The sequence below is a fragment of the Diprion similis genome, chromosome 2, assembly GCF_021155765.1.
Source record: "Diprion similis isolate iyDipSimi1 chromosome 2, iyDipSimi1.1, whole genome shotgun sequence".
In the NCBI taxonomy this organism is placed as follows: Eukaryota; Metazoa; Arthropoda; class Insecta; order Hymenoptera; family Diprionidae; genus Diprion; species Diprion similis.
In genome coordinates this window covers 10500005-10786474 of record NC_060106.1, presented here as the reverse complement: position 1 = coordinate 10786474, position 286470 = coordinate 10500005, and the positions used below count along the sequence as shown (strand labels likewise).

Below are 286470 nucleotides of genomic sequence, written 5' to 3'. Positions count from 1 at the left end.
TTGTTTTTCTGGTTGAAGCAGATAGGTATTCAAAAAATTTTACTGGATATTCTTTGGCCTGAATAGTTGACTAGTTCCGATAAAACCTTAGCCGGGACAAGTCAAATATACGATCGAATCGAACAAGTGGAAATTTTTCGCAATGTCGAAGGCACGCTATACGTATTGAGGATGTAGAATATTTCAGTTTTGTTGAACTTGAATTTGATTGCGAGCAGAATATGAACAGAAAACGTGTACCGATTACTCAGAATTCGTTTGAAATTTCAAAATGTCAAAAATCGAATGTTATTCATGAAAAACTAAAACTGTGGTGATAAATATGTGGTCAAGTTATACAATAGAAACTGAAAATTGAACATTTCGATTTCCGTACATCCAGCGAAATATTTAATACAGAACTTCACGAGAAAATTGGAATGGGGCAAAAGGAATTTCAGAGGAATGCAGCAATATACATGTATGCAAAACAAAGATGAAGAAGAAAAATATACAAGAAATTCCAGAGAAATTCCTAGGGCGGAAAGAGAGAAAAAAAAAAAAAAAAAGAAAATGCAGAGGTTTTGTAACGGTAATTAAAATTCTTTCCAAAATTTGACTATCATGCAGAGGCAGCCGATCCGTAATTGTTAGGTCCCTACGCTTTTCACGACTGATCGATAGAGTAATTTGATTTTGTAAAAACAGTTATACCGATTGGCTACCTGTTGTTTGCAATCACTAATCGATAAAGCTGAGCGGTATCAAATAAGGTTGCGGGGGAGGGAAATTGCGTAGGCGTGCTAGAATGCCCTCGCGGGTTGGGCGCCGGCTGGTGTGCGTCGAGATGTACAGTCGAACACCTCGACACCGTCGTCCGGAGTAAGAGAGTCGGTTGGTTACGCTCTGCTCGAGGCTGCTGGCCGAGGATAGTCGGAGATAGCCGACTCCCGGTGGTTCTCCGGGCGATGCAGCCGGTCGTCGCGGCCCTCGGGAGACGCTGGCTGGTTTTGTTGCCGATGGTTTCAGTCAGTGTCGCGACAGTCGTCGGTGGAGTTGGTCAGTGATCTAAGTCAGAGCAGGGCCAGACAAGGGATACACTTACACGGTAGGCACGCGTTGACATCATCGCGGTTATTGACGACATTTGGAAAAACGAATTGGCGAAATACAGTGGCGAGGATAATACGTAGAAGGGGAAAAGGGAGGGTGGAAAAAATATATGAAAAAAAATAAGAAAAAGTAAAACTACTAAAAACGTATACGATACTAGTGAGTTAAACAGTGGTTTTTGCAATATATTCGTTCGTCGAAAAGAGGCTCATTCTTTCGAATCTTCATTTGGATAATACCGCGTTGTATATAGGTGAGTTATAATTTATAAGCGTCTGTTTGGGAAATTTAGACCGTTTTTATTCATTGTTTTTAACATATCGTCAACTTGCCGTTTCGGAGTCAATTTTACCTCTTCGTTGGAAAACCTTCAAAGATGCTTCGTGCACTTTGGTCCTACCGTTCGGAATCAGATTGAACTTGGGCAGCTAGCCAGTTTCGTCGTGGCCGGCAACGAAGAATTTGAAAGTCCCGCTTGTTGTTTCACTTCTTGTTTTAGGAGCCGATTATTCCAGCTATAAGGATTCACTCGACGATCGGTCTACGTGTATAATGGTACCTCGTAGATAATCGATGTTCAGTCAAAATCCTTCTCACGACCTAATGATCAACGGTGAATAAATGCTTGCGTACATATTCATGGTGTAGATATTTTTGGTAATTTCGTTTGAATTGAAAAAATTCAACCGTTATTCTGACAATTAATATCGTTACTCTGAAACGTGTTTTGTACTTTTTGTCAGGTGCTTTACTCATGATTGGTGAGATTGTCGGTTATTTCACTAAAAGCATGCCTTGAATATTTCATTCAATACAGGTTGCTGCATGTCAGATTCTACGTTTTGGCTATTTCTATTATCCCATGGGGGTAAGAAAAAAAAATCAAATTCTCCAACATTTTTTGATAAAATTCCCTTAGAAGCTTTCGATGTTCGTGACACGGTATACTTATAATGTGATATTCGTGCATAGCGAAATGCCGGGATCTCTCGGACGCACGCAATCGTCAAGTGATTTTGAAATTATTTATAGGTATCACAGTTCAGGCTACTCAGATTATCCGAAGATTGCTGTGTTTTCAGAGCTGGTTATAGCGAAGCTCTTCAATGTTGACCGGTTATCCAAAAATACCGGATCTAATGTTTTTTTAAACACTAATGGGAAGATACACGTCGTTAAGCGAAGAACCGTCGTTTTTTTTTTTATTAGAATTTTTTCCCACACTTTGCTATCGAATTAATTGAATTCGGCATACGAGGATTTGGATGAAGTCGTTTTCTTCTATTTGGACGATTTGAAGATTTTATACACGAACCTGAAGTATTTTATCGCAGAAACATTGGGAACCTCGGTATTGACTCGGTTTTCGTAATTTCACTATTTTTTTCAACGAGTTGTATCGGCGTTTGCAGAATCGACGCGAATAGACTTTATTCTCTTTTTGTCCACTCTTAGAACCTGCCCGAGTCAATGCTCCTTGGGTTCCAGAGTGTAATTAATCCGAAACTGTCTCTCAGGACTCGAATATTCACACTCGGAAATACATTGCGAATATTCACTGTCAGACGAGGTTGAACCTGATAACGATCGACGTGTCGAAACATAGAGAAAAATGCGTTACTTTGTAGTTTTAGAAGGACTTCGAGGAAGTCACGTTTCCCAAATGTTTATGTGTATGTTTTCCTTTGTGAAAATATGCTGAATTCCAGGCAATCTAAACGTTACGAAGTATTAGAATATATCCTAAACATGCATCGCTATAAGTTACATTTACGTCATTGAATTCAACCTCATCAGCCTAGCCATGTGACGATGAATTTATACGTCGCGCGATAAAGATGGCTGGGAAAAACTTGGTGACGCCGTTGGAGCTTGTGATTCTGAATCAGAAATGAAATCTGTTAAAAAATCTCTGGTGAGTCAGGATAGATACAACAAACCATAAAATTGTCTACGTCTACGATGAGGAATCATGCGTGACACGTTTTCTTTTATCGCTGCAAAATCTAATCGCGTCGAGTGAGATCGTTGTCGGACCAACAATGAATGATAAAATGGAAATCATACTCACATTGAGCGTGAAATAAATTGGAAGCACTTTATAGAACAAAGCTCTTGTAATTCTCGTGGGCAAGTAAGCCACGCTTTGCAACGCGATTGTTCGATATAAACGAGCTAGAATTTCTCTTCCACAATTTGCGCAAACGGTCGATATTAAAAATGATAATTCATCGATTTATCGCTCGACGACACGTCAGATGAATTAAATTGAACCACGGCGTATATCACACTTTTGCAAAGATAGTTTGTGCGCCTCGTTTTCGAGAAAAAGTCGATTTGGTGTATAGTATTGATGATTAAGGTATATCGGTAAGGGGAAAAAAGCCTGTAACCGTTACTCAATTTCGAGCATACCTTTTACATTAATTGTCATTTACCTTTATCAATTGAAAAATTGCTTTTCATCAAGTCTCGATTGATCAATAAATTAACCGCGCATCGCACGGACGTTCATCCGAGTAGAACTTAAGAAGTGACGAAGGAGTGGAAGTGCAAAAAAAAAAAATTGATCCAGCATGGTACGTTTTGGCTTTAGTTCGACCCAGCTCGGTTCATTTTTTAACGCCTAGGTAGACAGTTCTTCTTCTCCTTCTCTCTCTTCGCGCATTTCCGGTATTTTAAATCCATACAGAAGTTCTCTATACCCGCGCGAAGGATGGAAGTGATTATTTGATCGTTATCGGTTGAGCAATCAATCATTATTGGAAGTGGTAGGTATGCGTGCGTGATGTGATCGAATCGTATTGGATGGAATCTATTCACGTGCCAAGAAATCCCTCCGGTAAAGTGGCTGATGCTCCGTTTCGTGTATTATAACTCCGCGGTCTTGAGACTCCGATAAATTGGTATGCAATCAAGTGGATTTCCATCCTCCTCGCCAAGTCATTCTTTCGTCATTTCTCCTTTCGTGCATTCACGCTTTACAACTAACACACGCGTGTGCCTATGCGTATATGCACGCAATACCTTCGGAGAGAAGCTGTAAGCGTTAAGCTTATAGAAATTATATACGATCGGCTATTACATGGGTTAAACTTGACACATTTAATTACTGGATAAGTGCCAACTTTCTCGTTCCCATAGACGCACGAACCATAAGCTTCGATCCCGTACTCGTTTCATGTTCAACTTTATATCGCATTGTGGATTCATCGTTAAGGGGTCAATAGGACCAACTGCATAGCTGTTCCATTCCCGCACGGTGTATTTTGTTGGGGGAAAAAGTGTCAACTTTCTCACTGAGAGTTAGAGACTGCCAAGCGACCAGAACAGTTCCATTATACTCGTTTTATACTCGGATCATTTCATAACCTCATGTATCTGGGACTAACGTCCGCGTGTAATTTCTGCAATTAACCGTCAAGACGTGGTTTATTTAAACTGAAAAAAAAAATCTTACCCACAGACTTTCTCGTTTGTCCGTTTGCCTAATCCGCAAAGCGAGCTTTTACACGGCATGCGGCACGGAAATATATCCATCCCTGCATAAATCTCTCGGCGTTTAAGACTCGTCCCTTTTCTTGTCTCGAAATGATTTTTCTCTGCTCAACCGAGTGGGTGTCTGAATTGTGAAGAGCGTTCGAAACGAGACGGGAAGAACTGCTGCTGCGAAGCTGTGTTCTCGTCGCATAAACTACACGTCGGTGTATAATGTACAATAATGCCTGTTCGTGAAGGAGATGATAGTTGGAGGCGGTCCTCGCGAGTCTGAAAAGTTTGCGAGGCAGCCAACTGTGACTCGTCCACGTCCTGACACTTCATCAGTGTTTCACGCTACGCTAATCTCGTCGGTTGAATAGAAAAATCCTTCCGATTTTGTACATCTCTTCTTTCCTCATTTCGGATTTCCCCTTTCTCGCCTTTTACAATTTTTGCATTTCTTAGCGTATCTTCGGTGATATTTTCATTTACATATGTTGCTACTTACTTCGCGTTCACGTCCTTAGTTATTTCGCTGTTCGATTGGCCGATTAATGAATCTGTATATTAAGTATGTTTAATTGACGCGTCATACGTCACTCTAGTTCATCCGGTTTATTTTATTTGTAAACTCACTTATACCGTGTATAATATTTAATTTATAGTTTATAATAGTTAATTTTTTTTTTTTTCCACTTTATTCCTTGCTTCTTGTTATACCCTGGCTAATTTTTGTCGTCCTGATTCTGAATACTAGATGGTTTATTTGCGATATTATACTTGGCGCCTAGTCTTTGCTGTATAATGACTTTGATATGATTATCATCGCAGCACGCGCTTACATGTAAACTCGTTTATGTACATAGCATGTGAAATTATGGTTCGTATAATGTACAATATACGGTTAATGGCAGGAATTCGATCGTTGTGTTTATATAATTGTGTATGCGGAAGATTTTTTGGCTCGTTAAAATTTCGGAGTTAATAAGCTGCAGCGTGCATGATTCGACGACGATAATGACGCGGAAAAACCTGATTCGATGAAAATAAAATAAAAAAATAAATAAATAAATAAAAATAAACGAGAGAAGTGAAAACGAAAAAAATAAGTAAATAAAGCAAAATCGGATGGACAGGTGCTATCGTTATTATATTGTGTAGTCCCTTGAAAATTGCGAATGTAGATCATGCATAACAGTTTAAAAATTTTTGCCAAGGTGCTGCAGCAATTTCGGTAGTGATTTAACCAGCGGGCACATCTAAACATTTAATTGTCTACACGGTGATTATGATAATCATATGATAATTATATATCGTGGCTTTTGTATTAATAACCAAAGCGCTGCCTATACATGTATAGGTATGTATAATGCGTATAAGCACATGCAAACACACGTACATGCATGGCCAAGTTTATACGGTGATGCAGCTTGCTGCCACCTAACAAGCCGCAAATTGCCTATTAATTGCTGCATTAATTATTCCCATTGAGTAAGGAGAGAGAGAGAGAGAGAGAGAGAGAGAGAGAGAGAGGAAGAGTGGTGGAGGGGAGTCAAAAACAAACACAACGACGAAACGAAAACTCAAAGCCCATTACTTTAACGAGTGCGTTATAATCTCGGTGTAAGTACTTAGAGAGAAAGAGACTTGGATTGATTCTGACTTCCTACCTATAACAGCTATAGCCTAGCTCCTGCGGGAGAGTCTTGAGTACTCAACTCGCCCACTATGAACTGCTGCACGAACCGTACAGTAAGTATAATATACTGCGAGTATTCACTGTATATGGTTAAAAAATACTTGCGTATTCCAAGCGGAATCACGGTGATTGATGTGTATAATTAATTATACCTTATTCCCTCCGACGCCCTTTTTTCAAACCGGATTGGAACTCAGTTTTCTCGTTTTCTTGTGTGAATCCGTTGTCTGTAGACATCCGTGTAACTCTCCACTGAGAGAAAGAGAATCTGCACATGATACGTGAAGGAGTTGTGGAATACTCAGAGTAGTATTTTACTTTTTAATATTTTTTCCACCGATTCCGCGGTCGTTTCTGTTGAAACAAGTAAGCACTCGCCATTTCTAAGTGAGAACAATTGCGAAAATTAGACGCATCTCTTTGCTACTCGTTGCTGAATAATATATATATATATGTGTATAGATGTACATACGTCACGTATACAAGCATCGATGGTGTTAGTGATTTAACGTCTTATAGTAGGGATAATTTTCCTGGCGTTCGCAGAATGTGCATTACAAGTGTTTATGTGGGATATTAAATGCATGGAATGGTTGGCGTTTCTCTGAAGGTTTATCTTCGACTGGGAATATTTGAGGTTTCACCGGTTATTGGAAACGTATACAAGAAAGACTTGAGGCTGTACATCAATTGATTGGAAAAATGAGACGAGATTTGGTATTTCATATTCCGTCTTAACAAGTTATACCGCGAGACTTTGAATACGAATGTTCGACAGCAAGTGGGCCATTAGGTTGAAAGATATGGGTACATATTTGTATAAGAAAGTGTGGAACGATCGGTGTCCTCAACACTCTACCTACTCTTAAGGCTTTATCATCATCTGTCGAATTGTCTAGTGACCGTAATTATACGTTGTCATAGGAGAAATCGAGGGCTTGTCGCTGAAGCGGACTTGAAGTGGTTCCTATTGTGCATTTCTACCTGTGATTGTATGCCTAAATCAAAAAATGCTGCAGGGTCGAGTTGAGTGTGGAAAATTTTTAATTTAGAAAGAATTTCACATTTTCTCTAGGAACAATGAAGATATTTATTTCAAAATTCGTTTCACGGATGATATAGGTTTCCTTATCAATGACACAAAGGAACGTGGTGATTCTAACTTCATTGATTTTCGCGAATATTTTAAAGCATTGTTCATGATCAAGAGCACAAGCTGCATCCACTTACAGTCTTATTCATCCAATTTACATAAACCGGCACTCGGAATCACTTGGTGTCTTTTTATTTACTCTTTGGGGCAAATTTCCGAGCCCGTAGCTTCGTTTTACAAATTATCCAACGAAATTCTACATGACTCGTTGACACCAGTGGTACAGATGATTATTATAGCTCCTAAAGCAGCAAGGATCGTATTCGCAGTCCTTCGTTGCGTGACGCAACCGATGAATTATTTGTAATCATGATAAATGCATGACTGTCTTAAATTTTTTCATCGATAGTTATTTTCAATCGTGTGTTGCAATTGATTGTGGACAGTTTAGCTGTAATACGAGCTGGATTGATGGGTTCTCTCGCGTCTAGTGTTCGACGTTTTTACAACGATGCGATGCAAATGCGCGGTGATATTTGATTTAGGAATTCGTGTAGCGACGTGCCTATAATGTAGATTGCGAAAGGAAGAGTCTCTTCTTCGTTGATAATGAATTACCATTGCAAATTTTTATACACATTGTAAGCCTCGTTGAACACCTTTGTTGAATCCATATAATTATACCGTGTCATATAGACGTGTGGTTTGGACTCGATGATTCGACACAAATTTATAAGGTATAAAACGGATCAGAAATAAATTTGAATATTGAACCTTGCATCGCACGAGACGCTTAGGTATAACATAACCGGCAGCACCGCCCCGTCACCTTTGTCGTTTGAGGTTTCAGATGCATTACGCAATCGGCTAGGGTCCCGTTCACAGGTCAATATGACACACTTTCACATATATAAAATAATAATAATAATGATAAATCAGTACGTGGTGCGCGTAGAGAGACATTTAAGATCGACTCACCGATCCGTTCCTCCGTCTACGTATCGCAAAGCCTTATACCTACGTCAGCCAGAGAAGCGAATTACGAGCGGTCAAAGGAACGGGAATCTCCGAAATACCGGCCTCGCATGTTGAACATTGGCTGAGTCATTGGAGGGGTAAAAATGGAAGAACGAAAACGGTGAAAAGCCTCCACCTTGTGCCTTGTGGCTTCTGATAACCCGGAAGCTGTGAGCTTTTAATGTTATACTTACGTGGCACCGAGTGCCACGTATAGGTAAATCGATTACGAATAACGTGCTCTAAAGAATTACCAGAAGATAACGATCACGGTCACGATATAAATCTGCTGCATCTAATACGCGTGCATCTTGATACTCATTAGCCACGATTACGTACGCGGCCGATAATGGCTAATGTCACACTGTGCTTTTGCGTTTTATGACGACTGCAGTAAGAATATTGCGTTCACTGTCGAGGCTAAATATATATGGTATACGGTGTATAATCCTCTGATTGCCAATTGCACGTGTCAAGAACAATATTCTATCATATGTATGTATGTACAGGTATATTCAATTCTATCGGTTATTGAACGCCGCATAGATTAACGCTCCAGTTGCCGAGAAATGTCAACTGCATTCTCAGCGTAAACCTGACAAGAGGACACAACGCATAGGCAAGACGGTATTAAATATTATAATAACCGAGAACTGGCGGGGCGTGTCTGTCATACACGATCCAGTCTCTGCTGCTGCGCTATCATTATTGCGATTTGTTGGTGAATTTTTTTTCTTCTTCTTTTCTTTTCATTTCTTTTCTCTTCCTAGCCGTGCAGATATCACGATTTATCCTACTTCATTACCCTATCGCCCGGATGAAATTAATTAGTTATCTTGAATGTATGTAATAATTATCGTAGCGCAACCATATAGTTGATGTCAATGCGAAGGAGCCCAGAATTATTACCCGGGTTGTGTATTTTAACTTATGGATCTCTCGGGACGGTTGGACCTTACTGCAGGCAAAGGCACGCGTATGAATAACGATTAATATAGTCAACTGTGTCGTGGAATTATCGCTGTCCGGTGTCCTCTTGAATTATTCTCACGTGACAATTTGACGAGGCTTTATATGCGGAGTATCGTTGATATAACTACGTGTAGATATTGTAACGGATCGTCGCAAGGGAAAATTAATAATTCATGTAACATATCTTGGAATTTATAACGACAGGCGTGTGTACCGCGTGCCGGGAAGACGTATGAGTTACGTTTTCACTTGATATTACATGCAACTGATGTTCGAGAAGAATTCTTCGCTCGTCTTCGCTCGTCTTCGCTTGTACTCGTCGGTTTCGGTTAACCGCCGATATTATGCGATATAAAGCAGGTTTTAGGCGGTTAACATGTTCGAATAAACGTTCGTATTATACATGGCACGATTCGTCGGGTGTCTTGTTTAACGATCACCGCGTGGCGTGAAAATGTAATCTCGATTCAATTCACTGTAAGGGAATATATAAAGTCGATATATAAAGTCGATAAATATTAGGCTGTAAGCGTAATAATACCTTGGAAAGTATACACCGTCAATTCGAATTACGAGAACGATCGGTCAAAATTACATCCTCCACTGTTACATGTGTGTAAAAAGAAAAATATCACGAGAACTCGAACTAAATGATGAATATATATATATATATATATATATATATATATATATATGTAACAATAATTCATAATCGTATACACTCCGCATGAGAGGCATTGAGATCTCGAGATCGCGATCGTTATGTGCATACGCGGATTCTTGAAATTACTACGTTGTACTGGATCACGCATTACAATTATCTCCGCGGGATCGGATTCTGGAAGCGTGAATATAAACGTTGTTTATTTGTCCCTTGATCAGAAAATCGAGACTTTACCTGTAAACGGACATACTTGGGTATCAAACACGAAAATTGTTTCGAGAATCGATTCGATTGAACGCGGAGGACTTCGAGGGTATCGATAAGTGCGCGACACTGGCGCCAGGCTGTAGAGATCGTTCAGGGTGCGTGTAATCCGTAATTTATTGAAGAATACGGTTACCGATCGTTTCTCGGGCGAAACGACCGCGAATAATCGGGACGCGAGCCCCTGTATATTATATCCTACCTACACGCCTGAATCCACTTACAAACTACATCGGTATTTCCCTTTGAGTGTGTTTCCGTGCACTCCAGCAGCACCAGCAGCCTCTATCGCTACGCGAGCTCGCGGTAATGATCGTTATTACTTAACAGGCCTCAGACCCAACAGCCAACCACCACCACCACTATCGACCAGGAGAACGAACTCGTGACCAATTTTACTCTCCACACTTCCTCTCCTCCATTTCTAGTACCTACGGTATAGCGTGTCTAGACCACACATATCTAGGTCCCTCCACTCCTGCGTCCTCTCCGTGTAACACACTTATCCTCTGAACTATCAGGATTGCCGATCTGCGTGCCCTTTCGAAGAAAGTCAAGCTTTTTGTGACTATATTTTAGCAAGTGCGAGGAATTGCAGATATGTATATAGGTATTAATTAAAAATAGATTTAAACTTGGGCACAATGAGTGGTGTCGATCATTTGAATTCACTTGATACCTTATCTCATTTCATCATACGACGTCTTGGAAGTCAAATTGTATCTACATCCAATTCCTGAACAATTTGTGTGTAGGGATATGATGATTTTTTGTACCTCATACCTTTGAACCCCTGGAGTACCTCGTCACTTGCTCGCTAAATTGGTCAAAGGTACTGTACTTGGAAACAAACCTCGCATGCTTGCCACGCAGATTTCCCCCGGTACAGTACGTGGAGCTAAATTTGCAGTATCACCGAGGATGAAAGAATGTCAACTTCCACCGGCACGGAAGAAGAACCCTAAAGACCCGTCCAATTTCATTGTCATAGTAGAAAAAAAAAAAAAAAAAAAAAAAAACACGAAAAAAGAGGAAAGAAATATGCGAGCGTATCACAACCGTGTGGAGTTGGTCTGCGTCGACGGAAGTGGGTCACGTTGAGTGGTAGACGCTAGAACGTGGTTCACTTTTCGCACGGATCTGATAGAGCGAGCAGTGCAGAGTACAGGGAGAAAGTAATTGGCAACATGGCGATACTTCCGCTACGTGAAATTCAAGGTTGCGCTTCCATGCGATCGTCACGGTATAGAATTTTTATTACCCTCGCGGCGTGGTAATTCGGACAAGCAAACACGTGAGCTTGAAACTCTTTTACACGCTATTCTTTATGGAAGTTAATTTTGTTCGACCGTATACTTTTCATCTGAAAGCATCACGCTTTTAGCCCGATCTACGTAGGTGATTAGATTAGAATAGGATTAGAAGATTTCCTAAGACAAGATAATTAAAACTTTTTATACTTTTGTTTCAATCGTTAGTTTTCACGAATATAGTATTTAGGAAGAATTTGGTAAAAATTTTTCATAACCGTTAAAAATAACATGTGTCACGTTGTTAATCCCACTTCACAATCTTCGACATTCGTGCTTCGACGTTTACTCCTCCAACCTAAAAGCCTCTTCAGTTCATTAGACCCAAGAATCTCGCGCACATCCTGTGCACACATTACTATCTCCTCTCATTCCTGGAACGCTGATCTTCCACTCTGCTTTCTGGACTCACTCAGGCTTCTCTCTACTCATCCCAATGCATTTCGTTTCTACCTTCCGAACAATACATTTCAAACCAAACACGTCGTCATGAAGTTCGAAATAATCAGTAGACATGAAACGGGTATTATATTAATTAAACTCTACATTCAATCAAGTTACAATTTTCAACTACCCGGTTATTCTTAATCTCAGGATCGTTACAATCTATGTAGATATAGTTAGTTATTTTCCGGGATTATCGTTATTTATGTTATATTGTTATTTATTATCTTGGGTGTGATACAGTATCTTTTTTCACCCTATTACATCTGCTTCAACTTTATTTTGTTGAAAAAAAAAGATACGCTCAAATTATTTTTCCCTAAACTACTACAATATAGCGTACGAAGATTCAATGAAACTTTTTTCCTATTTATAAAAAATTTTAACCCGGCAGATCTTTAAGCCTGTTGATTCGTACGGCTTGCAGCTCATATTTTAAAATCATTAGACCATGAAATGCGAAGGTTTACCGACCCTGACTTAGAAGAAATATCGTGCCCTTGAATACTGGGATAAAAACTGCATCCGTCGAAAAAATTTTCTAATACAGCTTCGTAAGGTTTTAGGTTATTGGGTAGGTACTTGATTTACAGGAAAGTGAGTGAACCGTCTCGGCGACGTCTTTGCGCGTTTCGGGTCGCCGGGTAATGGGGTTTAGTTATCCGGTCTAGTTGTGCGGAACTTGTGTTGCAGGAAAAGTAATCGGTCAAATACGGTATTGGAAAGATGGAATCGAATCGCGAAGTCACAAGGCAACGCTCGTACGTGCTCGACGGTGTACACGAGAGGCAACGCGAAGCGGACAGGAAGGGTTGGAATAATGGGCGTTGTCATTCACGTTGGCTTGCTCGGATTTCTTTTCACTCTGATCGATTTATCGATCGATTCATCATTGGATCGACGTTGCGATCGATAAAAAAACTCATGCATGTTACAAAGTCTGCGCTCCGACGCGACGTCAGGGTCGGAGGCTGAGGACCTCCCGTTGGGCGAACCACTCAAATGTATATACGAGTAGAAAGAGTCGTTGTAATCGGGTTCGGGTTATGCCGATCGGAATTTAACGGCCGTGTAGGCGACAGTGAAAGCAGCACGCTTACTTAATACCTACATCACCTTATAGCAAAAAGGCACCAACCATACAAACAACAAAGGCTGCAGGCCAGCTCTCGGTCGCGCTATGACTGCGACTCGATCTGGACCAGTCAAGTCCTGACCTCAAACACATTACGTTTAAGATAGGAATAACCGATAACAATCGAAAGTTGTTTTCCTCGAGGAAATCAAATAAAGTAGCCAACTTTGGTCCGGTGTTCGAACAATCCATGAAGTTACATTTCGTATTGTATCAGTGCGCCGGTTTGATCCAGAAAATTGAATTGCCGTTTGACGATTGGTTGTTGATTTGGACTTGAGCGGTGTTGATACGTTAATGTACTGAAAAGTTGACGGTGCATCGGCTCAGCCTTGACATTAGTAGAGTTTGGAGAACTTCTTTCTCTACCTACGCATCGTTGCGTCATGTGAAACTAGACGTTTTATATATTAGACGTTTAAAGGTTAGCCGAGTTTTGAGAATTTGAAGGATAATGGTACTTATATATCACCGGCATGTGTTCGTGAGATACGAAGGGCAGGTGAAGACGAAGACGCACTCGACGATCGTCGAGTCGAGACGAGTCCGGTAACAAAAAAATTTTCACAAACTTGATCTTATAACTGAAGAGGCTCGCCGTGGAACGCGATTGAAAAGAACAAGTGACAAACGTAAATACTTCTCTCTTAGCAGGGAGGAGAGATGAGTTGGTTGGTAGCCAGCCATCCAGTCAGCCAGCCTTAAGGTTCGTTCATAACTTACGAAGGCTGATCATCGTCCGAGTCGACGTGGCTCAGCGGGGACCAACCAGGTCCAAGAGAGACCCGGAGACCCGGACCCGTAACACTGGTCCAGCTATGAGGCTGAGTAGCCTGACGGTCGCCCCATGTATGGCAGCTTGTTTTATACGGTTGGCGTTGCATCTCGATGCACTCTGAAGTAGGGGCCAGTTCGCAGCCAGTCGACTGGACTTGGTACCAAACACGCGATCCAGAGGCTTGTTTCGATATCTCAAAGCTTCGTCGGTTCTAATAATTTCCCATGTCAGAACGACATCCCTATCCGGGTTTTGCACGTATATGCATGCATACAATGCTCCGTGGCAAGTATTCGCATGATACGTCAGCGGCTGTCACGAGGGGCTTTTCTTTATACTTTGGTTGCGCTTCTTCGGCGCGTTGAGACGAAAATACGCGGCGTCCTTTCGTCTAGGCTGTAGGCGCCAGTCGGGAGGAGTAAACTGCATTTCGTTCCCTCTCGGTAGTCGGCACCGCGTGCAGTCGTTCAGCCTTGTTCAAATAACGCTGCTGAGCTGGTCAGTTTGAAAGTAGAAAATTCCAGACGGACTGCTTTACTTTGTCCTTGTGGACTTGGCGTGTTTCCAGTCTCCTCCGCGTTTACAAAAATCCATTACTTTCCACGTAAGCAATCATGACTTGGTACTCGTTCTCTCGTGAATTTAAAAAGTTTAGCCTCTTCGCAGCATCGCAGCATCGCAGCATCGCAGCATCGCCGCGGCATGGCACCGGCACTCTCTCGAATAGCACCGTTGACGTTTATATCACTACCATAAACCATTCAGTATGCAAGCTGGACAGCTGACAGCCACGGCTTTATACCATTATAATTAGGATGTGCCAGTTGGTATGACTGCTAGAACTGCAGCTTCTGTCTAGCTTGCTTTCCTTGTTAGTTTCGTGCCGCTAGGTTTATGACTGAAACTCAATCAGGGGCGAGATACTCTTCTCACACACCTCTGAAGTCCTTTCGACGATTTCTCTCTCATTCTCTGCCTCCGCGCAGGGGCTTCTCCTTTGGTATGCCTGGATTTGCTGGTAATGGCATTCCTCTACGAGGTCCAGGTCCGCACCCTGACCTTACTGACCATATCAGGCTGCTCCCGGCCGTGGTTCTGTTTTTTTGCTACTCGTTATGTCCTTAGTTTGTCACTCTGTGGCGCGTAAGCCGCATACCTGATACCGTAATTGTAATACGGGACAGATGAAACAGCCTGCCAAGGAAACAAACCTTAGTGTGGAATACGCGGCTGACAGTGAACCGATTCAACCTTTAATGCCTTCTGTCACTCCGTCTTTTTCCTCCGCTGACGAAGGTGAAGGTGAAAATAACTACAGTGACAAGGGTTTCAAAGATCGATCATTGTTACTGGCTACATAGCGCGCGCGATCAACTTCCACCGGTCTTACCATTATCATTTAAATAATCATTCCAATAGTCGAGGTGTTCGTATTACACAAGCATGGAATCACTCGGATTGTTGTTGCAGCGTGTCGTACGTGACGCATCGCGTTGGCCTTAATTGATCGAGGCATTCGAATCCGCGGTACAAAAAATATTTCAAAGTCTCTTCACAGGCTCGTTGTTAGTTAATGATGATAACCCAGTAATAACAATTTACGATATATGTAATATTACCTACCTGTCCCTGGCTATATCACGTGTGTTTCTCTTTTTGCAGGTAAGCAGAACTGTTCAAATTTTTTGGGTTCACCCATACAATATCGAACGTGAGCCGAGGACCATATACGTGAGTAGAAATTAAATAAACACTCCGTCGAATGTTTCACGTCATTCCTTCAAAGCGTAACGAATTTTTACCGCGTGACCTAAGACCGCCGAATGATTTTGTTCATATTCTATTCCCGGATGATCGAAACGATGCGATCGGAATTTGGTGCTTCTCATTCCGCAACTCCCCGTCTATGTGTAAGATTTATATACCGATCCAACGTCAGCAGCTACGGGATGAGCTATAGATCTCTCGTTTAGATATTCCTCGTTAACTCAACAAATAAATCATTATTCTCGGCTACCGTACACCCGCAGGTTCGATCAGTGCAGAATGTACCGCGAACATAGCAGTGATTACGTATACGATATATATATCGCAATACGCGTAGAACCAAACGGAGGAAGAGGGTGAACCGTTCAAGGTGAAGCGGCAAATAGGTTCTGCAGTGATTATTAATCGAGCCAAGGTTTTTCATCGTGTCGTGTCTCTCTCTCTCTCCCTCCCTCTTACATCTTGCTCCGGGTTATGCAATAAATAATCACACTTGCAATTAAAATAATTCTTAACAATCCATCATAGAGTAAATGATAAAAATCTTACCACTTAGGTACAGGTAGGTAGGCACGTATAATGAACCTTGAACCATTCGTTACGAGGGGTTGCCAACGCGCCTGCAGTTCAGAAAACTTTAAGACCTTGTACCCTGCGATAAGTAAAATCCGTCGGCCAGCCTCTCAGCGTTGTTTTCCGATACTCCTTCACCTGATCAAGGAATCGGACTCTCGAAGGACGAGCGATCGCGTCATCTTTAGCGCTAGTTACGCTGGCAAAAGAGATGGTCCACGTGGCATTGGACGAAACGTGTTTACTTCACTCTCTTGCATAAATATAATCATCATCCTTGTTCAATGCGTATACATCCACATCCTCGGCAATGACGTCACGGTGACAGGACCGACAAGGATGCGACCGAGTTCAATAACGGAGTCAATTAAGTGCGGTACGTGCTGTATTGTCGGCTTCAATTTCAGACTGCAGTCAACCCTCCGCCGGCGTATTCAAATTCACCCGGAAATGAAAGGATTCGTTACGACGTCGTTTCACAGATCGGTGCAATATTCATATTAAGCCATTTCTCACCCGAATTAATGCATCACCGGCCTTGAACACGTATAAGTCACGCTTTGCATGTATCCCTTAACCTTCCAAAATCTGCAATGATGCTCATTCAGGCGTAATGTCTACACGTATACCATGAAATAATTATTTTGCAATATTATCGCGACACGATGCTTACAGCTTTGCTCAGCAATACCTACGACAAAACCGAGTTTTAATTGCTCAATGAAGTACGCTGACGGTGCACTGATCCTCATCGCGACTCTTCGCGGTATACCATGGCAATAATTGCAACTTGGCTTGTTTTCACAAATCTGACCTGATTACTTGCGATTCGTTATACGTATACCTACATATATATAAAAACATATGTATGAGGGCGTAAGGAGCGTTGTTTATTTTAAATCTGCACGCGTGTGCTCGTTAAAACAAGATTGCACACACACACACACACACACATACACGCACACACACTCACTTGTGGGACGTAGTTTTTTATACTATCTGTTGAAGGATCCGGCGGGTTATGCGAGAGAAATCTGGATTCACAGAATATTTACGGCATAGTTAAAACGTCGAGATGTGTTTGGTGAGGATCTGCTGCAGAAATATTTGATTTAAAGGTACATTGGATGTAGGCTGTAGGTAACCGAACTACTCTGGCTGAGGTAGCTCGAACGTTCGCATTGATAATTATAATCCAACGTCGTTAACTTTTTACCGTTTCCGTTACATTTATTTTCCGCTATTTATTTTCATCAGTATTTTTCTTCCCTTCGCTGATAATCTCTTCTCTTCATCCATTTTCGTACAAGGAAAATAGTTTATATATTTTATATATATATACACATTTTTTTTCTCGGCATAAAACGTTTGAAGCGTGTAACATTGGTATAATTGCGGCTGAGGTCCGCCTTCGTTTTTGCTCAATGAGATCATCTTCGTTGCTCTTTTTGTCGTTTTTCTTTCGTCCGTTTTTTTTTTTTTTTTTTTTTTTTTTGCTTTCTGTCCACCTTCACGAACCGATTCGTTTTTAGGACCGCGTTATCGATTCGATCGATTATAGAAATCATACATACATGGATGCATACTTGTATTGTGATGTCATCGTTATAACTCAGCAAAAACTTGTATTCGTACCTATGTACAGTTTTGGCTAAATATCGGGTTACCCGCGGAATATTGCAAGTGATTAATTAAGACGAAACAAGCCTTGTGAATTAAAGATCGAGGGAGATATTGAGGACAAAAAATCAATCAATAATATTAAACTTTAGTGCTCCAACTGCATAGTGGGTTAATTATTTTAAATCACTTCCCGCAACGCTACATATACATATAGATATGCAAAAATTGCAAAGCAAGATCACTTCGAGGATATTTAAGCTTTTTGCCTGCGGACGATCTGATCACTACAGGCAGATGGCTTGTGATAATGTGCGGCTGTGGAGACGATGATGCGTTTTTTTTTTTTTTTTGTTGTGAAAAAATGTAGAAATAAGAAAAAATTTACAGAACTGCCAAATTCGTCGAATCGCGTCCGCATTGTTTCAACTGTTTTTCCAATTCACAAGGAAGCATTCTCGCATCGAAGTGCATGCACTCAACTTGACCATCAAGCGTGGATTTCATATAAGTTACCAGAGAGGTATCACTAGCTGTAATCATTTCGGATTCCGATTGTCGCCTTGTCCGTTTTCTAAACAAAGAAAAGGTTTTACGTACGACAGCGTGTACGGGAAAAGGTGGAGGTAAGGTTACCGAGGTACAAATACGTCGTGTATATGTATGTATGCTAATCGGTTCCGGTAAACGAATAAGGCAACTCAAACCCGGTACGTTTCGTTCAGGATTGACACAAAGGTTATGTCAGTTGAGTAAGTGGTACCTACTATTCCCCTTGATATCGGCGTAATGGCTTTAAATAGATATCCGCAGTCTCGGACACTCATGTGCCCATGTGGAACTGCGCAGAGTTCATCGCTTGTGTACCTAATTACGTCTTGCTCTTGTTACTCCTTCTCATTTTTCCCAGGATGGGGCGCGAGGAACAAATCGGAGCTTACGCCTTTTTGCCTTAGATGGATTTCGAAAGTTTCTAATTCACCTACGTTGATCACACGTCTTGACGAGCATCCGATGTTTATGTATGCCTATAAAAATCTCGCGAAAACATCGGAATATTAGATCGCTTTCGTTTCTCGGATCCGTTCGGTATGTTTATTTATTTAAAATTTCTGCCATATATTTAACTATCGGGTACCGTTTCAACGATTTCATTCCGATTATTAAGTTGTTTTTGTACAAGTTGTCTTTCATCGTGAAACTGGCTTGGCTTTCTAACAAGATTGCGGAAATCCATAATGTATACGTATATAATACAACTTTCAAAATATACACATATACGATGGAAAGATTTTCTTATCTTTCTTTCTTATTTTTTTTCGCATATAATCGGCATCGATTTCGCTAGATTTTTCTACTTTTTTTCTTCAATCAAACACTCGTGTCGTTCAAAACTGTGTTTTATTCACGGGTCAGACTTTAATCAAAAATCAAATTCTAAGCTTCAAATTTGGTTTAACAAGCTCAAGATCGAACGATAAGTAGGTGCTGTATGATCTATATATACGGGTCTTATTATACGACGTCTCGTCTTGCTGGAACAGCCAAGTCAGAAAGAAAAAAAAAAAACAAACAAATAAACAAATGAACGAATAAATAAGCAAAATAAAAATCACAATACGAGATCTAGATGATCTTCGCGCATAGATGTGGACAGGCTACCAAAGCTCTGCAGTCCGGATGAATAAAACTGGACTTTAACGGTCCCCTCGAGTCGTTGAAGCCACCGCTGCTAACCTCAAATCCAATTTGTATTCCTGGCCCAAACACCGGTTAGGGAGAAATCGAAAATGTCAGTGCGCGTTGAACTTGGCCGCGAAGCCTACATCGCGTTTTGAGGCCTCAGCTCGACTGGTCTTCGAATGACTCGCTTCGGCGTGCAGCACGTCGTGTCGTTTCAATGTGCAGGCGATTTTTCGTCGACCGGTTTTTACTTACATCTCTCTTTCCTTATCCCCCTCTTTATTCGGCCGACACTTAATTGTCGAATTAATTTATTTCAACCAGGTTCTTTCTCGCTAATTGTCTACTCTACCTGCAATGTCAAGTGGTAATTAAGATTTAATGTACCAAAGTGATCGCTTTCGTCGAGTGAAACTTTACGCCGGATTTTATGAGTTCGTCGCGTTTTCGGCATCTTGTTGGGAATCAGGTTCGATCTCAAAGTGTGATGAGACCCAGAATTTTATGTTTGTTTTTTTTTTTTTTTTTTTTTTTTATCTTTTGTATTACTATCATTCCTTGTGAAAGTTTTTATTCAAAAAAAAAAAGAACCAAGTTTATGAAAATTCATTACGTTGGTGATCGTTCAGGGTTTTCCTCTCTTACGAATAGTGGATCCATGAATGCTGGCTCAGGTTCCGAAACGAATCTGCGGTACAATTGCCTGCACGAAAGTTTTGTCAGATAGGCACGTGCTGAACTTTGCTTTTAGCAAACCGCACTTGAAACTGTATAATTGTAAAATAAATGTGTAGTCTCATTACGTACATATTAGCGAATCAGGAATTTCAAATCCTGATGAAAAAGCTTTGCTACACGAGTGTAACAAAGTTGTTGTAAAATGATTGAGCAATTTCCGAGGCTGCGGTAATATAATTACGGAGCTCTCCGCAGTCGTGACGCGTAACGAGAGGCTAGAAAAATGAGCGGAAATCGCTCTATTAGTTTTAATATACCGCAAAATGGCGGAATGACACTTTCGTAGTGGACTATTTGCGATCCGCATCCGTTAGCCCTCGACAACGATGCGCGGGGCTCGCGTGTATCTTTATGACTCGACGAATAGTCTTTAAGCCCTTATCTTCCTTGGGGATCTTAATATGTCAGTGCGGCGTGGAAGGAGGAAAAAAGGCGCCCTGCACGTAGTTTCCAACCAGGAGTCGTAGCAGGCTACGCAAAGCGACGCTGCAAGCGTCGTTGACGTCGATTTTTTCCGTATAACCAAGATATAATTCCACCGGCTCCTGATTCCTCCCTCCCTCCCTCCCTCCCTCCCTCCCTCACTCTTTCTTTTATCTCCCTCTCCCTCTCCCTCCCTCTCTCTCTGTTTCGCCAGTTATCTTTTAACTCGCTCTTCCACCGAGTCCAACGGGCCAACGCTTGGACGTCTAATGCTGGCTGCAGAGATCTCGATGTTTCATCTCCGGCAAAACGTGACTCTGTGCATCGCACTGTCCGCTCGAATCTGATACCGCCATTCCCAGACAGAGATACTCTAAGAATGATTCGGACATTCATAACGAGCGGTGGAATGGAATGGTAACGATGCCACGGAAGCTCTTTCCTGCATTTTAACCTCTAGTCACGACGCTCGAGCAACACCTTTGGATCCAATTATGTCAACTTTTATCAGCTCACTTAATCGTGACAATTGTTCTATTATTCACGATCCTCTTCGCCCTTTTCATACACTCACATCCATTAAAGTCGTGTAAATTTCGTCCGAATTATGGAAAAGTATGCTCTTTGCATCCGCAGGTGATTAACTGTTACACGATGTAAAAAGAGGTTTTATACCTCAACGACGAATATCGATTGTTAATGCATCCGATGCATGCCTGCAGGCAGTACCTAAGTGAAAGGATTCTTTTCACCCTGCTCGAGACTTGTCTACTTGGTTTATATTATACCTGAAGATTTCTTTTCAATCATTCAAAAAGATCCGGTTTTCCGACGACGATAATCAAGATCTTGTTTTTGTATGCATGTACTTATACATGCATTGGCATGAGCGATGAATGTAGATTTTTTCTTCTTCTTCTTCCATCGTACCGTTATTCCTTTACTGACCTTACTAATTTCATACATACAACACTAGCTCGAGAAAACTTGTCGAAGATAACTGTCAATTCGAACAATTTGACCCATTTACTAGGATATTTCCAGGTCAATAGGGCTACTCGTTTTTATTTCTTTCATTTCTCTTTTTCTTTTTCTTTTTCTTATCATTTATGTCATCGAGAGTCTCGTGAGATTCGAGTATCTTCTTTGGCAACAACACATATTGGGCAATATGTAATGGGCTGGGCTTCTATACCAGTATGGGATGACTTAGATTTTCCGCTCAAACTACTCTGCGGTCATCAAATTGTAGGGGACTTAATCAGTTTCATGGTGAACTCGGTCTACTGAAATTTAACATTTCTACACCGTTACCTTATTACATATATGTAGATCGAGGAAATTATACGAGTACAATCACAGAGTATAAAAGTATTTCCTGAAGTTTCACCAAAAGCCCGTTTAAACCGATGAACCCGAAAAAAATGGGCCAAATTGGCCGATGCGTTTTTTTATAATTTTATGATAACTCCGTGAGCAGCTTTAAAGAAACACGTGTCAGCAGTTAGTGAATGAAAGTAAAAAAAAAAAAAAAAAAAAACCATGCTGCTCGGTTTATAGCAACAATCAATAAGCCACCGAGTGTTTGCTAGTCCGGGAGCCAACAACGGATGCGAGGCATTGCCCTGTTTACAGAAGTGCGCAAACGCAGGCAGGTGAAGTGAGGTTCCATTGTGGACACCCAGCTGCGTTCTAGCTAATGGATTATTTAACTTTCATCACTCGACTCCTGGCTTATCAAGCTGATCACTGCGTCGTGCCGGTTATAAATACGCGAGAGAGGAAAAGGAATACACTTACGGTGTTGTACAAAGAAAACTCGTCTATGTTATACATGAGGCCTATTGTAACTATATATCATATGTGTATATTGTATGTATGTATGTAGTTGCGTGTGCGTGTGTGTGTGTGTATGCATGAACGTAGAATCGTTACATAGAGGCGGAAGAAAAATCGTGATAAGAAATATAAAGCAACTGATGTGAGAGGAAAACGCCATGGCGTTTATACACCATGTACATGTAGAAATGGTAAATAACGTTGATACCTGCGTATACGTTGTATAAATGTATAGCCACTTATAAGAGTTTGTATAAAATAATACATATTGTAGGCGTTGGTGGCTCTTGAGGTCGTCGCCTTTGCCCGGTGTCAAGTTCATTGTTCAATCTTACAGACAGACGGCTAGAAAGAAAAGCTTGCTCACGCACCGCTCGTAAGCCGTAAACTGGCATTTCTAGCGTCTCTCGGTCTTTCAAAGGATTGCGCAAGTTCCTGTAATACCCAGTCAAATCCCACGTGAAATCGACGCGAAGCAGCAGCACGCCGTCTCTTCTAATGGTTAGACAATAAACAAACGTTTGTCGATTAGTCAAGCTCTTTAGTCGTTTTATGGGAAAGCTTGTACAGTTTACACATTATACAAGTGTATTTCATTTACCACCGAGGAAGTGGTAGTCTTTGGTACATCTATGTGCGTACAGAGGTGCCTGGTGCAATTTACATCCGTATCCAAGCCTAGATAATATAAAAAGTGTATTTAAAATGGTCAAGTTCATGTTGCTACGGACTTTGTGCGATTATTTTTATTCGAATACAATAATGTTTGTATGTATATACACGATGAAAAAACTCAGGTTAATAACCTGGAAGCGCGGTTCGGGAGAGGAGGGGGGGGGGGGGGGGGGGGGGGTGGAAAACACGAAGATGGGAGCAAGAAGAGAATGGCTGTGAGAAAAAAATTAATTAAGAATAGCTGAAAATAGATCGATTGTAGAGATAGCACCACTGTAAGTACGTACGTATCTAGGCAGGTTACATAGCGTTGATAATCAGTAAAAATATGTTAAAATTCAAGCCTAGCCGAGTATAAGTTATCATGTATAACGATGTATTATTCTTTAATTTGTACATAATTTTTTTTCTCGTATCTCCGTCTCACAATCACCAACTTAATAAACATACCTGCGATTATACAATTATTGGGTAATATAAAATGTACATTAAGAATAAAGAAAGAAGGTTAATTTGTACGTAATAATATTCTAGCAAATGAATACTGGATAAGTATAGTAAAAGTGACACGCAATAGATGCGATTATTTACGGATTTTTGTTCATTACCGATCGTCATTAACTCGATGCTAAATCGTAACATTAGTACCAAGCCGTTCAGCTAATTAAAACTCGTCTTTTCTGAAGACGGTGATATTAATATGCTTGATGAGTATTGGATTTGCTGCAGGACTAAGAGTTCAAGGCACACATATTCGTGGCAATGGTGCGTTTTTTTTTTTTTTTTTGCTCTTCCTTTTTCTTGTTTATTATTTTTGTCTGCTGTGGAATACAGAGTAGAGTAAGCGCAGGCAGTTATGCAGTTATAACTGCTCAGGCTATAGTTTGTTAGCGATGAGATGTTGCGGGTCGAATCTCATAGCTGTACCTATATCGCGTAAATTATGGGTGACTGGTGGATTTGAATTTCGAGGGGTAATGCAATCCCTCTTGAAGCTATCTCGAGAGAGGTCCGGCTTTGCGAATATGGTGTACGAGGTTCGTGACTAAGGACCATAATCGCGAAGACTTGAAACGTCCAGTGTTAATGCCGAAAATTACAAACCGCGTTGCGTCGGTGCAATAATATCAGCCTTCGACCGATCGAATGAAACTTTGTTGGTGTTAACGTTCGTGCGGTTGTGTTTCTCTACTTTTCTATCATGTAATAGGTGGTGAACGGGTGTATGTAATAGGTACGTATGCTCGCGCGAAAAACTGGGGAAATCGTTAAAGAAACCGACGCGGCAAGAGAATGAAAATAAAAAGAGTCCGTCATTTTTATAAAAGGCAATGAAGAGGCAGGTATAAAGTACGCCGTAGTCGAAAGTTTGAAATAGTTGTCGGTTTGACATTTTCCTACAATACTGCTTGAGCCGGGTTCGCGTGCGCGTACTGAAAGGTATAAAGAGAGTAATTAACCTTCCAAACGAAACGAAACGAAACGAAACGAAACGACGCAGCCGAAAGCGGGTATTGTAACATATACGCGTACCGTGAAAGGTGTAAATCGTATAAATGTGTGCCCAATAGCTAGCCTCAGCCTCTTTCGATATTTCGGAAATTGCCGATTCACCAAGAGATCACGCTGTGGCGCAGTCTCATCGATTTTCGTCGTATTGAAAACCGCGGCGGAGTCCCGGATGACGACACGGTTTCAATTCACGGAGGGTCGCTAATTTCTTTGAAGTTTACGTGACCTACTATACTTTTACTCATTCATTACGTCTAAGTCATTAGATGCATGTGGTCAATTAGTGATTGTATACTTTAGGATTATAGTATTTACTACCCTACCTTGTACACCTCTTGGTCATTCACCGATGGTAGTATAATATAATTAACGTTAACGATGTATAGACACGGATGCTTTGTACGTCCCTTTCCAAGAACAATCAGTTTTCGACACCAGAGACAGGATAAGAAAAAACAAAAAAAATAAAAATAAAAATAAATAAATAAATACAAAAATGCTGCCCGAAGGCTCTGGTGCGATATTACTCAGGCCTGCACGCACATTGCTAAAACGCATTGGTGTATCGATGAATGCATACTAACGAAATGGTGGTTCTGCGGTCGCGCCGGACGACTTTAACCGTCTGCAGCATGACGTCACTGGTTTATATGCTCATACCTTCGGCATTTGTCGTCCTCTTCCCCATGCACACCGGTTCGCGGATTCCGACGAAGACCTACCCGCACCTCCAACAACGTACATTCCTCGCAGCACGTTCGTCACGTAGGTAGCTCTGCAAAAGTCCTTCCCTTCCACCTCGCAACCTCCTCATCCTACTACATTCGTGGAGTTCATTAGGGTGACAGGCACACCCCTGAGGCCGCACCCCGGTGTCGCGCCCTTCCATTTCCCCCTCCCCTTCAGAAACCAAGGCTGCATGCACGGCTTTAGTCCTCGCTTAGGTTTTCCTCGCGGATGTTTAGCCGTCGGGATTGCACGAACCTCGATTATCCCTTGCAGCGAGAGATAATTATCCAATGTATCGCGTGTAATTGAATTACGGTACAACTTGACAGCCACGACATCATTGGCTGATCATCCGTCTCGGATCATCACGGTCTAAGCCTGAGTCTGCTGCTTTGATACGAACGGACATTTCTTGCTGCTAAACACAAATATATAGGTATATGTGTAATCTACCAAATTGTCAGAACACTGACTCGACTTTTTCTATCGGAAATAATTTAGCAACGTGACGTTGGAACTGAATGAGTTGACTTATACGACATACGTTGTTATACTCAATCATCTGGGAATTGGGAAAATCTGTGGACAAAGTTGTGCGTGATTGATGAGGAGTGTGACGCATGATTTTTTAATTGACCTTAGAATGGGATAGGTTTCGTGTAAAAATTACATTCATTTTTTATACTATTTCGGTCGAAGTCTTGACGCACAGCGAAGAAAGAACGAGAAAGCTTGTAGACATGGTCCTGTACCAACAATTCGAAGAATACTAATCCTTTAGATTGGGCACTGAGGATCCGTTGCATCGCCCTCACTTCGTGAAAGACAAAAATAACGTAAAACTCGTTTTGGGTTTTTCCTTCCTGACTCATTACCGAGTCCGTAGCGGGACGTCGAAGAGCTGCAAGCGTAGTCACCGCGTGATACCGGGGTGAAAGAAATTCCCAATTAGATGTGCAAATGGGCCGATTCTAGTTAGCAGTCTCGTTCCATTGACAAATTAAAATTGATTAATTAACCCGATAGCGTAACGAGCTTGTGGGCGATGCGAGACGCTTGCGTGCTCGGTAAATTGAAATACTTACACCGCGCGTTCTCTGTCTTTCATGCCCGCGGATGCAACGCGGTTTAATTACACGTGTGCGTTGAACACGTAGGCATACGTGTGTTAAATGCTACGTGACATATTTGAGCGAGGGTTTCAATAGGGCGCAAAAAATGGCACGCACATACACGCCTCTGCAAATCAAGATGGTGGCCTCGGAGGGCCCTTGCGATTCCGAGCATTCTTTAGACCAAAAACTCAACGGCGATGGCACGCATGCCTCGAGGCTCGGTGGAGAGAACCTTTGTGTTTGGTGCGTCACTGGGTCACTGTTCCGAGGGCTGAGACATTCCGATTGTGCTCGAGGCCCTTTTTCAACGCACTTCGAAAAGGCCGCTTGGTTAAGGTTAATCCCGGGCCTCTTTATACACGGCGCGGCGGTTATTTCAGGAACCCCAGATGTCCGAATAGCGCCAGTTGCCACCTTGTTACCGAAGGACACAGACTCTCGGATAAGTAGATTTGCGAGATTTGCACGAGCGAAGAACGACGCCCCAACGGCGGAATCGTTGACCTTGGATAATATATATATTTAATTTTTATTGCTCATTTTGTCGGTCGGATGGACTGCAGAGCCGTGCCAGCCAACGAGAACTTCTTCTTCTTCTTCTTCTTCGTCTTCTTCGCGGCTTCTCTCTTGCTGCATGCGGTTTCGGCCCTATGGGCGGTGCTGGGTCCCAGACAACCCAGCGGCGCATGTTCGTCTGCTTTTTCCCTGCCTCTGGGGTCCGTGCCTCGAAGTTAATTTTGTTTATTAGGGTGGCAATTTCAGACCAGGATCAGCCCTCGAATTCTATTACCTTCGCACCGTGCTTCTTCTTATTCTTATTCTTCTCCTTCGTTTCGAAGAAGTTTTATTTTGGGCGGATCCTGACTGCAAATCGTTACCAAGAAGCAAAGGTACAGGATCCCCGATTCACTCCACCGCTTGCCTATAGAGATCTGGGACCGCGAATCTTCGGTCTGCGCTTCGAAGCTCCACGAGAATTTTTTAAATTGCTGATCAGAAAATAACAATTCTTGAATGCTTTTTATCTCTTTTCTTTCCACTCGTTTTCTTTTTTTACTCTTTTTGAAACACGCCATTGATTCAAGGTCGAGACTTTCACGGAATTCTTTTTCTCATCACGGTTATTTCACTTTACCTTTCGGCGGTGGGAACGCGTGCAAGCATGTTATAATTTCGTTGCGGATATATTATAACGACGATAGCATCGGAACCGGCTGAGGATCGCTATCAATAAATTGTCCTCATCTAGTCACGTAGTGAACGTTTCAGTTCGTATCCCTTTGAGAAATGAAGTAGAATCTACGACCTGAGACACACGTGTCCCGTAAAAAAAGGTTCAATTTAGTCATGTGGTGTGTTGATCAAGATGGATCCAGCCATTTGGGGCGAGTAGACTTAAGGGTCGAATGTCGATCTTCGTTATCAACGCTTCGCTGCGGCTTAGGAAATGGAATAGATATATCTCTCTCTGCGGGGTCAGGTTTCATTACTACTCTTACGACTGTCGTCGCGACGTCGTATAATCCCTGAATTGAGCAATCCGATTCAAGGTTCACGTGTCGAAGAAGATGATTCTCTTTAATTTGTACGGTGCTGCAGGGTTTATTCGCTTGGACTGCGGGATGTTGACGGGATTCCAATCGTTCGAAAGATGTTGAGCAATACACTTCGAGACAGGACGATCGACGGATGACCGGTCGTTCATACCTTATATACTTCCGGCTCAAGTGGTGCTTTTCTTAGACAAAACTAGCGACGACGAGCCATGTCATTCGCCTATCAGCGTTATGCCGAACCGTGGAGCCCGAACAAATTGAACTACTACCGGCAGCAGGAGTTTATTTTTGCCGAAGGATTGGAGAAGAAAAGAAGAAGCACGAAAATGAAATAAGAAGTTGATAAATAAAATGTAGTAATCGACCACCGGCGGTCTTTGATCCGTGTAACGTCAGAGGTTCGCGCAGTCCGTTGGTAATAATGGACATAGGATTGGGATTGGATATGGATTATATTGTGGTATTCTGTCAGCGTGTTATCGGACGCTGTGGCCTGTCTGAAATTATCGCAATGAGTTGGCAAACACATGCGATCGACTTGACAGCATTATTGTTGCCCGTTGGCAACGCGGCAGACAATTACTAGAACCAGCCAGGCTGCGGAGGGGAGACCGTTGTCAGACGGTCTGCTACCGTTTGAGAGTGCCTGGCATGGTCTGGCTGCCCATGCCGCTGGACCAGGAGGCTGCCGTGGCCGGGCACAAGGGCGTGCCTCCTAGCTTTCTCTTCAACTATTACAGACGGAAGGTGGTAGCGCGTGTTTCATAGTTATTGGCCGAGCAAGCACACAAGCCGAGAGATGTCCAAGATCAGATTTACCGATCGCGATTTTAAACCTGCTCAAAGATCAACGACTGCTTCACTGCTTCATCTTATTCCCACGATTCAACGATACTTACGTATTATACACTGCATTCATCTCGCTTTCCCAGATTACGTACAACTAACGCTAACGCGAACGCCGTTCAAATCACTTTCGGAATCGTCGTCGACGACGATTCGCGATCAATGATCCTCGCGATCGAAGCATCTATATGGAGGCCCCCTTCAATCCAGCAACGCGTTTTGATCACGTATGAGCCAGTAACTAGGTTACGATTTGAAAACTGGACCATGCTTTTTCTTCTTACGTGACTGCGTATTGTACCTCACTGTTGTAACTTCTAAATCTACGCGAGTTTCTATTGCACGTGTGCGTAACGAAGGTACAATATATAATAACATATTTCATGTGTGTGTGCGTGTGTGTGTGGATGGGTGGTACATTTATACAAGTTTGCAACTTTGATACGAGCGTACTGCCAACCTATAATGCACAGATAGCGTGAGTGTACCGCGGGTTACATCATCATATCACCGAGGTTCTATTACCTATCTGTACACCTATACGCCTATCGCCGTAACCACGCTCCGGCAAACTCGATTTATTTTCATTAAAAAGTTTCTTTCGACGATAATCGATCGATTCACCTTGTAACAACGCGCGTCGTAAACTAAGTGCTACTGCAACTATTTCGAAATCGCTTACAATTATATATATATATATATATATATATATACACACAACTCTGCATAGCATAACCAACAGCCAAAACGAGGCAAGGGCTATGTTTCTTTTTGTTTTTTCTTAGCCCTCATTTTGTTCATTCAAGAGAGAAAGAGAGCTGTTATTATTACATTATCTTTTATGCACGGTAGGCATACTAGTGTGTAATTCAATTGTTTTTCACTCGTTATTTTGGTATTTTTTGTACCGTTTCTCATAGTCTGATTTATGAATTGGGCATGCCCGCCGACTGACTGACCGATTGCTTTTATAGGAGAAAGAAACCGGTTTGATTCACCTCCTTTTTTGCCTTTTTCTCTCTCTCTCTCTCTCTCTCTCTCTCTCTCTCTCTCTCTCTCTCTCTCTCTCTCTCTCTCTCTTTCTCTCTTTATCTTTTTTTTTATCAATAATTTAAGCCTTGGAGAGGAATCGTACAAAATTTTCAACAAATTTTCAGGATCGTCTCTTCTATACATTCATATTTTCGTTTTAAATGAAGAAAAAAAAAAATTGAATCAAGCTCAAAGTCCGTCTCTTCTCTCATCCGAGGCATAATTTTTTCTGAAAATCGCGTATTCACCTATCGTGTATCGCTACCACTTCGCTTGGTTATATCGCGATTCAAAATGATTATCATCGTAATTTTATTCTTACATTGTTTTTTTTTTTTTCGTTTTGCAGACTGACCGAGACACGTGTACCCTGTACATCCGAACGGCGCAGCTTAATTACAGCAAAGGAAAATAATCGAGAAGGAAGCGAACGAATTATCGGTGAGTTGAAACAAAGAGAAAAATAATAATAATAATAATTAAAAAAAAAAACAATAATAATAATTTTGAAAAAAAGGTAAAAAATAAAAACGACAAGTAAAATGAAATTAAAAAACAATGTTACGTAAGAGGAAGCCCCTTTGTATTTTCTTTGTTTATAATCAAGACAAGCTGTTACGAATATGACGCGAGTCATCGGTCACCAATTAACATTTTTTAGTCATGCGGGCCGATGTTAAGTGGCTATTCAACTCCGGCCACGTCGTACATATGGCACGTATGTCCGTGATTTACATCAACCTCCGGTGATCTTGTATATGAATATGTGTGCGTGCGTGTGTGTGTGTAGTTGAAGTACGCGTATATACATGTTTCCATAAGTAGGTACATTACAGGTGTAATGTTTGCAGTTCCCTAGCTGGGACGCGATGGTCGGCGGGCGGCGCGGCGCTGCGCGGCGGTGAGATAGAAATCCCGTTGTAGATATCTCGAATATATTTTGAGAAGCGGCAAGCGATCCGAAGCGTGGGATTTCCAACCTGTTTTCAAAGGTCTCGGTAAACCTGCTGCCTTAGAAAGTGAATAATCGAAGCTGCCGACTTCCATTCGATCACATGACAACCGGCATGCGATACCTACATATGTGTACACGCACACACGCACGCACGCACGCACACACACATCCACGCACGCACATATACACGTACAATATGTAGTATACCTAACCGAGATGAATTTGTCGGGGGCGGTCGACGCGGCACAAATCATTCTGTCCTGCGGCTGAGGAAGGGGTCACTTCCTTCCAGCCACCTTCGACACGACGAGCCGTCCATCCGTACGAGTAATGTATGCCAACACCTTTGTCAGTTGACCTCCTCGACGTGAGTATACGTATACGGGCGAACGCGCTTCATGCCTCGTACTGTAGGTATATATATATATGTATATATACGATGATAACGGGAACGACGACGGCGTTGTGTATCTCCTCAAAGGGGACAAATAACGTATGGATGGGAATTATACGTTTTGTGTCATTGTTGTAGAGTATGAAGTCGAGGAAAAACCGATCCGCTTTATGCAAGAGTTACGGTATTCCTTTGTTCACCCTGCGACGTGACGCAACGCTCGATCGTTTGATTCGTTTCGATTTCAGAAAGACTTTTTCAACTCTCGCGACGCCTCGAGTCAATTGATGTTTTTAAAAAATCTATCTTTCGTGACACGTTCGTAGGTGTGTATATATATTCAACCACCGGTTGGATCTATGACAGAGACAATACATGGGATTTTATACGGGGTTTCTGACGTCTCTGACGTCTCTGATGGTAAAAAAGTTCGACGACCGGATTCTCTAACCGGGTTTTTTCTAACTCGGATCGCGGGTCGTTGTTACCTTGTTTGAAACATCGTTCGAAACGTTTGCATCGGCAAGATGTGTGTTGGAAATTTATTTACGATCAAGGTGGTTGAGAATTCTTGTCTTCGAGATACTATTACTAAAATCAGATTGCGGAAGTTTTTGGTCGCGAATGAAAAAATATTTAAACATAATTTGAACAATAAAACACAACACGAAATTTGCGAGCTTTTCTCCGCGGAATATATTCGGTACTGTTGTAAATATATAAGAGATCTATTTAAAAAAAACTTTCGACCGTTCACGTCGCGACGATTTGAAAAGTTCTTTGATATCTCGTCCGTATATCCTTGTCGTAACTGATGTTCTGCGGAGCGATTTTGCCGCGTTAATAAAATCCCTGGAAATCTGTGATAGCAAAGATATTTTTGTTTGATCAACAAAACTTTTCACCCACTCACGGTTCATTGTGTTTTACCTTTCGTGTCCGGGTATTTGCACATCGCTGTTGACTATCCTGACGTGCATGTGTAATTGTACTTGCTGAGGATGTATTACGAATTTACTGCGCAGTTGACGGAGAAGAATAGGGACGAGGCTTGCAGATAGTCAGAGAATTTTCAAGAATGCTTATTGGAGGGGGTGGGAGTCGATAATTGAAGGGTTAATATTTCGAATGTCCAATACATCGAAATTTTAGACAGGCAAAAATAAAATAACGCAAGATGAATTGTACGAAATCTTGATTTTCGAAAATACTACTGAGCAGAATGACTAATAATCAATGACACGTTCAAAGATCTAGATTCCGAACAAATCATCTTTCGCTATTTTATTTTTGCATGTTTGAAATTGGCTCCTCCAAGTTTCGACCCTCACCCATTGGAAGAAGGCCAAACTTAATCTTGAGGAATCGTACCAGCATTTTGTCCACTGCGGAATACCAGGACTCAGGTTTTGACGTACTCAGAGTTGGCGATCGCTTGGAATTCCTCCAGTTCTTCTTCAATCAACTTTCAGAGGTCGCGATTACCTTGAGGATTAATCGGATAATTATTTACGAAAGCTAGATCGCACGAAGAATGCTGCTGTGCTTCAATCTTTGCACCGATACCGTCTCATACACTCGCGATCATTTTTCAGTGGTCTGTGAACTTGCCCTGCGAGCCTCCGTTCCCTTTCCTTCTCTTTTCCTCTTTGCTCTTCTCTGCTCTTTCCCTTCCTTGTCAACCCAATCCTTCTTCGGTCGCAGAACCTGGCTATCCGGGGTCAACCACGGCAGGTCACCACGCTCGCATGGTATCGCTTTGTTTTATTTATTTATTTCATTTTTATTCTTTCGCATTTTCATCGCCACAACTCTTCAAGACAGTCTTGTTAAAGTGGTATCACGCTGGTGGGCGTCATCGGTTCGACATCAATTATTCATCGGCCTGTTACTAGTTCAGATATCCATTTCTGGTTCGGTATGTGTGCACCAATAATACCGTTCTCGAAATTGCAATTGTATTTATGTAACGTTCACGCGTTATGGTGAAAGCTATTAGTATGGAATCGGTGCGCTTACGTATCACCTTTTGTGCTGTGCGGAAGCTCGAGTAAAGTAGCTGCACTTGAAAAGTAAGTAGCTTCCTAGCATCCCATCTCCTTGTTACATCCAACCGCAATTGATCTTAATACCCTTTACCGTGTACCTACCCTTACTTTTATTCCTTCGCTCTAGAAGTCTTGTTACTTTGCTTGTGCGCCGTCTCGGTTTCTAAGCACTTGTACTCGTGATAATAATACTTTCGGATGCAGTTACCATTTTAGGTGACAATGGAAATACGGTGATTAACGAAAAAGGTATTCAAACTGCAGACGCACGACTCGCGGTTGCAGTTAAGAATGACGTGACTCGAGTGGGCCGCTTCCGTTACACGTCAATTGCAAAGTTGTATGATGTGTGGAATATTTACAACAGCTGCGTGGATTTAGTTTATAAAAATGAGAATAAATCGCAAACGCAAACATCGCGCGTTACGATCGTAACGTCAATTTCTCGAAGTTCGTTTATCGACGTGTATTGGAAAATACGTCAGCTTCAATGACTCTTGTTACAAGTCTCGAAGCGTAAGGTCGATCTGGTTATTTATCGGTAGAAAAGTGAAAAATGAATTATGCATTTAGAAAAAAAGTTCAACTATAAGTAAAAAAATAAAACCTTCTAATGGATGTAATTGATGAGACGTTGAATTTATCACGGCTCGTCTTACAGTCTTGGATAGTTAGAAACTCGTTCAAATTTCGACCGTGTTATAGTTAAGTAAATTTGTTACGCGAAAGTTGGGAGGCTGCGGCGTTGGATCCAAGAGGATCAGAATCTCTTGTTGTTAACCGAATTGTCGGTATACGTATAATAGTATAATACATATATACCCAGAGATTGAAAGGGGTATATCCGATGAAACGTATCGTATAGAAAGTAGAACGCGGAACGAACGAATAGCTACGTCTGCAGCTCGCTATTCGTGGCAAATTGCCTGCATCGCTTCGCTATCTAGATTATTTCAATTTGTAAGAGTATTCTTTTTTCCTCTTTTTTTCCTGTTTCTTTTTTTTTTCATTTTACTGCTAAGCTAAGATCCTTTTAACGCGACGAACGAGGTCGTGACTATAATTTAGCGTCAGAAACGCGTACGTGCAACATGGAGTAGCATCGTCCAGACAAATTTACGATGAACTTTTGATGCCTGAATTGCCTGTAAGGCCAATTGAAATTATTTATCGCGGTGGCAAGTAACCATAGAAATTAGCGTTATACATGTATTACGATTGTTTGTTGAAATTTTACGCTTTCTAAACGTAGGTATTTATGTAGGTACGTCACGCCATGGGTATATACCTATAATAAGAGAACGATCAACGACGTCTGTGAGGTGTACACGTTTTTAGGTCTGCCCGGATCGCTGTGACGCTGACTTGCCATTTTACAGAGACCGATTTCGATTTTTTTTTTTATCGAGAAATCGCAGATCGGCAATTTTCGTCTCGATGCCAGCGTGCGCATCCTTTAATTCGTTCGCTCTTAAATTCTGGTCGTAAGATCGTCGCGACCACGTTACGTTTCATCATACGAGACACGTGTAGGTATCAGGTATGCCACCTAACGGACGTCTTGGCCTCGGGCCTTCGATTGCGACCGATTCCATCTCCTGCCAGGTAGCAACTCACGCGTTTCACGTATCACGTACACACTCTATCTGCTTTAAGCACATGCACGGGATGGAGGTATATATACTATATACCTCGCCTGATTGACGCGCCCAGCTTCCCGTCCGTGAAACCCAGATTTTTTTTTCTTTCTCCTCGAGTTAACCTCCACCCATGGGTTTCAAAATCTCGACACGTTGTCAACGATATTTTGTTACCCTCGGGCTTTCCCGAGTGTTTACCGTTGCACAACCGCCGTCCTTTCGAAAGTGTGAACATTTCGCGCCCCAACAGAGACACATACTCGGATCTCGTTCGAACCCTTTCTTGTGGGCGTTATTTTACGACAAACCTTTGGTCGTAACCGATGAGCTGTTGAGTCGATTTATTAGCTTCCCCTTATCGAGAACGATCGGTGTCAAAGCGGGTACCTGTAATCCACTCCGTCGTTGGATGTGCGTATAACTTGTTTGAATAAATACGCGATGGGTTTAAGACGTCGTCGAGGCGATCCCAAGTTCAGGTTGCGCTAGGTCAAGCGGCGGGCTGGGTTGGCTCGTTGGCAAGGGGGGATTATACTTTTCCCTTTTGCTCTTCACCCAGGCATCTACCTACCTAACCCGGCTCCAACTTTATCACGAAGGTACAATTAAGCCTGTATCGTATAACCGTAATGGTAATGGTAATGGTAATGATAAGGGTTATAATAACAACGCGATCAACGTCTTGTCCAATACATTTGTAAAGACGTAGAGACAGGTAGTGTACATTGTATACGCATGGCAGGTCACGAGCGACCAGACGTCCACTTAAATACATGTACACGTCATACAGAGGTATCCTCGCACATCGCCAACTAGCATTTTTTACATTTGAATTTTTCGAAAAGCTTGACTGCCTCTAGAATTCACTTCGTTTGCTTCATTTCATTTCAATCTTCTGTCCTGTAAGATTATACCCTGCAGGCGGATGAAAAAGAAAAAACTTGCGCAGGAAGGGGGCAAAAGTGGTACTCGAGAAAAGAAGCAGTCTCAGAATTATAATCGGCATTGAAATCAGTAAGAACAGCGGCGCAGCAACGGCAATGGCAACGGCAACGGCAACGGCAACAACGGCTGTATATGTAAATTATGTCGAAGCCGATTTCCTAAGCACGTCGTGATCCGGTCGTTTCGAAAGAGATCGTTGAACACGTTGCGCGATGGTTGACAGTGTGCGCCCGGATACGGAATAAAATTCTTTGTCATTTCTTGTTTAGATCGGAACTTTTTTCACTCGTCTCCGTTAGTGGTTGCTGGTTATTTTATGGCTTGCGTAGCTGTAGTTCTGTAATCGTGACCGCCGACCGCTGCTTTTCAAATTTCGTAATCCGATCGGATCGATTATACGTAAAGAAGATACTCTTTGTAACCTGCGGCGAGAGTGCGACGCAGCTCTTCGATTCTATTGTACGCGGCAGATTACACAGAATCTATCGCGTATTATAGTGCATGTATTATACATATACCTATATTATTACGTGTATATAACTCACGAATGATTAGTCGAATAAACGGGTACCGTACGGGAATGGAATTGCGAAGAGACTGCAAAGGAGAAGAAGAAGAAGAAGAAGAATAAGAGGACTGGCAAAATAAAGAGTAAAGAGTACACTTATGCGCGGGAGAACAATGGGTCCGGCTATAATCGGAAGTAAGCCTTGTTAGGGTAATTCGTAACTGTATACAGACCGACCGACTAATTCTACATTTATACAACCGTCAACTCTCTTTTCAACGTGTCGATTATAACTGCTGCATGCTTGTCGCTCTACCTTATACGTATTCATTAATTTTCCAATTATCATCATTGTTCTTGATGGCTTGTTAAGGAGTCTTCTGTATTACACTATGCTACTTAAAATTCAGACCAAATCGTTTAGTCATTTCTTTCGAATGTCTGTACCATTGACGTACGACGTGAATGAAGCTAGCTTTTCGTTTACACTTTAACGTGTGCATTTGTATTGTAACTAAACTTATTACCATCGCCGCTAGGCAACGCCAACAGATTTGAGTCAGGGAAGGATCAGAGTTGCTCGATGAGATCCTGGTTTGACCCCCGAGATCGTCTTATCCCTGCATGGGTTTCCACATTATAGGCGACACAAATAGTTACGGGGAGTCGCTACGGCTAGGTTGAATAACAGGCAAAACTGTTTTTCATTGGCGCTCCGATCGTCCTATAAGTCTTATGCCGCAGAGGGCAGAATTGGCATTTAAATGTTAGCGTTATCTGCCTGGTGGTATTTGCTAGGCAGTCACTATGGAAGTTGCCGACACTCATCGGCTCTCCGACTCAACCCCTTCCATCATCCACCATCTCACTTTATTCTCCTTTCTCTCTCTCTCTCTCTCTCTCTCTCTCTTTCACTCAACTCTTCCCTGACGATCGTCATGCGGCGAGTTTAATTTCGAAAGCTAAATGTCAATACGATGCAAACCTTGCTTTGCAGTACGGCAGTCGTAAACCAGCGGCACCTTACGTTATCATCAGCTCGATTATAATACAATAGTCAATGTATTTGTACTTGGTTTATAGGTATCTACATACGTAACATATATACTTATATCCCCTTACAAGTCTGGATATAACGTCCTATGCGTATGATTTACCGAGATGTTTTTTCAATCTTCGTTACAAGGAGATGAGTGTGAACGTGGAGATTGCTTTTGAAAACATCGGATTACCGGTAGTTATGCTGTGGACTGGGTATTTTGAAAATATCCACCCAAGACGAAAACGATGAAGGATGTACGTTTGTCGAGCATCATAATTTAGGTTCACTTTAAATTTTCGGCTGACAAGGTATTAATGTGAAAACCCTGGTGTCAAGTTCTAAACGAGCAATTAGGAAAGAGTGCTTACGAAGTGTTGAGAAGCTTCGTTCTCGTTCCTTCACGTTTCCCGAGCCAAACTTTGCGGGCTTCCTTACGGTCGTATAGTTTGTTATAATCACTTACAGTCTTGAGTCTGGCGTAATACGGGGTAACGTGCGTTGAATATATGGAGAAAATTTCATTACCGGTGGATCTAATTCTTTATTTTATTTATATGTATATATATATAATTGTACACGGTGGCGTGATTATGCCCTGAGAATATGCGTATATGTAACAGCATTACGAAGGGGAGGCGAAGTAATTAGCGTATTTTTAAGCGGAACTTGAAGAGTTTACGGGCGTGAAGATCGGACGATAGCTGGACGAACAGGAGCGTCCAAGGTGAAGAACCACCGAGTCTCTTCTATCGTCCTGCCAAATCTAACGGTCAAGCTCGTGGCCTTTGGAGGTGTTGAGAAATGTATTTTTCCGAATTGAATACCAAGGATCGTCGCACTAGCTTCTTGTTACGCGATTGAAGTAAAAGGAAGTTTCTGGAATTCTTCTCTGGTGCATCGAAAGCTGCAAGTGACTCGAGCAAGATAGCATGTTCCATGACAATTTGCTGCACACAAGCTGCCTTGAGTTATACTGACAGTGATGAACGGATATGTAGCTTCTCTCTCGATTACCTCTTGATAAACTGTTAATACTCACTTCTGTAGCGCCACATCAAGCTATATTAATCCTGGCAATAATGACGAGGATAATTATCTGGATCGCGTGTCACTGTACGGTGTGTGTATTTTTATTTATTTATTTATTTATTTTTTTTTTAAATTCCACTCTCGACGAACCGTTCAAACTGAGCATATCGTTATGGGTACAACTGGTCTTCGTGAAGGAAAAAAAAAACTTAGTGTTCAAGTGATCAATTGGTATTAGTATAAAAGTGAAGAATTCGCGGTGTGCAATGATCTCCACCGATTACACCGGTACGGAAAGTGTTAAGGAAGATTAATGGTCTTGAAATGTAGACCGAGACTTTTTTCGAGTCCAGCTCGTTGCATGGTACAATAACAGTATCTAACCCGCATGAAAAAAGGTCGATGCACGATCGATGAATATTAATCCGACCGAGTAGGTATTAACGACTCTTTTACCAGTCTCTCTACATGCTTGGTCTTCGGCGTCTCTGTGGTCTTCAGCCATCATTTTGCCTAATGGAATAGTGGAATTACACCTGGATGAAGGATACGTGCGGGTACGTGGAACGTTTCCAGAAATCTTGATGACGGATTACATGTATATCCACGTTTATACGTACATGTAAAGGTGAACATGTATCCAACGAACATCGCTCAGGCGAAAGATCCTCTGACAAGTATCCCGCATATATGTATAAAGTTTAAACCGAGCCCAGGCAGGGGCAGACTGTTAGGTTCTACCCTGTACCCTGTACTCTGTAGTCTGCAGTCTTCCCTGGTTCAATGGAGGAGACTCGGCTTCCTGTCAAGGGAATAGATCGTGCATACTAACTTAGGAGCTACCGTTAGCCTGGCCACAGTATAGTTAAGTGCATTTCCTTTCGCTTCTCCCACATCGCACCATCTACGGCATTCGGCTTCGACAAGGAGCCGAGTCGTTCCCTCCGCGCCAATTTCAACTTTGCTTCCAGAGTTTATTGTCTATAATCATCTAATTGCTTGATTGTCCTTATAAGTTCGCTTTGATATGGCTTCTGCCGGTGGGTACGGTGTCGTGTTTCGAGACCATAAGCTCGCCTGGCTTCACCCAAAATGAGGGTGAAATTTCAGTCGGTCGATTCTTCGCCACAAAATACGTAATACAGTGCTGTTGGCAATATTGATATCAATGCACTACGGGTTAATTGTGAAACATTTGGAATTGTGCACAAAGTTTCACATTTTTATGTTCAACGGTTTTACATCAGAAAGATCCATATTGTACACTGTAGAGTATATATATATATAGAGTTTTATGGCGTTGCTGTGGGTTACGAGATTGCATTCGCGTGACAGTAACTATTTGTATGACGTCGCGTTAAGGTGGTCTATTACTTGATAATAATGGTAGCTTAGATCGGAACGACTAATTAGTCAAACTTTTGTTTTAGAAATTGAGATTGTAAAACTTAGTTTATATACGATAGCTGGAAAAATTCGTGGAATTCCATCCGTTATACGATCGATGATCACCTTTAGACCACGAAAATGGATTAGCATTTGAACCTCTCCGGTTGTGCTACCAGTGTTCAAATTATTTCAAAAACAGCACGTTTTGATGAAGCGTTCACGAGAACGTGCCTGACGTCTATCGTCCGATATGACAGATCTAGTAACATTATTTACACGTAACATAATACCGTTCGTAACTTTGTAACTCGCCCGCGCTTTAGATAAAATCTCATACAAAAGGAACGATGTCACGTCAAGGCGCGGTGAATGTCTGGCGCAAGGCATCACGTGATTCTGACATTTGCTAGTTTCACTAATTCTTATTCCAATTGATGTTGCCCTCCGAGCTAAGGAATTAGCCACTCTTCGTGTCGGGGCTTTATCTACGTGAGAACTCTTTTCTACCCATGTCATCCCCTGCTTGATGAATTGGCGTGAGATTGCAAAATTGTCGAGATCTTTTCTTTCTAGCCACACTGAATCCAGGACATAAATTTTCGGATTTATGGTATGCGTGCATTCTTTTTGAAGTCGGTAGATGAAAGTTGGTTTCACCATTTTTCATTTATAATCCTCTTATCGAACAGGCAACGAAGTAGTTTTGAATCTCAATGAACTTGAAAATAGATTTACGCGGCATGTAACATCGTTGAGGCATGGGTTTAATATGATTATACACTATATATATATAGCCTTCTCTGGGACTTTTCGTGGCGGATGAAAAGCTCTCAGATCTGTCACGAGATCTACTCTTTGATTGTTACTTGTGACAAGTTGAAAGTCATAGTTTAGACAGACGTATGAGCTTGCAGCTTCGAAAGAAAAAAATGGATGCGTTCTGTTCGCCATCCGATGTTTTTTTTTTTTTTTTTGGTTTTGTTTTGCGAGTTAAATTTCCGTGAATTACGCGTAAAATATGTCTGAATAAATGCAAATTTGGTTTACTGCTTCGGCATCTTCACGGAATGATACTCGTCGGTTAATGCCGTTATGGCATTTACCGAAAGAGCGTATAGTTGAGTGGATCGGTCTCCCGTATGCGCTTGTCGTTGTGTAAGCGAATCGCGATCTGAGATCTGGTCTGATTGCTGTTTACGACTATCATTTCCCTTACAGAGAATCTGTCCGTATCTCGTGACTGATGTTCTCAACGAGGAAGCCAATTTGCAAAAATGAAAAGATTATCGAGTCACGGGGAGTACAATGCTGGCTCATTTGGTACATATTGCACTTTGTTTATTGGACCATGATACTGGGTTCTGCTATCAGTTATATCTCTCGAAGAGATTATCTTCTCGAAGCAAATTCACTTTTCGCAATGAATTTTCTGCTGACAATTTTCTCGATTATTGTTATGACAAAATATCGGTTCTGAAATTGAGCAATTTGTCGTGTTTAAATCAAGTAAAAGCTAACCACGATTACTTCGACCATTAAACACGGGCACTGCAAGTTCGTCGGAATTAACAGCTAACGAAGCTTGTTGGCAATTTTTTAATCACCTCGTCGACAAACAGTCAAGACAACGACCAAAAATGCTCAACAGAGCTACATCCGAGTAGTACCGAGTACTATCCACTTGTCAAGGTGTGAAAGGATGTTTGAGATTAGAATCACTGCTTGTTGTTAGATGAGCCAGGGAATAATGTTATACCATTATCCCAGTTCAGAACAAAACTAAACTAAGCCAACAATTCAAGGAGAGACTGTGTGGTGTGTGTGTGTGTGTGTGTGTGTGTATGCTCGACAAAAGTGGCGGTATTTTGCAAATTATTACCTAGTACAGCGTTTGGATTGTCTTGCGAGATGATTTTCTGTTTGCCGCGCGTTGAAATGTCGCAATACAGCAATTTCCATAAATAATGGTCCTACGGTAATGATTCTTTGGCATGGGGACTGCAGTGCAGTAGGGGGAAGGCTGCCGCTGTTGCTACTGCTACTGTTGAAGACGAAGAAAAAAGAAGAAGAAAAAGAAAAAGAAGAAGAAGAAGAAGAAGAAGAAGAAAACGGAGAAGAATAAGGCAGAAAAGAAACTTTCAGTACCAGACGACAACGACAAGGCCTCGACGTAGCCTATCCCGTGGTAGCAAATCTAACGACCAAATCTCTTCTGTGTTAAATGCAAAATAGGTTCTCCGAAGAAGGCCGCCATGCGTGGCTGGCAACCAAGGTGGAGGTCGGATGCCGCCACAGCGTCGACTCCCCCAAGTCCTTAGACGAGGTTACGTGCGAGTGAACGCCGCTGAACTCACCACAATACAAGCCGAACCCCACCTACGAGGAGAGCGAACGCTATCTTCTCGTGAAATATACTCACTCTACCATATGAAGCTATACAAATCATGCGAGGTTTGAAAATACCCAGGAGTACACGTGTACGTTCGCCATAGGAACACGGGGATGTGTTGCTGCACACGGTTATTACACACCCGGTGCATGGTGAGCATGCGAAAAAATATTCCATTCCCCGGTGGATTCTTTGTTTTCCAAAATTGACGTCCTTACGGCTTGGACAATGGTTGGCGGTATTTCTAGTAGCAGACGCTGCGATCTTTTTTTTTCTCCTTTCTCATCAATCGCAATCAGAGACGCGTTATAACGTCGTCGGGCGAAGTTGGCCAATCAAGTGTCTGGCACGATTCTGGAAGCCCCGTAAAGGATTCGTGAAAGAAATGGCAAAAAGCCTTGTTGCGTAAAAAGTTATTAATGCTCCACTCGCGCCAGCTCGTGCAGAACTAAAAGGTGGTCTTACTCACTCGAAGCTCTTGGCACGAGACGATAAATCAAAACGATGTATCAAAATACAGAAGACCCGAAAATCGGTTCACCTAAACTGACCATGAAGCCTGATCGTTCGACCTAATACCTACACCTCTTGCCCGACCCAAGCTTATAGACGTCGGAAGAAACCTTCACTGTCCAGTGATTCCATACGTACTGCCTCGGTGATTCGGATGCGGGAACCGCAGGTACCTACGACCAGGCATAGGAAGGTACGCTCACGTATACCCACGTCGCGGTCGTGGTCGTTGATGTCGAGGGTCTTCCTTTTCTCAGCGTTGCGTAGAGTGTTGGTTGTGGATCCGCACGCACTTTAGTAGGCAGAGCCAGGCACCTTGGCCATGTGTATATACGTATAGGTATCTCTACGCGTGTGTGAACGCAGCTCGTGGTTCAGCTGGCATGAAAGAGAGGCTCGAAGTAAAACCGGCGCCGCGGTTGGTAAGCTACGACAAAGGTTAGCTTATCTCTCGCTGCACATCTCAACCTCTTACGTGACTCGCTTCAAAGTACATTGTCACTTTATGGCTCAACGAGATTATAATTTATGCTTCTTATTACTATATCTCGTTTCGTTTTATTTCATTTATATCTTTTTCTTCTTCTTCTTCTTCTTCTCCTTTGTCTTCTTATGTTTCTCGGTTAAGTTTTCTTTTTCTCTCGCTTCATCTCCTCGTCTTTCAGGCTTCGTATAAACCAAGTTTATAGTTAATAGCTCTATTCAGTCCCGATCTTGTATAGTCTAATTGAGTACTGAGCACACTTTGGAAGATTCCCGCGTTACGTGATCACCTCTGTAATCACGAGGAATCTTGTTACCGGACTTCCACTAACAACGCTCGCGAGCTCCAAGTGATCAAATAATCCAATAAAAAAAGACATGAGTATATGGCCATACCTACACGTTTTCATACCGAATCTTTCACCAGCGATCTGACTACGGATCAAAATCAATAACAGGAATCTGTATGTGTGTACATATTTGCATTCGAAGATAAAAATGCAGATGCGGCGTTTCGAACTTTTTGTTAGCCGAGGAAATGACTCGCGCGTATGATAATATCATTTCTTGGAAAGAGTCGAGATGCGTTCCGCTATCGTCTTTCCTCTTCTCTCGCCGGCTGCTTGTCGGGTGGATAAAAGTTTTCTTGAAATTTGTATGCAACGTAGATGCGAGGCGTTGTCGCGCCACGAGTCAATGCGGCTAAAGAGGAAATGTGTATTGAGATGTGACGCTATGCCGACGAGGGTTAAGGTTGGCTTGACTTAGGAAACTCGAGGTGTTGCAGACGCTCGAGAAGATTGTCTTTTGACGGAAGAATTGCCTGACGGAAGGGCTGAGGAGGATCGCAGAAGAAAACAGCCTTTAGTCGGCTGTCGAGTATAGTTCACGTCGTTCGTCCAAGTCCTTCCTCATAAGTAATTTGAATAATTTCCCAGTTTGTAAGGAACCGGCTGCTGCAGTCCTTCTCGTTCTTATATCCGGAACTCTACGACGTTCTGACACTTCCAAAGTTGAAGGGTCGACGTTCCTCGGCACGACGATGAGCGCTCGAGTTTCGTTGTCCCAGTAGCTTCGGGTTCACATCACAATTTTAACAACACGCGTCCTCCGTTTCTTTCCCACAACTGTCGAGGTACAGGTCACCAACAATTTTGGTAAAGGTACCTTGACACGTTGTTAAAAAATATTTCCTTTCATCTTTCTTCCTCTTTCTCCGCCTCGATTGTCTAAATCTTGACCATATTAGACTTTTATTGCTTAATTCTGACCCCCATGGTACAGCGTAAATTGACCACCTGACAAAAAATAGGTGAAAAAGAGAATTCGGTATCTTGTCTTGTCTCCTCTTATGGCCTTTACGAGTTCATTTTGAAAGGATTTGGATTGGTACGTTTGTACGGCGTTGAAGCATAAGCTTCTGTCACCTCGCATATATGTGTGTAGGAATAATTTCGAGATTCTTAAACTGAGAACGTATGCAAATTTAGCGTCGTACAGTTAGGCGGAAAGTTTTTCTTCGCGAATAAGAATGCGAAGTCACGTTATATGTCGGTAATAAAACAGTAAATTACTATCCGTCATAATTACCCGGTTAGTTTAATTCGATTGAAAGTTTTAGCTCATTATGCCGAGCCAGCCTCGCTTTACAGTGCTGTGAATGATCGTCAGTGGCAATATCGCGTCAGGCTGAATAAGAGATCGTTTTTTTGTCTTCCCAATAACGAACTTCATTCAACTCCACTCAAGAGCTAGGTGTTAACTATGCTTTAATAATTTTCTTTACTTTTGTTTCTGTTACAGAGCCGGAGCCTCGCCTACTGTCAACAAGTGAGTAGTAAATCCATTTCAGTCTCTCGCGAGGGCCATTTTTGTTAATTAACTGAGCTCCGTTGGGGGTTAATAAATTATTTCTGTGACTGATATGGATCCGCACGACGGGTTCATTAAACAACCCGTAATACAGCTTTTGAATTACCCGCTGCGACTTTCGAATTAACACTGAGAAAGGAGGCGAGATGGAAAAAAGAAGACCTTTGCATTATATTATTGAGTTATTAGTTTCTTACCTAACACTTATTATACGTATATGATATACGTATAAGCAGTTGGTTTTGTCCCTTGACAAGTTTCCACGTACACGGTGACCGTAAAGTTTCCATTCCAACTGAAACCTCGGTACCTTTTATTCCGACGGTACTTTTGTCCACTTTGGAACGACGTCCCTGCCAATTAGAAATTTGGTCTAACAATAAAGTGGTCGGGGGCGGACGGGGCTTCTCATATAATGGGTTCTTGTTAGTCTGTAATAAAGTCTTATCCCCCATAGGTGAATGGTAGCTCGAGTAACAGCGTGATTAATATATACGGTAGGTAAATACTACGCTCTGTTAACAAGCTGATGTAGTATTTTATTCTGTGAAACCGATATACAGGCCTTTTGATTTCACGAGCCTTTCAACGATCCATCTTTCTCTATATCGATTACGCGTAGGAATTAACTACGCAAACTATTCGTATACATAATATATAAAGTATGAATAGGTTAGGTACCCACGTAACACACGAGGGCGAGGGCTGATGGGACGGAATTGCGCTCGTATCGATGAAAGGCTAATACTCGCGAGGCGATACTTTGGGGTTAATTGGTACACGGTATATACGAATGCGGATCACGATAATAATCATAACAGATCGGCTCCTTCTGCCCGTTGTCACGCAAACCCCGAGACGAACACGCCACTTCGCCAACCACCAGCACCTTCCTTGCCGCGTAAAAAAGAACCCGCTGGTATATATATCAGAGCGTGGAGCTCTTCTCGGTTGGTTGGGGGAATATGCGTCTGCCTGTGTCTCTCTACTCTCTCTCTCTCTCTCTCTCTCTCTTTCTGCGTATGTGTGTGTCGTACAACGCGCGATTCTCATTTCTTCTTCTTCTTCTTCTTCTTGTTCTCCATCTTCTTCGCTTTATCCTTTTCCTTTTCCTCCTCCTCCCTTCTTCTTCTTCTACTTCTTCTTCTTAGGCTGCAAGATTTCAAAGCACTTGGCGAACGCATCCTCTTTGATCTTCGGCTCTAGCGATTACATTCGGTTAATTGAGGAACAATACTAATTACTAGATATTTCCTTTTTCATCAACTAATCGACCGTCGCTTCCTCATTGCAAAATTTATTGCTGTTTTATCATGCGAATTGAGCCATTACTGTAGCTACGAAGTTTCCTCCTCTTCTTCATACTCATTTACCTATACGGTCGTACAAAGATCATCGATGGATTATACGTACAATCATATCATCCTGTATGAATATATTTTTAAATTCTATTCGGTGCGCTCGGCTTATCGCCTCGACCGAACCTCGACTCCACGTAACACACACACACACGCACATACATATATATATACATATATATATATATATATATATATATATATATATATGTATATATGCTCTTGAAAGCCGTACCTGAAAATTATCTGCGGCAAAATTATGCACGCCAATAAATTGTTTATTATACGAGAAGATACCATAAAATTGCTACACGGTACGTGGACTTTGCTGCACGATCCTTTGCACACCGTCGCGCATCTCTCCCGCGCGTACGCGCACGTATATACATGTATTCCTAGGTATGTGTTTGCTCCATCGTCGAGACGCGTCTCCAAAAGTACGTTGATCCTGGCTGCTGCAGGTCTGTTGCAGGTCTACAACCACACGCGCCTCTCTTTCGTAGGGTATAGGGCCGGTCCAGGAGATGCACCGTATCTCACGTACACTGGACCCCGACCAACTCTGCACGCTCACACTGCGCTGCTCTCTCTCTCTCTCTATCCCTCCCTTTCTCGTTTTCTCTTTCTTTCTGCTAACAGACGCGAGAGAGTTTCGACCTGCGATGGCGGGCCGCGGTTTTGGGGTCTGGGTTAAAATCAGGGGGATTCTTCGACCACGGGCGGGCCTCTTACGTACCATTGGCGTAATCGAACGCCGCGGTGAGACGGAATTTTTGCCGGGTTATACCGGCGAACAGGGTCTTCTCTCGTCGTTGCTCGGCCATCTGCACGCGACACTCGTGGGTTTGATTTTAAGTACCACCAGTGCAGGTGAAAGTCAGCTGGGCGTTGACGGACTTGAAATTGGACAAGCGGTTAGAATAATAAAAAGGAATTTTGTTTTGACGAGGGTTCAAAAAAAAAAAGAAGAAGCAAGGTCGTCGTGTAGGTTTGCGAATTTCGAGGATCGACTGAAGGAGAATAAAAAACTTTCTTTCGGTACGTCTGGGCTCTTGTTCTTCTTCTTCTTCTTCCTATTATTCTTATTTTCTTCCTCTCAGACGAAATCGAGTCGGAGAACATTCGAGTGTTTGCTGGCGTTGTTTGGGACTGCTGTGTACTTAGTTACCGTTTTTTATATTCGAAAATTATTCGCCATCAGCCAAGACTTTCCAACGAAGTTCCTCGACCGCTTTTCGGGACAACAGCACTGCGTTACCGCGTGGTAGCGTCCTTGGGCCGTGTCAGTGGCATAGACCATACAGGGCTCGTTCAAGGTCGAGTCAAGTGTTGCCGAGTCTTACCGAGAATTGTCGAGACTTGCCGAGCTTAGACCCCATAACCAGCTTCGGACCCTCTCTGCTGTCCACACCACGATGTCATCCAATACCCGTGGGCCAGGGGACTGCACAACGCTATTTTCTACCTCTTCCTCCTTTTATCTTCGAAATTTTCAACACCTTCGTAAGTTTACTCACAAAGTAATCAGCTCGATTTCTTCACGCAGGTGTCGGAGATAATAAATTGATGACCACGCATCTTCGAAAGTAATCGGTGATGTTTGGAACATTGATAAGTCTTGGAGCTTTGACATCGAATTCGTTTGACGGTGCAGTTTGCAATTATTTCTCACAGTGGAAGATTAACTTCAAGTACACTTTAGTCTGTATAAAGTATGGACGATCCTAGTTATTTATATTTCAGAATGTTTGGTATTGCCTACATGGTCGAATTCAAGTGCAAGGGTCGATAGCAATCAACGTTAACTAAGCCTAAATAATTGGCAATTCTTCTTTTCAGTTGAAACGAACCTGCGAGTTATACGCTCTCGTCGTTCCTAGCATCGATATTGCACTTTGCGGTGCTGCAGTTTCGATTTCTGTTGGAGCTGGGCGGTTCCTTATGGTCGGATCGTCGGATCGAATGATCGCTGGCCTCAATGCCCCTCGACTCCAGCAGGTATCATGTTCATTTTTTTTCTATTTTTTTTTTGTTCTCTAAGGCAGGTCCGCCTGCAGTCTGGTCTCTCCAGACTTTGATCGCTGGTGGGCTACACCACGATCAATAGCGACATAGGTGATCCAAATTTTTGCTTTTACGAATACGAGACTACCGACAAAATTTGATTTTTGCATTTCTGGATTCAGAGAATTCAAATCAGTTTCACACCTATTTCATGGAAAAAAATTGCAAAACTATGAGGCAATTTCGATGGTGGGTTTGTGAGTTTTTAAACAACTCTGCTTTGAAATTGTTGATGTGAAAATAAATTCATTTTCTAGGTAGCGAGGTTATTATTTACCACGTATTGTATACGTGTGTATTAAAGTATATAATCGAATAAGGCTGCACCCATTACTTATATAGATATAACGTGGATAGACAAGAAACGGCGGAGTGGTATGAAACTCGAGCGAACATCGGAAACGTTAGATTACAAACCATTAGGCTGACAAAAAATTAAACGCTACTTCAAAGCAGTCAACATTTTTTATTCAACCATCTGAATTTAAGTGATTAAGTTTTTTTCCCCCTTATACACACACACACACACAAATACACACACACACACACACATATTATGTACGTACTGCCAATGTCTCGGACATAACTTTACTGTAATTGGTTTAAGGGTATGTGCCCAGTTTACGTAAATAAATTTTGCTAGAATTGAAGAGTGCCGTGCATGCTTTTTGAGTCTTGGCCTAAAAGTTGACGCGAGCAAAGAGTTTAAGACAAAGAAGAGCCTGTCATTTTGAGAAAATAACATTTGTCGCTTTTATACTTCAGGAAACATGTTATGTCCACATCGACTGCGTACATCCTCTCAATCGCTTCTGTCGCTATCTTCAATTATTTCCTCACATTGAGTAATTAACAACTCGGAAAACGTTACACCGACACCCTAACATTGAGTTTTTCAGCCGTGCTAACCGTAAAATTGTTCCGGATAATTAAAATCCCCGATTACATCTGGCTCGTTAAGGTTGAATCAATTAGCTTCGTTGTAACGCATTAGATTTTAGAAATGACCTACACGCATCAGAGATGCTGCTGAGGAGTCGGTCAAACGTGGTCGCAATTCTTAATACATATCCTTGACGGTGAAAACGGTTGAACAAATTTTTAGCCCATCGTTAAACTTCCTGTATCCGGTCGATATACGTGCACGGCTGTACGTGGAAGAGAAACAACACGATAATGCAAACTAGAAGCTTAGACATTGAATAATCCGGCCAGGCTTGATCTTAGCTCGAAATAAGGAAGGATTCAATGGGCGCGAATTCATTTTCTCCGGACATTGTAACGCGCCTTGTGTGTGCGCGCGCGTAGATTATGTAAAGGAAGCGAGGCTTGTATTGTCTGCCTGGATGACGGCGAAGCCACCTTCGTGAGCATCAAAGATCGACATCTCCTCCGTGACGGAGACTAGGCCGCGGGTGTGCCACGCCGCGTTTTGCTTTGCCGTGGCGCAAGCTCCCGCGAACGATCGAACCAAAGAACGAAACCAGTTTCTACATGCATCCGCAGCTATGGGTCTGGGCATTACGTCGACGTCGTCGCGGGCCGTTTGATTATTTCTGAACACGCTCTGCAAAACTGCCCCTGCCTTCTTCTTTTCTTTCTGCACTTCCTTCCTTCGGCCGCAGAGCCCTCAAGGATGCAGATCCGAATTTTCAATCTTTCTAATTGGCGAGGGAAAATTTTTGCGAGATTGTAAGAAATTTTTATTCCATGTTGTTGAAGAAATCCTTTTCTGGTTATCTTTACACGTAATTACAATGATCATGCACTTGCCTGATGATACGCGGATAACTGAAACGAGTTTTAGAAAGCCTGTAGATATAAATACACGTTCATTCGTAATACTCGTTGCTTTCGTCGTATTAAAAAGAATAAATTATTCTTTCTGTTCAAAATAATGTCAAAGATCACGCTGCAGCATAATACAGGGAGTTCCACAACAGCTGCCGATGACAATGGATTGGCCATTTCACACGACTCTAATTCGCAAACGACAAACTTACCATCAGAAAAATAAAAGATGTTTCGTTCGCGGATTTTCAGGAGAAATACATGACTAGCCTATGAGGCGATAGTACTGGGTCACCCTGTATATACTGGTTCTCGGGTGAAACACGGAGGGGAACGCGGAACAAAGAAAACAATCGAATCGTTATACTGCCCAAGTATATCGATCCAGTTATACAGTTATTCCAAGGCGAACTACCGTCGATCACATGTTATGCCCCGCCAACGCCTAAAACCCCGGAGCTCCTCCGCACGTTGGTGGTTCGCTTCGGCTAATGCCCCGGGCAGACACAGTTCCCCGGTTATTCGGTCGATCACCATACCGATTGCTTAATTAAAACGACACGGGTTCTGTCTGTGGCAAATGCATGAACTGCCTTTCCTATCCAATCGTGGTTCCTCATGGTTTTGGGAGGATGTATTTTAACAGTAAGTTTTCCAAGGCTGGGATGGTGGGAGAGGAAATTGGCGGAATTCGCGAGGGCGGTAAGAGAGTTGTCGGTACGAGGTGGAATGTGTGATGAGAGCAAGGCGACAGTGACGCGGTAATGCGACGATGAAGACGAAACTGATATTGGCAATACGGATGTAGGAGGAGGATGATGTGACTGCCTACCGGCTAACGGACTACCGTCCAAACATGAACACACCCGTAGCTGTAAATATAATCGGCAACGTCCGCCCGCCGTGCCTCCTGTTTAACGAACTAATATTTGATTCCAATCACCTCCCGGAGAAAACGTGTTTGCTCGGTGCCGTGCGTCGTTGGAGCATTTGGCTCGTGGTAGAATAGAAAGAGAGAGAGAGAGAGAAGGTATCGGGTTGACTAGGATGCGCTGCAGAGTCGGCGTACAATCTCCGTCTGTGTTATCTATTTCCTTTGTCGACCTAGGTTGTAGACGTGAGGAAGTGGAGGGTACAAGGTATAGTACCTGACCGATCGCGGCAAGGCCGATCAGGGACTCTGTAACAGTTTTCCTTTAACCATTTTACCATTTTACCATTTTACCATTTTACCTCTTTCCTTCTCCCTTCATAATCATACAATTACACGTATGGACGGAGGATGCCCCGTTCGCGGCTTCTATACATGGATGCATACATTTGTCATTCCATATATTATATGTAGGTATACATATATCACCGCCGACGGAGGAGGTTTACGCATTGTACTCAAACACGTGTCGATTGTGCTGCGTACACGGGTGTACACGAATCCCATATTCTACATTGAAATAGGTGTATATAGTTATAACATGGGAATGGATGGTGGTGCGGGGCGAACACAGACGAGCCGTGTATGGCGGACAAGTAAAGGGGTGGGTATGGGACTGGCAGAGAATAAAGAAGAAGTTTAAAGGTTTCCTTCTTCGCTGACCGCGAGGACTCGGGAGTAGAACTCCCTGCCAGTGTGTACGACGTATACTGACAACTGTGGAATTAATAGATTCTCGTTGCGGCGTATAGAGCCTCTTGCGATACATTATTCATTAGCGTGTCTCGTATCGTGGTTATGGAAAGTGATATTATCTTCGTGACAGGCGTCTTTCCGTTCCCTCCTTGGGCTTGGCTGTAAACTGTGCGCGGAGTCGCCCTCCCAGGAACTTTTGATACGCTGTCGGAAATCCTGCTCGATATTACAGCTATACGACGCGGCGACGATCCATGGGTCGTCACATCGTGTCTCGCACTATGGTGTCTATAGTCACCATGGTCCGAACGGTGCGGTGCAGCCGATATGTTTCAAAATGCGAAAATCGATCGACGATTATTTAAGGCTGCGGCATTTATTCTCCTCCTCCTCCTCCTCCTCCTAACATGCAAGATCGTGTATAAACGGCAATTATAATTAACTAATTAATTAATTAATTGACGTATAGCTATATGTTTACAGTACAGTTTCGTGTGAACATGACCTCTCGACGTCGAGTACCATAACACAGGTGGTTGTTATAAGTTTACTCGTACTCGAGAAGCTACCGTCTTGATACCATCTGATATTATTATGGAATTTACCCGAGTGCAGGTGGAAGAAAAAGCTGCAAAGATTGACGTACCTGGATAAGTAAGTCTTAGGAACGTCATAGGACTTGCGTCAAAGTACCGGTAACGTTATGAGCCACGCAACTCGAGTCTCGGGAGAGAGGAAATCTTCTCTGGGTAAACACCATTGTGGCGGTGATGCTGCAGTGAGCCTTCGAAGCGTAGTTAAGTCCGTTGCCAGGTTCCACAAGTCGACAACCGTTGCTCCGCGACATATTTTCCGGGAAAAACTTGATCCGTGTCTTGTGCCGTGGTACGGATAGCGATGGAAACGAGCTAGGCGCTTCGCGGCTGTATTTCCTTTCGAGGGAAAGGATCGTTGAAACGGCCACAAAGATTAAGGAAATTTAAGGAATCTTGTGTTCCAATAGCGTACCGAGGCCACGCGGCCGGTTCAAAGGCTTCCTCGAACTTTCTATCATTCGAATCATCGCGTCCCGGTTCACTTACTTTGTACAAAGTGAGCTTCTTTATACCCATCGCTAAACGTGTGACGTCATCCCCGCCAGTGGCTTCCTGCTCCGTTCGTCTTACGCTCTGGACATCTCTTAGCGCAACGATTACTTTGCTACTTTTTGTCGGAATTTTTTATCCTTCTCTGTTACCCATACCTCGGTTACCAGCGAGGAATGATGTCCGGGCTGTGGGTAGAAAATATTCATCAATTCTTGGGACGACGCTCGACGGCGCCGGAACCGCTAATCGCGAGACATTACGAGAGACCGGCAACTCCATGCTGACTGGTCAGAATTCACTACGCGCAATTATATGCCTGTGTTCCTATTATGACGGATTTATGTCGCCTACCCGTTGCCACGTGTCCAATTTTTACCGTATCTCACGGGGGTGGGAAGTTCTGCGACGATTCATCTCTGCTGCACCGAAGTAATTGGCAATTTTTTACTGATCTATAAGAGATATCTATTCTGGACACGTGGTCATAGATTAGATCAGATGTTTGTTATCTTTTATTTTTCTCTCTTAGATTCTCAAAGATATTCCGGTCCTTAAATTGGAAGCAGGGAGTCAGTCCTGATCGCGAGGTTATCGCGCTTCAGGGCATCGCTTGATGATGATATAATTGCTCTACGATCCACCAAGTTTAAAATTACCGTCACACATTTCTAAACGTCATTCGGAAACGATTATCGTTTCAGACATGTAAGCGATTTACACACAATCCTAATATTGGTTTCAACAATTGACTATTGAGAATGACTTTTGTGTCGTTTTAGAATGAAATATTGTAAAATTTTCGAGGAAAAAACGGACCTGCGGTTAATGGTGGAAAATTTTTATAACGTGATTAGAACAGATATATCAGCAAACGAAGTTCTCTTTCTTCGGTACCCCTCAGCTATGGTACACTTTCATTCTCTCTTTCAAATCAGCGATGACTTAGTGTGTACAAAAAACAGGCCGATGCGGTGGTGAACGTTGAACGACGAATGGAACTTGACACATTATATTCATAAGAGCGTGAAAAACCGAAAGCTGGGTCAGTTTTGAGTTGAAGTTAGAAAACGTTTAGGTATTCACTCACTGCATGCATACGTGCATTAGGCCGAGACCTGGACATACCAGGGCAACAATTGAAACGAGTTTTACCGCGAGGCTGATGGAGGAAGTGTTATGTCGACACTCGAACCGCAACCCGAACTAGGATAGAAAGACCAGTCCTTTGTCCTTCGAGGTGTACATTCTGAGAAAAGTGAAATGGGTCAAAGGGTGAATAGAACAAAGAGATGCCGACATGTTTCCCCCTTTCATTTTCCATCGCCTTTTCAAAGTTTGAACGGTTCTTAAACCGAGGCTGGCTCCTATAATACGGTTCGGCGTAAACGTAGGCGGCTCCACGGAACGTAACTAAATTTCTTTAGTCCAATTGTGGAAGACCTTGGCTTGGGCTCGCTTTACCAACCTAGCCTCGCTCTGCTTTGGCGTGCACATGAACACACACACACACACACACACACATACATGTATATATCAACTCCGTGACGTCCGAGTTTATTACCAAAGCTTCCTACACGTGTAGGTCAGGCACGCGCATGTGAATGTAATTGCTATTGTATGGGTATACGCGCCGGAGGTAATCGATTTGTTCCAAGACACGTTCTTCAAACGACTCTCGGCCGAACGTCCCCGCGTTGAAATCACCAGGGTAGAAACCTCTCGGATCTTGCAGACGTACGAACAGCGCTGAGGATTTCGTTTCGACAGATTCGGGGAAAGCGTGTCGTTAAAGCGAATCGAATCAGGCTTAGCATTGGCGAACCATCTTGCAGCATACCCTGAATAAGACTTTAGGCGAAAACCGATGAACTCGAAGTGTAAACGAACTTCAGAAACTCACATTTCACGCCAGACTCATTATGCGAACCATGGCGAGTTATCATGCGGCGTTGAATTTCGCGCGATCCTACATGTCTTGGGAAAACAAAAGGAGGTCCTGATCTTTAGGGTTTCGCGGCTATTGGTCTCGTGATCGACCAAGAAGGCGAAGAAGATCGGCTCGAGGAAACCTTGGAACCTGGCGTGGTGTGGTGGTGGGTAGAGATAAAACAAGAAGCTCGAATCTAAATATAACCTGGACTACGGAACTTGCACAGCTCCGCTCGCCTCCTAGGCAGTCCTAGAAGTCCTGGCAGTCCTCACGCTTCACGTCCGCCCTCTGTTATACCGCTTCAGATATATATCGGGCTCTGGAATCTCCTTCACCATTGACAGAGTGCATATTGTTCACCTTAGGTGAAATGGAATTTCACGAATTGATTATATTTTTCGGACATCATTAATCTTTGGTCGAATGTTGTGTTGTAACGTATTATTTTTATTGTAATCCTCGCGTCGCAGCTCAGGTGTGATTGAACCGATGTGATAATCGTTGTAGCGGAAAACAGTTTAACGACTTTTTAAAATCAATTCTTACATTCGTTAGATGTTAGTATATTCGTTAAAGTGAGCTACGACAGTTTCTGGTTTTGTTTGCCGCGAACACCGTGACGTGTGGAGTTCAATTGCTCCTCGGCGACGAGCATGTACAACAAACGGCCAACTTTTGTCGCATGCAGTTAAAAATTAGCGAGATCACGGTTGGACGGTGAGAACCTAATCGTAAAACCGGACTATTTCGAGACTACGTGTAATTATTTGTGCCTGAATGATCATCGTAATTTCTGCAGGGCTATTGCGAACGATCTTGCAGATGTTTGCCGTCTCTCCGTAATACAGGTTTAATCGCAATTTCACGACTTCACAGATTCGTACGGCGAGATTTTGTTTACTGGGTTAGCGTTTTACTCGCGCTATTATATCAATCAATCACCGGTTTCGTCGGTGGTGAGTGTGAACGATTGTCGACGGAACGTATGGAACGTCTGAGGTTTCGATGAATTTGGCAAAGTTGTGAAACAACTAATAGCTGCACGTCGCGAGATGAAATTGAAGAAAATTTCTTCTTCGGAATTCATTGTACTGTAGATCTCGGTTTCCGAGGCCTGGAAAATTTGATGGTACATAAAACTCGAAGCTAACAGATACGAAGCAGATTAGAGACGAGGTTGGCTCCAGAATGAGCCTGCAGCGTAGCCAGGAAGAGATGCTATCTTGATAACCCTTCTTTTTTCTTCTCTCTATCCTCTTTTTGCGGTGACCGCGACGTTCCAGCTGCTCGCGTAGGTTGCGGCTTTGTTACGAAACTAAGTCGAAAGCGAAATGCTCTCTCCTATCCACGCGGCTCTCTTTCACCAGAGTCCTGGCCCAGTGTCTGATCTCCTAACCGCGGTGGGGGAGTATCGCTGGCATCGAGGTAAAGAAGCGAGGAGAGGCACGATCATCGGCGATCGCTGAAAGTGAAGTTTCGTGGCGTAAAGGTGTATCGCTGGCTGTGTACCGCTAAGTGAGCATCGGTAATCGGTTACCTCGGCTTCTTCTCGCGGCTCGAACCTACCTCCGTTCCGTCGCCTCGGCTAGCCATAAGCTCCGAGCTTTCTCCGGGTCACGGTTCTTGAGCTACAGTTAATCGATTCACCATATGAAATCGATAAGTTATGAAGCGTCGATGACGACCTGCAGGACTCGAAACTGGTCCTGATGTTCCAGGAGGAGACCCGCGATCCGGTCGTTGTCGTCAACGGTGCGTGAAGAGCTCCGACGACTATAAGGAACTGGAAGATACTCGGTGGTACCTTATACCTACCTACCTACCTACCTACCTACCTCGGCTCTCCGAGGCAGCGCCGCGAAGGCATTCGCCAAGGTCGGATATCTTAAAAATTGTGCGTCGCCACGCGATCCTGTTTTTCCCATGATTTTAACGACCCGCGTTTATATTATGTGTCATAATATTTTTTACGTTTTGATTGTAATTAACGCGTCGGTTAAACCATCGAGCGTCACTGCGCCGCGTGAATTGGCTTTTAGAAAAGTGTCTTTTTTTCTTTACTCTCTTCATTCTACCTCCTCAACTTGAATAAAAAGCAACATAGAAAAAAAAAAAAAAAAAAAACACCTTGACTCGCGACCGCATATCCGGATATTCCTCTCCCTACTACGTTCCTACGTCGCCAATACCTTATAACGTGTTCTAAAAGACCGATCCGCCAATATCTCTACAGCAAAGATGCGCAGTCAGCAAAGCATTCAAAAAAGTCATTAATTAGATTTACCTAATATTCAATCCGCTCACCGGAAAAAAGCACGGGGCTCCTGTATCTTTCATTCCGATCGTCAAGCGCGGAAATACTTCACATGCGTCCATGCGTATGTACAAGCCTATAAAAGTGTTCACTCGTGAACACCGTGAATCATTATTCCGGCACCCAAGTGTCGTGAAGTAAAAATGCCATGGACTAGCCTGGCGTCGCGTCGCCGTGACGGCCGAGTCCTGACTCGATTACGAAAGTCGATCAATGCCATTGGCTTTCATCACGCATAGACATCACGTGTGGCGTACGGTACGAAAGTAAAACTTACAACGCCAATGGCTATATAGTAACCGGATTAAAATTTTACCCAAGTGTTCTCTTTCTTATATTATGCTGCAGCGCGTTTAATGTCATTGCAGCTTCAACGTCATGGCTGCGCACTCTTTGCTGGCAGCAATCAAGTGCAGTTTAGTGCACTAAAGAAGCAATTCCAAGTTACGTATACACACGTGTGTACGTATACGAGGATAACATCCACGGCTTCCCACGGTCCATCAGGCTGCAGCTTGCCTGCTGACTCCGAGAGACGTGATTATCAATTTTAGCAAATTTTATTGGTTATTCCTCGAGAATAATTAGTTCGGGTTTACCGCTGACTCTCCGTGCAGTTACAAGCTTGACGAAAAACACTCGACGTTGGGATGAACGCGTTAATTGGCCGGAGAAGCATCTCGATGCAAGAATACTCGATATGATATTCCGGAGAAATCAGAGTTAAAGTATCTTGGATTGCAATCAATACTCGTTTACTTTCAATTCACGTTTCGGTTTTATAACGCTGAATGTATGTTTTTTTGTGAAATTTCGTACATGACGAACTCACAAGCTGCGTGGTCCCAGTTTTCTTTTTCATTCGATCATTCGTTGCAAATATTTATGGAGCATCAAAATATCATTTATGTCAAAGAGTGAATGAATATTGAAGGTTTGAAAAAAAAAAATCATCAGATTGCGGAAATAAGATTTTCCAACAATCGTTGAACTGCAAGAGTGATGACAATTTTTGAAAACTTAAAATGTTTTTGATCATTTCGGCGACTTCTACCGAGCGAAATTGTCACGCGAATTGAAATTAATGACTATTGATTGTGCGACGAGAAGTCAATTAATCGAACTTGCGCCGATCTCGATACAATTTCCGACTTTAAACAGGATAAGAAGCAACGACCTTTTGCGGTTGAAACTTGAATTTTCTCTCGCCCGTGGGTATATTCGTACATAGGTACCTACGTATAATGCCTACCTATACAGGTACATTCAGGTTCGTGCAACCTGAATAGTCACGTATCTTGACGACGCGTCGTGTTACTCAACTCGCCTCTGCATGCATTATACGTAGGTATACCCTGTGCACTGTGTACGCGCGCGGCGCGGGGTTTGTGCCGCGCATAGTTTGTGCCTCTGATTATGTAGATTACCGTTGCAAGTCGACCTTTGTATTCCAGCTGAATATTTATCCTCCAGTGCGGCTGTGCATTGTTTCGCAATTTCCTCCACCTCCCTGGGGGAGGGGATGAAGAAGCGAGGAAGGGGATGAAAGGAGCCGATTGGCGATGACGATCCCGGTGACAAGGTAGAAAAATTTCTTCCCATGTACTTATATCCCCGACGCGTACCTACCTACGTTCCATACCCTCGCGTTTTTCTTGTACTCATATCTTACACCGGCGTCCAAGGATTCAACGTAATTACCCGACCCGTCGACGTGTAACATCGACGTTCTGGCTTACGGCCAAATTAAGTCTCTGATCCTTCTTCCTTCGACCGCCAGTTCTAATCGAAAGTGTGAAACGCGTGCCTGCGTGTCAGTTTAATTTTTCATCCACTGGCAGCGCGGATGGCGTGTTGATAATAGATACATACGATCGAACGGCCGCTCAACTGCCGCTGATCGACTCGCGGGGACTTTTATTTTTCATTCGCAATATGGCCGGGCGAATACCCCGCAGGATCTGTGCCTCTATATACCTACCTACTTGATACGTGACGGAACCTCGGCTCGTTTCGAACTCGCTCGCAATGAACGAACGTTACGTAATCGCGAACATTGTGGCAGCTGGTCCTAGGACTCTCTGCTCTCCCTGGCAGTCTAGATTTCCTTGGTAAACACCGTCATTATAATTCAATTTAATATTAATTTCATCTCACAGTCTCTTTGTAAAAGCGGCGCTCAACGCTCTGCAGTTTCGCCCGCAGCAACCGGCCTCTCGTTTTAATTCACACGCGGCTCGATGAGAACACTCGAAAAACGAGCCACTAATGATACCAAACTGCTGGGGATCAGTCTTAGTCTTATCTTTATCCGCACATTGTCGTGTAGTTATTATTTTACGCATTTTTCCTTACCATTTATTATACCGATGAGAACTCCTGCGAGCGAATGATGGATGTCGCAGTTTTTTATCGTCCATTGCACAAGGAAGTTATTATACTTGCACGTAAAAGAAAGAGAGGAAAATTTGACGTGTAATTTTTACTCGAGTTAAGGAGTGATATAAAATAGCGACGAAAGAAAATGCGACGAAAAATCTACTGGGCTGTATAACTTTGTGGTTAATTGTTAAATGAGATCTCGGTATTATTAGAAACGCACTTTTTCACGTGACCATGTTCAATTACTTTTGCAAAATCGTCTGGCTCAAGACGATATGATCTCCGCCATCTACAACACCGGCGGGTCAAGATTTTCTAATTGGTGCAACTGGCAGAGATTTATTGAGCGCAAAACGAGCCCGGAACACGTCTGTACCGAGTGAAACTTGCTGTAGTAAAACCAGCTGCGGCGATTCCTGGTTCACCTCGAGACATTATAACGCCGTGCGACTTGAAAGCATCCGGAAGACACGACGATACGGAGCTGCTAATCTCGCCGTTGCAGGCTTATTGTTGGACGAGCATAGACGTTCATGTCATACCACATGTGCAGCCTTTTGGCCAGAGTTCTTTCTTTGGACTGCACGTGGATACCGTTTTGCGGTATAAATTTTGCCCTCGTAGTTATCGCGGCTTCATACCAACTGAACGTTCGAGTTCTTTGGTAATTTCTCAACGGGTGCCTCTCCGTCGGTTTTACGTAACGCGCTAAACCTTTCTCCGTGGTGCGATGGTCCAGGACTAACACAGACGGTTATTAGCTAGGCACGAGCACTCCTGAACACACCGGGTAGCAGCAGCAGCAGCAGCAGCAGCAGCCTTACGTAATAATAATAATGACGATGATTGCTAGACTAGTTTGTCGGCCTGCTCCAAATCACGTTAGGTTTTCGTGTTTTCGTTCACTTGCTTACCGCAGTACAGTTGGACCGAATAGAGAAAAGTGACAACGGGGAGGAGAAAAAGTATGAAAGAGTAAGAAAAAAAGAAAAAAACGAACGCATACAAAACTGCGACTACTGCCTAGCCTGAAGACGTGAAAGTTTACGCCTAGGTTGGTCCATGTCTCGCCGATTCCATCCGCCATGCTGCAGCCACAACACCTTTAAACACGCTGGGGTACCTTAATTGCCATAGCGACGATGTGTAGGAACCGATGCATAATTGCAGCGCTTGCCATGCCATGCCATGCCTCGCCTCGCATTGCCCTGGAGAGTGTTGTAAATGATCATTACCAGATATTAGACCCACTGAAAAATGCACCCTGTTTGTAGGTATAACGTTATACCTATTTGTCTGCTAGCGATATGTATGTACATACCTACTGCATAAATAGCACCACCTTTCGTACTCTCATTTACAACCATCAGCCGAGGCTCACTTATTTTTAAGAGGTTACTTATACCCACCACGGAGGTAGATTTTCAGATTTTTACACAGCCCGTAGCAACTATTCCAGCTTCTTTACACGCAACGCGGTTATGTTCGCTAGCGTACTTCAAAGTTTGAATAAAAATTGAAAGAGATTAAAAATTCTGTAGAAATCAGCGTGATCCTTGACTCTCCGTAGCCTGTGTAAATTGCAATTATTATTACGCGGTATGCAAATATCCTTCTTCTTTCTCTTACACACTTGCACCTGATCGGCCACGCGATTCTGCAATATGGATTTTACGTATGTACCAATGACGAATCCTGCCGAGGCACAGCAAAAAACGGTGAAAAAGTTGGTTCGAATGGTTCTTAGAATCAACTATAACGTAAAATTCGACGACATCCGAATCGGCTACGAATCGAGCAAGTCACGGCTTCTATTCGATTGAAAAACTCGATCACGCGCGCATCCCGCAGCAAGTATATACCTACCTGGCCTAACAAGCTTATACCTGTGTAAAAATTTTTGAACGTAACCTCATTCGGTTGGTCATTATTCTCAGAAGGTATTACAAAATCTGTATTGCTCGGTAAAAATCCTCTACAGTTAACCCGGCGAGCGTGGAGTCGGTGTCAAAGTTCATCTCTTACAGCGACTCGCTTGGCCTTCGAAAGTGCGGCTGCATTAAACGAACGAATCTTAAATCCGCCGTGTCAACCTGTCCGTCGTCTCGAGTCCCTGGAGGAGTTATTCTTATCCATCCCGCGTACAGTAATCGTCAGAATAAAATCTCGGTTGAACACCGTGGCGTCTCAAGGGGGGAACGTAGATACATACAAAGTCGCGTGGGAGAAACAGCTTATAGAGCTTGGCGATCGCTAGAGGAAGGACTACACGCCTTGTGGTCTATCCGGGGACAATTTGCAGCATTGAAGTACCGTACCGAGGCGCATAAATAAACAAGGAACGGTGCAGGAACGCGTCTTTGAAATTGTGTTGGTGCCACGGCCTGTTTACAGGCGGCTCTGCAGACCAGATAGAGTCGAACGACTTCCTAGAGGCGCGCCTGTCACGACGCCCTGGGTCATTGGTCACCCGGGTCTTATCTCCCACTGACCGCAAACCATCTTTGCGCGACGTGCTGACCGTCTCCAAAGGCTCCGGCACTCGCCCGCGACTCCAGGTCTTATCAAATATACTCCATTCTCGACCATCGACTAAACTACCATCGTGGTCACGGTCATCTTCGGTCAAGCACAGAGCTTGAGGGGATAAGCGGTGCGATTTTGGGTGACGTCGTTGAGGCCTGTATAGCCTCCTTGGATTTCATTGGAAATGATACAAACTTTATTCGGTACAGCAATTAAGCTTCTGAAATTCGACGGCGTCGAATTATAGGTAAAACTATATGATACTCGCAGCAAGGTGGAAAATAGAAAAAGAAATAAGGATGAAGTAGGTAACGTTACTGCAACGATGCGTGTAGAGGAAAGATCGTTACTTTGCACCTTTAAAAAGGAATGAGGAAAGATTTAGTAAAACACGACAAGTATACTCATATTTTGCAAAGCCGACTTCTCGAAAATTATTCCGAAATTGCGCAATAATAATTATCTCGGCCGATTCGGTTTCGTTACGTTAACGTCACTAATTTCAGCCTTAATATAAAAATAAGTAGAGAAGTGTAAAAAATTGCACTTTTGAAAACATGACTCAAGCACTGCCTCCTCAGTAACGTAAATATCGTCACTTTTTGTTCCAGATGGGGCATAGAGGCGCGTGGATCCAGAAGTCGCAGTATCGGTAAGGGGCACCTGCATCCACCATCAGGGGATGGCAGCGACCGATGGTCAGATCGTGGTGGCAGCGGCGCGATGGGCGGAGGAGGCGACCTACCTCCGTGACTTCGTGACGAAGCACCGTCTGCCAGCAGTGATAAAGATAACGAAAGGTCAGTACGGTGGATTTGGAGTGCCGACGTTGCCGGCGCCGAGTTTGCAGAGTACGGCGCTCCTCGCGTCGGCGGGAAGGCGACGGAAGATCGTTGCCCAGGCGGTCAAGATAAAGGAGGGGCGAAGGGTCGTCGGCGTCGGGCCGAAGTTGGCGATACCGGACTCTTACACCGGGTTCTTCGAGATCCTCAGCGAGGAGGGTCGGGCCGTTCGGGGAATAGAGTCGGTCAGCGAACTTTCGAGGCGATGCCCAGAGGAAGGCGCCCTTGTCCGGGAGACCATAAGGGGCATCGGGTGCAAGGTTGACGAGGCCGGGATCGTCATACCGGAAAGTTCCCGGACGTTACCGGCCGGCGAGACGATCACGACCGCCGGCGAGGTGACGATCCAGGGCAGGGGTCGGTTCCTGCGGTGCGTCGACTGCCGAGGAGAGAGCGTACTCCTCGGCATCGAGCAGCGGGGCAGATTCAGCGCCCTGGCGAGGGAGGACAACATCAGCGGCGTCCACACGGCCAGGGCGCTACTGAGCAAGCGACTTCCGCTCACCGTGCGGCTCGTTCACGGGCAGCCGCCGCGGGGCCTCAAGTCCTCGTCTCACTTCCTGCCGGAGCTCCGACTCCTCTCGACCTTCGAGGAGGAGCACGTATTCGCGCTTCCGCTCCAGAGGGACGGCGCGGCGGTAGCGCTTCCGCTCGCGGCGCCCTTGAAACTCGTCAAGGCGAGGAACGAGGAGATGCTGCGTTCGATGCCGGAGTTGACGCGTCTCGTCGAACGGGGATCCAGGCTCGTCGCCGACGTTGCCGACCGCGCTCACGTGCTCGACGGCCGCCTCGGCGAGGGCAAGCCGAGACTACCGAGAAGCGGCGGCTTCCTTAGACGATCGGCGAGCTCCGACAGTGCGAATCATCAGCAGAAGCATCACCACCATCACCATCATCATCATCATCATCAGAGCAGCCACAGCAGCCACGGACACGGTTACCGGGACGAGAATCGGGTGCCTCCGTCGTACACGGAGGACTACGACGAAATCGATCAGATATACGACTACGTTCGTGGCTTCGCTCCGCTTCCGAAGAGCGTTCGATCACCCTACGAAAGCGCGAGCAGCAACAGCCCTCCGCTCACTCCCGTCACCGTCAGTGTCGCCTCGATTCTCGACGACAGACCCGAGCCACCACCGATTGAAACGATACCGACGAAGAAGATACAGGCTGAGAAACGGACCCGACGCGCCGTCAAGGAGACGCCTATGCCCAAGGTTGAGAAGCCGCCTCTGGCCAAGCTCTACGTAAAGAATAGCGGGACTCACAGAGGACGCCCGTTGATGAGGCAGAAGAGCGCGTCGCCGTTGAAGGAGACGCCGCCCGGGTACAAGGGTGGCTCGCCGCTATTCAACATCCGCTATAAAAGTCTGACCAATCTCCAGCAGGCCATGGAACTCGATGGCACTCTGGACTCCAGTCATTCCGGGGGTCGTACTTCCGGGGATTCCGGGGCCGGGGCGAAGCTTCCGGAGAAGAGGCAAGTCTCTTTGCCGGATATTTTGAGGGGCGGTTTTTTACAACGTTTTCGTTTTTTCGCGTAGGTCGAGAAGGCTCAGCAGACCTCGTTCGCTGACGAATCTCGTCTGGGAACTTCGCGGAGGTAACGGAGCTTGTTCTGGACAGGAAACGACGGCCACTGCTGCCCCACCCCTTCAACCGACAAAGTGCGGACCCCGCTTGGCCGTAACAGTCATGGCGCCACGACGCGTCGGCACGCTCTACCTCTAGATCGTGAGTATAAGTCGTCTGTCCTATATCGATTAATAATAATTTCCTCGTGTCCTCTTGTGCGAGGCTACGCTGGTTTATTCCAGGCGTCTTGAAATTTAATCAGCCGGAGGCGGAGGGAGAATCGACCGAATCGTGGATGCTGCGTAATGTAGTTTCAGGTAGATGTCATTCGGTGGTATCTTGCAAGGCAGGTTTTTGTAACACCGGCATGCTACGGCTCGACGAAGCTGCTTAATTAAACCCCTGTGAACTTGTTAATAATTATGTATTTCAGCGCTGCTGCCACTTTACAGGAAGAGGGAAAGGGGGGGGGGGGGAATTTACACAGAATCCGGTTAGGAGTAACGGCTTTATATACCTATATATATGTATGTACACCTATAGCGAAGCAGAGCTCTCGCGGCTTCTGAAGTGTTTTAAACCTCGTAGCTAATATGCATGTATTAGTCGCATGTCCCGTAGAGGAATATGGCACTCTTGCATATTATAGTCGTACAACATGTCTAGCTGGGATTATTTAAACCTCGTTGGTAATAGCTACATAGTTAAAGGGGTTGCCACCATTTACGTTCAACCCGGACGGCGTGAAAAAGTGGCGAAAGTGGCAAGTTTGCACAGCGTATTGAAATAATGGTCCGAGTCACAAATGCAGTCAGGCAGGTGTTTCTAGAAGTGCAGTGGTCATAAAACAAGAATCATCGAGGGTTGTTACGTGAGAAACGAGGGACCATCCGCCTAGACTGTTCAGGTCCTGGATCATCTAATGGGGGTTTTTATTACGTGTTATAAAATCCTTATTGCCTCTTCCTCGGGGCTGACGAGGTGGATTTGTTCAGGAGATACGAGACCGTGGCTTCTTTGTAGCAGCTTCCCTACGCAACGTCGTTCGCTCGAAAAAAAAAGAAAGAAACAAAAAAATAAAAATAAAAATAAATAAATAAAATAAAATAAAAAAAAGGCGAACCAGTGATTTTCGAATTTTCACACCGAACGTGCTTAGGTTGCTTCCACGAAACGAGGCGTCCGTCTCTCGATACCCTCGGTAGGTATTATAAAGCTCGAGGCATCGTTTGTTGCAAAGTTTTTTTCGCACAACACGGCGACATTGAACGATGAACTATAATAAATGTGTCGCGGTTAGCATGCCGGGAATTATCATGCCTGCAGACCTCGTTGTCGTTATATGCTGTTATTAGACCAGATATCGTTCAGCTTGATCGTGAGTAATGACATCCTGGTGTGTAGATATATGCCTATCAACGTTGTGCAAAAGACGACCGCGCGTCTCTTGGGTCGTCGGGGCGTTGCGCGAAATTGAAATGTTCTCGGTTGAGCCGATGCGCGAGGATGCAGGACAAGACGGGACGCGCTAATACCGCTTCAAATCTCTACTGCAGGCATCTGCAGCCACACAGAACTGGTTGCCGTTCCCAGGATCAAGGAAATTGGCAAGACTCTGCGTAAAGTTAACCCGGCATGGTCGAACTCTTAACTGTTTTACCGAGCTGAGCTCTTCTCTTCTCTTCTCTTCTCTTCTCTTCTCTTCTTTTCTCCTGTTTTCTTCTTTCCTCGACCCCGTCATCATCATCCTACTCCTTTTGGTCGCGATCCCTTCGGGCACCGCTAATAGTTCTGAATACCGGCGGGATGATGCGGGACGTTTCCGCGAATCAACCAGGATTCAAATGCTTATCTTTAATCTCTTTCTTGCAATCAACCATCTCGCTAGCTAGCACTCGCTTAGCCTGCGGAAATTCAACTTGAAGTATCGCGTTCATTTTCACAGCGTTCAAATATCCTTTGACGCCTCTTTTTCATCTCATTTTGCACGGAACAAGGGTGGAGGATTCAATCCAATCACGAATCGACTTCTTCGTTGTGACACTTCAATCTTGGACGTTAGGCGGCGTGTGTCATCGCTTTCTTACTCACTTTCATCGCGTAACACGCCCGTTTTGTCAGACTCCTCTTACCCGCATCACGCAGGTATGCCTGCGTATTGCTACACCATAGGTGTGCATTATTTTATAGGTATATTCGTGTTATATACCCTTGCATATTCATCGCCTGAATTGTCTCCGTGTCCCGTAGTTGGGCAGGACGGACGATCCCTGAGTAATTTCCTACAAGTTTGTTGCTTCTCTTGCCATTGTCTCCTCCGATCCCTGCAGCCTACTCATGCAGAATTCTGCCTACGGACTCGTTGGCTATGCGACGCAGCCCGACGACGCGACGCGACGTCCGAAAGTTCTGACTCACTGGCGCAATGCGATTTTTCAACCTATTTAACAACTAAAGTATCAACTATGCGAAAGGTACGCGCCAAAGACAGCCATTATTTTATATCCTCGAAGCCTTTTAAGGCAACGCCCACCAACCGAGCCTGTTCTCTATCTTCGACGTACATACTTTACGCCGTCGTCGCTCGGTCAAATTCTTTGCTCACTTCTCCACTGACAATGGGCGCAATTAATTAGAGGCTAGAACAGAGAAATTTGGCCCATTTTTTGGGTCGGTTGTAACATAAGACACACTTATGTTACAGACAAGCCAGTAAAGTCCGCGGAACGTCGATTCTCGGAGAATGTGTGTTAGTCGGTTTGTTTTTTCTTAATCTTCTCTCTTAATTCTCTTAAAAACCGGTTTGAACAAGTTTTGCGTAAGCATGTTTGTACGCGCAATGTATTTATGTACGTATTGTATGAAACTTGAATCTGCTCCAGTAGACATGTTGAGAGATACACGGTTCTTTGAACTTGAAAATTAAACAACACTTTTCTCTCCCGACGCGGTTCGCTAGGCGAACATGAAACGAACGCTGGCAAATGTGGTTTGAGTGGCGCGTAAAGTCTATTATAGGTATATATAGAGTGCGTAGAAATAGGTATAACACACGCTTTACGTGGGCAGAGATCGGTAGCCTGATGGACCAACACCCGCCTTATAGTCGATCGCGAGTCAGTCAAGCGTGACGCCTACGTGCTACCACTACGATTTATCATTAACGAACTTTCATACGGTCACCGACTGCCTGTGCACTGTGAACCACCGAGCGATACGAGATTATACGAGCCGTACCGCGCGAAGATGGTGTACGATTCTTCCCTCGTGTATTCACGGAGTTGAATTATTCTTCGCTTTTCTCTGGAGTTGAATCCGTAAAAAAAAATTTTTCCCCACCAACGGTTACGCCCTGGTTGTACTCGCAGCTCGCTGAGCTTCTTTCGATATTTTTGCCTCGCTTCGAACGCAGTTTCGCCCCGTCGAATTTGCCAGAGAAAATCTCCCGGCCTCTGTCTATCGTAAATCAGAAGTGCCAGAGTAAATAATAGGTGAAAAACGAGCGAGCTGCAAGTCTGCAAATTTACTGAGCAAACATACGGAGATCGTGCTCGGAGTGCGTCCCAGGGGAAGGTGATCTTCGAGTGGCTCGTTTTCTAATTATTTTTCGTTACACTTTACTCTCTCGCCGCGCTGTGGTGAAGATTTATTTACCGACCTGCGAGTTTTCTTTCTTGCGTGCTTCGACGCACCTTGTGGGCAAGCACGTTTTTTCAAAAACTTGTCTCGCCACGGACCGGTTACGTAATTTCTGAGGGATGAAGCGCTAGATTCTAGCTGCAAGCGTTACAGGTTCGAGTCGGGAAAAAACCACTCTATACAACGCTTGCAAAAAGTGCTTTGGATCAGCGCTACGTTTCTCAGCGTCCGACGAGCCTTGTGGTTGATAGTTTCCGCGTTGACGGCGAGTGAACGATCCATCTACAACAGGGTCAGGGGTTTCTCATCCTTGTCTTCGTCAAACGTCACGACACGATTGTCAAGAACAGAAATAGAATAACAATAGCGGTAGATGTGCATGTTGTATTTATAGAAGATGCAGAGCCTTCGGATACGGTTGAGGCTCGCGATTATTTTCGTACAAGATTGGGTAAAACCGAGAACGGACGATATGCTGTGAGTCAAAATTTTTGATGAAAACTGTAATGGTAAACGGTTACTCGGATATTATTTGTCGAGATTCTCATTGTCACGATGGTCATTGGAATCGTTACGTGGTTTGTCAGCAAAATCGACGACCGAATAACTTCGTAAAAATGACTGAAGCGGATTTTTCAGGTGTACTGGTCGCTGGAGTCGTGTTCAGTGGCGAATCGAGTATCTCATTCGTTTACCACAGTTTTATCTATTTTATTATTATTTTAACCGTTCGATCGTCACTGTGCAATTTTTCACGAATCATTAGTCTATTCCGTAATCAAACGATCTGAAATCTTTTATTAGGCATTTAACGATGGGTAGAAATTCTAATCATGGGTAAATAGACGCGTTATAATTCCACACTTTGCACAGTAATCATACTTTCAAATGTATTACGTGTTTGAAATTCTTTGATCCAGTAGTTCGATAAAATTAGTTTACGCATTTTTAAAATTGAACTTGAGGTTATTCTTACACGAAGAAAATGAAAAAAGATTTTTTAAAAAAATGGTTCATTCTCTTTTTATACGAAACGACATCGGGGTGTGAGAAATCCAATTCACAAACTTTTTGCTTTAAAAAAAAAAAAACTGTATCGAAATTCAAATGGAATACTTTACAGAGTTGATGAAACGCGACTAATAGTAATAGATTTGTACCTTCAAGCTATCGACCGACTACCATAATCTACGGAAATAATCTTAGCTGTGTCAATATACAATGCTGGTATAAATAAAGTGTGAAGATGGTTTTGACTCACTTTGTCGATTCGCAGAGGACCTCACTTGATATTGAAAGGTCGTAATACTCATCTGCCCAGAATCACATGCAATATGCATTTTCAATGGATCCACCATAAGCGGATACTCTGCACGTTTGTCCTCGCAATCAGGCCGCAGTATCCCGTGAATCGATGCTCGAGGAACCTTCCGTCAATGACGTTATTCGCTCCTTTTCATCGCTTTGCTCGTCATTCGTCACTTCGGTTGGTCAGGTGCGATTATGAAACATTGCCGATGTCGATCGATATTAATCGATATTCCAATCGGCGGATCTCGCCCTGAGGCGTCGGGCTGGTAATATCCTTTCATAACGGTACTCTGATCGTTCTCCGCTATCGTACGTGGACGTTGAACAAATAAACCAGGTCTATCCGGTGTGAAGACACCTTCTTCTCCTCCTGGTACCGACGACGCGAACCTGCCAATCGGCGCATCCGCGACCTTGAACTTCGCCCCGACACAACGTGACGCCTTTGGCCAGCCGAGTTCGTTCCCATCAAATCCGCACCGCATTACAACCGTAATAGAGCCAACGTGGGTAATGGCCGATGGGCTTGGAGCAAAGGGCGCCGGTTATTTCCTATTTTTATCCACTTACCCACTGCCTTTTGTAATTCCAATTCTGTCCGGGAAAATCTTCAGCACGAAAAAACTGGGCATCCTGGCAACTGGGTACTGAGAACGTAACTCTCAGGAGTACCCGAAGGGATGACAACGACCAAGCGAAGCGGTCGCACGAATTCGTAAGCAAAAAAAATTAAATTCCTGTAATAAAATCAAGAGTTCCGTTAGTCGATTTACAAAAAATTACAATTAGGTACTGTGTGGTTACGTGTGTGATGCAGACGCGTCATTTTATGTTGCCTGCACTATACCGTCTGTGACGACCTTCGTTGAATTCCTTGTTTATTCATTTCTCTTCTAATCACTTTAATTACTCAATTCACGACTTGCAACCGACCTCGAGCGAGCTTTGGACAGAGGTTTTTCATACTCGTCATAGACTTGGCTACTTAAAAATTGGCATTCACGTGGATCAAGGTATCTCGGTACCATTTGCGGCCATAACTTAGGATTAGACGTATAACGAGTATATACAAAAGTGCTACCAATTGACGAGCCAAACGCTATAAAGCGAAAACGCCTCGCGTCTTGGTTTGATCAAATCGGGAGATCGACTCAGCGCATTTCACCCACTTACGAGACCTCCCAGAGGGTTTAAAGGGTTTTTAACGGGCCCGATTTTATCGGGCTCAGGTTACAGCGCGAAGTATAGCAAGGCGAGCAAAAGTGTGCAAGATCGAATAAAGTGCAGACGTTATTGTCGCGGAGTTCTTCGCCGACAGCTGCTCGTTACGGAGGGACGTTCGCTTGCAGGACTCGTCGTCTCCTGGCCACGCCTCGCGTCTTGCCACGAAGTCTGCCTTCTTTCCTTCCTTCCTTCCTTCCTTTACCTCTTTATACCACCGCCCGTAGTATAACTGATGTATTGGCAGCCGTTGAACTGGTGTGTGTGTGTGTGTGTGGGGGGGGGGGGGGGGGGGGGGGGGCATAGCGAAAACTCCGAACGACTCGCAAGTACGGGTGAACAATTTCGAGCCAGAGGAATAGTTTGCGAAAAATAACGTGGGCGTAGGTATTGCACGGTATTAGACCGCTGGAATTAATTGTCCGTGACGTGGACGGCGGGCCCCTTATATCGCCCCCACGAACCGGACTTAGTTTGTCCTCAACAGGCGTCCGGTCGCCATCAACGGCACCGTTATTTCAAACTGCATCGAGAAGTTGTAAAAAAGAAAAGAAAAGGAAAGGAAAAAAAAACGGGACAGACAATAAAACTTGGAAGACTTCGAAGAGTTATCTCTCGCAAGTCTTTCGGCCGAGCTTTGATGAAGCTGTAATTCTCATACTCGCGAGTTTAATGCGCGAATGCGGTTTGTCGTACCTTAGCATCGGGGGAACGTTAACGACAAGTTACTTACGGAGTTAAGACGGGCTTCGGGGGGTTGGGAGGGGTGAGTATCGAGGCGAATGAGGGGAATCGAGGTAGGGAAAAGCCCAAGCTGCGCTTCGCGCGAACAAGCTGCGAGCAACTTTTCTACTCGAAGCACGCCCGATCCTTCGGGCTTTCTTGGAGATGGACAAAAACGCTCGCCGACTGCTTTACACCTCGCTACGGAATGCTCGGCGAACAACGCGCTTGCTTTTTCACATTAATCTGGGCTCGTTGAACAAGCTTCCTACGCTACGTGTTAATTTTTATACCTTTTTACACCTGTAATGCTTAAGCTAACTGCTGCGAGCACGGGGACCACCATTTTGCTAGAAATAATCCGTCCATTGCACTTTATGTTATATTTCTCTACATCAGGATCCATCCTGTCGATCCTTACAGATCATGTGTGCAGCGCGCGCGTGTTTCTGGCGCACGTTTCATCGCCATTCTGCTCGCATCCCCTGCAATTTGATCCTTCGTTTTTTTTTTTTTTTTTTTTTTTTTTTTGTTTTCACCATCTTCTTGTCACATTATTATATCAAGTCTGAACGCAAATTATGTTTTTCCTTACATTCTCGAGCGAGATTTACGGTGATCGTTATAAATTTTCACCCGTGCAACATTTCATTGTGAACATTAAATTCAAAATTCTTGAAGTGACAGCACGGAACAAATTATACGATAGGCTCTTTACGGCTGACAACTACAGGACAAACTATTTGTATAATATGTTAGATTGAAAGTAATTTCAATACACGAAGAAGATCAAATGCCGCTGCGGTGTGGAACAATTTGACGAGTATCTGAACGGCGGTCTATAATTAATTAAAATCTTACCTTTGGATTACGTTGTAATTATCATCGCGGTAACAGACGTGTGCTGTTCGTGTACGTAATATGACAAAGGTAGGTAAGTACTTACGAAACAGCCTGAACTTGGTCACGAATAAGGGGACAAACTGGAGTTAAGTAGCGTTCGGTGAAGGTGGCCCCAATTAGCAACGACCTTTGTGGCGTGCCGTGGGTGAAACGAGAAACGAGGCTAGTTGCGGTTCCGACGCAGAGGGTCTGAGGTAGAGTGAATCGCTAGATGTGAACTAACTGGAGCTGGGAGAGAAAACTCCATTGTTTTTTACATTCTTTAACAATCCATTGTTGCTAATGCCATTTCACAGGGTGCCTGCTAAGTGGCCGCGGCACATTCTGCGATAAAACTCTTAGCGGCTCGCCACGTGTGACATTGTAAATTAGGGCACCGGAATTTTGCTAATTAACAAAGAAAAATTACCCCTATACTCATGGGAACTAACTTTTCACTATCAACTTGTCGTCGTGGTGGAATTTCCGCCATGGCTACATACCCATGAATGTGCATTAGCGATGAACTTTGAGAGATGTGGCAAAATTTGAGGCTGATAGTTGTTATGACTTTCGTTCTTAATTTTTATTAAAAATTTTTAATATATTTACAAGACAGAGGCTTCGGTTTTAGAGAGTGGTGTCCCGTGAGGATTTAAGTCCGGCCGATGATCAACTTGCAATCTTATAACTACAACCGGGTCAAAATGTTTCTTATGATACATACAATTATGATACTGATCACTTAATTGCTTCCGGGAAAAAATTTTAGTACAAAACCTGTTCGCATGGGTCACACGTGCCTGTTGAGAAATATTCGCAGCGCGGATTTGCAAGCTTGCAAGATTATACCTGATAGAGAAAAGAAAAAGAAACATAATGTGAAATTGAGTATAAATGGCTGCTAGAACCGTTTTGAACTAACCCAAGAAATAACCGTACAGATTGAATTAACCCGAGTTGGATTAATACCAGTTGGGCGTGAAGTGAATTGGCGGTTATAAATTCTTTTCCATTTTTGAACGTCCGATATAGAATCGAGATCGAGACGAGACGCTGTTAAGAGGGATCCAAATTGTTTGACTAGGCGAATCGACCGTCTCTTTAACCGTTATACATACTTCAAAGAAACACGCGCGAACGAACGAACGAACGAACGAACGAACGAACTATTGGAGTGACAATGCCTTATTAATATTGGCGGTTTAACGACCTTTTATCCGCGGCGAGGAGAAAGAACAAACACGATTCATTGTCCGAGATGGAGGAACCAGTACGACTCCATTGTGTATCGGTCAACGAGTCCTTCTCGTTCGACGATCAAGTTTACTATAAAAAATTAAAAACGTCTTACCTAAGTACAAAATGCAGAGTAGGGGTATTTATTAAAACCAGTAACTCTCTTCAAGTAAGTAAGTACTAAATAATCCGGGCAGCTTGCAATCAGACGCATACAGACACGGCAGGCACACCGTCTGCATGTGAATCGTGATCTGGGTCGGCTGATTGCAACAATGCGCTTTGTGCGCTGTTTGCTCTAGACTCCGGACTCTAAACTCCGTCATCCAACTAGTCTCTGGCCTAGGAACACGGTGACACAATAGATGCAGTCTGTAAAGAGGGCTGCCACGGGAGTCACGGTGGTGAAGGAATTGTCGCTTGTTACGTGTATCATTGTTGAGTTGTTACGATACGTTATACGCAACGTTAACTGAATCCGACGTAATCAGTTTTTACTACCGAGTTGCTGTCAGAAGTCACTGACATACCTACGTACTCACTGCCTGAAAACTTAGCAAAGCAATCGAAGAAAAATTTTTAGCACTTTCATTAACTTGCATTACTTGCATTACACACCGATAAACGAGTCTTGGATAAATTAAAGTAGGTATACCTCGAGCTATCACGGATTTCTGATATTCTCTCTCGACTAATTACACGCCACCTAGCTTCTTCGTATCATATCTATTATACGGATACATTGACGCTACTGTGCGCGGTACGATTTACATCCTGCAACAACGTATAATCATTCGCTAGCAGCTAATTTGTATACTGAATTTTTCCCTACCCTCAAACACACCTGTGTATAATGCAATAATAATTGTTTCTACGTTGCATCTTTTTATTTGTCAATTATACCTACGAGTCTGTACCTCCGTGTGCCAGTATAGATATTCTCTGTCGATTTCGTGGGGCAATTAATCAATCTACCGACCCGTATGTATGCATGCATGCATTATCCACCAGACGTGTTATACGGGGTGACTCGTTCGAATTAATTATCATCAAATCGAAAGTAGTGAATTCCTTCTGTAATGAAAATGCGCCGCGTTGTCCCCGAAAATCCACTGCAGGTACTACGGAGGCGACAAAGCGAGAAAATCGATTACGACGCGATTTCGCCAAGGTATAATTACATTGTGAAAGTGCGCAAGAAAAGTGGACTGCCGATTTTGCGTTTTCATTCGGAACAAACCGGAAGTTTCATTCGGACAACCGGCTTCCTCCGAGCGGCAATTGAACGCGACCAGCCTGCAGAGAGCTCTCCTTAATCAAACGAAATCGGGTCGAGCATATAAGTGAAATGTGAGAAACCGCTTGTGCAATCGGAGAAGTAACCGTATAAAGTTGAGACAGTCTGTGTAACGCGGGTTTAATGCGGCGCATGCTCCTTTCGGTAAAAATATCTAAGCTCGTAGGCGTTTTATGTACATAATCGATTGTCTTCGCAGTCGAAAGTCCCGCGTCATTTAGCGGATTGGCACACGCTGCGCTTAGGAGAGTTCGATCTAACGCAATTGCCCAATGCCGATGTGTCAGCGATCATTCTTTGACTCACGACTCAAGTCTCCTTTGTACCGCTATTGACAAAATCACTTGAAACGGTTGCCGATGCATGCGGAACACCGCTGACGATGACTTCCGGTAGTTTTCTAGTCTCGATAGCGAGGTGGAAAACGCTTCACTCGTAACCAAGAATTATTATAAGATGCGCAAGTGTGTAGGAGGTAAAAGAGACGCGGATATCCGTCGATCTGCGAGAGGAAGCCGGTCGTTTTAATTGAATGAATTGCGTATCGAAAGCAATTTTCTTTAGAAAGCGGGCAGGTGTAATTAGACGATGAACTGCCGGGCTTGATTGAACGATTTCGATGTCACAGAGATTTTCTTGACACCGATTGATCGGCGTTTCTATCGGCTCGATCCTAGTCGATTCTTCGCTCTGCGAGTTCGCTCACGCGTTTCTCCTAGAGCTAATTAAACTCTCGCCGTGGCTCGTTAGACCCAAAACACAGTGATGATGATGATAACTTCATTCATTTTATACCTCTTACAGATGTGGGTATATGTGTATATACGCGGTCTCTCAACTGTTACGCAATGATGAACTTGTATTTTAACGTCAATATGACAGATCACCTTGATTGATATTACAACGGTTTCCTCAACTTAAACATATACTTTACATTAACATATGTACACGTCGTTACGCGTTCGCAGGATTCCTTATTCGTATGTAATTTTTATTCGGTTCTTCTTCTATTTCCTAGATTTTAACGCTTGTTACGTAACCACTTTCCTTGATCACTTGGAGTAAAGGAACTTGTTGTCCTTGAAATATGAGAATTCGGGAAGCTCGTTGAACTCTTGCACAAACTTCATCGAATGTTAATTTCTCCTAATTTTATTTATTCGTTTTCACTTCACACCGTCAACGCGAGCGACAACGTCATACCTACAGTGTATGTATCTGGGTTCGATTTTTTTCTCTCTAGAAATTTGAATTAAGTCAATCTTTTTTCAACCAATATTTACCGCCGCGGGGGCTCCTTCGTACAGACATACGTCAAACATTAATTTTCCCTTTAGATTATACCTACATACGGGCACGCGGCTACAAAGAACCCATAAGAATCGTTCCTAAACGAATAACTAGAAAGTGAGTTAGAAAGAATTATTCCCCTGACAAGAGTTTGAAGCACGTATTTTCAAATAAAACAAATTGAATTTTTCCATCAATTTCCCGACCGATTCGTAACCCATTTCTGCGGACGCATCGAATGAACTTGTTGAATAACCGCGAGGCTGAAAAGGTTTTTGCCATCGTTCTGGGCAGGGTACGTTGTCCCTACGCAACGTACACGCATCGCTGTGCGTATGTACCTGCATATATGCAGCTTGTACATCTACAGTATGTATGCATGCACGTCGGTGGAGATACTTAGAAACGGACACGGCAGCAGGGACCCGGACGGACATCTGGACACACACGTATATATATATATATATATATATATATATATATATAGATATATATACGCGCACCGCGCTCAGGGGGCGTTGACCTTGCGGTGGGCCCCGGGATTCGACGGTGCTCGACGAGGAGTTTCGGTAATAAACCCATTGTTGCACCTGCCTGTGTTTCATGCGAGCTCGGTACACACTGTATAAGGTTTATGTATACGGTATACCCTAACCACTGTACGTAGGCACGACAAACCGGCGGAAAACACCATCGGCGTTGGGCTTCGTGCCATGCTTCACGAGCGGTACGTGGATCCGGCTGCAGTAACGCGTCTTCGTCGAACGACGATCCCTTCGTAAATGGGCAGAACCATTTTTTCACCATTCGGAATGATCCATGACGACTTAATCATGATTCTAGATGAAGTCGGACGCATATTACGATATATGAAAGATTTGACATAGTTAAGCGGGAAATCGACATGGCAGCGTAACATTGTTTTCCATTATAAATTTTATATTGTAATTTTTGACGATGGTTTGAAGCCTGATGCGGGGGAAAAAAATTGCAGTAGTCAATACGATGATGTGGTAGGAGAAGTATTATCTAATATAGGTATGCGGTGAACCTTCTCTTCGCACTGAAAGTCGCATACTTATACCTTTAACATTGTAGAGATCGGGGACTTGCCGCACGAAGGCAATTAACTGGAAATCCAGATCTTGCTGGTTATACGGTGATGACGATGGTAATAATAATAATACTAATGGTAATAATAATGATTATAAAAAAAAATTAACGCAGCAGTGACGACGATGAGCCTGATGATAATGACGACGATAACAAGGGTAATAAAGCAAATGGTAGAAAAGTGGAATAACCTATATGTATAGCTTATGGGCAGTGGCAACGGGCGAGCCGGCCGGATTGGAGCGTTGATTTGTAGCCTAACTAAACCCCGGACTCGCATGAGCAAGTACCTACCTACGTACACACACATACGAGTGAGTACACAGAGGCAGGGTGCAGCAGCGGCAGCCGGAGAGTGCCGCGTATGGACTATCTCCAAACTTGTTTCACCCGACAAAATGTAGCCTGCAGTTTACATACGGTGTTCAACGTCGGTCCGCTCCGAGACGCCGCGTCGGTTGGACTTCTGCAAATGCCTGAGCATCTGTAACTTGGGGGGATATATTATACGTATAAGAGGATAGTCGCCGACTGGCGATGACTTACGAAAACGTCCCGCAACATGCAAGTAATTACACCCTTCGTCGTATGATAAACCCGCAAGATGATGATGATGATGATTATCCGCTCGATGCAAACTTTGTTTGTTCCCCCGATCCGTGGAGGGGCCTCTTTGCTCACCCACCAATTCCCTTGCGCCGAACAAAAAACATACGATGTATATCGAGCTTCTTCTATACCTACCTTCTTCTTCTTCTTCTTCTTCTTCTTCTTCTTCTTATCTTCTTAACTCCCTGAATCGGTGTGAGCTCGGCCTTATTATATACATATATATGTATATATATATATGTTTATATGTATACATACAGATATCTCGCTGCACTCGTCCCGAGCCTCGGTCGCCCTTAGGCTCATACGTGTGTCTGCAACCGGCTGTGCAACGCCTCTACATACGTGTTCACATGCCTGTGAATATGGATATGAATATGACGGTACCCACAGCGTGGGTCGCTTTGTTCCGCCACGGGTATCTATCTCTTGTGTGCGATGCATGCATTGACGTAGCCTCTCCCCGCACCTACGGTACACTCGACGAGTGTAACACATACCAGGTATACCAGGTATACACATGCAGCTTAGCCGCAAAAACGTTCGCTTCACTTCGCCGAAGTTTCATTGTCAGTTCGACTGACTCTTCATTTTCAACTATTTTATGCGATTAACGCTCGCGCGGAGTATAATCTTTCATTTTTTGTCTCGGTCTAATGTATATATGTGGTATACATGTATATAATAAGTCTGTCTGATAGAGAAACTCGATGTGATTAACAAGTATATGCGAATTTAAAAATAAACTTAGATTCAGCGTTTAGCCGAATCTTCAAAGCCGGTAACAATGTATTCTGAGCGTAAATGTATATGTACGTATATAATCTCGTCGAGATTTGAACTGAGCTTGGCTCGTAGACTGTTAAAAAAAAAATGCTGCGCAGCCAAGTGTATTGCCATAAATAATGTGCTTCTAAATTAGCGAAGACACTAACGTCTTTAACCGCAATATCTTATAATTTTTATCCTCGTAAAAAGTGTTCATTTGCATAATAACTGTTGTGCTTCTTAGGTTTAGGTTGCAATATCCTTCAACGAATCCTGGATAAGACGTAGAGAAATATAAATTTTTAAACTATTTTGCCGAGGCGAGATCGACGTCCGTCTCATCATTGATTAAACTCCTTAAGATCTCGGCATGCGTGACAAATTTTTCGTTCCTCGTCTTACACGCGTTCCAATTTATTATAGCTACATATTACGTATAAAGATACACGCAAACACACTTTTCCTTAATATGATATGTAACCAACCGTTCATTCTCCGCGTGGGACTCAGTTTGCCGTTGCTGATAATGACCATGCAAGTTCGTTGCCATTGTCCGACCACGTACGGCAATCCGCAAAGGGGTTATTATTTCGGCAAAATGCGGTTCCGCGCCGCACCACGTGCCATGCCTTCGTATCCGTCGGTCCTTTCGTCCTGTCGGCTGCCCATCGATCCGTGCCTGTTCCTGTGCCATTCTTGTTATTGCCATATTGCCATATTATGTCATTGTTCTTATCATTATCATCACCATCAACATCAACATCGTCGTTATTGTTGTCGCCGTAGTTGTTGTTTTTTTTTTAAGTTTTTTTTTTTTTTTTTTTTTTTTTTTTTCTTTATCATTATTATCATCATCATCATTACGTTACCACGCTTGTATCACCGTCGCAATTGTTATTAGATTGTATACCCATATTGTACCTATATCCCCCGTTATAGCGTTGAGGGAAATAAAAATGGGTCCCTTTTATATCTCCTCGGCAGTTCTCGAAGCCGGCCGATCCTCCTCGCCTGCACCCTCGACCGTCATGCCCTTGACCCTTGACCCCTGACCCTTGAACCTTGTGACCCATGAACATATATATATATATATATACACACATACACCCACACACACGTATACTCCACTACCTCGAGCAGTTCTTGTCGCTCGGGCTTCTCTCACCTCTGCTCTCAACCAATTTATTTTCCGACGCGCTTCTTCCACAGCAACGCCTGCATACTTGTAACTAACCACGAAAACTTTGGCTCACGGTGCCGGAAAAAGTTTAAGAGCCTCGGTTTTTGGTCAAAGTCATATTTATATATATATATATATATATATATATATATATATATGTGTGTGTGTGTGATTATGTATGTAAATATCGTTCGCTTTTTATCACTTCTAGTACCTCTGATTGCGAATCGATCACGGTTATATGTTTGAAAGTGTAAAATTATTTTTCAAGAAAATTGACATTTTTGTAAGCATCGCCTAAACGTCGATTCGACATTTAGCTTTATGCGTTGGAAAAGACAAGGGGCCATCACTTTGTAGGTACGTGTGTTCAATCTGTTTCGGTGATAAAATTTGGGCCGATTTTTTTCGGCTACCGGCAGGAAGACTAAATTAGACAATGCCGATTGACAAATAGCGGTGCGTGAACGAAGAATAGAATCGGGTAAACAAAGAACGGTACCTATAACCTAGCATGAGACGGTTTGGTGTTACGAGGGTGTTTCCTTTTTTGTCGCTAATTAAAATCCAGAGGATACTCCGTCGCTTCTTGAAAATTAATTAATTCCCCGTCCCTCCCCCACGTCAGTCAATTCGATTTAATTGTACGTCTGGCTCTGTAGGCTCAGAGCTTCGTATAATACAACGTACTTACGTACAACCTGTAAAAGACTGATCAATGACGAACCCCGAAGGTATTTGGCGGGTAGCCGCCATCGGAAATCTCTTTTTCCTTGTGCAGTTGTGTTGATTTTTAATTTCTATTTTAATGTTTCGTTGATTTTCTATTGTTTTGACAATAGCAAGAGGTTGATCGCGTCCATTAGCGAAACACCCATCTCTTCAGCTTAATTATTAATTAATACTTTGCGCGCTTTTTCTTATCCTCATCCTCTAATTTACTCTCTATCTTTCTTTCAATTAATCACGCGCTGTGATTACTCTGTCTACACGCGCGTGATTTTCCTACAATCACGGATACGGGATGTGTTACGTTTGATTTTCTTTTTTATCGCTTTGTTAAGATATGCTCTTTTACCCGTTTAGTTTTAGTTACCTGCGATAAAACTTTTCGCAGTCCGTATTGCTTAGGACGAGGCAGAAACCTTTTATCAGTCTCGCAAGTATTTTAAGTCCGTATCACTCAATTTCCATAAACAACGAAAAACTCACCTTTTACAGCTGCAGTCCAAACCGGATTCAAGCCGACCGAAGGCGGATTAGTTTTCCTCGAAATATATAATATTAGCTCCCACTTATTCTATACGTATTTGATCTGAATTCACGGTACATTATAAGCTAGTCGAAAAGTTTGAAATTGAAATTGAAGTGGATTGCACGGAAGGAGGCGTGAGAAGCACGCGAATCACCATTCAAGCTTGAAACGCGTTTTATTCTGCACGACTCGTACCCATACACACACGCACGCACACACACCCTGAAATAGAAACAACTCGAATATAAACAGTCTTCCGTCACGCGACTCCGATACCGCATCCAGGTCATGCATTTCTTATCCGAAGCCAAACCCGGTAATTACAGACAATTGAGTGGGGGATTTTTACGTGTTTTTAATCACCACCACCATACGCCAAGTGCGCTATAAGGTAGACGGTTAACCACTTCATTCCTTCTCGGGCCGGACACGCATTATGCAAAGATTCATCCGCCGGGGAAATTCATCCAGATAACGCAAATAGTGCAAGAGTCCGACGTATCCATACCCAGGTGCGGAATATACGCAGCTTCGGGAACACGCCTATCTTACAGCATCCCTGCCGTAATATGTTGCCACTCCACGTGTCCAGGATATATAAGTCAAATCGCGAACCCGCTGTATGCATATTGTGCAGTGTGCGGTGTGCAGTCGGGGCTAATTTCTTGGCGACTCTATTTCTGGTACACCGAGCATTTACTTATACGCTGCTCGGCCGAGGAATCGCGGAGTACGGCTAGTGACTATTATCATTACGCGAGCCGAGATACGATCAAACTGTCCGTAATAACAGCCACGAACCCCGCAGCGTCCAGCCATCGACGAACGGACTCCTGCCTGAACGAAGGGATGTGTTTATTAAATTACATCAAATTATTAGCTGAGGTGCTTGCGCGGATCAACTCGATACAAGTCTGTATCCACGTATGTTACAAACAGAGGTATATGGGTATGTGGGTATGGCGCAATGCCGAAAGCCGGGTATTATTGTTTCATTTTTCGCATTTGCGAAAAATCGTGATCGGGTTAGGAGTTAGGATGGGTGAGGCTACGTACGGTGAGCCGGTATTACTGCCATCTGAAAACTGAATATTTTATGGTAAAACGGTGCTCTTTTTAAGAACCCCGCCTCGAAACAGATCGGCGGTCATTGATAATCCGTAATTTGCCGAGTTGATCCCGTCTCTTCTTCATCCCGGGAAGTTAATGGGACCTACTTTGCGTCAGCTAGTTCGTTGTCGGTAAATTGAAGGGCTCGTGATCATTTCTCCGCTCGATATACACCCGGCATATGTAATCTTCCTCCGTCTCAGCCTCGGTCGATCCCCGGCGTCGGTTTCTCCACTCCGTCAGCCGTCTAATATCTTACCGAAGAATCGCGGCGGTTCTGCTTATACTAATATTCTCATATTCGCCCTTTCTGCATTCCAGATTCGTGACCCATGAAGGACCAATGAAGGCGCAGAGCGGCCACCACGAGGGATCAAGACACAGTACTCAAACCTCATCGAAAATCAAAATTCGTAGCCAGAGCTCAAGGAAGACGCAGAGATGAAAGGAGAGGAAATTGGATTGGGGAATCTTCGTTTAATTATATGCACTTGACGCAAACCATTCTCACAAAACTTCTCGACTTACCTACATTAAAAACATAAAAAAACACTCGTATTCTGTCCCTGACGCACGCGAGGACCAAAGACGGCACATTTAGACAACGTTTGTAGGCATAGAGCTTTGGATGAAAAATACATTTTTTCCTCTAGCTTTGATTGAAAGATTTTCACTTTATTTGAACGAAATGATTCGCAACAAGGAAGTGAATTTTAGCAAAACTCGATTACCGAATGTCATGCGATGGATGCAACGTGATAGGAATATCGATTATTGTTTTGATAAAGTGCCGTTGCATATGCGGAATCTCCTCTCGCAACGTCGTCAGTGGAATACCACAAGTAAAAATAAATTCAAACAATGAATAATATACACCCATGGTATCGCCTCGCACGAGTATGGGGAAAAAAATAGTATAAAAAAACGAGATGATTATGAGCAAAAGTAGAGACGGAAAAAGGGGAGAGGCAAAGAGAATGAGATGTGGGAGAGAAGGAGAAGAAAATGAAAGCGTAGGTGAGGACATGAATGCCATAATAATGACCTAGTTTTTGTGGTCGTACTTAAGTCATACTTTATTATAGCTTTTAGCGAATACACGATTTTATTTCACATTCCATTATCAGAATATCTTACTATTATCCAAAGCAGATTAATACAGATGGCTTATGCAGTCGATGGATATACAATATACATACATAGTATAGATATATACCTAATAGTGCCTAATTTTCTGGGCGGGAAATTCTCGACTTCCAACTGCAGTATTAGCTAGTATAATATTTCTTATACTTGTGGTACGTAGGACAGTCACTATCGTGACTGTCGATACATTGTGAATTAAAAATAGAAACTACAAAAGCACAAGGTGGAAACAAAAAAAATTCATCTCCATACGATATTCACGGTAATGGTCATGGCCTTCCATGTCCATGAACTGGTTGTGGCATAAGCCGTCTGCGTTACTTTGTATTATCGTCGCTATATCCCACTTTATGCTATCTCCGTACACGATATCCGATAAACGTATCTTGGTTTAGGCTTAAATTTGTCTTTGGGACCTGCGTCCGCCTTCATAGCTCAAGTACTTACACTTACTTGAGATTGCCTTCAGACTGACGGTCCCAAATGCTCATTTGGTTCTTTGTCCATATATTTTGTGATTTTTAAAATACTGATACACGTTTAATATAAAACGTTATAGATTAAGATAGATCCCTTATCAGATTGTGTTTCGTGTATACTTGGCCACGCAAAATTTGTATAACATTGTTATCGCATGTGTTAGATATATGCTTGGAAAAGTAAAACGCAACAGAGAACCTATTATATGTGTATAAAACAAATTATAAGGATAATCCGTTGACTCTTGAGTATTATAGAAATGAATACTGTTTCATTCACAATTGTTCCACTACTTTGAACTGTACGAATTAGGAAGATTGAACGCAATAATCAAAAAAAGAAATAGGCGGAATAATAATGAAATCATAATGAAAAAGTATAATTATTAATCACGTAGACAAACGTTTTATCGACGCAGAAATACAATAATCATTATCTCAAAGCAATTAAGATAACAGACCTTGTTTGATAAACTCAAGTGGCCTTTACAATATATTCATATCTTGTTTAATATTATGAGTCTCTCAACGTGAATCAGAAAATTCAGATACCGAGATGAATACAAAAAAAAAAGAAAAAAAACCGATAAAAAAACGAAAAATACATGTTATGGAAATATTGAAAATAACATCTTCAACAAAGAATGTTGTTGAACATGGAGGCAAGAAATAAAATAAAGTCTAGAATTCGTGTATAAGTAAAATGTAATTGAATAATTTTTGTGTAAATAAGTGTACCGTCAAATGATTCCTGATTCATAATTTCGTTTAAATGACACTGTAATCCAGACTCACGATAATCATGAAATGAATAACCATCATTGTAATGTAATGATTAAAAGAAAAAAAAAAGAAGAAAATAGTAATTACTCGTGTATCATAAGTTTTATGTTACGTTTAGCCGCATAGATTATACGTTATACATATTATACGGTATACATTTTAGTTTATGTAATAATTTTGACAAAGGCACACAGTCCCCCTTACGAACGGAACTCTGTACAATATAATCAATCGCACGCGGTGAATATTTCGTACTCGATGTTCTTACTGAGCTGAATTTTGCCACGATGACAATTTCGTAAGACAATTGCAATTATATTTACCGAAGTAGCATTACATAAATATACCTATAATTTACCGTTCAATTTTCGTACTTTTCTCGATCCTTTCATTTCTCGCGCATAGAGTAGTTTGTCTTTTTGTTCGCACGGTGAAGAGGGTATCGTTTTGAATGGTTTTATTTATAAACTTTTCTTTACCAAACGATACGTCCATAAATGCTTCAAATTCATGAAAAATTTCCTCGGTCGTAAACAAAAGAGAAAGTTATTCAGACTGATGGAACTTTGTACTTAATCATGGTACGTTTTGTTTTTCATCATCAGATACAGCGTGAGATTAACAATAACAGTGTTTAGTACTAAACTTGGTAGACTATTATATTGATGATACAGGGGAATTTTTGATTAACAATTGATATTACATTCTGGAGGAGCCTACGAAGGTTGTTAGCACCGTCGTGTCTACTTATATAGTTATATATTATAATCACAATCATTATACTTGGTAAATGGTCGGCGGCATTCTATGGAACGACTGAATCTTGTGCATTCTTTAAATCGTGTATAAATATATCATGTATATGATAGTTTTACTAATTATGTTCTCGTGGTGAAATGCTCATTTGTAAGGGTCGAGGACCGTGGTGCCTTGAACCCCAAAATGATCTTCGCTGACTAGGCTGAAGATAACAGAAATATAGACGATGTCCATTTTGTGATTCCCTAAGCAGTTGTTAATTTTTATTTTTTATTTTATATACTTTACGTATATTGCTTATCTAGGTTAGCTTATGTATCTTAGAATTAAAGAGTGTTTCAATAAATGATGATGACATTATGTATACAGTTTTTTCAAGTTTAACAGTGTTTGTTTTTTTTTAATCGTTCTACGACATACAGTGTGAGTTTCCATGTTCAACAAGCTTGTCATTTACACATTAAATCGTCTATCCGGTTTTCATAATTAACATCTTACTATCGGGAGTATTCTGATAAATATACAATTTATAAAAAATCGATTAATTTCTACTTTAATACAAGTGAAAAATTCTTGTCCGATAACGTAAGAATAACAAGCTTTAGGTGTGTAAGGTGATTTAATGTAAATGTTGAATGAGCAAGATAAAATTGTAAAATACTTGTGCTTGCAGAGGTAAAAGTCACGCATCAATTTGGCAATATGACACGAACAAGGATTTCTAAACTACAATTATTCTTTGCTTAAATTATACAACTAACTCTCATTAGTCCTTCATAAATTGTAAGACATTGGCATAATACTAGCAAATCAATAACGAGTTATAATAATAATAATGATGATAATAATAATAATTCGTAGAAATCAGTAATTCATCTCCATCTTGCTCAATCCTTTGGATGAAATATTTTGGCAGACTTTTTTGCGTGTGCGGAAGAGATTCTTATACAAGAGATACTCTCTTACTAATATTTAAAAAAAATATCTTGTATTCTGTAGAATGCGTGTAAGACTTTCATTCGTATCACCGATATCATTATTTGCACACCTCTTTCGATATCAAAGCACTCGTAAATATATGTTTATGTGTAACGGATTACCAAAGACGGAGCAACTTTCGTATAGTCCTACTTACAAGAAAATTTGCGTATAATATTATATAGAGTCACTATACTGAGCTAATATCACTATAAAATTGACTCGAATTGAATGTGCAATATATTGCTTGCCTAGTCGCATGCCATCACTTCGTTGGATTTTCTAATCTGCATACTTTCTTATACCCTGCATTCTTACATATCTAACAATAAGGTAAAATACACAGATATATAAAATATAAATATATGATTATAGTATAAATATTTATGGCCCCCGGTGCACATGGTATACCGCTTTATGGAATATATTGGACAAATTTGCGTAGGTATACGATAGTTATTGCTTAATTATTACGTGTTACTATTTAACTCTATATGCAACTTGAGGGGATCGCCAATCACCCTGAAATACGAATTCAGGGGCGAACGCACGTACAACCTTGTCAATTCTTTGGTAAGATGAAAAATTAACCAAGAATTATATCAACCGCTGTTTGAAGATGGTTTTTACAGATTGATATTTTTCATTCGCTTCCTTTTCACCTCTTGGCTTTTAGTCAATTTTTTAACCTTCTGCAGGTCAGACCGAATTCACTGTAAATGACAGTCTAAAGTAATCGACGTGCTTGTATGAACTACCGATTTAAACAATCAGTAGAATTTCTAAAGCTTCCTTCACGGGGATCCTCTCCGAAGCATGAGACAGCTAATCACTTATTTATCACAATTTGCAAACAAATCATATCGTAAATGTTTAATCAGACGTCTGTGCCGTGTTGTCCAATCAGATGATTACCGAACTTGTATCAGTATATCAATAGTCTGTTCGACGTGGATAAAAAACCAATGCTGTGAATCTAGGTCATTGTTTTAGCAGAAAATTAAACTCTGTTAATTGGTACCGCAATCTACTGGTAAAAATTTGATAATTCGCGGTACTGTAATATGAAAATAAATTTACAGATTATCTCAGAATTTTTAATAACAAAAAAAGAATTTCCGATATAAATATTACCAACTTACAAACATGGTAAAAGAATTGTGATTAAGTTCTGAAAATAATCTGAGTGTAAAGTTCGGGACAGACTCTGATGAGCATTTTCTTACATTTTAAATTTTGGCGATATGCATTCGATGAAACGAAATAGGAAGTAGTCAAACTGAAGATATCTGTCACGCGAGCGATCCGTCAGAATGCTGTCTAATACCATATTCTAAGTTTGCAGTTTTGCATCGATCTAATGATTCCTACCACAGTCTAAGCTGCCGGACAAGTGAATATTAACAATAATACTCTGAAGTTTTGAATAAAAATCATACGTTCATGGGGTAAAGTCGGAATATTATACCTGACAGTTTGGTTAAATACATTTTCACCCGTAAAAAATATTTTCTTAGAATTTGTAGAAATCATTACTTTTCTCCGCGGTTCCGTCAACAAGAAATCTATGGAATTTGTACGTCAAAGTATCACCTAGTAGATATAATAACGAGACATCGTTAAACGAGGAAGACGAGAAACGGAAAGAAAGAAAAAGTGCGTATACTAATCTAAAGCAACGAACTTACCGAAGTAAAAATAATACCGAGAGTTTATATTCGTACTACGTATATGTATATCACGGGCAGTTATAAGTAATGACTAAAAATTTAGTTTGGCTGGAGGAAAAGATAAATAATACTTTTCACCGTGCAAAAGGAGATGCACATTACATAGCGTAATGACTAACGACGTTGATAACTCTATACATTGACTAATACCTATATATTTCATATTTAAAATATAATTTATGCTCTCTGTAATATCTGTAATATCTGTAATCTGGTTATACTAATTTATTCTGTGCTATATTTTTATAATACCGACTAACAATTCTCGGATTTCATTGGTCGTTTTATATTTCCACAGCTTCTCTGGACTACGCTCAAAGCTACTATCAATCATTATGTCATCGAAATCACAAGTTCCTTAGGTCAATCGAGCTCCGAACTTCTTCAACGGAGTTATATAACTTGGGCCCTATGCATCTCGTCAAGTTTTCACTCCTTCGTCGTTCAAACGAACGACGAAAAGGAGCTTGTATTCAGAGTTTGGCCTTCTGCCTCCTAAGATCATTCGGTATAAGAGTGGTCATGAGACATCCGAAGCCTAACATAACGCACAGACCTATGTTTGCCCAAAATACACCCCAGATTTTGAAAAGGTGGGAGTAAACCAACGTGAATACGATCCCGAGAACTTGAGTCGCAGCGTTCAAAAGTCCCGCCGACGTACCTTCCGGTTCCGGGTAGGTTAATTCTGTCGCAAACTCGAAACCTACTGGCAGGTAGCCTGTCATGAAGAATCTGAAATGATTTTAAATAATAAATTAAAATATGATTCAACTTCTTCCGTACTCAAAATTATATTTTGCTATATAACTTGTAGCAATTTTATCTTACCCCAAGCTGGCCGAAGTGAGATACACAACGTATATGTGAGAATCCAATGTGAATGTGAAGAGCACCATTCCCAGGAATGAAAATATGTACACACAAAGCGTCGTTTCTCTGTAACCATTAACAGGGCTTGTAATTATTGGATACGTAGGGGGATTTAATGACAAGACGGACAGACCGAACGATTAATACACTCACTTGAATCTGTGCGTTTTGTCCAGGACTATGCCGCACAAAACTGATCCTAACATGCCGGCAAGAACGATAACGAGACCAATTCTGCCCGCGTCTGTTTCACTTTCCTGAAATGAAAAAAAATTTGATCTATTGAAATCTAGAACAGTACGTATACGTGAAGTTCTGAACGTTGCGTGGTGTTTTAGCTGTTACGAAGTCGGTTCTATTAGTCGTTTGATCACTTACTTCATAATATTCAAGTATTATTTGACTCAGAAGAGTGCTCAGGGCGTAAAAAATGCCGACGTTTATCGCGTAACTGAGAAGGAGCAGGAGGTATCCTTTGTTGAGCAACAGAGTTTTCACAGAAAATAGGAAGTTTTCAGAATTCTCAGCTTCCCTCTGAACAGCTTGGGCGGAGCTGGGTGGTAAGGGTGGTTCGGCCTTGAAGACTGTTGGAGAAAAGACATTTTTATTTATCGTGAAACTTACGTCTCAAGCACTTCGCGTAATATCGTGAGTTCGGGATTGTTAAAAAAAGTGCCTAAGATTAAACATTACGGAACCAAGCGATGCTCAGAAACGAGCAGCGTTCGATTATTGTACAAAGAAAAAATTGATTTTTCACTTACACAGCAGGATAAGGACCAGGATGATTGATGTTATCGCAGCTACGATGTAGAACATAGTTTGTAGACCATATCCGACGACCGTCATGTCATCGCTGTTTTTGACCAACATCGGCGGAAATAGGAAGCCCACGGCTACGCCAAGCTAACAGGCCAAGGTGAAATTATTTTTGATTCTACATTTTGAATATTCGATATTTTTATTAATATATTTGTATAGCATTTTGTTTCAGGTTCAACTACACAGGAAATGGACGATGTGCGTCGTCCGGATTTGATCTAGCGGTACCCTGTCTTATATTACACGACGATTACAGACGAATGGTGGATTATGGTGGCTTACGAATCAGGTACTTATACTTTAACGATAAGTAAAAAGGAGGATGTTTTATCTCGAATAAAAAGATAATTATTAATTGTTAAATTGTCCTCAGAAATTGGTTATGCAAATTGTTGCGACAATTCGTCGTTGTAACAAACCAAACAACCCAATATCAAGGATAATTGACTCTTCCTGGACACGATGGCTGACAAATGGTTGACACAGTCTATTTTTTCCCCTCCGGCGTGCTGCGGGTTTTTAAAATTTGTCTGTCAATATACACTTGCCCGTGGATAGAAAGGCCGAAGTATCAACGCAAAAAAAACTGTCCTCGCATTATCATAATAGTAGAATATAAATTAGTAAGAATAAAAGCAACCAACGAAAGACCATTTCTGATCATTATGTTCCACGGGTAAGTACACATCTGTTGCGCAATAAAATCGCCGCTGTACCTACTCATATCCTACTTAAACGACCCTTGCATGAAGTACTTCAGTCTCTATACCACACTGGGCTCAATTGTCAGCGTGATATACGGGTATATGAGTCCGCAAAGGCGTAATTGGTTTGTTCAGCGCTGATTATACTGATCTTGTTTATCGTCCGTTGTTTTTACTACTGTGTAAATTACGATTGCGTCAAGCTCTGGCGGAGCAAAAGTTCGTCATAATAAAATTAGGAGGAAGAGATTGCAATTTTCGTCAAAGCTAACCACCGGGATTAACGTGTTATTTCAGTCGAATCGTTGCCTAAGCACAACGTCCAAATCACCGAACAGCGTATGCAATTACCCGTGAAAAGGTCGAGTTATATCGACAATCGGTTTTAGGTTTGAAGCCTTCTCTCTCCACGAGTATCCCTCCAATCCCGATTATCCCAACGGACCTTGATCTCCCTCATTCTGTAAATTTCCGACGACACCGGTCACGCACACGCTTATTTTGGCGAATGCGAATACACGCTTCAACGTCGTGTACACGTATCAAGAATATCATATAATGCTAAGTGATTACTTAACGCGGTATTCACAAGCAGATGCTTCAAGCCGATTTTTTGTATAATGTCCAAAACCGCGAGCTTCGTTCAAAGTCCTTCCACGTTTCTAGGCTACTCGGATGTTCACAAGACGCCGGCAAGCCACGTGGCTAATCATTCCACTCACCGTAACAGTTTAGAGATCATTCTAATCCGGAGCTTATCAGAGAATAATCGTGACATAACGTACACATATTACAGTATTTATCCCTCGAGATTTTTTTGGCGGATAAATTTATCAGAATTTAGTACGACGTAATAGAGGTTACATGGCGAAATAGGGCAGCAGACGAGAACTGAGGCAGAAAAGTTCTCCGAACCGTCGAAACCCTCTTGATAAAGTTTAACCTCGTGGTGTTCGTTCGAAGAGCAATATTTCGAGTGGAATATTCCCACGGATGAAACCGCGGTTCCCTCGATTAGGTGGTCTGTTAGTTCTGTGCAGATTAGTAGCAGAATATAGTTTGAATGTTTCCTGAGATTTTATCTGACCCCCAGGGTACGACGCTTTTGGTCAGCTATTAAATTATAACAGCTGCGCCAGTCAGCCCTGGGAACATCTACCGGATCGATGAAAAATAATCAAGCTTATAGACACCGCGCGGTCCGCGAAAAATTCAATTTCCTAATACCCCGAAAGAAAACTTGGCTATGATCCAATAGATATACAGATTCGAAAACATTTATCTTAGCGACAAAACAGTAGATTATTTCGATTGTCGGCTCTACGTACATATATTATAGCTATTTAGGATCGGTCAATTTACACCAGGCCTTTATCAGTGCATGATCGCGGAACTACTCGGGATAGATGTGACGGTGTGTGCAAATATTATGCGAGGGTAACGATAAATTTCAATGAAATAATCGAATGCGGCTTACATTAGAGGCAATTTTAATATACCATGCACCGGGTCGTTTAAGTTCGCAGCGCATGCGATCGCTTATAGTCCTGTATATTCCCTCAAATGCAGGCTATTGTACATGGGTGTATAACGTAACCCACCTTCATCCTCATGGATAAACGTATAAACGGTAGTGCGCATGGGGCGGCGGACCCCTCGTGATAAGCATGTAGATTCCGTGGGTCCCCAAGCTCACAGATTTTCCCATATAATTACATTGCATCGTTTATGATTCTAGCTGCACGTCCGACGATGGCTAATAACTTAAACGTTGTCCGGCTATAAACTCGGTGGTCAAGCGGTCAGCGTGGGCTGGACGAACCTCGAATGCTGTGCGCACAGGCGCATGGGATCTATCGTGTGTGATCACTACGACCACCCTTCGGATGAAGATCAGAGAAGAAACGCGAGGAAAAAGTAACCCAAGGAGACGCAAAGGTCCGCGTGTCAAGGAGGAGCAATAATTTTTATACTTAATTCCAGAAAGCCGGGGGATTGGGAAATTTGCCAATTTCGTTATTCACACTCGGACAATCGACTCACCTGGTTGCCGAAGACGCCGATGCTGCAAGCGCTGCTCACTTGGTCGGGGTCAAACCAGACGGCTGCAAGGCGAGAAGGCACCGATAAGACGAACACTTGACTCAGCGCGACGACTGAGTGACCCAAGAAAGTCACCAGGAATCTCTCCGGGGAAACGCTGAATACTTTTATCCATGCACCAGTTGCAGTGCCAATAGCACCGATGATCACGGCTACACGTAGGCCCTGGAATGTGTAACGCGTGGATTGTGCAAAATAGCAGATTATTTTGGGTCATCGCTTGATTCGAATAAAGAGGGTTAAATTTTATGACCCTCGGAATAGCGGCGAAATCTCATCGGCTTTAGCAGACTATGAATTATATAGTTTTTGTGGTCAAGTTGTGAACAGTTTCTACAAGCAATTTGAAAAGCTACCTTTTTTTTGCAAGTACAGTTCTGACGGGTGTATGTTTAGACCATGCGGAATGACTAGAGATATTTAGACTTTTACCTGGCGAAACGTATCGCTACATTTGAATAGAATATTTGGCCATTTTTAATGCTGGAACTTAATCATGTTGGAACGAACCGCAACATTTCATCAATAACAGCGTTCTAAGCTTTGTGTCGATCAGTTGTACGGTTGCTCTTGACTGAAGCCATGGCAATTTTAAGCACATTTAGCAGTTTGCTACGGTTATCAAGTCCCTACTTTAATCGGTGGTATAATAATTCAACATAGCACACAGAATGACGATCGCGTTTATCTATTATACAGGTATATCCGGTTTAAAATTATATTACTCAGAATTGCCAAGGCTGTGGACGATATCTTGGAACAATAAATAACAGCGAGTTCTTTTTATGATGGAACGAATTATTGTGCCGGCGTGAAACGTTTGCTAATTAATATTTATCGATCATGATTGATTTTAAATCAAGTTTTCATGTGGAACCGATTTATATGATTTCGTCGAATTTTTTCGAGCATCTTCAAGATATAAATTCCAGCTTATCACGCTTGTTTCATCAAGCTAATAATTCTCTAACTTTTGTAAAAAACGACCTGTACATATCTGAATATAACGCGACGAGCCTGAATGTTAGTTAAACTTTTGCGACTCAAAGCTGCATTAACGGGAGTACAAGTTTTATTCCTCAGCATTTTGCAGTAAAATAAAGTATTCGCAAACAACTTTATCTCAATGCTGCAACATTTCACAGTATTAGAACCAGCAATTGATTAACGCACGCTCAGAGCTAATTCAAGACGATATAAATAGGCTTGTATAACCGATCAGTAGTTGTTACTGACGATGAGTATGCGAACAATTTCAGTACAACTTTACTTCTAGATAAAATTCGGGTCTGTATATTTGTTACACTCAATGGAATTTCACCGATTATCCTGTTTTGAAATGGCTAATTTTTTCTCCAGAATTAGTAACAGTACATTACACGCGTGGTAAACGATGCATTTCAATTACTTTTACAATGATAAACTCCACGCATGTGGCTCTATAAAAACAGAACGAAATCGAACGAAATAAGCATGTTTGAGAAGATTCGATTCTCCGAGCTTTTACGTGAATCAATTAGACTTCCAGTATTTTCTTTGACGTTAGACTATAAAGTGTACATCACATCAACATTATAACCTGACCTGAACAAAAATTATATCCCGATAAGATTACAAATGAGTGAAAAATTTTTGTCATTTGTGTCAAGATAAGTGTCATGTGTGATTCAACAGGGTATTTCCATGCTAGATCGTTACACAGTCGAAACGTTGAACCAACCCATTTTCTCACCGTCGGTATTTCTCGTGTACGTAGAAACTATTGGTACAGAATCTCTGTAATAAAACCCTCCTCGTTCTTAATGAGGAAAATCATAAAGCCGGCAACCGAGCTGCGCCCTCACGACTTATCAGTGAGATTCTTAATTGGTTTGTTTGCATTTTATATCTGGCGGATGATTACAGCAAAGAATCCACTTAACAACGATAATCTCTAGACCAACAACGATTCGACAATAAAGCCTGTAGACTCACCAATTTATCCAAGAGGTAACTGGCGGGAAATATGAATGGGATGTAGAGCACCATGTAAATCAAACTGGTCCAGTTCACGGCGTTGTCTGTCACGTTGTAATATTTCATCACGATGTTTGCGATTATACTGTACTGGATCCACTGCATGGCATTGCTGGCGCTGTAGAAAACGAAGATCCCCAGAATCGCCCATCGTTTTTTGTACAACTTCGTTTCGGGGGGCTAAAGTTTTTCAATCAAAATCAGCGAGTTAAAATCATTACAAGCAATGGCTCCATCTGTCAACGCATCTTTCCGCTATATACGCCATGAATATCGTAAATATTCTATTATCCCGAGGGCTTTATGCAAAAGCTTCAATTATTGCGGAAAAACTTCAGGGAAAATACTCGAAAGCTTACAACCGTTGTTCGCGAAAGCAGTCTCGTGACATACCCCCTCCCCCCCTTCCCCCAGTTTTTCTACTTTATCTACCAGCGTAGATTTCGTTCCATAACCGCGGCATTATTTTCCTCGTTCATTAGGGCTTATCTATCCTCGTTTGATTTTCTTTCTAAACGAAAAAGGACGTGAAACTTGGTGTAACTAACAACATCATGGCTACAAACTTGTTGCAACATCTTTGCCGGTGGATACTTTATAGGTGCTATGACGTAGCTTGTGAATCAATTGATTTTCCCGAGTCTAGCGGAACGTAAATTGCAACTGTAATGCGGATCTTTCACATACCACGCTTTTTATTCCTTGATCATTACTGTCAACTGGTAAGGTTCGCACAATTATGGTGGTTATCGCATTTCTTTGTATTAATTTTTCCAGCTGCCATTAAATAATACAAAAAAGCAGTGACGCGTGTGTTAGTATTATTAGCTTACAATAAACCCGATTTCCATGAATCCAGTCTTGATTATTTCAAGTGGACACAATTATTCGCTCTGCTTTTACAAGATGGAGTAAAAGTTAGTGAGAACATATTTTCGTATGATACTTGAAAAAAAAAGCAGCAAATACGAAGAAAGCTTTAAATCCAGATGTAATTAAAACGGAAAATGTATTTACGCCGAGCAGTCCAAGTGCGGTGTACTTCTGCGGGTTCCTAATGACGCCCTTGTGCGAAGAGAAAAAAAAAAACAAAGAAATTAAAAATTAAATAGAAAAAAAGACTTCCTTGCCCTCATTTTACACAGTACTGGATTCTGCGTTGAATTTTCATCGATAATTTTCTTCCTCGAGTTACTTTAAATTCCTACAATTTTTTCGCAAACTTCATTCTCTACATATTCGATATATGTATTGACGATATATCGTATGGCTAGACTTGTAGGTGAAGGTTTGGAGAATCGCTTAAAACCAGGGTGACTATGAATATAAATGTTTTTTTTTGCATGGTTACAAAAATTTGATGATATAAAGTATTTTGCTCTCACCTCTGTCAGCTGCACACCACTTTCCGCCGATTTGAAGTAGTCGACGCTAGTTTTCGACATGTCGGAGTCTGAAGTGCCGAAAGAAAACCCAGAAGTGCTGGGTGTACACGATTGTTGGTCCAGTTTCCGGCAGCGGTAAACTCACGATCAGTAACTCCTAAGGAACCGGTTTCAATTTAATTCCGAGAATTACTCGGCAAAGAAAAGGTCAAGATTCCAAGTTGTAAGCCTTCTACCCAGTATAAAATATCTCGTGCCAATGCCTTGCCGTTATCAATTGACAAATTTCGCTTCTCTCGCTCTCTCTCTCTTTCTTTTAAGTGTTAAAATAAAATGCAAAGGGTCATTGTAACATTCGTTTCATCAGTTTCCAGTATCGGCTTCTGGAAAGTTGAGAAAATTTCATATGCAACTAGTCCTTCGTTATTTATTTCAAGTGTTCATTTAACTTAGATTCACAAAGCTGTCGTCTGCATTCGTGAGTTCGTATCCACTGCTACCCGAGTCTCTATGCGTTTCCTGAAACACCGCCTTGGGCACTTGCATACGTAAAGATACAGACATCGTTATTTTACAAGAGGGCTGAAACATGCCAATTAGACCGTATCTTCACATCGTTTGTTTGTTCCCAGATATTCACTGTTCCATGAATTGACCAAGACGAAATTTACGATAGATAGCTCCAGATAACGTGGCAGATAATTATAATTGATTTTCTGTAGCTACCAGAATAATATGCACTGTTTTAGAGATGAGTAATAATTTTATGAAAGTCTGACAAGCCGTGATTGTTCTTCTTTTTTATTATTACAAGTTTGTCCGCACCTTCTTCAACGCATATCAATCCGGCGATCGTGCTTCAGTATACAGGTAGCAGCAATTATCTGCCCTTCGTGATGTCATGTTATGTCAAGAAATAAATTATGCCGCAATATATGGCCGGAAATATAATTGAAATAATATGTTACTCGAATGGGAGGCGTATATTTAACATCTAAGTAACAACGTGGTATTCATTGTCTGCAGTTGTATTATTCCCACGACCGTGTTAAGGAAGCTCATCACTGATGAAGTCGAGTTCAGAGCTGTCTTGAGACCGTCTTTGGACAATAAGAACTGACTATGAATACCTGCCATTTGATTCTATATTGGCACAGTTTATCGACATGACTGTTCAGATTTTCTATTATTAGACTGTTATTTCATTATATGTATTTTTCATAGTCGTACTCATTATGATCACGCTCAGCGACGAGCCAAAGTTCGATATTAAATTACGACGACCTAATGGATAGCACAATTTTATTTCTGGCGATTTCAAGCTAGTTCACACTCATGTCAATTATTCATTTATAACAGGTTTCCTGATTACTTTGAAACTACCGTCGCAGTTAAAGTGAGGTGAGCATTGAAGGCTTACGTCAGAAAAGTTCTTTACGTAAGAAAAGTAAAATAGTTCTTGCAAACAGCTAATAAACTACTGTATAAACGTATCTGCTAGACCGTTAAGAATGTGCGTAAGTATGAGTTTCAATGAATGGTTAAAAGTCATCATTTATCTTACAGGTGAATATACATCTGATTGAAAAATCTCAAGGACGCGAAAGTGCGTAAATTGTTTACCACGTCTAATTTATCTCTTAACGTTGATCATCGTAGGTGAGTAACTGAGTGATTCACATTGTGGAAAATTTGAGTGACAGTCAGAACAGGTGAATATAAACCAAAAACACTAAGGTGGCTGTATAATAGTGCTGAAATACAGTTTGTGTAAAACTATAGTCTCATCAATTTTTCGTTATAGGCAAGAGAATGCGCATAGCTGTAGATAGTAGCCGTATTATTGACAAATTGTGGCGAATGACCACAGCTGAGATAAGTGTTCAATGGAATTTTCTTCAATCAATTTGATATCGCTTCATTGCTTGGTGTAAAAAAAGTATGCGGTTACAATAACATGAGGCGTTTGGAATATTAAGATTGATGATGAGCCTGAGCTTGAACCAATTTTTCTAACGCTCGATAGTCGAGTACTCGGATGTCCAAAATCTACCAAATCTTATCAATCTCGATGCCATACGTCGGAACCTAGTTGACCAGACCATTAACGCTATGATGCTATACTACGATACCGCCAACAATGATCAGTAATGCATTAGATTTATTGCTTCTTGATGGACTAATTCACCGTGAATCGATCAAAACAGACGAGCGACACAACTTCGTAACACAATTGATCGATGCATCATACTTACGGCTAGCTCTATCTTCTGCTTCAGAAACGCAAGAAGCTCCTTGTCGGGAAATTGTTGTTCGTCGTTGTAACTTGTCACTGCGATATAAGATGAGGATTCTTTGGTAAATTTTCTCAACTTTGATCAATCCCTGATACACAAGTATTTGTAGTTCCAAGTAGAAGGTGATTCGATTCTCGTAGCGGATTGAAGTTTTATCAATTAAAATCTATCAGTTGCACATCATCATTTTTATAACTCTAATCGATTCTTATTAGTATGTAAACACTTGAGGGCAACTCTATTCGGCTGTAGGAATGGTTCGAAAGTACTCAATGTTCTGATAATATTTTCGTCAAACGTATTCCTTTGAGTGATTCCAATTCCGCTTATAGATATGTCCACATGGATTTCGTTGACTGAAATGTCTGTACAGTCAATTCCTGACAGTCAAATTTCTCCAGCACTACGTAGCTCGATACTTGTAACATTGGATTATCAAATATTTAAATTATTGGGAAAAGATCAATTCGTTTTGTGGATTCCTGTTCGTAATGTAATCTCTCCGAGTGATTGAACCTCGCGGATTCCAAGGTATCGTGCAGAATGAGATTGCGGCGAGTAACTTCCGAAGGGTCTCGTTGAAGCGGCAATCCGAGGTGTTAATTATCGAACGATAACCAAGAATTATCTCTGCATTCTAACAAGTAGTCTACTCGTTCGTATCCTTGTTGACTCGTTAACTATTCGTCGACGTGTATTACGTGTATCTGAATATACGATTACAAGATCTGATCCATTGGCTCTTTGCTCAGACGGGAAGCTCTTCGGTATGACCGAAAATGACCGAAATAATCTTATTTATTAAAGACAAGAAAAAAAAAGACAATGCTCGATTCAACGATGGCTCTGCACTTGAACTTGAGTGGAGATGCACCAATGTAACGTGGGATTGTCTTGTTTCAAATATAATACTGCGTCCCACTCATTGGCTGCAGCTTTTCCTTACTCCTGTCGTGTTTTTTCCCCCGTTACAGTTATACTTGTTTGATCGTTTTTTATTTATTGTTATTTCCTCTCCTTTACCCAATGCAAAGCAAGACCCGAGCCCGTTGGACGATGGGCATCAACTGAAACTAAAGTTGAATCGAAAGTCTAGAACAGCCGCGCGTCGAAACGTGGCTGGTTCATTGCTTCTGCGCAAAACTTATGGCGATATAAGTTGTCACGTGTCGTCACTTGCCGGCTTTGATTCGAGCGAGAAACATTTGCGTGCTCGCGCGGTTTCTTACCGTCGTGCCATGTGTGTGTGTGTGTGTATGCGTGTGTGTATGCGTGTGTGTCCATTAATGAGAATGAGGCATGCACAATCGTAAGTATCTGTGATATGAGTAGGTGTTTATTTGCTGACAATCGACATTGGCCCCCACTTTGCAGATTGAAGTGTCATTGTGAAGACTGTGTGTGTACGAACAAGAAACGATGGGTACGTATATGAAGGGAATGAATAGAGACAACCAATTCTGTTTTCAATCCGTCAAGAGTCTTTAGTTGGAACAAGTAGGGAAAACGTTGTCTAGGATAGGATATATTGAACAGGGCTGACCCAGGTAAAACGTTTTTTTTTTTTTTTTATCTTTAGCCACTTTGCATAGCTCGCTGGTGACGAGATTACAGATCGCGACTGCGAACGGCGAAATCCCAGAAATTACAGAAATGTCCATTTCATCCAGATTTCTCTTAATCCTTCATATCATGCCACTTTTTTTTTCATCCAACGAGTCACTGATTTCAGGGCAGGCTTAAAATTTGATTAATCTGCCGCGATCGGTATTATTGAAAGTGTCAATTTTTCACTTCAATTCACTCTTCTACATGAATCAAACGACGTTTGGAACTTTGTATGCGTACACCTAGGATGCAAATTGATTTTCATAATAGTCACACTTTGACAAACTGTCGTAATATAGTTAGGATCTTTTCATAGTAAGACTGTCGTTTCAGCGGAGCGTAATAGTGGGTACCCACCTACGTGTAAGGCTATTAATAATCTTGTGTTGATAATTGATTCTATCAACAAACTTAACCTCAACAACATTGCAAATGTTTGACCAGTATAGAGGGACCAGGCGTTCAAAAGGCCGGGCAATGAAGTCCTGATCGACTGTACCGGAAGTTGACTGATTTTTATGCCCTTCGGGGTACAAGGCTCGCCCCATTTATGTTTCTTATCCCACCAGCCTGAGGTTGAACGATTTTTTTCCAGGATGTGGCCATGATAAGAGCCATGATAATGTTTTGAGAAATTTGTGTGATACGTTTATTGAGTTAATAGTGTTCAGTGTAATGCCCAATGTCATTGTGTGTTACAAGTCGTGAAACAATCGGTTAAATAGTTTCACGGCTATTGTAATGACTATCGGATTAGTGACGAGAAGGGGCCAGTAAATTATGACACGCAGGTCTCATTGTCAGATGGGTGATTGGATAGCTGACCAATCTTTATTACGTCTGCCGGGAACTTGCCCAGATGTGAATCTCGAAGCATTACAAATAGTATTTTACTTATCTTAAGACTTTAATTTATCATTAATCTCAAGTGTTTCGATGTACCAAACACTTACGACTAGTATAGATAACATTTTTTGTTTGATTCAAAGATTATTCGTACAGTGAATCGCGTTGTCGTGATTTGTAAAATTGCCATGTGAGTATAAAAGTTCAGGAAAGAATTTTGGTTTTATATAGTTAAGTTTAACTGTCGACATTTGTACCTATAAATACTCCACTAAAAATCCGATACTAAGGAAGAGAAAAGAAACAGGTGAAGTCGTATAAAATTCGTGTAACAAGTCATTGTAACTATGTAGATAAAATTTTTAATCAGATATGGGATGAATACTTCGTTATGGACTGATGAAAATTCATATACCTACCGAATTATTTTCGTTTTGTTTGTTACAATTTTATTTCCCGGTTCAATAACAAATAATTGTATAATAAGCCACGTGTGATATGTAACGTGGCCGTTTGTGGAGTTAGAATTATTAAAAACACCTTGCCAATAGCAGGAAAGAGGCTTGTGAAAAATGCAAGCAATTTAGACCTCTGAATTTCTACTCTGTCAGCTTCCTTAAACAGAAACTGACTAATAATTTAGCAAGCAAGCTCAAATCACGTCAGAGATGTTTCAAATTTTTAGTATAAATTAGCATGTATTTGACGGTTTCGCAATGCCGTGAACAATTGCGATCTACGTCGTTGCTTTTGATGGGATATCGCTGATCGCTGTGGTACGCAATTATTCTCAAATGCGAAATTGAAAACAAAAATTTCTATTAAAAGATCGCGACAAAGTTTCTCTAGACTTAAAATCGTTGAGTATGAAAATAAAAATACTATAAATTCGGCGTAAAACGACAACAGGTAGTAAACATGTTTTCGGATCAGACATGGCTGGAGGTATGAGCGATGGCCACTGCGCTAAAAATAATCGGTGCATCGATTAATCGAGTCCATAAAAATAATCGAACACAACTTGATTGAATCGGTGGAAATTAATCGATTTATTGATTATTTCGTATTTCTCTGAAGCTCTGCATTTAAAATTGATATTTCATAAATTTCAGTAAATATATAGTCTTGATAGTGGAAAAGTGACATCTTCAGTTTCTTTTCATGACCAAATTGAAAATCCCCTGACAATTCCAGGTTTTTCATGACCCCTTTTAAGTTCCCTGACATTTCCAGGTTTTCCAGATTTTCCAGGTGTGTGGCCACCCTGAACGATCATTTCCAACCGGGTAATATATGTATAATTATGAATTCCATTATGACGTTAGTCAACCTGCAACGAATCATAGAATCATCGATTCGGATTTTTCGTCGACCTGCTGCTGGAAAGTGTCGTGCAATTAACAACGCTTCACGTCGCATATAGCATCTGAAAATAAACCTGCTATTGCAAGTTCTTTTAGCAAAGGATTAACGGTGCCAACAGTCAGGCGCTCATTATCGATCAGAAATAATCTTTAAAATATATGTGAAGATAAGAATTTTAGCACCGTCAAAAATTTCATATATTCAGCTCGGTTAGCACTACGTTTTACCGGAGGGACTATTTTGTTGGCGCGAATGCGGACAAATATTGTTGCTAATATCCGTGTGCTTACGTAGCAAGAGATCTTTTTTTGCTATCCGTGTGACGCGATATCCTGATGTTTGTGATGCGCTCGAGTTAAAATAACCGATTACTCATAATTGACAGTAACTTTGGGTTTCCGTTGCGTTAAGTTGAATACCTAGTAGGATCTCAGTTTTCTTCCTATCGGATACTTCTTCCTATACACTCATAGTCTATGGCAAAGAAATCTAATGATACTTTATGCTGCTGAAGAAGCATTCGAAAACTTAAGTAAGGACGGTCTCAATTCTTCCACCCGGGTAAATACGATTTATTACTAAATCATGATGATATTCACATTCAATTTTCCGCCTCGTAGACGATATTGTACGATTATGACTTTTTCACATCACTCAACCATGTTTAAAAGCACAAAAGAATGCATGTTTCTCATAGATTAGACGCTTCCTCAAGGTAAATTTTTATTTACTGTTTTCGCAGTAACTTCTAATCGCGCACTGCGTTTGGTATGTGTCTGGAGTATTTCGATATTGCGTGATATTGAAAGACTATGTAGGCGTTGCTAGCGCAGGCAACTCATGCTACTTGCGAGTACACTCGGCTGTCAACTGATAGGTTCAAACCACTCCAATCATAGTACAGAATTACCTCGATCGACGGTATAGCATACAGGTTATCACTTGAAACGATCGTTGAATCTCTCGATCGGTAAGTTATCAAGATCCGAAGGTACTCGATCGGCAAAACGTTTCTTTGACGTACCGTGGATCGGATGAGAAAGTTTTTCTTAAATTAATTATTACATCATCGGATGAAAACGATAATTCATCGATCATGTACAGTGAGCTGGGGCTAAACAAAGTTCACCTCGTTACGAACGAAGATAAAATGAAATCCACTATGCCAATAACGTGATCTCATCCATCTTTTGCTCTATTCCTTTCGACATCGATTCAATTCGTTATCAAACTACAAATTTACCTCACAAAATGAACCATTCGAAAACAACGATTGACTCTATTTCGAGCAAAGAATAACGTAGTTACCATTATCAAAATCGTCATAAATAGTTCTTGTCTACTAATCGGTGGTTTTATCTCCGACAGTTTTAACTGATTGTAAAGTATCAAGTTATCGTCGCAGTATTCAATCACCTAGGAGTCCATATACCTGAACTAAATCTTCTCCTCCACTTCTCCATTGGAATGAAAGTTCTGGAAGAGTGCAATGGAACTCATTCATTGCAACGGACATATACTGATAAACATACAGAGATCCGTTGGAAAAAAGTATCACATTGAAAACAGAAACATCCCACCTGTAGAGAAAAGCCCGGTATTCAAGTCGCCAAACTTGTTCAGAGAGAAAACAGCGACACTCTCACCTTTCATCGCAGTATTCTCGAATGCCGACGCACTTCCGATATGGAAAAGTCGCAGTGGCTTTATGTGAAAAGGGTCAATTCCCCATGGAAAGTGGAGAGGAAACTTGCCGTGGTCCGATTTTACGAGAGACACTCATGTTGAATTAGAAGTGTGCTGACGTGACTTCCCAGTTCATGCAGTATAAATAAAAATTGGCCGGAAAATCGGATGGAAACATTTTTCCTTCCGGTAAGCAAAATCAGCCGCGCATTGATTCCCAACGCAATTAACGGTAATATATACGTAAATTCTTGCATCGATCGAATGTCGACGAGAAGTGTAAAAAGTCCGTAAATTATGAACGCGATCGACGAGGTGTTTGGACAGGTGGTAAGTTGGATGCCGGGTAAAGGAAATATGAAAAATATAGTACCAATGGCGTGGTAATACGTGCGGGTATGTATCGCAAGACGTAGATGCTGATCAAATATAATTACGGCCCCTCCTATTATCGTTATCATCGTCATCGCACGTTCATTTGTAAATTTGTTCGTTACCGGGTTGGCAACTAGTTTGCAAGTAATTGCAGAGTTCGCACTAGAGTGTTCATCGTTGTGGGGTCATTGTGGCTCGATCGTTGGGTGAAACTTTCTTGCCTGCATTTTATAGCTGCCTTTTAACTGGACGAGGTAATCACAATGGACCTGTGAAAGAAACGATGCAGAGCAACGCTGAGACAGGTTAACGGGATTTACCGATTCGATATTCGTATTCTCGTAGAGTAGAAAATTCTCGGGAATCTAAACTCAAGTTCACCCTGTTTCACTTTTGCTCAGGCATCGAACCGTACGAGTACCAGTTGATTCTTGAAGTTCTTCGACGAGATGCTACTATTCTGGATCGCGTACGAGTCAAGCTATCGTAAGTGATAACCGGCGTTGAATTCAATGATATATTTAGTGTACATTTATTGAAGTATTTTTATCGTGATGCAAAGAGCATTAGGAGTACAGTCTGTTGTTTTTTGGGCAAGAATGCTGCTATAGGAGTGTTTAGGTAAGATTAATGACCACTAAAGTAAAATGAAAGTTGATTAAAAAAAATTTGATCGGAAAAATGAGCATATAAATTATGCGATGCACGATTTTTGTTCCTTTCAATAAATCGTGCAACGTATTACGATGCAAATGTAACACGAGTATTGCGGAAATCAATGTATTTACCCTCTTATTAAGATGATATCGAAAGTTTTGACCGATAAGATAAGAGCATTGGTGTAATCGAGGGACAGGAAGAGGAAAAAAAATCCCATCGACAAATTATCTGATATAAATGAATCGTTGTTTATTTCCAAGCCTTTTTACGACTTTCTTAACAGCTTGAACATACTTGCTGTTAGTGACGTGCAGAGAATGAAATACCACGCATGCAAAGAAAACGGGACGTTGTCAACTTGTCGACTAACTGCATTTCTATGTTTGTTCTTCAACAAATTTAAACGAGGAGACGGCCTCGTGTTTACACAAACTTGATTCGAAGACTCGATTCCACTTAGACTTTCCAATTTGTATTTTCCGACGATGTATTTTTGCTGTTGGAGATGTTGGAGAAATGCATTGTCATCTGAAATGAAAATTGAAAAGGAGGATTTGTAATTCAAATACATTACACCTTGATGGGTAGTGGAATGTTTTCTTTGGGGAAAAGTACGTCAATTGTAAAAAAGGAAAATCCGTAAATTCCAAGCGATCGCCTACCTGCAGGAGCGCAGCACCGGTATCGTAACCCGCTTTGAGAAGCACGTGGTTCAAGAATGTCGAACTCAGTTGCTGGAGCCGAAGCTGGGCGGCTGCGTTCTTTGGTTAGTCGGTACAGAGGCATTCGCATCTCAGGACAGCATGTCGAAGAGTTTGGTCTCTCAGAATATCGTCTCTGCACCACACAAAACGTGGACATCCTGTGAAGTGCGAACCCATTGTTAAGCATCGAAAGAAAAAAATCGGAAACGTGGTTACAAAATCGATTGACAATAACAAATGTGAAGAGAAAAAAATTCTCCAAAATTTTATTGTGATATCCGCTTTTTTCAAAGAAACGAAATTTGGAGTGCAGACTTACTGTGAAATAATAATTATTGGTACATAAACATCATTGACTTTGATCGATTGATACGTATAATACGTAACATAATTATTACAGCGACGAACGTTGCATAATGAACGGTACATATAACAGCTAACTGTGAGGTAACCGAGTTAGAGCAGTTCATCATCGTATCAAGCAAGGAATAATAATACAACCCTAAGTATGTCGAATCGGGACTTAGAAAAGAAAAGAAAAGAAAACAGAATCGAACGGTGAAAGAAGTGTAATGTCAATCTACCTGCATCGATTTGAACTTTACGAAGAGGAGAAAACTCGCCAGAAAAATTGATTACACATGAGTGGAAGTTTAATTTTTTTATAGAATGGAATATGAATAGATCTTTTTGCAAGAGCTACTAGGGATCATTTGATGTGAACGAAACAATGGTATCTCTTTGTCGGTTTAAGATTGTGCGAAGATCTCGCGTTATCGCTTATCTCAAGTTTTCGTATTAGATATCTTGAGAGATGTCACGTCGCCAGATCGGCATCACACCTCGAGGCAGTCGCGAAAGGAAAGTGCTCGAAGGTGGCTGGTTAGCTCCGGTTGGAACAGTCTCGGAGTAAAGGAAAGACCGGTTAAAAGTTGACAGCGAGAATAATTCCGACAAATAGAATCAAGCAAATGTGGATATCGAGAATCTCGGCCACTGTATTTCTATAAAATAAACAAACACCAAGAAAGCAACAACAGCGGCAAAAGAGGGCGGAAAGAGAAGAGCAGAACGGAAGGACTGAGAACAGTGATTATCCGTGGAATGTGCGGAGTAGTTATGTCTTTTTAGAAGCGAAGATAACCGAGTTTCTTCTTCAACTTCTTCTTCAAGTGGACATCAAAAATGATCTTCGTAGTATCACCAGGAGTGAGCGTGGTTGCTGCCGGCCTCGTTTCCGGTCTCTGCTTCATCGTTATCAACAGTCTACGAAGAGGGTGAGTTGTTGAGATCAGATTTGGCGAAATGATATGATAAAGTCAACCGTCAGCCGAGTTAAAACTCGAGCAGGACGCAAACGTGATACACGTGTGAGGATTGTATGAATTATGAGAAAAACTGATGTGTATCGCAGTGACGTTCGACAAACGTAAGCCAGCCTCTGTCTCTTTACGTTCATTAATTCTTCAGTCAGTTGCAAACGAGCGAGCAGGAATACATTTATGTAATTATACCTCGACAAAAAGTTCTCGGAGTACCGGAGAAGGGATAACAATAAGCATGAAGGTCAATGTTTACAATACCGCAAAACAATTACATCAATCAATGGCTAATTGAATGGCAAAGGACGAATCGGCTGGTACGTAAACAGTGCCAAGGATCCTTATAATTTCGATATCAGCCTCATGCAGCTTCGGGAAATTGTCTAAAATAATTCGTACGGTTGAATCAAGCTGCAGCTATTTTCAAACTTCTCGTTTCGCTGGTTAAATGTTGACACAGACTGCAGCATATACAATTTCTAACTCGTCCAGAATATTTTCCGTCCATTTTCTGACACGACGAACGAGTCCGTTGTGCTTGACAATGACCTTCGGTCAAATATAGAGTACCTAAATTGAATCTGAAGTGGTATATTGATCGGTAGGACCGTATATGCCTCATTGATTTCACCCTAATGAGATAATCGATTCATCCCCAAATTAGCTCTGAATTACGTTGTATGAACGAAGAAATTACCGGTGACCTTAAATCGTATAATGGCAGCAGTTACCGACTTTTTTTCGAAGGGATGAGAAATAGTTCTTCACATACCTACGTGTTACACAGCTCACGATTGGCTTCGGAAATATCTGTAAGGTATTTTACAGGAATGTTTGTTCATTTCGAAAGTACTCCCAGTCTGTCGGTTAATTCAAACGAGAATTCCGGACTAATAACCAGTTGGCTTTTTCTAATGACAGAGAGATCTCACGGGGTGGGGGTCTTAAAGTTGGAGAACGCTAAAGAGCGGTGTGCGTGATGAAATATAGGCCTTCGACCCTCCGGCCATTCGAGGAGTGTTTCTTGACTCTTTCATTTTGTTTTACCGGGACTTTTTCTCGCCGGTTGATGCTCGGGATAAGTATTTTGGTCGTCCATTGACCGGCACCTTCTCTCCGACCAACCCTGATCTCCTTTACTTTTCGCTACAGCTCGTCTTTTTTACCGTCTGTTTGCGCTTCTCTTACCTCCTCTCTCCTCACGTGAACTGAACGAGAGTTTCTGTACCGGTTACGTTTCACTCAATTTCACTCGTTCCAAAACCATCGCGACATCAAACGGGATGCAAGTACATGTTGTACGAACGCTTGATGCGGCTGCAGTTTTTACGATCGAAGTTTCTCATAAGGTGCTATGGAAAAGGTCTGAATTGTTAATTGCAAAACTTGACGACTGCATGCCACGGCTTTAGCTATTCGAGTTACTATCTCAAAGCATACCTGAATCGCAAATGGCTCTCTGTTTTTGCGACTCGTGTTACCCACTTATCCGCATGACCGATCGCTTTCAAAGATTTTTAGAATGGCGTAAGCTGTCGCATATTAATTAGGTGCACAACGTTGGGCAAAATCGTCAGTGAATAGTTTAAGAGTTTAAGCACAGAATGAAATGTTGTGTTTTTAAGTGTCAGGTACTTCTATTCCTAATATATAAACAATGATTTTAGATAGTAATCGAGAACATGTTAAGCCGGCAATGTAACCAGCCATGTCATATAGCGCGCGACTAAAAGATAGAACAACTTCAGCGTCCATGAAGAGACCGAGACTTATCTTATCGCGACATCGGAGGGAAAAACGTAAAATGTAATCACGCGCAGTTAGATTCGTAACAATTCTCGGTTTATATAAATATACTCGAACATTTCATTTGTCTGAAAGATTTTATCCCGTGTCAATTTTCTTGAGTGGCGTACAATCAAGAAACTCTGTTTGTCTTTTGAGATTAAGGAGAACCACGGTGGTTCAGCATCAAACTACAGGTAAAAAACAACTCGGTGCCACGCCTACGTATTAAAAATACTCACGAGAGCATTAAGGCTACATTCATCGCGCAGTAAATCTGTATAAGATACGGCAGCTAATAAAGGGGAATTGGAGCTTTTAGGACTGTGCGCGATGCGAGTCAAGTGCAAATCTTGCAACAATTAACATCTCGAGTGCTAAAATTAGAAGCGTCACAAACGTACGTACGTGCGCAAATTTCACCAGAGTATGGCAATGATACAGCACAACGATACCTCGCGAATATGTCAATTTAAACGTTCAGGTATACGAATGAGTGTAATTACTGCACCGCGTATGATCCAAGGTACAATTATTGTTCTTCCGCTAGTCATGAGGACGAGTTAGATTGAAATGATCACGAATTACCGGCAAAATAATGCTTCAAAGACAATTTTCTTATTCTCCACTAGTCAAACTAGCGTGCCAATCAAGTATCTATTACAAAATGTAATTCTACCACGGCCCAAAAACAATTGTGTTATGTGTATAACAGTATAATACCGAGCAGATTAATCGTTTTATTACGTAATCGCGCAAGTATTTCAAGGTCCGTTGCATTAGAAGGAACGCTCAATTGTAGGTATCTTTCCGCCAGTTTCGACGATTGGCTAGTGCAATTGTTACGTACATGAAACACGTGACTTATTTTCATGTTATTTACTTATGCCTACTGCGCTGCGGCCTGCACAATGTCTAGTCTTAAACTCTTACGTATACGATGGTTATACATATATACACATTCAGCGGTGGAACCTGCCCGATTTGAGAGGCGTATTATAATTGTGCTAAAATGTTTATGACGCCTGAGTTGCTCGCGACATTGAAAATACATTATCGCTGGTGAACAGTTAAGGCGTATCTGATAAGGAGGTAACTTTTCTCCACCTTGTCCCTACTTTGGTATTATAACTCGTAATCTGATGTTCGCCTTAAATTTATTTTTTGCTGTTTTTTTTTTTTTTTTAGAAAGAAATAATATTCAGGTTGTATATCTATATTTAGAATTGTTCGACACGGTTATGTCTGGCTTTTAAATCCACCACCGCTTGCGAAATGCCAGAGAAATAGTGAAATCCTAGACAAATCTCATTGACATACCAGCAATATTTGAAGTACCTCGATACTTTAGTGTGTAAACAATTTTTGAAAGCCGTCATGCGGTTGTAATCCTTAGAGAAATGTTGAAATCGTTTAACCAATTGCAGCACATAAGTTGCTGAATAATTCATTTCTACATTATGTAGCTGCAAATGATCATCGAAAAGTATGCGAAATTCTTTTTTAATATCCTGATAGACTGCTTACAGAGAAAACCGGTTATTATAACGACTTCAAAAAGGAACATCTTTTCGAAAATGGTTGTGATAATTCAATAGAAATTTTATCCTTTGGTTTGGCTTCACAGAAAAATAACAACCACGCTTGGGAGTTGAAAGATTCATTTCAAACAGTAGCGGCGAAACGGCGAGCCTCGAGTAACGCAATATGCCATACTCGAATGCAAGTCGGGTTCTCCGCTTTCAGGATGACCGTGCTTTCCAAATAATTAGATGCTCACGTCACATTCATTTTATTCTTTCGTTTACTCGCGACCTGAAGTAGGTATCTCCTAGAACATATTTTTTGCAATTAAATAATAAATAGAATAAAAATATTCTTAGACTATCGATAAGTGACGATGAATGATGATGATGAATCTCTTCATCATAACGAAAACTTCGATTTTGAAACAATTGGCAAAATTGTTTATAACACAGAATAATTATACTCTTGTTATTTAACTAATAGATTGGGTGATTTGCGCTAGGATAAGGCGACCGCTATCCTTTTCTCACTCTTTTCTAATCGTAAGACTAAGACGTTACATCGTACAGAGAGATTTGGAACTTATGAATGATTCGTAATGCGATTTGTCGCGGACGCATCGATCTCGAATAAAGTGTAACTCGTCAAAGCCTGCGGAGGGGTCAGATATCCGTAAAAAGGCACAGCGGATGTGCGTAAAGTTTAACCATGCGTGCAACGACCCCGGTTGAATAGCTTTTGAAATTAGGATGCGTTGTGGGACTTCAGAGGTTGCTATTAGGAAAAGGGGGAAGAGAGGAGAGAAATAAAGAGAGAGAGAGAGAGTGAAAGGGAGGGGCATAGGACGGTGATATATGTATATCGACTTATCAAACCATATAAAACAATAGTTACCGAATAAACACGAAGCACACCGGAAATGACCGACCCGTAGTTGTGAACCACGGTGCGATGGGTTCATTGTTGCAGTGTTGATGTCCTTGTTGCGAAGATCGGTCGATGCTGGATTTAGTGACGAACGAACTCCCGAGTCTATGTATAGTCAAATGTGCCAGTGTGAGTCAACTACTATTGGAAATCGTGCGTATTGTTGATCACGAGGAATACATCCTCACCGATTAGTAAAAATCACTCCCTATCGAATCCCGATTCGGCTGTTTTAACAAATTGATTGATCGCCCCGAAGCTCTTCATGAAACCAAGTGAGCTGCGGAGAATAATAAGAAATATTTTACTGAGGACGATACTGTGCAGACGAAATCCGGACAAGTGGTAAGAACCGATTTAATTTGCCCGCAATTTATCGGCGTGCCTAATGCTTGTCTAAGCGAAGCGACAAACCGCAGCGCGGAAACGAGTGAGAGCAAGTTGCACGTTGCGAAAGTCGGAAGCTCCGAGTCGTTGTGACTGTCTAAAAAAATTTTAGGCCGATTCCCGGGTGTTAGTTAATACCATTTTTTTTTTTCGCTCGGCATCTAGTTCAAGCTAATGCGAAATAAATGCATTCTCCATTGTCTGGTTATATAGTTATACGTATTATAGATATATCTTCTCTTGCAAGCGACGTGAGTGATATTTTTATTTTGTATAATAGATGTGTATAATATACGCAGGAACACGTTCCCATGATTATCTACAGCGAAACAAATGAATTACTTCAGTTAATGCCGTTATAAAATCTCATCCTGACTCCCACACATCACATCTTTACAGGCAATTCCGCACGTGGTATTAAAACGAGTGCAAGCACGTCGGCTAGCAGCGTCTCGCTTTGAAATTTCCTGAAATTTGATTCAATCCTTGGACGATGATACACCAAGGTTTTAAAACATTGCGGAATTAATTGCACAGTGAGTGTGAATTGAGCGAACCTTGTTTGCATTCGCCGTATATTTCTTTAATATTCACAAGTCAAATTTTACGAAAAATTTTAAGGAAATAAAAACTAAAAATTCTACAGAATTCGCAGAAATTTAAGATTTTGTTATTCTTTTAAACGAAAAAATAGTCATTTGCGTTAATAATTGACGAATTTACCGAGGTTTCTTGCGAATAACAGCACTGCAAAAAATTGGCAGCCAATAAAAGGAGTGCTCAAAAAGCTGCAGTCATCCCACTTCACGATATGTTATTGCACAAACTTGATACGCCCACATACGGTGATGCAGTTAACGGTAATCCGTCACAGGAAATCACCTGTGTAGGATACATCGGACATCATACATTTACTGAGAAATATTTCATTAGTTATAGGTAACGAAAAATAACTGCTTAGATATTGTTGTAAGGACAAAAAAATTTAGTAGAAGGGTATAAATATTTAGTGTTGTTGTAGGTACCAATACTACATTTTATTGTTATTGCAGAAAATCTGTTTGTTAATATAATTTGAAGCTCAATTTTTCCGTTCACCAACGCCTAAACATAAATTCATTTTTACACCGACATCAAATTATGTAATATGTACAAAATTTTCTAGTTACGGCTAGGAAACTCATTTTCATCGTATACCCAGAAGAGTATTTTTTGTGTACGATAAACAATGAAAGCGTTTAAGAACCGTGTGGTAACCTTTTCGGTTGACAAGATGCACTCGTTGAATTTATTCGATTGGAACGAGTAGTTTTCGACTCCGAAAATTTTTAAATATTTTGAGTAAATTTCAGTGATAGTGTCTGAAATTATAATGACAAGTCAAGTTCGGATTTAAAAAAAAAATTAACTCAACGCAAACGTGTATGTGATATTCGTAACGGCTGGGAACTTTCATGCGGGACGAAGAAGCGCGTGGCTTCATTCTAATTGTCAACTTTCTGCTCTCTCACGCGCTTATTATAGCCAGCAGCTTCGACTGCCTATTTTGTCGCTATTCACGGATGCGAGTTAATTTGCGTCCGTTCGCGCGTTCGAATTCCAGAACTCTGTTGTGGAGGCTTTTTCATTGAGGTCAACGTTGAGAAAGGAGGTGAATGATGCTCGTTTGCTTCTTTAAATGGAATGCTTTCCGCATGCTGGACTTTTGACATTCGATATACCGGAATAAAACAGGTTTCGTTTCGTAAAATTCAGACAAACCTTCAATTTCCACTTTTTAAACTCGTTCTACGAACCACCTGCGATTTGGTGGACGCTCTTGATTGCAGCGAACAAAATTGCAACCAAACGTTGCAAGACTGCACAGATATTAATTTTATCGCAAGTACTGTAATACCTGTAATAAAAATCCAGCAAAGTTGCATGGACGTTATGTCAGGCGGCGGAGAATTATTCGGTTACGAAATTTTAATAGGTGGTACACACAGGTGTGTTATACGAATGTGTAATATGCGCCTGTAACGAACGTTGATCGTAGAGAAATCGAGACCTGTAAAGAATTCGTAAAGTGGAACAGAGATGTTTATTGAATAACAGGCTGTTGAGTAACGGTCGCTTCACGTGTTGAGACCAGAGGCGAAAATGTTTTGCTGCGTCGATCTTGATTAGCCTACGTATTACGTCAGGTGACGCAGTTTATCAAAATTCCGTGTTTTTTTTTCTATTTTCTTGTTCAACGCAAAAAATTCGTATCTGTTCTGCAGAAGAATAATGTCTCGCTAAAACAATCGTTTCTACACCCATTGTTTTTCGACAGCGTTTTATTAATCACCGGGTGTATCGTTGCTGCATTATAGACGGTATGAGATGAGAATTTCGCAAAATACCGACGTTGCAAATCGCATACGCACCATCGGTGATAATGCATATTGCGAATTCGTAGAAAGTGTATTAGAGGATAGTCGTCTTGTCTATGGGAAGTGAATCGTTAAACTTGAAATCGTACGATAAATTATACGCGAGGAAAAATTTTTCACTGATCAAGTAAATGACCTACATTCAATTATGGAACGATCAGTTTTTCTATAAATCTACAGTTGCTTAATCACTTACCTCTGCAATAATCATATATTTGAATAATATTTTATTACGGAAACAGAATTTAAAGCATTTATTACCCGCATGTATCGGCTGTGAAATTTGACATCTTTAACAGAGAAGGGTAATTTGATCGTAAATAAATACGTGCAAGTACCTTAAGCGCAATCATTGCACATAAAACATTTATATATTTTAGTTTTATCAAAGTAAAAGCCCTGCTAAAATATTAAATCTGAAAATAAACCAGCTACTGATATATGAATATATTCATTCACAGTCAAAAGTCATTCATGCACTTAGCGTCAATCAATGAATGAACTAAATTGCAGTTACATAGACCGATATATGTATATATATATCATATATATACATAAACTGGAGTAATTCAATTTTTCACATGTGTGTTTATCGTCCGAGTTGTGATGTAACATTAATTTGCGGCGCGTCACCGGAACACTTTTGACACAAGGTGGATGAACGCTGTTGGAAAGAAATAAATAAATAAACAAACAAACCCGATGAACGAGAGGAAGGGACGACGGTTAGATCGAGTGAAAGTTTTCTCTTCATAGCGAGAGAACCGACAACTAAACTGGTATTAAAACTATGACATAACGGATCACGTTATATGTTGCTTGTTATAACTTCTGACTCTGCCTCCTCCTTTTACAGCGCGAGTAAGTTTCCCTCCACTGAACACTGTTACTTTCAAACCGGCAGTCCGGCACAAACCAACGGACCATCTGTTTCTATATACCTACCTTGCCCGATGCAGTTGCTATCCGAAATGCCTCTGTGTATGGAAAATAACGCGGAATAGTGTAAAAATTTCAACCAAAGTGACGGCTTGCAGGCCTCAACAATTTCTCTCTCTCTCTCCTTTTACCGGAGGACGATTGCGCGTGGAAGAGAAGTGTTTACAAGCCTGTATGACCCTCCACCTCGATAATAACCAAAGTGCGTGTGAAAATTATGAAACTTTCCAAAATACGATGTAATCATAATTGTTTTGTAAACCGCTGTGTGTAACGAGCTGGGATCAGATAAGACACTGTGGTTACAAATAACCGTCTGTGGGTAGAATCGAGTTGTTGATATTCAAAACGTGGTTCAAAGTACCCACTTTACCTCTTACTCGTCGACGACTGTGCACGAATAAAAATGCGGAAGATAGCGACAATATTTTGCTCAGTGGTTGAATGATACCGGAATATAGCGAAGCATTTTTTATCGTGAGAACAAACAACCAGTGCCGAACCCTGTTCGCGTGATTCAGAGAGTCAAGATTTGCGTTAAATATTGCTCGATTGGGAGATAGCTAGGCTTATCTCTGGTTGAACTTCGTGAAACACGTGCGGGAGAACAAGTGTTCTGGAAATTACGGACATCAAGCAGTAATAAAGTGTGCGAGTTGAGTCGCAGTCGTTCGTCTTGTGGAAATCCGTACAAGCTGTATTAAGAGGAGATAGACAACAAAGATCTCCGTAACTCTTCTCGTAAGAGGAAAAAAATAGCCTGAAATTGAGTGACTCCGCTTGATTCCCAATTCAGAGCTGTTTCTTTGTATGTTTTGCCCCCGTATGCCTTTCCTTCGGGAAAAATACCCCCACTTCTTCGAGGATATAAACCAGTTTTCATTACATCAAGCAGCCAAGGTGCGCCTGCGAAATTTCTTCCGCTAACAAACGGCGACTGAGGTGACGACAGGGTCATCTATTTAAATCGATGTAATCTGTGGCACGAAATCAGTAGAATTCAATTCCGGCTGCATGAAGCTGACAGTCTGCGACGAGAAAGCAGTGAGAACGTAGTGCGGTGTCGTTACGAAGGGACAGTCGTGCAATTATCTCGTTCGTTATCTGAGTGCGTTTTGCACAGATGCCGGCAAAGTTATTTTCCCAGCAATAATCACGCTGAACGTCTTTAAACAGCAAGAAGATGTTCGTCCACGTTTCTTTCGTCGTTTCTACGCTACTGACGGAGGGTGACAGGGTGGTCACCGGTCAGGAAAAGTACAACATGGCCGTTTTCATGGTGCTGTTTTTTCTTATAACCATTGAAGTCGTCGTGGTGAAGGTTGTCACCGCCGATTGGGAGAGAGAGGAGGAGAGCCACGCCGGTCCCAGATCAGCATCCATATTTTTTGACCGGGAAGATTAGGAATATTTGGAAAATGGCGGTTTTTATTCGATGAAAAAGGCGATTGATACAAAAGGAATCCGGAACTGATGTGCTATTTTTGACCAAGACTCGCCGACGACAGCGACGTTTTTTGTGTTTGGTTTTTGGCCTTTCTTCCTGGTGATTCTTCAAAATTTATTTTTACACGAATATTACACTCATGGTCAAGTGTACGAAGAGGAAATAAATTAACAAGCAAGTCTTATACGTGTGTGATGAATACGAATTGGGAATGATTAATTGGCGTTTTTATTTCACCGCTGGTAAACGCGTGTTGCATCATTGTTGGACTCGTGGAGAATTTTATATAGGAAATAAGTATGTTCGAATGTTTTTATTATTCACCGACCGCCCTGGTTCAGGAAGTGGAGACGTGGAAATCCGATGGTAAATAACTGTAAATTCTAACCATATGAAAATGGCAAGTGCAAACGGATGGAGACGCGTGCTCTCGCGAATAGTAAACACCTGTAGGTAGACATAGATAATAGATAATAATTAGAACATTCGCTGATAATTTTACAAGAATATATGAAAAGAGAATAATAAATCGGATGATATTTTATTATGTTGTGCGTTATTCATTGTACCGAACCCACTAGACGTGTATCAGTACTGATGGCGATTTCAATTAATGCTGAATCGTTGAAAGAATGAAAGAGATAAAAAGTGTCATAAGAAACTGCGTGCTTGGGGAACTCTGACTATTTTACTTCCTGTATTAATATTAATTTGACTAATATATAATGATTGTATCTACGTAACCGCTATAAAGAGATAGAAAGAGGGAGAGAGAGAGAGAGAGAGAGAGAGAGAGATAAGTGTTCGCATTAATTCGAGACTTTCAAAAAATCAGGAAATGTTGTAAAAAAGTTTGCGTCAACGTCGCAATTCTGATCCTTGGAATAATCAAGGAATGAAATCCGCGAACAAAGTTTTCTTTAAAACAGGTCTTACAAAAAAAAAAAAAAAAAAAAAAAAAACACTAAAAACCGGCGATCCACGGACCTGTGAAAGAGATGCAAAACTATGCTCTACGTGTCCAAGAAAATTAAAAAGTGCGCAAATTCTTTGACTCCCAACTCGAACGGCGAGGGTCGGTTTTCTGATAATTTCTTCTGTTTCCCCAGGAGAGCAGCGAAGGAGGCGAAGGAGGCGAAGGACGAGAAGACCAAGCAGATTCTAGACGATAGTCGGTGCGCCTGTTGCCTGAAACCCTTCGTCGTAGGGCGCGGCGTCGGTTGTGGCGAGTGCGGATCCCGAGTTTGCCGCAAGGGTTGTTCCCGCTGGGACACCCCGGACAACGCCTGGCATTGCTTGTTTTGTCATCAGCGGAGGTTACTGCAGTAATACAAGCTCCCTCCTGAGTATTTTTTTAACTCCCAAATCCTTTCCTTAAGCCTCAACTTCGAATCGAGATAGTATCTCGAGAATCGCCTGCATACGTGACTCGTAGTTTCGTTGTTTGACGTCGTTAATTTTTTATTCATTTGATGGAAACTTTACGTGATTCAAAAAAATTCCTAACTACTTCTATGAAATTGTTAATAATTTTTTTAGAACTATTACCGTCAATAGTGGTAACGAAATTATAACAGATTTATGAAGATCATTTTACGTGAAATAATTTTGTAAAATCAGGGGAGGGATGAGGGGGAGGGGGGGGGGGGGATCCATTCGATGAAATTACTTACAGATTTTATGAAATAATGAAGACATTTCTTGGCGTAAAATGAAACTTTCTCGGTTTGTTAAAAATTGATTATTTGTCAGATGTTTAAATAATTGCAATCGATTGCTGTAATTCGATAAGTGAAGATTATACAGGCAATTTTATATACATATAAGAAAGAAGGAAGTTCGCATGCGGTTCTGTTTTGATTTCAAGGTAAGCCGGACCGGTATTTTCGTGAAGTGTTACCGGTCGCTCGGATTAATACCCATGGCTACGGAAAAGAGTGTTAGGCGTTACACGTTACTGTAATAAAGAATTGTCATTTTTATGTATCAGGGCAGAATATATCAGAAACACCAGCTTTGGTCGATCATAACACCGGTTAGTAATCTCACGGTGATTATTTCAGTCAGATGTGAGTCCGGGTTATTGACCGACAGCCTTAATCATTATGTATATGAATGCAGATTTGTGTGATTTCTTACTTCGCCAGAGGTCGCAGAGGCAAATATATAGTACATATAAAATAAAATACATGTGCACTGTTACAGCATCGCGACCTTTTGACACTCGCCGCATTTTATCTCCTTATTTTCATTCAAATTGCAATCCGCATGATAGGCATATTATAAAATAGTAAACAAACGTTGATTATGGTTCATTAGTTCACGAAATTTATCATTCGTAAGTCCAATTCCGTGTACATGACTGTATATAATTAGTAACTTGCTTTGTCAGAATCGATAATATGGACAGGAATGCGACCAGATAGATTATCGTTAGATTATCCTCATCTAATCGCAAGCCCCGCAGGCAAGGGCAAACAGCCAGCGCGGATGATTCGTGAGATGAAAATACAGGCGAGAAAGAAATACGACAAGAAAAAAGGGACTAGAACAGAATTATTGTAATTATTTCAAGAACTATTGACTAGTATGCAAAGTCACTGTGTATAGATGTATATACCTATATATACACAAACAATAATTTGCATAGATGATGCTATACGACATCGAGAAGAAGATTTTTATAGCCGGTCATTGAGCATCTTAGATTACTTCGGTTCGTAATAAAAGGAGAGATAGAGACGTAGAAAAAAAAGACGCTGAACTGAATATCTCATTTTCATTTGACAATTGTGAAAGTGTTAAAAGTTGCGATATTTTTGACAAAGATTAATTTATTATTTTTCTAGTAAATCTGCGATCAAATAAAATGTGAGAAAAAAGTTAAGTATGTGTTAAGTTTAGTTCAAAGTTGTAGATATTTAACGACAAGTAATTAAAGAATCAAAGATCATCAAATCGATATTGTCGCTACGCGTTTGCTTTGACGCGCTAGAAAACACAGGCCGACACGTGAAATAAAGAATAATCGCCATTAGAATAAACCTATCACTGAAAAATTCGTCGTATGTCAGCCTGTGAAATTAACTCAGTTGATACGTGCTTTTGATCTTGGATACAAAATTTTCAAGTAAATCAATAGGCATTTTTATCCTATCTCCACAGCGTTGTAGGTACAAGGTAAATGGATCTTTTGAGACCTCGAGGCTCTTTCCGCTCCCTCCTTCCCCTCCTCGTCCACCACCCACTTTGATCGGATTCCTCGGCGTTCCTCCGTCCGACTCAATCTCACAGCTTATTGACTCTATTGATGTTTTTCTACGTTTTGCCTCGGCTCTCGACGCAGGTTGTGGCTCAGGAGGAACGAGAAGTGGTTCGAGACCTTTGGCGGTTTGTCCGCCGACCACAACGACGCGTCTCACCGGTTCAGTACGGCCAAATCCGAGGTTTTTCTCGCAGGTTTGTCATCTTTTCCTTATTCTTCTTCGTCCCTATTTCATTGTCAATTTACTCATTCATCTATTAATATACGAGAAAAATTTTTACGTTAATATCATTCACACGGTACCCACACGGAATCTATAGTAATGGGACTGGATACCTGCGGTAAAGAACAGGCAAACGTTTTTTTGTGCATATTTTTTGTACAATCCTCCGTCGAGCGTCGGGAAGTCCTTGACATTTGCTTACGGAAACTGACGAAGAAAAAGAAGAATTAGAAATATCGTCGATTTTTTTTTTTTTTTATTCCAATATAATAACCCGTTAATGAAGCACGATGAATTATATTATACAGCTTCGTGCATGGATGTGCGTCCAACCGGAAGTTGGAGTGTTCGACACTTGTACCATGAATTATTAATTATATCCTTGGCAAACGTTCGCTTGATTAAGCACATTAGACGAAAAAGTTTCGCGGTGAATATTTTTTTCGGATCATCCGGATCGTAATCATCGAATTTCACGAGCTGATTTTGAATATGTAGTTAAAAATTTAACAGCGCTCGCAGTTTACGAAGCGTTCAGTAATTGTTCGACGACGAAAATGGCAGAAGGGCTCATCCTTGGTGCGGCAGGAGATTGGGCTTTAAAAAAGTAATGCTCCAGTACGTGCCTGGCGTGTGTGCGTGTGTAGAGAAAACGAAGAAGCCTTTCCTTCTAAATAATTTATCTTCCTAGAATGAACCTGGAGCAAATCCCTCGGGGACATTCCTCGGCGTGCGGATCGGCAAACCGCGATACAAACCTTGCTGTTGCAAAACAATTGACTGTTGACTTCAGTGTACTCTTATACCTGGACAAACACCGACAGCATTTGGCCCGCTTCATGGAATTGATTGGCGAATGGAATTCCTCAGACGTGCCGAACTACCGTCGACTGTATACGTCTCTTCGTATACCAAGAGAATGTTAAATGACTCTTGTTATTATATATTCGACTCTGCTGGCGCCGGGGGAAATTTAAAAAAAAAAAAATAAAATAAAATAAAAAAAGAGGTGTTCGCTCCATCTGGCGCTATAGTACACTCTCCGTAACTTCCCGCCTTTGGGGCTTCGATGATAGAAATTTTTGGAAAACAGAATGACGGGAGTAGAGCGAGGGTGAAAGAGTAAAATGGGTACACAATTGAAGGGTGACAACGTCGAGAATTTAGAAATGGAAGTATGAAATTTGGAGGATTTTAAAAAGTGGACAGTTTAATTACAGAAAAGTCAAAACGTAATTGAGGGGTCGGAATATAAACCTAAACTACAGAATCGTTACAAATCTCGAGAAATATAGAAATTTAGGTGAAAATATATAGTACGTTCTACATAGAAATTCTGATCATTTTATGTCTTGGCTCTCTATATTTTTACCTTTCGATATTTTGATGTTTCGATTTATCCATTTTTTATATTCCAATTGTCACATTCTATGAACTAGAATTTAAAATTTGGTCGTTCCACTGTTTGACCCTCTCGAAGAAACTTACGGAAGATTCATTTTATCCTCTCCACTCCTCTATTCGCGATTTTACTGTTCACATTATCTGGCACGACTGTTAACAAAATCAGATACCCAATTTGCCATTTAGCAAACTCAACAGTTTGCTTTTCCGCACGAAACGTTGAACTGTAACAAATTAACCAATCGATGATCGTTCATTCTGCTCTTTGCGAATAGCGCAGAAAATAGCCAGTCGCTCGATTTTCCAAGTAATTGTGAATCAAAGTCAACTACAAAGTTCCCCTTGCATCTTACGTAACTTTTATTAATCATCCAAACCGTTATTGTCCCGTGATACTTTCACTTATAATCAATTCCGAAAAAAGACGCGAGGTGTTCCAGCCGATTTGCATTTTTCTTCCTTCTCTGTTATAAGCGATTTGTGACACTAGCTTCGGTAGTTGGCGAGAAATTTTTTTTGACCGCCTTGGACGGTTTAAAAATCTATTACGGCTGGGTTCGTAATAATATCGAAACATCAGAATCATGAGGCGTGAGATTTTCTGGGATGCATTAGCCGATCGTTTCGTCAATCAAAATCCAAGCGTAGCGATGACGGTTCATTATTTCTCAATCATAAGACGGGTGGTTGCATCGCATCTTCCACCAGCACAACTTTCAGAATTTTCAATTGCTCTTGGATATGATACCGCGACTGAAAAAAGAATTTAACGATCACCTTCTTCTATCCCGGTGTACGTGAATCTTGCGATGGACTCTCTTATTATCCATTATATCGTTACCGCCATGCTGTTATTGTTCTTGCGGTAAATCGGCACTGAGCGTAATTGGGATGAAGAAAAATAGAGACGAAGGAAAGGAAGTGAAGAAGGGTAAAAGAAAAAACAGCCAAAAGTATACGGCAAAGAAACACTCGGTCCGTTAACTCGACTTTTTTACTCCAGTCGTGATACGTTGCCGTTAGTTTACAATGGAATTTTATCACTCGAGTCACGATTACGATCCTTTGCATTCTCCGCAAACGTTGTTACGCATCGTTCACGCATGGCGAAAATCGAGGAAAACGCTGTTTACACTTATTTTATAATCGTGTACAAAAATCTTTACCACGTGCCGTTTTTGCGTTATACTTAGGGATCCATACTACGAAGTATGTACATTTACAACATGTTTGAGACGCGTTTTACCGACGACGGTATTGCCATGGCGGTTTCTCGTTGGCTCTTAGACAGAAGAGTCCTTGGTTTCCAAATATGGTAAGACTGCATTGTGATGATAATTTTTCCGTAGCGTCTTTTTTGTACGGAGATGCTACTTCAAATGCAATGTAATGCATTTGAATCACGATCCGATTCATTTCCACGATACCATCAATCGCAGGTGACGATGAGGTATACATACGCCCAGAGACATTGCTCATTTCAATAGGAATTCTATAGTATAGAAATTGTGTCAAGTCTTAACAATTGAATATGGTTGAATATAACCTGTCAAATTACTTCCAATAAGCAACTTTTCTTTCAATAATATTCACCAAACTTGTTTCACAGACTCGTATACAAAAAAAAAAAAAAAAAAATGACTTTTCGATTCAGAAAGTGCGAAATCACGATACCCCTGTAAAAACTGTGATTTGAAAATACACGAATCACAACAATTTTTACATCGAACGGTTTAAAGACTAAAAATAAAAAAAACCAGGATCATTGCTTTTCTTCATACAGGATTGTTGATATCAGACGTAAAAATCAAAGTCAGAAGTAGTTCTGAAGAGAATAAAGCAAAAGAAAAGAAATGTGACAATCGTGTGACTTCTTGAGCGGAAACTGGTGGTGTCCTGAATTCCGTAGGAACTAGTTTAGAAGCTGGTGATTTACTAATAATCCTGCTTTTCACTTGTCAGAGAATATATTCCACCGGTTACGATATCGTGAGAATCGAGGAGTGATACGCGCTCTGATTTCGCAATTCGGATTATAATAGCAAACGGTGTTTCGATGAAAAACGTGATGAAAATAACTTTATAGAATGAAAATCAACACCGCGGCGGAGAGGGGTCGGAGGGGGAAGGGGGGGGGGGGGGGAGAGGAGCGGTATCAAAAATCTAGGAACAGAGAAATTGTGCCGATTTGGCATAACGCTAACAATACGACGTGTGTACGAGGTATAAAATAGTACAAATTGGTATACATATATAGTACCAAGAGAGTTAGAGAGCAGCAGAGCCGTAACCACGAACTTACTCGATTAGACGTGCTTTCGCCGGCGGTTTAAAACGCCGAGTACCGAGCCATTAAAGTGTGCAAGTATATAATCCCGGCATATGGAATATATATGATAGAGATAAGTTTTCAGCCTAAGAATGGGATGTAAATTGAAGTGCGAATGTGCGATAGGTAAAAATGAAACGGCGTGGCCCGCGATGGGCGACCTTGACACGCGGACCATTGGAAAGGATCGCGACGACAATACTGACCGATTGATCGCCGGTATCGATGGGGTCTTGGACTCCTCGCCGATCGCTGATTAGTCTTAGACCAACAACCAGAGCGTCGACTATAGACGCGGCTACACCAAGCATCCCGAAGTTTCCCTGGAGGCGAAACCGCGGTCGCAACCGCCGCTACCAGTCGGTCAGTTCTGCTCCAGTAGCCTCTCCGACAACATCTTGTTCCTTACCCGGTGCTCCGTTACTTCTCGAGCAGTACTTCTGCTCCAGAAGCGACACGTTTCGTTCGGTTCTACGCCTTTTATCATCGTGTGCTTCGGGTATCACCAGCCTCGGAAGTTCCAGCTATCCGTCTTAGCGAAAAAACCACCCTTAAACCGACCATCCGGAGTGTGAATTCGAAAGTGAACGAGAATAGAGGAGGAGCTTTTTAATCTCTGATCAAACCACGCCGAGTGAGAATTATAAAGACAATAAAATTGGACCGAGGATAATCACGCACAAAAAGAGGGGGTAGACGATGCTTAACCCATGTGAATTCGCGCGATATCTACTCTGTGTGTGGATACAATGAGATTCGTGTTCGAGGTAACGGGCTTCCGTGAAACTAGATTTACTAGAGTGTCGCGGTCTGAACGCGTTTCCCGGGTATTATAGGCGGACTTTCGCCTATGCAGACTCGTCGATATACAAGGATAGAAAACAAAACAGACGACCACGACGCCGGCTACTGAGAAGTAAAACTGCCGTTGAATGAGTAAGTGAACGAGACTGGACCAGCGATACTGCATAACGATCTGCGAACGCTTTTAGAGGATGGAAACTGCGATTTGCAACGCGCTTTTTCGGGTTGGGACAAGAGTGACTCAGTACGGTGGGGTGTCGACTTGTTTGCTTTTACCTTATCGTGAAACTTGCATTGATTTACAATCTCATCCCTGATTTCCAATAATTTGTTAGTCTTCTAGGCGATCTGCAGTGATTTCCGGGTCGGGGAAAATCACATAAACCGCTACAAATCACTGATGATTGCGCCTAGAAAATCGTTGGGAAATAATCATTGGAAATCAGTCGGTAAACTGCGGGAAATAAATAAAAAACAATAAATTGTTCGGGAATTGAAACTATTTCCGCGAATTGAAACCATTTTGCCGTATGCGATTTCTTCCAAGTTAATCTATCAAGTTGTTTTAAGCAATTTGCATTGATTTCCGATCGTTTCCGTTATCTCAATTCATTCCTCGTTACTCGATCGACACTCGGGTCTTTCAAGTTCTTTCGATTTACAATGTGCATTGTTTTGCGAATTTCTAGGAGCGGACTATGCTGGGGTTGGTCCTGGCGTGGGTCTTGCCGCCGGAGGCGAAGAGGATGCGGGTGATTCGGTGGAAAGGGTCCGAGACTTCGTCGAGAAGATAGTCGAAGGCCTCGTCGGAGACGTCGACGAGATACCGATAGACCGCCTCTACGATCACATCGCCTGTAAGTTGAGCAGCTGTGCCGAATTATTGTTTATATAAAATTGAGAATTTAGCAATCCGTCGTGTCTCGTCAGTATTCGCCGGAAATACATTCCGCCGGTTCAGTGCACCCTGGATTTGCTGTTTGTGCGTTTATTTCGCAACAACAGTCGTTCGCGAAATGCAATATTTTTGCAAACATCAACCGGTAGAACGTGTCGCGGGTCGAAGTAAAATTCCTGTCATTTCAATTGAAACGTTTCTCGCATTCGTCGACTTGCAAAAATTAAACCGAATACAACTGAGCCTTGAACGGAAGGTCCGAGCTCTGACTTTCCATCAAACGTTGTCGAAATTTTAACCGAGAGACGATAAGTAGACGCTGTGTTTGAACGAGAGAAATCACCGTGCAATATGCAGTTATTATCGGATTCTAAATTGTAGTCACTACCTACTCTCAAAGTGAGTTGATATTGGCGAAAGAACTAACGATCGCAAAATTACAAGCAACTAGTGTGCACTGTGATTTGACTTACTTTCATTCAATCATTCTATTGCATTGTTGCATTCCACGGAGATTAAAACTAAAAACTTCTGTGAAAAGTCTAATTTTTTTATAGCGATTACAAAATTTCAGTCAAATTGGTATCGCGATACTAGAAAACTAATTTTCAATTTATACCCAGTAGAGTACTTTTCCGTCACGTGAAAAAATGAAAATCGTTAAGGTCTGTACAACAGTGAGCACATCAGAAATTTATCTGATCGGTGCGACCGTGAATACCGGTCTCAATAAGCTTTAAATTGCGTAAGAAAATTCGCTTCTCGATTCCCTTCACGTGCGATTTTTGCGATATTTTTCGAAGCAAGTGATTCACCTTGAAAGTGAGGTGACTAGACTTTTGAATCTGATATAGCGCGGCGCGCGCTTTGAGCTGATAACCAGTTTCTCGTTTCAAATTCGCATCTGCAGCTAGCGCTACCTGCTGGTTGGCGCAAAAAGCTTGCCGGTCAGGTGCGAAGTAGCAAAGGTAGGGTTCGTAGTCGGCCTAAAGCCGTCGGTCGATCGAGTCGCGGATCAAGTTGCGAGAGAGAATTCTCACTTGAATCTCGATCTACACGCGTCTACGAGACTTGATAACGTCGATTCATCCTTCCTGTGTTATCGACATTTAATGAAAAAGTCAGAAATCTATGAGTCGATCGCGTATGACGGTCTGTCACTTTTTTACTACCTATAGTGATAAATTGATAGAAATTTATCAAAAAAGAAAGATCATTTATGCACACAGATTTGATTCGAGTAATTTGGCACAAAATGAATAATATGGCGATTATACGGTGTTAACAATTAGTGGTATTATTAATTACTAATTCTACTAAAACAAAGTGGATGGAGAAGGAAAATGTAAATTTGAATAAAGCTTACGCTATTGTGTAAATTCAAGTGAACCGCTTATTCCAAAGTACTAACATCGCACTAACGCATATTAACGCAGATGATCGACTTGTGGCAAACTACAAGCAACCATTGGCTGGGGCCCTAGCACGACTGGCGATAGCGCTTCAACTCTCTATCGGTAGTAAGTATCTACTGTTGCATTTATACGTGTCTGCTGCTTTGTTATTACGTTATTTTTTTTTAAGTAAATTTCAAAAAATGGGCAATAACTCTTGAAATTCAATTCGAATGTCCGATGTCATGCGAAAATTAATACTAATTAGGCTTTAGGTCAGATTCCAATTCCTCAAACGTTGCAGAGGCTGATTCTTATAAAGCTGGGTACACACTTGAACATATTATTATTTATAATACATTATTTGCGCGCAAATATGCTCAAGTGTGTACCCAGCTTAAAGCTTTTCGAAAATTGAATAACATTTTGCGTGCGTTGAGATTTGCATGTCCAGAAAAATAGCGTCGGGACGCATACAAATAAGAAAATTCTAATTACACGTATCTGAATCCGCTGTCAGGTTTATTATTCTGACGAATTTCTGTATCGTTGAGGAAATTTATTATGATCCCTCTGAATTATGATTCTGAATTAAGGCTGAGTTGTCGGTACACTTGTGTAAAACAAAAAATATTTATTTTTTCGAGCATTCGTTATTCCGAGTGTAAAAAAGCGATAACAATTTTTCAAGTTGGTGGAAATTGCAATTAGATGCACTGCAGCAATCCGCGTCGAGGGAATATTACGTCGTGAGGGATAACCTTGTACCCTAGTCTTGCCACAATAGGCGTGAGTATAATAACCGCGGGTTAGCATGCGTGGAGGTACGTATCCACATGCAATTTATTTATGTACTCAAGAATCAAGCGATCAGGTGCCTGTTCAACCGTCGTCTCTCGGACGTAACGCGTTAAACACTGCGGAGGATAAAATATGAAAGATAGAGAGATAGAGAGAGAGAGAGAAAGAGTGAAAAAGATAGACAAAAAGTTTGCAAGTCTGCAACGCGTTCATGATGATTACGTAATGTGACACAGAAATGGTAATTATCTCCTCCTATTACTCGCCGTTCTGTAAGGACGTGCGTTTTATTTCTTATAGGTACGAGCCGCAATCATCGAACAACCATGTCAAAGTCAAAGTAGCTATTTAATTTATAAAACCACGGCGAAAATAGACGCGCTTTTTACCCCGGCTCGATTCGAAACTCACTCCTTAAAAATAATGTAACATATAGTGCAATAATAATTGTTTCGTTGAGTCAATGAATATTTTTTTTTCTTCTTCTCAACACGCGCGCGAGTCTATTTTGCTTATCTATATTGTCTGGTTAATTCATTCAAAGCTCCTGAAAACGCTTGCATGCCGTAGTATCGGTAGTAAATTAAATAATTTCGCTAATTTTGAGCTTCGGACGTCAGAGGCGTGTTTCAAGTTTATTTAATCGCGTGCGACTCGTAATGATTTTATTACTATCATTCGCGAAACGTATTACATGCAATTCTAGTACCTAACTAATACGGAATGCGTAACTTTTTATTACAACTTGAACTTTAGTTTTTTCTTCTAATTTTTTCTTCAACGAAGATCAAATCTAATCGCGTCACGTTGCAATCTTTGGATCTAGCGTATATCTCGTATAACATCATAAAGCTAATTGCAGTCCATCACCAGATCCTGGTGCTATTAATAATATTTTTACAAGAGTCCACGTTAACCTAAATAGTAATGTCTGTATTTTGGAGGACGGTTTGTTTTTATCCTCTTTATTTATTATTACTATTTCCCCTGAGGATTTCGATACAAAAACCTGAATTTCAAAGACTGGAATAACACTCGCGCGCTGATGCATCTTCGAATAGCCATGACCAGCGATTATCATACGAGTAATAAAACTACGTAACTGCATCTCCGTTCGGACCTTGCCCACGTCATTTCACGAAACCTCAAATTACTGCTGCAGGGAATGATAGAAAAAAAACCGCTGCCAGCGGCTGACTGTGCAAAACACACCATAATTCGATCGTAATTTTTCATCTAATATGTGTAATTAATAGCTAATAAATTTCATCAAAAAACAACAAAAACCGGCAATAAAATTTTCTTAAAATCACTGAAATACACTCGTAAGCATTATAAGTACAAGCAAAAAAAAAAAACTGTATATCTTGATAAAAGAAATTTTCCTCTTTAATCGCGTCAACTTTGACGACTGCAATGAGTCGATAAACCTGCTTCAAGGTTTTGCGACAAACCGCAATAATCGCACTCCGACTTACGGTTTATTTCAATTGCGAGTAACTCTTTTTCCTCTCTCCGGTATCCGCCCTCGCAGCATTTATCGCGTCGCATAAACGTTTCGAGTAAGCATGTTACACGGGTTTACACCTGGGAGTTGGTCTTATCTCTGAGCAGCATTTGATATCGCGACAGAGCCGTTGACCCGTCAAATTTGTGCCACTCCACCCTCGCACGGAACGTGTAATTTTGTAAGCGTGTAAGTTTACAGGATATGGCCCATTTCATGGCAGGCAATGTGCATTAGAGGCCGTATCTTTGTAGATAACGCAAGGTGTTTTTTCATTTCTTTGTTATGCTTTTTTTTATGTACGCTGGTTGACTAATCTTCCAGATCGTTGCGTAAACATGTACTAAATAGTCGGGGTTTAAAAGGCGTCAACTTCTGGATTATGAAGATTTTTAAGAATGGTTGGCCAGAAATAGATTGGATCCTTTTTTTCATTATTCATCAAGTTTCATTACGAGATAAGTCGTAAATTGAGTATTTGTCGAATTATCATATTCATGAGTTACGAAGTCATGGTGAAAATATAAAAATAGAAAATACTGGAATTTGAAACTAAAGCTTAGATGTTATCGATGACTAATCTTAACACGCTTCTAGATCGTTCTACATTTAATAGATTAATCATTTTATTTAGCAGATTATTTTCCACAAATTCAATGAAATACCTTTTTTTCACTCTGTCCGTATCGTTGAATATTTAATTTTACAATATTACATCGATATTGACTATCATCAAAAAATAGAGGTATTGAATTGCCTACTGAAGAAAAAGAAAATCCTTTCCAATGCCTTTGTAGAAAATTTATCTCTAACACAAAACCATCGTAGAGTTAATCAAACCGAACGAACGTACTACGTTTTGAACTATTTTGAAGTGATTTAATTGGAATGAAACTTCGATGTATAAGCTTTTGTTTATGAATTCAGTATTTTCTATTCTATGTATCTTCGAAGCAATCTTCGTAGCTTCCTAAAATAATCATTCGAAATATGTATACTTAATATGCAACTGTGTCTTCTAAATAAAATTAATAAACAGCGTCGATTTTTGGCCATCAAACCTCTTTAAATTCAGAACCTCCTAATTCAGAGCTGATCTTCTTAAACGACACTGACGTTTCTAATACGACAGTGGAATTCTAGTTCAAATTGATGTTCCTTGAAATAAAAGGATATGTCCTGCAACTCGAATAAATCAGATTGCGTGGGGTAAGAGGCTACGATTTCTCTAGTGCATAAACTACCCGAGCAAATTTGCGATTTCTGTACATGTGCGACCATATCAATCGCCCCGATTTCTATGTCCGACTCGAAACTCGGTGCATGTAATCGACATGTGAAGCAGAGTTTCTTTTCCTATTTGCTTGGATCAAAGTGAAATTCGACTATCTCTATACCCTTTGATCTTTCATTGTGTCAGTTCAGTCGAATTTGCGTTTCGAATCGGCACCGTTCGAGGCTTATTTTTGCGAGTTCCATTTTCGTCAAGGTTAATGCGTATTTTTTCTCGAATTTCAGTCAACTGAAAAGATTTTCGTCTGGATTTTTGTATTTAAAGAAATTAAGTACTTTTCATACGGATGATCTAAAAATTGAAGAAGACATTCCGGTACCGGAAAAAAAAAATAATCTGTGTCAAAACAGATTCGTTATATTGTCTGTCAATTCAAAATTCTGAAGAGAACGTGTTGCATGATACGAAAAGTAATTAGAGTTAATCCGAAAAAATAATCGGCATCTTTCGTCAGGGATTGAAGTAAACAAAAGCAAACAGAAACCAATTCAAAAGGATAAAAGTGCTGATATTATTCACGAATTCACATGGATTTAAATCGTTGCAGTATTCAAAGAAAAACTAATTGATACAAGTTAAATCATTCGAGACGTATTAAACTGCATTCGAGATAAATTGAAATTTGTGCAAAAGAATCGAATAAAAATTCTAAGACCGCAAAATAAGAATAAAAAAAAACAAAAAACGAATCCGCAAAGACGCATTAAAAACAACAGAAAAATTCATTCCTATCGATTTTTGTATCGTGCAATAGGATCTTTCGAGTATTTAAGATTGGCGGACATGAAAATGAATCTATTTTAACACGTATTAAGTTTTTATCGTTTTGATTTGGTTTTATCGATGAAAAAACTGGACAAGTGCGACTAGGACTCACGCGTTGAGGGTTCCGTACAAACTCAATTATTATTGTTATGTGATATAACAACAAATTGACTATTGGACAAACAGACAAACAGACAACAGACAACGAAGTCATCCTTTAAAGATTACATTTTTACCTGTTGAGATACGGCGCCATAAAAATACTACTAAGGCATTGCAAAATTCGAAAATTATCGTAGGATAGTCGAAAAAGCTCTTTTTCGATGTGAAAACAAGCCACAGTGTTGACTTTTAAAGATCCCAGAGTTTCGTTCCAATCAAATCGGATCACGTTAACAATTATACTTTACGAAATCTGAGCGTCAGTGATTCTCGACTAACTTTCATCTCAGTTTCTTCATCCTGAGCACGTGCAGTCGTAACGTCGAACCTGATATTCCATAATCGCGCAACGGCGAACGAGCTTGATGAAAAACGTACTATGTCGCTCTGTGCGAAATGATCCCCACCGAAAGAAGCCGTACGTTCGCCACTACAGTAGAAGCGACGTCGCGTATCAAGAGGCCACAATTAGTAAGTCGGGCGTCGCGACGTCGGCCGTTGGCGCGTCTCAGATACTCCATGAGTGACAGTGCGAGAGGCGTTACAAAAATCTACGTATAATTTCGACGTACGACGAAAAATTTCACCTTTCTCATATCGCGTTTTCCCACATCTCCAACTCCATAACCGACTGCGCGGCCTGTTTCTTTTCAGTCAGCATCGCGCTTTCATCTCCCGCGTTTTGACTTCAAACAACTGTTCAAACATTTGCATCGCTTTCCGACGATTGCGTGCGCGCTTGTTTCATCCCTTTTCTTCTGCTTGACTCTGTCGAATTACGACTTTTCCCACGTGAACGGTGAACCGCGTTTGTGACAGGAAAAAAAAACTCACGACGAAGCTGTACAACAGAGTGATTGAGATTAAGTGATCGATTGATTTTCCACGCCCCCCTCCTTAATGTACAAGTGCGTGCAATGTGACTGTTAGGGTGGCCTTTGTGTTTAAAAGTTTAGGTAATCGCACCGCTGACGTTGGAATTTTTTAACGATTGTTCGAATGGTGTTTTCGAAAAATATTGGTTTTTTATAAAATTTCAAATATCACGACTCATCGACATTTTTTTTTTTTTTTTTTGCAAACAGAGCTGATATTTTAGTATATTATTAACGCTGAAACAATGGCTGCAGGTCGGTTTTTTATCGTGTAAGTTCTCACTTGACAGAACATTCGAGAAGATTTTCCGACATCAGTGAGCTTACTAGTATACTTCAGAAATATTTTCCAAACGCCTGAGGGTATACGATACGGAAAAACATCGTTATAATATAATCTGTTGGAGCACAGATCAAAAAGTGCCCGTGAGCGTGACTCGCTCTTCATATGGTTGTTGGAAAAGGACGAAAACAAACCGAAAAAAAAGAAAAACAATAATACCTACGTCATCTTGAATTCATAAGTTCTTTTTCCATATTTTTACTATTACGTAAATGAATGGAATAACAGTGAAGAAACAACTTGATTATTTATATTGAACGATTTGTTTTGTGATCGTTAATTTTTTTAAATTTCTTATTGTTCCTAGTATATTTTCATTTTTCAATCGTTTCAAGGATGCAGTCAATCGAGACTGTGTACGTGTAAACTGAAGAGTACTAAACGGTGAAACTTGGAGATTGAACTCTCGAGTATCTTTCGAAAACAAATCTAGTGAAACGAGACAGAATTTACCAGGTTATCATTGAGCACACAAAACGATGGCACAAATACGTTCACCGTCGGTACGTCAAGCATACGAGTACATAGGAAGGCGTTTCGTATCTCAACTCATCATTGACGGAAGCTTTTTACTCACAATCAGTGATAAATTTGCGTTGAAAAATCGCGATCGTCGCAGATCACACGTGTTATGTATCGGATATAATAGAATATCTCGATATATTAATGAATCAAATTGAGCGTTTGATTAGCGAGGCGATTAAATATACGCGAAATTAAATATTTATCCGAAACCTTTCACGCAATCAAGAAATCGAGCGAAGTAGATAATACAAATAGAGGAATATATACATATACATATATGTATACCGGCGAAGTGCCAATCGCCAAGTTTCATTTTTCAACTGGAATCGATTTTACAACGTTTCTCATCGCCGAAACTATAATTACACATCCTTGCCCGAGGGCTTAATATGCATATATATATATACATATATATAGGTAAACGAAAGTTGGTTTTCAGCCTTTGACGAGAATTTTAGTTCATTCCATATTTGTTCTACAGTATATTTGAAAAGTGGTAAAATACGTGTTTGATTTCCCTCCTTTGATTCAAGTCTCAACACAGTTTAATTTTTATCCGTGTCTCATCAAAGCTTATCAGTTAAATATATCGATCCCTTTACGTAATTGAAATTCACTGTAACTCGGTCAACGAAGCGAACTGGCAGGTATTTCGAGTTTTGGAATACGGTGCAATATTAATTACTCATTGGAGCGAAAAAGTGTTCATTATCAGGGCGAAAAAAGAGTGGCCCGATTGGCTACGAAAACATGAACTGTTACTGGAAATTGAGAAAGAGATAAGGAGTCGATACGCGTACGGCGGGGCGTAGATTGCGTCATTACTTTGTCATTCGTTATCTTTTGCGCGTTTATGAAAGAGATAAGTACGCCGTTAAGAATAGGGCAACAATGACTTTCCGTCTCACATTAATCTCGTAAGTCTCGCCGCGTTGTATAATAAAAAAATGTATCGACAGTAATTTCCGGCCTCGCGTACGTGACGTTATTTTTCTTCATTTTTTTCATCACCCAAATCGATTTTTCACCGCATTCTTCGGATCGATGGAAGTGTTGTAGATCCTGAGGGATTCACATTTTCCTCGCCGCAGTTGGAATCTGCTGTTCGAAACGAAAGTTTTCTTTTTTCAAACAGGTGCGCGAAGGCGTAACATGAAATATTTGTTTATAAATGATACCGGAATTCCTAGAACAAATGTTGACGCTGATCGGTGGCATCGTCATTGCCTACTTCATCTACTTGTTCCTCAAGAAGAAAGATGGTAAGATTATTATCTAGTCATCACCTGTCCAAAGTACCTGCACTAATTACACCTTGTGAATCGTAATATCATATATACTTAAAGTGTAAAAAATAGCGAATCCTTGCCATCAATTACTGGATGTAATTTTTTTATTCTTCAAAAATATTCCGCTTTATAATCACATTCTTTTTCCTGTGAATTCAAATTTCGCATACCAGCTAAATCGCATTTTGCGAATCATTAACTCGAGTCTCGACGGATTATAGTGCGGCAACCCGATTGACCTCACTCTTGAAAAATCTTTAATTACATGTGTCTATCCTACGATTTTACCAACTGTTAAGAAAGATTGATGAGAGATCCACACTCGAAGGGATTGCGGTATTGGAAAGTCTGCTGCAAAAATAGGGGTTATCAGTTTTTTATACCGCCTGTATTCGCCGATTTTACGCAACGTTAAAAATTAACCGAGACAGCCGCGATCGGATCCTATAAATTCACGTAGATCGTACCGATCAGAAGCTGCGAATTTTATACCAGCGTCTGATTTTTATACTCAGAGTAAATTCCCGAGAAAATGTCAAAGACGTAGGATGGTATTAAGATGAAACTGGGAAGCTGAATGACGCGAGAAACGGCCTCGGAATCTCGAGGTTTCAAAGATAGATGGAATCTGAGAGGCGGAAACAGTGTCGAGGAAAACCTGAGTCGAGTCGTAGAGAAGATGGTAATAATCGATTTCCTGTTTCGTGCTCATACTTACTCTGACCGCAATCTTACCAAACGACCTTATTAAGGCCACGCAGCTAGAGGGACGCGGTGACGCAGACGGCGACCTTCACCTCCGGTCTGGAGGGATCAGGGCTAGAAAGTCAACACCATAACACGATCTTCGGAGAGATTATTCCATTGTACGTCTAGACTAGATTCCTTCGGATTATGGGAATTTTTTTATCACGGAACATGGTCTAAACGCCAGTTTTTGCCTGATTTCAAGGCTTTTTCTTATATTTTATAGGATTTCTAGCTCGAGTCTGAGAGGCCTCTCACACTATGTGACTCCTTAAATAGCACAATACAAAGATACTCATTCAAGTTCCTTGTCGACATTTTCTTAAATAATCGCGTGGTTATACGATTTGACAGTAACTGGACTGGCCTTATTTTAATCTGAATAATATTACATTTTTTCACATACTACCGTGCAAGATCGGCTTCAATCCACACACATTTCCCTAATTCGAAAAGGTACGCATAATAGCGTCTATGGTGCTGAGCACCTGGTGACCTGTCGCCATTGGTTAATCGGGTTAGTAATCCACACGGATTTCCACCTGGAGGAGAAAATCTCAAGGTCGTTCTGAGCCAGCCTCGAGAGAGTTACGAGAACGAGCATCGTCGAGTGGACGAGTCGATGCTCGGACATTCGAATTTACGTCCGAATAAGCGATGACATGCAGTCGAAACTTTCAATCCCCTCGTCGATTTTCGAAGCAGTAGAGCCTTCGGCAACTAAAACTACAGTCTTTTCTCACGTATCGATTCTCATATCTAATTACCATTCCTAGATAAGCCGGCAGCCGATACTCCGACAATGGCGCACGCCGCGCTTCGTGATTTGGTCGAACGTGCTGTGGAGGAAGCGAGGAAGCTGCCTGGACTCGGAAATCCGGATGCTGGACGGTCCACCGAGCCCGGAGATGTAGCCGACCAGACCTACGAGGATCTACTCGCGACTGCTATACTCAACAAGGTAAACAACTAAGACGTGTCAAATTATGCGAGACGATGACGGTGCAACAATTTTTATCGCTAATGTCATCGGGGCTTCGGATCTGCATGGTTTTATTTATCTTTTTTCACTTTTATAACTTTTTACCAAGAGCCGCGATGTATGTGCCTACAGTTTATACGTTGGAATACTTTTGTCGAAGTATAATCACAGTTACCTAATCAGATTGGGCCTTACCCATATAGGTAATATATTATATGACCGAAGAAGTTGACTCGAGCTACAGTAGATTGATACAATTTCGTGAAATGTGTACTTTTGCGATATTTCATACGTTATTATATCCCTTTTCAGTGAAGTGGAAAACTTTTTTTTTTCAAATAAAGCTCGCGTATCCTTAAAGCAAATTATAATAAATAAAATTCGAAATATTGTGAAATTACTGCGGTTATTTAAATTCATGCACGTGCCGATTCAATGGTTGATTTATCCTTCAGACGGTTGTATAAAAATAATCGAGCAAGGAAGTTGCTTCAGCCTCGATATATGCATGAAAATTATCGTATTCTTGTGTGAAAAAAAGGTTCTTTAGTTCATCGCCGATTATACGTATAGCTAATTTCGTCATTCGTTACCAAACGTTTAATTGACGCACAAGAAATTACCGGTAACCACCTAAAAAGACGTCAAACTTTTTTAACATATTCACACATCGCACTCTCTGGTTTTTTGTTATACAATGCTTTGAATATGTTTGTATAATTTCCAGTAAGTAAGCTATCAACGAATTGAGAAGACAAAATTGCTGTCCCTAACGTAATGGTACAAAGCTCGATTTTAAACTTGACGATTATACTTGCAGACGACTAAAGTTTGGATGTATATTCTAGGTAATCGAGAAGTACCAAACCGAACGCGTCGACAATAACAGCAACACATTAGGCGCCAAGAAAACCTCTCAGAATCAAAAATACATCACGAGTAAGTACAAAAATCAAAATACATCATAAATCAAAAATACATCACCAGCAAGTGCATATGCGTTTCCGATAAAATTGTATTAAAGATCAGAGAAGTTAAAGATTCGTAGCTCATCTTAGCGCGTCAAATTATCGAATGATCTATTATACTGGCAATTCGCGTACGTCTACAATCGACAAGAGAAAAAAGTTTTCGAGCGAAGAATTCAGATTGTTTTCGAGGCCTGTTTAACATACGAATGGCACTTCCCGGGCGAATAATTCAATTGAATCATTAAACAGGCGAAATCGAGGTGGGACTCGACGAAGGCGTCGAGGAAGGCAGCAGCAGCCTCGAACCACTCTCGCAGGATGAGTATGGCAGCGATTGTAGCGCACCACCCTCGAAATATTCCATCAATCGTCAGGAACCACTATCGTTGACGGTAAGTTTTGCGAACCTTTGCAGAATCGCAGTAAATGATAACTTGTTCGTTGGACAAAGTATCTCCACTCTGCAAGACGATTGATACAATCTCTTTAGTCGGCGCCATCGTTAATGATTATGTGATAATACCTGTCGATGCACTAATTTTTTATTTTGAGCATAATGTGGCGGGATTGCTGAACCGTAAGAGCTTTGGATATGCACCGCGCAATTAGGAATAGACTCTTTTACTAGGTTGCCGGCTTGCTGAATTGCAATGTTTAATTTCTCCTAGTCTCAGGATTGGCTAGGTTCTAGTTTGCAAGATGATTGCGAGTGAGAAATGCGAGAAATACTGCTATAAATTTTGCTGCATGGAAAAATTTTAGCAAAAGGTTTTCTATGACGATGGTCGTCTTTCTTATTTCCTGATGAAGGTTTTGTAGGAAAAAGAATTATACAATCAGTAAATAAACAACGCTTGGAACTGAGAGCAAACCTTACGGCAGTGCTGGTGCGACGCGGAGAAAGGTTAAGCTAATTATTCAGGAGTCATTCCACTCGTTATTTCATAAGAGTTTACTGACTCTCTTTTCGACGTTACACGTTACGTTGCAGATAGAAGAGCACATCGAAGAAGTGACAACGACCTACACTTCGGACGAGGAAGAACGAGATGAAGCCGCGGCAAATGGTCTGAACTTCAACAAGGCGCATCGTGTGCCTTTCCCTGAATTTGGAATGGACATAATCGATCGTAAGTTAATCGACGAAAGTTTCTTGAAGAATTTTTTCTTGTTTTTTTTTTTTGGAGCCAGGTGACGAGTTGCGTTTAGAGTGCCTTTTTTGAATTCGCAATTTTACGAGGCACGTGAAAGTTCAATTTGCCATTACAGAATGGCTTTCTACTAGATTTCTACCGAACTTCTAGGTTCGGACTGTGCAGAATAGAATAAACGATCACGATGCTCGTCATGTGCGGCTTTGAACACGTCCTCGTCGATTTTTAATTCGCAGTTTCGCAAGAGTCTTCCGAGGAATTGCAGGACGAGGTGTCGACACCGACGCACGTGGATCTAGTCACGCCTGTCGAGTCATGGGAGGAGAATTGGCTGTTTCAAAAGAAGAAGATGCAGGCTCAATCCGAACCAGTTTCAATGCTGGTCCCAAATCCTAGCGAAGATTTAAAGCCTTTAATTGGCGATAGAGAAGCCGATGACACCTCCGATCTGTCCGACTGTTCCGCTCATTCCGACGAAGAAATTGAGGACGAACTTCTCGAAGCTATCAACAACGTGATTCCAAAACCTCCAGGTAATACGGAAGAGACCGAAGCTTCTGGTTTGCTGGAAGCTAAGGGAAGAGGGGAAATTAACACGCGAACTGCAGATGACGCCCGAACGATTGTTCACGATAATTTAACGATGAACACCGCCACTCACTTCCAAATCAACGAACCTAGTGCCAACGGAATGACGAACGGACATAACGAACAGAAACCCGCGAGTCCATCGTCGGGGACGACGGAGATCAAACTTGGCATTGAAGATATGCTCGTGTTTCATTTGAGGGACAAAAAGACGTCGCAATCTGAGCAGAAAACTACGCATCAGGATCCGTCGAGCGAGTTTATACAGGCGGAAAAATCGTCGGGAAATATCATAACGTTGGATGAAAAGATAGGTGGAAGTGATGTAAAAATTCCAGAACCAGCTTCTAGAGTGAAGTCGAGAGCTTCGGTCGAAATCACGAGTCGAAGCGGGGTCCAAACGGTCGTGGTGAACAGCTCGTCGACTTCTTTTACAGAGAAGTCTAATCTTGATGTGACAGGTCCTGAGGTACCTGAATCGGTCTGCCAGCTCGACCAACCAAAGGATCAACAAGCGAAGCGTCCATCCGTCACACCGCGACTTAACGAGTTGGATAAACTGCCTCAAGACCAGCTTGTCAACCAGAAGGATGATTTGTGCTCAAAAGGGTGCCCCAGAACTCCAGCATCATCTCCTCTTAAACAGGAAGTCGGAGCCACAGAAATCCAAACTCGTACCGATTTCCGTTCGCTGGATGAAAAACTGGTATCCATCGAGACGAAAGTTGGCACGAATCTTAGTTCGCTGGAAGAAAAACTGAGAAGCTACGTTCCGGACTTCGAAAAGAACCAAGACCTCAATCTTACGGAAGTTGCAAACGGAGTGGTTGAAGCGCGTTTCGCTTTCGTAGAAAGCGGCAACGAGAATCATCACACTGTGATAACCGAGGAGCACAGAATCGACCTGCAACGTGAGTTTATCACATCTTTTTTCATTTTCTTTCCGAGTCAACGATCACTCATCGTTTCTCATTGCACGCCTTTGTAATCCCCAGACGAGGATGGTGCTCAGCAGGAAAGCGAGTACACCGAGCATTACGCTACAGCGACCCAGAGACACCTGGACAGTTTAAAGAGACCTGGCAAAGGTGGCAAAATACTCGGTATTCACGAGCATGACGATATCCCACCGCCAATACCCTCGACTCCTCCACCGATTGCTAGACTCAGGTATGATTCTAATGAGTTTGATTCACGTCAGGAAACTGTTCTATTCGGCACACTGTGTACTCGGATGATTCACCGTCATGAATTTGAATCGAGATGTTCTCTCGTTTGTTTCAATCGGAATAAAAGATACTCGATAAAGCGGCTGCGGCTGTAGTTCAGCTACTGAACACACGTCATGTGGTTCAACATTGTTTTCGTGTTTTCGTTTTCTTTCAGTATCTTTATACTGTTATGAATTTCAATTGTGCTTTCAACCTTCATTTCCTCGCATCGTGTCATTGCTTTAATTCAAGATTTTGCTCTGCAGGCAGTGCCGCGAGGCTGCGGCGTTAGCCAACCTTGAGGTTGATCAGCCCGAACCAGCCGAACGGAAGAAGGTCGAAGTTGACCTGTTTCTCGCCACCCCACCTCGTCCAGGTACTCACTCGGTTGTAACTTAATCAGTTTAGATTCTTCGATTTACTAATCATGGAGCTCAAGCTAGCAGTCGGGAGTTAAGAGTCGAATATGTTAAACTTTTTGGAAACAGAAAAATGCAGTTTAGTTTCATCCTGATAAGTCTGTAAGAGTTTTGGGGGTTCAAGGTGTTTCACAAAATTTTAATTTTCGGACTTCACTAACTCATTAGAAACGTTTGACTCTTAATTCTGGCTGCTAGCTTAAACCTCGTTTACTAATCGGCACACGTCGAGTCGCTGCTCATAAAAATGAGACGGAATAGATTATTAACGAGACGAATTTTTGCAGGCACGATAGCCGAGCGCGAGCATAAGAAGTGGGAAAATGCCGCGCCGATAGAGAACAATCCTTACAGTGAGGAAAACATTCAGAAAAGATTATGGCAACGACAATACTCCCGGAAGGTATCATCCGAATCTTCATCTGGGTGAGTGTAATCATTTTCTTTTCAGTCATTTCGTCTACTTTGTTTCACCGTATCTCCGTACCATTGAGAACAACGAAAATGGAATTTTTAGGGTTAACACCGAAGCACCAAAGGTGGATGGAACCTCTATTCAAGTGGTCCTGGGCGCTGGTCAACCGGACGTCAAGAGGTAGCGCAAGAATCATTAAATGCTTAATTGAGTAGTTATGTTCGAATTATTAATAATTCACGGTGGATCAGCTGAGTAATTTACATTGAAGATTGAAGAACCTTTTGCAAAATATGTTGAAAATATGGAGGAAAGAAATTAACGGGGTAATGAGATTTTGTTGTTTGAAATGTGCAGGTATGGGAGAGACTACTATATCAACGAGGCAAAGAAAGCAAGTGGGGAGCGCGCTAGAAGATCGGCTATGTTGAATGCCGGAAGACCGAACAGCTCGTTATCCCAGAATTCCGGCTCGTTCGAAGGCGATATTGAACAGCAGGTGAGTTATGGACTTGACAGATTCGAGGAGGCATCCCTGCGGGGCAGCCTTCATAGACGGAGCTTTCGAGGGCAGAATTCGAGTCCCCATTTTGTAACCAACCCTCTGCTCCACTTGCAAGTTGGCGAGGATTTGAAAGTTAGTCGAGTTGACGAGCTAAGCGACCCTTGCGTGTCCGATTCCGTAACAGACAGAGTACGAAATAGCGCGTCGTCGAGTTATCGAGGAAACGATGCACCGATTGACACGGTGCAACACCGAATTGTTGGGCCCAGTAATGCTCACCACGATACCGAGTGCTCGTCGAATGAAGACTCAAATGTCACGGTAAGGAACGCGGCGTCCAGATATGGAGAATCAAAATTGATTCAAACTTTATCGAAGACGAGAGATCCGCAGCCAAGGGTCATCGGTGACGAGAATTCAGAATGCAAAGCAAGTTCTTGTGGAGAGGTACCGAAGGAACAGAACAATCAAATGGATTTCTCTGAGATGTCCTCTGAGAAATTAGCGAGCATTTCCGATTTAATGTCTGAGGGAAGAAATCGCGAGCTTAGAGTATTGGACGACAGAGGAAGATTGGTAGATCTCGATCCAGAGAACTTTGAAAGACTTTTCAAAACCGGAGATGCTGTTGAAAACTTTGCTGTTAATCCGTTGTATGATTTAGAAAATAATTTCCTACTACCGAATCGTAATCCACAACGTTCTAATTTTGTGGATCAAGATTCCGGAATGTATTCCATCGAATCGAACGAAGTAACGGAAACGGATAAGAGTGGGATTAGGAAAGAGGAGGATGAAGAACCGCCGAAAAGATTGTCAGTTGACGAGTCGAAAAGGGGTGACGAAATCGTGACGTCCAACGGTAAGAGATATTCGAACTTTGGAAGCTTCAAGTTCAATACATTTGGTGGAATAAAGAGAAGACGCTTTAACTGGAACGACCTGCAGGACGAGTTTGACGACACGGATTCGGAAAACGAGGGTATGGCCGAATACCCGGATAACGTTTCGGACTTTGGCAGTATGAAGTGTCAAACTTTCGGCGGAATCAAGCAGAGAACAAATTTCGATGGTAAAAATATAATAAAGTACCATAAAGTTAAATTGAGGCCAAGTCTCTCGTTCAGAGACGCCAAAGAGGCGAAGCAGCGACGGGAAACCATGTCCGAGAACGGAGAGGATATTCTCTACAGCAATTTTGAGACTCGAAGAGATCCAAGCTACACAAAGTTCAGAGATGCAAAAGTGAACTCGAACGGCGAACGTGTCAAGAAGAAGAAACCATCGCATCACGTTGGCTCGAAAAGAGCGTCAGCCGAACGGAACATCGGCGATGAAAACTTGATGGCGAGCTTTTTGAGAGACGCCCTGATGCGGCCAAAGTCACGATTGTCGACCGACAATGAATCAATTTATTCTCTGGATACTGCATCAGCTCAAAAATCGCCCCGTTATCGAGGAGTATCCAGCCGTCCGATCAAACCTCGTGCAATTCGCGATGACAGCAGTCTTAGATTAGAACCACCCGAGTCCCCAGAAGTGATAGAAAGAAGCTTTGAAACGTTGGCCGGTTTACGGAGGAGTCGAAGTCTTAAGGACGATAGTAACAGTATTCTTAGAAGTAGCAGCGTGCATAGAAAGATTGCCGAGGACGTATCTATGTGGTGATATATTGAAAGCACAAGATTTCAGGTGCTCATTAGTGAGAATAGAAATACTAATATACACATAGTATAATATATTCAGGTAGGAAGAGGTAGTCGAAGTCTGATTAGGCGATAGATTGGTAGCGAACATTAGGTTAATTGGGTCTCGGAGGTATCAAGCGGAAATTACCGAGCACAGCAGTCATAAACGAAATTTGAAATAGCAGTTTTATCGTCCGTAAGAACAGGAACTTAAAAAATAAAGGAAACGCGTTTTAATACACGCTATCGAATCCAGCCTCGAGCATTTTTCATATTTGATTTTTACTCGCTCGCAGTGCATGTAAACCAGAAATCTTTTTTTTTGCCGTTATAATCTGAGTTGCCTTTCATCTAAACACTTCTTACAGCTTATTATACACACGCACACAGCACACACACATCACAGCCACACATTGCATTCAATTGGAATGCTGACTCTACCAACTTGTATATACAATGCAATAGACGCATACGTATATACGTATACATACGCTATATGTATAGTTATACACTTCTTAATTGATCAAAAAATAAATATGTTTTACGGTTTTTCGTTTTTAAATTTCATTAATTTTTTCCCTACGTAAGCACTGCACATGCATGAGATCCCCTTGTACAATGTACCTAAATGGTAAGTAAGTTCACCATGAGTTTCTTTACGTTATTTCCGTCTTCGCTAACCCGGTGAAACTTTTTCTATCTAACACATCCGGTGGTGACGATCTAACAAATCTCCTAATGTACACGTGTGACTCGTGCATATTTTACTCGCAACTACTTTCTAATCCTATTCAATATTAACTGTCAATAATCACAGAATTTCTGCTTACACTGTACACACACATATAATGGGAATCTTGTACTAACTGCCATACCGTGATTCAAAATTTATTAATGCTGCAAGTTATTAGGTACTACAGAATTAATGCTATAGTGCTTTGGCCTTGGTTAATATATTCTATAATATAATAAAATATGTAGCTACAGTCTGGAGGCACTTGATGCTCCCGCTTATTAATGTTGTCGACGTATTGGTGAATAGCGAAATGACCCGATGTAATGATAGCCTTTGTTTTAAAGCGGGATTTGATTTGTTTTAGGATAAAATCCAGCACCAGGAAACAGAGCAGACCTCAAACTCGGTAACGGAAGTTAAAACGAAAGTGACGACTTGGCAGCAGAATAACATTGATTCGAATAATTCTAACGTGGTATCACAGGGCAGACAGAGAGTTGAAACAACAATTCATTTGGGGATTGCTCCAAACAAGGTAGAGACCAATGACGTAACGATAAAGAGGTCAATTTCGGAAGTGGATAACTCTTTGAAAGAACAAAGTAACGAGGAGCTTTTGGAGAATGTCCGAAGGAACAGTAAGAATGAACTAAATGCAAAATTGAATAACAAGGAAGACTTGGAGAAAGTGGCTGTTTCACAAGTGAGAAGATCATTCGGAAGTGATCATCAGAAATCCATTAATCGCATTGACCTCAAGGCGTACGGATTTGAAAATGCAATAAAAACTAGCAGCAGTTCTACAACTAAATTGACCGAGAAACGAGTAGTGAACAAATTGGACTTGAAATCATACGGTTACGAGTCTGATTTGTACAGAAACCAATCTATCGGTCACATTGACGAAAAACTCAATAACGAGGTCCACGTGAAACCGAGAATTGTAAAAATGAAAACAAAATCAAATTTAACCGAACATCACGGGCAACGAGAGAGGTCCAAGAGTTCGCAGAATCTGGTAGAGTACGAGGCTTCGGGTGACTTTGACGTGTCAAAGAGTAGCGAAATTTTCAGTGAAGAGAAAAATTTGTCGGACGCGTTTGATGAATTCGGCGGAATGATTTCGGCCAAGTCTATGCCGAATGTAAGGAAAATCGAACATTTTTCACAGAATTTGACGACGAGACATAGGTACAACAATGAAGAGGATGTGATTATCAGTCATTTTGGTACGAAGAAGGAAAGGTTAAAGGAAGAAGAACGATTGAGGCGACAAATGATCAAGGCGTCTTCGGCAAGCCATGGCTTGTGGAAATCGGAGACTACGATTCTTACAAGTGGAAGGACAGGCTCGATAGATTTATCTTCGGACGATGAACTCGATGGCATAATTGTAAAAGCAAAATCCACGGAGGTTTTGGCAAAGAAGGAAATATTCGAAAATACTTCCGATGAGAATACTTCCGTCGTCGGCAATATTAACGAGGACGATTTGCCAATGCCGTCTGTCCGAAGACTTGCTCAAGCTTTCGTCAGTTCACCGGAAGAAATACCAGCTCCTGCACCAAGGGTAAGAAAATCTACGTAATATACGTAAGGGAAGGATTTCTTTCAATTTTTAGCAAGTGTTAAATTTATTGCAGGTACTGAAGACGCATGGCGCTACAAAAAAAGAAAGACCCACGACTCCTGAAGTTCAGATAATAGAGACGCCAAGACAGATGCATAGTTTGACCGCAAGGTCACTTTCTCGAGAGTTCAGAGAAGGGTTGAGACAAATTCCTAACAAGATAACGTCTCCACCAGTAAGTTATACGACCAGCGAACAATCAATTATTGTTCAAACCCACCGGGAAGTAGTTTCTTCCGAAATTGATAGCTCTGGTGACGACGTTAGAATCATTGAACCGGGAAAGTTGAAGAATAACATCAAATTTTGGGAACAACTACAAAAGCAGAGCTAAAATTAACTTTGCACATCTGCACTCTGTGCTATGGAGAAGCATGTGATGGACGAGTTTGGGGAGTGGAATCATGACAATTTTGAGCATTTATTGTCACACATCAGTACTACGGGACTGGATTTTCAAAGTCATCGAATTCACTGTTAATAACAAAGTAGAGGATAGTTAGATCACGACAGAAATCGCATTCCGATCCGGAGTAAAATTCACCACCAATCTTATGAAGAGGCTTCATTTGAACTCGCCCATCGAGATGCGTTGAAGTTTATAATATAAATATATGTACATGAATTATAAATATTAAGCATCTAAAGGTACGATAAATATCGGGACGGTGTACCATGATCACATTGTACCAAGTCCCGCTGCCATATTTGATTTTAATGTAAAATTGAAATTTATTCTTATATAAGTTTTATCCGTTGTTTATTTAGATTTGAATCATTTCTTCCAGTCGTTATTTTGAGTTTAATATAAATTTCTTGGTGAAATGTCAATCACGATTAGGTTTTGAATTAATGGGTATATGATTTTATCAGCAGATTATTTTCTAATTGGCTCTAATTTAAAATCGAAAATGAAAATCAAACAAAGCATCTGCTGTCATTTTATACACTGCTTGTTTCTGTCCTTGTGTGATTTATAAGGACACGTTAACGTGCGCTCTAAAAACAGAGGAAGAAGGGGAGAGAAAGAAAGAGGAAAATAAGTAAAAATTATGAATTACTATGTATCATATATTCAATGGTGGACGGAAGTACTTCTATAGTTCAAGTTTATTTAGAAGAATATAACATGACGTTATTACATTGTGCCAAAGGACACGGAGTGTCGACATCCAAAGAAGGTATCTTAGGTAACTCATATTAAAAATCGATAATAGTATATCATTCAAATAAATGAGATTGAGAAATTCATTAATATGTATTTCGCAATATGTATGTGTATACTTATATTAATTATTGCGAATCATTGTATATTTTAGGATAATAAAGCTATATAAAATTGTTAGATAAAGGAAGGACCAGTAAAAGGTTACTTTAAATGAACATCTCCGGTTGACTATACTAGATTTATTCCCTCATGCTGGGCGCATGGAAAGGTACGGCTCTTACATAAATACAGAAGGTTGTGCTTCGGACTTATTACACTAAACGCCAGTTGGCGACGCTACACTACGTTACACTGCGGTAGTAAAAATATGTAGCACTCACACAACAAAAATATATCTGTATCATGTTTTCATCGATCTGTTTGAATTTTCAGTGCAATTCATTCTTTTGAGATGCAAAAAGCACCACACTTGCAACAGCTTCACAAATATTGCAAATACCACAAATGTTAATATCACAGAATAGAGGCAGCCAACACCATGACAGATACTGAATAGTGCAATTCTCAATAGTGACATATTTCTTATTAATCATTCATATTCATCAACTTATCTCTATTGGCACCATATTTGTACATAAAATAGTCCATAATTTGAATTTTTTCAACAGACAGTGTGAGAGCGATGACCAAAGCATGGCTTTTGCATCAACGATCTGTGGTGCGATCAAATTATTCACATCCAAACGCAGTAGAATGTGAATGTGTATACATGATCAGTAGTAAATTGATCTGACTTTGTGAAAAGGTATATTCTGTAAATTTTCGGCATGTTTTCTCCGGTAGTCCCATAAAAAATGATCGATCAAAATAGCATTGCAATCGAACTTCTTCAAGGCAAGATCAGGACAAGCCTCAATTAAAGACTTAACTTTGTCTCTTACTTGTTCGATCACTTCAATCGAACAACCACGAATCTCAACCTCTAAGGGACTTCCTCGTGTTAATAAAGTATCTGGAAACAAGGTAATGTGATACAAGTCACAGTACAACTTCTGTTTATCTAAAATTAAACAAACTTTATAGATAAATTATTATTTTGATATTGAGTGATAATAAGAAGATTACTTACTCGACTGAAGAGACTCCAGGAGAGATTCGCTGTATCGCATTGCCCCAAAGTGTATCAAAACTTGAGGCACTCTGTAGTCAGCAAACATTGTTATTATATCAATGTCGTGGAATTCGCCAAGTCCCTTTCCCCCATAACAGGCCCATATATCTCCGATCAGAATCTGTGCTCTTTTGTAAAACGACACTGGGACCAATCGATTTTTGTAGAATTATTAATACGATCAATGTCACGGATAGTTTGCGTTGAAAGTTACCTTTGTGTCCTTTGTAATCTGCCTCATCTCTAAAGCATTCAAACTCTGTCACAATAAGCTCCAATAATTTTTCTGCCGACTTATTGCAGGATTTTATACAGTTTACAAAAGATCCTGTAAGTCAATAAAGATAAGCAACGAATTTCGAATAATGAGGATTAAAATCTAGTTGATTGCGATGTGTAATGTTAATTTAAAAAATTCAAGTACATACCATCATACTTCTCTACTAGGACCCTTCCAACTTCGTGTAAACATTTTAATCGTTCCATAAACAAAGGTACTTTAGCACTTGGATTGTCTCCTCGAAGAATGAACTGTAAGTTCTCTTTCGTAATTTTAGAGTAGACATTGGGATCTGTTTGCAAATGTCTTGTCTAAAATCAAAAGAACTAAATTATGATCGCGAAAAATACGTTCATACGACACAGCCTTCACATCGTTTTGTAAAAACAAAAAAAAAACTTTCCTTGCACTCTCGTTTTTCATCTTTGAGGGACCTTCATTTCTACTCTGAAAACTTGTCAAGACCAATAAATTATGATGTCAAGTTTCATTATATTATTTTCATAAAAACGTAACAAATATAAAAATGGAGCCTTCTCTTGCTTTTCGCTAATCTTGTAATTGATTTGTGCTTGTAAAATTGACAAAAACAACCTAATCAGTATGTCTTGTCGAGACAAATCTGTTGTGCTTGAATTAATGGCATTGAAGAAACCAACGTAAGTAATTCTTTGTAGAATAATAATTAGAATTCTTTTTTAGCTTCAAGATTACTACAAATTCGATACAGTTAATAACCGATACACGAAAATAACCTTGCAACGTGTATTATATCGATATCAGTGCTGTAAAAATAACTTTTGGTCTGTCCCAAGAACGCAATATATTCATCTTTATTTGATTGATTTTTTTAGAGCTTTGGACGAACTTATTAACTCAGTACCAAAGCCTAAAGGAGCAACACCAAATTTCGGTTTACCAAGATGGAAAGTCATGCCATTAGAATCAAAAATTCCAATGATCCCTGGCCCCAAGGGATCTTACCACTTTACTCGAAACAAGATTGGAAAAAAGCTTTGGGTCGGTTCTGTGGATGCACAATTTGATTTAAGTGATCCATACAATTATGAAGCAGAGTGGATCTACGATCCGTTACACGACGAACATCTAAAGAGATTTTTTTCACGGCCTATCAACATTAGCAGAATGATGAAGCTCGGATTGGTAACAAAAAAACTTGATGCAAAGTGTTCGGTAAAAGATTATAATATGTATAGAAAATACTTGAAGAAATTATACAATGACAGTATCAATCTAGAAATCAAACATAGGGCGAGTATGGATTTAGAAAGAAAAACTTTGTACTTTACTGAGAAACTTGCTGAAAAAGATGTTGAAAGGTAAAACATTCAGCTATGAAATACAATAGGAAATGGAAAATGTTGCAGAACTCAATGGCGTTTCAAAATTTTAGAATCAAGGCAAGAGAAACAAGGATGGAAGCCACAAGTTTGTTGCTAGAAAAGAACAGACTTGAAGAAGAAGAAAAGATGCAGAAACAGAAAGAAAGACAAATAAAAACTGAACAGAGACTTAAAGATCTTGAATTAAGAAAAATGCAGGACAAAAAAATTCGCATTCAAAAGGCTTGGGAAGAAGCAGAGATTTTGAGGCGAAAACGTGAAGCAGCTGCATACATTGAGCGTCAAAAAATAGTCAAAACATTGAAACAATGGAGAGACAGTGAGTATCAACGTAAAACAGCTAGGGCACGAAGACAACTTGAGGAGAAGCAAGCGAAGCAAATGGCTGTGGAAGAAAAGTAATATTTTTCAACATTGCTATACGTTTGTAGTGAGAGTTATTTGAGAAGTGACTGAATAATTTTATCGTTTCATTCAAGATGGAGGCTGAGGCAAGAAATGCAAAGAAAACAAATGGAAAGAGAAAAGTTTTTACAGCGGTGTTCAATTGAAAAACGTGCAATTAATATCAAAGCATACGACGCTAAAGTCAACAGAGAACGGGCAAGAATGCAAAGTAAGTTTGTGAAAATGAACGTCATCGCTTAATTCTGATGATATTGCATGAATAATTCAAAGTTTAAAATGCAATTAGGATGGATAATTAATAGTACTAAATTAATTTTTCCGAATAAGTACAATAATAGTACTGTTATTTCCAGGAATGGGAGAGCAGTATAAAATGTTCATAAAATGTTACGCAAGTAGGCATGTGGCTGGTCAAAGAGATGGAACGTGTTGCATAAAACTGCGTCAGAAGCGTAAGGTAAGACAAACGAATGAGAAACTGGTAAGAAGTAATTGATGTGGCATCTAATGTCTTTTTAAATTAGATGAATGGGAAGGGCGACATCAATTCATGTTCCGGTAAAACATATAAGTATAAGAATAAGAAGGTAATTAAATAACTTGCAAAATTCTCGTACAAAACTTTACTTCATGGTGATCTGAAATTTCTATTTGCATGAATGTATGTACAAAAATAACTATTTTAGCCGGATACTGAAATGAAAGTGCATGTTAAGAAGAAAAAACAAAAGAAACGGAAACACAAGAAAAAGAAACGAATTGTAAAACCACTGTCACAGCCTGAGCCTGAGGAAATGTGCACAGGAACTGAAACACCTTTTTTATGCATACAAGAACAACCTGTATCGAAAGATAAATGTGAATGTGAGAAGGTCAAGGCAGAATGGCTTCAACGCCAACAAATCAGTACTTAATTTTCGGATTTTCATATCATCCTATAAATATTTAAGCCATGTCTGGTATAATGAACAAACTTGGCAAAAAAATAGAATAATAATTCATGTTATTAATTGAGTTTACGTATAAAAGTTGTGCCTGTGATCATTCTATAATATATATTAGTTCAAAAGAAATTCTAATTGAGGCAATCAGCGAAACGTTTACAAACAGTCTTTTTATACGAAAAATGGATTGAAATTTTATTCATTTCATTGAATGACTTGCGCTGAGTTTTACTCATATATCGATACAAGGGGGTAGATACCGAAAAATCTTGTAGTGCTTACGGAAATAGCTCGTTTCACAGCAGCGCAGAGAGCAAAGTATCCAGTATTATTTTGTACTTTCCATTTTGTATCATCTCCTTCAGGCCAAAAACAGAAATTCAAAGTATCCAGTATAAAAATCCAGTCTGGTGTTCTCGGGTCATCTTTGTTAGGATGCAAATCGTGCTGAGAGAAATTGTCGATGTGAACGTCACGACTCGTTAACCCTCTAAGAACCTGTGCAATAATAGTAGAACAGTCTTAATGTTAGTTGTAAAATAATTTGTCAAGTGGAAAAGAATTAGTTTTACCCACTTCCTCCGCAATTCTTTGGACACCTGTCTTCTCGATGAAAACATGAGTTGACAAACTAGCTATTAATTTAGCTGATTCTCGAGGTTTCAAAGTCGTTTGGGTAGCCATTAGTTGTCACTGCCAAGGATTAGCAATCAGAAATGTGATAACGGACAAGCCCCGTAAAAATTCCTTATCACTTTATGACAGGGATGACAGTTCGCCTGAATTCGGCTCCATTGCTAGTCACGTGATCGCTGGTTGCTAGGTTGCTAGGCAATTTCTAAGCATGTAAACAAACATGGCGGCATATGTAAAAATTTGTCGCGACGACATGCTCAATGTTTTTTATCCATTAATCGTAATGTGTACAGAGTTTTTACTCTCGTTCCGCGTTTGTAGTGAGTCTAACGAAATGAGATGATGCAAAAGAAAATTAAGGTACGTTTTTCTACTCTTAAAAGCGAAGATAAACGCGATAGTTCGTATTTGCGATATTGTTATAGATTTGGACGATATGCGTTAAGTTTACAAGGTTTTATGATAATTGGATATACGAAGGTCTAGATGTTCGTATGCAGTTATTTTATTATCTCTGAATTCATTTAATGTTCTTTTTTTCCCTGAAAATAACATTTATTCACTACCTAAGATTGCATGAGTTTTATTAGAAAATAAAATCCTAGAAACAATGATTGTTTTCGGTGATTACAAATCCAAAGACCTTAGTATAACATTTATAAATATTAAACTTATTTATCAATCATAGTGTAATAAAATAATTCATACAATATAAAGCAAAATAGCAATACATCTTGGGATAGTGATTTTCATATAATCATATAGCTTTATATGTATGCGTAATATACATAAATACAGAGCCAAGTTTCCAAAGTGTCACGTCACTTTATTTACTCAATAGTAACATTGAATAATACATAATTTAATTGATATAACCGTATTTCTTGTGTGTTGATTTTATTTTATTTTATTTTTGTTTCTTTTTTCTTCTTTACATCAGGACATGCTTCACTTATTTAACGATACACTAGATTGTAAATATTACCCTAAATTCAATATTGATTCAATGTAGGCAACTATTATCTGTGGTTTGAGGGGCAGTGGCGAATATCGGGATATTTTTTTTCTCTGCATTCGTTTTTATGTTTATTTATTTTTTTCGTCATTTTCACCACATTCATCGACCCGAATTCAATAACTTATGTACACAATACCGTCTCAACCAAAAATGTGAACAGATTAAGGCTCCAGCAGGCTATAGACTACGTTCTACAATGTACAATGTATGCATTATGTATTTTCTTAGTTTTCGTTTCCGCGTGTTTGTGTCTGGCTGTGTAATGTGTGCTAAGCGATAGCACCAAAATATTTGCCAATATTTCACTTGGCACAACAATCAATTCTGTGTAACTATAAAGTAACCAATACACCAATCAAGTTTATGTGTATTAAATTTTATTTTATTCCACTTCAATTGATCCTAGCAACATATTAGCTATAATAGATGTAATAATTATAAAACAATGTGTCTTAACAAAATTGTAGATATTTATTTATACTTCGTGTAATATAAAGTTTGATAAAAATAGCGGGCCGTATCCACAGACGTCATTATTATTATTACTTTTTTTAGAGTTAAATTTATTCTTTTTATACTGTATAATAATACATTATTTGCACATTCTTTCTAACACCTTGTCTTTGAATATGGCCCGGTCTAAGAAATAACTAGCGTAGTACTAGGGCATGTGTATGAGCTTCTGTCAAATGTTTATTATTTCTTATTATGTTTTGCTTCTTTTTTTTTTTAGCACACCTTTGTCTCCATACACATCACACCTCCAGACTTTCTCCAATGCAGCAGTATGCGCTTTTTAATTAATTTTCTTAATAAGAGATATAAATAATCTGTCTTTATTGGCTCTTAAGCTGTTTGCCAATACTGTACGACATGAAGTTGCTCCAGTCAATTTTCGTTCGCATAACAGGAAGTTGCCTCCGTAGAGCTTTGAACGTTGTGTCTGACATGGTTTGATAATTTTCCGAAATAGCTGTTTGATAATCGTTTTCAGCTTCCTCTAGCAATCGGATTAGTTCCTTCGCCGTTTGTTTCTCTGTTGTTATCGGCAGGCTCTCTTTCACTTCTTTGCTGCTCACCAACTGCACGTTTCCGTCCTCATAGTAATGAACTTGAACTTTGAGGCTACCCCTCAGTTCTGCGTTACCGGAACCGGTATTAAAATTCACCGACCATACCGAACGCCAACGTCCGTTCCAGAAGTTTTTTGGTTGAAATTGATGATCTTCTATGCAGGCAGTTAGCGTTACGTTACCTGAAATAAGTTCACTGCCTTTTAATACATACAGTCTTGATGATTCGACACTCGAGTATTAAAGAAAAAAGTTTTCTCCATGGTTTATTCAGATTAAAAAATAGTTTCAATCTTCATTCTATACATACCTCCTTGACTTTTTCCAAATACAGAGGAAGTACCGTGCCTATAATGATTTTGAGTGTACGTGGCTAATTCTTCCTGAAGTGCAGATCTCCAGGGTTCGGCGACCGTGTCTGGTTCGTATGGCTCATAGTCCTGAGCTTCCTTTCTGAGATGGTCATATTTGAAACTCTGCTTGCTTCGAGCATCGTAAAACCTTTGACCCCCCAAGTCATTGTGCTCAGTAATGAGGACAGGAAATTCGGTACCCTCGACCTTGATTCATTTACAATATAATTAAACCGATGAGCCTAATTATTGTCACATTATGTTCAAGGAAGATTATTGTATTACGTCAAACTTATCTTAATCTATACAAGTATGTGCAACTCAGATTTTAAATGTTTGAAAAACGACATCACACAGAATGGGTATAAATTTTATAATTTTTAGAGGATGGTATAGTTTCTTTAATACGGAAAAATAAGATAATCCGAAACATGAATCGACTCTCATACTGTTGTGCTCGAATACTTTAATACATATTTAAATAAGCCGTGATGAATGTACAATTATGTTTTGTAATCGCATGTTATCTGTAACGTTCACACACAATTTGATAAAACTCCTGACTGGTGATCTGTTTCGATAGACATTCACACGACCATGGAAAACTTGTATTATCTGTTGCAAAGAGGAAGAATGTTTCTACGAATGGATTGTGATGGAATCTATGTATCGCTATGCAGTGGTTGACCACTATCTGCAAATCATCTGTCAAACATGAGTCATCGTGCATTGCTAAAGCATACAAAGACCATCAGGTGTGTTCATTCCAACGTGTAACAATGGTGTTGTCGCATTTTTTCGAATTTGAATATCAACAATTGTATCGCGCTTCCGCGATTGCCGGATCCGGTTAGTGCAGCGTTCTAATTTCAATCGAAACGAAACGTCACTTGCTCGAGATACTCGAACGGTGAAAAACTGATACTACGAATTTTCAACCCGTCAAAAAGTATCGAGAATGCATTGACGCGCAAGATCGGCAAGACAAAACCTTTTCAAATATATTAAAGCATCGTTTTCGTCGTCATAATCACTCGCCGTTATCGCGGGGAGAATAGAATAGAATAGAATAGGTGTACCTTAACAGGCGTAAGCTGGTCCTTGTTGTATTGAGCAAATGCCCCGGACGCGCCTTCTTTCAAGAGGTTGTCGTTGTTCAGTAGAACCCTCACATCGTTAAAAACTTCGTTAAACTCACCCGGGGGTGAGTGTAGTATAAAATCCGAAACTATTCGCACTTTTTCTTGATCGGGGATCACCACATCTCCGTCCGTCGCCATCTTACCTTTTCACTGCACGCACACTCGGCCGATGTGTCAAACCAAGGCTCATGAAGTACAGGCTCATAGGCATAGGCTCACCGCCAATGCGAATGCGGCCAATCTGCCTTTCACCGACTCGCCTTCCGCGCTCCAAGTGCCGCGTTCAAATCTTTTTCACGAAAAATTTGTTTTAATGTTAATCTCGATGTCGTCGCTCGATCGTGAATTGACTAAATGACTCGACGATTTCTGCGCCGATTCGAGATTGTTTCCGAATTTACTCTGATTCTTTCCAGTAGTTTGTGGATTCAGTTGGGTTACACTCTATGTCGCAGAAAGTAACGGCATATCAAATTCGTATACCTGAAAATATTGGGCTTACTACTTAGTTGAGTGATTCACTAGTCAAGCCCATAATTTTTAGTATGATACTGAGAACTTCGAATTACCCAAGAATCCTTGCGACCGGCGCGAGTATTGGAAAATGTCCTCATGACGTCAGAGCATGGTTGTCGACGCCATTTTATCACCACATAACCTAACTTTTGAATTTTAATAGAGGCAAATCGTAATTCTTGGACTTTCAAATCACTCCTGTTACATTAATTAATTAATCTTAAACAAATAATATATCTCTTCTATTATCCAAACGCGAAAAAAGTGGGTCAACGGTCAGCTGTCAGCCTGATTGCAGTAGTTTGATTTATCCTCACCAGGATTCACATTGCAAAGTGACAATCCCAATTGCAAATCCAATAACGCGATAAAACCCCGGCGGAAAAGCCTTTACTGCATCAACCTTGTCACGGTTTGTTTCACTCGGGCGTCATCGGCCCCGCTCGTCTTCTCTCGATGCACACTCACCATGCAGGCGTGGTTTACATTTCACGATAATACAGTTTTAACATTTATTTTTATCTATTCGTCAACACCGGGCTACCAATGACCAATGGAACATGTATTTGAAACTATGCTCTACGCTTCATAGGTTTGGTAATTTAGAATTACCGTTTGAAACAGGCTCGAATTGAAATTTGATAGAACCTCGCAGGCTTGCGCGTTACATCGCATTCGCGCCCCAAATTTATCGCTCCTACAGTGCGAAATTTCCTTATATGGCTATATTTTGGACACGTTACTCTTCGCGCCAATATTTTGCAGGATATCAAAAAACGTATCAAAAACTGAGGCATCGATCGGTAGCATGATAAGTACGTCGAAAATTTGAAACGACTAGCCGAATTAAACTAATCAGATGTGCAATTAACACTGTTTCATAAACTTTATTTGCTGGCTCATGTTCTCATACAGAGCTGAGGCAGCTGATTCGATGAAATATTTCGATTGATATTATAAATTATATTAACGCATGTTTACTTGTATTCGATTTGTCTTTCAGAATACATCGCTTTAATCGGTTCAATCTGTAAACCGGAAGTACTCGAGATGCGTGTGAGAAAAATGTAATCTGCAAACGAGGCCAATGGCGGACGATCCGAACCGTGACATTCTTCCAGTTAAAGATGATTCCTGCTACGGAAGCGTTCGATGCTCCAGCGAGATAGGTTACTTGATACCTGCGTATTGCTTACTGATTACTCAATACATTCAATATATCCTGTAGACTGTAGACAGACCTAATCTACTTTTACGATAACTGCCACGATAACAATTTCTCTGTGTACTTATTAATTCTAGATAGTATCGTGTGGAACAAGTATTTTATTTTAAGAATAATTTCAACTTTAAATTTTCATGTAAAAACAACACTAGATCCCAGAGAACGTCACGTCGTTTGCAAGCTCGACCGTTACCAATTAGAAGACAGGTACTTGAGGCTGCTGGAAGAGGTCCAAGGTCTGAAGAAATTGTCCAACAGTCAGGAAGATAAGATCAAGAGGCTAGCGACAAAATTAATGCGATCCGCAGCCTCCTCCAGAACCTGTCCTGCCGTTCTTACAATTAACGATGAACGAGAGAGAATCGCCCGGCTGGAGCTAGAAAATGCTAGAGTAACGGAAATTGAATGTTTACTTTTATATTTAAACAATCACCTTCCTTTACGTTCCCCAGTTTAATCTGTCATTAGAATACAAATACTTATACACTTCACAGAATATAATTAGATCTCAGTATCTTTATACTCGTAAAGCTTTTTCTGAAAATACTCGTAAGTGTATGTTCAGCTTCAATAATTGTTATCATATCGGTAGAGCTGAAACGACATATGGCGTTTGGCCGGCTGACTGGATGTTTTGTTTGAAAAAAAGTCGATAAAATAACAAAATTTCAGTAACATCAAGCCCATATAAATATAATTATGAGAAATATTGAAGTAAATTTTACTTATTCTTTTCAGTTAAAAGACAAAGCCTACACGTTGAAAAACCAATTGCTAAGTCATAGGGGTCCTAGGTCACCGTCACGATGCCGACGTATTCCAAGTGGCGTATCTTCAGGTCCTACGTGAGTTTGTGAACGGGCATTCACTTTAGAATTTTTTTTTCTCTTGCCTGTTCATAATTAATAATGTATCGTTCAATAACTGTGTAAATTTTTCTCAGGACGTATCGGAGCGAAAGTGCTCGAACAAAGTATAATCAACAACCTCCACAAAATGTAGTTGATGATAACGACGTACAGAATTATCTCGTGAAAATTGAGGTACGCATAGAGTAAAGTTTATAGACTAGTCATAACAGAATAGAATTCTGGGACAAGTCAACAGCATTCCTGTATTGATTTCAGGAACTCGAGACGCAGAGAAATGAAATGATGACCCGGATAACCGATCTCGAGGGTCAGATCGCGGCACACACGGCTGGCATACAAAGGGAAAAAGTCCAGGAAAATGTAGAGTACATCCGGATATGGCGTCAGATGAAACAAACCAACGATAAACTGATATCAGTACAAGCCGTGAACGAAACGCTCCACGCTCAGATAGGAGACTTGAAAAGACTTCTGGAAGAGACGACAAAGTGTGTGCGAGAGAATTTGTAAACCATCGGGTATGTTTATTCGAAGATTAAAACATTTCGTTTTTTTCAGAAACAACAGAGAAATGACAACGGCGTTGGTGTCTCAGAAGCAACGCTTGTCCGAAGTAGACGAGCAGTTAAGAAGTGCCAAAGACTCGCAATTGAGTTTGCGAGAAAAGCAGGAACAGATAAGGGATCTCAGTAATGAGATGAAGATCCTTCAGCAGCACAACAGCGAGTTGATTTCAGTCAGCTCAAAGTTCGGCCAGATTGAGCTGGAGAACGTGGAATTGAAGCGGAAGGTGGCCGAGTGTATGCAGGAGAAGCAGAGTCTGAAAAACGCCTTCCAGTCGGAGCAGGCATCGCACGCAGCGCTGAGAGTGGCGAACGACAAGTTGATAAAGAAGCTTGAAGAGCTGCAGAAGAACATGGACAACCTGACGACGCAGCTGGTGCAGGTGAGTTGAAGAGAAAGCCACGAAGACGATCCGCGCTGACGGTTTGTATTGATCATTAAAATCAGGCATTGTTCGCCATACGTTCGAATTTTAGAATCGAGGCGAAGGCGGACGAATCCTCGCAAAGGGAACCCAGACGGAACTGAAACAGGCCGATAAAAACATCGGGACATCAGTTGGATCCAGCAGTCTGTCCGCACTATCTGACGAGGAAAAGGAGCCGCTCTTCGAAAGCGGACATGACGAGCATTATGCGGATAATAGCCAGACGCGCAACTTGAAATTTTCGAAAAAAGATTCTAGCCCAGAAAATACCGCCAGGAAGAAAGTGGAAGTAAAAAATCGCCCCAGCGGCCAGAGCAGGCCAAACTCTCGACCAAATTCTCGCACGATTTATAGGAGAGTCGATAGCAAGACAAAACAGCCCCAACGTACTCAGAGTCCATCTATGTCGCGTGAAAAAATGCTCAAACTGCTGGATCAGGCCCAGATAAGTACACCACTGGAGGCACAGAATGCCGCGAGAATGCGGCAGATTGATGTTGCCAGCGGTCAAAATGACGCTTCGAAATACCCCGAGCCCTATAGGCAAGTTATTAATCTTGAAACATTGCTGTTCGGTAATTCTAGCTGCTTTTGACGAAGGCTTAAAGTTTCGCTTTCGCTCTCAATCGTGGGTTGTCTTGGTCTCGTAAATGACGATAGAATTTTGTCGATACGTCATTTTGGCTCGTAAAGCAACGTCAGCGGATCGTACGCGAGGTCACTGAGGTTTCACGTTTCTCCGCATTACACGGAAATAGAGATTCGCTGGTCGGTTACGAAAAGTAACTGCACAAATGACAAGCAAGTTCGCTGCAGTATATAGCGACAATTTTGCAAGTACGACGAAATCGCTTTCCTCTGTTACTGAGATAACCGAAAGCTAAGCTTTTTTTCTCGAAGCTTTTGCTACTCCAGCAAAAATTCTTACTCCCGTCCACGCACGTTTCATTTCGTACGGTTTTCGAGTTTCATTAACTCTTTCATTACAATCTTGTCTTAAAGTATGTGCGTTTGACAAGCAATTGACGTTATTCTTCCAAAAAATAAACTGCGCTGACTTGTAATTTGTGACTGTAGAATCCAATAGAAAGTATAATTGAGACTCAGCTTATATTTCGGAAACTTTTTATCAAGGTTTGAATGATTTTATTTGCCTTTTTTTTTTTTTGTTACTATTTTCCTTGATTTATACCGGCGAGCAGCGGACAGTCGAAAATAGTATCTATCTTGTATACGATACTTTACCTTATCTGTAGCTTCGAATTTACTTACATAATAGTTAGTATAATAGTTAATAAAACGCGAGATCATTTGTACCCTAATATTAACTCCAACTAGTTGCAAGTGGACGTATATTAAGAAATTGTTCTACAACTATTACAATAATTGTACAATATTTTGTATTTCATCGTAATAATTTATCCTACATAAATGATAACTCCAAATCTCACCGTGAAGTTCACAACTTTTTATATTGTAGTTGTTCAACTACACGTTAGATGATTTGAAAGTACATAATTAATGATTCGGTACGTTGTGTTATTCTAGCCGTATAAATCGGCCAAAAGTTTCGAATTAGTTTGCGGGTCAATATTGTTTGCTCCTTAAATATACGTACGCGTCTGTGGTCGATAAATAGAATTAATGACATTTGTTTGGTCTCCGACGGCCTCGAGTCCGTATAGTAAATTGACTCTTTTCTTGAGCCCTCAATAAATACGTTCATGTCCCATTAAATTAGGCGGCCTGAAATTCCGCTGTCACGTTCAAACGATGCTGTTGCCTTAACGGATGTCCCGTCAACTCCGGCCGACGAAGAAGCCCAATGTCACGAACAGACCGAATCCTTCGATCCGAAACATATCCTTTTATCGCTATTTGAAATCTTAAAGTGCTACAGCGAGATTATGTCCAAGACTAAATACAGGAATTACTCATGTGATAAATTGCCAGTAACGTGCAGCACGGAGAATTGCAATTCTTTCAAATATCAACCGCATGATGCAGCCTCAGATAAAATTTCGGAAAAAGGATACGAGGGAAATCAAACCGGCGAAAGTTTGTGCGAAAAATTAATGGATCTCTACAGCAAAACACAGATTTCGGAGGGGCGAAGTAACAAGGAACGGAATCCGCTGCACAAATTCACTGAGACCATGTGCTGTACCTGCGATTCAAATCACAGATGCTGCGCCACGAAGGATTGCGGTTACGGCTGTTGTACACCGGAACCCGAACCGTGTTTGGCACTTTTAGAAAGAAAACATGTTTCGAACTCCAGTAATCCGACGGACGGCAAGCTCGGCAGAGTCGGAGAAATCGGTTTGGCGATTCAGGAGACCTTTAAGTCCATGTTTATGGGGCGGTAAGGAATCAACGTTATTAAATCCTGGATCTTCTCATTTCACTATCTGTTCATTGTAGCTCGAAAACTTTTGGGACTTGTAAAATTGATACTGCTATGTAATTTGTACCCAGATAATACCAAATTCAAAAATCATTCTGATATGTTCGTGCTGTATTTTGGTTTCGATGTAATGTCTGGGTACTCCAATGGTAATGATATGAACGTAGAGACAGCAAGTGCGAATGCGATGATGAATGCCGCGACCATTGGAGTGAAATGAATCCGGGGATTGGAAAAGAATTGCAATCATCGATTTGCAAAAGTCCAGAAGCGATCTCGGATGAACTGGAAAAATGCAAGGAGCTTTTACATGTACGATATAATCCGGGCAGTGTTTACAAGGAGGTAAGCTACTTCTCCTCAGAATTCGTTGTATTGACGCTTTCGCAACCTTGAGAAATACTCTAGATTTATTACATACCAGTAGTAAATGATTTTCAAGTATTTGAAATAAAAATTTAAAAAATTGAGTATATCTTAAAAAAAAAATTGTAAAAAAATACTTTTTCGCTTTCCAAAAATGTTTCAGACAAGCGTTTCTTGCTGTGGAAGCGATTGTCATCCATCGAACGAATGCGGTGATACACCTGTGCTGTGCGAAATCTCTGCTTTTCCGATGCTCATCACAGAGGGACAAGGACTCGTCGAGATCCACATACTGTCTCTGCAACTATCTGCAAAGGTGTAGGCACGGAATCGTTTTCGAATAAAACTTGGCGACAAATTCTTTTCTAAATTCATGCACACGGATTTCAGGCCGCACAGAGTATATTCAAAAACGACTTGGAGGATGCAGCTGTGTTTATCAGCTGGGACATATGGGGCCAAGAAACGGCGATGACCCCGATGTCGAAGTATCCTTCGCTGAGCTTCAATTCGTCATCAGTGTATCGAGTGTGCGAGCTGCAGAGTTTTTTCGATTGCGTACTTCGAGAAAAAATTATTTTTCAAGTCCACCTGATTAATCGAGACGAAGAGACGTTCACGATAGCAAAGGCGCAGCTCAGCGTCAAAGATATTTTGGATTATCCGCAAAATAAGCTTCACTACGTAACGCCAGTTTTCAGCCTCATGCCATGCTCGTGTGGCGCTAATTTTGGACAGTTATCATTGTGGGTTCGGCTCAGCTGTGACATTGGTTTGGTGGATAGGTTCAAAGACCGTTGTGGCTTGGCACTGCCCGTTTCGAGAAAACAGATAATACAGATGCCGGCCAGCTTGCAGAACGAAGATACAGCATCGTTTGTGGTCCCGAAAAAAAGCTCATCATCAAAGCGCACCAACTCTCGGGACGATTCGTATACTCACCCCGAACTGATCGCCTCGTCAGTTCGCGATAAGCGACAGGAAACATCGCAAGAACTGCCTATAGACCCATTGAAGCAGTTGACGACGGTCAACAGTAATCGATTGAACACAATTCAGGAAGCTGGTAGGTCATCATATTTCACTGCAGACACTTAATCATCCCGTTCATCACGTTTTACCAACACGATAGTAGAGCTGGAGAATCAAGCGGACCCTGCTCAGAAGTTTGATAAACAAACGGAATACCGTAGTGAAAATCCAGAGGAAACACAGCCAGACGCCAAACGTGGCCGCGACGGTTTCTACATGTCATCGAATACGATCAACGGCAATGACTCTCTGAAAAGTGATGCTGGAGCGAGTACGTCCACCTACGACAGGTGAGTTGGAAAAATCGTTCGATGATTGAGAATGTGTAATGAATTTTTATTTATAAAACTAAAGTAATTTGTCTCAAACAAGGGATGACGGTGAATTGGGAATAAAGGGAAAATTGTTGAGGGCATTTATCACATAAATCGCGCATTAATCTCTTACGTCACTTCGTGATTTTAGACTCGCAAGTTTGCAAAGTAAATTGGACAGCAGTCAACAGATTGAATCGACAAGTATCACCGAGTTCAACAATGTCTTGAAGAATGTAAGGAGGCCACATTTTCCACTGTTACTCTTACTTTTTACTACTGTTTATTACGGAATGTGACAGTTTTGTTTGTATTTTGCCAGCAAACTGATAGATCGGCTCTTCACGGAACCGAAAGCACGTCAAACGACTTGGGGGCGGTAATTTCCGATGAGAAGTGGGAAAAATATAAACGTAACTGCACCCCTAACAGTATCAGCGTGTAAATCGGAAATAACGTTTCGCGTAGTGTGTTCCAAGTCTGCAAGTATCGGTAAAATAAATATGTGCATATCACATTCCTTACAGGCTTTGCAGCAAAATCCGACAACTCGAGCGCTGAAAATATCCAGGACACGGCAGTGAACAAAGATGTGGTAATAAGATGTTGTTCTGTAATTATTTTGAAAGTGATTAACGCGCTATTGAGGAGGGGCAAAAAGAGAATCGTTTAAAATTCTATTTTTCAGGTAGCATCACCCAAGTATCCGATTACTATAACAATCCAGTCGATGAACCTTTTCGAGAAAAGTAGTATCATGAATAATCCGGAAATTCAGTTGCTGTACATTGAATATTCTTTTCTCGGACATCAAGGGGCCGATATGGAGACCCACTCATTACCCAAGCCAAAGAATAAGGATGAAACGATGTTCTATAATTTTACTAGACGTAAGGTTTATCAAATCACCAATTGCGTATTTCATATTTAATACAGCTGACTCACAAGTCCGTGTACCTTGAACAATAAGGTCGTTTCGAGGTGTAAAGTCGGAAAATACACTTACAGATTTCCAAGTTGACGAGGAATATCATAATTCGCAGAGATTGATGTTGAATGCCATGTTGACCGGAGCGTCAAGCCCAGTAATCAGATTTCTTATAGTGAGTGAACCAATTCCCGAGGAAATGGATCGCAAAGAGTGCATCGAAGTTGGGTCAGTGATCCGTTTCAGTCGCCAATTCTTTATCGGACATTTAACTGATTGATTACATGTTTGTTGTTTCTACTCGATGACGCTGTTATAATCTCTAGGCATGCTGACCTTAACATACGAGAGTACGCATTAGGCGATGGATTGAAAAACATCGCACTGATAATTATGAATCCGGTACAATCGGAGCAAATCGGAATGTTGAAGGTGAGGTCACGAAAGGCTGCTGTTAAATCGATTATATACAGAATTTTAACTTGGCAATTAATCCAGATATCAATCGACGGCGTTGAACTTATTCGGAATTGCATGATGCTTCAAGCAAATCTTCGAAATTAGATGAACCGATTTAAACAATGAGAGGAAGTGAAATTGCAATCTATTTGCGCAGTATTCTGTAACTTACGTCCGAATTTTGATCCGTCTACAGTTTGTTATATAAAGTTTATTAAAGTTATTAATAACATATGTGTACATGTGCACGTATTCGGTAGGCTTCGCAAATATTGTACATGCCATAGAAATGAGGTAGTATTCCCATCTTACAATCAGTATAGATCTATTTTAAAGCAGAGAAAACATTCTTGATATCACGACTCTACATCCTTCGCAACAGCTGAAATTCAGCCTATGAAAAAATGCCATCCAATTGAAACTTGTGACTCGACTACGCGAATATAGCGAATACTAAACTCTGCATTCGTCATTCTGACGTATCGCCGTACAAAAATCGTAATACTTAGTTACGATTCTCACGAGTGTCATATCGATAAAGCTGGCGAAACTTTTTCACTGCCGTTAACGTGATAAGGAATGTGAGTTTGAGCAAAATAATCATCATGATCGTTCTCAATAATATAAAGCCATTGCGATTGTCAGTCGATTGTAAGATGAATTTACGTCGAGGAGAAGCCATAAAGATATGCAATCGTGTATTACACTAGATCTAAAATAACCCTTCAGGTTCAGCTGTCTCTTCCTCATACGGCTTCTATCTTTGTATTTCACTTAATTCATTTCTCATCATCAGTTGCTATAATTAAGATGACGGAGATTGATCATCCAAGCTGCAGTCATTGGTAGTTCGAAATCGCGTCGATCAGCGCGGTCTTCGAAACCCAGAGTCGTGTCAGCACTGACTTGCCAATGTCTAAATGTAGCATAATTCTTACTCGCTCTCGACTGATCGTCTCATTTCGAGCCATTAACTGACGGGGTAGTTTGATTGTGGAGTTTGCTGAAATCGGCCAGCCCCTCGTGTCTAGGACTTGTACTTTGTGATAGCGAGGAATTATTGCCCGGGGTAGCAGTCGTGTTCAAAGATGCTGCGTCGTGTTGCACTTGTTTCTCTTTGATCGCCGAGAAAAGACGCGTTCGTCTGAACATCTCGTTGAAAATACTGCTCGACATTTGAAAGTCTCGGCAATCCCTTGGCTCCCGCGACACTGTCCACGATCCTTCTATAGTGTCGATACCTTGGCAAACTTTGCATGCCCCTGTATACGCGAACAAATAACAATAATGATATTAATTCAATCAGCCATCGCAGTACAGGGTCGAAGACTTACCGACAAAGACAGCGAGCGTTTTGGTGTGATTATCTGTTGCTAACAAAGTGAAAGGGCCTCCCCGTTGGAAGGGTGCAAAACCGGTCACGTTCCAAGTTACGTTCAAAAGACCTTCAGAGATCGGTGGTGGCGTAAGGTGGTCAAGAGAGGCTCTCACGCTGTGATTCGTCACTTCCATGTCGATTCGAACGCCGGCTCTCGTCGTCACCCAGGACCCTGTCAGTCTGCAGGGTAAACCTGACGAAGTGTAATTGAAATAAAATCATTCCAGTGATTTTCCCAAAGACTGAAATGACGTTAACAAACCTTCCTTTCGCTCATCTTTTGGATTTTCTAACTTCAGTTCTTCCAGTTCATCTATGATTTCATTGAGTATCTGGCTAGCAACTGCCTTCGTCTCATTTGCTTTCAACGTTACGTTTCCTGGCTCTGGAGTGCAGGGCTTGGGGGTGAATGAAGCCGGAGATGACGTGGCAGGCAATACGACATTACTCACGTCCGTATCAGCGTTACTATTGCTGTTATTTTTCGGATCGTTCAAATGTGACTGAGTCGACGCTGCAGACGAGTGGGTGTCCACCTTCGTGGAACTAGTATCTCTACTTATATTCTTTTCAGCAGTCCCATTTTTTGGTACAACTTTCCGAGATGCTGCTGCTTCGATTTGATCCAGACCCTGAATGTCTTCCCCTCCGTCGTGGTAACTTAAATACGCAACTTCCGGAGCATCAACAGCTGTTCCAACGCTTCGAAGTCTAGAAGCCACTGCATTGGTACCAACCGACACAGGTGTCATCCTCAACTTGGGTTCTGGAGCTACAGATGTACTTCCGCCAAGAGTCGCCAATCCAGAAGTGAAAGTCACAGGATCGGTGCTGGACCTGCTGGATCTCGAAACGGTGGAAGCAGCAAACTGTTCACCTGATGACGACCACGTGGAAAAGTTCAGAGAACGGCAAGTAATGGACTTTCACTAATCAGATAGCAAGAAAATTACCTTCAGCGAAGTTTGGCTGCGGCATTTGAGACAATGCGTCATTGTCGAGGATCCCAAGTTGACCGGAAGCAGCTAACTGTGCATTGCTCACAAACGAAATTGGATTCACCGTTGGTATGAGGAAATTTTTGTTGCGCGAGTCCTGCTCGTCCGAAGAGAATTGGTTCGCCATCGGTTGTCCCACTCCTGAAGGACCTGCTGAAGGATTACTTGGCGGATGATACGGGATCTGTAACGCTCGGACAGGCATCTGCACTCCCTCATTAGGAATGTAATTATAGTTGACCAAGTAAGGAGGCATTCGCTCGTTCTCTGCAACACCGTCCACATGCAGTGACCCATAAGTGCTGTCTACATACTCCATGGAGTTCAATGGGTCTTCTATAACTTTGACGGATTTTTGATCATTTCTTTTGGACCTGTCTACGTCCTCTGAGGACACTTCATCATCCAAAGAATCGTCGTAATCTTGATGATGAAGAAGATTATCGTCCGCAATCTCCCGAATCGATCTGCTTTGTCCTTCGGCTAAGTCTCCAGAAGCCTCGTCCAGTTTAGTAGGCGATCCGATCTCCATTGGCGAAGCATTTTCATTGTCGTTATAGTATTCAGAATATTCGATACCCTGATCGCCCGGCTTTTTCTTAGTCGGGTCGCGAGTTGTCGTAAGCATAAGTCGGGCGATCATATCGCTCCTGGGAACGACGCCTCTCTCATTACCAGTTTGTCGTGGAACCGCGATGTTTGTGTATTTTCCGTGCACAGCACCAGAGTTCGTCAGTTCTTCGATAGTGTTCCAATCGTCATTATTAACCGAGCGAAGATTATCACCTGATGTTTTACCGAAGTTTTTCGTCTTTTTCCCTGTCCGATGGCCCCTTCGTCTTCGACGATTATGTGACTTTTGCAAACTACTTTTCTTCCCGAATCCGCTAAGTTTCCCCTCGTTTATAAGCTTGCTATTCTTCTTCAAACGCATCGTCTTTGAGGATTCTTTCTAGATGAACGGAGTATTTTTACTTTGAAGAAAATCGAACCAAGAAATAGACTCCAATTTCGGACGATTGAAAACGAGTCATTCTATAATTTCAAATAACGAACAAAAGTATTGAAATATATTCTCGCACCTACTTTTGAACCGTTCCTTTTCAAACGATGGTTCGGGTGCCGGTGTTTCCGATCCCCTTTCCGGTGCCTCATGCGCTTCCTGTGTTCCCGGTCCTTGCGTTTTTGCTGATCCTTGCTCCTTGCGGTCGTGCTTCTTGACACTTTGTGTTGTTGACGACCGCCCTCCAACGAGGTCAAGTGCTTAATAGTATCCTGCATCTCCTTCGAGTCGAGAGCTTCTTGTGCAAGTTTTTCAGCGAGAAACTTGGCGGAGGAATTCGGCCCGGGAACAAACGTTTTATGGACACTCTTGCCGTCCAGCACTTTTCCCATGGCGCGATGGCGCCGCTTACGTTTTATATTCCGATTAATCCGTACGGCGCCCCCGTTGATATTCGACAACTTCGAGCCCGATTGCCGATACGAAACACCCGAGGTATGCTCGTCGTTTGCCCAGGAGGATGACACTTGTTGAACTGCAGGCATCGGTGCGGGGTTTGGAGTGAGCGCTGTGAAACGCGACAACTCTTTCACGGCTTCGACGTCGATCAAGCTGACAAATAGCAGGACGATTAGGTAGAATCTGGATGATAAAAAAAATACAAACACCTAGGTTAAGACAAGGAATTGCTGAGGGGCGTGACGGAAACTCGAGCTTCCATGAAGTATGGGAATAAAGCGCGAGTAGCGATCGCTTAAAGAAAATACGTGTGTCAATTGCCTGATCAAAAGTAGCTGCATTCCTCCAGGAGGTGAGATGACAGGACGAGGAGTCGCGAGGCCATGAGTCCTTGGACAACCCCCCAGGAGACTACTGACTCTTGATCCAGAGGACTGATGGAACAAATTTCTCAAACGATAATCGACGCCGGTTGCTCTACTCGCCCGCGCAGAAAATGATCTGATAATATTTTCCGGGGATCAGAAGATGAATCGAGTCGCAGTGGCTGACCATTGTCATCCTCTTTTCGTGAAAAATTTACCAAAATGTCATCGGGTCAATCGGTCCCGTGTCGCTTCGCTCTTGTCTCGTCCCTCCCTTGTCTCACCTCCTGAATTCAGAGCAGTGTTTTGAATTTCTGAAAAGAAAACAAAAAGACGGTCTACAGGAACGAGGTAATCGACTTTTCGCTTGATCGAAGGCGAGGCGAGGTGCTGAACTTCGCGAAAACTTGGTGCTCGATGGGAATTTTCACGCCTGATAAGCGAGGTGAAAATGGAAGGAAAATGCGCGAGTCTCTTCGTGTAGCACTCATCGATTCCCGTGTAGATCCGGTCGGACTCGAGTCTGCAGGCGCGATTAATTCGGGCGGTGCAGCGTTTAGCTTATCGCGAACACCGCGTAGTAGCATATACCTTTTCAGTTGCGATCAAAGCGTCTTGGCTCAAAGCCAGACACGCAGCGTCGGCCTCAATTAGTTGGATATTACATTTAAATATCCTACAAGCTTATATGGCGCATTAATAACGAGGAATCAAACGACTAGAGATTCGCAGCGACGAGTTTCGACTATAATCTGTCGGCGGTTTTGGGGCCGTTTTATGGAAACGATCCTCTGTTTCGCAGCCAGTTCTTCGCGGTCCCCTTCCATCGTGACTCCCGTTAGTCTCATCACCAATTAGCGATTCGCTAACGGTGTTGAGAAATAGACTCAAGTCGAGACCGAACGGTGCAGTCCGAGTTACAAGAGCTGAGCCGGAAACAGTCCGTTGTTGCAAAAAGTTTGAGTGGCTCGAACAGTTGGATGGACAGTTGGTACCAGACCTGCACGATTGGAGGGGGGACAGAAGGAGAATTCGCGCAAGACGGCGTACGGATAATTTGCACGTTGGTTGCGGCAAAAACAGGTCGGATTGCCCCTCGATAACAAACAACTTGCCGTTCGCCAATCTGTACCTTACTTGCATCGTCGAAAGCTTGGTATATCGCGTATTATTCTCAAGTCGAACTTCGAGCTTTTCGACGTTGCGGACACGGCCGCCCGCGCAGAAAAGGAACTCGACGCTAGACCCTCTCCGAAGACGCGATGAACGGAAATAGATTCTCGATCGCCTATACTATATAAACTACCGGCTACTGGCTACCGAAGTCCCAACATACGAATGCAAGCCTCTTGCATGTAGGCCTATACGTCCCGATGCGGGGACGGCCTGTAAATCGATACGTTTTCGCACGAAACTATTTCGCCAACTTCGTTTTCCACTCCCGGATTCCCCGTTTTTCGATAAATTATTCACTTTACGTTCTTAGCAATTTTTCGATGACGTCTCTTTCAATTTATCGAGAGAAATTACGATCGACGAGTAAAATCTTTACAATATAAAATAAGCTCCAGCATATCATATACCTAGAATCTATATTTAGACAGATTTTCAAAAGAAATATATTGAGGTAGTGTTAGAACACTGGAGGCTTCTATTTTAAAATCAGTTTTACAAATTCCTTATGGAGACTATTTTTTAAAAATATTATTCATTTTCAAAAGTGTTCTCACATTCGTGTAGGTCACCTGAAGAAATTACGATAGGGGAATTTTTTTTTTTCTATGTACGGATGATTACTTTGATTCCGAGAATCGCTACGCCGCGTGTTAGCGAACAACTCTAACTGATTGATACAGATGACGATAGTTTAATCGTAATCATAGGAGAAAAAATTCTTGAAGAGTCAACTAGAGTCAATTCGCATGAATTCTGCGAGACGGCGTAGACTTTCGTAAATAAAAATAAATGGCTCGCGGTCAAATTGATGCGCGACTATTTATTTGAGTGGTTCTAAACAGTTTAAACAACTCGCCACAATTCCACGCCATTACATTTATATAAGAGTTACACGTTATAGAAGATATAAAGTTGAACAACGCTTTCGACGACGGGAAAAGCACCGAAAAAAAATTATCGTTTCTTTGTCACCGTGCAAAAGCTTGATTACGAATGATGAGCGAACAGGAAACAGCGGGGAAGAAATTGGGGCCCTAGAGACTTGCAGTTCGACGTTGCTAGGCTTTAATTAATAGTAAGTTTGATGTCGGTGCACGTCGAGCGGGCAAGAGACGGAGGCGTCGCGACGCCTTGCTTCTGGCGTTGGTAGCAGTCTCGAGATAGCCTTCGACCGGCCCTCCACCACCTCGATTTATTCGGGTATTCTGCCAAAGTGACGAGCAGCCTGTGATTTTAATTAGAAAGATCTTTAAAGTCGATCGATCGTTTTCACCTCTCACAATCAGCCTCGCTACCTTTGCCCAGTTGTACACAATTTGTATTAATTTCATTAGAGGTGAGTCAACCCCTCGATAACCATCAGACGTCACTATTCTAATTTTATGCTCGTGTTGTGCAAGTGTCGAATGGGTATAATTCAGCGTATATTAATTTTACGATTCTGCAAAGCGGCTGGCTTGTGCAACCGGGTTTAAATTTTGTGATAATACGTCAGATTTTGTAAATCATCGCGGTGTTGTTGTGCTCTGCGATCATAGCGACGCTATACCTTATATACGTTGAAAACGACGAATCTGTGCCTGTGAATTTCTTCGTAATCAATAATCAGTTAATGATAAATTGAAAAAAGGCCGATACAATACAGTCAAAAGCTAAATCTGTTTAGAAACATTGTATGTACGCGCGATGTTTCGAATGCATGAGTGATGTTATTGCCAAATATTTTCGCAAAGTGAATCACGTTGTTTAAGATTAGCCGCTGCAAGAATTTGCCATGATGAATGAGCGCCAAATATCACCGGAGCAAAGACCATTTGACCAACTTGCGAACGAAACTGCAGGCATTCTTTTCTCCGACCGTTTTCCCCTGCCGTGGATATATTATTGTGTACTAGAAACCTGCAAAATCTGAAGAAGCAACGACTAAAAATGTGTAGCCGGTCATTCGGGACGGCTTATTTTTAAAATATCACCTTAATCCCGCGAGAAATTTGGCTCGCAATTGATGGTCACGGGTCGGATAAATTACGCGATTTACGGATCGAGGTATGCTTGCAGCGCGTAAACGCAAAGATAAATCTGGCAGTAGAAAGCTCGCTTAAGGTCAGTAGGCTCGGTTTGTTTTTACCCTAGAATTTTGGCGGGCTGTTCTAATATCGTCTTTCAGTGTCAGCCAGTCAGCAGCCCGTAGATATATGCAATAATATCAACGCGGAACCAAAATGGCGTAGGTTGTGACAGCGGTGGTCAGGGCGAGCCCGTTTCTTTGAACCTTGATCGCCGCGGGCAAAACTGACAGCGGAAGTGGCCTAATTATTTACGAAATGCAAGAAAATGAGGCCAGATAACCGAGCGTCGCGACTGGCTCGCCAGTTCTCAAAAGATTCGCTCCCGCGTGCCGGAAATAGAATCTGCCGGCTCGTGTTGCCGTTACAGTAAAGGTGAATATCTCCGCGAAAAATAACGAAAGGCTAACTTTCGAGTGATCGGTCGCTTTTCAAATATTTCCAAACTTGTGACTAAGCGCAAGTTCTTTATCGCACAAGACGCGGCTTCCACACGGCGGCCGCTTCTTGCAGTTGTAATTAAATACCAGAGATGTAAATGCGGTAAATTCTAACGATAAGATAATCGTCAGCGCTGTTTATTTGAAAATACCCAATAGTTTGTGGTCCTCGAACAACAAGCTCCGCCATTTATTGTCCAGCTTGTTTATTGTATCATTCTTGTATTGAGAGTTTCTTGTTAAAATCGCAGGCACGAATTTCTCTAGCAACCTGTTAAGTAGACGCGGAACGCCGGTCGGATCACTTGATCAAGTTATTTGTCAGTATTTCCAATTGTCTACCGGCTATTCATCTTCTCTCGCACTCAGAGGCGGGGACAAATGACGAAATGACTCTTCGCGAATTGCTTTTAGCAGCTCGTTCAAAATCGGGATTTCCCCGATCGAGAATAAGCTCAAGCGAGACGCTGTTATCCGAGTTTTCAATCCTCCTGGTGCACAGCGACAAGAAGAGCTCCGCAAGAACCGACTGTTGAATCTCACCGACCAGAAAACGAGCTTTCGAAAGCTCAAGCGCTTGCCAAACTGTCTGTTGAGATGGCAGCAGCGATGCTTTCGCGTTTGCACACATACCAGCCTTCAGATACAATGCGTAAAAAGTTATTTACCCTCCGGGGTAACGGGATTTTATCAGTTGAATAGTTGAGGGAAGTGTAACTTTTTGCAGGTCGGTGTAATTTAAGTATTAATTGCTGAAATCGATTCGGCGCGCGAGTCTTCCTCAAATCAAGCAAATGAGAAATACTTATTCTTTGACAAAGATTTATGAAAGTAAAAAAATAGATCGCTGTAACAAACTTGTCGCCAATCTACTTTACCATGTGCTGCAGGACGATGCCGTAGAATTCAACACGCGTCATGGCCTTCACCAGTTCCTTCATAAGTTCCTCCTCCAAGAAGAAAAAAGGTAATAAAGTAGAAATTGTGTTTTATACAAAACCTTAGACAAGTTTTTATTTGATTAAAAATTGTTTTATCTTCATTCATTTTCTCCTAAGAATTGAATTTATTCGAATCAAACGTTGTATCAGCAGACGAGTTGCAACGGTTTTCAAAGTACCTATTATTTCTACTTATTGGTGGGAAATTTTTATAAAATATAATTAACACGAATGACAACAGTTATACGAATTTAGTAAATTAATTTTTAAGATTAAGATAAAGAAAAGTTCGATTATATGACGGTGACAATTTTTCTTCGAATAACTTTCAACTTCGCTCCCATTTTGAAACAGTAAAATACTTGCAACACCGTTTCTGATACCCAGAAGTTGTAAATCATGAGAAACAACCGGCAGTTTTGTTCAAACAAGGGTTTGGCATTATTACGAGCTTGACGTTGATATATTAGTGGGTTCGAAATAACAATTTTGGCATTTCCTCAGCGAATACCTGGGTAATAATAATATCTGAGAATAATGAGGAAATCGTTGTTATAAATCCAACCGAAATTTCCCTGTTTCAGAATTTTCGGCCGAACTAAACCGGATATTGGTGGGGGGGAGCACGAAGGTTGAAGAATCAATCACGACTGAAATCATTCGGAGCTCATTCGAGGTGAGTCTGATTTTCGATAAATTTTGGCATTCATTGGCATTCGTAGAATGCGAAATACGCATCAAGGATAAGCTGCGTGTGAAAACCGGGAATGAAGCTGAAACAGCTGAAAGAATGATACATATAGGTACACACTAGTTTCTAGTGGCAGAAATTCGCAGACAATTCGGAATCCCGAATATCGCACAGTGACTAATCGAAGAGTGGAATAATCCGTGTAGAACAAGACACAACCGACCAAACACTCGCGTTACATCACCGAGAAACTCGCAACGAACGATCGGCTCGGTTCCTCACGGTGAGCTCAGATGGTCCAAAGGCTGCAGAGCTGGTCTATCGTTTGCGAGTATGAGCTGCGAACGTCTAAATTAAACCAAAACCAACGGCGTCTCGAAGTTAAGCAGATTCTGGTGCGTTGCCAAAGCGTCAAGTAAACCTGGGACTCACCGCCATCCCAATCACTCCCGCAATGCCCGGCTCTGTACCACACGCTGCGCATTCTTGTCCGAGGGATTTTTTATATCCGGTTATATTAGCAATACGCATTCGACCAGCAATTTCCGGATTCCTTAACTCCGTTGTGATTTACTGCCCCCGGGACACTCGATTCTCTCTGTTCTCACTTGTTCTTTCCTCTCCACGTAATTATAGTTTCTTGGAAGCCTCGTGGAGTGCATCAGACGGTGCACGCATTGCAGGAAAGCTTTCAAACGACGCATGACGATTTGACACGCTCCGAAACCAGATTCGGAATGATTATTTTATATGCTACAGCCGTCGGCCGAAGGATGCGACGGCTCTTGACTTGGTTTGTCGTTTGCCAAGTCTCGTGTAATCCTCAAATTGACTAAACATACCCTGGATTCGCTTCGTTCGATGAGTAATTTATTTCCTTCAAATCAGGCTCTCTAAATTCTGATAAATTTATCAGGATCCAGGCAATGGTTGCTCGATTCACTTTGTGTTTTTCACTGCATTCAAATAAGTGAGAGCTTCTGAACCCCGAAAATATTCACCTCTTATATTACTTAAAATTCACAAATTACTTATGGAATGAAGCAAAATAGTTGGGAGGAACGCATGAATGTATTCACTTTGAAATCGATAAATTTTCTCTCCTCAGCCCGAAAATTCGGGCTACATTTTGGAGACGGCATTGGCACGACAAGTTTAGGTTTTTGCTTTGAGTAACTTCGATCAAATCTAGAACAATAAACGCGAAATTGGGCGAAACCAACGCCGAGACGTTGGGCAAGTCGTTATTTTCCGCAACCAGAACCGAGGGTATAAATTATGAACAGCGCCGAAAGATTAACTTGAACAAGACTTTAAACTCTGGCAGTCCATCAAAATCACCCGCAAACGTGCCAATAGCCCGCCAGACGTGAAACTAATAGCTCACTAAATCACACGAGACGATTCGCGGTGCATTGTAATCGGTTTTTAAACATAGTTGTCAATTCGTCGCTACTCGTCATCTGTCATTCGATCGTCTCATCCTTGCCGCCAATTATCATTATTCTATCCAAATCCAGCGACGAAGTAAAACGGCCTTAAAAATTGGTGCAGAATATGCACTCAAGTCTGCAGAAATATCGGCTGTTCATCTCGTCGAACTGAGAATTTAGTGGAAAAAGTAAATTATCTTTCGAGATTTTGCCACCTGGCGACGAGGAAATAATAGCTTTACCTTGACCTGGAAATGACTCATATAAAACGATTTGTCTGACGAATGTATTTGGCAAATCTTTAGAAGCAATAATCGGTTAAGATATCGCTGCACCTACGAGCGGCATACTTGAATCACTTGGCACGATTTGCACACTAGCGTTGGGAAGAAAAAAATCTAGGAAAAACGATCGTCCCATTTCGTTTATCAACATTATAGCGCAAGTAGCTCGTGTCTCATCTCTGCCAACTATTATTTGGACATACATTTTATGATCATTGGGGAGAAAAATTATTATCCAAGGATTTAACAGCAGTGAGTGACAAAGTGGAGGATAAATTTTCGCGTGATATTATTATTGAAGCGACACCAGCGCTTCGTCTTGAATTACGCGAGAGATAATTTGCACGGCACGCGCACTTCCTGCATATCTCGACTTGCGTGCCGCGTAAACGAACTCTCTACGAATCCTCCAGGTTTCAGTTATAATCTATATACCCCGCAGTAGCTTTATTTTTATTCTCTGTCATCGATTTCGTATCTCTTTCAACAATTTACTAGCTATTTCATAAAATAAAACGATCAGTTCAGAAATGCTTCCTTCGTTACGTTGGTAGCGTGTAAAATCAATTTTCGAATAAAAAATGACGAGGCATGTGAATTCGAAAATACGAAACAATGAAATATACCGTTATTTATGATTAATTATCGTTATTATGGATCATCATACACTCGCTCGAAGTACCACCACCTCGCGTCATAAACGTCAAACGGAACAATTATCTCCGCGTCAGTAAATCCAGGTACCGCAAATGTCATAGAGGATAGACATAGTCGTCGACATGATCCACATCAATCATCGTGCGCAAATCGTGGAGACTCGTGGACGATGGGCAGACAAAGGTGACATCCAACGTCACCGCAGATGTACGAGTACCTACTAAACTATTTTTAACACTGACTTTGAAGCTTTAATATGAGATGCAACACTTCTCCGAAACACTCGTTCAGACGAAGGCGAGCTCGCTATACAACCAAGAAACCAGATTACAGAGCAGATATATTTTCAGAAATAAAAAACACCCGTAACCATTCATCGAATACGTTTTTGCATAAAGTTTAAAACTCTCCTTCAGTTTGAGGAAAAATTGGTCAAAGTGTGACGAAGAAATTTTCGTCACTCGAATCCGTCCCCTGTAGTGCGAGTTAAAATATTTCCTCGGACCGGAGACTCATCGACGAGGAAGTTCTTCGCGTTTGGTGCTGTCTTCTCGTTGGCAAAACGCGCGGGTGTCGTCCAGGCGATAAACCGCTTTGCGTACCACGGTGGTCCACGATTCTCGAGATGCGTGTAGGTATCGGAGAAGTGAACGCAGCAGCGCGATGGTCTATTTCTGTTCGAGGGGAGCGCGCCGAGAGAACGACTCTGAAGAATCACGAGGCGAACGTACGGCGAACGCTAAGCCACGGGCCACTTCTCTCCCGTAGGAGTGAGTAGCAGTCGGGAAGTGACCGCGTCGAGTAATATACACCTTTTTTAACCACACGCCAGCCTCGTATAGAATACATGTGACCATTGGAAGGCACGGTTGTAAATAAAACAAACATCGTTCTCGCATATTGTAGAATTCGCAGGATTTAAATAAGGGATATAATATCGTGGGGGCTGATTTGGTAATGAAGATTTCAACGACGATATACGAGACCTAGCCGCGGTGTGCGAGGTCGGATCAACCCTGAAAACACGACGGTAAAAATACGAGGAGGAAGCAGGACGCCGAAGAAACGAAAACGAAAGAAAAGAAAGAAATTAATTACACCACGTATTTATTGATACAAGTAGAATCGAGGACGAGGAAATTATGGATCATGTAAACGCATTTAATCGACGTATCGGACAGTAAGGAAAAACGGTAACGGCGTTGGTGTATGTATCTACCAGAGGAGAAAGCATTTAACGAGAAGGAATAAATGGGAGACTTTTAACCGAATTATTTTAGGAATTGCGTATATATTATGAAGAGAAGTTTTTTTCGTACTTGGATGTATGCGTAACGGGACTCGCACATGATGTACGATTGATAGAATATGAACGACGTATCGCTAATCGCTTCTGAAGCGGTTCGTAATATCAACTGAGAAATCCTAGAGGCAATAAAAATATTTCCACTCGAAAGTTTCTCGTAAAATAAATTGGATTTGACCGCCACGAAGAGTGCAGAATGTAAATCAGCGGCCAACATCTGTTCCGGTTCGACTGTCACGCGATTCGGCATCCGTGTTGAGACGGGGATTACAAATAAAAATACGAATCGAAGCAAATTGGACAAGCACGGCAGGTAATTTGAAAACAAAACAGCGGGAAAAGTGATTTTAAACATAGGAAAAGCTGGGAAAGTAAATATCTTCAAGACAGTGAATTAATCCGATTTATTTCAGTGCATCGAGTGTGAATTTATCGTGGTAAAAATCATGAGACGAATTCCGTGAACATAAAAGACTGTAATATTTGTTACGAGTGAACAGTTTTTTTTTCTTTTTTTTTTTTTACTAGCAACGATGTGTATAATTTTTTTTTAATGTTCAAAGTGTCTAGGAACGGGATCGAAAGCTAAAGTGAAAAAGTTGGTACGATTTAAATATAGAGTGCAGTGTTTATAATGGCGCAGTGGTTTAAATCTGAAGGAGCCCTTTCAAAGGATGTTGAAAAATTATACTTGTTCGCATGTGACGAAGAAATTATCTGCAAGGTTTCTGAACTTTGCTGCTTGGTACCCGTCTAGAGGAGGATCATTAACTGGTTTATTCATAGAACGAAACCTGTGACAAGAAGGTGAATGACTAGAATTAAACTTAGCCTAGTCAGAAGCCCGTGGCTCAGCTCATGAGTGTGATGGACAGTTGTTAGCGGACCGATGTCAGTCAAACGAAACTAGCGAGGAAAAAAAACAGAGAGAGAGAAGAAAAGAGTAAGCTCGAGAGAAGCGGAGCTTCCGACAAGGGGACAATGTCCTTCTGCAGGATCACCGGAAGGAGCAGAGGCCTTCCCAAGCCCAACTATTTTCCTCTGCTACCACCGATCAGTCCAGCGGCAGCGAAACGCTGGTGTCGAATAACCGGCAAGTCCTACGGGCTACCGACTCATCACTACATTCCCGTTCTACTTGGTGTTCACACTTCCGATAAAACTAAATGCAGAATAACCACAGCTTCCGGATTAGGGCCGCATCATTTCACCGACGGTGTTATTGTCGGAGAGAAGAAGAAGCACGTCGTGCTTCAGGACTATCGGTACGTCTTTCCAGTCCTAGACACCGATAATGCCCAGCAAAAGGTCCTGAGGGATCTTCTGGACACGAAGCAACCGTCGCCGGAGGAAGATGGCGGCAGATTTGTTTATACCGTTGAGGAACGCAGATGCAGTCTCGTATTTCCAGCTCGTCTTGAGGCGGCGGTCAGAGACGGAGACGTTCGTGATGTGATGTTGTCGCGAGACTGCGATACAGTCCTCCTACGATTGCGACAAGGGAAAAACGTTTCCGTAGACTTTCGAGACTTGGACAACTTCGAGAACCTCTACGATGGTATGGGACCGCGCGAGGATGTCGTTAAAGAACGTGAAAAACTGGAGGCTGAGGCTAGGAAACGAAAGAAAAAACGACAGGCGGGTCTCAACTATGCGAAAAAAATATTTGAGGACAAAGAGAGAGCCGCTGATGAAGAAGAACTGAAACGAGTAAAACAAGTCAAGCTCCAAAGCGTCAAGGAAGATATCAAGGAAGAAACTCAGGACTGGAAGCACGTTAACTTGGATAACACTGCAACGAACGGAGCCTCGCTGATCGCGGCGTCTGGTGACTGGCGAGATCTGGTCAAACCATTGATGGAAAATTGGGATTGGAATAATTTCGAGAGAGATGCGGCGCTGGTCAACGGCGGTCCTGTCGTCGACAGAATGCCACAACCCATTAAAACTGACCCAAAACTTGTAGACCTCGAGAACACGGTGACCGGATTGATCGGCTCACCAATTTTCGAAGAAGCTGGTGGACTGGAAGCCGTTGCAGTGGTTGCGCCCTTCACTCCGTTGAACGCAGAGCCCAATCCGGAGCTTCAGATCGCCTTGACGAACATTCCACCGCAGGACCTCGAACTAACATCCGACGTGACCGCCAAGTTCAACGCCGTTGGCAGGCAAGCAGTCGAGACGCTTCCCAAGGTCGACGAAATCCCCGAGCTTGTTCAGAAGATGAAGTCGGGAGTTGAAACAAAAATGCATAAAGTGTCGGGTCTGAAACTCGACATTGAATCTGCGCAGAGATTCATCCCTGGACAGACGCTCCAAACACCCACGGGTCCAGTATTCGTACCTGGGCAGACGGTTCGCACTCCCCACGGCTCAGCATTCGTTCCTGGCTTCACGGTGAACACACCGGATGGCCCCCTTCTTATTCCTGGGCAAATCGTCAACGCGGTAGAATCGAATAATAAAAAAATGCCGATGTTCGTCGCCGGTCAAACGTTACCAACGAAAAATGGTCTCCAGTTTGTCCAGGGACAGAACATGCACACCGCTGACGGGGCGAGGTTTGTTCAAGGTCAAACTGTTTTGACCGATGCCGGACCGAAGTTCGTCGCTGGCCAAGTAACGGAAGGTTTCGAGTTCCTGCCTGGACAGACCATCATAACGGAGGATGGCACCCCGTGCTTTATGCCGGGACAAACCATGACCAATGAGGAAGGTGAACAGCTCTTCATACCAGGACAAAGCGTGCAACGGGGCGAAACCTGGGAATTTGTACCCGGTCAAAGCGTCAAGACACCGTCTGGCGAGGTAGCGTTTGTGCCTGGTAAAACGATGCTTACATCAGAAGGGCCCAGCTTCGTACCAGGTCAAAATGTGATTGCCAGTAACGGAGAGACTCACTTCGTTCCCGGCGTCACCGTCGACTCGGAGAATGGGCCCAAATTCGTTGCAGGTACAACGTTGAATACGCCTGAAGGGCGGAAATTCGTCGAAGGACAGTTCGTGGAAACCCCCGAGGGAGAGAAGAGATTCATGCCAGGGTTGACAACCATCGTAGAAGGAAACGAAGCGTTCGAATTCGCGGCAGCGAGGAACCTCAACGATGTGGTATTCCTCGAAGCCGGCCCAATCGGCATACCGATAGATCCGAAAACTGCGAACGCATTATCGCTCTCCGGTCAGCCAGATGAGGTATTCGGTCACATGGTGCAGACCGATAAGGGGGTGGAGTTTTTCCCTGAGTGTGTAAAAAGCTTACCACCTGGAGGAAAAAAGGTAGTCCCGGGTCAACTGGTTCGCGGAGGGAAAGGCGGACCGAGATTCGTTCCCGGAATGATGACGGACGACGGATTCGTACCGGGGCAAGTAGTCATGACGGAAATGGGGGAGCAATTTGTGCCCGGCCAAGTGGTGGAAACTACCGAAGGACCGAAATTCGTTCCTGGACAAGTGGTGGAGACGCGATCCGGGCCCAAATTCGTGCCCGGCCAGACCATCGAGACTGCGGACGGGCCCCGCTTTGTGCCGGGACAAATCGTCGAGACTAAGGCAGGACCCACCTTCATCCCAGGTCAGGTGATATCCACGGATGACGAGGGATCCAGATTCGTTCCCGGGCAAGTGGTCGACACTCCGGACGGGCCTCGCTTCGTTCCAGGTCGCGTCGTCGAGGCTGGAGATCGCGGCGTAACCTTTGTGCCAGGCCAAATTGTTCAGACGGAAGAAGGTCCGCGATTTGTAGCCCCGGATTTGACCGACACCCCTGAAGGAGGGCTCGAGTTTTCTGTCCAAGGTTTCGAAGTGACTCCGGAGGAACTGCGCCTGCTCAGACCGCGGCATCATTTGAGCTATGACACCGCTGCTAGGGGGCACCAGGGCGAAATGAGTATTGACGCGAGGATGCTGAGACAGCTGTCGCAAGCTGGGATGTCCGTTGGTCGACAGGTACCGACAGAATTGCCTGCCGTTAACGTCGACGTAGACCCGAGATCCGTGGCGCTTGAACACGCCTTGGATATCGTAGAAAAGCTTGGACTGCAGGGCAACGCAGCTGTCAAAATGGCACAGATCGTCTCGACGGTCGCTCGGCTGGCCAGTAACATAATTGAGAAAAATGTGTCGGAAAAAATGACTAATGGGAAATCCTCGCCAACAGGTTTCAGGCCGTTTACTAATGGGGAAGGTAAATACGAGAATGGAGATCAGAGCGACGAAGTTTTTCATGCGGCACTCAGGGCGGCGGTAATGGCTGCAGCTTTGGCCATTTCTGGACAGGATTCAACGGACGAAGTAGACCAGCAGGATTACGTTTTTTCGGCAATTAGCGAGTCGTTCAACGTACTACTGAGACAAAATTCATTGAACTTTGAGAACGCGGTGGAAGAGGTGCACAAAATACTGCTGGTACCTCAGAATCGCAGCCTCGTTTGTCACGGCGTTCTCCTCGATTTGTTGAATGCGAGCAGCAATAAGGTTGACATTCTGAAGTCAACGATCGGCGGTCAAATTCTTAAAGACGAGGTTGTTCTGGAGAGACTATCGGCCGTACTGGAAGACGAGGATGGCAGTGACTTAGTGGGCGCCGCCTTTAGGGCCGTGACAAAAAATAATCCAGATCTACTCTCAAGGGTGCTACGAAAAGTATCGGAAGATGCGGCTGGTGTGATTACAGAAAAAGAGGCTATAGAGACGGTACACAGAGCGATTGTCCATGCGGTACGAGAATCCAGCGAACTCAAAGTTCGGGAACTTCTGAACGACGACGGCCCCAAAGTCCGTGACTTGATACTGCAAGCAGTCGGCCTCGCCAGAGCACTCGGAATGTCTTCAACTGCTTCGAGCCTGCTGGCAGTGATCTCTGACAATAAATCCACCGAAGCGTTGTCCGGCGACCGAATGACCGTCGACATTTTGAAGCGACTCACGGTGATGCGACAACTTGCTGAACAGAGACCACAGTTCAGCAGAGCCCTCGGGGACTTATGCAGCGATCCAGAATTGGCCAAGTCCGACCCTCGTCTTCGAGCACTCGTTAGAGAGAGCGCAGCCCTCATGATAGTTCCCGAAGAAGCGCCGCTTCAGTCATCAGCCGATGTACCGACCGCTCTACTTCACGCCGAGAACAGTTTGGCTATGGAAGAATTTCTCCTGAAGAGAAGCCACAGGCCTTCCGCTATTTTCATGATTCTGAAACAGGGAATGCAGGCTGTTGTTCCCAGGGAAGCGTCCAGGGCCGTCCTCACTGGACAGGTGTCGTACACCGTCCTCGACGAGGATGGTATCAGCCACTTCGAACCTCTGCACGTCTTTTCTGCTCTGCGTTTGAGCAGGCCGACGGCACATCGCTTTTCAATGTATTGCTGTCCGGTTGCTCGCGAGGAAGACGGAGATACGGAAATGGTATCGACTGTAACCGGGACCATTTCTGCAACGTCTGCGAGCAGCTTGGAAGGGGTAATGACAAACGGGATCAGGCACGAAACTAGCGGAGTCAGCCTCTCGAGGTCGGAACAGTACGGAGGGTATTCGGCTAGTAGAGAAAATACCCCTAGCTTCCGAAGACTCAGCACTCTCCACCCCAACAACAGCTGCGAGTCGGTAATGATGCTAGACAGAATTCGTGCGTAAAATACTTGGAAGTAGCCAATAATTTTGACAAAAAAAAAAAACGTTTCTCCCACGTCCGGACCACTGGTTTGACTCTTTTCTCACGTAGAGTATAGCTAAGCACAGTTTTGTCTCAGACTAAACTTGTTGGGACTGGCCTCTGCCAAATGACGCAGAATGTAATTCTCGATTTTTCAGGTTTCCTCGGAGCACTATGTGGTGATCAAAGATTACACGGCCGAAGGAGAGGATGGAGTCTCGGTCACCGTCGGAGACATCGTTGAGGCCGTGGAACACGCCGAGTCCGCAAAGTGAGTTGACTCATCTGAAAATTTCCAGTCGAATTTGGTTTTGGTATTTCGTAAAAACGTCGCATTGCCAAAGAGATAAATCTTTGGCATGGTTAGATCGTTGACTCGGCGTAACTCGGTGCTTAAAAACTATTTCAGTCCGAGCTATTTGCGACTCTCTATAAATATCCAACCATAGAACATAACATTCCTAACAATAACAGACAAGCTATCGGGGTGTTGAGATAATTGATGGACTTCTGACGATCCACCGTGCGCGACAGTTGTCGATTTTTCTTTGCTTTTTGGAATCAGTTACCGACTAGAAACAGAAACCTAAGATACAAAAAACACCAAACAAAGCCTCAGCATGTCGGCTCGTCCTCGAAGAATTGATTAACGACATTGAGTTCGCAGCAGGAAAGCTTCGCTTCACTAATGCTACTTCCGCTATTAATAACCACTGACTTTTCTCTGCAACGGCAACCGAAACTCAAATTTATACCGCCTGTGCAACCGTAAAGAAATATGAAATACTGCGACTATAAACTCATCCGCAGCATCCGATAGGTGGAATTTGTTTTCGGTATACACGTGCTGATTTCCAGCGGCTATTGATTTTTCGCCGACGTTGAGTCGGCCGGTACATTGACTGACTCACGCGTGTCATAGATCAAAATGGGGAGCAATAAATCTGGCCGTAAAAAAAACAAGAAGTGTGTATAATGTATACTTTCTTATAACGAAGAACGGAGAATCAAACATTATTTTTAAACGTGAAACAATCCAAAGCTTTCTCTTCGACCAAAGTTCGACAGACCGGAACGATAGGGTTGAAATCGTTTCGATCCCATCTGAATCCCTCGAGGTGCAACGTCATTCACGATGGCAAACTCTCGGTGCAACCCGAGCAAAGATCGTTGCCCTGGCTCTTGAAGTTGCTTATTTTCTCGCAGTATTTTTACCCGGTCGACTTTGAGACTTTTTACGTGCCGACCGTCAGCCCAGCGAAAGAAACGAACAGCGTCGCGTCGCCCGGCAAGTTAGCTTGACACAACTCTCATCTGCGAGTAAATCCTGACAATGATTTAGCAGCTCTTCAACCCGCTTGAACATCGTGAAAAATTAGCTGCCGATCTCCGAGCTTGAAATAACTTGTACATAGGATTTCACAGGTTAGCGTCTGCAAGTTTCGCGAGTAATAAGTCACGCCAGATTCAATACCCAAGCACTCGCCATCCGCGCGTGTCTTAATGTCGGGAATTTCCGTTAAACAAAAAGAACTTTCGCAGGTTCGTCGACCCTGATTTTAGAGCGGGCTGGTCTGCAATTCTGCCCGGCGAAACGACCAACTTGAGCACCGAGAGATGACACGCGAAAAAAAGATGCGCTCTGTCATAACAAGTCCTTCTTTGATGTCAAACAACGCGTAAATATATTTTATGGGGGCCTAGAATAATCCGACGGTATTTATCGAAGTCAAAGCTCGAAATTGACAAATAGTAGAAGTACCTTTCTCCTTCGGAGTATTCGAGATCAAACTAGAGCTCGTCGAAGCTATTGGTTTGACGTCTGTCCATAAATCCTTCCAAACATACTGCAACCATTAACCCAATTGCTTCGCTCTCAGAAACGCACTTACGATCGGTCCACCGTGCAGCAACGACGTTGGAACGCTTCAGCAGTAGTTGGTTGGAAAATTCTCCTCCTGACGTCACTCACGTCTCTCCGTTACGTCCGGTATAAAAAACTATTCACCGATCAAAACGCGACTTGTATTTGTCAGCGCTATCCTATCATGAGGCATAACATTCGTCGAGCTTCGCTGTATGCAACGGTATCGTTTGTATATTTTCACGCGTATCTTCGCAGCTTCTCTTCAGGAATACCCAGGCTCCTCCTGCAGTGCTGTTTCAACAGTCAATCTATTTCCATCCTCCGTCGCAGATGACAACTTGCTAGAATTCCGATCGAGGCAGACGTTTTGACGGTGAAATTACACGTCGGAAAAGTCAACGTCGATTTAGCCGGTCGCTTTGCGGTGGAAGTGCCAAAGAAAAAAAGCTAGTGCATATGAATTCGATTAACGGAACTAACTAAAATGCTTCTAATTCTACGCAACTAATCCACGCCGCAAGTTCACTCTATTATTATCTATGACGTATAGCATGTCATAAAGGAATCCAAAAGTTTGGGAAAACAGGAGACATGCCAAAGTAAACAATTAGAGGAGGACTTTGTTTTTCATTTTACATTGAGTAATGTCCGATTCACAGAGGAAGTTTAAACATCTCAACTAAGGTTAGTTTAAAAATAGGTAGACCTAATGAGTAAATGAATATTGTGGATAAACTTGCCTGCTTACATAAAAAGCAAGTTGCAAAGTCGTAGAGTTTGCTCTTTTTTCCAAGTGAAACTTGCCTTGCATGATAAGAAATGGTTTCCCTCCTCGTATAATTGAAAGAAAAGGTCTTCCGATGCTTTTAAGTGGCCAATAAATGTGTCGTTCGAGCAGCTTAACACCTCGCTTCGCTAACGAACTAACGAGAAGAGGTTAATCTGCCTCAGCCTTTGACTGAACCGCTTCCCAACAATTGTGACAAGTGGCTAACCCCCTGCAGCTCGAGCAAAAGGAGAAGATGAAATAGGGTAAAACCAGCCCACAACCAGCTCAACAGCTGCGTGAGAGGTGATTAACGAATAATGGTTGAAAAACAGAAGAATAAAAACAGCGCTAAAAGCTGTACGTCGAAGAACGGCGGTCAGGGACAGTTCAGACCTTGAAATTTTGCAGGAAAATGAAGAGCGACCCCGACCTAGAAGTCGGAGGTGAGGTCGGCGTCCCTCTGGACAATTCTGCGGCTAAACACAAACTCGCGGTCCGGCCACGAAGAAAACACATCGATCCGAGGGCGCGAAGTGCCGTTAAATTGAACGGTATCAACCCGCCAGACAGGTACGTGATGAGGTCCTGCAGGATTTCGCTATCCAGCTTCAGCCTCAGTCGTTTGTCAGATCCTGCTGGATGGTCTGAGCTTTTCTACGATCTTTTGTAATCCGTTATTCGACGTGAGGCAGACTGAAATTATACGGCCGCAAGCACGCGAATCTCGCGCGAGTGATGCTGCCAATTCTCATAGACCGTGTTTATATTCCTCCTCGTCTACGTCTCGGGAAGAGAATCTATAGAGATGCAGCGTGGCGTTACCCGGATACCGGAGGCACAGCTGATCGGGGCTTCAAGCGGCGTAGCAGGTGGTGCAGAGAATGTGACACCTGTCATTGAAAACGCGGCAAGGCACGCGTGATAACTTATATCCGTTATGTAAATTTTACATACATACGCGTGATGAATGGATGCTTGAATAAACACGAGATTAACTTACTCGTAGTCTAGAGTCTTCGCAGATTTCAGAGTAATTTTAAGAGTGATTGAAATGTTGGAAATTTGTTTAAGTGCGATATTTTCATTCAATTTTTCAACGAATAACTCGAGCTAGTTTATTTCAACCGTTGAGCAACTAACAACGGATATTATAATATGTAACAAATTAGATATTTATACAGTTGCTGCAGCGGCGATTTTGGCTAATGTTAACGATGGTCAATGGGCCACGCTTCGTTACGGCTGTTAACTTGTTGCATCTCGCCCATTAAATTTGTTCATACCGAGGCTGATTCGGTTCCAAAATATCTAAGTCATTTCGAGACTGCACCGCGCATCAAAGCAGCTGCATCGATAAGATTGATCTCAATGTTTCAAACATTTTTACAGATATCCTTTTTTTTTTGCACTTCCTATTGAACACATGTTTCGATTAATCCTGTACACGTATGAATTTTCAGATCTAAATATTACTCATTTGATTACTGATTTTCTTTTACCACGACGGCGTGGCAACGTGCTTCGGCCGCCAAACGAGCCAATAATACCTATCACGTATCTCAAAGCAGCCGTGTATTATTCGAGAATACTAATAGATCAGACACGTGGGTGTATGGGAAGTAAAACTAGAACAGTGACTAAGGCTTTGCCTACGTCATTCTGTCGGTAGAATCCTGCTTCATTCAGCTGACTAGAAATATGTTGACATTGATTTTCGGATTTGGTAATTTTTTTCCTGAAACGGAAGGAGAAAAAACCGCAGTTACAGAAAGAAAAGTATAAGCCACGGTACGAATTTCATAAAACTAGAAAAAATAATAAGCCACAACGTACGCGTTTCGTTCTTCGCCTCCGAGTTAACCATTATCACATAATTGAACGATAAAAAAAATAAACAATATTTTAGCGCAAGATTTTTCATTCTATACTTCGTTTTCTCCTTTCGACTGAATATAATCTTGAAAACACAACATCCGCTAGATCCAATGGTCAAACTCTGCGGTTGAACAAACGCACTGTTCTGTGGACGTTGGACAAAGTTTTCCGCGCGAGGATAATATCAGATTTAAAAATTTTATTTTGATCAACTGAAAATCATGAGATACAATTTAATTATCATTGCCTTTCTTTTAGAGTGTACGTGCGAACCAACGATGGGAAGGAGGGCTGGGTGCCGTCCGGTGTTGTCAAGCAAAGTATGATAAGCGAGGAAAGTTCTACGCTGACCAGTCAAATACGTCCTGAAGACTCTCATTATCGACGAGAGTAAGTCCAAACTAGATACTCACAGAAATAGAGTTCCATCACTCTGTAAGACATTGGAAAAATTGTGTTTATTAATTATTTATTTAAACACATTGCAGAGCTGTGATAAAGGAACTCGTCGAGACCGAAGAGGAATTTGGCAGAGACATACAGTCGGTGGTTGAGCGTTACTTGAAACCTCTGGATCACCCAGGAGTGCCGAGAGCCGTGCGAGATAACAAAGATCTAATATTTACGAACCTGAGGCAAATAGCCGAGTTTCACAATACGTAAGTATCATCGGACCCTGACTTGGATTTTGGCGATCTCTGCGAGCGCCTGAACACTTCCCCAAGTGCCAAATCTCGGTTAAACACAATTGACACGCTCGATCACTTGAAACAAGAAAATTCTGGTATTGTTCGTAAGAACTGTGATTTTTAAGGATCGTAGACAGCTTGCAGCAACAGAACTGCAACGACGAATCACGACAGTTTATCGCTGGCAACAAGACAAAGCCACAGTTTCACGTTAAGTGCAGGTCATTTGTCAGCTGCAGTCCATTAAGAGATAATTTATACATACGTTTGAATCTCGCGTACGACATTTACGCAATAATCGCAAATCGGTCACACGAATAGTCTCTGATAAAGATGAAAAATTTTTACCCCCTTAGCGATGAAATGTAGTAAGCTGTGTAAGTCTTAAATTTGAATTTTGCGTGATCGTGTGCCCCATATCCCATAGACACCGTTTACAACGGTGCTGTTTATGATGTTTGATTTTTGTACCCTTGTCTCGATCATACAGCGTCTGGTTTGCTCCTCTTGACCCTGTGCAAACTTACGATCACATTTTCACCCAAAATGACTCAAAGAGTATTTTTTTTTTTTGCAAACGATCGAGAAGTTTTCGTCTGTATACAAAGCTCTGGATAAATTCGAGTCTCATAAGAAGAACTTTTTTTCTCTTATAAAAACAAAATGACTCAGTAAATGTAAAAATAGCTTGCAAGTAAAGATTCACTGACAATGAATTGTGTCTTACTCTCGAATGACTAAATATCTATTGCGTCATTCTTCAGAGTTTATCTTAGACGAGGTGTAAAATCGTTGACAATATTTATAAAATTTGAAACTAGTTCAACAGTAGATAATTCTGTTGAGTATACTTCAAAGAAATAAAAAATTCTATCATAGTTAAAAATAGAATTTAAATTCATCAAAAATTTTCTGAAAGAATGATTACGCTTACTAGGTTTTTAATTAAAAGTCGAAAATAATAACAGTCTAATTCGTACGTTCCTCACTTTTCAAAGACGAAATAAATTCGAAGTACATTTACGTCCATTAATCACTTGCACCCTGGCTGATACCGACCAAACAACGCTTGCACTACGTACAACTACACGCAAGTATTGCTACAACACTTGTCCAACCGTGCTCGAACACGAATCGAATAGGATTTGCAATTTTGAAACATAGTTGAAGAGAATTGAGTAATATTCACGCTGGCAGTAGTACAAGCCTTGTTGGGTCATCCATGGCTCGAACAAGAATGATTAACCAAAATTATGGACCGTGACGAAACCTTCCCGATCGCATTTTCTATGCATTTTATGTAACAGAAGCCCTTACAAACCCCCATTCGTAATACGATACATTTTTCTATCATCACTTGTTTGGCCATGACACGTGATGTTTCAGTGTCATCGAATGAATTTACACGTCGATCATCACATCATCACCCCCTCGAAGTAATTGTTCTAATCAACATCTTGTTTTGTACTAGTTCCTGGTTTAGTTTCGTTTCCACTTGATCGATACGAAGACTGATTGAGCCCGGCTGAATTTCTAACTACCCATAACCGGTAGGCGTGGTTTTTTTGTGGCATGAAATTAATCCCTTTTTTAATTAGCTCGTTCGGCAGGGTGTTGATCGAGGGCGTCAAGTACTACGCGGACCAACCACGGATGCTAGGAAAGACTTTCTTGAGACTGGTAAGTTGTGGTCATGATTCAACTTTTATTCGCAACTATCTGTCTGATGCACTTTCAGACTTATACATTTGCCTGAGACATTTTATCCCAGGATTGATTGTTCGTTTATTATTTTCTGATCTTGTGTCACAGGAACGAGATTTCGACAAGCACGTTGCTTACTGCAGAGACGAACCATCAGCTCAAGAATTTCTTCAATCAAACGACGAAGTCCGCGATTACTTTGAAGTGAGTGTCAACATTTCATTTTTCACCAGAGTTTTGGCAAATATCGAGAGTCTCAAAACGGTGGTTTAATTTAATCTCATTTCCTAAAATACAATCATAAAAATCTTGGATCGATATTTTACCATCGACAACTGGTACCTATGCCTCCACTTTACCACCAACAGTAAGGCAGAACAGGGTACGACAGAAATCTGCAAGACTCGTTTCGCTCACAGATCCAGGATCTAATTTCGGAATCCGCGTTAGTGACGTCGAAAGTGGCACATTGACACAGTACTTTTGATATCTAAATGTCTCTTCGTCCCAGACAATGTAGGTACGTCTGTTAAAACGATAATTAACTTCCTGGCTTTGTCTGGCAAATCGAGTAGCAACTTCGATTTACCGAATAGAATTCCATCAATTTGGGAACCAGGGAAGTGTTTGATTTTTTCGCACTCAGGTATTTGTACCAAGGCAGTAATTACACCTGTCAAGACAATGCTTCGTGTCTTCCATATTGTTTTATCACCGCGACCAACACGGATTTGCAACAATTGATGAAAATCTACAATTACATAATGGCGAAACGCGCGGGCGCCCGCATCCAGCCCTCGAAATAGAAGCGTTTATTTTTATCGAGTGATCATCCGGCATCCTCTTCTCTTTTACTACACTACGTCTCTGTCTCTCCCGCTCAACCAATTACAACGCAATGAAATACCCCGCCGATGCGATATCAATCCGTGACGTCGTCGTTCTATCCTGCAGCTAGCGTCACTAGCGACGAGGATGGATTAGTAAAGATAACGTTGACCCTCTTGGTCCAAAATTATATATCATAAATTCAACCGAAATTCCTGGAACCATCATCACTAACGCAACTGCAGGCATGAGAAACAAATCTGCACACGTTGTTCGGTTAAATTATTTTATCAGAAACCAGACGAAATAAAATATCTCTTCTAATCCTGACCACAAAAGAAAAAACAAATAACGGTAAAGTAGTGTTATACCTAAAATTAAAAACAATCTTCTAATCCGTTACCCTAAATTTTGTATAGTAGATCAGAGTTATAAGTCACCAGAATTTGGGCCACCTTATTTATCGGGGTTCTGATCGCATGATCTTCGACGAATTCAATGAATTTTGTGTAGATAATCAAAGCCGTGAAATCTATCAGGAGGCGAGACAACTTTTGGCGCCTTAAAATTCAGCGTCTTAGATGATTTCGCAAATTTCCGCGAGTCGTTCGCGGATGTTGGAAGTGGCGCGAACGTTCTGCAGAGTCCGATCTTGCTCTCGGGCGATGGGTAGTGGTCAGTTTCTCTCTGGCTAAGTTTAGCCAGAGCCATATCGGTTCTACGGCTCCGTCCCTCCCTTTCTGTCCCTCCCGAACCCCCCTCGGGAATCGGCGCCGCGGGGGAACCACCGGCTTTTGCTCTATCCGAGATCCTCAGCGAACTTACGAATCAGTCTGCGACGAGCACGTACTCTATCCAAACGGCCATCCGACGTCACAGTAGTGATTAGTTCCCTTGGCCCTTTTTAAGGTGTGTTTTTGTTTACGCAGGGGAATCCCCAGCTCCTCCCCTCTCCTTCCACCAATTTACCGCGCGGCGAATGGCAAATGGCAAATGGCGAATGGTGAATGGTGATTGGTGGTGACCGTCTCTCGAGTGTCAAAAGTGGTTGCGCCAAAAATACACGTGATTCGCCGGATGATTTGACGGTGGTATCGAATTACTCCGGTTACGGAGTCGCTCTCGTCTCCATTCGTTTTTTCTTACTTGAATCCGCTCATTTATCGGTGAAAGTTTAAATATTTGATCGCATTCCCGCACCACTTTCAGCGCTTTTTTACCGTCATTTTTCACATTACTACGCGCATCAAGCTTGGCAATGGTCCAGGTCGAAAAGAGGAGGTCACACTGATCGCTAACTCCATTAACCTGGAATTTTTGTACGGGGACAAAAATCTTTGACATGCTTTTAAAAAAAATTACAGACATTCGGAAATTGCGATGCAATCAAATTTACGCACCGCCAACGAGAAGTCCAACTTCTTAGCTCTCAATTGACAACAAGACAATTCATTGCATCGGTTACTATTCGGTCTAATTTTCATATAGCTTTGTTCCGTTTCACCAAATTCATGATTACCATTGAATAAAACCAAGGCATCAAAGTAGAATGAAATAAAGATTCTGAATACCAAGTCTCGATCATTAACTCAGTCATTGTGACATGAACGTGATCGTTTCAGTTTGAATCTCAACCGATACATTACGTCATGTCATCGCTTAAAAATTTGTCTTTATTTATCCGTTTTTTTAATTACATATTCGAGTAAATGATAATTAATTGATCGGACCCTTGGTGGCATAGCCAAAGAAGTTTGCTTTTCATCTTGTTCTAAACAGTCTTTATTGCTTATTGATACGATGAACAGGTGATCGAATAAACGTTGATCAGTAAATTTGCCCGCTCGGGTGAATCGTCCGGAGATTCTATTCCTCGCCGCTCAACTCAATCGTACAGGCTAAAAAATATATATTTTTTATTTTTTTTTGCCACATCTTTTTCAACCTCGTATTTATAGATTGTATTTGAAAATTCTTTTCACTTCTGTCCAGGAGCTGAGCCAGACTCTCGGAGACGACAAGAGCGTTTCGGAGCATTTGAAGCTCCCGATACAACGCATCAACGACTACCAGCTCCTTCTTAAGGTAAGCCTGCACCAATCCTTCGGTACAACAGAGGTTCGGGTTATTTTTTGGCTCGAACTACCAGTCGCAGAAATTTTTATGTGGGAGTTACCGACATCCGTTATCGGACTTCCCTTGTTCATCGCCTTATCGGCTGCAGGGCGAATTTATATTTGGGGACGCGATCTTCTTGCTGCTAAATGATAGGCAAGGCCTGGCAAAATGCCCTATCCAAATAGCAGCCACGCCTTACTGAATCCGGCCCGAGCGCACAAAATTGATCAATTTCATTTAATTACTCGTAACGCAAAATATATTTTGAAACTGTGATTTGGTAAGTTGGAGATCGTCCAAAGCCAGCCAACCGAACCAACCGCCTTCGCCAATTTCTTTTTCGAAAGATCGCGAGTTCCAGGCCACTAAATTCATCGAAACGTTTTACGATCCGTTTCTTTGTACGGTGAATAAATGACAAAAGACGGTTGCACCCAAGGTGCGGAAGAAAAAAATCCACGCGTTACTAGAATCTCAAAAATTTTATCACGCGGAATTATATCCTTTGATAAATAATATTCGGAACGAATCGCGTATGACGATTCGACAGAAATAATTTTCACCAGATGAAATCCCGCGAACGCATTCCAGTCTCTATGACGTGAAATTATAAGTGTAAAAAAAAATATTTATTGCGGCAGATGTTACGGGCTAAATGTTCCACTTGGTATGCGAAAATGGTTGTAATCTGAACGAAGAACTAGACGCGGACAAATGTACTTCGTTAACGCATTGCAATTTCCTTAAGTGCGTATGGTGAGGATTGTTTTGGCAGTTTGAACGTCCGAGAATGCATCGCTAACAGACATACGAAATACTTTCGAAACCGTAGCATCTCACATGCCTGACCTATATATTTACAGTTGAGATTTTCGTGTGACGAGTAAAAATAGCACATTGCCAGAATGTTACCTTGAAAGTATATCCACGCTGGATAGTTTTGTCCCTGCACATATGTATCCGCAACTCACACGTTTTCGATAATAATCAATCCGGGTGGAATGATTAAAATGGGGTAAAAATAAGCGGATAAAAATCTTTTGAAAATATACATGCGTGCTTTTGTTCGCAGAAAAATATTACCACAGCTGTGAATAACAATTGAAGACCTTAGCAATGCGGAGCGGTATAATTATATTAATAAATGTACATTGTCAGTGGATCTGGTCAAATTTACTGCTCATTTTTCAAAACTTAGGTAGGCTTCGGAGCGGTTTAATAGTATTCGATTGACGGGTGTTTAGAAATTCTCAATCGCTATGGCGTGGCTAACATTCGATAAACAAACTTTCGAGCTCGAACAGTACAAGTCAGATTACTTTCAACTCTTGTTCGCTTGTTAATGAATATACCGTATTACCCCGTGTAAACAGATTGCTGTACCGAGACGTAACTCTGTTAGTGCTGAAAATTAGAAAAATCCTCTAATCTAGTTCAATGAGAGTAAATAGGATGTGAATGAAACGCGGACTGTGTCTCGTTCGAAATTCGTTCTAGCCAGCCTCAAACGAGACATTTTCAGGTGCGACTCAGCGAATTCGAAATTAGTTCTCTCCGGACCTTTCAGACATTTCCATGCGAAAATTATTCCCATTTCCTGAAACTGCACAATATTATCCACCTATGAGAATTCTGCAAAAAGAAAATTAACGAAAAAATATCGCATGATGCAATTATGTATCGTTCCGTTGCGTTGTCAAGCGCGTTACATCTAGTAACCACACATATACGTAATACGTTACAGAGACGTGGCAAAGAGCTGGAAGACAGATATCTGTGCCATCGTGGTAATAAGACTGTGACATGCATGTTTACGCTACCGATGTACGGAGGCGGGGGTGCGATGGGGGATTCGGGGGTGACAGAGGGGGGAAAAGGAGAGTGGGCGACGGACAGATTTAGCACGCTAAAAACAGGTCATCTTTGTGCCACCTCAACGCCGTCTGTCCTGCTTGTCCGCCGCTTTTCAGACGGCAAAGAAAAACCGTGAAATTGCTATATCCAACTCGTGAGTTTTGTACTGAAAGGGCGGTGAGGGGGGGGAGGGGGGCGGAACGTGAATGGGGTGAGAACATTCTAGAACAAAAAGCTGAACGCCAACAAGTTGTACATACATTCCTTCTGAGGTGTAGGAACATCACGTGTGTTCTCGATTACTGTCAAATTTCGCTGAACGATGTATTCAGGATGAAACGAAGTTTGAATCCATGAAACTTACGAATAATGGAACTTTCAGGAGCTGGTGAAGTATTCGACCCGACTAGGCGAAGACTGCGACGACCTCCAGAAGGCTTTGGAGTTGATGCTGGGCATCCCTCACAGGGCAACAGATAACAAGTTTATAAGTAACATCGAGGGATACAAAGGGAATATACACAAGCTTGGAAGATTGCTGACCCACGTAAGTGCAGCTTTGATCTTCCAATATTCGTTTCAAATTGCAACGACGAAACTCACACGTTTCGACTCTGAATGCCTTGGAAATGTTTCCATTCTAGGAATGGTTCAGTTTCGTCGACAAGGACAACAAGAGTAAGGAACGGTACTTATTCCTCTTCAAAGCCCGAATCCTCGTTTGCAAGGTCAGGCGCATTTCGGAAGACAGATCAGTATTCGTCTTGAAGGACATTATTCGAGTACGTATTTCCTGCTCCTCCGTCACTCCGTGACGAATCACCGCCCCTTCTTACTGCACTCAATTAATTGGTATTCTCCCAGCTGCCGGAGGTAGAAGTAAAGGATCACCCTGAAGATCAACGCAGTTTTGAGCTGCACCACACGAGCCCAGGCGCGCCTGGCTATCCTATCACTTTAGTAGCTCACAAGGACCTCATTAAGCAGTATTGGCTCAAAGAGATACGTCAGTACGCCAGCGACGTAGTTGCACTCGCAGAACACGCTGCGGACGACCTGCAGCTTACAGAGGTGCAGGAAGACTTCAAGGACACAAATCACGTCAAACCGGAACCGGTCAAAGTTGAACCTCCGAAACCTGAGCCACGGAAGACTGTTTCAAACCCCAAACCAGAACCGCCAAATCACATTACCGAGCCCGCTAAATCGGTGGAGACCAAAGCAACTGAAAAGAGCCAGGAACTGATCGAGAAAAAAGTTGGAGACGAAGGCCAAGAAATGTCGGGCCGGTACTCGTCAAGCCGGTACAGTTCCGCATCCTCCAGAGTGATTGAGGGTAATTATACCAATTCTTGACCATTCTTTAATGACAAAAAAGCCAACGAACGCCGTAATTTGCACTGATAGTTTTTGTTCATCGTTGTTATACCTATATTGACACTATTGGTAATACCATTGATTTGATCATTTCAAAGTTGTCAAAGTCAGTGTAAAAATAAGTCACTTCCTCGCTAGTACTGAGCTTACCCGAATCATTAAGGCATCATGAGTCCAATCGGCTGCTCTGTACTTGCGACGAGGTGACATTTGTGCCAGATGCAACTGAGCGTCGTACCTCAGGTAAGGCAACGCTTCATTTCGGTTAACTGCTGACTGCTGTAGAGTACTCGTCCGTGTCAAGCAGCCGCAATGGCATCTCTTCCTACACGGAATCGTCGCTGTCGGCAAGTGCATCGAGGAAATCCTCGTCTGCAATTGGTTCAGAACTTACGTCTGAGAGCACCAACTCGTACACCACTGCGATTGGGGGTTCAAACTCAGTCAGTGAAGTGCAAACAACGAAGCTCGCTCTGACGAAGGGCGATTCCGGAAAACCAATTTTCACCAAGACCATCGAAGGCTGCAACGTGGAACGTAAGTTTCAGATTTGGTCCATTTTAAGATTTATGAACCTACCTTTTCATTTGGCCACGTACCTCAAGGGTGCTCGTGTTGTAGATCACTCTGATTAATGTGTGTTTTAATATAGCACATGTGCAAATGAACGATCTTAGACATTATTATCGACAGTCAATGTCGCCTTCAAATGGTAGGTTGAAATCAGATTCGCCCTAACACTTCAAATTCAGTTTTTTGTCATGCCCGGCGTAAGAGATGCGGTATATTGGCGCAGTAGAACTAACTGTGGGACTCGTCAGTATGATTATTAAAGGTATTTTCGAAATCCAACTGATATAGTAACCCACGAATTTCCGGACATAAGTATATTGTCAAAATGTCCATTCTTATTGCCAATAATCAATTAAAAGAAAAATTGAATCAAAAATCAATGAAACGATGTGAACGCGAATGCTGTTCTGATCACATACCAACTACTTACTTTGTACCACTGTATTACGGTGTTCATATAGCACTGAGCACCGTATTCAATGACGTTTCGTTACCCACATTTACCTGATTAAAACGAATTGCATGTGCACAATGATTAATGATAAAACACCAAATTTTTTTCAAACACTATACAATATGCATAGATATTGGATAAAGATGGTAATTGTCACGAGTGAACCTGATGATTTATCACCGAATGATCGATAAGTGTATAAACAAAAAATAGGAAAAGAGAAATAAGTCGCTTTAATATATTTTTATTGTTCTAGCAATACGAGCAAAACAGGCATTGATACACGCAATAGGTAAAGTCGTCGTAGCCCGAATCACCCATCACTTTCTTCGCCTTTTTTCTGTACTTTACATGGCCTCGTCGATTTTTATTTTTCTCCACTTAGCCTCTCATAGTAGCTTCTGAGTATACGCTTCTAGCCGTGGTCTTAGATGACACTATTGCTTTTAAATGCTAATTTTAGATGTTGTCAATTATTTTCTTTACATATCATATATACGCACACTCACACACATAAACATATGTAAACGTTTTTTTGATTTTTAACATGATTTTGAATTGGAAAACTCACTAACTAAAGATTCTTATTTTTTCATTTTTTTCTTCTGTTTATTTTCAAAATTATTTATAATCTTTATCAAATTTTGTTTTATTCTTTCTTTCGACTATATTCGGAATACCGAGATTTATCGGTACCTAAACTTCTGTACGTGCAAATAAATTAGCAGCTGTTTTGCGAGTAATACAAACGTCCCACGTTTTCGTTGGGTCGATTGAATTTTTAAACGACATCTACAGCTCATATCAAATACATAATTATTATTGGTGAAATACAAATAAAAAAAAATATACATCTGCTTCCATATCCGATAAATAAAGGCAGGATAAGGATCGTGTATTCATCAATGATATACATAGGTATTGCGTCTGAAGAAATATACCTATGATTGATGTACGTAGAAGTGATGATTCCGAGTTGTGGGTTACAGTATCGATAAAACGTACAGCACACAAATTTTTCAAATGAATAAACAACACACAACATATTCAAAAGTACATGTTGTCCTCTAAAACCGAATAAAAATAAAATTTGCTATTCTAGATGTTCGTAATAAATGATGTGATAAAGTCTTCTCGTAATCGTAGCTTCAACTTCATTATAAGTTCATTATTATTTTACATGCAATAATAATGTTGTTTTAACCTAAAAACTGCCTGTAAATCGAAACGCATCAGTGAGATAAAATCCACGAGCGAAGCCGAGATACGTACGCAAATTCTCGGTTTCTTGATAAATTGTCCTTCTAGTATTACTTACCCTTCTTGTAAGACTGGTTGAAGTATCACGAATCAGTCAATGTGTAGCTCTAGAAAAGTTTCTAAAAAAAAAAAAAAAATGCTAAACATTTTATTTTGCATATCTAATTCTGCGAACCTCGATCGCATACTTTTACCAATCGATTCAATCATTTCTTTTTACTCAAAAATAGCCGGAGAGAGCGCCTCGTTCGAGTGTACATTGAACGATAATGACTCGCCGTCAAGGATGCACTGGCTTAAGGACAATAAGCCCTTAGATGACAAACTTGCGGACAGAGTGGTGACAAGTACCGAAAACAACAGCACCTTCAAACTAGAGATTGCAAATGTCTCGGAATCTGACTCTGGAATTTACACTGCCAGAGCAGTCAATGGCGATGGCATAGCGACTTGTACCGCCCAACTCATAGTTCAAGAACGTAAGTGGCATAGTGATACTGATAAAATTTTCCTCGATAGTAGGTGAAGTTCGTGAAAAAATTTGTTAACGAATGATGTTCTCCAGTAACTTCTGAAGAACGGAAAGCCAGGGCGGAGGCAAACGCCCCAATATTCTTAGTGCGCCTGAAGGACACGGAACTTCTGGAGAACACTTACTTACGGTTCATGGTTAAGGTCAAGGGTGATCCGCATCCCGATCTTAAATTGTGAGTATAAGTGTCACGAAAGTGAAAAACGTTGTATGATTGAATCGTTGAACTGCTGAGCTTACACTTTTATGCTTTCAGCTACAAGGACGACGTCCTTATCGACTCGAAGAACGAACGCATCAAGATTGTGACTGAGAAAGCAGATAAGGGTTTTTACGAGTTAGTCATTGCAGCTGTCCAGAGAGAAGACGCTGGGAAATATTCGTGCACAGCGATGAATCGGTTCGGAGAAGCGTCTTGCGAGGCAAAGGTTACTGTCACTGATGAAAAAAGCGTGTTTGCCGGTCTTCCCGAAGGCTTACTGGAGCCCGGTGTGGAACCACAATTCCAATGGCTTAGAGACGGTCAACCGTTCGACCCGGAAGAGAGATTCAAAGTCTTGTTCAAGGACAGCGAAGATACTCTGGCGCTTGTTTTCCAACACGTGAAGCCAGAGGACGCGGGTTTGTACACTTGCGTTGCTCAAACCAGTACTGGAAACATTAGCTGCAGTGCCGAACTCACGGTCCAAGGGTCTGTGAACCAATTGGCGAAAAATCCCGCTAAACCCAAGCTGGAAACGGAGTTTAAACAGTCCGAAGTAAACGCAGGAGGATCTGCAATGCTCGACTTACAGGTTCAAGGTTTCCCCAAGCCGGAAATCAAGTGGACAAAGGACGGCGAAGAAATATTGGCTGGTGGAAGGATCAAATATCTTTGGGAAGATGAAGAATCCCTCTCCCTTGTGATCAAGCAAGTCACAGCCAAGGATGCGGGCACTTACACGATCAAGGCCAAGAATGAATTGGGAGAGGACAGCACGCAGATTGAGCTGATTGTGAAATCTGCACCAAAAGTTACGAAAAAAATGACGGACACTACCGTCATGACAGAGGAGACCATAACAATGACTGTTGAGGTCGAAGGGTCACCCGTACCAGAAGTTACATGGTACAAGGATGGTCAGTTGATTACAGAATCAGAGCGTATCAAAATCACGAAGGACAGTAAAGGAGCGTACAGCCTGACCATCAAGAATACAAGAATCGAAGATTCAGGATCCTATTCGATAGTGGCCAAGAACGAAATTAGTCAAACTTCCGAATTCTGGACCTTGAGTGTAAAATCTCCTCCGAAAATTAAAAGGAAACTTGGAGAACAGAAGGTCATCAATGAAGGCGACAGCCTTACGTTGTTGATCGAAGTTGAGGCTGATCCGAAACCAACTGTCAAATGGTTTAAGGGCGGAGAAGTAGTGAGTGAAACTGAGCGTATAAAAATAGTTCAAGATGGTGACAAGTACATGCTGAAGATCACCGGCGCCGTTAGTACCGACGCTTCGACTTACAAAGCGGAAGTTAGCAACAAGCACGGCTCGAGCGTTGATGAAACGAAAGTGAATGTACGCAGTGCGCCTCGATTCAAGACCAAATTGAAAGACGTAACGGCCAACGAAGGGGACTTGAACATAGAATTCGAAGTCATAATCGAAGGCTTTCCAAAGCCGAGCATTCAATGGTACCTGGGTGACGTTGAAATCACGGAAACGCGGAAGGAGTATACTCGCATCGAAGAGGGAGACAATTACAAGCTCATTATCAAGGAAGTGAAAACTGAGTTGTCCGGCAAATATACTTGTAAAGTTAAAAACGAATTCGGAGAGAATGAAAGTAGCTCGACGCTAACTGTGCACAGTAAACCGAAGATCATAAAGAAACTGACGGATCAAAAAATCACGGAGGGGGATACTTTGAACTTGAAATTCGAAGTGTCTGGCGTGCCGGAGCCTGAAGTAAAGTGGTTTAAGGATGGTAAGGACGTCTCTGCTGACGCGAGGATCAAAATCACAAGGGATACCCAACGTAAAGAGAGTTACGACTTGACGCTCAATCTTGTCAAGGGTTCCGACGGTGGGTTGTACGAGGTTCGAGCAGAAAATCAAATGGGTGTTGTCACAAGCAAGAGCAATGTCATCGTTCAAAGTAAGCATTACACTACTTATCAAAATAAAAATAACTGTAATCTACGCTGTATAATGTCATCGATAATTCGTCTTGTCACTGTGGTAATACATATTAGTTCAATGCTGATAAAAAATTATCGCTAAAGATTGAAAGTCAATAGGGTATTATAAAATTATACAGCGTAGAAAAATTATCAGCAAATACAGATATAGAATCCACAGCCTTATAGCCCTATTAGCATACAACTTTTTGAGAAGTCCAACATCAATTCTCCATTTTTTGCCAGCTCTCAGTAAGTATTGAAGTAACGGATACACTTTTTTCTGCTTTTCAACTTCATAGACGTGAATCATGTTCAAAGATTTTATGGACAGTCGCTTCGTATGAAGTAAACTTTTTTCCTGTGGACTGCTGAACTTACCCTCGATATATACCCAGTATAGCTTCCATACCCCATACAATCGAAGCTTCTCCGTAAATGCCTTTTGTTTTGTTAATTAAATGCCTTTCGTTACCTTTCATTTTTATGTTGTCCAAATTATTCGTTACATGTTGTTTTATGCCAGTGGCAAAGATTTTTCTTTTCTTTTTCATACACATATATACTTTCGTTATTCCTATAGATGTTCATTAATTTTATTTTCATTACCACCATTATCCCATTCATATTAATAAGTATGAGTAGTGTGTGATCGCCTATTAGAGAACTTGTAATTTCATAGCGAAATCAGAAGAAATTACAGAAGAAAAGAAAACTCTGAAGATGGAAGTGACCGAAAATGTTGAAATAGACGAGGAAGCTATAGCCCCAAAAAAAGTAACCGAAGAAGATCAAGCTCCACCTAAACAACAAGCTACGGAATCAGAATCTGAAGGTAAAATATCGAAATTCCATCCAATCGTCGTAAAAATTACGTTGCATGTAATCAATTGACTTTGGCATATTTACGCGACGGTAAAACATGTAAAAATACCTTGCGGTATGTGACTAAACACGTAAACCAACTACAAACCTAAAAAGTAATGTACATAAAAAAAAAAAACTTAAAAAATGATTTATCCGTCACGACTTAAAATGATGCGTTAACAATTTACCTAATTATTGACAGAGAGTAAAATCTGAATGGCTAATAGCGTGTACAATAGCGTAGAGGTAGTTCTAGAGGATGTATAATACATTCAGGTCATGTCACACTGGAGAAACAGAGCATCCAAGTTATCCGAGGAGAGGGAGATACGATTACCATATCTGTTGCCTCCACCACTACTCACGAAGCTATGCTCACAGGTAATATTGTCTAATCAGACGCACAATCAACATTGAACACTTATACCGAAATAACTTGAACATAGATCGATTTTGTAACTGAGTAATACATCACGATTTCTCGTCATTAAAACATCACGTCTAGTAAAATTAAACCGTTTTACAAATTTCAATAATCAGAAATCGAGTTTCGCTGATGCTTGAGCATGTTTCGTTTCTTTTTTTTTTCTTCCCGTTTTTTAAATAATAAAAAAATCTTGTCAGTGACTCGCATATCCATACACATCCAAAATTATATACAACACATTATATCACACTGCGGTGCAAGCTCGTGTTTAAACAAAAATAACCGAAACTATGCTAATCTACGTGATACGCTATCGCTTTAGTTTAGTTTAGTTTATGTATCCATCTGTTGCGTAGGAATTTTTTTAGAGTTCCGGATATGTTTTTGCGTTAATATTAGATAACGGTGGTAGTTGATCGCGAAGTGACAGGCAGACCCTTCACAGGTTCTGATGAGATGCATTCTATTAGCAAGATGACGACCACAAAAGTCGAATGCCAGGAAATAGGCTCTGAGGGACCCGAGGTAGAAGAGATTGCCTCGTACAGCTATGTCATCCATGAAGATAGTAGCCAAAAACCTTTCAACGGAGTATTGATCGAAGAATTTTCCGAAGGTGAAGATATTAGGAAAAAAATTATTGTAAATCGAGGGGTTTCGATAGTGTCTGTGTCGGACGACGAGTCGACCTTGAAAGCAATCTCACGAGACGTTAGTGCTGATGACATCCATAACGCAGACTTATGGGAGGCACAAAAATTAATAAATGGATCATACGAAGAATTTTCGAGTCCTAAGACTGCCGAGGAATTCAACTTGAATGATTATAAGCCGCAAATGGGAATGAAGTTGAACGAGACTATTATAGAAGAGTGCTCTGTTGAGGAATCATTGTCGGAAAGACCAACCAAAACCGATTTGCAACAGCCCGAAACGCCAACTGTCGAGAATAGTAAACTCCGTCGACAGAGTTCGAAGTTAGAAAAATTGGATACAAATAAGGGAGAAAAAGTTGAAACAGATTTACCGCAACCGGAAACTCCAGTTACCGAAGAGAGTAAATTCAGCAGACAAAGCTCGAAGATAGAAAAACTGAACACAAATGAACGCGAAAAGGTTGATACTGATTTGCCGAAACCAGAAACTCCGGTTGTTGAACAGAGCAAACTCCGTCGCCAGAGCTCAAAATTGGAAAAACTAGACTCAGGTGAACAAGAAAAAGTGGAGACTGATTTACCAAAACCAGAAACTCCAATTGTTGAACAGAGCAAACTCTCCCGGCAGAGTTCAAAGGTGGAAACACTAAATGTTGGCGAGCCTGAAAAAGTCGAAAACAAAGAGTTCTCCCGAGAGAATTCGCAAAAAGGTGTTAAGGATGACGACGAAGGTACAGACGAGGAAATAGAGGCACTTCTGCAACGTGTTAAACAGCAGCGCAGCGTTCTTGGAGATATCCTGAATAAAGTGGGAGAGAGTGAAAATTCAGGTAAGATTCGTACGTGCAAAATACGGACCTCTAAAGAGGTTGGTAAATTAAAAAATCTTCTATCTTCCTGCTCTTCGTTCGTCGTGTGCCCAAATTTTGTAACATTCTACACCTACTTTACCTATGTATGTCATCTCATGTCTCTAAAAATTGTTTTCATGTATTGGTGATGTTAATCGAACTTGTGAATTTCTGTATGATGAAAGAATTACTTTTCCATCTTCACTGGTATTTTGGTTTATGGAATGGCATTCAGTGCAAGCACTTGTCTTTGAATTAGTATCAATTTTATGTTACGTGTAATTTTTGTACCGAACGTAATTATGATAATGTTGAATGTAATCTGTAACTTCTTGTCTTTCCGTTGTGTTTTTCGAATACTTCATGGGCACTGAAGAATGCGTTTGAAGATATACTTCGATATTTCATTGATTGTTCGTCAAGTACGTGTAATTTGAAACCCTAACGCTTTTTGCACGCTATTACAAGGCGCATGGCTTGCATGACACACCAAGTTAGTCTTAGTGTCTGGAAAACCGCTTGCCGTAGAAGAAACTAAGATTTCAGGTACGTAAAATTACGATTAATTTAAAATGCCTTATAAAGGCAAAGCGGATGTATTGTAATGGCAAAACTGCAGTAAAATATAAATTTGAATGAAATGCGACTATTTACCACGAAACATTGATTGGAAACGAGTGAATGATAATTAAAGTTGAATATCAAATATTATTATACATTCCAAACTCTCGTTAAGGTGTACGTAATATTTGCAGGGATTGTTTAGATACATGAAAATTTATTTCACTGACATTATGATTGAATCGTTTCACCAGCTTCTCCGGAGATCGTGAATTCAGATCTTGAGGACCGCAAAATCTTCGAAACACAAAGTACAACCTTCGAGATCAAAGCAACTGGTGTACCAAAGCCTGAGGCTAAATGGTTTAAGGATGGCAAGCCAATTAAAATTAGTGATCGTCTCAAATACACAAGCAGTGGAGACTTTTTCAAACTCGTGTTGACAAATGCACAGCTTGAAGATGCTGGAATTTACCAGTGTAAATTGAGCAATAAATTTGGAGAAAAGAGTCTGGAGGGAAAGTTGACAGTCGCTTCTACTACCGAGTATCGAAAGCCCAGATTCGTCGAACCATTGAAGGATGCTGTTGCACCGGCTAACGAATCGGTCCAACTGCAAGCAGTTCTGTTGGCTGATCCCATCCCTGATGTCGTCTGGTGAGTGAGTTATCAAAGCCTGAGAAATTGTATAAAAGGAAAAATATTTTTTTTACGCTGAAGTCTTCCATTTCGAAGGCGTCAAACTTGAACAAGCATCCAGCTTTGCTGTATATTCTCCTGATTGTCGAGAAAAATTAAAACTTATAAGAATTCTCTGTACTTGGGGTTTCATTCAATAAAGATTTTTAAAGGTCGCAAGGCGCAAAGGCAATATCACCAACTGATCGAAATGTTACTCTAAAACTGGAGACTAAGGAGGTCGAAGATGGGTTAAATGAGTGCACATTTACACTCGCCATTCCTCGTAGTAGCGCTGAAAATACTGGCGATTACACTCTGAAGGCTAAGAACAAATGGGGTGAAGATGAATCCAGTGTAAGTATTGACCTTGGCAAATGCACAGTGCACTTATAATACGATGAGTATATCTATAATTTTGCGAAATTGGTCTAGCTTGTTGAATCATGGATAGTTTATGAGTTACAGTACTGCGAGGACAGTGTTTATTAGACCCAAAAAAATGTCATTTATTTCAAAAATGTCTTCCAGGCTCGTTTGGATATTCTGATTCGGCCTGAAATACAAGAATTCAGGGATTTGAATGCTGCACCTGATGAACTTACCCAGTGGGAAGTCGTAGTTGAGGCAAATCCAAAACCAATAATAATGTGGGAAAAAGATGGCAAGGCTCTCAAAACGAATGATCGCATACAATCAGTGGAAGATGCAGAGAAGAATAAATATAAACTCGTAATTAAAAATCTCAAACTGGACGATGTAGGCACATATAAAGTCATCGCGAAAAATTCACAAGGTGAAGCTGCTGCTCAAGCCCAGCTGAAGACTCATGGTAAGTTAATTTCGACAGCTTCTACCGTGCAATGAATAATAATTACAAATGTCGTAATTATAATTCAACCAACTGCAAAACATCAGGGCATATAATTTCAATGCCATTTATTGAAAATTTTAGCTGATGCACCACAGTTCATCAATAAACTGATGGACAAGTCATTCAAAGATCAGGACGACGTTCAGCTCAAAGTTCGAGTAAGCGGACTTCCCAAGCCTCAGATCAAGTGGCTTAAGGACAAAACACAGATCACAAATGACGAACGCTATAGCATTACGACTGATGTAGAAGGACAAGTAGTGAGCAGTCTTTCAATCAGAAAGTTTTCAGCTGACGACGTGGCAAAGATAACTTGCATAGCATCCAATATCGCTGGAACAGTTGATACCTCTGCTCAACTTTCATTGGCAAAATCTGCGCCAACATTTAGTCGTACTTTACCTAGATCAGCCGAAGTTGACGAAGGTGAACCACTGGAGCTGAAAGCTAAGTTAGACGGCAGTCCAATCCCTTCAGTGAAGTGGTTCAAAAACGGAGAAGAAGTTAAACCTGATGGTCATATAAAAATAGAGGCTCTACCTGATGGCACTGTTAAGCTCACAATCGATAATGTCAAGCCAACTGATTGCGGAGCCTATAAATTGATTGCCACCAATCCAAACGGAGACGCTGCTGCCTTGTGTGCCGTAGCTGTGAAGCGTAAGTGTATATTATATTGGATGGATAAAAAGTATGAAATTATAGATCTTGTGCCGGATTTTTTAGTATAAAAATTGATGGTGTCAATTTAATTTTTACAGCCGAATCAAAGAAACCAAGCTTTGTTAAAGGTCTAGAGGATGCCAAGGCTATAGTAGGCCAGCCTTTGAAATTAGAAGCTCAAGTGGTAGCATTCCCTAATCCTCAAATACAATGGTGCAAAGATGGTGTGCCAATTAGACAAACTAAAGAAGTTAACTTTTCTAATGATCCGAATGGATTGATCGGGTTGTCAATTGACAAAGTGCGACCAGAAGACGCTGGTACATACAGTTTGGTGGTAATAAATAAGCTGGGAGATATCACAGGCGTTGCAAAGGTAGAAGTTGAAGAAAAGGAACGGAAACCGGCCTTCTTGACCACCCTGCAGCCACTTACAGTCGTTGAAGGTTTCCCTGCTAAACTGGAAGTCAAAACTATTGGAAAGCCACCCGCAAAGCTCAAGTGGCTCCATAATGGCGTAGAGGTTCGTAGTCGCGAACAAATCGATTCTTTTAATTCGCATTCTCTATGTTTGTCGCTTTCAATTCATGAATATCATACTCGTTATAATTATGGCCTTAGGTAATACCAGACGGTCAACATATCAAAATAGTAGATTTGCCAGATGGAACACACGCTCTTGTTATCGACAAAGCGAGACCTGAAGATTCTGGAGAGTACCAGGCGGTTGCCACTAATAATCAAGGCTCAGCGTCTAGCAAAGCAAATGTAGACGTTGCCGGAAAAGGTCAAAGTGGACGTCCAGAAGAGAGACCTGGTTTCTTGAGCCCGATGCGTGATGTTTCCGTTGAAGAAGGACAACCTTTGGCACTCAGTGTACCATTTGTTGGCAATCCAATTCCCGATGTCAGTTGGACCAAAGATGGAGAACCCATTGAACCAAGCGATAAGGTGATGATGACTTGCGACGGAAAAAAAGTTGGCCTCCAAATCAACCCATCATCTCTCAAGGATGCCGGAGTTTACGGGTGCCGTTTAGTGAGTCCTCTAGGAGAGGATGCCACCAGCGCAACAGCCACTGTTCGAAAGGTCTTCCAAGAACCAACGTTCACTCAAAAGTTTACGGACTTACAACAATTGCCAACATACGACGCTAAGTTTCCTGCACGAGTGGATGGCATACCTCGGCCAGAAGTATCATGGTACTATAACGATAAGCCAATTCTGACTGAAACTGACAAGTACAAGATAAAACGGGACGGAGACGCGTGTTGCCTCTACGTAAGAAACTGTACACCAGCCGATGCTGGACGATACAAGTGCAAAGCTGTAAACAGACAAGGGGAAGCCGAATGCACCGCAAATTTGGAAGTTGTAGAAAAGATGTAAGTATTTGTACTAGAAATAATGCTAAATGTATAATTTAAGATTTGGGCAGACGAGTAGGTTTACCTATTAAAATTTAAAATAGTTCAGTGCCAGGTATTTACAATTTTTTTCAAACTTTCAGTGAGAAAAAACAAAAAGTTGAACCTCCATCGTTCCTCAAGAAGATCGGAGATTGTGAAGTGTACAAAGCAATGACGGCTAAATTTACAGCCTGCATTACAGGATATCCTGAACCAGAATTCGAATGGTTCCATAATGACACTAAAATGTGGCCGTCTGATAGAATCCGCATGGACAAAGAAGGCAGTGGTCTTCTTCGACTAACTATTGCTGGTGTTTACGAAGGCGATGTAGGGAAATACAGTTTGAGGATATTCAACCCTCATGGAGAAGATATTTGTCACGCTGAGATGACCTACGACTGTAAGAATAGAATTAAATTTATTATCGTTAAACTAGCGTTTACACTGCTTTCTGTAGAATTTAGCTTAATATCGGATATAAATTTGCACAGCCCTTGAACCCCGTACGAAGAAACCTTTGGCAGACCAGTATACGGACTTTGACAAGTACCAAAAATCGGGTGCACCACTACCGTTAGCAGACAGACCGATCATCAGTCGCATGATGGATAGACACTTGACGCTTTCGTGGAAACCATCGATCCCAATCGGACCCAGAACACCTGTGACCTACTCTGTTGAAATGTGTGAATTGCCGGATGGCGACTGGTTCACTGCACGTTCTGGCGTCAGAAGTTGTTGTTGTGACATTCGTAATCTGGAACCGTTCCGTGATTACAAATTCAGGATTCGAGTGGAGAACAAATACGGCATCAGCGACCCATCGCCGTTTGCTCAAACTTATAGATCTAAATTAGAGCCTGACCCACCTAAGTTCTTCCCATATTTATCTCCGGGTATTGACTTCCGTCCTGAAACCAGTCCCTACTTCCCTAAGGACTTTGATATTGAAAAACCACCCCACGATGGTTACGCTCAGGCACCGAAATTCTTGAGACAAGAATGGGACACTCAGTACGGTGTTAAAAACCATAATTGCAATCTATTTTGGTTCGTGTATGGATACCCAAAGCCAAACATGCAATATTATTTCAACGACGAGCTAATTGAACCTGGAGGACGCTATGACTACAGCTATACCCGAAACGGGCAAGCTACGTTATTCATAAACAAAATGTTAGACAGGGATGTAGGCACTTATGAAGCTGTAGCCACTAATGAACATGGAATGGCAAGACAGCGAGTTCGCCTAGAAATTGCTGAATACCCTACATTTATCCAGCGTCCTGATGAGACCATTATCATGTTGAGAAAATCAGGAAGGATAGAAGCCCGCGTTATTGGTGTTCCATATCCAGAACTTAAGTGGTACAAAGACTGGAAACCTCTTGCCCCATCCTCTAGAATCAAGGTTAGTGTCTTGAAAATGGTTTACGTCTATCTCCATGATATACATCTTAATGGATGTTTTGCAGCGCCGAAATTCTCAAATAATTGATAACCGTATAAGAAGTCGGCTCATGGCATATTATTCATCCCGCAGATCCAATTCGTCGAACCTGATACTTCCATTCTGATCATCAACGATGCCATTAATAAAGACGAGGGTTTATATTCGCTTAGTGCCCGTAACGTCGCAGGTGCAGTTTCAAGTTCAGCTATGGTCCACATAGAAGAAAACGAACAAGAGTATGGATATAAAACGTACACCAGGAGCCGAGAAATCAAACCACGCACTAAGCCACTTGGAGATTTCTATGACTTGGGCGATGAGTTGGGACGTGGAACTCAGGGTGTAACATATCATGCGGTGGAAAGATTAACTGGACGTAACTACGCAGCAAAAGTTATGCACGGCCGCGACGAGCTGAGACCATTTATGTACAACGAAATGGATATTATGAATAATCTCAATCACCGCAAGCTCATTCGCTTGCACGATGGTTATGAAACGGACCGGACTTTGACACTAATTACAGAATTGTATCCTTTTCACGCGTTATACTAATTTCATTGTGAGTCAACTTGTTATACATGGAGTCCGTAGGTTTAATTGTAGTTGTCCCAATGCTCTCAATATTCCACACTTTATACATTCGACACGGATATAAAAAAAATTTGACCTTAACACATTGCTTAGAGCTGCTGGAGGAGAATTGGTGGACAATTTGGTCCGTCAACCGTATTATACAGAGGGTGATATCGCTGGGTACATTAGGCAGATATTATGGGGCCTGGACTACATGCATAGCAATAATTATGCCCACCTTGGCCTGACTGTGAGTAAAAACTAACTAATAAACCATTTTTATTCCATCACACAGAAAATTTATTTTCACAGCTCGGAGACCTTCTGATTTCTCATCCAGGGGGAGATGATCTAAAGATTGGAGACTTTGGACTGTCCAGAAGAATCACTTATGGAAAACTAATGACACTGGCATATGGAATGCCAGAATACGTTGCACCAGAGGTGGCCAATAACGAAGGTGTCAGCTATGGTGCTGACATGTGGTCACTCGGTATCATTACGTACATCCTCTTATCTGGAATTTCTCCATTCCGGGGTGTCAATGATAGGGAAACTTTGACAAAAATAAAAGAGGGCCGATGGGAATTTGACGATAGGTGGTCACACATATCTGAGGATGGAAGAGATTTCATTAGAAAGCTTCTGGTCTATCAATCTGATGGAAGAATGGATGTTTCAACAGCACTGCGTCATCCTTGGCTCAATTATGCAGATAAAATGCCATTGGACCCGTACAAAATACCATCCGAAAATTTGAGGAATTACTACAATCTCTACAGGCAAGTAGATATATACATTATAACGCAACATAAACTTATCTAGATCAATGGCAAAGGATAAAAGTAAACCATGTCAGTCACAGAATCAAAATAGATGGCATTGAGAGTACCAATTAATTAACCCGCTTCGAACCCCACTCAAGCAGTACTCGACAAAACGCTGACCAAGTTGTAACTTGAGCCGTTACAACCTTTGTATACTGCTTATTTTGTTATGATAAGCGTTTCCACCATACTAATAGGAATAACATTAATAGTACTCATCTGCACATACTTCAAGTAAGGGAAACCAACGCGATACTCAATTGTAGTGAAGTAATCTTTGTGAAAAATGTGTTATATACAGGGATTGGTACAGCAACGCATCGTGTCGCACGTGGTATCGTAGAAGGAGATTGAGTGGAGCATTCGAACACCCATCCAAGATGGTTTATCCTCCTGGACAAAGTTACACCCCGTCACCCAGTCCTGACAGAAACCTTACCCCGAGAAACAAGCCACCTCCACGATCATGGGAAAATCAAGTTCCGTCAAGAGAAGCAATCGATACAGAGATTGGAGTTATCAAAAACGAAAGCCAGTATGTTTAAAACTATGAGAAGTAATACTTTCATAAAAAGGAAGTCGAATCCTGTATAATTCTGGACTATTCATTAATCAAAATATTTCTGCAGCTATCAATACGGGCCTGATACATATTTACTGCAGCTGCGAGACACTGATTTCCCTGTGCGTTTGCGTGAGTATATGAAGGTCGCGTCCAACCGAGCGTCAGGATACTCGCGTACTCTTCTTGACGACAACAGTTATGATTGGAGGGTGAGGACCAATTATATGAATTTATTTTGATTTATAAAATTTGACGATGAATTTCAGTCAATGAATATTGCAACTATTCTGTCAATTAAACTTGTAACTAATTGTAAGCTTTTATTACTATCTAAAGTGAGAGAGTTACTTTCAGACACCAGTCATCCGGGAGCGACGTCGCTTCACCGACGTTATGGATGAAGAAATTGACGATGAACGTAAAGCTAGAATCAACAAATATGGATCAGCAGATACATATACCCTAAGACGTTTGCGTCATGAGCTGGGAACCCGTCTGGATAGCTACGCTGAAGCGGAGGCTTTACTGGAGACAAAGAAAGATGGACACATGCCATTCTTGCGTGAAAAGCCACAAATTTTACCAATCGAAGCTGAGAAACCAGCAAGACTGGTATGCCTCGCTGTTGGTAATCCTAAGCCATCGGTTCAATGGTTCAAAAATGATTTAGTTATTCAAGAGGGAAACAGAGTTAAAGTTGAAGAAGACAACGAAGGCAGATCAATCTTGACGTTCAACCCTGCCAAAGACTTCGATGTAGGAATATACAAAGTCGTAGCCAGAAATAAGGTAGGGCAAACAGTTGCCCGAACAAGAGTACTCCTCGCGACAGCTCCATCGTCCCCTGATTCTCCGCAAACACCAGAAATTTCTGACACTGAAGTTTTACTAAGATGGAAACAGCCCAAGGATGATGGAAACTCCCCTATACTTTGCTACAACGTGCAGTACAAACCAGAAGACGCAATGGATTGGATAGACCTCGCTAGCAACATTGATCATGAATTTTACATTGTTCGAGACCTGAAACCAAAGACGAAGTATTATTTCAGACTCGCTGCTAGAAATCGTATCGGTTGGAGTGACAAGGGAATTCCAACAGGTTTGATAGAAACAAAGGAGGAAGGTACCCCCAAAATTCAAGTTACCCGTGCCATGAAGCACCTGCAGCAACTAACTGATGCCGGGCAAGAAATAATTATTGAAGACAATAAAGTGGGTATCGATTATAGCATCGAAGACAAACCGTTGGAATGGTCAAACGAGGGTCAACTTAGCGAGAAGTATAGCTTTATATCGGAACTATCCCGTGGACAGTTCTCCGTTGTTGTAAAGGGAGTCGAAAAATCTTCAGACAGAGTGATTGTGGCTAAGATTTTAGAAATTCGGCCCGAAACCGAAGCTCAAGTTGCAAACGAATACGAAACATTGCGATCTTTGAGACACGAAAGAATAGCAGCCTTAGAAGCAGCTTACAAAGCACCAGGAGCTTCGGTTGCTGTTTTAATTCAAGAAAAACTTCAGGGCGCTGACGTCTTGACCTACTTATCTAGCCGCCATGAGTACACGGAAAATTGCGTTGCCACAATCGTGACACAAATTTTGGATGCATTGCAATACCTCCATTGGAGAACTTTGTGCCACCTAGATATTCAACCCGACAATATCGTGATGGCCTCAGTCCGTTCTGTACAAGTAAAACTAGTAGATTTTGGATCTGCTCATAAAGTTACTAAATTAGGAAACTCAGTTCCTCAAGTAGGACACCCAGAATACAGAGCACCAGAATTGTTGAATGAAGAACCAGCCTACCCGCAAACGGATATATGGATGGTCGGTGTTCTTACTTATGTTCTTTTATCAGGAGTCTCTCCATTCCGAGGAAAAGATGCGGAAGAGACGAGACAAAATATCAGTTACGTTAGGTACCGATTTGAACACCTCTACAAAGAATTGAGCCAAGAAGCAACCAGATTCCTCATGCTTGTATTCAAACGAACTCCTAGGTCAGTTACTCAAATGCGTGATAAATATTATGTGAAACTGGATGTTATTTCAAAGAGATACAATCGCTAAATTGATTTGTTTTATTATTTCCAGCAAACGACCAACTGCGGAAGAATGCCATGAGCACAGATGGTTACTGCCAACGGAGTTTATGATCAAGAAACGAGAGAGGGCGGTATTCCTTGGTAACCGACTGAAGCAATACAATGAAGAATATCACCAGGAAAAACTTAAATTAGCTTCGAAAAGTGACAACTTAGCATCAGCATTCGGCTCCACACGACAACTTATCAGATCGAACAGCATACAAGAAGAATTGCTTACCAACTAAAATTTAGATTAAGCCGCGATTTTCCAATCATGTATTGATTCATTTTATTGTTTATAATTTATTCAAGTCTAGTCAATCTCATAAAATCAAGGTTTGGGAGCCGATGTAAAGAGATCAATCAAAACGTTGTGATTTTCCTTGTTTTTTTGTTATTATTTATTTGTTATAACTTGTAATTATAATTGATGTATAATCTTTCGTTTTATCCATCAGTTCAAGCAATGCGAAAATTATGATTTTTGACTGGAACACTCCAGTTAATGTATAAGGAGTATTACTTACTAATAATAAGGAAAAAAATAAAATAAAAATTGATAAAACTTACTCTTAGCATATATAAATCAAGTCAAATTAATTTCAACTGTACAAACGCGACGTCTAGGATAACAAGATAAAATGAATCTTTAAGCTCTAATAAAAAATATAGAATATGCAGGGTAAAAAATTATCATTGTAATAACTAAAATATATCCGGTCACTAATTTATTAAATCACAAAAATTGCGGAGTCAATCGACATTGTTCAATGAGCTCGAAAGTGATTTTAAATTACAAACAATGATGTAAAAAGTCTCAAGGCTGGGAATTAAATGATTTATCGCGACATTATTGATTAATATTTAGAAGTATTCTGCCTGATAGGAATATTACTCCCTCATGCAAGCAATTTCAGAAGTTAACCGTGGGATAAAGCTGTTATAAGGTACAAAGTAAAATACAATATATTTCGTATCATTAAATATTTATTTACAATTGTTATCTTCTCACGTTACATTGCTTATCATTTTATCTCAAGATCAAATTTGTTGTAGATTTGTGAGGCCTTGCATTTCTTGTTTTGTCAGTATCTGAGGCCATACAATCGAAATGTTGCAATGATTTAAAAAACAAAACATCCCATGTGTGTTTAACATTTTTTTAATAGTATAAATGAGAAAACAAAAGTCCTTCAAAAAATAAATACATCCAACATCACTAAAAATGTGACACAGTACAATAACCAATATGATGTATCAAAGACAGATTTCATTGTGAATTAGCGCTTGAGAAAATGGAAATCATCTCTTAGCATATTGTGTGACATATTCTTTTACTTTGTGCCTGAAAGACTCTTTATCAACTAAGAATAACTCTGCAGCTTCTCGGTTCAAAGGGTCATCAAAGTTTAACAAATCCTGAAACGAACAACCTGTGTTGTGAAAAAACTTCTAGCCTATGACCTTACAATTCTAAGAGACACAACTTACTACGATACAATAGTATAAAACTAAAATCGAATAACTTACCGTGAAAAGAGAATTCACTCCCCACACAACGTCTTTCAGTTTACGAGTGGGTGCCCAACCTAATCCATCAATACTACTTTGTCTCAGAAGTGATAAGCACACATCACCATCTTCACTAATATTTGGATGCCATAGTTTTGTTTGGCACTTGACTTGTGGTGGCTGAAACAATGATTGTAACATAGTCTATAAAAGCTTGTAAACAAATTGTGCATAAGAGCTTGGAAAATATTGAAACTCACTGATATTCTCAGAGCAGCCATTATATTAGAACTATCTTATCATTCTTTAAAAGTAATTAAAAAACTATAACTCACAGCCATGTTATAGTCTTCTGTTACATAGATGCCAAAATGAAAGCGACCCCCAACCCAATAACCCTCATCAGGAACAACTACAAGGGTGAACTCATGCAATCGGTTCGGATCGTCAAATACAATTTGGCACGTACTGGGTAATGTTTGTTCCATTTCCTGAACCTGCAAACATATGCGAACAATTTATTAACACAATGATACAAAACGTATTTCAGAGGCAGTGAGTTTATATTCAAAATGACATTAAATTGGACTTGAAATGTTTGAAAGGGGAACAAAGACATTGAATAGGTGCTAATTATAATATCTGTCTTTGTTTCAGGTCAACTGTCATTATGCAAAGTAGTGATACAATAAACGAGCCTGATCTCATTGCAGGAATTTATAAAAAAATTTTATTCCATGAAAATATAAAATAGCTCACTAATAAGAAGAATAGGTTGGTAATTTCAAAGATGTTATTAAGCTTAGAATAAATAAAAATAACAGCTGAGATGTAGACTCAGTTACATACCTCTCTGACTAGCAGCTTATCTCGTATCGAAACACGTTTGTTGGTATCCCTAGATTTTGAATTCGAAACATCGCTGTCTTTTTTCAGTTTTCCTCTGAGGGTGATCATGTTACATTAACTAGCCCTTCTGCATGAAAGGGGTGCCTAAATAAGTTGAGAATTAGTCAAATTTAAGGTTAGGGCTGTGACGCTTCTAACCGCCAGAACTTCTTAAATACAGTTTGAAATTTCTGGGATTATCTTAGAAAGATAGACTCACTTTTAGTAAATAATGTCGAAATGCAAATTACTTTAAAGAATATTGAAAATCTGAGAGTTTGAACCTGGATGACAACTGCCTGAGCAGCAAACCCGCGTATCACCACACATTGAAGTATTTCTATCCCAGATGTCGCCACTCGGGAAAAAGGCACTTGCTCCCCGCCTGTCATAACTGTCAGAATAAAAGTATCTTCATCGACTGGGCTTAGTTTATTCTCGCAACAAATCACCCCATATAGGCAAATAATGGGAGAAATCGAGTGGCCCTGGCAATACAGTTTCCCTCCATTCTTCACGTTAGTATTATCGCATATTCCGACAGTTCAACGGTTTTGACGAATGAACAATTGTCGGCTGCGCCTTGTCCGATATAATTTCGAATGACGGCTGCTCGAGCAGCTGTACTCCCATACATACATACATACGTACTACGTACAATACGAGGCAAATGATATTTTTTTCCATGCACAGACGGTGCCATAAATAATTGGGAATTATTTCCAACCATCCATTTATTTTTATTTACCTTATATTTTATCTTGGAACATTATGTAATTTGTTCATCCTGCTAAAAGAGTTGTATTCCATTCACCGTTATTGAATTCTTAGCATGTTACGTATCGATTATCGCTCATTCTTAATAGCGTCGATACTATTGGAACTGAGGTTCATAAATTTTATACATTTGTTTCAGACTCCAACCTCATGCCGAAACAAAGGAGAAGCAATTGAATGCGTGGAAAAGTTTAATCTTGGAATATTATCGAACGACAAAACAAGCCGTCGTAGACATCAGAGAGATCGATTCCAGTCCTCTGTTCAACAACACTTCGATTAACAGTATCCTTGCAACAAATTCGATGGAATTGCATTATACGAAATAGGTAACACAGTGAGAATACAGCTGTTCCGTTATTTTATTCTACTGAACTCTAGAAGACAATGTTTTCCTTAATCGACCGTCAAAGGAAAGCTGCCATCCGAAGTAGTTCTGCTCATTCTAGAAGAACTACACAAATCGGGAAACGCAGTACCCTTAGATAAACCTAAACAGAGATGGCTGGTTTACTGGCACACGCTCGAAGAATGGGGTGAAATAATTTATAATTGGGTCCAAGAAAACGGTTTTGCTGGATCCGTCTGCACATTGTTTGAGCTAACCCAAGGGGAGAACACAACAGACCAAGGCAAGTGCGAATGAATATATTCTCATCATAAATTTGACAGATTTTGTACAGTCTATACATCTCTGCATTTCTTATTTTTCAGAATTTTATGGGCTGGATACAGAGGTCCTGATAAGGAGCCTCAGGACCCTTGAGGCGTCGAAAAAGGCCGAGTTAATTATGTTCGACGATAATCAAGGAGTGAAATTTTTCTAATTGTAATAACGTCGATGTTAACCTGTGAAATATATTATTTTTGAAAGTCCCGCCAGACGCGTCCTTCGCGAGTATATTTAAGGATTTGAAGTTAGGTTAGATTGCCCTACTCCTCGTGCTCACGCGTAAAAGTATACCATATCCACATTGACCTTCATGATCGGGGTTATTCGAGACTGAGTCTAGTTATTTCCACTTTATTTATGAAATAAATACTAGTACAAGTACCGAAATCGACTATAAGATCAAACGGAATTTTCGTTATAAAAGTCAGAAACCTTTATTTTACCATAAATAATCACTTAAGTAGTGACAATTTCCTCGCATGCGCATTGTGTGTTGTCAAAACGTGCTCGCAAAATTCTGCGCCGGACGGCTCGGAATTGCGCGTGAATTTCGCCACGTTTTCAAGAAGTCTATCGACGTATGTAAATAAAGAGAAGTGCGAAGGTATCCGGTAATCCAAAGCGGCTTCAAAGGTGAGAAAATCAATGCTTGAAACATCACGTTGTGTGTAAATCTCGGAAGGGAAGGCTGGCTGGATTAAGGCTCGATAAAATTACGCCACCACCTCAACATGCGCTACAAAAGGCAGGCATCGACAATATTTATGCCGGCCGCGGTAGGCTTTCGCATGTCGCACGGTTCGACGCATAGGCGACACATTTCGCACGATGAAATCAATATTTCCAAGACCTTGGTCACACTGCTGGAATCAGCTGACCGAGTATGACCCTCTGGTCTTTATCTCTTGCATAAATCTTAGCATCCGCGTTTTTTCCTCCGCTGCTTGATTCGAACGCTGAAAAAAGTTGACGAATGTATACACATGATTAAAACTTCTCTATGAAATTCATCGTTTCGATTGGCCCAGCTGTTAACCAGTTCATCAAAGGTCCTGTTCTATTGCAAATCACGTATAACACAGCTTTTCTTTATTTTTCTCTTATCATAATGCGCACACATTATCATTTTACTCATTCGTTCTATAGATATACTGCCCTAGTATCAATTATTATAACTGCCTTAACGATATGACGACATCTGTTTTTCTGATAATTATTTTTATTGCACACACGGATGTATTACGTTGTTGAATTAAATTCAAACAACACAGTAACACCAGTAGCCTCGTGGATGATAATAATTGTAGAAGAGTTGAAAGTAAATTCGTATAATTATTTTTTAAATTCACCTTATAGTTCACAAGCACAGAAATGAAAAAAATTCAGTAAGTGTATTTTTAGTTTTAGCGATGCTTGAGATTAGAGCACAGTTAAATTACTGAAATTTAAATAAGTAAGATAAAACTGCTCTCTTAATGAGAGAACATTCGATTTACTGTTTAGCTTGAGAATATTCTATATTGGAGATACAGGATTATTATATTTTGCTGTTTATAATTGGCTGTCCAATGGCGACAAAGATCCAACAGAAATATTCATGATATGCTCAATGTCAACATGTTGAAATAGTCATGACGTTTTAAATTTAACCTATTTTGCGTCGTCTCTGAATTTTTGTTAGAATATTGATGTCTTCACTTGGAGAATATGGTGGTGCTACATGGAGTTCGATTGGTAAAATTAGGTATTATGAAATTTTTTTCAACGTTTTTTGTACCTTTCTTATTTTCTATTTGACCCCATAATTAAATTAATTGCGCAGTTAATTGGCTTGAGAATTATCTATGCAATATATAATAATATAAATCGAGAAGTCATTTGAAACATCAGGTCAAATGTTAGCAGAGTGCTTTACCAATCGATCTTGAAAACGGTTGGAAGAAATGCTTAATATTAGGCATTAGTATATTCCTCTTTTATCTTTTGATAGTGACAAAATCTTTATGTTTTGTACTTTATACATGTGACAAATTCTACGAAATTTATTATACAAAAGACTTACAATTTTATGTTGTAATTAGCTTAATTCACACTTATTTAGATTCGTTATTTTATAGGGTTTTGCACAATGGTTCAAAAAGGACTGCGGCCTTTAACTATCTGCGGACCTTCGGGTTCAGGGAAAAGTACATTGCTGAAACGTCTTTTGGAGGAATATCCTGACATATTTGGATTCTCCGTCTCACATACAACAAGAAGTCCTCGACCAGGCGAAGAGCCTGGTAAGCACTATTACTTCACCACTAAGGAACAAATGCAGCGAGATATTGATGACGGTAAATTTATTGAAAGCGCCATATTCAGCAACAACATATATGGAACTAGGTGAGATGTTTTGAACACTTCATAATGCGAGCATGCCGCATCTTTTTTCATGTTTTTGGTAGCTGATACCGAAGTCCCGTATTATACTGTAGAATAACTGTTTGTTTCCAGTAAACGTGCTGTCGAGGATGTTAGACGTGCTGGAAAAGTATGCGTACTGGATATCGACACCCAGGGAGTGAAACAAATACGACAAACTTCGCTTGATCCACTCCTTGTCTTTGTCAAACCTCCATCAATTGAAGAATTGGAACGCAGATTGAGACAGCGCAACACAGAAACGGAAGAATCATTGCAGCGAAGGTTAATCACAGCCAAATCTGAAATGGAATTTGGTAATTATTGTTCATTTTTTATTCAAGAAATCGTATACGACAACTTACAAAACGTTCAAGTATTTGAGACTTGTTACACAAATTATTCTCAAAGAATTTCACTAATACATCGTCATAATTGAAACTCTTCCAAAAAGCAGAGACTTCTATAATATCTTCCGTGATCGAGTATTTCAATAAAACACCCATAAGACCTAGTAAAAAAAAAAGTTGAAAAGATCATTTTCCATTGAAAAATAAGTTGATTAGTCTAGGTAGATTTCTACAATGCATTAATTTATTTTATTGAAATTGTTTCAAATCGCTCCGAGAACCCAATATCAGTAGAATAATATTTAACATAAATCAAATAAAATTCGAACTTCCTCAGGTGCCCAGCCAGGCTACTTCCATATAATTATTGAAAACGACAATGTCGAAAAGGCCTACGAGCAGCTGCGTGAATTCGTAATTGGCGAAATTAACAGCCAACGTCAAGCAGGTAAGAACCCAATATCACTTGACGAAAATATTCCATTTTAATATTATATATTATTTATTGATGAGTGATTAGTGTGAAAGTTTCTTTGAAAAATGATGACTATTTCGTATTTTTGTATGTTGAGTAATATAACTAATTTAAGAATTTTTCCCAAGAATTTCCCAGCTCCTATCTATTTTACTTACTCTCGTGTGATGTATAACGTATAACAATGGCGTACCAATTTTTAATTATTCATTAACTGAACGTTCAAAGTTCAGTACGAGTAATGCATTGGAAAGAAATTTTCGCTCTACTAAACCGCGTATATACATACGCTTTAATTGTATTAGAAACATCCTATCTTAAACACAATGGTTGATAAGCTAACGAGCACAATTTTTTAAACCCCACAGAGGCCTAAGATGAAACATCCACAGGACAGGTGATATTTCGCCAGGCTTTCTTTGTGACAAAATTAATTTATCAACATTTTTTAGCTACAATAATATGTGACAAAAATTAATTCGAGAGAGCACGAAATTTTGTGCCCGTTGTTGTACAGGTAACAATAGTTCAAACCGTTTTTTTACGCCTAACATAGGTATATTATTTACAAACATCACTTTTGATCCTCAAGGGCATTATTTAACACGTTCATTATTTGGAAATATTTTGTAAGCAATTATTTATAACGACTATCAGGAATACTTTTATTTACTATGCTTAAGCTGTGTATTAATTCGAGAAATTAATTACGAGGGCGAAAACCGCTGGCAATCCCAAGCTAAGTACAAATTTATGAACTTGAGTAAAAGTGATAATTGTCGTCGCCTCATGATGTTAATAGTGTAGATGAAAATATTTACTATCCATTGTATTGTCACCTTACGAAACATCACAAATCGTTTTTGGGACTTTTAATGTGCAACTTCAAAGATTAACATTACCCGACGAAGCGAAGATTTCGCGTAAACTATCACCACTTATAGAATTGACAATGTAAGAAAATGATAAGTACATATACCAAACGCTACTTGGATGTGATTTTATTGAATATTGCTCGTGAATTAATAGGCCTCGTCTACAGGCAAATCTTGACGACAGTCTTCATTGTTATACCTGTATTTATTGTTACAATACTTTACACAGAAGCAGTTATTTTTACATGTTATACGACTAAAAAGAGAATATATATCTTTTTTCATACAGTTGTGATTGAAGATCATGAGGTGTACATACAGAAAATTTATTTACTTACGGATATACATATTTTTGCATATTTGCAAATCTAAAATTTCCGGCAACCTGACGATTCTGAAATGATTAGTATCATTTCTGGAACATCATACAAATAATTCGTGTAGCAATACATGAAGTGACAGATCATCAAAGAAAAATTATCATGTACAGAAGTCCCTGTCTGAGCCTGTGGGAGTGCTAAGCTAATATAATGTAACCATAGGTAATTAATTCATGCGTCTGTGTCTGCAATAATAACTAGATGTGCGTTAGCAAATAATCATGGTATTTCAAATGTAAAAAAGTTTTGTCCCATGGAGTAGACATGGAATGTATGTACTAGTTTATAAAATTAACTTTGCGTGAGCAAAATGGGGCAGAGATATTCAATTACACATTACAAAGTTTGATTGAATTGCTTTGAAAGTGAAATCTCGTCAGTATTTCATTCTTTAGGGATCGATAATCTTCGCAATAAGATTGAAAATAAAACAAAGTTTATATATTCTAATAAGTTAAAGTGAAATAGCAGGTAAATAATTGTATAAGTGACATGGATCATGATGTAGGTGCTCTAGCGACGTATTTGCTGTCCATGAAGGCTTCGGACGATGAGGACTGCTCCACCAGAGAAACTGAGGAATCTAAATTTGTTCCGAGTATTATGTTTGTGAAAAGTAACTCTAAAGGAAATTTATGAATATCTGTATGTGTATATTTATCAACACGTATTTCATTCACGGTGTAATAATTATAGGAATAATAATAGCGAGTAGTGCTTTTACATGTGATACTTGGTCAAGTATTCCCTTTTGATTCTTTCAATTCTAATGATTGCAAAATCGCATATCTCTACCCGCAGCTATGTTATATAAATTCGAAAGTATGATTGACACATCCGATGACAGCGTGACTATACTTCTGTTGTGATGTGTAAACCGGTTACTCTAGAAAATCGACTCGCTCTCCTTGATATTCTCACACCGTATTTATATTGGGAAAATCCAGTTATTTGACAAATTTTTGTGATTAACCCACTGCAATAACGAGAAGAATGACAGTGTGATTGGTGTTTACAGACTACGAGAAACTTGTCATGAATAAATTTTCCAGTATTCGAAACCTTAAGCATCGATCGGTATGCCTAATAATAAATAAATAAGTAGCTAAAACATAGTGAAAGATGAGTGATCGCACGGGTCACGGTTTCTATTTTCTCTATAGATTGAAAATTCCACTAACAATGTAAGCGTGGGACGTTTATTAATATTGCCATGTCGCAAAAGTAAATGCATTTTATACACAAGAATATAATTCTTCTGTTGAAGATGTACTATTTCATCCGATAAAATTAAAGATAAAACTAGACTTAGCAAACTGAGACTATTCACCAAAAGAAGTTGTGTTCCAATAGAGTAGGTAACTTGTAAAGTCATTGTGATTTAATTCTTCTAACTCGCATATTTGAAAATGTGAAAGAGGAATCTCATAAGCAATTGCTGTCAAATCATTAAAAACTCACTCTTTCCATTACATCTTGTGTGGGGTTTCATACACGTGTTATTTAGCAATCCAATTGAACTCGCGAAACTGCTCAATACTTACTTAAATTACTACCAACAGATACCAGTGACAAATTATTAGATTCACTATTCGTATATTTCATACGAATTACAAAGGGAATAAAAATTTAAATGTAATGACAATAACTCTGTTTGATCGATTTGATTCAAGATATATTATTAAATACTATAAATATGTGACTTGGCACTTTTATTTTCCTAAAAATTATGAATGCATCCGTCAACCATTAATACCTTGACAGTCAAACGAAAAAAATGTTACAATTAGAAATGTCATCAAAATTTTTCGAAACAACTATCAGTCATTCTACACGATACACATGTTCTATGTATTCTACGTGTCTAGGAAAGTGATTTTGAGGAATATTTCAATGTGTGGATAACTCTTTATTAATTCATGTGTTTAAATATCTAGTAATAGAAAGTCGTTATTGTTAGTATATAAATAGAATAAAAATTAATAGTTGTTATATAATGTCATAGAAATATCATCCTATTATACAATATTAATAAAAGTTGATCTGTTCAGAAGGACCTACGCATTCAATGTTCGTACTTCACAATCCTTCAGACGTGCCACTTTCCCCGACCGGAGAGAAGGCAGATGAGTTCCTTGGAACTTGAAGGAAATCTAACTGGTTAAATGGGTATAAATATTTTAACACAGCTACGGTACACCGTCTGATTTTATTCGCACTTTTTATCAGTATTTGTTAATAGATTGCTTACTTCCCCGCATGCTTGACAGATATTATTGCCTACTGGTGCACGTAATTTCGTTTGGACCGTTCTCCATGGTGGTGCCGTATTTTGTGATGCGGTACTTGACTCACTTCTATGGAATCAATCTTGGCTTCTTGTTGCTTCAACTCTTTTTCATCCGCCTGTCTTATTTCATCTTGAATCAAATTATCGCCATAATTTCTTGGCCAATCATTCTCCTCGAATTCCGGTGTAATGTCAAGAACTGGTTTTAAAACATTTGGGTTTTTCGGTGTAGAAAACACATAGTTGATTACCTGCGGTCGCGGCTCAAAAATATTTTCCATCGGCAGTGGTTGAATCTGTTTTCGAACATTTAGCTCAGAATCAACGCTCTGAGCATTGAATACCTCGTTTTGATTCGGATTCCTGAAGGACTCCGTAAAGTCCAGTACTTTCTTCACCGGTCGCTCCCCAAAAATGAATTGATCGTCAATCGGCACTATGCGTTGAACCTCGTCTTCAATATCCATTTCGTTTTCTTCGACAATCGGAGACTCTTCCCGATCTTGGTTGATATAATAAGGACTTTGCTGAGATTCGCTGAATGAATAATCCTTGACGATCGAAGATCCCAAATTCTCTCTTACCGGAAATCCGTTCACCGAATGCCCGCCAAGGAAATACTCTTCTACCCGTTGCTCGTCGTTGTTCCTCTGTACAGTTTGAGGTCTAGTTCTGGTAAAGGCAGAGAAATGTCCAGAATTTGGCTGGTAATATTCATCACGATTTGATGGCACCTCAGAGTGATACGGAAGTTCGTACGGGTCAGATGGTATCTGATAAGATATTTCGGGCACAATTGGGCGATCGAAATATCTCTTTTCTTGATACGTATTCGCCGGTTGACTTTCGGCCTCCTGTTCCTCGGGATAATAAGCTTCATATAGTACCGGCCCTCGTTCCAAATCGTATCCCGCGTACCTGTTAAAAACAATTCACGATTATGTACCTCAATTCTGTGTATTGAATTCATACGCATTCTTCATCGTTAGGTTTTTTTGAAACGCGTCAACTTCGCTTACCTTGCTGCAGGTCTAGCACTCCATGGTATTCCTAGTGTACCTGAAAATAAGTTTCAGATTTTTAAGCACGGTGCCAAACATGCTATTCCGCAATTACTTGATCGCAGAATTCTGTGAGCTGATAAATATCGCTGATATGTTTAACCGATCGAGTTCAAAATAAACTTCAAACTGATTCTGTCAGATGCAAACACTTGATCCAGTGATGGCAAAAAATATCTAGTGATTAAACGATATAAATATAGATGACGAAAAAATCATACGCTTTGAATAGAAGCTTCACATAAAATTTGCAACTCTTACAATTAGTCAGTATCATATTGTATATAGTGTAAAAGCAGCTCGTATTCATTCTTGAATAATATAAACCAATTAGCTACATTAAATGTAAAGAAAGTGAAACAAAAAGTAATGCGATTCGTACGATATTCCACATGTGGACGTTTACAACTGACCATGTTTTATTAGCTCCAGTCGGTTGGGTAAGCAAGGCATTCTATGCTGCCTTAATGTAACAAAAAGCGTAGAACATAATGGTGTTACGTACCTTGCACAATCAACAAAATGCCGAAATGTAGAAGAGTTAAAACTGCCATGGCTGCGCCGACCGGATCCGACGTGCGACACACGACTTAGAAATAACGACTGACGAGATACCACTAAGAGAAGTCGTGCAGCGCGTATTTTCAGACATTCCTAAAATAAACCTCCATTTCCTCCGCCACTAGCTTGGAAGCCTAATATTCTGAATCACAGCACGAAGATTTCGTGGTAGCGAATGACGATGCGTGATCCAAGTGGCCCCGGGTCTGAGACTTGCAAAACATTTGGAATACTTTGCACCAGCTGTACGAAGGCTTCGAAACAACAACCTTTTACTTATTCACATTTTTATTACCGAGCAACTTTCACAAATTGTATCTGTATTGTAACACGAGCCCTTGAGTGATCATCGCATAGCTTAATTAGCTGAAGAATAATCCATCACGCTTGTTTGATCCTCGGGCCACATTATAACGTAGACCTCAGCTTCTCAGTCTTCCAAAAGCTGACCGTATCACCGGACACCAAGAAACAGGATTCCGAAACGTTCTCAGAGAACGCGGAAGTGGAGAATCGTATAAATCTTTACCAAACTTCAAAGCAATGAGCTTTGCACGGTAACCGCCACCAGAGATATCGGCAGCACTCTGGCCTAGGCTTGTGGAAACAACCCAGTCGGCAGCAAGGGCGTTGAGGAACGTAGTACTTGGGTCGTGGTTCCGGTTTTACAGGAATGGCGACCGTGCAACCCCTACAAGAATCGCAGAGTTACACATGGATGAAATACGGAAAGTCAACGTAGATGCGAAGTAGCTCAGGGTGGGTTAAATTTGTTACGTTGATATCAAGATAGACCTCGTATAAACCGTCAAGCAAAATTTACAGAAGCATAAACCTGACCTGTGCCGGGCGGACTCTGCACTGCACCTTCGGAAATACAATCACTCCAGCCACGACGACGATGCCTTCCGTTCACTCAGAGTTGAACAGACCATTTCAAGGGCCGCGTTGCTACCCTGGTCAGACATCGCGGAGGACACGCTGGAGGACACGGCGGGGGACAGTAAGGAACGCATTTCGGAGGACAGGGTCCGCACGGCACCGGCGGTGTACAAATCGTGATTCGGCAAGGCGGGGGACACGGCATGCACGGCGGGGGACAAGGACAACATGGTACGCACGGCGGGCAAGGTGGACAAGGTGGAGGGCAGCAGGGGTAAACAGGACTATTCTGCTTGCAGCTTGGAGAGGAAGGAGCTTGAGCCGGAGACGAGCCTCCACAGCACGACATTTTCTTTCAATTTTTCTATCCCCTGGTATTTAACAATTTTTTTTTTTTGTAACGTAGTTTTCGTATTTAATTTCCGTTTTTATTTACTACCATCGCATGGATGTTTTATTTCACGTATTAATGTCACGGAGGACCGTAAATTTCGGCGAGAACTGTTGAAATATCTCGTTACAAAAACCAAAATTTAAAGATATGCTGTTGCTCGGAATAACGGCAGGGATTAATCTGGACTTCTCATGATTTTTCATTTCTTTGTTTTTGTGTCCGATGAATAAATAATCGAATTCTTAACAACGACTGTTAATCCAATTGAAAGCTTAATTCGATCTACTCGTGGAATTTGAGAAGTTATTTAGAGCCGTTGCAGAATGAATTCAATTTAAGAACAAAATAGTCGTTAGAGTTTTCGTGCTTGTATGAAATAAAGTATAATTTGTTTATTTTGTATTCGTTTCAGTACCTTTGATTACTTCGATATAAGAACTGAATCACTTTGTAACAATTTCACACGTGGATTACCTGAAAAAAAAACATATGCCATATCCCCGGTGAAGCGATACTGATAAGTTTTGCATGCATGGCTACGTTATTAAGTAGCTTCTTTTTTCCTTCCATTCCTTTTTCTCGACCTCTCAAACCTGAGACTAATCGCATTACTGATTTTTTACAGAACAATGTGGTCATTTTACAAAATTGACACACGGAACTGCTTGAGATTTATCACGGTTATAACGATGGCTCTTAGTGGACGAAAGTTTAGAGAAGCACACTCTGACACTCGATAGACAACAGACTGGTTGTGAAAAAACCATCAAAGGCGATGGACAGTAAGTCATTTGCGGAGGACAACATGGCATATTCCTAGGAGGTCCTTCATCGACGAGTGAGAAACAGCACGGTGGAACAGGACATGGAGTTGGAGATGGTGAGCCGGCACATGTGTCCTAGCAGGTGAGTCTACAGCACGCGGCAAGAGCATTTTCTCGGGCCTGATCTGCGCAGTAGAACTTCTTGAGAGCGGCTTCCGCATCGCCGAGGTCCGTAAGCTTGAGAAGAGCGGCTCGTCCAGATCCGCAAACCGAGTGGAGCTTTTTCATGTTCTCCGGTCGACAAATGTCGAAAAAGGATGGTTGAGTTTAATCCACTAAATAAATGTTATTTCTTATCAAGATTATTCAAGTACCCGATAAGGAGTTGTTGAGTGTACTTACAAGCCGCTGTAAGTTTAGGCGCGATCGCGGGGGTACGCGATTGGGTGGTTCGTCGTTAACCGCAAAGATGGCGCTGACCGTTGGAAAAATAAATAACTGACCGGGAATCGACGCTCGGTTAGTCAGTCTGATTCGAGTCGCCGGGCAATCCGGTCGCGCTCGGAACTTCCTTGTTCTCGCCAGCCGATCGAACCTCCGTAGATTCATGCCTTCGGCCTTTGAATCTCATGGCAGCTCTCCACTTGCGAGACATAACCATTGATGGCCAATACCTAATGGTTTAAAAGAAAAAAAAAACAACCATTGATCATACACTCTTGACACAATTTTACTACTGTAATAATAAGGGTTTTTTTTTATGCCTCAGCGGTTTTTCCCCTGTGAGCCAATAAATTGCAACAATTTCTCTTGGCTCAATTGAGTATTTAGACAAATTTATTTCGTTCCATATTTCAGCCTCAAATCCTTATTTCTTTTCATGTAGAATCACGGAAGCGGTAATCCACGTTGGAAAGTTTATCGACGCTACAGGAATCGATCAAGAAACTGTAATATTTGCCTCTACGAAGATGATAGTAAAATGGAAACGTAGGTAGTACCGGAAAAAAAGTAAAGAAAACGTTGGTATAAATAATAAAAAAATTATTGTCGGTGTCGATTCGCACTTTTTGAATCTGCTATCAGCATATAACACTAAATCTCGCTTATCAAATCTTCTTTACCACTTTTATTACTATGAATATCGATCACACTTCGAAAGATCATATATGCATAGGCTCTTTTACAGATAAATGGTATCATTTTACGTGATTACAGAATTCTAAATTGATACGGAATTGGGCTTGCAGCTACATTACACAGTACACTAAATAAAGTGATCCCAGACACCGGATAACGGCAATGAATGAATAATCTAACAACTCGTTGACCTTGGACGATGTAACATTAGCATCGAGGTGGTGGGCAACAGGGCATGCACGGTAAACACGGTGGTGGGCATGGTGGAGGACAAGGCGGCGGACACGGCATGCAGGGCATGCACGGCGAGCAGGGACCACATGGAGGGCAAGGCATACAACAAGGCGGCGGTGGACAGCAACTGATGCATGGTGGGCAAGGTGGAGGACTGCAGGGCGGTGGACAAGGTGGCGGACAACACGGTGGTGGAGGGCATCGAGGTGGTGGGCATGGTGGTGGAGGGCAGCGAGGTGGTGGACAGCATGGTGGTGGACAACATGGTGGAGCAGGGCATGGAGGTGGGCATGGTGGACCGGCACATGTATTTCCACATGTGAGTCGACAGTAGGCTGCAAGAGCGTTTTCCCGAGCCTGATCGGCGCAGTAGAATTTCTTTAATGCGACTTCAGCATCCCCGAGGTCCGTTAGTTTGAGGAGAGCTGCCCGACCAGGACCACAAACTGGATAAAGCTTGGTCATGCACTCCGGTCGACCCATGCAATCGTACATCATGCACCGATCCTGCAGTCCGTTTCGCAGGATGCACTCACATCTGTACATTATTCCACCGCGAAGTTCGAAGCTCTTGCATGCCTTGACTGGGCTCTATGGACGAAATGTTTATGGTTTAAAAAATGCTCGTGTTTCGTACAAAAAATTGTTCTTCTTTTTTTTTTTTACACGTCATTTTTTTTGTACACCTAGAAAGTCGAAATCAACTCACACAGCATGGTGGATCATCAGAGACCGGACAAACTGGACAACAAGTTGGTGGCGGACAGGGAGGCTCGTCCCACTCGCAAGGCTTTCTGTAAGATAAAGCGATGGTTGGTTGAATTAGATGCATTTACACGAGTATGGGAGTATAATTAGATATTCTACTACCGATGACTTACTTCTGATCCATAGAACTGACGAGACATTTCAGCTGGGCCAGAAGCTCTCGCCGTCGATCACAATTTGGGTTTTTCCCGTCACACGGCATCTTGGCAGGGTTTTTTTTCAGTTCGGAATTTTACACTTTTTTTCGACTGGTTTGGAAATAGTTATTATCTATTTCATTCAGTTATCCAATATTTCAGTTTTTTTTTTTTTCTTTATGTATTTATTAAATTTTTTTTTTCGTATGACGCATTACTTCTTTTGTAATTTCATACTCTTACGAAGGACACCTGGTCTACCGAGAATTTAAACAGTGCAAAGAAACATATTGAAATAAAACTCGGGTGCAGCCGAAATTTACTGAGAATTTAACGTTGCTATTATCATAGACGTGAATAAACTAATATGTATTCATATTTTCACCTCATGCGTCAATTGAGAAACAATTCGTACCCCCGGCAACGCATATTTCCATTGTTATGGAACCCAACAGAAGAGCCAATCACACGAAGCTTCTTCCCAAGTAACACCTATCGCTGACCATTCTCTGTCTACGTATAAAATTGAATAGGATTGACGTATTACAAATCCTTGGTTATTTTTAAAACATACGGTACATCCACTGCACAGAATTAGATCGTGATCCTTGAAAGTGGAAATAATTCACAGCAAGTCACGGTCACGTAATTGTCTTGATTTATTACTGTACATATTCGTGCTTAATGATTCATGTAATTGCATAATAGTAGCGGCTTTGGGTGAGATTGAAGCAGCCATCTAGAGGGTTATACTTTTAGGAGTGTAAAAACGTAGTTTCACGAACGAGAAATATCTAGAGTAGCAGAACAGCCGATCGAATTTTAGTGGAGTTATTAAGACAAGGAGACACAAACAGCCAACCAGCTTGTAGATCGACAGAACTAGAAGGTCCTAGCGTTCGGATTTGGTGGTGCACCATAAGATTCAGGATGCCTTGCACGACCTCTGATGCCGGGTGGACAGACAGGCCACGGTTTGACCAAACATTCTGGCTGTCCTTGGCACTCGGATCTTGGACAATCGTCTTGGAGTCCGTCGCGGTGGAGGCATCCGCATCCGGTGTACAGAATACCAGCACGAAGTTCCCGACTCTTAGATCCTTTGAGTTCCTAAAAATGAGGGTTACAGAAGCTCTTAGTCAAGGGGGAGTTGCTCTTTTAATTAAGCGACAACTGCTATTTGAATTGAAAGACTTTTGATAAGACGATTTTATGATTTTTTTTTACCAGAGCCGAGTCACCTCCGTGGTTCTTCTTTTCGTGGCCCTTGCGCGTATTTCTGTTATGACCATGTGTGCTTCCTTTGCTGGAACAATTGTGATGGTCATGGCTGGAACGGGACAGTTTATCACTTTCGTGCTTTTGCGTATCCTCAATTGGTACCATTAAGAACATGGGCGGTTGAGCAGGGGCCTTGTTGCTCCGTTCCTGCTGCTGCAGCTGACGTTTTTGTATTTGCTGTTCCTGTGCCAGTTGCTGTTGCAACTGTTTCAGTATCTGTTGTTTCTGCTGACTGTTAAATTGGGCAGAAAAGGGATTTTTTGCTAATTGTGTAGATTTTCTCCAATCAATCAACCTAACACGAATGTTGGAACAAACATTTTTTTATACTGCAATAGGTGAAAAACTAACCATTCTAAATCCGCCACAACAGCTTTTAGGTTGCAAACTATGTCAGATGCAGATATCGTGGTAGTTTGTGACATGATGAATGATTTTATTACTTGTTTTTGGTTATAAGTGCTTCCTGAGTAACAGGGTGATTAGTAGTACTGTAAATTTAGGTGGTTGCCGGAATTGAAAATTTAATACCGGAATGCAAAATGCATTCGGCTTTATTTGTGGTCGAAAGTGAACTGATTGATTTCTTTGATAACCCCGAAAGCAATTGTTATTATTTTGTGTCCGGTTGCCATGGCTAGAATAAAGCCTTTCAAGCTCAACGCGCACTATACAGAGCAAAATTGTGTGAATCTCAATTTTTGATTCCCATCACTATTACCTAATAATAAAAAATAAGTCTAGTACGCATTGACCATCAGTCGAGGTGTTCGATAATAGAAAGTCTACGTTAATTTGCATAAAAAATCATCGTTGAATTTCGCGATCGCGCAAAAATTCATCATATAATTACTTCAGCTTACAAGTAAAACGGTCAGTTTACAGGCCAGACGCAACGATTAGGAGCACGTGTCGCTGCTGGAAATTGTTCGAAACAGTCAGCGGGGCATGGCTTCGGCCATATGCAAGTGTGTTCACTGGTAGTATGATGTTTGCAGCCTGGTCGAGTGCAGTTTCGAATTGAAATCTCTACTGCGTGTAGATGGGGGTCCAGATCGGGTTCTTGATTTTCTACGGGATCGCGCTTACATGGTTTTCCCTGAACGTTAACGCAATTCCCTTTAGAGTCTCCAACAACTGGTTTCGCATTTGATGCCTTTTCGTGATACGGTTCGTTCGGTGCAATCATTGGAAAAAATATTGTATCAGGATTGGTTGGTAGCATACAATAACGATTCGTCATTGGTACGTATAATGAATATATGTAATCTAAAGGATCCAAGGAAAGTTGATGAAGCATGTATAATATAATGAGGTTAAAAGTTCGTACTAATATAATTAGGAATGAATTTTATAACTTACCATTATCCACGCTGTGTAACAAATCAAGAACTCAAATTTAAATACGTTGACAAAACCTGTTCAATTTATACGTGAAAATTTGTAAAATAATTTAGAATTCGAGTTTTCGAAATATTTAACCGAAAGACATGATGTTTGGAGTGAAATTCGTCTCGACGCGAACAGCAGAACGAGATTAGTCAGATCATTCTCGTACGCAGCTGTCGTTGACTACACTCAACATCTCGGAACGAGGTCTCACGTGTAGACTGTATTATATGCATTACCTATAACATTCGACTTTGTATGGTTCTTTAGAGTACACAAGAAACCTTCTGCTTGGGAATTAAAACGACTGGAGCTTGAAATCGCTTAAAGGAATTAAGTCTGCGAAGTTAAAGCACAAGTAATTTTGTTCAAATCGTTAATCGTGACTTCACGTGGGCACGAATAGAGACAGTATCCAAAGTTTATCGCCAATTCATTAAATTATGTTAAGAAACAGTCATGTCTACTTTATTATATCTTTATTATAATTGATTAATCATCGTGGAGGTAGATAGCATAACATCGCAGGGTGTCGACAGCATGGTGAAGGTGGACATGCTTGAGGTGGATATTGCGAAAAGTTTGAGCAACCGTTGGCAATGTGCGAACAGCGAAATCGCGTGCAGCTTGGTGAAGTTTGGCAATAGTGTGATCGGCACTTTGATCTGAAATCAAATCACATGTGCAATGTCTATGCAAGGTAATTGATAATAATTTCGACCGCGATTTAATTAGAAAACCCCTTCTGGTGCTGTATTTTTAAACCTTACTGTAATTGTAATAAATACCTTGGGCACTTTTTTACTCTGGTAAAGAAAGCTCGGATGATGAAAAAAATACCGCGGCGCTGGTGACATTGATTTTTCACTTTTCTACAACACCTGCTTCTTCCCATTTTTCTTCTCTCTTGTCAAATATTTTTATATCACATGGTATCCATCAGCTCTTACGTAGTTAGCCGCAGCGAAAATATGTTTGAAATAATTAAAATTTTATTGTCCATTTTTTTGGTTGAAATTTTGGCGTGACATTCTGAGAGTCACGTGGTGATTGATCAATTTTTCCTATTAGTTATTGAAACAAATCGAAGCCTAGTTGATCAGCTAAATTGAATGACTCGCGGCGAGTATGACGTAAACATACATACATTATACCTATAACATGGAAATAAGAAATTTTTGTAATAGAACACGTCAAACTCTGGTGCATTTTTCAGTTTATTTATATGAAATTCAATATCCGGAAAATCAAGATAGCTCTGGTCAAATGTTCTATTTAACAACATCTTCGTCTTGGCTGCCTCGGGCAACTCGGTGGTGGGTAATTGCTTGGAGGGCAGATGATGACTGGAACAGTTCCAGCAGGAGGACCCGATGGTCGACAATGCTGGGATTGGCCCGGGGTTCCGTCGCGCGATACAACCACGTTACTGTAATACCGAAAACAGGATTGAAGCATTATTATGTATTACGCATTGCCAGAGTAATGCTAATCGTAGCTACTGGGATGTATGCTGGGTGGTTAGGTGCCTTTAAGTTGTTGAAAGTTATACGAAGGAATATTGTGATCCTCAATCAATGATCAACGAATCGTGGGATGATTTATACTTACTATAAATGGTTTCTGTCTGGCTTGGGCGTTATTCCTACAGTGCCACCCATAAATACGCCACCCTTACTGCACGGGTTCTGAACGCGGCCTTTGCCACCCTTGTCGGCTTTTTTCCCCCCTTTCTCGTTTTTCTTGTCATCCTTCACCATCTTGTCAAGTTACAAATTTTTTTTATCTTCCTGAGGGGTCGTGCCAAAAATATTGATTAAAATTTCCTAATGTTTGGCCGAAATTGAAATTTTGATGGTTTCGTCTAAACAGAGTGTTTTGTTAACCGTTTAACCTAATTTTCGGTCGTGGAAACAATTGACTGTACCGCTCTGACTATCGTTTCACTTCAATCAGGGTATTCCTTATTAATGAGCAAATATTTTCTGGTCGAGGACACTCCGGACTGGATATACTCAAGAATGATGTAAAAATTTAGGATATCAGCAACACTAGACTCACTGATAAAAAAATCCAGGATTATGTATGAATCATGTTTTTATTGGTAGATTATTATAAATTATAATGTCAGAGATGAAGGATGCTTATGTAAAAATTAGCAAGGTGGGCATCCTGGCGGTGGGTAGCAGGTATTTTGAGGGCAACACTGAGGAGGCGGGCACGGGGGTTCACACTTGTTCACGTTTGTGCTGAAATCATAAAAAATACAGACAGATGTGATTGTACAGACTGTACAAGGAAAAGAAAAATACTGCAGTGTTCGCAGAAGATAACCTTCGCGTCAAAATAATTTCATTGACAATATTTACGGGCAAATTTTGATCGGTTTTTCCTGGAGCCCAACAGTGCCTCCCATTCCTGCGCCCTTTGGAAGTCCCTTGGGCTTTTTCTTTTCCCCGCCCTTATCGTTTTTCTTACTATCTTTCCCTTTGTCATCTTTATCCTTGTTTGCCTTTTTCGGTGGCATTATTCAATCTTATATTTTCTCTAGTTTTAAAGTTTATGTGACAATTAACTAAGTGCCAAAATGATAATTTCTAACTTCTAATTTGGAAATCGAATTTTGAGGGAGGATTTTAAATCACGATCTGGAGGTTGACGTAAATTTTTTGCATATTACATAGCAACCATATTGTTATTAGGGTTACCAAACCTGAATTGTTTTTTGAACAATTGATTAAAATTCTGCGGTACCGATACAGTGAGGCTCAATTCAGTTGCCATTTTTCTGCTCACTATTATTCAGCGAGAACCACGAATGAATAAGTAACGGAAATCACTTTAGCACGTCAATGTATTTTGTAGTTTCAACGTTGCAGTTCAAACGGTGTACATTCGGATTATACAGATACTACAGTATATAATGTACATTTTACTGACAAGGATTATAATCTTCGTTTACTATTGTTTAAGCAGAAATTGATAGTTGATGGAAGATGTTGAATCATCGATTATAGACCAACACGTTCTGTAGACCATCTTTGCACAAATTTGAGACCAAAGTAGGGGAAAATGAATCAATATCCGAAATCCAATGAGTCATCAGTTGCAACAGGGCCTCGGACACTGCGGGGCGAGGCAACTCGGCTGCGGACAACAGTCCGGACCTCTCTTGTACCATTTGTTGGACTGTGGAATTAAAAGTTGAAGTACAAACGGTTAATTGGAATCAGTTGGACCATCGAATGGAAGAGCAGAACATCGGCAAAACTCATAAAATGCTTACTCCTTGTGCCATGTAGCTGCGGCCGGGTATCGGATAGCTCAGATCACTCCCAACGTCAACAAGATTTGATACGACAATGATATCAGCACATGAGTTGTAAACGATGAGGGGTCGTTTTTCAGGAAAAGTCCAAGCAGGCTTACACTCGTGAGGACTAGGTTTTACTTCCCAAGCTTCCGGGTCGTTTCTGCAGTCGTAACGTACGCACATTGGCTTCTTTGTGGAACGACTGTAATAAAAACGATTATAGACGAAACAAGTTTTTGGACTTTTAAAGGTAATTTTGCGAAATCTCACAGGCTGTCCATTTTCGCGAACAGACATTGCAAGCGACGAAGCTCTTGACCGGGGCTAGAGATACTGTTGGAAAACCCCCAGTTGCCGATAGCTTCAGCAACGCCCGTTCCACGTCCTCTCGAAAATTCGTACGTGCAAGGCCGCATTTTCTTTACTTTTATACTGTTTTTTCTTATTAATTTTTATGATTTTGTGTATAAAATACTGGAATTTTGATTCAATTGTGCATGCCGAAATTATTTGATCGGTGGTGAAATGACGTATTCGTATGGGTGAATGATTTTTATTTGAAAACAAGAGAAAACGTTTGCAATGCAACGTTGAGCACGTGAGAACATTTCTTTGTTTTTGAGATACAGCTATTGATTTCGCTTTCAAAATCAGATTTAAATTATACGCGTTAATAAAAATTCTGAAAATTTTCTGTCAACATGCCATACCGATGCCTGGGTAACGACAAGTGGTAATATGTGAACGAGTTTACTTCGCCATTCTTAGTTTCACTCTTGCACTACATTGCCAAGTAAATAAATTCAACTGCAGTTCTCGAAGTAACGTAATATCATGACGCAATTCGACCGACAGCTCAACATGCATGCCGTGCACCCCATACTCGCCGTGCTCCCCCTGTACCGTATGGCGGCAGTATTCCCCCTGGATTCAATGCCCTCCGAAGTTTGGAACCCCACGCAAACTTATACCGAAAATTACAACTAACGTCAACTTTGGTGGGCTTAGATACGAGGCAAGGACCGTTTTGCCAACCCCTCCGGTTCTCTGCAGTCCCCCACCGTTTTACCCTATTCTCGTAGGTCAGTATGACAGTACAGTTGGTAGATAATATAATATGCAACTACCAAAATATAGTCCACTTCGAGGGGATATTCTCAGTTCGTATTTTTTGAACCGAAGCACGAACGATGCGTTATCAGTTGTGACTTGCTCAGACTGACAAGTAATGCTGTTGCACTGGTTATTCGGTGCATTTGAAATATGTATAACGAGTTATCTTGAGAAATTATTACATTCTTCGCTTTAAGTTGTCTCCAAGGTTTGGTATAGAATCATGTAAGAGTTTTGAAGGTTGAAAATGCGACCTGTAATACAATGGCATTGTCTTACTCACATTCTGATTATTCTCTGTTTTACTTTTACAGGAACCTACCCCTTCTGTGAGTAACAGAGCCGTTGCAATCCGTCGCAGTTTCTTCGTTATCAAACCAAGTTTACACATCAACATGATTCTACGGAGATACTATTGTCTATGTCATATTTTGTGTCTGCTTGTCGGGACTGAGTACCTTACATATTCGAGAAATAAAAATGCAGGCGGTGTAATATTACAATATCTATGTAATTATTATGGAAGCATGAATATTTAAATGAGAAACCGCGAACTAGCAATTATGACACGAATGATTTTCTGAGCAAAAACGCATGATTGAATTGTGGTTGCAAGTTTTATTAAGTTTTACAATAGTCAAGTTTTCATATTTGAAACAGATTTTTTCATCCAGCTTGGGTGCAGAATTGACATGAAGCCGAATCGAGCCATGAACTATTCTTGTTAAATAAATTTATCATCTTCCGCAACCTGGACCTGAAAGACATCCTCTGGGTGCGCATCCAGCGGGTGGACAACAAACCATCGGTGGTAAGACTCTTTGTGCCATAACCGTACCGGTAGCCATTGGTCTAAGAATGAGCAAAAATGAAATCGATAAGGTTGGAGTCATGGAAAATTTAGTTTGAAAATTTTTTCACTAGACAGGGCCTTCCATCGCCTTAATTCATTGATAAAAGTAAGATAGCCCCACACTTACGGCCCACATCTTTTTCTTGTAACATTTTTGTCCTTTCCTTTCGCCGTTTTCTTTTTGCCTTTATCTGCGTCTTTTTTATTTTTATCCTGATTTTTATCTTCCTTAGGTGCCATTATCTTATTATAATTATGCGAGAAGAACAGAACCGAAGAGAATATTTAAAATTACAGAAGAATTTAGCAATTAAATTTATAATTAGTTATATTTTTGACACTTTCTAATTTCGTTACATGTTTGGTCGTGAATTTCGGAGGAAAACAATATCCAATGATCTAATAGAAACAAATGATTAGTATCTAATTACGTGGTAACGAGGAGTTTTTAGGGTGCAAATAGATAATTTTCATTTCATTTGAATAGGCATTTAAACCAGACTCGGACTTGACACAAAATTGTGTTAATCAAAGTGTGGAGCGAGTATTTGGATTTGTGGATTTTTGTGAATTAAGATATGATATGTTATCGCGCCAATCGTACTATGTAGTTGATTGCATCAACAATGGTGATATCGATTATTCGGTAGATATCGAATTAATCATGTTAACAATCGACGCCGCCATGTTGGTTTTGAAATAATCCTTGCGTACGCATTTACGCAATGAGGCTACGAAACCATAAGGTTTCGATTAATCATGCCACGCAAGATTAATTGATAGAAGCACAGTCGTCTTAAATATGACAAGCTAACCCGGTGAAAAATAAATCAAATAAACAATAATCGAGTCATTCCAAGTTTACGTATCTGCCACTTGGTCTACCGCAGTGAAAAGTGATTTTTTTATTATTGTTTTCTTACGTGCCGTTAAAATTTCCATTCAAAATGGGACTCGGAAGCTTTCGATACCGTCTAATAATATTACTCTGCACTGCTCTCGTTTTGTACCAGTCAGCTAAGTATTGGCCTTCTCTCCAATTCAGCGATGATCCTCTCCAGGTAAGCACTACTGAACATAACCTCACCTATCCGAACTGAGCACCAACTAGGGTTGATGCAAAGCATCAACTTGGCAATTCGAGCCCCAATTTCAGTATAGAAAATAGTTAAATGGTTACAACACCACAACAACACTCGCAGATGAGGTTTTCTGCCTCTCATTGATTTTAATGTATCTTGAAAGCATATTTTTAAAGATTTTGTTTTGCTTAAACCTGCTTGAACACGCATTAAGTCTTCTGCAGCAAAATCACTGGTGGCCCAAGAGCTAGTCGAAGGAATAGAGATAGTCGAACCGCCAAAGACCGATGTTCAAAAGGTGCTGGTCTCCGTGTATTACGAAGCCCTTTGTCCAGATTCCCGATTTTTCGTAATCAAACAGCTATCGCCAACGTTTCAAAAGATACAAGAGAACATGCAGATAGAACTCATACCATATGGCAAAGCCAAGGTAAGTCTGTCTATTCTGCTAATCCCCATGTATTAGAATTCAATCTTGTGCTTATTCAATTTGTAATTCTTTTCCGATTCAGACGATGGAAACTCCCACTGGGTACGAATTTACGTGCCAACACGGGCCACTTGAGTGTCAGGCAAATATTATACATGCCTGTGTTATTGATCTAGTCAATGATCAGTCAATACAACTCGATTATATTTCTTGCATGATCCAAGACAATATGGAGCCTGAGCGAGTTATGCATCAATGTGCTGCCAAGGTTAATCTAGATGTCACACCGATAGAGAAATGTTATAAGGGGACAAAAGGAAAAGAGCTATTGGCCAAGTTTGGAGAAATGACAGATGACTTGTCTCCCAAAGTTACGTTCATACCTACCATTACCCTCGACAAGGTAAGATAAGTATCATAGTAATGGTTTTTATCTAAGATTATGCAATCTAAGAGTTATTGAAGCACACGCATAATCCTTGTTGATATCGGTATCAGAATAATTTCCTGTTCATCTTTTGTTTATCATACGTTTTGTATGTTTTTTTAAGGACCCAAGTCATCAGCCAGACATTCTAAAAAATCTGCTTAAAGCAGTATGTTCGCGATTGAACAGTCCACCTGCAGGGTGTGCATAGCATCACGTTGATGTTATTGAAGCTGTAGGTACAACAGCATAATACTATTTTTCAAAAGGACTGTTCCTACATATCACAACGCTACCAACGAAAACTGTGCTTGAATTACTCCAGTTAGCGGGGTGTATATCAGATACATTATTTTACAAAAAATTATTGACTCCGATTATGTACGAGGAATAAACGCGTTACAATATGTTTGAACTAACTTTTGATCAACTTGATATAAACTTGATTTGCATCCCAAAACTATATTACCAGATCAGGAAGTAAATCTGTAATAATGAAAATGCCTATATACCCATCATATTTAGGGTGTTTTCACTCACAAATCAATTTCATGACCTTGGAATGTGAAGAAAATCATTAATATCTGTATATTCTGCGATGAAATTACCTTGTATGAATGCCACGTAATAAGTAAGTACAAACTCAAAATTCTAGAAATAAATTAAAGTTTCATGTATTTTGTGTGATTCAAAATTACAAATTTACAATTGCCTACCTATGCAAACAGTCAAATTGAAAGTCTACGATAAAAAACCGCGATTGCTAAACCCTGCTATTAAGCGAAGTACAATAATCAGTTGTAGGTAGCAATTATAATGAAAATCATTCGATCCAATTTTAATTGACAGTATTTTATTGTTCACAGACGGTGCACGTTTAAAAAAAATTCATGTACTTAAAGGTTAATCCATCAGTTGCAAGGTGTCCAATTTTTCACAGGAATAAAACCCAGCTCTGACTTGTCTTCCACCAAAGAAGCGACCGTTCAAGTCTACCACAGCTTTAATCGCACTTTCTATTCTCTTAAATTCTACAAATATACGCACTGCCTCTTCAGCCGGAACATCCATCACCTCGTGTATCATAACACGCGATACATCCCCATACTTTGTATTACACTCGTCCTTGACCTCTGGCTCAAGATCTTCATCCACCTCACCTGGTCCAACCATATTTCGTAACAGCACCACCTTTTAAAAAAAAAATTCACATGACTGATAATTCATATACCCAGCCTTAGTGGACGACGTAAAAAGCAAAATAGGCACAGTAAAATTCAAGTTTCACAGCCAATTGAACAAGGTTTGAGATTCTTATGCCTGTCTCAAGATTATTTCATTTAACTGAAGAAAAACGAAGTAAAACTGTACCAAAGGCAACTAATTATGCGCAGACTTCTACGCGTGGCACTACTATAATAACCTTGCTGGGTGATTTCATAATCTCCGTAATGCTTGGCTCCTCTTGAGGAACCACAGGTTGTGGAACAGGAGCTACAGCTACAGGCAGTGGTGGCGAAGGGACCATGGGTGGTGGAGGAGGCATCAATTGTTCTCTTTCACCAACTATCCTACCACCACGTTTGCTGGTTTTTTCTACTTGTAAAGCAACAGACATTCCCTGTTCCTTTTTACCAAGACCCTGGCCTTCTTTGAAGCCATATTTTGCCATGATCTTGGCAGCTACGGAGGAAGCACCATAGCCAAGATTCGATGCCTGCGGTCGGGGTGGAGGTGGAGGAGGTGCTAGATCTGGTGCCTCTTGAAGGGATGGGGGGGGTGCTATGGCTGCGCCGCCGCCCACTCCTCTCGAAGTTGGTGTTCTCTCCTCGTCCCTTTCCGGTGCGACCATTGTGTTGCTACCAGGGGAAGTCTAAATTTGGGTCATTTAATTATATATATTAAAGAAAGCATGATTGTCATTATATACATAAACCACCTAAATATGTTGGAATTTCTTCACAACCGACAATTGTATTTCATGTTGAAACGACAACAGAAAAAAAAGAAATTCCTAACTTTGTCATACGGAATTACCAGTAGCCAGCCATAATATTGCTTATTTGAAACGAAAATTCAATGACTTAAGAATACCAGTAATACGAAGAAAATAGAAAAATTCACATACCTGTGGATCTTCAAATTTGGTAGTGTCACGTCGGCGTTTACGTAATTCATTTTCTTGGTCGTGTTCTCTGTCCCGAATATCACGTAATTCCTTAACAACTTTTTCATACTCATTTGGCCACATTGGGTCATATTCATTTATTACGTTCCAATCAAACTCGCCTCCGACTCCGACATTATTTGTACCACTAAGGGTAAGAGAATTGCCTGTTTGTGAGTCTTCATCTCTCTCACCATCACGGTTAACCTTTGACTTCAAGTCAATTACAGGTGCCAAAACTGCCGAAGCTTTTCTGAACTGTTCTCTTTTTGGCTATAAAAAATTGTTGTTGATATTAATTTTCAACGTAGAAGTGAATACAAACGTTTTATTTTTATTTTTCTGGCATGGAATAAATAAATCGTAAAACTGAGAGCCAGTCGGAAATGCTATTGGAGAATATTTTCGAACGTTCTCGCTGACGGTAAAACGTTTTGAATTATTGAATGTATTTACAAACTAATGGTTGAGTGAAATATTACCTGTGTAGTTGCCGCTTTTTTTAGTTGTAGCTGGGACTGCAATAGTTTAATACCCGATGACCACCCTGCGACTTTTTCTGTTGTTCGGTGCTTATCAAAATCATCGTACAATGACATTTTTGTATTATTTTAACGTGAGTGTGTTGACATGTCAAATCTAACCTCCAACCATTCAGTCTGCACTCTGCAGCACGGCTTGCAGGTTTGCTGCAGTATCAGTGGTTCGCAGCTACAAGATGAGCCATTGAATATAAATAAATGGACTCGTGCATATCGATGCCTCTGCCAGATAAAGTAAGTCGGTAAATAAGGGCGCCATACGCATTGATGACCGACTAATACTATGCCGTATCACGTGAGCAGTGGATAAAGCAGAGAATATTTACCCGAGCAAAGTGCCACTGTTCATCAATTGGACATCTCTGCAGCAGGAACAAATCATTTACAAATGCGTTTCGATAATATTATCTTATTAGTTTCAGTCCTAAGTTTATACATTAAGAAGAGATACTGTTTGCGATTTCTTTCTCATTTATCGTTTATTTTTAAACACCTCCTATTCTTCGCAAAGTTGTCAGAGAATTCATATTTACGCTTAACCACCATATAAATTTTGTTATGGCGTTTCCAGTCGGTTGAGACTAGCTTCCGAGGTTTCTGAGGGAAAGAGATTCTTTCATGGGCTTTACTATGCATGTTGCTGCGGGATGGTAAGTGGAATAGAGTACTACGGATCGGTAACTGATATGCGCTTCCCATGCATCTACGTCGCAATTTAGTGTCAGATGACCCTGTAAAATGGGGATCACACAAAACGCCAGAGTAGACTCTCGAACGACTCTTTGGTCTCGGGTACATTCGTGTAAATATCATCCGCCGGATGACGCTACGCTGCATTTATTTTGTACAGAATTTCAGGTAACTTGATAGTCGCAATATTGATAGTGATCCGCATAAATTTGTAATGTTCATCTTCGAAAAGTAAAACCATCGAACCATGCGATACTCCCTAAGTTTCAAATGTACGCAGTCGTATATACCTTCGAATATCGAAGTCCACCTATCTCAAACGAGAAAAAGGGCTTAACAGTATACATAATTCTGAACAAAAACATTTCAATACATTTTCATTTGAAGCAGGAATGAAGAAATGACATGAATTTTACGAATTTACTATCGGGATTTGATTTTTTGAGATACATGAACTTCGATATTCGGAGATATATACGTCAACGTCGAAATCTGTCAGGGCACCCCCTTAAAATCTGACTGAACAATTTCCTTCTTGGTAGCCCGTCTCGAATAAGAACATACAGATCTCCAGTGTTTTGATCAAACCACAGAAATCTACTCTTCTTCCTATGTTACTCTTGTTCTGTAATAACTATGTTCATACATGCATGGGAAACTACGTGGCCACCGATATAATTATATTCCAACTTTGATCTCCCCTTCTTAATGGGGGGTCGTTTTTATATGCAAGCCCTATAGCTGATTACGGTTATAAAACTGTCGTAACATATTAAAACCAATGAAAGCATTTTTAACGAGAAAAACTACGACGACTAGACGTTGGAACATGGGTCAACCATCTCGTTAACTTATCATGGAACTAAGAGCCAGCTAAAACCTGTATTTCAAATTGCCAACGGGTTGCACGCGTACGTGACTCTGAAACAGTCACCAATATGTACAGTCACTCAATAACTCAGGATCGTGCCAAGTGAAAACTAAACTTTTATTTAAATCGAACGAAATTGCGACTACTAGCTACAAATCGACGATGAGATTTTTCTAGAGATAATCTTATTCTTAAAAAGAAGAAAGAAAATATAAAATGAAGACGGACTGAATTTTTTCAAGACCATAATTTTATTATTCAATAACGTATTATACACATAATTGCAGATTATGCAGAAGATTATTCATTTTCTTTTGCCATGGTGCGTCCTACTTGCGATAGTGGAAGGAATGACTGATAGCAATCGGAAGAGAATCATGGACAATGTAGGTACTTCCACGTTCAAGGTCGAATGTTTACTCTGGTTTATCGTCGTACAAATACGTCGTAGGATTATCACTTGTCATAGCCATATTGTTGCGTTATCGAGAACTTATACCATTGTCAGAAGATATACCCATAAGATATCCCGATATAACTATATACATGTATCTATATCCAGACCATGACAACAAATGCACTTTATGATATACAATTGTAGACACAGTGTTCATTCAGTGCATAGTCCACTGACAATGAGACGTCGGAAGATTCCTCGACGAAAATAAGTGCCATCCTCGTAGTTTTTATTTGAACACAACAAGTTCCCAGCGCTGGTCCATAGTATAGCTATATACAGCTGTCTCACACACATGCAATTCGTTCAACCGTTCCAAGTTTTTGCTGTTATCGCATTATGCGATCCGTGTGTATGGATCCTGAGCTGCACACGCGCTATGGCACCGAGAAGTGTCAGTGATGCCTGTTCCCTGTGAAGTCGCGGATGGGGGAGTCTGAGAAGGGGCAAACGAATCGATGAATGAACGAGTGCGCTCGTGTCAAAGAATATAACTGCAAACAATAAACATAATGATTGAAGTATCGAGGCTCGCCGGCTGCTAACAATTCAGGTACTCAAGTTTCGCTTCTACGATTTACGTAACGAGATACCGTTCCACGAAACGAAACGTCCGCACTATGCGAAGGCCTCGTCCGTCCGTTCCAGACAAAACCAAAACCCGATGGGACCGCTGACGTAACGCGATTCAACGCCAGTGGTCCTGCACGGTCCGCATTTCTCCGAATAGTATAAAGCGAATGAATGTATCTACCGGTCGTAATATTTCTTCAAGGAAGTGTTATAAATCCTTAGATGCCCTGCAGCGCGTGTGCATATACGTAACAGGGATAACGCGCGAATAAAACTATCGCGCGACTATCCCCGAGCACGTATGTTACACATATGCGGTGTAACGGTATTCGCGCAAGTGTGCATTAGCGAGTAGTTTTCCGGCGACCAAGCGGAAGTCTCGTCTGTAAGTAAATGAGTCCCAGGGCGGGGTGAATCGGGAGCGAAAAATAAGTGGCGGCGGCAGCGTGCAGCCGAGTAAATGCAAAGTTCGAACTTTCAGCTTCTGAAAGTTGCGTGTAGTGTAGCCATGTGTGCGCGGGCCTCAAAGTTATTTATTAATAGCAAAGTTAACTCTGTGCGGTGCGCCAGGGAGTGGCAACTGGCATCGGGTGCCCGAGGAGGTCCGCGCGCTGAAGCGGGCATGACGCAGTGACGGGGGGCCACGACTGCCGGCGTCCCGCCCGAGTGCCGACGCCGACGCCGACGCCGCTGCCGCCGACTCTCTCCTGCCCACCGGGTGAGGCGCGCGGAGCCGAGCGGAGCGACGGACGGACGGACGGACGAACGGACGGACGGACGGAGCGACCGACCGACGGACGAGAGGACGGACGCTTTGTCGGCGCCCGCGGCGGAGATCAAACGCGCCGACCTTACCCGCCTCCCTCCCCCTTCCGAGCCTCTATCCCTAACCGAGGAACCCCGCGCTGCGCCGAGGCGAGCCGGGCCGCACCGAGAGTCGAGCAAAACCGAGGGCGAAGCTGTAGCTAGAGAGCAGTAAAACCGTATTGCCGGTCTACCTGCACCGATCCTCATCGAGCCCTGCGTTCCTTCCATCTGTGGCGAATCGTAACCGCGATAGATACTGCTTGTCTTTATCGATTTAATTAGTACGGTTGTACAAAAGGCACGGGTGTATGTATTATCTTGCGAGAAATAGACGCCGCCGATGATCCCGGTCATTACAAAGCGCCCGCGTCGCCCGACGCTGCAGGGCTGATCGTGATGAGGCGGAGGCTCGATCCGCTGCTCTCGGAACTCGATTCCAATCCTCCTGGCCTCTCGTAATGGGGACCCGAGTAAGCAGCAGCCAGCTGTCGTCCCATACATCCGCGTAGCCGTAGCTTATTCCTCGGCCCGTTGACGGCCCGCGCTGCGATAAAGACTCCACGTTAGCCAGCTACGGAAGTCTTCTTACACCTTCAACTTCCCCGGATACTTTCAGCTTCGCCTACCTGAACTAATGTCGCATACCGTGCGTCGACTCCCAACGGTCACGGCTAATCCGTGAGCCGGTAATATAAAGGCGAAGCGCGGTTACACGATCGTGGCTAATTGGAGGTCTCTCGTAATAAAATCAAACGCTCAGGCGAAACGCACAGCTTTCGTTTCAGTAGCTTCGGAAAGAATCTCCCAACGTTCCGCTTTATACTCTTGCATGCGATATTACTACGTGGCTCGATTTATTCCCCCTGCGAATTCACACATTGACTGTGTAGCGCCTATTTACGCGGGAATAACGCACGGTTCAACCCCGGAGCTTATTTATACGCATCTCTTCCCGCGTTTCAGGTTGGCCACAACGCCGCATTATAGTTGCACGGCTCGGGGAGAGAGACCCCCGATTTTTTGGGACCAGTGGGTTCGGTACTATTATTACCAACCGATATTCCGAGGGGAGCCTGTACCAAGTTTTTAATCCAACCGTATTATTCTCTTTTCTCCACGGTCCCTCCTGCCCTTCCCCGCGTCTTCCCGAGGCTCTCTCACTCTTCTCAGATTCTTTCTTTGTTCTTTTTGCCTCTCTCCTTCTCTCTTTCTCTCTTGCTTTTCATTCCTTCTTTCTACCTACTCTTTCCTTGTCTTCCTCCTTCCTCTTCCTCTCCCACTCTCGCTCACACTCGCTCTTTCTCTCTCCACCTCCCCCTCCCCCTCCCGCCCCCCTTCGCCGTCTCACCCTCTCTTCTTCTCTCAAAATCGAGGCTCGCCGCCGACTTTCCGACAAAGGAATAAAGAAAAGAAACGACTAGTCGAGCTACGGCTGCGGATGGCTTGGCTTGGCATGGCAAGCCGAGGCAAGGCAAGACACGGTGGGTAAAGCTGGGGGAAGCCGGGGGGCACTTACCACTGCATTGGCGTAGGAAGTCGATTGACTACTCGATAGAAAACTGTTCACAGGTACGAATGCCAAACGCTGATGAGCCGTTCAGGCTTTGCCTGTAGCCAGCACTGATGTGCTTTAAGAAAATGACATTCAATTCCCGGAAGAAAGAAAGTGCAATATTATCCACAAACCTCATCAGGTATCCTTACTTCTCGTTTGCAATGATTAGGGTCCTTCGAAATTAGCGCACACTTCGGTTTGGAGCTGTAGATGAGTCATGAGAAGTACATATAGCGGCACTTTCGGTAATCGAAAATTGACACTGAAACTCATTTTAGTATACCTACAACCTCTAATGTCGTATACTCTTGCAATTTTCACTGCACCATGCAATCACTTGAAGCACTATACGTGTCTGGAGCGTTGCGCCCGCCTTCGTTCATTTTCCAAGCATATGCTCTGGGAATACGCCTATGGATCTTCTGAAACACCGCTAGGAGATAATAGCGTGGTGGTACAGTCTCCAAAAAGAGTCCCCACACACTTGGGATACCCGCTATGCTGCGAAGTGGCCTATTTTATTGTTTCCGCACTTTGTGTACATACTACTCTATACGCTCCTCGTCTTCCGTATTATTATACCTACGAAATACAAAGCACAACCTCAACACCACTGAACTTGACAACAATTTGAAAAGAGAGCCCGGAACTTACGTTCTTTTCCTCAGATTCTTTCGTCGTATATTAACCGCGGTCTCGTCTGCTATCGGTTGCACGATCTTTCCTGGATCGTCATAGTCGATTTCAATTCTAATCTGTTCGTGTAGGAATAAGAAACTCGGAAGAAAAGAGAAAAAAAGAACGCGAATGAGACAAGATAGATGGAAAAGTAAACTACAAGCCCACGAAAGCCAAGTGAATGCCTTTTTCATTCCAGTCGGATTTCTGGACCAATATATAGTGATAATGATACCCACTCGTATATTTCGTTGGGAATCCAGCCCTTCCGAAGATTGGGCTGCTGCAGGTGGTTATACGAATGTTTCATCTAGATCTCGTTGCTTTGTTTTCTCATTTTTTCTTTTTTACGTGCAGCGACAAAAAGTTTATTGTAATCGTCCGATCTCGTTTCCCGGTTTCATTCTTCAAGGCCACCCGTTAGGTACGTGTTAAAAGAAAAGAAAGGTTATAGAAGGAAAGAAAAAAAGGAAATAGAACAAACATAAAATAGACTACGTTATGCATAAAACATTTCATGCACGTATATGGTACAGGAAAAAAAATTAACTCAAAAATAAAATCACGAACTCTCGTCCTTGCGCGCTGCCACCTCTCTCTCTCTCTATCTCTCTCTGGATGGCCCACCGTGGTTTATTATACGATGCCGACATTATACAAAATTTAAATAAATGGCAAGCATATAACCGCGTCTCACGCATGCAAATCTTATCGCCGGAGTCAATGCGAGAAGAAAAAAGGATCGAATATCGGTGTCACTCTTTTATTTGGGTCAATAACTAACAATAAGTATTTCGGTCAGTCTTACATTGCTTCATAAAATTTTGTCGTTTTGTATTCGTCCGGCAGGGTCAACTAGATGTCCAGGTTGCTTCGGGTAAATACATATGTTATACATGCTTGAATATTTTTACGGCCTTATCGCATCCGCATCGAAAATCGATCAAGGTCGGTCGTAGAACTTCTTTATTTTTAACCGCGAAGTTCAATGCCCATTATATAAACTTTACCAGAGATTATCTAAAAATTTATTATCCTTCGCGATTCGCATATTAAAAGTTGACATAAGTTACGGTTTGAATTAACTCATCCCATGTGCCCCGCATACTTTATACCCTATTGTATGAAAAAATTGAATGGAATCCAGCGTTCGTGATGCACGTGACGAGGCCGAAGAGGCTCATTCGCATTGCGTATACATATAGGTATACAAGCCGTGCATACAGGTATACGCACCATATGCACATGTGCAATGCGTAACTACGCAAGGTAAACAAAGAACGTGCGAATCGTTTGCACCATATAGCCGACCGTGGCCAATAAATGTCTTTTCGCCCCCGCCACCGATTGATTTTCAACCTCCCCAGCCGAAACAGCAATGATTTCGTATTACTTTATTGCAGCGTGTGCGGCGGAGGCAATGCCTCCTCCTTTACCCATGTGCGCGTTACGCGAGGCTGCATTCGGAGCGGGCGACGTGTGGCTGCAACTTCCAACGTTTGCGAGGAGCCATGCCGTCGAGAATGAGAAAGAGAGAAGGAGAGAGCGAAACGGAATGAAAGAGAACGAGAAAAAGAGGTTGAGAGACCCGGGAGGCAGAACAACCTCAGAGTGGGGACCAGGGTGGAAGTATACAAGGTGCGCTCACAACTCGCCTCCTTTGCCTCCTCTGACATCACGCCTACCCGTCAGATGCAAGCATCGCACTGCAGCGCGGGTTGCCAACCGTGAGGCGCTAAAGTACGAAACTTCAGCGTGCTTGTAATTAGCAAAAACTATTAGATAACTAGCCGGCTTGCATAAGTCGTCTTTATTAATTCTATACATCGTCTGTACGTAGATAGAGTTCAATGCGAAGAGCCGAATGGAAGAAAGGGACGAATACTGGAAAATCACGTCAAGTGAAAAGAAAATTAATATGTATGGAGAGAAGAGAGAAAATTGGAATTCAATGGGTTCGTAGTGGCGTGAGATTCTGCGTTTGACATTCGGCAGCGTTTACGCCTGATGACGGCAACCGGCGCAGCCTGCTACGTCACAGATGCCCTGCGCGAAAAGACGATCGCGCACAGTCTGTGAGAGTACACCTTGTATAATCCGAGAGTATGGAGGGGAGAACGGAGCCTGCGGTTTAGGCAAGGGGGCAATCGCCGCGTAGTCAAACTACGCTCGTAGATGTAGTCGCACGGGACGCGCGTCGTGTCTTCCAAGAACTGATTTAGTTTTCTTTCGCGTTTGGAATTGGAGCGGACACTGAAAAGTTCCTTTACAAACAATTATTTTATACGTACTGTTACGTACCTACGTATACAGGATAATATTAAACACAATAAATACTTGCCTCCAAAGAAGCACTTAATTAGCAGGATAGTAATCGTGACACACACACGAGACCTGAGTGACCTAATAAATAACTGGCTCGTCCCTAAAATATGTATATGGATATGCATATGTGTACCTACTATACAGAGATACAGAGAAGCAGAGAGAGAGAGGACTGAGCTTGTAGAGCAGCGAGAAAAGCTGGTCTTTCATTGTTTACTGTAAACATACCACCACCCCTACTACCCACGTAACAAGCGTGTATATTAACGCGGATGATGGTGCACAAGGTGTTTGCTTGCTGACCGCTGCGCAGTGTATTATAATACTACTCGTGGGTTTTTTCTTCTTTGAAGTTTTCGAGTTAAGTGTAACGCCGATAGCCTGCCGGCCCCCTGCATCCACGGTGAAAAAATATACAACGAGTATAAACGCTATAAACAGTAGCGGTGTAATAATAATAAGAGATCGAAGGGGGAAAAACAACGAAGAAGAAGGAGAAGAAGGAGAAGAATTTATAAGAAAAGTTGAGTTAAAGTGCGTGAGACGGAGGCCCAACGATTTGACAGTGTGTGCGTCTTTACGCATGAGGGCCCTATGGCTACTGGATTGGTCAAGTGGTGTCGTGCAAGGTTCCTCGCTGGCTACAAGCCCTTTTCTGGTAATATTCCCGAGCCTCTCGGCTCTTCTCTTATTTTCTATTACGATGCAGAGATTCTCTAAAAACCACCTCTAGGAAATGCCTCGGCTCGTAACCGCTTGCGCGTGTCTGCGTGTGCGTGTCGTGTCATCAGATCAAAGCCCCGAGCTCTCAAATGTTGGTAACGGGGCCCCGGGGATTTTTCTTGTTTGAACAAATCGTGTGCGGAGAGGCTCAACCGAGATTAGGGAGAGATTTTCTTGTCGGTCGAGAACGAGCGCTGTCTTATTATTCGTTTATCTCCTTTTCTTTGAAATTGTTCATCTTGTCGCGGGTCGTATACGCTGCATGTGCCGCATCTGTTAAAGGTACGCGGTACGGAATCTCTGCGTTTCTTTTTTAATTCATGTACGTATGCATGCACGAGCGTCTAGTATATTATACGAAACTCTAGGCATCTAGGGAGACGGCTAATTAAACCGCAGCAACCAAGCTAAAGCAATTCTTGTCTCTGTAAGGTAACGAGGCGGTGCAGCTTATGTACAATAATGTTCATTAATCCATTGTGTTTCCGGCTAACTTGTTTGCGGTTCAATTCTATGCGAATTATGTGACAATGACAGCTGTCGGTGCAGCTGACGCGACGTGAGAGATTGGGCGTCATTGTCACATAATTCGCATAGAATCGAATTTGCATTTTGTTTCGGGCCGAAAAAAAAGTTAGTCGGAAGCACAAGGCGATAATGAACATTACTGTACGTATGTGCCTACGACGTTGCGTAGTTCTATAACGTGGGTAATAATCGTGTGAGAATCACCGGAGAATATAAGAGGCACGCCAGTCCTATCGAGACGAGCGTATACATGTATAAACGTGACTAAATAAAAGATATTCATATTTGAGCTTTGGTAGGTATTTACATTACGCATACCTACGTACGTGAAACGGTGAAACCCTCTCAAACATAATTAAGCAAGATTTTAAGCGCTCTATATTACTCAAAGAACTCGGCGCGCTCAAAGGCTGCGGCAGCAGAAGCATCAGCAACACAAGCAGCGCGATGCACCGGGGACTGAGGAACATTTATGGAGTGGATGGATGGATGGATGGATGGATGGATGGATAGATATAGGTGCCACTTGGACCGCCGTTCTATATCGGGAGTAATTATGCGGCCTCATTATACGAATACGTGATGATAACATTTTTGTAGGTACACGTCGTGTTCATTTTTTCACATCCATCTACCTACCTACCCACGCGGCAAAGAGCGGAAATCTCTGTATCTCATTTATCCTTTCCCTCTCTCCGAAATTCAAGTTTACTACTACTCCTCCTCTTCCTCCTCCTCCTCCCCCTTCTGCTGCTGCTGCAAAGTCGAGTGAAAACAATTTCAGTTGGTACTTTAACTCGATTATATATGACGATGGTAATTGCTCGCAAGCATGTACTGCACGTGATGCATATTCCGTTTGCACTTTCTTAATGCGATTAAACCGTGGGTTAACATTTTTAGTAATTCATGCAGCAGGGAGGACGGAGGGTTACACGCCTCGAGATTTACGCATTCACGTATGTCTGTACGTACGTAGTTACGCATGCGTTTTCACGCAACTCCACGGCTGCATTCTAGTTAAGTATAATTGCGTCAGTAACTCCCAGGCACACGTGTATTTATTACACATACCCACCACCGCCGCATTGACGAACCGAGTCTGCACTCGCGAGACAGTTGGAAGTATACTCCATTGTCGGCAATTTAAATGTCGTGAGGACTGAAGGAGAAAGAACGAGAGAGCAAGAGAGAGAGAAAGAGCGATGGAATAGAGAGGCTAGAGATGAAAGGCGAGGCTTGTTGCTTTGCCGGGTCCGTATTAACGTCGATTCACACCGGTGGTAAAGTCAATTAAAAATCGTCATTGCCGTACGATGCCTATGGGTGTTGTACGGTAATGCCTGAATCGTGCAGCAAGATTCGTTCGGGAGTGTGTTAAAAACCGTTAACCGCGGCCACAGATCAAAGCAACTATCTCGAAGAAAAGGTTCGCGTACCCCCTACCCATATCGCTTTTGTCGGCACACATTTTAGAAATAGTTTCAAGGCGAAAACGCGACGCCACTCGCCGTCGGCAATGCTCAAAGGGACGGACAGTAATATGCCTTCGTTTGTCTCTTTCAATCCCTCGCGTTTTTGTTTTCATCTTTTTTTTTTTCCTCTACTTCTTCTCTTTTCTCTTCTTTCTTTCCCTCTTGCCTCTCTCAATGCCGACCGACGGTCGTGTTACGTGTGCGTTATAACCCATCCACCGGTCCTGGTCGAAAAGAGTTTTCAGTTGTTATCTACTTCTCACTCTACATGCGCATATCATTGCCGTCCTCGTGTTCGTTGAACTCCGCATATTTTTACCTTTTCTATTTTCTTGTTTTTATTTCCGTCTCATCTTCTTTTCGCTACATTTAAATTCTTCGGCGGCTCCGATCGTCGTAGTAGGTTTAAAATTTGACCTACGACTTGCAGCGTGTTTCTTGTATCAAATAATGTAAATCACCGTCTTGTAATCAGCTATACGAAAACAAGGATGTCATTAATAGACATCCGGTCTATTTATTGGTTCAACTTCCAACCGGTCGTAAGGCCGACACTGAATGTTTATCCGTGTTAAAACTGTTATTAACTGCAGGATCAGAGAAACCGACCTACATCGATACATCGCTTGTAACATCACCTGCACATTGGATAAAATCGAATTTGTATGTTGTTACGTCGGTACCTACATACTTTCGGTTCCACAACTTTTATAATAATATAGATATATTTTACATATTTATATGTGTATATACACACACTAATCTGCAGTACAACAATATCAATAACCCTTTTCGAAAATATATCCAGTTGAAAGTTTCTGTCCAAAAATACCAATGCCGTCTCCTCGTCGTCGATGAGCTCGTTTCTTTCACTGCTGCTGCTGTTGCTGAGAGCAGCTCAGCGAGCCGACAAAACGGGAGAGAGCGAGAGACAGGCGTGTGCATTGATTTGAAAATACGTCTGCTGCAGCAGGGCAGGGTACTATATACGGTCGAGCGTTTGAAAATGGGCCGACAAACACACTGCCTCGTGGCCTTCGTGGCCTTGGCCCCTTCGACGCCGCATTCGTTTCGGTTCCCCATAGAAGCGAAGCAGCGCGAAGGGTGGTCTCAGGCGGCACGAAAATCAACCCCCATCTTGCCCCGCAGCTCCGAGCAAAATTACTCTCCCTTTTCCTTGGTCCCTTCCTTCTCCCCTCGCCGCCTGGTCTCGGTTCTTTCCCTATTTTTCCTCGTATTTCACAAACTGTACGTGCAGTTGCTGTTTCTTTCCGCACACGTTCCCAAACGTTGGTGCAGAGCTGCCTGTTGCCCGCGTGTATAGCCTGTTTAAAAATCTAGTCCTAGTACCTATATTCAAGCGACTATCATTCAATTACCCAGCGAAGATCGGGGTCCAGACTCTCCCTCTCTCGTTCTCTCTCTTCCTCTCTCTCTCGCGCTCTTTCTCTTCACTACCGTTGAGCGTGCACTACTCAATTAAGATTATGTTTCTCTCGATGCGATAGTTTCCTGCTGCTCCATCCAGAGGGGCTTCAACGCCGCCCCGGGGTCGTCGGATCGTGTTCCTCTCTTTCGCTTCCTCCTAATCGCGCCGATGACCGCCTCTCGAAAATTCGGTTCACGTCCGGTCAAAGTCGACTCTAGTATATAGGAATTACGCTCGCCACTCGTCGGCCACACCGTTGATCCCCTGATGATGACGCCTACGCTATTTTATTATCCTATACACCGTTACTACGTGTGCCCTGCACCATGGTCGCGTTAAACGAAGGAACGACGATCCGCGCCTAACTCACCTATACCCATATCCATATCCATATCCATATACCCACACGCGTACCATCTCGCTTCGGCGATTAAGAAATATCTTGAAAACACGTTTCCCACCCGGGAGTATCATTCGTCACCGGCTTTCAACTCCATTGCCGGGGATTCACTGTCAGTCAAATTCACACGCCCAACAGCCGTTATACGCTGCACGTGTATACACATAATATAGTCATGCACACGTGCCCGGTATATACCTGTATACGTAGTACGTACTCATTCTCACTTGGAAAACTAATTTACCGCGTTTATATCGATTAGGGCATGTACTTTGTAGTATGTTATTGTTATGTAAGTATACATTTCTATAGCCGATCGTTCGGTCGTTCGACTTTCCATCCATCCACTTGAATTTTATATCGTTGTGAATTACCTGAATGGCTCTTATATTTGCCGAAGGTACTATAAAAATTGTATTCGAAGTGCGTGCATCCGTTGGGAAAAAAATTAAAGCGTTCTACCGCTATGAATTGATAAAACTCGCAAGCTGTAATCTATATACACGTTCCGGTACATGCGGTCGCCGGCATATAGATACATGTATATATGTACTATGTGTGTGTATTATAGATTGATTGTAGCAATTTAGTATACATTCGTTATCTTGCGTTAATCTAGGGATTACTCGTTTGTTGAACAATGATTATTGTTATGCGTTTAGCAGGTGGCGAGATTGACGGACGAAAATATCTCAGGGTTTCGATCGATTATTCACGTCGGAATCAGGTACATGGTGTTGTCTGTTTACTACGCGGTGCGTTATGTTCTGTGTGGGAACCTAAAATACTTGTAAAATTTCCGCGAATGTTGAAAATAATATCAAAGCTCTGATATCAAAAGTTTTCTTGCCTACCACGTGTGTTGTGTTGACTTGTTCTTGGATACATCAGAAATGACGTTCTTGTTAATTGGTAGCTTTCGGGAAAACTTTTCGCCGGTAAACTGATCCAATATGACAAAATTTAAGGAGATGTATTTATATTTGCGAAGAAGTTATTTTGAAGATTTGAAAAATCATCGCGTTATTGTATTATACGGAAATTCGATGTGGCGTTGAGTTTTATTCACGATCGACTAAAGTACGGCCCTGCAAGCTGTTACACCCGCCCGAAGGGTGGTTATGGTTGGTAGTTAGGGTAGGCTAGAGAAAAATGCATCCGAAGAGAGACGGGTAGTTGAAGTTGTAGAAAGGAACGAACGAGAAAACGCAGGAGATTGAGAAAGAGAGAGAGAGAGAGCGAGCGAGAGGAGAGTGGAGAGAAGAGAGAGGGTGGGGTAAAAACGACGAGAGAGGACGAGGGAGAGAGCGGCGAACGAACGAGGCGTTTGGTTGGGCCTCTCTTCCTGGAAGCCAACAATAATAGCGGCTAGAACCAAGAGGGCCGCCGCCAACCGACACACAGCCCGTAGATGCTTTTGCTTCTAGGAAAATACCTAGGCCGCCGCCGTTCGTTCGTTCGTTCGTTCGTTCGTTCGTTCGTTCGACAATCTAAAACTACTAAACTTGCCTTAAGATGTTCGTCTATCTACTTTAGGTTTTGAGACGATAAAAGAGAGAGGCCCAACTGTCGGGAGTTTTATTGAAGTCACAAAACCCGGAATCACGACCTGTAGGCTTGACCAAAATGGTCAACGATACACGCGGAGAAGCCAGTTTCTGATCAAGCTACATTGTAGAAAATTATTTTACTTCAAGGCAAAGCATGAAAATTATCGAAAACTTTTCGATTCGATTACGATTAACGTCAGCATTTATTGAAAATCAATTCTTGCATGGATTGTGATTAATTTTTTATTTTTTTTTCATTATATTAATGCCGTTGCGATGTTACAACTTGATATAATAATACATCCGGATTTAAATGAAACATCCTTCTCGGAGAAGAAGAAATTTTACGGTAACTGGGCGATAACAATCAAATGGTGTTTGTAATGCAAACGGCGAAGCTGGTCACGCGCTTCAACATGCGCGTGAGTAAAACTCTGGTAGACCTGTACGAATCAATACAGTCGTTCGGAGCCTCTTGCTGATCAATCTGTTGTTTTACTTGATGTTTTTTTATGTTCTTTCCTTTATTTTCACTTCCTCTCTGCGTGGGTCGTAACTGAGGATTGGGAAACGAGTGGAGGAGGAGGAGGATTGTGTGCTTGAGTTCTGATTTTACAGAGATGAAAGGACATTTTGGCGAGGCTTTTGAAATATCGCCCATTTCGTATAATAGCGGAAGAGCTCGGAATAAAGCAAAAGCAAAGCGTAACAGAAAAGCAACAAACGTTGAAAGAGCTGCGCAGACGAATGATGTCTGCATATGTAGCTGGATGGTGGAACTTGCATTTTTGGGAGTGGGCTTGTAGTATATAATATGTTCGAAAATACGTTCGGCAGATCGAAAATAAATATATACTGAAATGCGGGGAGACATTAACTACGCAAGGCTGCCTGTTTCATTCGGTTGCATATATATATAGGTTCAAGGTTTCATCCATATCGGTAATTAAATATTATCTTGACAGTTTCAAGTGCTCTGAGGTAACGTTTGACACTTGCAAATTAATTTCGAAAGTAGATTACACATTCGGGGTCGAGTTACTAGCGAAAACGTGTGCATCATTTTATGTTTTCTATTATTATGAATAAACATTCTCATTATACACTCTGAGATTTAAAACTCCGTACAAAACGGATCAAAAATTTGCTGGATCATTCCGTAATGAAAAGGTTCATAGGTAAGATGCGGTGTAAAGTCACGATGAAATATAATTCAAAGCTTTTCTAAAGTCTTCGTATCTTTCACATGTGGTGGTAGTTTCTTATCGACAGATAGTGTCAAATTGTAATTAACGGCCTTCGAACGAACCGAGCTTGCAACGTAAGAACTGTCGGAATATTTCGCCACAAGTACTAACATGGTCAGTTACATGGTTTTAGAAGAATATTCCATCTATCAGTGTATCGACACTCTAAATATAATTCGAAATAATAAACGATCGATCAGCGTATGCGTAAATATTTACATTCGAATGTATGCGTATCAATTGCGTATGTATAGCGAATCGAAGAACGACGAACGTCCGGTCGTAAAACTACGTGAAACGAATGAAAATTAATGAGGCAATTATATCGAGCGCTAAGAGGAATTATGCCGTGCAAATTAATTCTTCATTTAGTATAATAACTCATAATTTGAAGATCAACGAAGGATTAACTGTCAATTAAATGGCTATCCCGCATGCACACGCTTCCGCAATTAAATATGTTTAATATCTATAATATGTCGAAATTTCACGTTCTTCAACAGCTTATTTTACTTTGGAATTACAGTCGTTGGCGGAGGTCCCGATGGAAGCGACGCCGAAGAGTTGCTGGCGGGCGTCGCGGCGCCGTGCAGCAGCTCTCCACCTCCACCACTGCCCTTGCTTACGCCGCCGGAATCTTCTACGACTCCAACACCGCCAACCGTCAATGAAGATCAGACGAATTCCCATGCAACGAGACAGCTTAGCTTTGAGGTGAGAAAGAATTATGTTCACTGGACTAAATTTAAGCCGGATGATTATCAAAATTCCTCTGCAGTCGGATTTCTATGCCTAACTAAGAAAAGGAGAGAATTTTACGGTGCGGAGACGACGACTCTAGAGTCTATACAGTAGTCGCTGTATATATATACTGAAAGAAAAAATGAATTCGCTGAATGAAAATTCATTAATACAAACCACGCCGTTTTTTTTACGATTATTTCAGGAGTTCGAGTGCGACGTTTCTGTAGCAGAGGGCGATAGACGAAGGCAGGAGTTTTCCTTCACCTTGTACGACTTTGATGGTCATGGCAAGATCACCAAAGATGATATTGCTGGACTGGTTACAACTATTTACGACACTCTGGGTGCTTCAATTCAAGTCCCCCCATGTGGCAGTAAAACAATTAAAGTAAAGCTGACCGTATCACCAGATCAGAGAACTGGCCAGGCACATGTGACACCTGTAAAAACGGCAAACCTTCCTCAAAGCTTACCTGCCCCAGCACCTTGTTGCCATGTTAAACATGTTACTTCCTGCGGTCATGCAAAACATGCGTCTCGCAGAGTTCCCAGGAGGAGAAGAGTACAGCGCCATCGATGCCAGGTAAAATTTGCCGTTATTATAATATTTAAAACCTTATACATGGAATACTTGAACTGTACCTAAATCTGAGCAAAATTATAGATGAAATGGAACATCCAATTTTCATTGACTGAATTCTATTTAATTGCCGTAATTGTAATACTTGATGTGTATGAAATATAGTCAGCCACAAGAATATGCTATAATTGCCTTTTTCTATTTAAAATATAATTTTCAGTCAGAGCATGGAGCGGATAGTCCAACAGAAGATGACGCTAGAAATTTGCCAGCAAATCAATCGAAGCAAGAAGAACTTAGAAGAAGAGTTGGGCCAGTGCCTCACTTGCCTTCACCTTACTCAAACAGCTCAGAAGGTGATGTAAGCGAAGATAGCGACGCATCACCATTGCTAACACCTCTCACACCTCTGGTTCCAAATCAGCCCAGAAAGCGTAGTGGTGCTATGCAGAGACAGCAGCTGCTCGAAATTATTCAAGCAAATATGGAGAAGAACAATCTCAGTTTTCACGCATCTAGGTGGGTCTCGAAATAAATGCCAAGCATTTTTTAGAAACGGATTATAAAACTTGTCGTTCGTCATAATAAATTTCTCAATATATACGATTGATTTTCTTCAAAAATTTTTCAGGAAACGACACCAAAACGAGCAAGCGCGCATTCCACTTCGGAGTCCATATACGGAACCCTCGAGTCCTTACATTCAGAGATGTAGACCATCGCAAACACCTCGTCAACCAACCTATCACAAGCCAGTTCGGGAGCAACCTCATCATCCAAATTCTTTACCTGACGTTCCAGCAAAGCCTAGGGGAAATGGGAGGAAGCCGCGTGTGCACCACAGTCCTCAGACATGTACCCCGCCACATCCGGCTGAAAGTTATGGACAAGTGCATACAGTTTCGCAAAATCTGACTACTTCAGCCACCCAGAATAATTTAAACTCGACCAATCCTAATAATATTAATAATCAGAATCATTCTAATAATCAATGTAATAATCTGCATACGAATAATCAGCGTAACGAAGCTCATGTTCATCCGCCGAATAGTGGAAAACCGGGTAAAAAACATCAATTGAAACATGCCACACGGGAACAGGATCAGGCGAGAGCCATGGCCCAGGTTGTACGTTGGCTAGAACGTGAGTTTTCTCAAGGTGCTGCTGCAGCTGCTGGTAGGAGACACGTTCATGAACATATTCATCATCACTATCATCACTATCATGCCGAGGCACTTGTATAACCCCCGATTATCATCGGAAGGATTGTTAGGGCTGACATATTGAGAGTTACAGATATGTAGTTCGAATATTAGGTTTGCATGCAGCATAAATCGCATAATCTGTGGGATGTTGAATAAGCTCTTCAACTGGTTTTTGGAAAGAGCAAAAAAATTTAATAAACTACGGAAACGAAGAAAAAGAAATTTGGTTTGATTGTCGTCGATTTTACATGACTTATAAACAAATTACTGGTTACCTAATTATTTAAAAATTTGAATCAACTGAGCGATTACAACGGAAACCTACAATAAAAAAAAACGCATACGAAATCGAACAAGTGAAACTATAAGCATTGGTTACATATAACCGATTATTATCTTGTTGGAAGTGTATGTAATTGAGTTTTCCAGCTCATTTTTAAGATAGTTTACGTAATTGAACATTATTTATACCATGCGATCATGTTACATGTATGCTACGGAGGATACAAAATTATTTTCATTATTCGACAAGTATAACTGGGAGTTTGAAAGCGGTCTATAACTAAGTGTGAACTATACAATTAATTGATTTATGTACTATCGAGATTGACTTTTGTGTATGCGATATACAATACGTAAAAGCAGCAAGTAGATGCTAAGCAATGGAATTGTGACAATATTTTTCTATCAATCTCATTACAGAGTATTATAATTCTATTATATTGGATAACGATAATAATAGTAATTAATATCAATTAATAATAGTAATAAAAGATGTTATAAATTTGTCCTTGGATTTTTTTTATAACACCAAGGCATGTAATTTTGTATTGAACTTTGTAACCACTGTAGATATTTTGTGTCCTGTTTTTTGTATCAATATTTATTAAAAACACATTTTTTTATATAAAACTATCTGATTCATTGTTCGCATTCAAAAAAATATTAAAATTGGATTAGCAAATTTGTGTGCCATTATCTCGAAATTCAATCAAGATTGAAATGAATCCCCAAATACTGTCTAAGATGATGAAAATTAATTCCCTTGTTGACAAATTTTCTATCCCCATATATAACGGCGTTTGAATTTTAAGGTGGCCCCTACTTGATGGCGAAAATCTAAATAGTCTTATTTAATATGGAATTCGAATTTGATTGGCTGCTTTTCAAATTCTAGACTAACGATAAATAGGGCTATTTGGATTTTCTAACTCTATTCAACACCCCAAGTTTTGCACTCATTACTGGTATATATTAATATGTCAAATTTTTTTAAAGATACGTGTTTCCGAGGTTATGGAAGAAATTATTACTATTTAGGTGTGACTTTGAACACCTTATTAATTGTTGAATTTGAGTCTCAATGAAAGGTAGTGCGTTGACCGAAGATGTGTTCAGCTAACGGGTATAGTCTAGACTTGGAGCATATTGGAGCATATACAGCATACTTTTAAGAGTGTAGACCACAGTGTAGGTGCTGCTGGTGGCGGCGGTACATCATTCGACGAAAAACTTGAGCTAGAGTTGCTTATCTTGATATCACTTCTTGCTTGATATTTTTTCACTACATAGCAGACATTTCGCGCCATTATCAAAGTTCCCTGCAGTTAGCTTAAGAGATTCACTGCAATGCAAATGCACCGTTGAAAGGATTTTGTAATCGAGGGTTAATCCTGTTAAATGTAGAAATGCAAATTCCACCGCAAGATATTGGTAGAGTTTGTAAACATACCATCTCTTGTTACTTCGTTTGATTGAATTTGTGATGACACAACAGTCAACATGTGCCTATTATGGCTGCTTGAAACTATTATTGATGTTTAGAGTATTCTTTTGGGTCGTATTATAATACAAATATGGAATTGAAATTTATTAACAGCATAGAGTGCAAACAGGGAGCTGTACGAGCTGTGCGGTTTAATGGTAAGATCATAACCTCACATCATTATGCTATAATGTCAAGTATTGTGTGTTGAGACAATGAGAATAATACTTTCCCTACTCTGGTTTAGACGTTTAACTCAACGTCTGTTTATGCTGACCAAAATAATTTATGAGAATAGTTGTTATTTTTTTTTATATTGAAATTGTATGCTTCCGATATAGCTGAAACAAAGTACCTTTGTTCTGGTTCAACCTAATCATTCAATTTATTTATTTTGCAGTCGATGGCTCATATTGTCTTACCTGTGGGTCAGACAAAAAAGTGAAACTTTGGAATCCGTACAGAGGCGTAGCCCTCAAAACATATGGCGGCCACGCTAACGAAGTACTGGATGCCTGCGCATCATGCGATAGTAGTCAAGTCGTTTCGTGTGGAATGGATAAATCTGTGATTGTTTGGGATGTTGCCACTGGCAACCCAATTCGAAGACTCAGAGGACATGCAGGGCCAGTAACTACTGTGAGGTGATGACTGCTTCAACTGCCAAGTCGTGCAGTTCTATCAAATTGACATAATTTTTCAGCTGTTTCAAAAGGTCCATAACCTTTCTGATGCGTGGTTTTCATATAGATTTAATGAGGAGTCCACCATGGCAATCTCAGGATCTCACGACAACTCAGTTATGTGCTGGGATGTACGCTCTCGGAGTCAGGATCCTGTGCAAACCCTTCGAGAAGCGAAGGACACAGTTTCAAGCATCAGGGTTTCAGATCATGAAATTTTGGCAGCTTCTTATGACAGTAGAATCCGCAGATACGACATACGTATTGGTGAACTGCTGGTTGATTACGTAGGAGGTAGACAAAATTATCATTCTTGCATCAATGATTGTCAAATATTTATAATATTTACAACTTCGTATTCCCATTATTGAGAATTTTCACTCTCGTTTTATTTAATCGCGGTTTTAGAGGCGGCAACATGTGCAAGTTTCACGAGAGATGGTCAGTGCATCGTAATCAGCTGTGGGGATGGAGTGATACGTTTAATGGATAAAGATACTGGAGAGTTACTTGGAGAATTCACTGGGCATGCAGCAGAAGATTTGTGCTTGGAATCAAGTGTCGATTGCAAAGATACACACATTTTATCTGGTTCCGGTGACGGAAAATTATGGATTTGGGACTTGGTCACGCAGAAAGTTGTGCAGAAACTGTCAGACGACAAACTATCAGTGAAGACACATCCTGTTGTTTCTATCTGTGTACATCCACAGAGAAACTGTATCTTAGCTGCCAGTGGTGGTGCGGTTTTGATGTGGGATACAGACGAAAATAATTCAAAACATTGATAAACTTGCTGATTTATCATTGCACGAATAAGATACTATCTGCTGTTACGTGTTACTTTCCCACAGCCATGCATGAAAAACTATTAAATTTTTGCTTGTACCGAAAATTCTATTCTCTGCACTACTCATATAAGTGCAGGAGAGCCTTAATTGTCCGAGCTTCGTGGGCTTTTTCTCTTAAATATGTATGTATCCGTATATTTCTAGTCGGTTTTGACGAATTTGAGTAAATAGTAATACATCAATCAGTTTGTTCATGAAAAAAAAGACGTGTATTCATTGGCACTCGAGATTGTATTGTTATTTCTTCGCTTCTTGTTATCCTGAGTTTTTCCACTAACCAAGCATGGGCAAAGTCAAAATAGGTTAGATAAACGAGATTCTGTGAACAAAAAGTGATTGAAAACAGTCTGAAGGTCCTCGTAAGGCTGTGTTCAGCAGATTGGAAAAAACAGCCAGAAACTCGAAAGCCTAGGCATGTTGCGTCAATTGTTGATCGTGTGTTGTTCTTAGTGTCTTTTCGCTTTCCGAGGGGTAAATAGGATCATACGAATCGATTCCTTGACATAAGATTTTCGACCCAACAAATAAGTAAGATTAACCTCTTTGGATTTGTTGCGAAAATTTCGACGATTCTGAAAAGTGCTGCAATAAATTCTTTCAGGCACTATTCCGACGTAATTTTGCGAGAGAAATCGATTGATCGCAGTCCGAATGCGCTGCGAGCAACGGATCAAAAGTTACAGCCAAAAAACGGAAGACGTATTTTCTCAATTTTTCTGCTGCTGGTATTTGCGTCGTAATTTCTCTGCTGTTGGTCCTACGCTTTTTTTCTTGCGTTTTCTGAGTTCCTGGGCACCCAATTAGTCTAGTAAGGGTCATACAAATCGATTCCGAGACGAAAAATTCTCGGCTCCAAAAATGACCAAAAAAGGAAGGTTAACCCCTTTGGATTTTTTGCGAAAATTTCGACGATTCTGAAAAGTGCTGCAATAAATTCTTTCAGGCACTATTCCGACGTAATTTTGCGAGAGAAATCGATTGATCGCAGTCCGAATGCGCTGCGAGCAACGGATCAAAAGTTACAGCCAAAAAACGGAAGACGTATTTTCTCAATTTTTCTGCTGCTGGTATTTGCGTCGTAATTTCTCTGCTGTTGGTCCTACGCTTTTTTTCTTGCGTTTTCTGAGTTCCTGGGCACCCAATTAGTCTAGTAAGGGTCATACAAATCGATTCCGAGACGAAAAATTCTCGGCTCCAAAAATGACCAAAAAAGGAAGGTTAACCCCTTTGGATTTTTTGCGAAAATTTCGACGATTCTGAAAAGTGCTGCAATAAATTCTTTCAGGCACTATTCCGACGTAATTTTGCGAGAGAAATCGATTGATCGCAGTCCGAATGCGCTGCGAGCAACGGATCAAAAGTTACAGACAAAAAACGGAAGACGTATTTTCTCAATTTTTCTGCTGCTGGTATTTGCGTCGTAATTTCTCCGCTGTTGGTCCTACGCTTTTTTTCTTGCGTTTTCTGAGTTCCTGGGCACCCAATTAGTCTAGTAAGGGTCATAGAAATCGATTCCGAGACGAAAAATTCTCGGCTCCAAAAATGACCAAAAAAGGAAGGTTAACCCCTTTGGATTTTTTGCGAAAATTTCGACGATTCTGAAAAGTGCTGCAATAAATTCTTTCAGGCACTATTCCGACGTAATTTTGCGAGAGAAATCGATTGATCGCAGTCCGAATGCGCTGCGAGCAACGGATCAAAAGTTACAGCCAAAAAACGGAAGACGTATTTTCTCAATTTTTCTGCTGCTGGTTTTTGCGTCGTAATTTCTCCGCTGTTGGTCCTACGCTTTTTTTCTTGCGTTTTCTGAGTTCCTGGGCACCCAATTAGTCTAGTAAGGGTCATACAAATCGATTCCGAGACGAAAAATTCTCGGCTCCAAAAATGACCAAAAAAGGAAGGTTAACCCCTTTGGATTTTTTGCGAAAATTTCGACGATTCTGAAAAGTGCTGCAATAAATTCTTTCAGGCACTATTTCGACGTAATTTTGCGAGAGAAATCGATTGATCGCAGTCCGAATGCGCTGCGAGCAACGGATCAAGAGTTACAGCCAAAAAACGGAAGACGTATTTTCTCAATTTTTCTGCTGCTGGTATTTGCGTCGTAATTTCTCTGCTGTTGGTCCTACGCTTTTTTTCTTGCGTTTTCTGAGTTCCTGGGCACCCAATTAGTCTAGTAAGGGTCATAGAAATTGATTCCGAGACGAAAAATTCTCGGCTCCAAAAATGACCAAAAAAGGAAGGTTAACCCCTTTGGATTTTTTGCGAAAATTTCGACGATTCTGAAAAGTGCTGCAATAAATTCTTTCAGGCACTATTTCGACGTAATTTTGCGAGAGAAATCGATTGATCGCAGTCCGAATGCGCTGCGAGCAACGGATCAAAAGTTACAGCCAAAAAACGGAAGACGTATTTTCTCAATTTTTCTGCCGCTGGTATTTGCGTCGTAATTTCTCCGCTGTTGGTCCTACGCTTTTTTTCTTGCGTTTTCTGAGTTCCTGGGCACCCAATTAGTCTAGTAAGGGTCATAGAAATCGATTCCGAGACGAAAAATTCTCGGCTCCAAAAATGACCAAAAAAGGAAGGTTAACCCCTTTGGATTTTTTGCGAAAATTTCGACGATTCTGAAAAGTGCTGCAATAAATTCTTTCAGGCACTATTTCGACGTAATTTTGCGAGAGAAATCGATTGATCGCAGTCCGAATGCGCTGCGAGCAACGGATCAAAAGTTACAGCCAAAAAACGGAAGACGTATTTTCTCAATTTTTCTGCTGCTGGTATTTGCGTCGTAATTTCTCTGCTGTTGGTCCTACGCTTTTTTTCTTGCGTTTTCTGAGTTCCTGGGCACCCAATTAGTCTAGTAAGGGTCGTAGAAATTGATTCCGAGACGAAAAATTCTCGGCTCCAAAAATGACCAAAAAAGGAAGGTTAACCCCTTTGGATTTTTTGCGAAAATTTCGACGATTCTGAAAAGTGCTGCAATACATTCTTTCAGGCACTATTTCGACGTAATTTTGCGAGAGAAATCGATTGATCGCAGTCCGAATGCGCTGCGAGCAACGGATCAAGAGTTACAGCCAAAAAACGGAAGACGTATTTTCTCAATTTTTCTGCTGCTGGTATTTGCGTCGTAATTTCTCTGCTGTTGGTCCTACGCTTTTTTTCTTGCGTTTTCTGAGTTCCTGGGCACCCAATTAGTCTAGTAAGGGTCATAGAAATTGATTCCGAGACGAAAAATTCTCGGCTCCAAAAATGACCAAAAAAGGAAGGTTAACCCCTTTGGATTTTTTGCGAAAATTTCGACGATTCTGAAAAGTGCTGCAATAAATTCTTTCAGGCACTATTTCGACGTAATTTTGCGAGAGAAATCGATTGATCGCAGTCCGAATGCGCTGCGAGCAACGGATCAAAAGTTACAGCCAAAAAACGGAAGACGTATTTTCTCAATTTTTCTGCCGCTGGTATTTGCGTCGTAATTTCTCTGCTGTTGGTCCTACGCTTTTTTTCTTGCGTTTTCTGAGTTCCTGGGCACCCAATTAGTCTAGTAAGGGTCATAGAAATCGATTCCGAGACGAAAAGTTCTCGGCTCCAAAAATGACCAAAAAAGGAAGGTTAACCCCTTTGGATTTTTTGCGAAAATTTCGACGATTCTGAAAAGTGCTGCAATAAATTCTTTCAGGCACTATTCCGACGTAATTTTGCGAGAGAAATCGATTGATCGCAGTCCGAATGCGCTGCGAGCAACGGATCAAAAGTTACAGCCAAAAAACGGAAGACGTATTTTCTCAATTTTTCTGCTGCTGGTATTTGCGTCGTAATTTCTCTGCTGTTGGTCCTACGCTTTTTTTCTTGCGTTTTCTGAGTTCCTGGGCACCCAATTAGTCTAGTAAGGGTCATACAAATCGATTCCGAGACGAAAAATTCTCGGCTCCAAAAATGACCAAAAAAGGAAGGTTAACCCCTTTGGATTTTTTGCGAAAATTTCGACGATTCTGAAAAGTGCTGCAATAAATTCTTTCAGGCACTATTCCGACGTAATTTTGCGAGAGAAATCGATTGATCGCAATCCGAATGCGCTGCGAGCAACGGATCAAAAGTTACAGCCAAAAAACGGAAGACGTATTTTCTCAATTTTTCTGCTGCTGGTTTTTGCGTCGTAATTTCTCTGCTGTTGGTCCTACGCTTTTTTTCTTGCGTTTTCTGAGTTCCTGGGCACCCAATTAGTCTAGTAAGGGTCATACAAATCGATTCCGAGACGAAAAATTCTCGGCTCCAAAAATGACCAAAAAAGGAAGGTTAACCCCTTTGGATTTTTTGCGAAAATTTCGACGATTCTGAAAAGTGCTGCAATAAATTCTTTCAGGCACTATTCCGACGTAATTTTGCGAGAGAAATCGATTGATCGCAGTCCGAATGCGCTGCGAGCAACGGATCAAAAGTTACAGCCAAAAAACGGAAGACGTATTTTCTCAATTTTTCTGCTGCTGGTATTTGCGTCGTAATTTCTCTGCTGTTGCTCCTACGCTTTTTTTCTTGCGTTTTCTGAGTTCCTGGGCACCCAATTAGTCTAGTAAGGGTCATAGAAATCGATTCCGAGACGAAAAATTCTCGGCTCCAAAAATGACCAAAAAAGGAAGGTTAACCCCTTTGGATTTTTTGCGAAAATTTCGACGATTCTGAAAAGTGCTGCAATAAATTCTTTCAGGCACTATTCCGACGTAATTTTGCGAGAGAAATCGATTGATCGCAGTCCGAATGCGCTGCGAGCAACGGATCAAAAGTTACAGACAAAAAACGGAAGACGTATTTTCTCAATTTTTCTGCTGCTGGTATTTGCGTCGTAATTTCTCCGCTGTTGGTCCTACGCTTTTTTTCTTGCGTTTTCTGAGTTCCTGGGCACCCAATTAGTCTAGTAAGGGTCATAGAAATCGATTCCGAGACGAAAAATTCTCGGCTCCAAAAATGACCAAAAAAGGAAGGTTAACCCCTTTGGATTTTTTGCGAAAATTTCGACGATTCTGAAAAGTGCTGCAATAAATTCTTTCAGGCACTATTCCGACGTAATTTTGCGAGAGAAATCGATTGATCGCAGTCCGAATGCGCTGCGAGCAACGGATCAAAAGTTACAGCCAAAAAACGGAAGACGTATTTTCTCAATTTTTCTGCTGCTGGTTTTTGCGTCGTAATTTCTCCGCTGTTGGTCCTACGCTTTTTTTCTTGCGTTTTCTGAGTTCCTGGGCACCCAATTAGTCTAGTAAGGGTCATACAAATCGATTCCGAGACGAAAAATTCTCGGCTCCAAAAATGACCAAAAAAGGAAGGTTAACCCCTTTGGATTTTTTGCGAAAATTTCGACGATTCTGAAAAGTGCTGCAATAAATTCTTTCAGGCACTATTCCGACGTAATTTTGCGAGAGAAATCGATTGATCGCAGTCCGAATGCGCTGCGAGCAACGGATCAAAAGTTACAGCCGAAAAACGGAAGACGTATTTTCTCAATTTTTCTGCCGCTGGTATTTGCGTCGTAATTTCTCCGCTGTTGGTCCTACGCTTTTTTTCTTGCGTTTTCTGAGTTCCTGGGCACCCAATTAGTCTAGTAAGGGTCATAGAAATCGATTCCGAGACGAAAAATTCTCGGCTCCAAAAATGACCAAAAAAGGAAGGTTAACCCCTTTGGATTTTTTGCGAAAATTTCGACGATTCTGAAAAGTGCTGCAATAAATTCTTTCAGGCACTATTTCGACGTAATTTTGCGAGAGAAATCGATTGATCGCAGTCCGAATGCGCTGCGAGCAACGGATCAAAAGTTACAGCCAAAAAACGGAAGACGTATTTTCTCAATTTTTCTGCTGCTGGTATTTGCGTCGTAATTTCTCTGCTGTTGGTCCTACGCTTTTTTTCTTGCGTTTTCTGAGTTCCTGGGCACCCAATTAGTCTAGTAAGGGTCATAGAAATTGATTCCGAGACGAAAAATTCTCGGCTCCAAAAATGACCAAAAAAGGAAGGTTAACCCCTTTGGATTTTTTGCGAAAATTTCGACGATTCTGAAAAGTGCTGCAATAAATTCTTTCAGGCACTATTTCGACGTAATTTTGCGAGAGAAATCGATTGATCGCAGTCCGAATGCGCTGCGAGCAACGGATCAAGAGTTACAGCCAAAAAACGGAAGACGTATTTTCTCAATTTTTCTGCTGCTGGTATTTGCGTCGTAATTTCTCTGCTGTTGGTCCTACGCTTTTTTTCTTGCGTTTTCTGAGTTCCTGGGCACCCAATTAGTCTAGTAAGGGTCATAGAAATTGATTCCGAGACGAAAAATTCTCGGCTCCAAAAATGACCAAAAAAGGAAGGTTAACCCCTTTGGATTTTTTGCGAAAATTTCGACGATTCTGAAAAGTGCTGCAATAAATTCTTTCAGGCACTATTTCGACGTAATTTTGCGAGAGAAATCGATTGATCGCAGTCCGAATGCGCTGCGAGCAACGGATCAAGAGTTACAGCCAAAAAACGGAAGACGTATTTTCTCAATTTTTCTGCTGCTGGTATTTGCGTCGTAATTTCTCTGCTGTTGGTCCTACGCTTTTTTTCTTGCGTTTTCTGAGTTCCTGGGCACCCAATTAGTCTAGTAAGGGTCATAGAAATTGATTCCGAGACGAAAAATTCTCGGCTCCAAAAATGACCAAAAAAGGAAGGTTAACCCCTTTGGATTTTTTGCGAAAATTTCGACGATTCTGAAAAGTGCTGCAATAAATTCTTTCAGGCACTATTTCGACGTAATTTTGCGAGAGAAATCGATTGATCGCAGTCCGAATGCGCTGCGAGCAACGGATCAAAAGTTACAGCCAAAAAACGGAAGACGTATTTTCTCAATTTTTCTGCCGCTGGTATTTGCGTCGTAATTTCTCCGCTGTTGGTCCTACGCTTTTTTTCTTGCGTTTTCTGAGTTCCTGGGCACCCAATTAGTCTAGTAAGGGTCATAGAAATCGATTCCGAGACGAAAAATTCTCGGCTCCAAAAATGACCAAAAAAGGAAGGTTAACCCCTTTGGATTTTTTGCGAAAATTTCGACGATTCTGAAAAGTGCTGCAATAAATTCTTTCAGGCACTATTTCGACGTAATTTTGCGAGAGAAATCGATTGATCGCAGTCCGAATGCGCTGCGAGCAACGGATCAAAAGTTACAGCCAAAAAACGGAAGACGTATTTTCTCAATTTTTCTGCTGCTGGTATTTGCGTCGTAATTTCTCTGCTGTTGGTCCTACGCTTTTTTTCTTGCGTTTTCTGAGTTCCTGGGCACCCAATTAGTCTAGTAAGGGTCATAGAAATTGATTCCGAGACGAAAAATTCTCGGCTCCAAAAATGACCAAAAAAGGAAGGTTAACCCCTTTGGATTTTTTGCGAAAATTTCGACGATTCTGAAAAGTGCTGCAATACATTCTTTCAGGCACTATTTCGACGTAATTTTGCGAGAGAAATCGATTGATCGCAGTCCGAATGCGCTGCGAGCAACGGATCAAGAGTTACAGCCAAAAAACGGAAGACGTATTTTCTCAATTTTTCTGCTGCTGGTATTTGCGTCGTAATTTCTCTGCTGTTGGTCCTACGCTTTTTTTCTTGCGTTTTCTGAGTTCCTGGGCACCCAATTAGTCTAGTAAGGGTCATAGAAATTGATTCCGAGACGAAAAATTCTCGGCTCCAAAAATGACCAAAAAAGGAAGGTTAACCCCTTTGGATTTTTTGCGAAAATTTCGACGATTCTGAAAAGTGCTGCAATAAATTCTTTCAGGCACTATTTCGACGTAATTTTGCGAGAGAAATCGATTGATCGCAGTCCGAATGCGCTGCGAGCAACGGATCAAAAGTTACAGCCAAAAAACGGAAGACGTATTTTCTCAATTTTTCTGCCGCTGGTATTTGCGTCGTAATTTCTCTGCTGTTGGTCCTACGCTTTTTTTCTTGCGTTTTCTGAGTTCCTGGGCACCCAATTAGTCTAGTAAGGGTCATACAAATCGATTCCGAGACGAAAAATTCTCGGCTCCAAAAATGACCAAAAAAGGAAGGTTAACCCCTTTGGATTTTTTGCGAAAATTTCGACGATTCTGAAAAGTGCTGCAATAAATTCTTTCAGGCACTATTCCGACGTAATTTTGCGAGAGAAATCGATTGATCGCAATCCGAATGCGCTGCGAGCAACGGATCAAAAGTTACAGCCAAAAAACGGAAGACGTATTTTCTCAATTTTTCTGCTGCTGGTTTTTGCGTCGTAATTTCTCTGCTGTTGGTCCTACGCTTTTTTTCTTGCGTTTTCTGAGTTCCTGGGCACCCAATTAGTCTAGTAAGGGTCATACAAATCGATTCCGAGACGAAAAATTCTCGGCTCCAAAAATGACCAAAAAAGGAAGGTTAACCCCTTTGGATTTTTTGCGAAAATTTCGACGATTCTGAAAAGTGCTGCAATAAATTCTTTCAGGCACTATTCCGACGTAATTTTGCGAGAGAAATCGATTGATCGCAGTCCGAATGCGCTGCGAGCAACGGATCAAAAGTTACAGCCAAAAAACGGAAGACGTATTTTCTCAATTTTTCTGCTGCTGGTATTTGCGTCGTAATTTCTCTGCTGTTGCTCCTACGCTTTTTTTCTTGCGTTTTCTGAGTTCCTGGGCACCCAATTAGTCTAGTAAGGGTCATAGAAATCGATTCCGAGACGAAAAATTCTCGGCTCCAAAAATGACCAAAAAAGGAAGGTTAACCCCTTTGGATTTTTTGCGAAAATTTCGACGATTCTGAAAAGTGCTGCAATAAATTCTTTCAGGCACTATTCCGACGTAATTTTGCGAGAGAAATCGATTGATCGCAGTCCGAATGCGCTGCGAGCAACGGATCAAAAGTTACAGACAAAAAACGGAAGACGTATTTTCTCAATTTTTCTGCTGCTGGTATTTGCGTCGTAATTTCTCCGCTGTTGGTCCTACGCTTTTTTTCTTGCGTTTTCTGAGTTCCTGGGCACCCAATTAGTCTAGTAAGGGTCATAGAAATCGATTCCGAGACGAAAAATTCTCGGCTCCAAAAATGACCAAAAAAGGAAGGTTAACCCCTTTGGATTTTTTGCGAAAATTTCGACGATTCTGAAAAGTGCTGCAATAAATTCTTTCAGGCACTATTCCGACGTAATTTTGCGAGAGAAATCGATTGATCGCAGTCCGAATGCGCTGCGAGCAACGGATCAAAAGTTACAGCCAAAAAACGGAAGACGTATTTTCTCAATTTTTCTGCTGCTGGTTTTTGCGTCGTAATTTCTCCGCTGTTGGTCCTACGCTTTTTTTCTTGCGTTTTCTGAGTTCCTGGGCACCCAATTAGTCTAGTAAGGGTCATACAAATCGATTCCGAGACGAAAAATTCTCGGCTCCAAAAATGACCAAAAAAGGAAGGTTAACCCCTTTGGATTTTTTGCGAAAATTTCGACGATTCTGAAAAGTGCTGCAATAAATTCTTTCAGGCACTATTCCGACGTAATTTTGCGAGAGAAATCGATTGATCGCAGTCCGAATGCGCTGCGAGCAACGGATCAAAAGTTACAGCCAAAAAACGGAAGACGTATTTTCTCAATTTTTCTGCCGCTGGTATTTGCGTCGTAATTTCTCCGCTGTTGGTCCTACGCTTTTTTTCTTGCGTTTTCTGAGTTCCTGGGCACCCAATTAGTCTAGTAAGGGTCATAGAAATCGATTCCGAGACGAAAAATTCTCGGCTCCAAAAATGACCAAAAAAGGAAGGTTAACCCCTTTGGATTTTTTGCGAAAATTTCGACGATTCTGAAAAGTGCTGCAATAAATTCTTTCAGGCACTATTTCGACGTAATTTTGCGAGAGAAATCGATTGATCGCAGTCCGAATGCGCTGCGAGCAACGGATCAAAAGTTACAGCCAAAAAACGGAAGACGTATTTTCTCAATTTTTCTGCTGCTGGTATTTGCGTCGTAATTTCTCTGCTGTTGGTCCTACGCTTTTTTTCTTGCGTTTTCTGAGTTCCTGGGCACCCAATTAGTCTAGTAAGGGTCATAGAAATTGATTCCGAGACGAAAAATTCTCGGCTCCAAAAATGACCAAAAAAGGAAGGTTAACCCCTTTGGATTTTTTGCGAAAATTTCGACGATTCTGAAAAGTGCTGCAATAAATTCTTTCAGGCACTATTTCGACGTAATTTTGCGAGAGAAATCGATTGATCGCAGTCCGAATGCGCTGCGAGCAACGGATCAAGAGTTACAGCCAAAAAACGGAAGACGTATTTTCTCAATTTTTCTGCTGCTGGTATTTGCGTCGTAATTTCTCTGCTGTTGGTCCTACGCTTTTTTTCTTGCGTTTTCTGAGTTCCTGGGCACCCAATTAGTCTAGTAAGGGTCATAGAAATTGATTCCGAGACGAAAAATTCTCGGCTCCAAAAATGACCAAAAAAGGAAGGTTAACCCCTTTGGATTTTTTGCGAAAATTTCGACGATTCTGAAAAGTGCTGCAATAAATTCTTTCAGGCACTATTTCGACGTAATTTTGCGAGAGAAATCGATTGATCGCAGTCCGAATGCGCTGCGAGCAACGGATCAAAAGTTACAGCCAAAAAACGGAAGACGTATTTTCTCAATTTTTCTGCCGCTGGTATTTGCGTCGTAATTTCTCCGCTGTTGGTCCTACGCTTTTTTTCTTGCGTTTTCTGAGTTCCTGGGCACCCAATTAGTCTAGTAAGGGTCATAGAAATCGATTCCGAGACGAAAAATTCTCGGCTCCAAAAATGACCAAAAAAGGAAGGTTAACCCCTTTGGATTTTTTGCGAAAATTTCGACGATTCTGAAAAGTGCTGCAATAAATTCTTTCAGGCACTATTTCGACGTAATTTTGCGAGAGAAATCGATTGATCGCAGTCCGAATGCGCTGCGAGCAACGGATCAAAAGTTACAGCCAAAAAACGGAAGACGTATTTTCTCAATTTTTCTGCTGCTGGTATTTGCGTCGTAATTTCTCTGCTGTTGGTCCTACGCTTTTTTTCTTGCGTTTTCTGAGTTCCTGGGCACCCAATTAGTCTAGTAAGGGTCATAGAAATTGATTCCGAGACGAAAAATTCTCGGCTCCAAAAATGACCAAAAAAGGAAGGTTAACCCCTTTGGATTTTTTGCGAAAATTTCGACGATTCTGAAAAGTGCTGCAATACATTCTTTCAGGCACTATTTCGACGTAATTTTGCGAGAGAAATCGATTGATCGCAGTCCGAATGCGCTGCGAGCAACGGATCAAGAGTTACAGCCAAAAAACGGAAGACGTATTTTCTCAATTTTTCTGCTGCTGGTATTTGCGTCGTAATTTCTCTGCTGTTGGTCCTACGCTTTTTTTCTTGCGTTTTCTGAGTTCCTGGGCACCCAATTAGTCTAGTAAGGGTCATAGAAATTGATTCCGAGACGAAAAATTCTCGGCTCCAAAAATGACCAAAAAAGGAAGGTTAACCCCTTTGGATTTTTTGCGAAAATTTCGACGATTCTGAAAAGTGCTGCAATAAATTCTTTCAGGCACTATTTCGACGTAATTTTGCGAGAGAAATCGATTGATCGCAGTCCGAATGCGCTGCGAGCAACGGATCAAAAGTTACAGCCAAAAAACGGAAGACGTATTTTCTCAATTTTTCTGCCGCTGGTATTTGCGTCGTAATTTCTCTGCTGTTGGTCCTACGCTTTTTTTCTTGCGTTTTCTGAGTTCCTGGGCACCCAATTAGTCTAGTAAGGGTCATAGAAATCGATTCCGAGACGAAAAGTTCTCGGCTCCAAAAATGACCAAAAAAGGAAGGTTAACCCCTTTGGATTTTTTGCGAAAATTTCGACGATTCTGAAAAGTGCTGCAATAAATTCTTTCAGGCACTATTCCGACGTAATTTTGCGAGAGAAATCGATTGATCGCAGTCCGAATGCGCTGCGAGCAACGGATCAAAAGTTACAGCCAAAAAACGGAAGACGTATTTTCTCAATTTTTCTGCTGCTGGTATTTGCGTCGTAATTTCTCTGCTGTTGGTCCTACGCTTTTTTTCTTGCGTTTTCTGAGTTCCTGGGCACCCAATTAGTCTAGTAAGGGTCATACAAATCGATTCCGAGACGAAAAATTCTCGGCTCCAAAAATGACCAAAAAAGGAAGGTTAACCCCTTTGGATTTTTTGCGAAAATTTCGACGATTCTGAAAAGTGCTGCAATAAATTCTTTCAGGCACTATTCCGACGTAATTTTGCGAGAGAAATCGATTGATCGCAATCCGAATGCGCTGCGAGCAACGGATCAAAAGTTACAGCCAAAAAACGGAAGACGTATTTTCTCAATTTTTCTGCTGCTGGTTTTTGCGTCGTAATTTCTCTGCTGTTGGTCCTACGCTTTTTTTCTTGCGTTTTCTGAGTTCCTGGGCACCCAATTAGTCTAGTAAGGGTCATACAAATCGATTCCGAGACGAAAAATTCTCGGCTCCAAAAATGACCAAAAAAGGAAGGTTAACCCCTTTGGATTTTTTGCGAAAATTTCGACGATTCTGAAAAGTGCTGCAATAAATTCTTTCAGGCACTATTCCGACGTAATTTTGCGAGAGAAATCGATTGATCGCAGTCCGAATGCGCTGCGAGCAACGGATCAAAAGTTACAGCCAAAAAACGGAAGACGTATTTTCTCAATTTTTCTGCTGCTGGTATTTGCGTCGTAATTTCTCTGCTGTTGCTCCTACGCTTTTTTTCTTGCGTTTTCTGAGTTCCTGGGCACCCAATTAGTCTAGTAAGGGTCATAGAAATCGATTCCGAGACGAAAAATTCTCGGCTCCAAAAATGACCAAAAAAGGAAGGTTAACCCCTTTGGATTTTTTGCGAAAATTTCGACGATTCTGAAAAGTGCTGCAATAAATTCTTTCAGGCACTATTTCGACGTAATTTTGCGAGAGAAATCGATTGATCGCAGTCCGAATGCGCTGCGAGCAACGGATCAAAAGTTACAGACAAAAAACGGAAGACGAATTTTCTCAATTTTTCTGCTGCTGGTGTTTGCGTCGTGATTTCTCCGCTGTTGGTCCTACGCTTTTTTTCTTGCGTTTTCTGAGTTCCTGGGCAACCAATTAGTCTAGTAAGGGTCATACAAATCGATTCCGAGACGAAAAATTCTCGCCTCCAAAAATGACCAAAAAAGGAAGGTTAACCCCTTTGGATTTTTTGCGAAAATTTCGACGATTCTGAAAAGTGCTGCAATAAATTCTTTCAGGCACTATTCCGACGTAATTTTGCGAGAGAAATCGATTGATCGCAGTCCGAATGCGCTGCGAGCAACGGATCAAAAGTGACAGCCAAAAAACGGAAGACGTATTTTCTCAATTTTTCTGCTGCTGGTATTTGCGTCGTAATTTCTCTGCTGTTGGTCCTACGCTTTTTTTCTTGCGTTTTCTGAGTTCCTGGGCACCCAATTAGTCTAGTAAGGGTCATAGAAATCGATTCCGAGACGAAAAATTCTCGGCTCCAAAAATGACCAAAAAAGGAAGGTTAACCCCTTTGGATTTTTTGCGAAAATTTCGACGATTCTGAAAAGTGCTGCAATAAATTCTTTCAGGCACTATTCCGACGTAATTTTGCGAGAGAAATCGATTGATCGCAGTCCGAATGCGCTGCGAGCAACGGATCAAAAGTTACAGCCAAAAAACGGAAGACGTATTTTCTCAATTTTTCTGCTGCTGGTATTTGCGTCGTAATTTCTCTGCTGTTGGTCCTACGCTTTTTTTCTTGCGTTTTCTGAGTTCCTGGGCACCCAATTAGTCTAGTAAGGGTCATAGAAATCGATTCCGAGACGGAAAATTCTCGGCTCCAAAAATGACCAAAAAAGGAAGGTTAACCCCTTTGGATTTTTTGCGAAAATTTCGACGATTCTGAAAAGTGCTGCAATAAATTATTTCAGGCACTATTCCGACGTAATTTTGCGAGAGAAATCGATTGATCGCAGTCCGAATGCGCTGCGAGCAACGGATCAAAAGTTACAGCCAAAAAACGGAAGACGTATTTTCTCAATTTTTCTGCTGCTGGTATTTGCGTCGTAATTTCTCTGCTGTTGGTCCTACGCTTTTTTTCTTGCGTTTTCTGAGTTCCTGGGCACCCAATTAGTCTAGTAAGGGTCATACAAATCGATTCCGAGACGAAAAATTCTCGGCTCCAAAAATGACCAAAAAAGGAAGGTTAACCCCTTTGGATTTTTTGCGAAAATTTCGACGATTCTGAAAAGTGCTGCAATAAATTCTTTCAGGCACTATTCCGACGTAATTTTGCGAGAGAAATCGATTGATCGCAGTCCGAATGCGCTGCGAGCAACGGATCAAAAGTTACAGCCAAAAAACGGAAGACGTATTTTCTCAATTTTTCTGCTGCTGGTATTTGCGTCGTAATTTCTCTGCTGTTGGTCCTACGCTATTTTTCTTGCGTTTTCTGAGTTCCTGGGCACCCAATTAGTCTAGTAAGGGTCATACAAATCGATTCCGAGACGAAAAATTCTCGGCTCCAAAAATGACCAAAAAAGGAAGGTTAACCCCTTTGGATTTTTTGCGAAAATTTCGACGATTCTGAAAAGTGCTGCAATAAATTCTTTCAGGCACTATTCCGACGTAATTTTGCGAGAGGAATCGATTGATCGCAATCCGAATGCGCCGCGAGCAACGGATCAAAAGTTACAGCCAAAAAACGGAAGACGTATTTTCTCAATTTTTCTGCTGCTGGTTTTTGCGTCGTAATTTCTCTGCTGTTGGTCCTACGCTTTTTTTCTTGCGTTTTCTGAGTTCCTGGGCACCCAATTAGTCTAGTAAGGGTCATACAAATCGATTCCGAGACGAAAAATTCTCGGCTCCAAAAATGACCAAAAAAGGAAGGTTAACCCCTTTGGATTTTTTGCGAAAATTTCGACGATTCTGAAAAGTGCTGCAATAAATTATTTCAGGCACTATTCCGACGTAATTTTGCGAGAGAAATCGATTGATCGCAGTCCGAATGCGCTGCGAGCAACGGATCAAAAGTTACAGACAAAAAACGGAAGACGTATTTTCTCAATTTTTCTGCTGCTGGTATTTGCGTCGTAATTTCTCCGCTGTTGGTCCTACGCTTTTCTTCTTGCGTTTTCTGAGTTCCTGGGCACCCAATTAGTCTAGTAAGGGTCATACAAATCGATTCCGAGACGAAAAATTCTCGGCTCCAAAAATGACCAAAAAAGGAAGGTTAACCCCTTTGGATTTTTTGCGAAAATTTCGACGATTCTGAAAAGTGCTGCAATAAATTCTTTCAGGCACTATTTCGACGTAATTTTGCGAGAGAAATCGATTGATCGCAGTCCGAATGCGCTGCGAGCAACGGATCAAAAGTTACAGACAAAAAACGGAAGACGTATTTTCTCAATTTTTCTGCTGCTGGTATTTGCGTCGTAATTTCTCCGCTGTTGGTCCTACGCTTTTTTTCTTGCGTTTTCTGAGTTCCTGGGCAACCAATTAGTCTAGTAAGGGTCATACAAATCGATTCCGAGACGAAAAATTCTCGCCTCCAAAAATGACCAAAAAAGGAAGGCTAACCCCTTTGGATTTTTTGCGAAAATTTCGACGATTCTGAAAAGTGCTGCAATAAATTCTTTCAGGCACTATTCCGACGTAATTTTGCGAGAGAAATCGATTGATCGCAGTCCGAATGCGCTGCGAGCAACGGATCAAAAGTTACAGCCAAAAAATCGAAGACGTATTTTCTCAATTTTTCTGCTGCTGGTATTTGCGTCGTAATTTCTCTGCTGTTGGTCCTACGCTTTTTTTCTTGCGTTTTCTGAGTTCCTGGGCACCCAATTAGTCTAGTAAGGGTCATAGAAATCGATTCCGAGACGAAAAATTCTCGGCTCCAAAAATGACCAAAAAAGGAAGGTTAACCCCTTTGGATTTTTTGCGAAAATTTCGACGATTCTGAAAAGTGCTGCAATAAATTCTTTCAGGCACTATTCCGACGTAATTTTGCGAGAGAAATCGATTGATCGCAGTCCGAATGCGCTGCGAGCAACGGATCAAAAGTTACAGCCAAAAAACGGAAGACGTATTTTCTCAATTTTTCTGCTGCTGGTATTTGCGTCGTAATTTCTCTGCTGTTGGTCCTACGCTTTTTTTCTTGCGTTTTCTGAGTTCCTGGGCACCCAATTGGTCTAGTAAGGGTCATAGAAATTGATTCCGAGACGAAAAATTCTCGGCTCCAAAAATGACCAAAAAAGGAAGGTTAACCCCTTTGGATTTTTTGCGAAAATTTCGACGATTCTGAAAAGTGCTGCAATAAATTCTTTCAGGCACTATTTCGACGTAATTTTGCGAGAGAAATCGATTGATCGCAGTCCGAATGCGCTGCGAGCAACGGATCAAAAGTTACAGCCAAAAAACGGAAGACGTATTTTCTCAATTTTTCTGCCGCTGGTATTTGCGTCGTAATTTCTCCGCTGTTGGTCCTACGCTTTTTTTCTTGCGTTTTCTGAGTTCCTGGGCACCCAATTAGTCTAGTAAGGGTCATAGAAATCGATTCCGAGACGAAAAATTCTCGGCTCCAAAAATGACCAAAAAAGGAAGGTTAACCCCTTTGGATTTTTTGCGAAAATTTCGACGATTCTGAAAAGTGCTGCAATAAATTCTTTCAGGCACTATTTCGACGTAATTTTGCGAGAGAAATCGATTGATCGCAGTCCGAATGCGCTGCGAGCAACGGATCAAAAGTTACAGCCAAAAAACGGAAGACGTATTTTCTCAATTTTTCTGCTGCTGGTATTTGCGTCGTAATTTCTCTGCTGTTGGTCCTACGCTTTTTTTCTTGCGTTTTCTGAGTTCCTGGGCACCCAATTAGTCTAGTAAGGGTCATAGAAATTGATTCCGAGACGAAAAATTCTCGGCTCCAAAAATGACCAAAAAAGGAAGGTTAACCCCTTTGGATTTTTTGCGAAAATTTCGACGATTCTGAAAAGTGCTGCAATACATTCTTTCAGGCACTATTTCGACGTAATTTTGCGAGAGAAATCGATTGATCGCAGTCCGAATGCGCTGCGAGCAACGGATCAAGAGTTACAGCCAAAAAACGGAAGACGTATTTTCTCAATTTTTCTGCTGCTGGTATTTGCGTCGTAATTTCTCTGCTGTTGGTCCTACGCTTTTTTTCTTGCGTTTTCTGAGTTCCTGGGCACCCAATTAGTCTAGTAAGGGTCATAGAAATTGATTCCGAGACGAAAAATTCTCGGCTCCAAAAATGACCAAAAAAGGAAGGTTAACCCCTTTGGATTTTTTGCGAAAATTTCGACGATTCTGAAAAGTGCTGCAATAAATTCTTTCAGGCACTATTTCGACGTAATTTTGCGAGAGAAATCGATTGATCGCAGTCCGAATGCGCTGCGAGCAACGGATCAAAAGTTACAGCCAAAAAACGGAAGACGTATTTTCTCAATTTTTCTGCCGCTGGTATTTGCGTCGTAATTTCTCTGCTGTTGGTCCTACGCTTTTTTTCTTGCGTTTTCTGAGTTCCTGGGCACCCAATTAGTCTAGTAAGGGTCATAGAAATCGATTCCGAGACGAAAAGTTCTCGGCTCCAAAAATGACCAAAAAAGGAAGGTTAACCCCTTTGGATTTTTTGCGAAAATTTCGACGATTCTGAAAAGTGCTGCAATAAATTCTTTCAGGCACTATTCCGACGTAATTTTGCGAGAGAAATCGATTGATCGCAGTCCGAATGCGCTGCGAGCAACGGATCAAAAGTTACAGCCAAAAAACGGAAGACGTATTTTCTCAATTTTTCTGCTGCTGGTATTTGCGTCGTAATTTCTCTGCTGTTGGTCCTACGCTTTTTTTCTTGCGTTTTCTGAGTTCCTGGGCACCCAATTAGTCTAGTAAGGGTCATACAAATCGATTCCGAGACGAAAAATTCTCGGCTCCAAAAATGACCAAAAAAGGAAGGTTAACCCCTTTGGATTTTTTGCGAAAATTTCGACGATTCTGAAAAGTGCTGCAATAAATTCTTTCAGGCACTATTCCGACGTAATTTTGCGAGAGAAATCGATTGATCGCAATCCGAATGCGCTGCGAGCAACGGATCAAAAGTTACAGCCAAAAAACGGAAGACGTATTTTCTCAATTTTTCTGCTGCTGGTTTTTGCGTCGTAATTTCTCTGCTGTTGGTCCTACGCTTTTTTTCTTGCGTTTTCTGAGTTCCTGGGCACCCAATTAGTCTAGTAAGGGTCATACAAATCGATTCCGAGACGAAAAATTCTCGGCTCCAAAAATGACCAAAAAAGGAAGGTTAACCCCTTTGGATTTTTTGCGAAAATTTCGACGATTCTGAAAAGTGCTGCAATAAATTCTTTCAGGCACTATTCCGACGTAATTTTGCGAGAGAAATCGATTGATCGCAATCCGAATGCGCTGCGAGCAACGGATCAAAAGTTACAGCCAAAAAACGGAAGACGTATTTTCTCAATTTTTCAGCTGCTGGTATTTGCATCGTAATTTCTCTGCTGTTGGTCCTACGCTTTTTTTCTTGCGTTTTCTGAGTTCCTGGGCACCCAATTAGTCTAGTAAGGGTCATACAAATCGATTCCGAGACGAAAAATTCTCGGCTCCAAAAATGACCAAAAAAGGAAGGTTAACCCCTTTGGATTTTTTGCGAAAATTTCGACGATTCTGAAAAGTGCTGCAATAAATTCTTTCAGGCACTATTCCGACGTAATTTTGCGAGAGAAATCGATTGATCGCAGTCCGAATGCGCTGCGAGCAACGGATCAAAAGTTACAGCCAAAAAACGGAAGACGTATTTTCTCAATTTTTCTGCTGCTGGTATTTGCGTCGTAATTTCTCCGCTGTTGGTCCTACGCTTTTTTTCTTGCGTTTTCTGAGTTCCTGGGCACCCAATTAGTCTAGTAAGGGTCATAGAAATCGATTCCGAGACGAAAAATTCTCGGCTCCAAAAATGACCAAAAAAGGAAGGTTAACCCCTTTGGATTTTTTGCGAAAATTTCGACGATTCTGAAAAGTGCTGCAATAAATTCTTTCAGGCACTATTTCGACGTAATTTTGCGAGAGAAATCGATTGATCGCAGTCCGAATGCGCTGCGAGCAACGGATCAAAAGTTACAGCCAAAAAACGGAAGACGTATTTTCTCAATTTTTCTGCTGCTGGTATTTGCGTCGTAATTTCTCTGCTGTTGGTCCTACGCTTTTTTTCTTGCGTTTTCTGAGTTCCTGGGCACCCAATTAGTCTAGTAAGGGTCATACAAATCGATTCCGAGACGAAAAGTTCTCGGCTCCAAAAATGACCAAAAAAGGAAGGTTAACCCCTTTGGATTTTTTGCGAAAATTTCGACGATTCTGAAAAGTGCTGCAATAAATTCTTTCAGGCACTATTCCGACGTAATTTTGCGAGAGAAATCGATTGATCGCAGTCCGAATGCGCTGCGAGCAACGGATCAAAAGTTACAGCCAAAAAACGGAAGACGTATTTTCTCAATTTTTCTGCTGCTGGTATTTGCGTCGTAATTTCTCTGCTGTTGGTCCTACGCTTTTTTTCTTGCGTTTTCTGAGTTCCTGGGCACCCAATTAGTCTAGTAAGGGTCATACAAATCGATTCCGAGACGAAAAATTCTCGGCTCCAAAAATGACCAAAAAAGGAAGGTTAACCCCTTTGGATTTTTTGCGAAAATTTCGACGATTCTGAAAAGTGCTGCAATAAATTATTTCAGGCACTATTCCGACGTAATTTTGCGAGAGAAATCGATTGATCGCAGTCCGAATGCGCTGCGAGCAACGGATCAAAAGTTACAGACAAAAAACGGAAGACGTATTTTCTCAATTTTTCTGCTGCTGGTATTTGCGTCGTAATTTCTCCGCTGTTGGTCCTACGCTTTTTTTCTTGCGTTTTCTGAGTTCCTGGGCACCCAATTAGTCTAGTAAGGGTCATACAAATCGATTCCGAGACGAAAAATTCTCGGCTCCAAAAATGACCAAAAAAGGAAGGTTAACCCCTTTGGATTTTTTGCGAAAATTTCGACGATTCTGAAAAGTGCTGCAATAAATTCTTTCAGGCACTATTTCGACGTAATTTTGCGATAGAAATCGATTGATCGCAGTCCGAATGCGCTGCGAGCAACGGATCAAAAGTTACAGACAAAAAACGGAAGACGTATTTTCTCAATTTTTCTGCTGCTGGTATTTGCGTCGTAATTTCTCCGCTGTTGGTCCTACGCTTTTTTTCTTGCGTTTTCTGAGTTCCTGGGCAACCAATTAGTCTAGTAAGGGTCATACAAATCGATTCCGAGACGAAAAATTCTCGCCTCCAAAAATGACCAAAAAAGGAAGGCTAACCCCTTTGGATTTTTTGCGAAAATTTCGACGATTCTGAAAAGTGCTGCAATAAATTCTTTCAGGCACTATTCCGACGTAATTTTGCGAGAGAAATCGATTGATCGCAGTCCGAATGCGCTGCGAGCAACGGATCAAAAGTTACAGCCAAAAAATCGAAGACGTATTTTCTCAATTTTTCTGCTGCTGGTATTTGCGTCGTAATTTCTCTGCTGTTGGTCCTACGCTTTTTTTCTTGCGTTTTCTGAGTTCCTGGGCACCCAATTAGTCTAGTAAGGGTCATAGAAATCGATTCCGAGACGAAAAATTCTCGGCTCCAAAAATGACCAAAAAAGGAAGGTTAACCCCTTTGGATTTTTTGCGAAAATTTCGACGATTCTGAAAAGTGCTGCAATAAATTCTTTCAGGCACTATTCCGACGTAATTTTGCGAGAGAAATCGATTGATCGCAGTCCGAATGCGCTGCGAGCAACGGATCAAAAGTTACAGCCAAAAAACGGAAGACGTATTTTCTCAATTTTTCTGCTGCTGGTATTTGCGTCGTAATTTCTCTGCTGTTGGTCCTACGCTTTTTTTCTTGCGTTTTCTGAGTTCCTGGGCACCCAATTAGTCTAGTAAGGGTCATAGAAATCGATTCCGAGACGGAAAATTCTCGGCTCCAAAAATGACCAAAAAAGGAAGGTTAACCCCTTTGGATTTTTTGCGAAAATTTCGACGATTCTGAAAAGTGCTGCAATAAATTATTTCAGGCACTATTCCGACGTAATTTTGCGAGAGAAATCGATTGATCGCAGTCCGAATGCGCTGCGAGCAACGGATCAAAAGTTACAGCCAAAAAACGGAAGACGTATTTTCTCAATTTTTCAGCTGCTGGTATTTGCGTCGTAATTTCTCTGCTGTTGGTCCTACGCTTTTTTTCTTGCGTTTTCTGAGTTCCTGGGCACCCAATTAGTCTAGTAAGGGTCATACAAATCGATTCCGAGACGAAAAATTCTCGGCTCCAAAAATGACCAAAAAAGGAAGGTTAACCCCTTTGGATTTTTTGCGAAAATTTCGACGATTCTGAAAAGTGCTGCAATAAATTCTTTCAGGCACTATTCCGACGTAATTTTGCGAGAGAAATCGATTGATCGCAATCCGAATGCGCTGCGAGCAACGGATCAAAAGTTACAGCCAAAAAACGGAAGACGTATTTTCTCAATTTTTCTGCTGCTGGTATTTGCATCGTAATTTCTCTGCTGTTGGTCCTACGCTTTTTTTCTTGCGTTTTCTGAGTTCCTGGGCACCCAATTAGTCTAGTAAGGGTCATACAAATCGATTCCGAGACGAAAAATTCTCGGCTCCAAAAATGACCAAAAAAGGAAGGTTAACCCCTTTGGATTTTTTGCGAAAATTTCGACGATTCTGAAAAGTGCTGCAATAAATTCTTTCAGGCACTATTCCGACGTAATTTTGCGAGAGAAATCGATTGATCGCAGTCCGAATGCGCTGCGAGCAACGGATCAAAAGTTACAGCCAAAAAACGGAAGACGTATTTTCTCAATTTTTCTGCTGCTGGTATTTGCGTCGTAATTTCTCCGCTGTTGGTCCTACGCTTTTTTTCTTGCGTTTTCTGAGTTCCTGGGCACCCAATTAGTCTAGTAAGGGTCATAGAAATCGATTCCGAGACGAAAAATTCTCGGCTCCAAAAATGACCAAAAAAGGAAGGTTAACCCCTTTGGATTTTTTGCGAAAATTTCGACGATTCTGAAAAGTGCTGCAATAAATTCTTTCAGGCACTATTTCGACGTAATTTTGCGAGAGAAATCGATTGATCGCAGTCCGAATGCGCTGCGAGCAACGGATCAAAAGTTACAGCCAAAAAACGGAAGACGTATTTTCTCAATTTTTCTGCTGCTGGTATTTGCGTCGTAATTTCTCTGCTGTTGGTCCTACGCTTTTTTTCTTGCGTTTTCTGAGTTCCTGGGCACCCAATTAGTCTAGTAAGGGTCATACAAATCGATTCCGAGACGAAAAGTTCTCGGCTCCAAAAATGACCAAAAAAGGAAGGTTAACCCCTTTGGATTTTTTGCGAAAATTTCGACGATTCTGAAAAGTGCTGCAATAAATTCTTTCAGGCACTATTCCGACGTAATTTTGCGAGAGAAATCGATTGATCGCAGTCCGAATGCGCTGCGAGCAACGGATCAAAAGTTACAGCCAAAAAACGGAAGACGTATTTTCTCAATTTTTCTGCTGCTGGTATTTGCGTCGTAATTTCTCTGCTGTTGGTCCTACGCTTTTTTTCTTGCGTTTTCTGAGTTCCTGGGCACCCAATTAGTCTAGTAAGGGT

The 286470-nt window shown here is 41.4% G+C and overlaps 18 protein-coding genes and 4 long non-coding RNA genes across 49 annotated transcripts; 11 read left to right on the top strand and 11 right to left on the bottom strand.

Annotated features, from left to right (window-relative positions):
• Positions 1 to 861: 861 nt before the first annotated feature.
• Positions 862 to 82773, top strand: LOC124416433. Of its 2 annotated transcripts, XM_046897521.1 has the most exons (6): positions 863 to 1345; positions 30406 to 30497; positions 45195 to 45221; positions 62955 to 64668; positions 64733 to 64922; positions 82722 to 82773. In XM_046897521.1, exons 4-5 carry the CDS (start codon positions 63026 to 63028, stop codon positions 64917 to 64919), a joined length of 1830 nt encoding a protein of 609 aa, XP_046753477.1. In that variant the 5' UTR covers positions 863 to 1345; positions 30406 to 30497; positions 45195 to 45221; positions 62955 to 63025; the 3' UTR covers positions 64920 to 64922; positions 82722 to 82773. The 2 variants fall into 2 exon arrangements, with proteins under 2 accessions (XP_046753478.1, XP_046753477.1); XM_046897522.1 differs by lacking the exon at positions 45195 to 45221 and having other exon boundaries at positions 862 to 1345.
• On the bottom strand, positions 49114 to 84602 carry LOC124416466. Its single transcript, XR_006930769.1, has 3 exons — positions 83799 to 84602; positions 51434 to 51440; positions 49114 to 49127 (listed from the first exon to the last, which is right to left on the bottom strand). It is a non-coding gene; the product is annotated as an uncharacterized LOC124416466 (long non-coding RNA).
• Positions 72829 to 83272, bottom strand: LOC124416468. The gene is made up of 3 exons (XR_006930771.1): positions 83132 to 83272; positions 76869 to 76872; positions 72829 to 72839 (listed from the first exon to the last, which is right to left on the bottom strand). It is a non-coding gene; the product is annotated as an uncharacterized LOC124416468 (long non-coding RNA).
• Positions 84603 to 88467: 3865 nt separating the features above from the next.
• LOC124416438 (uncharacterized MFS-type transporter C09D4.1) lies at positions 88468 to 99004 on the bottom strand. Of its 2 annotated transcripts, XM_046897532.1 has the most exons (10): positions 98434 to 99004; positions 96179 to 96335; positions 95811 to 95858; positions 94752 to 94973; positions 92718 to 92942; positions 89913 to 90054; positions 89527 to 89732; positions 89302 to 89405; positions 89107 to 89214; positions 88468 to 89010 (listed from the first exon to the last, which is right to left on the bottom strand). In XM_046897532.1, exons 2-10 carry the CDS (start codon positions 96236 to 96238, stop codon positions 88749 to 88751), a joined length of 1377 nt encoding a protein of 458 aa, XP_046753488.1. In that variant the 5' UTR covers positions 96239 to 96335; positions 98434 to 99004; the 3' UTR covers positions 88468 to 88748. The 2 variants fall into 2 exon arrangements, with proteins under 2 accessions (XP_046753488.1, XP_046753489.1); XM_046897533.1 differs by lacking the exons at positions 95811 to 95858; positions 98434 to 99004 and having other exon boundaries at positions 88469 to 89010; positions 96179 to 96366.
• A 5565-nt stretch (positions 99005 to 104569) lies between these two features.
• On the top strand, positions 104570 to 146429 carry LOC124416427. Of its 11 annotated transcripts, XM_046897492.1 has the most exons (18): positions 104570 to 104660; positions 104757 to 104841; positions 117580 to 117795; positions 119817 to 119929; positions 125185 to 125352; positions 126830 to 126913; positions 135872 to 136056; positions 136926 to 137016; positions 137298 to 137440; positions 138040 to 138178; positions 138439 to 139701; positions 139786 to 139960; positions 140268 to 140377; positions 140708 to 140846; positions 140938 to 141015; positions 141193 to 141334; positions 144129 to 145334; positions 145408 to 146429. In XM_046897492.1, the coding sequence occupies exons 1-18, from the start codon at positions 104639 to 104641 to the stop codon at positions 145726 to 145728; spliced, it is 4680 nt and encodes a 1559-aa protein (XP_046753448.1). In that variant the 5' UTR covers positions 104570 to 104638; the 3' UTR covers positions 145729 to 146429. The 11 variants fall into 11 exon arrangements, with proteins under 11 accessions (XP_046753448.1, XP_046753446.1, XP_046753444.1 ...); XM_046897490.1 differs by lacking the exons at positions 144129 to 145334; positions 145408 to 146429 and adding an exon at positions 141767 to 143577 and having other exon boundaries at positions 117580 to 117786; positions 141193 to 141730; XM_046897488.1 differs by lacking the exons at positions 144129 to 145334; positions 145408 to 146429 and having other exon boundaries at positions 104593 to 104660; positions 141193 to 143577.
• Positions 105427 to 111510, bottom strand: LOC124416467. The gene is made up of 3 exons (XR_006930770.1): positions 111248 to 111510; positions 105678 to 105877; positions 105427 to 105543 (listed from the first exon to the last, which is right to left on the bottom strand). It is a non-coding gene; the product is annotated as an uncharacterized LOC124416467 (long non-coding RNA).
• Positions 146430 to 146486: 57 nt separating the features above from the next.
• LOC124416447 (queuosine salvage protein) lies at positions 146487 to 151498 on the bottom strand. Its single transcript, XM_046897544.1, has 6 exons — positions 151306 to 151498; positions 151012 to 151227; positions 148162 to 148324; positions 147948 to 148061; positions 147692 to 147877; positions 146487 to 147574 (listed from the first exon to the last, which is right to left on the bottom strand). Exons 1-6 carry the CDS (start codon positions 151411 to 151413, stop codon positions 147336 to 147338), a joined length of 1026 nt encoding a protein of 341 aa, XP_046753500.1. The 5' UTR covers positions 151414 to 151498; the 3' UTR covers positions 146487 to 147335.
• Positions 148332 to 151124, top strand: LOC124416463 (fibrous sheath-interacting protein 2). The gene is made up of 7 exons (XM_046897577.1): positions 148332 to 148672; positions 148868 to 149353; positions 149428 to 149775; positions 149857 to 149993; positions 150139 to 150242; positions 150310 to 150372; positions 150472 to 151124. Exons 1-7 carry the CDS (start codon positions 148617 to 148619, stop codon positions 150697 to 150699), a joined length of 1422 nt encoding a protein of 473 aa, XP_046753533.1. The 5' UTR covers positions 148332 to 148616; the 3' UTR covers positions 150700 to 151124.
• A 434-nt stretch (positions 151499 to 151932) lies between the features above and the next one.
• On the bottom strand, positions 151933 to 155121 carry LOC124416452 (F-actin-capping protein subunit alpha). The gene is made up of 3 exons (XM_046897557.1): positions 154889 to 155121; positions 153767 to 154016; positions 151933 to 153638 (listed from the first exon to the last, which is right to left on the bottom strand). The coding sequence occupies exons 1-3, from the start codon at positions 155087 to 155089 to the stop codon at positions 153220 to 153222; spliced, it is 870 nt and encodes a 289-aa protein (XP_046753513.1). The 5' UTR covers positions 155090 to 155121; the 3' UTR covers positions 151933 to 153219.
• A 748-nt stretch (positions 155122 to 155869) lies between these two features.
• LOC124416254 lies at positions 155870 to 164192 on the top strand. The gene is made up of 20 exons (XM_046897182.1): positions 155870 to 156059; positions 156471 to 156636; positions 156845 to 157083; positions 157431 to 157537; positions 157636 to 157735; positions 157820 to 158052; positions 158123 to 158510; positions 158605 to 159098; positions 160297 to 160920; positions 161130 to 161307; positions 161492 to 161644; positions 161719 to 162394; positions 162464 to 162650; positions 162826 to 162910; positions 162997 to 163105; positions 163202 to 163269; positions 163363 to 163564; positions 163683 to 163830; positions 163929 to 164034; positions 164101 to 164192. The coding sequence occupies exons 2-20, from the start codon at positions 156555 to 156557 to the stop codon at positions 164164 to 164166; spliced, it is 4245 nt and encodes a 1414-aa protein (XP_046753138.1). The 5' UTR covers positions 155870 to 156059; positions 156471 to 156554; the 3' UTR covers positions 164167 to 164192.
• Positions 164193 to 164916: 724 nt separating this feature from the next.
• On the bottom strand, positions 164917 to 168460 carry LOC124416253. Its single transcript, XM_046897181.1, has 7 exons — positions 168452 to 168460; positions 168221 to 168333; positions 167524 to 168082; positions 166393 to 167389; positions 165702 to 166316; positions 165396 to 165632; positions 164917 to 165323 (listed from the first exon to the last, which is right to left on the bottom strand). The coding sequence occupies exons 1-7, from the start codon at positions 168458 to 168460 to the stop codon at positions 165019 to 165021; spliced, it is 2835 nt and encodes a 944-aa protein (XP_046753137.1). The 3' UTR covers positions 164917 to 165018.
• Positions 168461 to 170600: 2140 nt separating this feature from the next.
• Positions 170601 to 214317, top strand: LOC124416425 (obscurin). 11 transcript variants are annotated; one of them, XM_046897486.1, is made up of 36 exons: positions 170601 to 170776; positions 172837 to 172913; positions 173472 to 173563; positions 183064 to 183176; positions 185950 to 186111; positions 187675 to 187806; positions 187905 to 188075; positions 189704 to 189785; positions 189918 to 190013; positions 192630 to 192722; positions 194992 to 195156; positions 195254 to 195391; positions 195474 to 195945; positions 196272 to 196523; positions 197270 to 197305; positions 198504 to 198752; positions 198839 to 198980; positions 199062 to 200944; positions 201649 to 201801; positions 202110 to 202214; positions 202706 to 203746; positions 204583 to 204985; positions 205180 to 205363; positions 205538 to 205838; positions 205962 to 206540; positions 206642 to 207066; positions 207165 to 207928; positions 208054 to 208355; positions 208447 to 209366; positions 209499 to 209938; positions 210096 to 210234; positions 210297 to 210766; positions 211113 to 211346; positions 211441 to 211585; positions 211731 to 213382; positions 213477 to 214317. In XM_046897486.1, the coding sequence occupies exons 2-36, from the start codon at positions 172865 to 172867 to the stop codon at positions 213712 to 213714; spliced, it is 12822 nt and encodes a 4273-aa protein (XP_046753442.1). In that variant the 5' UTR covers positions 170601 to 170776; positions 172837 to 172864; the 3' UTR covers positions 213715 to 214317. The 11 variants fall into 11 exon arrangements, with proteins under 11 accessions (XP_046753442.1, XP_046753436.1, XP_046753434.1 ...); XM_046897480.1 differs by lacking the exons at positions 170601 to 170776; positions 172837 to 172913; positions 173472 to 173563 and adding an exon at positions 177796 to 182856 and having other exon boundaries at positions 202706 to 203382; positions 203488 to 203746; XM_046897478.1 differs by lacking the exons at positions 170601 to 170776; positions 172837 to 172913; positions 173472 to 173563 and adding an exon at positions 177796 to 182856 and having other exon boundaries at positions 189716 to 189785.
• A 126-nt stretch (positions 214318 to 214443) lies between these two features.
• On the bottom strand, positions 214444 to 216261 carry LOC124416458 (NEDD8-conjugating enzyme UBE2F-like). 2 transcript variants are annotated; one of them, XM_046897569.1, is made up of 5 exons: positions 216090 to 216209; positions 215831 to 215974; positions 215317 to 215478; positions 215000 to 215161; positions 214444 to 214888 (listed from the first exon to the last, which is right to left on the bottom strand). In XM_046897569.1, the coding sequence occupies exons 2-5, from the start codon at positions 215936 to 215938 to the stop codon at positions 214772 to 214774; spliced, it is 549 nt and encodes a 182-aa protein (XP_046753525.1). In that variant the 5' UTR covers positions 215939 to 215974; positions 216090 to 216209; the 3' UTR covers positions 214444 to 214771. The 2 variants fall into 2 exon arrangements, with proteins under 2 accessions (XP_046753525.1, XP_046753523.1); XM_046897567.1 differs by lacking the exon at positions 215831 to 215974 and having other exon boundaries at positions 216121 to 216261.
• Positions 216257 to 217522, top strand: LOC124416461 (vacuolar protein-sorting-associated protein 25). The gene is made up of 4 exons (XM_046897574.1): positions 216257 to 216387; positions 216786 to 216931; positions 217060 to 217278; positions 217361 to 217522. The coding sequence occupies exons 1-4, from the start codon at positions 216338 to 216340 to the stop codon at positions 217471 to 217473; spliced, it is 528 nt and encodes a 175-aa protein (XP_046753530.1). The 5' UTR covers positions 216257 to 216337; the 3' UTR covers positions 217474 to 217522.
• A 241-nt stretch (positions 217523 to 217763) lies between these two features.
• LOC124416455 (guanylate kinase-like) lies at positions 217764 to 222757 on the top strand. Of its 5 annotated transcripts, XM_046897562.1 has the most exons (6): positions 217764 to 217952; positions 219001 to 219063; positions 219437 to 219704; positions 219816 to 220039; positions 220410 to 220520; positions 222311 to 222757. In XM_046897562.1, exons 2-6 carry the CDS (start codon positions 219027 to 219029, stop codon positions 222439 to 222441), a joined length of 771 nt encoding a protein of 256 aa, XP_046753518.1. In that variant the 5' UTR covers positions 217764 to 217952; positions 219001 to 219026; the 3' UTR covers positions 222442 to 222757. The 5 variants fall into 5 exon arrangements, with proteins under 5 accessions (XP_046753518.1, XP_046753520.1, XP_046753517.1 ...); XM_046897564.1 differs by lacking the exon at positions 219001 to 219063; XM_046897561.1 differs by lacking the exons at positions 217764 to 217952; positions 219001 to 219063 and adding an exon at positions 218071 to 218368.
• Positions 222758 to 223582: 825 nt separating this feature from the next.
• On the bottom strand, positions 223583 to 225770 carry LOC124416448. The gene is made up of 3 exons (XM_046897545.1): positions 225659 to 225770; positions 225112 to 225151; positions 223583 to 225010 (listed from the first exon to the last, which is right to left on the bottom strand). The coding sequence occupies exons 1-3, from the start codon at positions 225705 to 225707 to the stop codon at positions 224083 to 224085; spliced, it is 1017 nt and encodes a 338-aa protein (XP_046753501.1). The 5' UTR covers positions 225708 to 225770; the 3' UTR covers positions 223583 to 224082.
• Positions 225771 to 229389: 3619 nt separating this feature from the next.
• Positions 229390 to 230628, top strand: LOC124416465. The gene is made up of 3 exons (XR_006930768.1): positions 229390 to 229447; positions 229534 to 229756; positions 229823 to 230628. It is a non-coding gene; the product is annotated as an uncharacterized LOC124416465 (long non-coding RNA).
• A 5177-nt stretch (positions 230629 to 235805) lies between these two features.
• LOC124416252 lies at positions 235806 to 236432 on the bottom strand. Its single transcript, XM_046897179.1, has 3 exons — positions 236287 to 236432; positions 235990 to 236218; positions 235806 to 235892 (listed from the first exon to the last, which is right to left on the bottom strand). The coding sequence occupies exons 1-3, from the start codon at positions 236430 to 236432 to the stop codon at positions 235806 to 235808; spliced, it is 462 nt and encodes a 153-aa protein (XP_046753135.1).
• Positions 236433 to 238922: 2490 nt separating this feature from the next.
• LOC124416457 (gamma-interferon-inducible lysosomal thiol reductase-like) lies at positions 238923 to 240342 on the top strand. Its single transcript, XM_046897566.1, has 4 exons — positions 238923 to 239043; positions 239279 to 239494; positions 239577 to 239897; positions 240046 to 240342. The coding sequence occupies exons 1-4, from the start codon at positions 238930 to 238932 to the stop codon at positions 240130 to 240132; spliced, it is 738 nt and encodes a 245-aa protein (XP_046753522.1). The 5' UTR covers positions 238923 to 238929; the 3' UTR covers positions 240133 to 240342.
• Positions 240343 to 240757: 415 nt separating this feature from the next.
• Positions 240758 to 242758, bottom strand: LOC124416444 (splicing factor 45). Its single transcript, XM_046897540.1, has 4 exons — positions 242571 to 242758; positions 242050 to 242361; positions 241345 to 241794; positions 240758 to 241112 (listed from the first exon to the last, which is right to left on the bottom strand). The coding sequence occupies exons 1-4, from the start codon at positions 242685 to 242687 to the stop codon at positions 240825 to 240827; spliced, it is 1167 nt and encodes a 388-aa protein (XP_046753496.1). The 5' UTR covers positions 242688 to 242758; the 3' UTR covers positions 240758 to 240824.
• A 7675-nt stretch (positions 242759 to 250433) lies between these two features.
• LOC124416436 (protein naked cuticle homolog 1) lies at positions 250434 to 260649 on the top strand. Its single transcript, XM_046897528.1, has 5 exons — positions 250434 to 251244; positions 258465 to 258652; positions 258885 to 259265; positions 259483 to 259781; positions 259894 to 260649. Exons 1-5 carry the CDS (start codon positions 251181 to 251183, stop codon positions 260504 to 260506), a joined length of 1545 nt encoding a protein of 514 aa, XP_046753484.1. The 5' UTR covers positions 250434 to 251180; the 3' UTR covers positions 260507 to 260649.
• Positions 260650 to 262238: 1589 nt separating this feature from the next.
• On the top strand, positions 262239 to 263765 carry LOC124416451 (WD repeat domain-containing protein 83). Its single transcript, XM_046897556.1, has 4 exons — positions 262239 to 262390; positions 262633 to 262876; positions 262983 to 263209; positions 263324 to 263765. Exons 1-4 carry the CDS (start codon positions 262324 to 262326, stop codon positions 263701 to 263703), a joined length of 918 nt encoding a protein of 305 aa, XP_046753512.1. The 5' UTR covers positions 262239 to 262323; the 3' UTR covers positions 263704 to 263765.
• Positions 263766 to 286470: the final 22705 nt, after the last annotated feature.

Excerpts from the sequence above, each read along its gene's own strand:
- LOC124416425 (XM_046897477.1), top strand. The coding sequence starts at position 178,240 with ATGTCCTTCTGCAGGATCACCGGAAGGAGCAGAGGCCTTCCCAAGCCC. Across the intron at positions 198,981-199,061 it reads CCGCATCCCGATCTTAAATT|CTACAAGGACGACGTCCTTA; the intron begins GTGAGTATAAGT and ends TTATGCTTTCAG. Across the intron at positions 211,586-211,730 it reads ACAACAGTTATGATTGGAGG|ACACCAGTCATCCGGGAGCG; the intron begins GTGAGGACCAAT and ends AGTTACTTTCAG.
- LOC124416463 (XM_046897577.1), top strand. The coding sequence starts at position 148,617 with ATGTCTTGTCGAGACAAATCTGTTGTGCTTGAATTAATGGCATTGAAG. Across the intron at positions 148,673-148,867 it reads ATGGCATTGAAGAAACCAAC|AGCTTTGGACGAACTTATTA; the intron begins GTAAGTAATTCT and ends TGATTTTTTTAG. Across the intron at positions 149,994-150,138 it reads AGAACGGGCAAGAATGCAAA|GAATGGGAGAGCAGTATAAA; the intron begins GTAAGTTTGTGA and ends TGTTATTTCCAG.
- LOC124416253 (XM_046897181.1), bottom strand. Across the intron at positions 166,317-166,392 it reads GCAGCCAAACTTCGCTGAAG|GTGAACAGTTTGCTGCTTCC; the intron begins GTAATTTTCTTG and ends GGTCGTCATCAG. Across the intron at positions 165,324-165,395 it reads AACGCTCGCTGTCTTTGTCG|GGGCATGCAAAGTTTGCCAA; the intron begins GTAAGTCTTCGA and ends TCGCGTATACAG.
- LOC124416458 (XM_046897567.1), bottom strand. The coding sequence starts at position 216,261 with ATGACAGGCGGGGAGCAAGTGCCTTTTTCCCGAGTGGCGACATCTGGG. Across the intron at positions 215,479-216,120 it reads GATTTTCAATATTCTTTAAA|GTTCAGGAAATGGAACAAAC; the intron begins GTAATTTGCATT and ends ATATGTTTGCAG. Across the intron at positions 214,889-214,999 it reads GAGTGAATTCTCTTTTCACG|GATTTGTTAAACTTTGATGA; the intron begins GTAAGTTATTCG and ends TGTTCGTTTCAG.
- LOC124416444 (XM_046897540.1), bottom strand. The coding sequence starts at position 242,687 with ATGTCATTGTACGATGATTTTGATAAGCACCGAACAACAGAAAAAGTC. Across the intron at positions 242,362-242,570 it reads AAAAAGCGGCAACTACACAG|CCAAAAAGAGAACAGTTCAG; the intron begins GTAATATTTCAC and ends AATTTTTTATAG. Across the intron at positions 241,795-242,049 it reads CCAAATTTGAAGATCCACAG|ACTTCCCCTGGTAGCAACAC; the intron begins GTATGTGAATTT and ends ACCCAAATTTAG.
- LOC124416451 (XM_046897556.1), top strand. The coding sequence starts at position 262,324 with ATGGAATTGAAATTTATTAACAGCATAGAGTGCAAACAGGGAGCTGTA. Across the intron at positions 262,391-262,632 it reads ACGAGCTGTGCGGTTTAATG|TCGATGGCTCATATTGTCTT; the intron begins GTAAGATCATAA and ends TTTATTTTGCAG. Across the intron at positions 262,877-262,982 it reads GGGCCAGTAACTACTGTGAG|ATTTAATGAGGAGTCCACCA; the intron begins GTGATGACTGCT and ends GTTTTCATATAG.
- LOC124416254 (XM_046897182.1), top strand. The coding sequence starts at position 156,555 with ATGGCGGACGATCCGAACCGTGACATTCTTCCAGTTAAAGATGATTCC. Across the intron at positions 159,099-160,296 it reads AAATACCCCGAGCCCTATAG|GCGGCCTGAAATTCCGCTGT; the intron begins GCAAGTTATTAA and ends CCATTAAATTAG. Across the intron at positions 160,921-161,129 it reads AAGTCCATGTTTATGGGGCG|AGACAGCAAGTGCGAATGCG; the intron begins GTAAGGAATCAA and ends ATATGAACGTAG.
- LOC124416438 (XM_046897532.1), bottom strand. The coding sequence starts at position 96,238 with ATGTCGAAAACTAGCGTCGACTACTTCAAATCGGCGGAAAGTGGTGTG. Across the intron at positions 92,943-94,751 it reads GTTACCTCTTGGATAAATTG|GGCCTACGTGTAGCCGTGAT; the intron begins GTGAGTCTACAG and ends TACACATTCCAG. Across the intron at positions 89,011-89,106 it reads CTCACTTCGGCCAGCTTGGG|ATTCTTCATGACAGGCTACC; the intron begins GTAAGATAAAAT and ends AAATCATTTCAG.
- LOC124416252 (XM_046897179.1), bottom strand. The coding sequence starts at position 236,432 with ATGCGGCCTTGCACGTACGAATTTTCGAGAGGACGTGGAACGGGCGTT. Across the intron at positions 236,219-236,286 it reads TTCGCGAAAATGGACAGCCT|TCGTTCCACAAAGAAGCCAA; the intron begins GTGAGATTTCGC and ends TTTTTATTACAG. Across the intron at positions 235,893-235,989 it reads GCAGCTACATGGCACAAGGA|TCCAACAAATGGTACAAGAG; the intron begins GTAAGCATTTTA and ends TTAATTCCACAG.
- LOC124416436 (XM_046897528.1), top strand. The coding sequence starts at position 251,181 with ATGGCTACTGGATTGGTCAAGTGGTGTCGTGCAAGGTTCCTCGCTGGC. Across the intron at positions 251,245-258,464 it reads TGGCTACAAGCCCTTTTCTG|TCGTTGGCGGAGGTCCCGAT; the intron begins GTAATATTCCCG and ends TTGGAATTACAG. Across the intron at positions 259,266-259,482 it reads TACAGCGCCATCGATGCCAG|TCAGAGCATGGAGCGGATAG; the intron begins GTAAAATTTGCC and ends TATAATTTTCAG.
- LOC124416461 (XM_046897574.1), top strand. The coding sequence starts at position 216,338 with ATGGGAGAAATCGAGTGGCCCTGGCAATACAGTTTCCCTCCATTCTTC. Across the intron at positions 216,932-217,059 it reads CAACAACACTTCGATTAACA|GAAAGCTGCCATCCGAAGTA; the intron begins GTATCCTTGCAA and ends CGACCGTCAAAG. Across the intron at positions 217,279-217,360 it reads GGAGAACACAACAGACCAAG|AATTTTATGGGCTGGATACA; the intron begins GCAAGTGCGAAT and ends CTTATTTTTCAG.
- LOC124416427 (XM_046897488.1), top strand. The coding sequence starts at position 104,639 with ATGCAGAGCAACGCTGAGACAG. Across the intron at positions 125,353-126,829 it reads CCTCTACGATCACATCGCCT|ATGATCGACTTGTGGCAAAC; the intron begins GTAAGTTGAGCA and ends ATATTAACGCAG. Across the intron at positions 138,179-138,438 it reads TGGAATGGACATAATCGATC|TTTCGCAAGAGTCTTCCGAG; the intron begins GTAAGTTAATCG and ends TTTAATTCGCAG.
- LOC124416447 (XM_046897544.1), bottom strand. The coding sequence starts at position 151,413 with ATGGCTACCCAAACGACTTTGAAACCTCGAGAATCAGCTAAATTAATA. Across the intron at positions 148,325-151,011 it reads CTGTGAAACGAGCTATTTCC|ACAAGACATTTGCAAACAGA; the intron begins GTAAGCACTACA and ends TTTTGATTTTAG. Across the intron at positions 147,575-147,691 it reads CCTGGAGTCTCTTCAGTCGA|ATACTTTATTAACACGAGGA; the intron begins GTAAGTAATCTT and ends CCTTGTTTCCAG.
- LOC124416452 (XM_046897557.1), bottom strand. The coding sequence starts at position 155,089 with ATGGCGACGGACGGAGATGTGGTGATCCCCGATCAAGAAAAAGTGCGA. Across the intron at positions 154,017-154,888 it reads ACCAGCTTACGCCTGTTAAG|GTCGAGGGTACCGAATTTCC; the intron begins GTACACCTATTC and ends AAATGAATCAAG. Across the intron at positions 153,639-153,766 it reads ATTTGGAAAAAGTCAAGGAG|GTAACGTAACGCTAACTGCC; the intron begins GTATGTATAGAA and ends AACTTATTTCAG.
- LOC124416433 (XM_046897522.1), top strand. The coding sequence starts at position 63,026 with ATGGCAGCGACCGATGGTCAGATCGTGGTGGCAGCGGCGCGATGGGCG. Across the intron at positions 64,669-64,732 it reads GCGAAGCTTCCGGAGAAGAG|GTCGAGAAGGCTCAGCAGAC; the intron begins GCAAGTCTCTTT and ends TTTTTCGCGTAG.
- LOC124416455 (XM_046897561.1), top strand. The coding sequence starts at position 218,320 with ATGAAATTCATCGTTTCGATTGGCCCAGCTGTTAACCAGTTCATCAAA. Across the intron at positions 218,369-219,436 it reads TGTTAACCAGTTCATCAAAG|GGTTTTGCACAATGGTTCAA; the intron begins GTCCTGTTCTAT and ends GTTATTTTATAG. Across the intron at positions 219,705-219,815 it reads AACAACATATATGGAACTAG|TAAACGTGCTGTCGAGGATG; the intron begins GTGAGATGTTTT and ends GTTTGTTTCCAG.
- LOC124416448 (XM_046897545.1), bottom strand. The coding sequence starts at position 225,707 with ATGGCAGTTTTAACTCTTCTACATTTCGGCATTTTGTTGATTGTGCAA. Across the intron at positions 225,152-225,658 it reads CATTTTGTTGATTGTGCAAG|GTACACTAGGAATACCATGG; the intron begins GTACGTAACACC and ends ACTTATTTTCAG. Across the intron at positions 225,011-225,111 it reads AGTGCTAGACCTGCAGCAAG|GTACGCGGGATACGATTTGG; the intron begins GTAAGCGAAGTT and ends TGTTTTTAACAG.
- LOC124416457 (XM_046897566.1), top strand. The coding sequence starts at position 238,930 with ATGGGACTCGGAAGCTTTCGATACCGTCTAATAATATTACTCTGCACT. Across the intron at positions 239,495-239,576 it reads TACCATATGGCAAAGCCAAG|ACGATGGAAACTCCCACTGG; the intron begins GTAAGTCTGTCT and ends TTTCCGATTCAG. Across the intron at positions 239,898-240,045 it reads CTACCATTACCCTCGACAAG|GACCCAAGTCATCAGCCAGA; the intron begins GTAAGATAAGTA and ends TGTTTTTTTAAG.